The 288,358-nt window shown below is 45.6% G+C and overlaps 2 protein-coding genes and 1 long non-coding RNA gene across 8 annotated transcripts; 1 reads left to right on the top strand and 2 right to left on the bottom strand.

The window, feature by feature from the left end:
• Positions 1-109,003: 109,003 nt before the first annotated feature.
• Positions 109,004-216,169, top strand: HRH2 (histamine receptor H2). 4 transcript variants are annotated; one of them, XR_013229154.1, is made up of 4 exons: positions 109,004-109,168; positions 146,108-148,307; positions 185,178-185,322; positions 204,792-204,923. XR_013229154.1 is itself a non-coding variant. In XM_077326375.1 (4 exons), the coding sequence occupies exons 3-4, from the start codon at positions 147,220-147,222 to the stop codon at positions 204,976-204,978; spliced, it is 1,275 nt and encodes a 424-aa protein (XP_077182490.1). In that variant the 5' UTR covers positions 109,004-109,168; positions 119,995-120,079; positions 146,108-147,219; the 3' UTR covers positions 204,979-207,288. The 4 variants fall into 4 exon arrangements, 3 of the variants coding, with proteins under 3 accessions (XP_077182490.1, XP_077182491.1, XP_077182489.1); XM_077326375.1 differs by lacking the exon at positions 185,178-185,322 and adding an exon at positions 119,995-120,079 and having other exon boundaries at positions 204,792-207,288; XM_077326376.1 differs by lacking the exons at positions 185,178-185,322; positions 204,792-204,923 and adding an exon at positions 216,005-216,169.
• LOC143833781 (uncharacterized) lies at positions 210,253-211,809 on the bottom strand. Its single transcript, XM_077330013.1, has 4 exons — positions 211,527-211,809; positions 211,310-211,387; positions 211,135-211,218; positions 210,253-211,047 (listed from the first exon to the last, which is right to left on the bottom strand). Exons 1-4 carry the CDS (start codon positions 211,807-211,809, stop codon positions 210,524-210,526), a joined length of 969 nt encoding a protein of 322 aa, XP_077186128.1. The 3' UTR covers positions 210,253-210,523.
• A 22,950-nt stretch (positions 216,170-239,119) lies between the features above and the next one.
• Positions 239,120-287,263, bottom strand: LOC143832244 (uncharacterized). 3 transcript variants are annotated; one of them, XR_013229157.1, is made up of 4 exons: positions 287,056-287,263; positions 281,044-281,261; positions 241,826-241,916; positions 239,120-239,353 (listed from the first exon to the last, which is right to left on the bottom strand). It is a non-coding gene; the product is annotated as an uncharacterized LOC143832244 (long non-coding RNA). The 3 variants fall into 3 exon arrangements; XR_013229156.1 differs by having other exon boundaries at positions 239,120-241,919; XR_013229155.1 differs by having other exon boundaries at positions 239,120-241,916.
• Between the last annotated feature and the right edge of the window lie 1,095 nt (positions 287,264-288,358).

Raw genomic sequence — 288,358 nt, 5'->3', positions numbered from 1 at the left:
AACCAGTTCCAGTTTGTTACATGGTGGAGCTATGGCATGCATTGACTTGCCAGAGAGTCAAGAACTATGGAACTCAGCAGGCCAGAGGAGGAAGCATGTGGATCAAAATTAGATCAAATACTGTACCCTCACTGCTGGTTTGTTCAATGATATGCCAAGGGCAAAATACCCAATGGGCAAGTCAGATAACTGATGGCTGGCAATCCAATTCCACTGAACAACTGAGTTTAGATGGTACCTTTTCCTTGAATCCCATAAGCTTAAATAACAGATGGATCTGAGAGCCAGAATGGTGTAGTGGTTAAGAGCAGCAGACTTTAATCTAGAAAAACAGGTTTGATTCCCTACTCCTCGTCTACATGCAGCCAGCTGGGTGACGTTAGGCTTCAAGCTGTTCTTGCAGAGCAGTTTTCTTAGAGCTCTGTCAGCTCCACCTACCTCACAGGGTGCCTGTTGTGGGGAGAGGAAGGGGAAGGTGTTTGTAAGTTGCTTTGGGACTCTTTCGGACAATGAGAAATAAAGTATAAAAAAACAGCTTTTTTTCTCTATTTTAAAAAATTTCATCACTATGAGGTTATGTCCATCACTAATAACCCCAAAAAGTAGTAGGGTACTGCTTGTTTTGGAATCAAATTAGTTAATTTGATTGGAGTCTACATATATGCTAGTGGACATAATAAATATCCTTAGGAATATGTACTGATCCCTCCATATCCATAGAAGGCAGATGATAAGTCACTCTGCAGCATGTCCCATTAATTTTCTACCCACAGCTTTCATAGCAAATGCATTCAGCATGCAAGACCAAAGAATATGTTGTGTTATCTGTCAGTACATGTAAGCTCGATGTGGTGCCAAGGAACTAAGGCAGCTTTTGACTGATTTATAAATGTTCTGTAGCAACATGGCTGATGGAAGAAGGATCAAGTGAATAAAGCAGTATGCTTCCATGCTGGGCATTGATTTGCTGAAGAATGTCATGCATCTTTTAATCTATGGCTGTTCTTCAAGCGATGCCAACAAAAATAAGACATCAGAGTTGTTCTCCCCCTTTTTTTTTTTCTATTGTGAAAGTCAGCTTCCTTAAAGTTCTGGAAAACAGAATTGAGAAAGATGAAAATCTCTGCCCCCCCCCCCCATCCTTCCAGCAAACATACGAGATCAAAAGAAATATGAGCATGCCTAGACATCAGAAGGTATAAGTTCCACATCCTCAAATTACACTCCCCAAAGTGTAACTGTGAAACATTTTAATCAGTGGAACTCATGTGTCTCCAAACCACGGGTGCTGGAGATGCTGTGCTTATAAGAGGCACTCTACAAAGAGAAACAAAGCTCTCAGATACAAACAAAAGTGCTCCATCAATCAAACTGACCTAAGAGCTTAGAGGCATTGAAATCATAATGTACTTTGTCTTTTTCTGTATTGAAAAGTTTGTAAGACTTCTCCAGGAAGGAACAGCCCTTCTAGTTTCACGAATTAAGCTCTGCCCTTCCTTTGTTCAGTCTTTAAAATTGCATTAGTTGATCGATGGATATTAGCTAGGGCAGCTAAGTGGAACTTCCATATTTCTTATATATATAATTTTTATTTTTCCAGAAAAGATAGAAATACAGTAGATACATATAATAAACATTAGTGAAGCAATTGTTTAGAATCTAAGCATATTAGAAGCCGCTCCTTTCCCTGTCTGATTTAACTTTTTAGATAGTTCAGATATGGACCCCATTGTTCTTGAAAGGCTTCTTCTGATTTTCCATTAACTATTAATGTCAATTTAGCCATCTTGGCAAGATCCGCCAATTTGCTCTACCAGTCTTCTATTGACGGTAGCTCATCCGTTTTCCATTTTCTAGCCAGCACTAATCTTGCCGCCGCCGCGTAGAAGAATAGACTTCTTGTGTGTGTTGGGAGGCACTGCGGTGGTAAACTTAGTAGCATATATTCAGGCTTCATAGGAAAATTCAACTCCCACATTTTCTGCATTATTGTATGAACCTTACCCCAGTACTTATACATTTTTTTCACATTTCCACCACATGTGATAGAAAGAACCTACTTTAAGGTTGGATACACACTTTTCTTGGATGCTTTAGGATGCTTTGGGCTGATCCTGCGTTGAGCAGGGGGTTGGACTAGATGGCCTGGATGGCCCCTTCCAACTCAATGATTCTATTCTATTCTATGATTCTATCTGCACATTTCCAACACTTATTATCACAACTTTTTGCAATTGCAGCAATCACTTTTAGTGTTACATACCACCTATAAAACATTGAAGCTTGTAGCCGGACGCGGATGTTGGATTTTCGTAGGGCAAACTTTAATAAACTCAGAGACATGATGAGTGTCATACCATGGACGAGAATGCTGGAAGGGAAGGGAGCATGTGAAGGGTGGGCGCTACTCAAACAAGAGCTATTGCATGCTCAACCAATGACTATCCCAGAAAGACGAAAACACTGCAGGAGCTCTAAGAAGCCTATTTGGATGAACAGAGAACTTCTAGAGGAACTAAGAAAGAAAAGGGAAATGTTCAGGAAATGGAGGGAAGGACAGAGCTCTAAAGAAGAGTACCTACAGGTTACTAGACACTGTAGATCAATCATCAGAAAGGCCAAAGCTGAGAGTGAGCTAAGATTGGCCAGGGAAGCCCATTGTAACAAGAAAAGATTTTTCAGTTCTGTGAGGAGCAAACATAAAGTAAAGGAGGCAATAGGCCCACTGTTGGATGCGGATGGACAAACTCTAACGGAAGATGCAGAGAAAGCAGAAAGGCTTAATGCCTATTTTACATCTGTTTTTTCCCACAGGTCAAAGTGTTTAGGCACATCTAGAGATGGCCGTAGCCAAAGGATAGTGTCTGGGTGGCAGGTTAACATGGATAGAGAGGTTGTCGAGAGGCATTTAGCTGCACTGGATGAGTTCAAATCCCCTGGTCCGGATGAAATGCACCCGAGAGTACTCCAAGAACTTTCCAGAGAACTTGCACAGCCCTTGTCCATCATCTTCGGAACCTCTTTAAGGACTGGAGATGTCCCGGAGGAATGGAAGAGAGCAAACGTTGTTCCAATCTTCAAAAAAGGGAGGAAGGATGACCCGGGAAACTACAGACCAGTGAGTCTGACCTCTGTTGTGGGAAAGATAATGGAGCAGATATTAAAGGGAGCGATCTGCAAACATCTGGAGGACAATATGGTGATCCAAGGAAGTCAGCATGGATTTGTCTCCAACAGGTCCTGTCAGACCAACCTAGTTTCCCTTTTTGACCAAGTAACAGGTTTGCTGGATCGGGGAAATTCAGTTGATGTCATTTACTTGGATTTTAGTAAAGCTTTTGACAAGGTTCCCCATGATGTTCTGATGGATAAGTTGAAGGACTGAAATCTGGATTTTCAGATAGTTAGGTGGATAGGGAATTGGTTAGAGAACCGCACTCAAAGAGTTGTTGTCAATGGTGTTTCATCAGACTGGAGAGAGGTGAGTAGCGGGGTACCTCAGGGCTCGGTGCTCGGCCCAGTACTTTTAAACATATTAATTAATGATCTAGATGAGGGGGTGGAGGGACTACTCATCAAGTTTGCAGATGACACCAAATTGGGAGGACTGGCAAATACTCCGGAAGATAGAGACAGAGCTCAACGAGATCTGAACACAATGGAAAAATGGGCAAATGAGAACAAGATGCAATTGAATAAAGATAAGTGTAAAGTTTTGCATCTGGGTCAGAAAAATTAAAAGCATGCCTACTGGATGGGGGATACGCTTCTAGGTAACACTGTGTATGAACGAGACCTTGGGGTACTTGTGGATTGTAAACTAAACATGAGTAGGCAGTATGATGCAGCGGTAAAGAAGGCAAATGCCATTTTGGGCTGTATCAACAGAGGCATCACATCAAAATCACAAGATGTCATAGTCCCATTGTATACAGCACTGGTCAGACCACACCTGGAGTGCTGTGTGCAGTTCTGGAGGCCTCACTTCAAGAAGGACGTAGATAAAATTGAAAGGGTACAGAGGAGAGCGATGAAGATGATCTGGGGCCAAGGGACCAAGCCCTATGAAGATAGGTTGAGGGACTTGGGAATGTTCAGCCTGGAGAAAAGGAGGTTGAGAGGGGACATGATACCCCTCTTTAAGTATTTGAAAGGTTGTCACATGGAGGAGGGCAGGATGCTGTTTCTGTTGGCTGCAGAGGAGAGGACACGCAGTAATGGGTTTAAACTTTAAGTACAACGATATAGGCTAGACATCAGGAAATTTTTTTTCACAGTCAGAGTAGTTCAGCAGTGGAATAGGCTGCCTAAGGAGGTGGTGAGCTCCCCCTCACTGGCAGTCTTCAAGCAAAGGTTGGATACACACTTTTCTTGGATGCTTTAGGATGCTTAGGGCTAATCCTGTGTTGAGCAGGGGGTTGGACTAGATGGCCTGTATGGCCCCTTCCAACTCTATGATTCTATGATTCTACGATGTTATACCAGTTTTCTCTAAGAATGTGACTGTTAGTAAGCTTTGGAATTCTAGTCCATATGTATTCCCATTGTTCTAAGGTCACTTGGGTCTCGACGTTTTGCATCCATTTGATCATGCATGGTTTTTATCTGATCCATTTCAATTTCATATTTCAATAAAAGTTTATATGTTAGTCCTTGTAAGTGTGGTGTTTTTTGGATTAATATTCAGATATTGGCGTCTCTACGTTGAATGGATGCTGGAATTCTGCTTTGAACCTAGATAGAAGTTGGTTATATTCTAGCCATTGGATTTCCATTCCTTCTTTCTCTAAAACTTGTCTTTCTTTGAACGTGCCGGATTTTGTTAAAAGTTCTTTGTATCGTAGACAAGTCAGTCTTTTTTGTTGTGCTTTGCTGAAATGAGCTTCAATTGGTGATTTTAATATAGATGGTGTTGGAGATAATCTGCTATCATACTTTGTCCAAATTTTTAACAGTCCGTCAATCCAAGAGTTCCCAGGTGTCTTTTGTTTTTGCATTCCTATCGGCCAAAGTCTTTCGTGGAAACTGTTGCCTAAGGCCTCTTTTAAAAATATCAGTTGTCTTAATTGTGGCTCTCGTATCCAATCCACCATGTACGTGAGTGCCGCTGCGTGATAGTACAGCTTTAGGTTCGGTACTCCTTGTCCTCCTCTCCTTTTTTCATCTTGTAGTGTTTTAAAGGCAATTCTTGGTCTTTTCCCGCTCCATATGAATTTGTTAATACCAGATTGCCATTTTTTCCACTACTCTTCCCATAATTTCTACTGGTAACATTTGGAATAAAAAGTTAATTTTTGGCAATATGCTCATCTTGACTGTTGCTATTCTAGCAGATCAAGATAATTTCATTCCATTCCATCTCTTGATATCTACTTGGATTCTACTCCAAAGTTTTTCATAATTACCAGTGAAAAGATTTCTGAAGTCTTTGTCTAGATAGATACCCAGGTATTTAACCCACTTGTGATTGACTTCACAACCGGTGTTTTCCTTGATGTTTTGCACCTCTGGATCTGTAACTCCTTGTAGGATAATTTTTGTCTTTGCTTTATTTATTTTGTATCCTGAGTAGATTCCAAAATTTCTCAGTAGATAATAGTGGAATTGACTTTGTTGGGTTTTCCAAGATACAAACTACATCGTCGGCATAGCATTTCAGTTTGAATTCTTCTCCTTCAATTCTTATTCCAGTGATTTCTTCCATGGCTCGGATCTTTGATGCCAGTATTTCTAGTACCAGGTTAAATAATAATGGAGATAATGGACAACCTTGCCTGGTACCTTTGTTCATATTGATTGATTGTTCTGTAAGCATTCAATTTACTAATATCCTTGCTTCCTGTTCTGAGTATATACATCTGATCAAATAAAAAAAATATCACCACAGTCTATCAGTTCAAGAATCTTAAATAAAAAGTCCCAACAAACATTGTTGAAAGCTTTTTCTGCATCTAAGAATATAAAGGCTGCTTTCAACTTTTTCTTCCGCGTGTAGTCTGCAACATTCAGGACAAACCTGAGGTTGTTCCTCATTAACCCTTTTGGCATAAAGCCTGTTTGGTCTTGATGTACTATGTCTCCTACACATCTTTTCAGTCTCTCCGCTAATATTTTCGCAAACATTTTATAATCCACATTTAGTAAAGATATTGGTCTATAAGAGTTAGGCGATGTTACGTCCCCTCCTTCTTTATGGATGAGCGTTATTGAAGCTTGTTGCCAAGATTTTGGAAGGGACTTTTCTGCATTGTGAGGCCCGTCAATGACCTCATTTAATAACTGAAGCAGATAGGGAGAGATTACATGTCCCATCTTCTTGTAATATATTGCGCTTAGCCCATCGGGCCCTGGGGCTTTTTGTACTTTTGTTGCAGGTATGGCGTTGTTTATTTCTTGCATAGTAATTCTTTGGTTTAAGATCTTTCTACGAGTGTCTGTAAATTTATTGATTGATATGTCTTTGCAAAACATCATGAAATCATTTTGATCTGATTCTTGATCTGATTCTGAAAAAATTTGGTGATGCATGTATGAATTTCTGCTTCTTTGATATAATTTACACCTTTGTGGTTTAGTTTATTAATATTACATTTTTGAAAAAAAATTCTTAGTTTGTGGGGCAGCCATTTTCTGGGTTTGTCTGCCCACTCAAAGTTTTTCTGCTTGAGGTAGTCTAGTTTCTTCCTACTTCAGTATTATCTCTCTGTATTCTCAATAGTTTAATTTAATTTAACAATGTCCTAGTTTGTAGTTTTTGATGCTGGCATTCCAATTGTTGTAACTTTTCCTTGATCTCAGCCAGTTCTTTTTCTTTTCTTTTCATTGTCTTTGTGTTTTGTTGCATAAGTATGCCCCTTGAGAAAGCTTTGCTCTCATCCCAGACTGTGGCCAGGGAGACATCTGGTATGGTATTTAGCTGAAAGAACTCTTGCAGATTGGACTCACAGGTTTGGTGTATCTTTGGGTCTTCAAGTAGATGATCATTCATCCTCCACCTTTTCAATCTGATTCTTCTTATAGATAGTTCAATTAGCAGTGGATTATGGTCTGCACACATATTTGGTAGTGTTTCAGAATTTATCAGTTTCGAGAGCACCTGCTTTGATGACCAGCATTGGTCTATTCTTGAATAAGCATTGCTCAGGTGTTCACAACGGTTTATCACCCCCAGACGGATGGTCTCATGGAGAGAATGAATCAGACACTCAAGAATAAGTTGCGAGCATTAGCATATGGAAGACCCACTATGTGGGATTTGTTTGTAGATCCCATTTTGTTTGCGTTGAGAGAGTCAAAACAAGCGTCGACAGGCTACTTCCCCTTTGAGTTGGCCAACAGCCTCGAGGGGTACGAGACAGTGGAGGAAAAGTGGGTACAGAATCAACCTAGGAGTAAGGCGAACCCACAGACATACGTGCAGGAGCTAAAAGAGCACCTATTGAGAGTAAGGGAGGAGGCCAAGAGGAACCTAATGGCCGCCCAACAGTATCAAAAGGAATATTATGACAGGCAAGCCAGGGAGAGGCGTTTTGCAGTAGGGGATTTGGTTTTGATACACCGTCGGGGATTAGGTACGGCAACGGGTGATCGATGGTGAGGACCTTATAGGATATCCAGGGTCTTGGGGCCGGTTACCTATGAAATAGCTTTGGGGCCAGGAAGAGGGCTGTCCCGTAGAATGCATGTCAATCATTTTAAAATGTGGCACACCAGGACACAGGAGGAGTGTGCTTTAGAAGTAAGTGAGGAGTTATTGCCGGATGGAAGTCCTCCTTGGAGGGATAGGGAAGAGGTGGCAGAGACCCCACCAGTAGATGCCTCTTTATCGGCAGCTCAGAAGGAAGAGGTGTTAGCTCTAGTGCAGCATTTTCCCAAACTGTTCGCAAAGAAACCGGGGAAAACATCATTATTAGAACATGCTATCAGGACAGAACCAGGGGAGGTGGTGTGAGTGCCCTGGAGGCCTATTCCTTTCAAGAAGTGGCCCACAGTTCAGAAAGAGGTGGAAGAAATGTTATCGCTTGGGGTGATAGAACCATCTAGTAGTGGGTGGAGGAGCCCTATTGTGCTAGTTCCTAAACCCGCTGGCTCGACTCGCTTCTGCGTGGACTTCCGGGCGGTCAATTTAAATGCGCAGCTTGATGCCTACCCCATGCCCCGAGCAGAGCACTTGGTAAATCAGCTGGGAGGGGCACGGATTATATCAGCACTAGACTTAACCAAAGGGTACTGGCAAGTACCTCTTCGCCGTGAAGATAGAGAAAAGACGGCTTTTGCCACCCCTAGGGGTCTATATCATTTCACTGTAATGCCATTCAGTTTACATGGAGTGACAGCCACTTTTCAGAGGTTGGTGGACGTGGCGCTACGAGAGTGTGCTGAGTTTGCTTTTGCATACATAGATGATATAATTATATGTAGTTCAGATTGGACGAACCATGTAAAACATTTAGAGGCAGTGTTTCAGGCATTGAGTCAAGCAGGGTTGGTAGTTAACCCAAAGAAGAGTAAGTTAGACAGCTCAAATATTTAGGTTTTATAGTAGGGAATGGACAGGTGGGGGGGGCAGAGGGGAGGGAGGGCAGGGGGGAGCAGGGGCCTTCCAGTCGTTGTTGATTGTGTCTGGTCTCAACCAAATGCCTGGCGGAAGAGCTCCTTTTTGCAGGCCCTGCGGAACTGTTTAAGCTCCGTCAGGGCCCTGATCTCGTCCGGGAGCTCGTTCCACCAGGTGGGGGCCACGACAGAAAATGCTCTGGCCCTGGTTGAGACCAGGTGGACTTCTTTAGGGCCAGGGATCCTTAACTGGCTGGTGGCAGTGGAGCACAGGGCTCTTTGGGGGGCATAGGCGGGGAGGCGATACCTCAGGTACACTGGGCCCTGACCGCATATGGCCTTGAAGGTAATTACCAGAACCTTTAGTCTGATCCGGAATTCAACTGGCAGCCATTGCAGCTGGTGGAGAACAGGCCGGATGTGAGACCTCCACGGTGTTGCTGTGAGGATCCTGGCCGCTGCATTTTGAACCAGCTGTAGTTTCTGGGTCAAGGCTAAGGGCAGGCCTGCGTAGAGCGAGTTACAAAAGTCCAGTCTAGAGGTGACCGTCACATGGATCACTGTGGCTACGTGTTCCGAGGCCAGGTAGGGTATCGTTAGGGTCATCGTTAGGGTAGTTTGGCTTGGCGGAGATGGTAGAATGCCAGCCGCGCTACCTTTGTGATCTGGGCTTCCATTGTGAGGGAAGCGTCCAGAATCACGCCTAGATTCCTGGCGGAGCAAGCCGTAGAGAGCTGTACACCATCCAGGGCAGGCAGACGCGCTTCCTTGCATGGGCCCTTCTTACCCAGCCACAGGACCTCCATCTTTGAAGGATTGAGCTTCAGGCGACTCTGCTTGAGCCATCTCGTCACTGATTCCAGGCAGCTGGCTAATGTTTCTGGGGGAGGGTCAGGGCGGCCATCCATCAGGAGGAAGAGCTGAGTGTCATCTGCATATTGATGGCAACCCAGCCCGAACTTCCGTACCAGTTGTGCGAGAGGGCGCATGAAGATGTTGAATAGGATAGGGGAGAGGACCGCTCCTTGTGGGACTTCACAAGTCAGTTGCCAGCGGTCTGATGTTTTTTCTCCTATTGCAACGTCTGACCACGATCCCAGAGGAAGGAGATCAGCCATTGAAGGGCTGTCCCTTGTATTCTGGCATCGATGAGGCGGCGAGCTAGAAGCTCATGATCGACTGTGTCGAACGCTGCTGAGAGGTCTAGTAATATCAGCAGTGCCGACCCGCCTCGATCCAACTGGCGACGGAGGTCATCCGTCAGGGCAACTAGCGCTGTCTCTACCCCATGGCCAGGCCGGAAACTTGACTGGGATGGGTCTAGGACCGAAGCTTCTTCCAGGTATTCCGTCAGTTGGTTAGCGACTGCCCTTTCTATCAACTTCCCCAGAAACGCTAAATGCGAGTCGGGTCTGTAGTTATTAGGCTCTCGCGGATCTAGAGATGTTTTTTTTCAGCAGTGGGCGTACCACAGCCTCTTTCAATCCCTCTGGGAATTCTCCCATTGTGTCTATGCCCCATTTTTCCAGTAGAGCCGCCCCATTAATGGATACCCTTGCCAAAACTCACCCTAATAAGGTGATTTGGACTACTGAACGAGAAAAGGCTTTCCGGGATTTATGTGTATGTTTATTTAAAGAACCAGTACTGCACAATCCAGACTTTCACAAACCTTTTGTGGTTCAAACGGACGCCTCTGGGTCTGGCTTAGGCACCGTATTAGCTCAAGAACAGAATGGAGTGGAGAAGCCTATCTGGTTCCTAAGCCGAAAACTCACGCCAGCGGAAGCCGGGTATTCTACCATTGAGAGAGAGGCTTTGGCGATATTTTTTGGGCCATTGGGTCTTTAAAGTTCTATTTGACAGATCATCCGTTCGTCCTGGTGGCAGACCATGAACCCCTAAAGTGGATGGATAACGTGAAAGACCATAATACGAGGGTCCTGAGGTGGTATTTGGCCCTATCCCCTTTTTCTTTTCAGGTTGTACACCGCCCAGGACGCTTGGGGGCAAATGCTGATTTTCTGTCTCGATTATTTGAAGAAACCCCGGGCACAAGAACGGACATAAGGGGGGAGGTATGTCCGGGCGAGAGTGTTGAGGTAGGGACCTGGGGAAGTCAAGGGGGAAATGGACCCGGTGAGAACCGCGAGACACAAGGGCCTGAAGGAGACGGCCGAGAATGACCCAGCACCCAAGCCGGCCAGACGGGACATTTGGGGTCTGAGCAAGTTGACAGGGGCTGTATGAATCCACTCGGACTTATGAGATGGAGAGAAGACTCTGTGAACACTTACCTGATATCAGCAAACCGAGAACACCCCTTCGTAGAGAATGCCCAGACAGCCCGTGAAAGGGGCGAGGAGAAAGGGAGTTGTCAAGCAAACCTCCCCATTCGCACGCCCCAAGGAAGGGCCCGTCCAAGAAGCCGCTGACGCTGGAACCTAGGGAGAAACACTTACCTGTGAGGAAACTTCTGGATGCCGGGGAGCGGAGGGAACGGAAGGGCGGGGTCGCGAGCGGAGTAATGTATGAGGGTGGGGTCCAAGGCGGGAGAATATAAGGTGGAGGGTGAGTTAAAATTTCCATGAAAATAAAATGTTCCTTATGTTCATTGTTGTCGCGTGTCTGTATCTTATTTTGAAGGGATGTTTAAACATTACCATAGCGATCAGAGAGCGTTAGGGCAGTGATTGAGAGTAGAGGAGTAAACTACCCCCCCCCACCGGGCCTCAGTAAAATTGTCAAGCGTTGAGTGGTCCCCGGTGATAAAAAGGTTGGGGACCACTGCTTTAGTGCATACCATGTGCTGAGCTGTAGTTCATGCTTCTCAAACTGGAACAATCTAGCATTGCACCATGACAATAAATGTTTTACTCCAGCCAAGCTAAATCTATGCAGACAAGAGGAGCATCTGGCAGAGGAGTAAAAATGCTTTCACAAACTTGTACTCCAGCATTAAGACCAATTGTACAATGCGGACATCTGGAACCAGCACGTTCTTGTAAATGGCAGATGTTTTGTAAATTGCTGGCAAGGGCCCATTGAGGCTGTTATGCTGATGGCTCATTACACAAATGCCTAATCTGAGAATGTGAAGAAGGGCAAGATATTGCTAGAAATAACATGTGGCCCCGCTAACCAATTCTTCCCCCACAATGATTCTAAGAAACATCTTATCATAGAATCATAGAGTTGGAAGGGGCCATACAGGCCATCTAGTCCAACCCCATGCTCAATGCAGGATCAGCCCAAAGCACCCTAAAGCATCCAAGAAAAGCGTGAATCCAACCTTTGCTTGAAGACTGCCAGTGAGGGGGAGTTCACCACCTCCGTAGGCAGCCTATTCCACTGCTGAAGTACTCTGTGAAATTTTTTTTCCTGATATCTAGCCTATATCTAGCCAGACACAGAGCTCAAACAACTGAGAGCACGTGGAGAGAGCTACTGGGGAGTGTTGCTGCTGACCAGGTGAGGCTATTGTACTGACTGGGTGAGGTGATTGCTGTCAGGATCAGTGCCTGCTCTCTGCCATTTTTCCCTACTAGACAAGGGGGCCTCCATCTTGCCCCCTTATTGCATTTTATGTTTCATCCTTGTAACCCATGTCTATTCACTGTTCCCATGGATTCATGCTTTGTAGTTGTTCGCTTTAAGTGTTTACTTTGATCTCTACCTGCTGGCTCTGCATATTGTCTCCCTTTTGAAAACATTGTAACAGGGCCCCTGCAAAAAGCTTTATCTGTCCGCTGGCGCCGGCTGGCTCAAGGATGCGCGAATTTTAACACTTCTGGCAGGAAGCCTGGGATGGCACCCGGGAGAGGGGGCACCCCTTCCCTGGGAACAAGTTTTGAGCGGGAGAATTGTATTGATAAGTGCTTGTAGTTCTGTTGTTTGGCAGATTTGACTTCACAATTTGTAGTGGCTAGAGCTTCCTTCATTAAAGCTTTCTTTTCATAGAAGTTTTGTGAGAGTTCTTTCAGCACTTGACAATTGCTGAGTGATTGCTGGGAGGATTAAAAAGGGCTGCTCCTCGCCAGAGGCGTGAGCCTTTGGCGCGAACTGAAGGGCGAGAGACAAAGGGCTCTTGGCCTGTGGTTCTTGGCCGAGTAATTAGAATCAGTATATTATATTTCCCTAGTACTTGCACTGCCTAGAACTTAAAATGGACCTCCAGGACACTCATCCCATCATCTGCAGTGAGTGTGACATGATTGCCTTCCTCCCAGAAGACAAGATGGACTACATCTGCCCCAAGTGTAAGCTGGTAAGACTTTTGGAGGAAAAGATTAGGGGATTAGAAGAAAGTATTATTACTCTGACCCAAAGTAAGAAAGGGGAGGAGTTCATAGACCACAGCCGTGCAACTCGGAATAAAGAGGATACAACCAGTCCTGAAGAGGATAAGGAGATTGACCTCATTACGGACCCTCTGCAGACAGTTAGGAAAAAGATTCAACAGGGTAGAGCAAGACAGTTCTCGGGGCCTTTGGAGCTCCAGAATAGATTTCAGGCCCTTGCAGAGGAGGTGCAAGGGTCAACAAGGGAAGAGGTCCCAAAACAAAGTCTAAGACAAAGTGAAAAGGCCATGGGAATAGAAAGAAATGCAGTTGAGAAGAAAAAAAAAAGGAGAGTACTGGTAATTGGAGACTCCCTGCTAAGAGGAATTGATGGCCATGTGGCTGGGCCCGAACCCCTAACCCGAGAGGTGTGTTGCTTGCCAGGGACGAAAATTAAAGACATTTCAGAACGGCTGCCCAAACTCCTCAAATCTACGGATCGCTACCCATTTGTGATGGTCCATGTGGGAATGAATGACACGTCCCTGAATACCATCGCTTCTATTAAAAAAGACTATCAAGATCTGGGGAGGAAGCTCAAGCAAATGGGTGCACAAGTGGTATTTTATTTATTTATTTATTTATTTACTTGTTTGTTTGTTTGTTTGTTGGTTTGTTTGTTTATTATATTTATATACCGCCCTCCCTGGGGACTCAGGGAGTATTCTCTTCAATCTTGCCTGTCAAGGGAAGAGGAATGCATCGGGAGAGGAAGATAATGGAGGTGAATCAGTGGCTGCGTAGTTGGTGCCAGCAGGAGAGATTTGGTTTCTGGGACCATGGGATAGGCTTTCTTGAGGAAGGCCTACTAGTACCTGATGGACTGCACTTATCGAAGCTGGGGAAGAATGTGTTTGGCAGGAATCTGGGGAGATTCATCAGGAGAGCTTTAAACTGAAGCCACAAGGGGAAGGAGATGATCAACATAGGGAGTGTAAGGAAGGAGAACAATCGGGGGCAGCCCAACCGGCAAGGCCTGCTCATAGGGAACCAAAAGTAAAAGGATTCAGATGTCTTTATACCAACGCCCGAAGCATGGGCAATAAGAAGGAAGAGCTGGAACTTCTCATGCTGATGGAAAGGTATGATCTAGTAGGCATCACAGAAACTTGGTGGAATGATTCTCATGACTGGAATGTAATAGTGGATGGATATGAAAAAAACAGAAAAAAACAGAACAGATTGAAGAGGTGGAGGAGTGGCACTGTATGTGAGGAAAGGGCTTACCTGTCAGGAAATTCTAGTGAAGGAGAGCATATCTACAGTGGAAAGCATCTGGGTGAAAATAAGCGAGGGGTAAACAAACAGTGTGGTGGTTGGTGTCTGCTACCGACTGCCTGACCAACGAGAGGATGTGGATGCTGCACTTAGTGAGCAGTTTGAGAAAATATCCAAGCGGCAGGACCTTGTCATCATGGGTGACTTCAATTTCCCAGATGTGTGCTGGGAAACAAACTCTGCGAAGCGTCCTCAGTCATGAAACTTTCTGACCTGCATGGCTGACAATTTCATTTATCAAATGGTAGATGAACCCACAAGAGGTTCATCCATACTGGACTTAATACTGACCAACAGGCAAGAGTTGGTGGATGAGGTGAAGGAGGTGGGGACCCTAGGGGGAAGTGACCATGTCCTCATAGAATTCCTTTTGAGATGGGGAGCCAAGGAAGTTTGTAGCCAGACGCGGATGTTGGATTTTCGTAGGGCAAACTTTAATAAACTCAGAGACATGATGAGTGTCATACCGTGGACAAGAATGCTGGAAGGGAAGGGAGCATGTGAAGGGTGGGCGCTACTCAAACAAGAGCTATTGCATGCTCAATACATGACTATCCCAGAAAGACGAAAACATTGCAGGAGCTCTAAGAAGCCTATTTGGATGAACAGAGAACCTCAAGAGGAACTAAGAAAGAAAAGGAAAATGTTCAGGAAATGGAGAGAAGGGCAGAGCTCTAAAGAAGAGTACCTACAGGTTACTAGGCACTGTAGATCAATCATCAGAAAGGCCAAAGCTGAGAGTGAGCTAAGATTGGCCAGGGAAGCCCATTGTAACAAGAAAAGATTTTTCAGTTCTGTGAGGAGCAAAAGTAAAGTAAAGGAGGCAATAGGCCCACTGTTGGGTGCGGATGGACAAACTCTAAGGGAAGATGCAGAGAAAGCAGAAAGGCTTAGTGCCTATTTTACATCTGTTTTTTCCCCACAGGTCAAAGAGTTTAGGCACATCTAAAGATGGCAGTAGCCAAAGGATAGTGTCTGGGTGGCAGGTTAACATGGATAGAGAGGTTGTCGAGAGGCATTTAGCTGCACTGGATGAGTTCAAATCCCCTGTGCTGGATGAAATGCACCCGAGAGAGCTCAAAGAACTTTCCAGAGAACTTGCACAGCCCTTGTCCATCGTCTTTGGGACCTCTTTAAGGACTGGAGATGTCCTGGAGGACAGGAAGAGAGCAAACGTTATTTTGATCTTCAAAAAAGGGAGGAAGGATGACCCGGGAAACTACAGACCAGTGAGTCTGACCTCTGTTGTGGGAAAGATAATGGAGCAGATATTAAAGGGAGCGATCTGCAAACATCTGCAGGACAATATGGTGGTCCAAGGAAGTCAGCATGGATTTGTCTCCAACAGGTCCTGTCAGACCAACCTGGTTTCCTTTTTTGACCAAGTAACAGGTTTGCTGGATCGTGGAAATTTGGTTGATATCATTTACTTGGATTTTAGTAAAGCTTTTGACAAGGTTCCCCATGATGTTCTGATGGATAAATTGAAGGACTGCAATCTGGATTTTCAGATAGTTAGGTAGATAGGGAATTGGTTAGATAACCGCACTCAAAGAGTTGTTGTCGATGGTGTTTCATCAGACTGGAGAGAGGTGAGTAGCGGGGTACCTCTGGGCTCGGTGCTCGGCCTGGTACTTTTTAACGTATTTATTAATGATCTAGATGAGGGGGTGGAGGGACTACTCATCAAGTTTGCAGATGACACCAAATTGTGAGGACTGGCAAATACTCCAGAAGATAGAGACAAAGTTTGACGAGATCTTAACACAATGGAAAAATGGGCAAATGTGAAAAAGATGCAATTTAATAAGGGTAAGTGTAAAGTCCCCCTTCAAGGATCGCTGCCTTGTTGTGGCAAGGGGGCTTGCGTAGTTCAGTGAAGCTATGAGCTATGCCGTGCAGGGCCTCCCAAGACGGACAGGTCATAGCTGAGAGCTCTGACAAAAGGTGATCCACTGGAGAAGGAAATGGCAAACCACTCCAGTATCTTTGCCATGAAAACTCTATGGACAGTTCCAATAGGCATAACGATATGACACTGGAAGATGAGCCCCTCAGGTCGGAAGGTGTCCAATATGCTACTGGGGATGAGCAGACGGCTAGTACGAGTAGCGCCAGAATGAATGAAGCGGCTGGGCCAAAGCCGAAAGGACGCTCAGTTGTGGAAGTAACTGGTGGCGAAAAGACAGTCCGATGCTGTAAAGATTTTTATTCCATAGGAACCTGGAACGTCAGATCCATGAATCAAGGCAAGCTGGACGTGGTTAAACAAGAAATGACAAGACTGAACATCGACATTTTAGGAATCAGTGAACTAAAATGGACAGGAATGGGTGAATTTAATTCAGATGACCATCAGGTATACTACTGTGGACAAGAATCTCGCAGAAGAAATGGAGTAGCCTTCATAATCAATAAGAGAGTAAGAAAAGCAGTCTTGGGATACAATCCCCAAAATGACAGAATGATCTCAGTTCGAATCCAAGGCAAACCATTCAACATCACAGTGATCCAGGTCTACGCCCAAACCACTGCTGCTGAAGAGGATGAAGTTGATCAGTTCTATGAAGCCCTACAACACCTTCTAGAAGCAACGCCCAAAAATGATGTGCTTATCATCATGGGGGATTGGAATGCTAAAGTAGGAAGCCAAAAGATAACCGGGATAACAGGCAAGTTTGGCCTTGGAGTACAAAATGAAGCAGGGCACAGGCTGGTAGAATTTTGTCAAGAGAATACAATGGTCATAGCAAACACTCTTTTCCAACAACCCAAGAGACGACTCTACACATGGACATCACCAGACGGTCAACACAGAAATCAGATTGACTATGTCCTCTGCAGCCAAAGATGGAAAAGTTCTATCCAGTCAATAAAAACAAGACCAGGAGCTGATTGTGGTTCAGATCATGAGCTTCTTGTTGCAAAATTTAGGCTTAAATTGAAGAAAGTAGGGAAAAGCACTAGGCCACTCAGGTATGAACTAAATCATATCCCCGACGAATACACAGTGGAGGTGACAAATAGATTTAAGGAATTAGATCTGATAGACAGAGTGCCTGAAGAACTATGGACGGAGGTTCGCAACATTGTACAAGAGGTAGCGACTAAAACCATCCCAAAGAAAAAGAAATGCAAGAAATCAAAATGGCTGTCTGAGGAAGCTTTACAAATAGCTAAGGAGAGAAGGGAAGTGAAAGGCAAGGGAGAAAGAGAAAGATACACCCAATTGAATGCAGAATTCCAGAGAAAAGCTAAAAGAGATAAGAATGCCTTCTTAAATGAACAGTGCAAACAAATAGAAGAAAACAATAGAATCGGGAGGACCAGAGATCTTTTCAAGAAAATTGGAGATATTAAGAGAACGTTTCATGCAAAGATGGGTATGATAAGGGACCAAAATGGTAGGGACCTCACAGAAGCAGAAGAGATTAAACAAAGGTGGCAAAATTATACAGAAGAACTATACAAGAGCGAGCTTAACATCCCTGATGACCACAATGGGGTAGTTACTGACCTGGAGCCAGACATCCTGGAATGTGAAGTCAAATGGGCCTTAGGAAGTCTGAGCAACAATAAAGCTAGTGGTGGTGACAGCATTCCAGTTGAACTATTCAAAATCTTGAAGGACGATGCAGTAAAAGTGCTACACTCAATATGCCAGCAAATTTGGAAATCTCAACAATGGCCACAGGATTGGAAAAGGTCAGTTTACATTCCAATCCCAAAGAAGGGCAATGCCAAAGAATGTTCAAAGTACCGCACCATTGCACTAATTTCTCATGCTAGCAAAGTTATGCTCAAAATCCTACAAGCTAGGCTCCAGCAATATGTGGACCGAGAACTTCCAGAAGTACAGGCAGGATTTTGAAGAGGCAGAGGAACTAGAGATCAAATTGCCAACATACGCTGGATCATGGAGAAAGCTAGGGAGTACCAGAAGAACGTCTACTTCTGCTTCATTGACTATGCTAAAGCCTTTGATTGTGTGGAGCACAACAAATTGTGGCAAGTTCTTAAAGAGATGGGAATACCAGAGCATCTTATTTGTCTCTTGAGAAATTTATATGCAGGTCAAGAAGCAACAGTGAGAACTGAACATGGAATCACTGACTGGTTCAAAATTGAGAAAGGAGTTCGGCAAGGCTGTATACTGTCGCCTTGCCTATTTAACTTGTATGCAGAGCACATCATGAGAAATGCAGGATTAGAGGAGTCACAAATTGGGATCAAGATTGCAGGGAGAAATATCAACAACCTCAGATATGCAGATGATACCACTCTAATGGCAGAAAGTGAAGAGGAACTAAAGAGCCTGTTGATGCGGGTGAAGGAGGAGAGTGCAAAAGTTGGCTTAAAAGTCAACATCAAGAAAACAAAGATCATGGCATCCGGCCCTCTCAATTCCTGGCAAATAGAAGGGGAAGAAATGGAGATAGTGACAGATTTTATTTTCCTGGGCTCCAAGATCACTGCAGATGGGGACTGCAGCAAATAAATTAAAAGACGCTTGTTCCTGTGGAGGCAAATCTAGACAGCATCCTGAAAAGCAGAGACATCTGCCAACAAAAGTGCGTCTAGTCAAGGCTATGGTCTTTCCAGTTGCAATGTATGGCTGTGAAAGTTGGACCATAAGGAAGGCCGAGCGTCAAAGAATTGAGGCTTTTGAACTCTGGTGCTGGAGAAGACTCTTGCGAGTCCCTTGGACTGCAAGGCGAACAAACCCGTCAGTCCTAGAGGAGATCAGCCCTGACTGCTCTTTAGAAGGACAGATCCTGAAGATGAAACTCAAATATTTTGGCCACCTCATGAGAAGGAAGGACTCCCTGGAGAAGAGCCTAATGCTGGGAGCGATCGATGGCAAAAGAAGAAGGGGACGACAGAGAATGAGGTGGATGGATGGAGTCACTGAAGCAGTAGGTGCAAACTTAAATGGACTCCGGGGAATGGTAGAGGACAGGAAGGCCTGGAGGATCATTGTCCATGGGGTTGCGATGGGTCGGACACGACTTCGCACTTAACAACAACAACAAAGTGTAAAGTTCTGCATCTGGGTCAGAAAAATGAAAAGCATGCCTACTGGAAGGGGGATACGCTTCTAGGAAACACTGTGTGTGAATGAGACCTTGGGCTACTTGTGGATTGTAAACTAAACATGAGCAGGCAGTGTGATGCAGCGGTAAAAAAGGCAAATGCCATTTTGGGCTGTATCAACAGAGGCATCACATCAAAATCACAAGATGTCATAGTCCCATTGTATACTGCACTGGTCAGACCACACCTGGAGTACTGTGTGCAGTTCTGGAGGCCTCTTCAAGAAGAACGTAGATAAAATTGAAAGGGTATAGAGGAGAGTGATGAAGATGATCTGGGGCCAAGAGACCAAGCCCTATGAAGATAGGTTGAGGGACGTGGGAATGTTCAGCCTGGAGAAAAGGAGGTTGAGAGGGGACATGATAGCCCTCTTTAAGTATTTGAAAGGTTGTCACTTGGAGGAGGGCAGGATGCTGTTTCCATCTGCTGCAGAGGAAAGGACACGCAGTAATGGGTTTAAAGTACAACGATATAGGCTAGATATCAGGAAAAAAAAATTCACAGTCAGAGTAGTTCAGCAGTGGAATAGGCTGCCTATGGAGGTGGTGAGTGCCCCCTCACTGGCAGTCTTCAAGCAAAGGTTGGATATACACTTTTCTTGGATGCTTTAGGATGCTTTGGACTGATGCTGCGTGGAGCAGGGGGTTGGACTAGATGGCCTGTATGGCCCCTTCCAACTGCCTATGATTCTATGATTCTATGAACTAAAATGGAAAGGAATGGGTGAATTTAATTCAGATGACCATCAGGTATACTTACTGTTGGCAAGAATCTCTAAGAAGAAATGGAGTAGCCTTCATAATCAATAAAAGAGTGGGAAAAGCAGTATTGGGATACAGTCCCCAAAATGACAGAATGATCTCAGTTCGAATCCAAGGCAAACAATTCAACATCACAGTAATACAGGTCTGTGCCACAACCACTGCTGCTGAAGAGGATGAAGTTGACCAGTTCTATGAAGCCCTACAATACCTTCAAGAAGCAACGTCAAAAAATGAAGTGTTTATAACCAGGTGGGATTGGAATGCTAAGGTAGGAAGCTCTTTTCCAACAACCCAAGAGACGAATTTACACATGGACAACTCTAGACGGTCAACACAGAAATTAGATTGACTATGTGCCCTGCAGCAAAAGATGGAGAAGTTCTATACAGTCAGTAAAAATAAGACCAGGAGCTGATTGTAGTTCAGATCATCAGCTTCTTGTTGCAATATTTAGGCTCAAATTGAAGAAAGTATGGAAAAGCACTTGGCCACTCAGATATGAACTAAATCATATCCCTGATGAATATACAGTAGAGGTGACAAATAGATTTAAGGAATTAGATCTGATAGAGTGCTTGAAGAACTATGGAGGTTCGCAACATTGTACAAGAAGTAGCAATTAAAACCACCCCAAAGAAAAAGAAATGCAAGAAAGCAAAATTGCTTTCTGAGGAAACTTTACAAACCATCCCAAAGAAAAAGAAATGCAAGAAATCAAAATGGCTGTCTGAGGAAGCTTTACAAATAGCTGAGGAGAGAAGGGAAGTGAAAGGCAAGGGAGAAAGAGAAAGATACACCCAATTGAATTCAGAATTCCAGAGAAAAGCTAGAAGAAATAAGAATGCCTTCTTAAATGAACAGGGCAAACAAATAGAAGAAAACAATAGAATGAGGAGGACCAGAGATCTCTTCAAAAAAATTGGAGATATGAAGAGAACATTTCATTCAAAGAAACAGAAAATATTATAAAAAGGTGGCAAAATTATACAAAAGAACTATACAAGAGCAAGCTTAATATACCTGATAATCACGATGGGGTAGTCACTGAACTGGAGCCAGGCATCCTGGAATGTGAAGTGATAGTCTGAGCAACAATAAAGCTAGTGGTGGTGACAGCATTCCAGTTGAACTATTCAAAATCTTAAAAGATGATGCAGTAAAAGTGCTACACTCAATATGCCAGCAAATTTGGAAAACTCAACACTTGCCACAGAATTGGAAAAGGTCAGTTTATTTGTTTGTTTGTTATATTTATCTACTGCCCTCACCGGAGGCTCAGGGCGGTTTACACGGAACATAAGAACATAAGAATAGTACATGAAACATTCCAATCCCAAAGAAGGGCAATGCCAAAGAATGTGTCATGCCCCCACTGCCACGTCTCCCAAGAGCTGCCACAGCAAGCAGGGCCTGCAGCTGAACCAGCTCTGGCAGAAGAGAGAGGGGCCTCTGAATGTGCAGCAGGGGAAAGCAGCACAAGTCAGCCAAGCACTTCCCAAGAGGCATCTTTGGTGCAGCCGCAGATGCATTCCAGCCCTGGCAGCTTGCCTGAATGACACAGACGAAGCAGAAATGTGGTGTTTGCTGAACGCTGAAGGAGCCAGAGACTGCAGGCATGCTTTCAAAGTAGATGGGGCCCAGCTTGGATAGCTCCTGGGGAAGAGTTGTGAGTCCTCCCCCCAGGTGCAGCCAATTAGTTGAGCTGCTTTTAGGCGAGACAGCAGCAGCTCTTCGGCATCGGTGAAATCTATGCAGAAACCCTCCTGTCCGACATGGATTCCTTGGTCTGCGAACATCTCACTCCCATCAGCTTCCCTGACTCCTGGCAAATGGCTTTTGACTACACACCTGATAATTGGACTTGTTTTGTTGAATATATGATTATCTGGACTCTGACCTTGGCTTTCCGTCGACTACTCTTTGCCTCGCCCTTAACGCCGTTTGCTTTGATTCCTAATGACTTGGACTGGACTTTGACTTGCTCTGGTGTGGACTCCGGCTATGCTCTGCAGCCCAGGCACCTCCTGCCACTGGGTGTGGCTAGCTAGGGCAGCATAGAATATTCACACTACTGCATCATTGCACTCATTTCTCATGATAGTAAAGTTATGCTCAAAATCCTACAAGCTAGGTTCCAGCAATATGTGTACCAATTTCGAAGAGGCAGGATGTCGAAGAGGCCGAGGAACTAGAGATCAGATTGCCAACATACACTGGATCATGAAGAAAGCTAGGGAGTCCCAGAAAAAAAACATCTACTTCTGCTTCTGACTATGCTAAAGCCTTTATGTGGAGCACAATAAATTGTGGCAAGTTCTTAAAGAGATGGGAATACCAGAGTATCTTATCTGTCTCTTGAGAAACCCACAGGCAGGTCAAGAAGCAACAGTGAGAATCACTGATTGGAATCACTGATTGGTTCAAAATTGAGAAAGGAGTTTGGCAAAGCTGTATACTGCCACCTTGCCTACTTGTATGCGGAGCACATCATGAGAGTCGGCTTTAGACGAGTCACAAATTGGGATTTAGATTGCAGGGAGAAATATCAAAAACCTCAGATATGAAGATGATACCACTCTAATGGCAGAAAGCGAAGAGGACTAAAGAGCCTGTTGATGCGGGTGAAGGAGAATGCAAAAGTTGGCTTGAAACACAACATCAAGAAAACGAAGATCATGGCATCCGGCCCTCTCAATTCCTGGCAAATAGATGGGGAAGAAATGGAGATAGTGACAGATTTTATTTTCCTGGGCTCCAAGATCACTGCAGATGAGGATTGCTGCAAAGAAATTAAAAGACACTTGCTCCTGGAGAGGAAAGCTATGGTAAATCTAGACAGCATCCTAAAAAGCAGAGACATCATCCTGCCAACAAAAGTGCATCTAGTCAAGGCTATGGTCTTCCCAGTTTCAACATATGGCTGTGAAAGTTGGACCATAAGGAAGGCCGAGCATCAAAGAAATGAGGGTTTTGAACTCTAGTGCTGGAGAAGACTCTTGCGAGTCCCTTGGACTGCAAGGCGAACAAACTAGTCAGTCCTAGAGGAGATCAGCCCTGCCTGCTCCTTAGAAGGCCAGATCCTGAAGATGAGACTCAAATACTTTGGCCACCTCATGAGAAAGAAGGACTCCCTGGAGAAGAGCCTAATGCTGGGAGCGATCGAGGGCAAAAGAAGAAGGGGACGACAGAGAATGAGGTGGCTGGATGGAGTCACTGAAGCAGTCAGTGCAAGCTTAAATGGACTCCGAGGAATGGTAGAGGACAGGAAGGCCTGGAGAATCATTGTCCATGGGGTCGCGATGGGTCGGAGACGACTTCGCACCAAACAACAACAACACTTCTTCCCATTATTAATTGTTGGTTTTAGAACTGCCACTGGACTCATACTTAGCACTCCCGTTCTTGTTGGTACTCAAGTCCCATGGAGGGTGCTTTCAGTTAAACACTCAATGTTACCACCTAATTAAGACCATTTAAACCCGTACTAAACCCACACTAGAATGGTAGAGGACAGGAAGGCTTGGAGGATCATTGTCCATGAGGTCGCAATGGGTTGGACACGACTTCGCAATTAACAACAATGTTTTCTGTTAGAAAGCAATGAGAAACAATGGTGAGTGTGTGACTGGAGCATCTATCATATAATCATAGAATCAGAGTGGGAGCTCACCACCTCCTTAGGCAGCCTATTCCACTGCTGAACTACTCTGACTGTGAAAAATTTGTTCCTGATATCTAGACTATATCATTGTACTTGTAGTTTAAACCCAATAAGGCATGTCCTTTCCTCTGCAGCTAATGGGAACAACATCCTGCCCTCCTCCAAGTGACAACCTTTCAAATACTTAAAGAGGGCTACCATGTCCCCTCTCAACCTCCTTTTCTCTAGGATGAACATTCCCAAGTCCCTCAACCTATCTTCATGGGGCTTGGTCCCTTGGCCCCAGATCATCCTCGTCGCTCTTCTCTGTACCCTTTCAATTTTATCTACATCCTTCTTGAAATGAGGCCTCCAGAACTGCACACAGTACTCCAGGTGTGGTCTGACCAGTGCTGTATACAATGGGACTATGACATCTTGTGATTTTGATGCCCCTGTTGATACAGCCCAAAATGGCATTTCCCTTTTTTACCGCTGCATCACACTGCCTGCTCATGTTTAGTTTACAATCCACAAGTACCCCAAGGTCTCGTTCACATACAGTGTTACCTAGAAGCGTTTTCCCCATCCAGTAGGCATGCTTTTCATTTTTCTGACCCAGATGCAGAACTTTACACTTATCTTTATTAAATTGCATCTTGTTCTCATTTGCCCATTTTTCCATTGTGTTCAGATCTCGTTGAACTCTGTCTCTATCTTCCGGAGTATTTGCCAGTCCTCCCAATTTGGTGTCATCTGCAAACTTGATGAGTAGTCCCTCCACCCCCTCATCTAGATCATTAATAAATATGTTAAAAAGTACCAGACCGAGCACTGAGGCCTGAGGTACCCCGCTACTCACCTCTCTCCAGTCTGATGAAACACCATTGACCTTTTGAGTGCTGTTTTCTAACTAATTCCCTATGAACCTAACTATGTGAAAATCCAGATTGCCATCCTTCAATTTATCCATCAGAACATCATGGGGAACCTTATCAAGAGCTATACTAAAATCCAAGTAAACATCAACCGAATTTCCACAATCCAGCAAACCTGTTACTTGGTCAAAAAAGGAAACCAGGTTGGTCTGACAGGACCTGTTGAAGACACATCCATGCTGACTTCCCTGGATTACCAAATTGTCCTCCAGATGTTTGCAGAGCGCTCCCTTTAGTATCTGCTCCATTATCTTCCCCACAACAGAGGTCAGACTCACTGGTCTGTAGTTTCCCGGGTCATCCTTCCTCCCTTTTTTGAAGATCGGAATAACGTTTGCTCTCTTCCAGTCCTCCAGGACATCTCCAGTCCTTAAAGAGGTCCCGAAGATGATGGACAAGGGCTGTGCAAGTTTTCCGGAAAGTTCTTTGAGCACTCTTGGGTGCATTTCATCCAGCCCAGGGGATTTGAACTCATCCAGTGCAGCTAAATGCCTCTCGACAACCTCTCTGTCCATGTCAGCCTGCCACCCAGACACTATTCCTTGCCATCTCTGTTGTTGTTGTTATGTGCGAAGTCGTGTCCGACCAATCGCGACCCCATGGACAATGATCCTCCAGGCCTTCCTGTCCTCTACCATTCCCTGGAGTCCATTTAAGTTTGCACCTACTGCTTCAGTGACTCCATCCAGCCACCTCATTCTCTGTCGTCCCCTTCTTCTTTTGCCCTCGATCGCTCCCAGCATTAGGCTCTTCTCCAGGGAGTCCTTCCTTCTCATAAGGTGGCCAAAATATTTGAGTTTCATCTTCAGGATCTGGCCTTCTAAACAGCAGTCAGGGCTGATCTCCTCTAGGACTGACCGGTTTGTTCGCCTTGCAGTCCAAGGGACTCGCAAGAGTCTTCTCCAGCACCAGAGTTCAAAAGCCTCAATTCTTTGACGCTCGGCCTTCCTTATGGTCCAACTTTCGCAGCCATACATTGCAACTGGGAAGACCATAGCCTTGACTAAACGCACTTTTGTTGGCAGGGTGATGTCTCTGCTTTTTAGGATGCTGTCTAGATTTGCCATAGCTTTCCTCCCCAGGAGCAAGCGTCTTTTAATTTCTTTGCTGCAGTCCCCATCTGCAGTGATCTTGGAGCCCAGGAAAATAAAATCTGTCACTATCTCCATTTCTTCCCCTTCTATTTGCCAGGAATTGAGAGGGCCGGATGCCATGATCTTTGTTTTCTTGATGTTGAGTTTCAAGCCAACTTTTGCACTCTCCTCCTTCACCCGCATCAACAGGCTCTTTAGTTCCTCTTCACTTTCTGCCATTAGAGTGGTATCATCTGCATATCTGAGGTTGTTGATATTTCTCCCTGCAATCTTGATCCCAATTTGTGACTCCTCTAATCCCGCATTTCTCATGATGTGCTCTGTATACAAGTTAAATAGGCAAGGCGACAGTATACAGCCTTGCCGAACTCCTTTCTCAATTTTGAACCAGTCAGTGATTCCATGTTCAGTTCTCACTGTTGCTTCTTGACCTGCATATAAATTTCTCAAGAGACAAATAAGATGCTCTGGTATTCCCATCTCTTTAAGAACTTGCCACAATTTGTTGTGTTCCACACAATCAAAGGCTTTAGCATAGTCAATGAAGCAGAAGTAGACGTTCTTCTGGTACTCCCTAGCTTTCTCCATGATCCAGCGTATGTTGGCAATTTGATCTCTAGTTCCTCTGCCTCTTCGAAATCCTGCCTGTACTTCTGGAAGTTCTCGGTCCACATATTGCTGGAGCCTAGCTTGTAGGATTTTGAGCATAACTTTGCTAGCATGAGAAATTAGTGCAATGGTGCGGTAGTTTGAACATTCTTTGGCATTGCCCTTCTTTGGGATTGGAATGTAAACTGACCTTTTCCAATCCTGTGGCCATTGTTGAGTTTTCCAAATTTGCTGGCATATTGAGTGTAGCACTATTACTGCATCGTCCTTTAAGATTTTGAATAGTTCAACTGGAATGCTGTCACCACCACTAGCTTTATTGTTACTCAGACTTCCTAAGGCCCATTTGACTTCACATTCCAGGATGTCTGGCTCCAGGTCAGTAACTACCCCATTGTGGTCATCAGGGATGTTAAGCTCGCTCTTGTATAGTTCTTCTGTATAATTTTGCCACCTTTGTTTAATCTCTTCTGCTTCTGTGAGGTCCCTACCATTTTGGTCCCTTATCATACCCATCTTTGCATGAAACGTTCTCTTCATATCTCCAATTTTCTTGAAAAGATCTCTGGTCCTCCCGATTCTATTGTTTTCTTCTATTTGTTTGCACTGTTCATTTAAGAAGGCATTCTTATCTCTTCTAGCTTTTCTCTGGAATTCTGCATTCAGTTGGGTGTATCTTTCTCTTTCTCCCTTGCCTTTCACTTCCCTTCTCTCCTTAGCTATTTGTAAAGCTTCCTCAGACAGCCATTTTGATTTCTTGCATTTCTTTTTCTTTGGGATGGTTTTAGTTGCTACCTCTTGTACAATGTTGCAAACCTCCATCCATAGTTCTTCAGGCACTCTGTCTATCAGATCTAATTCCTTAAATCTATTTGTCACCTCCACTGTGTATTCGTCGGGGATATGATTTAGTTCATACCTGAGTGGCCTAGTGCTTTTCCCTACTTTCTTCAATTTAAGCCTAAATTTTGCAACAAGAAGCTCATGATCTGAACCACAATCAGCTCCTGGTCTTGTTTTTATTGACTGGATAGAACTTTTCCATCTTTGGCTGCAGAGCACATAGTCAATCTGATTTCTGTGTTGACCGTCTGGTGATGTCCATGTGTAGAGTCGTCTCTTGGGTTGCTGGAAAAGAGTGTTTGCTATGACCATTGTATTCTCTTGACAAAATTCTACCAGCCTGTGCCCTGCTTCATTTTGTACTCCAAGGCCAAACTTGCCTGTTATCCCGGTTATCTTTTGGCTTCCTACTTTAGCATTCCAATCCCCCATGATAATAAGCACATCATTTTTTGGCGTTGCTTCTAGAAGGTGTTGTAGGGCTTCATAGAACTGATCAACTTCATCCTCTTCAGCAGCAGTGGTTGGGGCGTAGACCTGGATCACTGTGATGTTGAATGGTTTGCCTTGGATTCGAACTGAGATCATTCTGTCATTTTGGGGATTGTATCCCAAGACTGCTTTTCCTACTCTCTTATTGATTATGAAGGCTACTCCATTTCTTCTGCGAGATTCTTGTCCACAGTAGTATACCTGATGGTCATCTGAATTAAATTCACCCATTCCTGTCCATTTTAGTTCACTGATTCCTAAAATGTCGATGTTCAGTCTTGTCATTTCTTGTTTAACCACGTCCAGCTTGCCTTGATTCATGGATCTGACGTTCCAGGTTCCTATGGAATAAAAATCTTTACAGCATCGGACTGTCTTTTCGCCACCAGTTACTTCCACAACTGAGCGTCCTTTCGGCTTTGGCCCAGCCGCTTCATTCATTCTGGCGCTACTCGTACTAGCCGTCTGCTCATCCCCAGTAGCATATTGGACACCTTCCGACCTGAGGGGCTCATCTTCCAGCGTCATATCGTTATGCCTATTGGAACTGTCCATAGAGTTTTCATGGCAAAGATACTGGAGTGGTTTGCCATTTCCTTCTCCAGTGGATCACCTTTTGTCAGAGCTCTCAGCTATGACCTGTCCGTCTTGGGTAGCCCTGCACGGCATAGCTCATAGCTTCACTGAACTACGCAAGCCCCCTTGCCACAACAAGGCAGCGATCCTTGAAGGGGCCATCTCTAGATGTGCCTAAACCCTTTGACCTGTGGGAAAAAACAGATGTAAAATAGAAGCTGAGCTTTTCTGCTTTTTCTGCATCCTCCATTAGTAACTCCCACTTTGCGGATACTCCCAATAGGACCCGGAGCTCTGCCTGTTTCGCAACAGCTTCTGCCGGGGAGTAAAGACCTACAAAGAATAATAATAAAACCCTGTTATATTCGAAGCAGCATGGAACAACATAGTGTTGAAAATAGTAACATGATACCAAATGTTTGATTTATCGTTAGATACCTGACCAACATTTTCTTTTAATTTGAAGTGGATTATAATTTGTGTAAATGTAGGAACAAAAGTCCTTTGTTGGTTGTCAGAGCCAAAAACTGGCCATAAGAAGACTTCTAAGAGGCAAAGAGACAATTACTCAAGATGTAAAGTAGGGTCATGAGTCAATTGGATTATTTAGCAAAAGAAGAAAATATATACTTACTACTCTTCAGCCTAAAAAGGTTTAAACAAGGGCTACCAAATAATACATCATGTCTCTCAAGTGCCAAGTATTCTAACTAAATTACACTGCTAAATAGTAAGAGACTAAAGCTTCACTCATGAAAATCCAAAAATTTAAAGGGGAATGGTACCTAAAAGACCTATTACTATTTAGGAGCCACAAATGTAGAAAATGCATATAGGTCATGATGTCCAACAGGTGTAGATTATGAGGGCCCTAAACAAATGCTGTTCCTTAGAAGGCCAGATCCTGAAGATGAAACTCAAATACTTTGGCCACCTCATGAGAAGGAAGGACTCCCTGGAGAAGAGCCTAATGCTGGGAGCGACCGAGGGCAAAAGAAGAAGAAGAAGAAGAAGAAGAAGAAGAAGAAGAAGAAGAAGAGTTGGTTCTTATATGCTGCTTTTCCCTACCCGAAGGAGGCTCAAAGCGGCTTACAGTCCCCTTCCTTTTCCTCTCCCCACAACAGACACCCTGTGGGGTGGGTGAGGCTGAGAGAGCGCTGATATCACTGCCCGGTCAGAACAATTTTATCAGTGCCGTGGCGAGCCCAAGGTCACCCAGCTGGTTGCATGTGGGGGAGCGCAGAATCGAACCTGGCATGCCAGATTAGAAGTCCTCACTCCTAACCACTACACCAAACTGGCTCTCTGGGGACGACAGAGAATAAGGTGGCTGGATGGAGTCACTGAAGCAGTCGGTGCAAACTCAAATGGGGAATGGTAGAGGACAGGAAGGCCTGGAGGATCATTGTCCATGGGGTCGCGATGGGTCGGACATGACTTCGCACCTAACAACAACAACAAACAAATGCTCTCATTTTATTTGCGACATTGTGTCCACAGGGGACAAGAGTATCCAGAGAGTATATGTAATATGCTTCCTGTTTTTGTAAAAGTAGTTTAAAATTGGTATTCAGGTAAGGAAGTGATCTGAAATGTTTTAAAACTGAAATTTTTAAGTCAGACCACTGATAATTCATTTGGATACAAAGTAAAACCATTGGAGCGGATTCCACTTGTCTCAATAATCTGGACTTGTGTTCGAGAAAGCGAAGTTTTATATGTCGAGAACTGCCTCCCACATAGAACATTTGGCAAGGGCAAACTGCAAGATACAGGACCATGGCAGTATTACAGTTGGTAAAGAAGTTACTATGTAACGTGAAATTTTTATGTGGAACTGTGAAACTGGATCCTTCTAAGAAGGAATCACAGGCAGCACAATTACCCCAGGGGGTTAACTAGAAACTTGGTCTCGAGAAGAAAGATCTGAACGTATCAACAAGTTTCCCATATTTCTAGTACGCTTCCATGCAAATACAGCCAATGGGAACAACATCCTGCCCTCCTCCAAGTGACAACCTTTCAAAGACAGCACACCCTGGAATGTGGGAAATAATCCTTCCTTCCATTTCCTGAACATTTTCCTTTTCTTTCTTAGTTCCTCTTGAAGTTCTCTGTTCATCCAAATAGGCTTCTTAGAGCTCCTGCAGTGTTTTCGTCTTTCTGGGATAGTCATTGATTGAGCATGCAATAGCTCTTGTTTGAGTAGTATCCACCCTTCACATGCTCCCTTCCCTTCCAGCATTCTCGTCCATGGTATGATACTCATCATGTCTCTGAGTTTATTAAAGTTTGCCGTACGAAAATCCAATATCCGCGTCTGGCTACAAGCTTCCTTGGCTCCCCATCTCAAAAGGAATTCTATGAGGACATGGTCACTTCCCTTCCAGCATTCTCGTCCATGGTATGACACTCATGATGAGTGCCTGAAAACTACCAGGCACTCTCCCCCGGGCAATTTTTGGGGGACTGGGGTTAGTTTCCCCCCCTTCCCTTTTGCAGAGTTGGCTCGGCAGCAACCTCAGGGAGGCAGCGGCGCAAAGAAGGAGATAACAGCGGCCTAGCAAAAACGCCAATTACATCACCGACCTCGCGTCGGAGGCCACCCCAGCGTGAGTCAGCTGTGCTGGGGGAAGGGGACCTACGCGAGCTTTGGGGGGCGATTCGAGCTAGTACCAGACTGCAGTACAGGGTCCCAGGACGGTACGGGGCCCTGCAAAGGATCTTCTCTCCGTCTGTTGGGCTGCGCGCCCCTTTCCCTAAGCTTGGAGCCCCCATCCAGCTGCAGCGGGGAGAAGAGGAAAATCGGCGCTTGCTGGGAGAGGAGGGTAACACGACGAAAGAACTACTCGCGGCAGGTCTCTCTGGGCTCCGGCTTGGTTCCTGGCTGGTGCAGCGCAGAATGCGGCGGCGGCGGAGCATTTTGGAGTCTGGGGAGCCTGCTGTAAGAGTCGCGGGTCGTGCCTCAGTCCTTGGAACAGCGCGGGATCGGGAGGAGGCTCCCTGGCGGAGTTCGGCTTGCCCAGGGCCCTGCGCGGTCGTTAAGGAGATCCCTGACCGGTGGAAGTGCGACCTGGAGGGCGGGAAAGCCTTTGGTGCTTTCACTTTAAGAGCGAAACCTTAAGGGCTTTACGCACCGGGATCTTTGTAGCAAATTGGTCACTGAATGAAAAATCGCCATTTAAAATAGTGGAATTCGTCGTTATGCATACCTGCCTTTGTAGTGGAATCCAGTTGCGTTTTGTAGCGTTTCCCACAGGCTTCTGGTCTCGGCAGAAATGGCTAGAAAGGAAGCGCTATTGCCAAGCTCGTCCCGCCCCTGGCCATCAAGCAGCCAATGGGCAGCCGTTAGCATGCTCCCAAACAGCCCCTTTCCCTTTAAGAAAGTTTAAAAAAAAAAAAAAACAGACCCATTGCAACGAATCTGTGTAGATTCGTTGCAACGGAGAGACCCATCCAGCTGCCTAATGTGTTTGAGCTGTCGTTTGATCGTTTGATCGTTGCCACGCTTCCTCCGAGTGAAAAAAAAAATCCCCCCCCTCTCACGGGCCCGATTTTCGGCTGAATGAATGTGTAAAAATTAAAGGGAAAATACATCAGCAAACGGGCTTTTCTGTGGTTTGTGCTTAGTGACTAAAGGGGAGGGACTGAAGCCAGGGAAGCCTCTAAACAGAAAGAGTCTCGCTGGTGCGTTTATCCCCGCTCGCTCGGAGAAAAAAAAATGGCGATCGCTTCGCCGGAAGATCAGAGAAGAGAGCCAGGGGGAGGGACTTTGTAGAAACCGCAACAATGTTAACGCACAGGTCTTTTTCGCTAGTGTTGCAGATTGGTTGCAGGAGTGTATCGCTTTCCGGAGGGTGAATCCACTTTTGGGGATTTCCCTGAAAGCACTACAAGGAAGCGCTTTTTGCAGATTGGTTTCAGGTGTGTGGCAGATTGTCGACGACGTTGTGCAAAACAGCAAATCAGTAGCGTTTTCAATTGGCAACCATTGTGCTATTTTGAAGGCGTGCAAAAAGCCCCCAAGACTGGAGGAGAGGAGAATTTGGTCCCCAGACTGCCACCCAGAGGCAACCGGAATATCTCCCAGAGCTTGGTCTCTGGGTGTAGCTTTGCCCTTTCGGTTCCATCCCATAGCTCTGGCCAGAACATCATTTGGACCTGCTCCTTCTTATTGCTGTCAATACTGACTTACTGTGGATGGAAGGGTGATTTTTTGAGATCTTCACCAAGAGAGGCTTGAGATTAGGTTAGGTCAGTTAAATAGAGAGGATCGGCCAGAGGACAGAGAGAGCCCCTTAGATAGGTGGGATCTCGCCCTGTGATCGGACCCCTCCCGCTAGCTACTAGAATTGGTGGGTGGGGTGGGGGGGTTGGGTGGGTGATAGTGTAAGTGGGCTGGGCAGGCTAGGGTGGGATGTAGTTGCAGGGAGAAGGACCTAGCTTAGGTGCCCTCTCTTGGGGGGGTAGGTGGGAGGAATTATGGAGGGGGAGTTCTGGTCAGGGGGGGAGCATATAGAGGGGCTGGGATCCCGGCGATCACAGGCCAGGGGCGCTATGGCTGGGGGAGGAGGTTGTACAAGAGGAGGGTTGGGAGCACTGGTGTCCCGTATAGGGCCCGGCCGTGGAAACACGACCGGCGCTCTGGGTGTGCTCGATCCCCTTCTAACCTCCGTCCCATCCCCAGGGATGTGAGGGTGGAGGCTAAGGGGAAAGTGGGTCCGACATTGGTCTTGTGCAATGCAAGGTCGATCAAGAACAAGGCTGCGACTCTGCAACACTTCTTTGCGGAGTCAAAGGCTGACCTTGCGTGCATAACGGAGACCTGGCTGAGAGATGGAGAGGAGGTGGCCTTGAGAGAACTGGCCCCAACAGGATACTCTGTTCTTCACCAATCCCGGACCCACAAGAGAGGAGGGGGGGTGGCAATCTTGGTCCGGGAGGCTCTCTCCTACAGGGCTCTCCCGGGGCCGGAAATCGGTGGGGTTGAGTGTGTCGGTATTGAGTTGGGCTCGGTCGAGAGCTTGGCTATCTGGTTAGTATATCGTCCGCCCAATGCTCCGCCAGATGCCCTGCCCCGCCTGCTGGAGGCGGCGGCCGCCTGGGCTTTGCAGTTCCCCAGGCTTCTAATCCTGGGTGACTTCAACGTCCACGCGGACGCGCCCTCTTCAGGACTTGGCGGGGACCTGGTGTCATCCATGGCGACACTGGGGCTCTCGCAATTTGTGTTTGAGCCCACCCATTACGCCGGCCACACACTTGACTTGATTTTTGGCTCCGGGATAGAAATGGATCTGGATACAGCTTTGGCTGTGCCGTGGTCAGACCACTATGCCCTGCGGGCCCGGCTCGAGATGCCACCCCCTCCCTAGTTGGGCGGCGGGCGTATTTTTGCCCGCCCGCGGAGACTCATGGATCCGCTCGGTTTCCAGAATGCTCTGCGGGACCCGATGCCTCCTGGCGACTCACTTGCGGCCATGGTGGGGGACTGGCAGTCCCACCTGACGGCCGCCCTAGATGAGATAGCCCCTAAACGTCCTCTCTGCCCTCGACTCAAACGGGCCCCCTGGTACACGGGGGTGCTCCGGGAGAAGAAAAGGGAATTGAGACGACTGGAGCGAGTGTGGCGGAAGACTCATGACGAGGTACAAGAACATCTTATCGTACGCTTATGAGGGCGTATGAGATGGCGGTGAAAGTGGCTAAACGTGAGTTTTTTGCCACGGAAATCGCGTCCGCAAGCTCTCGCCCGGCCCAATGATTCAGGATAGTTAGATCACTTACCGCCCTTGAGGGGCGCCAAAACACTAGACAACTGGAAATCGGCTGCGAGGCATTTGCGAACTATTTTGCGGATAAAGTCTTGTCGCTCTGCCGCGACCTTCCCGCCACAATTAATACAGTGAATGAACTGGAGACCTGTTGACCGCCATTGGTAGTGAGGTTTGATGGCTTCAGGCGGCTCTCTTCTTCTGAAGTGGACAAGTTGCTAGGTTCGGTCAGGGCGACCACCTGCCCCCTCGTCCCCTGTCCTTCTTGGCTCCTCATGGGAGGTGGCCAGAAGATAGGAGGCCAGCTCAGAGACATCATCAACTCCTCCCTGAGTACGGGAGAGTTTCCTGAGCGGCTCAAGGAGGCGGTGGTCCGCCCTCTCCTGAAGAAACCATCGCTGGACCCGCTGGACCCTGCTAACTACCGCCCAGTGTCGCATTTAGTGTTCCTGGGCAAGGTGGTGGAGAGGGCGGCAGCGGACCAGCTCCTGGCATTCTTGGAGGAAACTTCAGCACTCGATCCATATCAGTCTGGCTTCCGCCCTGGCCACGGGGTGGAGACAGTTTTGGTCGCTCTGCTGGATGACCTCCGTCGCCAGCTGGATAGAGGCGGGTCAGCCGTGTTGGTCCTTCTAGACCTATCGGCGGCCTTTGACATCGTGGACCACGAACTGTTGGTCCATCGCCTGGCCGCTACGGGGATATGGGGCACAGCCTTGTGCTGGATACGCTCCTTCCTCCAGAACTGGTCCCAGAGGGTTGCTGTGGGGGAAGAGCTCTCGCGGAACTATAGACTCCCTTGCGGGGTCCCTCAGGGTGCGGTCCTCTCCCCCACATTGTTTAACATCTTTATGCGCCCTCTGGCCCAGCTGGTACGGAGCTTTGGGCTGGGTTGCCATCAGTACGCTGATAACACCCAGCTCTATCTCCTAATGGACGGTCACCCGAACTCCCCCCCGGAACCATTTGCCAGATATTTGGAAGGGGTGACCGAATGGTTCGAGCAGAGTCGCCTGAAACTCAACCCCTCCAAGACGGAGGTCCTGTGGCTGGGGGGAAGGGGGCGGGAACAGGTAATGCGTTTACCCACCCTAGCAGGGGTGCAACTTACCATCGTGCCCCAAGCTAGGAATTTGGGTGTGACCATTGATGCCTCCCTGACTATGGAGGCTCAGGTCAAAAGAGTAGCGGGCCAGGCATTTTTCTACCTTCGCCAGGCCCAGCTACTAGCGCCCTACCTGTCCCCTGACCACTTGGCCACAGTGATCCATGCGACAGTCACCTCCAGAATAGATTTCTGTAACTCGCTCTACGCAGGCCTACCCTTGTCCCTGATCCGGAAACTACAGCTGGTACAAAATGCAGCTGCCAGGGTCCTCACTGGAACATCCTGGAGGGCCCACATCCAGCCGGTGCTGAGGCAGCTGCATTGGCTGCCAATTCTTGCCCGGATCCGGTTCAAGGTTTTGGTTTTAACCTTCAAGGCCATACGCGGGTTGGGACCCACATACCTGAGGGACCGCCTACCGCTCTATGCCCCCCGCAGGGCCTTACGCTCTGCGGGTGAGAACCTGTTGGTCATCCCCGGCCCGAAGGAAGCGCGCCTAGCCTCGACCAGGGCCAGGGATTTTTCAGTCCTGGCCCCTACCTGGTGGAATGAGCTCCCGGGTGATCTGCGGGCCCTGCAGGATTTGTCAGCTTTCCGCAGGGCCTGTAAAACAGAACTCTTCCACCAGGTCTATGGTTGAGGCTGGGGTCAGCAAATCAGGGACATCGCTCCCCCCCTAGGAGTTGGAGTGTACGCTACTCCCCTATCCTTTCCTCTTCACCTCTTAATAATTGGGGGAGGGATGGGATTTTTAGCCGCCATGTTAGTAGACTGATATTTTAATGGGAATTTTAATGGGATTAGTTTTTGTGACCCGCCTCGAGCCTATCGGGAGAGGCGGGAAATAAATCATAGAATCATAGAATCATAGAGTTGGAAGGGGCCATACAGGCCATCTAGTCCTGTGTGCAGTTCTGGAGGCCTCACTTCAAGAAGGACGTAGATCAAATTGAAAGGATACAGAGGAGAGCGACGAAGATGATCTGGGGCCTAGGGACCAAGCTCTATGAAGATACGTTGAGGCATTTGGAAATGTTCAGCCTGGAGAAAAGGAGGTTGAGAGGGGACATAATAGCCCTCTTTAAGTATTTGATAGGTTGTCATTTGGAGGAGGGCAGGATGATGTTCCCATTGGCTGCAGAGGAAAGGACACACATTAATGGATTTAAACTACAAGTACAACGATATAGAATCATAGAATCATAGAATCATACAGTTGGAAGGGGCCATACAGGCCATCTAGTCCAACCCCCTGCTCAACGCAGGATTAGCCCTAAGCATCCTAAAGCATCCAAGAAAAGTGCGTATCCAACCTTTGCTTGAACACTGCCAGTGAGGGGGAGCTCACAACCTCCTTAGGCAGCTTATTCCACTGCTGAACTACTCTGACTGTGAAAATTGTTTTCCTGATATCTAGCCTATATCGTTGTACTTGAAGTTTAAACCCATTACTGCGTGTCCTCTCGTCTGCATACAACAGAAACAGCAAACTGCCCTCCTCCAAGTGACAACCTTTCAAATACTTAAAGAGGGCTATTATGTCCCCTCTCAACCTCCTTTTCTCCAGGCTGAACATTTCCAAATGCCTCAACATATCTTCATAGGGCTTGGTCCCTAGGCCCCAGATCATCTTCGTCGCTCTCCTCTGTATCCTTTCAATTTGATCTACGTCCTTCTTGAAGTGAGGCCTCCAGAACTGCACACAGTACTCCAGGTGTGGTCTGACCAGTGCCGTATACAATGGGACTATGACATCTTGTGATTTTGATGTGATGCCTCTGTTGATACAGCCCAAAATGGCATTTGCCTTTTTTACCGCTGCATCACACTGCCTGCTCATGTTTAGTTTACAATCCACAAGTAGCCCAAGGTCTCATTCACACACAGTGTTTCCTAGAAGCGTATCCCCCTTCCAGTAGGCATGCTTTTCATTTTTCTGACCCAGATGCAGAACTTTACACTTACCCTTATTAAATTGCATCTTTTTCACATTTGCCCATTTTTCCATTGTGTTAAGATCTCGTCAAACTTTGTCTCTATCTTCTGGAGTATTTGCCAGTCCTCACAATTTGGTGTCATCTGCAAACTTGATGAGTAGTCCCTCCACCCCCTCATCTAGATCATTAATAAATACGTTAAAAAGTACCAGGCCGAGCACCGAGCCCAGAGGTACCCCGCTACTCACCTCTCTCCAGTCTGATGAAACACCATCGACAACAACTCTTTGAGTGCGGTTCTCTAACCAATTCCCTATCCACCTAACTATCTGAAAATCCAGATTGCAGTCCTTCAACTTATCCATCATAACATCATGGGGAACGTTGCCAAAAGCTTTACTAAAATCCAAGTAAATGACATCAACCGAATTTCCCCGATCCATATAGTAATAATAATAATGATGATGATGATGATGATGATGATGATGATGATGATGATGATGTCTCTGAGTTTATTAAAGTTTGCCCTACGAAAATCCAACATCCGCGTCTGGCTACAAGCTTCCTTGGCACCCCATCTCAAAAGGAATTCTATGAGGACATGGTCACTTCCCCCTAGGGTCCCCACCTCCTTCACCTCATCCACCAATTCTTGCCTGTTGGTCAGTATTAAGTCCAGTATGGCTGAACCTCTCGTGGGTTCATCTACCATTTGATAAATGAAATTGTCAGCCAGGCAGGTCAGAAACTTGCATGACTGAGGACGCTTCGCAGAGTTTGTTTCCCAGCAGCCATCTGGGAAATTGAAGTCAGCCATGATGACAAGGTCCTGCCACTTGGATATTTTCTCAAGCTGTTCACGAAGTGCAGCATCCACATCCTCTCGTTGGTCAGGCGGTCGGTAGCAGACACCAACCACCACACTGTTTGTTTTCCCCTCGCTTATTTTCACCCAGATGCTTTCCACTGCAGATATGCTCTCCTTCACTAGAATTTCCTGACAGGTAAGCCCTTTCCTCACATACAGTGCCACTCCTCCGCCTCTTCGATCTATTCTGTTTTTTCTGAACAGTTCATATCCATCCACCATTACATTCCAGTCATGAGAATCATTCCACCAAGTTTCTGTGATGTCTACTAGATCATACCTTTCCATCAGCATGAGAAGTTCCAGCTCTTCCTTTTTATTGCCCATGCTTCGGGCGTTAGTATAAAGACATCTGAATCCTTTTACTTTTGGTTCCCTATGAGCTGGCCTTGCCGGTTGGGCTGCCTCCGATCGTTTTCCATCCATACACTCCCTATGTTGATCGTCTCCTTCCCCTTGTGGCTTTAGTTTAAAGCTCTCCTGATGAATCTCCCCAGGTTCCTGCCAAACACATTCTTCCCCAGTTTCGATAAGTGCAGTCCATCAGGTGCTAGTAGGCCTTCCTCAAGAAAGCCTATCCCATGGTCCCAGAAACCAAATCTCTCCTGCCGGCACCAACTACGCAGCCACTGATTCACCTCCATTATCTTCCTCTCCCGACGCATTCCTCTTCCCTTGACAGGCAAGATTGAAGAGAATACCACTTGTGCCCCCGTTTGCTTGAGCTTCCTCCCCAGATCTTGATAGTCTTTTTTAATAGGAGTGATGGTATTCAGGTATATTGAGCCATCCAGAGCAGCATTTCAGCTACAAAACCCGAAATGACAAGACCAACAGAGTTATAATTTCTGCTGTGTTACATTACAAAATCTAGACAGCATCCTAAAAAGCAGAGACATCATCCTGCCAACAAAAGTGCATCTAGTCAAGGCTATGGTCTTCCCAGTTTCAACATATGGCTGTGAAAGTTGGACCATAAGGAAGGCTGAGTGTCAAAGAATTAAGGCTTTTAAACTCTGGTGCTGAAGAAGACTCTTGTGAGTCCCTTGGACTGCAAGGCGAACAAACCAGTCAGTCCTAGAGGAGATCAGCCCTGACTGCTCTTTAGAAGGCCAGATCCTGAAGATGAAACTCAAATACTTTGGCCACCTCATGAGAAGGAAGGACTCCCTGGAGAAGAGCCTAATGCTGGGAGCGAGTGAAAGCAAAGGAAGAAGGGGACGACAGAGAATGAGGTGGCTGGATGGAGTAACTGAAGCAGTCGGTGAGAGCTTAAATGGAAAGGTAGAAGGAATGGTAGAGGACAGGAAGGCCTGGAGAATCATTGTCCATGGGGTTGTACATGAGTTCGCACCTAACAACAAATAACAACATTACAAAATAGTTGGTTTCTTAATGCCACTTTGATGTCCTGCCCAAAGGAGCCACTATTACCCCTGTTCCGACTAACTTACAGGTATCCATGTCAATATTTCTGCAAACAGGAGAAACAGCGGCTTACTGGCTCTGCTTTGGATTTAGCCCAAATCAGGTCTCTGTGCATATAATTGTTAGAGAACAAAACCTATGGGAGCATCCATTCACAGAACTCTTACTGACCTTGAATATTCTGATACGAATGGCCTTACTATGGTCAACTGATTGGTGCTCTCAGTTGCAGAACAGTGCACAGTCTGGGGTAATTCTGGATACTGTTGGCAGAGTTTAAATATGCGAAGAGAGGTAGAACTCAAAGCTGGTTAAAATAATAAAATAACTTTATTTAGAGGAGAAAAAACTTTTTATAGGAAGAGAGCCTCCCCCGCATGCGCACACACACTCGTTGGCAGAAGACGCTTCCCCATTAGGTGGTGGCTCAGGTGGTTTGGTTTCATGGGGAAGCATCTTCTACTGGTGAATGTGTGTGTAGGGAAGGAGGCATGTAGGGGAGGAGGCAGCAGCTTGGGTGGCACCATCCCCCTTCAGAATTGCTTGGGGAGTAAGAAGGCAGGAGTCTAGGTATGTAAAAAAATCCCCAAACTGATATTGACATGCATAACTCCCTGCATGTGGAAACTTGGTAAGCTAATTCTCTTGCATGTAGCCACAGAGAGGTTTTTTTGCCATTTTCTGAGTGGCACGGGGGCAGATTAGCGGGGGGGGGGGAGAAGAGCAGAAGGGATGGAGGTGTGACACAAGAGGAGAGAGGGAAGGAGGCACTTGAGCAGTGAGACAGCAGAAATGGAGGAGAGGTGAGGGCAGGGGTAGGACAAAGCTGCCCAAACTATAGCGCGTTTCCCCCTCCAATATGGTCTTTTAGCTGATTGCTCACTGGTGGCTTGCGCCCCTTCACTAAGAACTGTTGATTCAACAGTTGTATGCTTCAGCATTTATCTTGTAGGATCTTTATAGTGTGGTTTTATTTTTTTATAGTTATATAAGCCACCCTATGAGTTTCTTTTTCTAAATCTCAGAGCACAGGTGATTTCAAATAAATAAGTAATTTCCCATTGTTGTGCAAATGCCTTGATTTTGCTTGGCCTGCTTATGGAACACAAATGATTCATGAAATTCCTTATGGAGAGCAAATCATTCCAGCTTCTCTTTTTCCATGGTTATCACAAGACTACCCTGATCAAGTTAAGCAGCCTCTGCTGCAGAAACTTGGTAGTTGCTTGTTCCTGCTGGAAGAGGTATTGAGTTTTGCTTTTCGTAGTGAGACTATCTTTGTGTTCATGATAAAATATAATTTGTTTTTGGCCACTGTTGGGAAGGCAAAGGGACTTCGACTTGTTATGTCTTTAATGAAGTTCTGTTCAACATCAGCTCCATGCACAATGATGCGAGTGAGGGTAAACATGACCGTCATAGGACGTCTGGTCACAAAAAAGACTGCAACCGTACTGAACAAGTGTCTTGCTTCTCCAGCTTGGACATGCATGTTACATCATTAAGTATTAGCAGCAAGAAAAGAAACCAGGCCATAGAAAATCAAACATATTGTTCTGAGTGATGGACGCCTATCCTCACACACCATTGATTGGGAAGTAATCTTGTGAGGGAAATAGTGCTCAATGTGGAAAAAGCATAAAACAGAGGAGATGGGAATGGTGTCCTAGGATCACTGGTGGGGCAGTCCACAAACACCTAGTTCCTTAAATGTAACAATGTCTTCTGGGCCAGATGAATTGCATCCAAGAGTACTAAAAGGACTTATATATGTAATCTCTGAACCTCTGTCAATTATTTTTGACACTTCTTGGATAACAGGTGAGGTGCCAGATGATTGGAGGCAGGCAGATGTTGTCCCCATTTTCAAGAAAGGGAAAAAAGAGGATCCGGGTAACTAACGACCTATATTTCTAGTACGCTTCCATGAAAATACAGGGGGGACAGCACACCCTGGAATGTGGGAAATAAGTGGCCAATATTTCAAAATTATAGTCCTGATCTTACTACTACAAGGAGAAAAATCAAAAGAACATACCAGTATCTTAGTAGGAAATTTCAACTTTGGTATAAAGAGATCATCCCTGTTTTTATCATTGGCCCTTTGAAATGCCCATTGAATAATTCTATGAGGATAACCCCTTGCTCTGAATCTGTTATAAAACAATTGAGAATTGGTCTTGTATTCACCCGGGTGTATCTTCTTGTGGCTGAGGAACTGACTGTAAGGTAGGTTTTTCTTGATATGGAATGGGTGGTGAGAATTATAATGAAGAAAGGTGTTACAATCATTAGCTGTCTTATAAAGGGAGCATATGATGCTGCCAGTAAGGACTGCAATCTGGATTTTCAGATAGGTGGATAGGGAATTGGTTAGAGAACCGCACTCAAAGAGTTGTTGTCAATGGTGTTTCATCAGACTGGAGAGAGGTGACTAGCGGGGTACCTCAGGGCTCGGTGCTCGGCCCGGTACTTTTTAACATATTTATTAATGATCTAGATGAGGGGGTGGAGGGACTACTCATCAAGTTTGCAGATGACACCAAATTAGGAGGACTGGCAAATACTCCGGAAGATAGAGACAGAGTTCAACGAGATCTGAACACAATGGAAAAATGGGCAAATGAGAACAAGATGCAATTTAATAAAGATAAGTGTAAAGTTCTGCATCTGGGTCAGAAAAATGAAAAGCATGCCTACTGGATGGGGGATACGCTTCTAGGTAGCACTGTGTGTGAACGAGACCTTGGGGTACTTGTGGATTGTAAACTAAACATGAGCAGGCAGTGTGATGCAGTGGTAAAAAAGGCAAATGCCATTTTGGGCTGTATCAACAAAGGCATCACATCAAAATCACAAGATGTCATAGTCCCATTGTATACGGCACTGGTCAGACCACACCTGGAGTACTGTGTGCAGTTCTGGAGGCCTCACTTCAAGAAGGACGTAGATAAAATTGAAAGGGTACAGAGGAGAGCGACGAAGATGATCTGGGGCCAAGGGACCAAGCCCTATGAAGATAGGTTGAGGGACTTGGGAATGTTCAGCCTGGAGAAAAGGAGGTTGAGAGGGGACATAATAGCCCTCTTTAAGTATTTGAAAGGTTGTCACTTGGAGGAGGGCAGGATGCTGTTTCTGCTGGCTGCAGAGGAGAGGACACGCAGTAATGGGTTTAAACTTCAAGTACAACGATATAGACTAGATATCAGGAAAAAGTTTTTCACAGTCAGAGTAGTTCAGCAGTGGAATAGGCTGCCTAAGGAGGTGGTGAGCGCCCCCTCACTGGAAGTCTTCAAGCAAAGGTTGGATACACACTTTTCTTGGATGCTTTAGGATGCTTTGGGCTAATCCTGCGTTGAGCAGGGGGTTGGACTAGATGGCCTGTATGGCCCCTTCCAACTCTATGATTCTATGATTCTATGATTCTATGATTCTATGAAATAACTTCTGTTGTGGCCAGATTTGCTTGGAGAGCAATCAAAACAAGGAAGAGCTGGTTGGATTCAGAGCAACTTAGGTAGAGATAGTCTCAATTGCTTGAGATCATGCTTGTGAGTTTTAAAACCAGAATGATTCTTATAGCTGGAATGTTTTTATCTTTTTTTATAATATTTAAGTTATCAATGATTCTTTTATCTTGTTAATGCCAGATGTTTTTATGTACCTTGTAATTTGACTACTGGTCTAGTACCGTAATAATAAAGACTTGACTTGTATAAAAGATGGAATTTTATAAATTTCAGGCTGTAAAAAAGAGTCAAGGTACTGAGCTAATGGTTCCAGAACTGAACCTATACCTGAGACTATAGAATGAGCAGAAAGAGGAGACACAGATTTATGGATTTTGGGCAACCATTCCCCATAGAGGTCAATTGGGAATCATGTTAAAACCAAAAAATATAACTCTCCATTATATCCAATGGAGCGGATTGGGCTACCCTCTTTGGGAGCCCCTAGGATTTGGACCCCTTGGTCCAATCTTCTTGAAACTTGCAGGAGAGTCAGGGAAGACCCTCCCTGAGCTCCCCTTGAAGTTTCAGTGGTGCAATGTTCACCCCTCCCCCCCATCTCCCGGGAAAGGCAGGAAAAAAACAGAAGCAGCCAGAAGGCTACAGCAGCCACGAGGCTGCTAACGGCTTGGCAATTTGGCCAAATCAATTAGATTCAGCTGTGATTCAGCCGAATCTCTTTGATTCAGCCATTTTAAAAGTAGTAACAATCCGATTCGGACCGTTTTTGATTCAGAAACAGCCAAACCAGCTCCGATTCGGCCATTTCTGAATCCCACTGCACATCCCTAGTTGCTACCGCTTGTACAATGTTGCAAACCACCGTCCATAGTTCTTCAGGCACTCTGTCTATCAGAACTAAATCCTTAAATCTATTTGTCACCTCTACTGTATAGTTGTTAGGGATATGATTTAGTTCATACCTGAGTGGCCTAGTGCTTTTCCATACTTTCTTCAATTTGAGCCTCAATTTTGCAACAAGAAGCTGTTGAACCACAATCAGCTCCTGGTCTTGTTTTTACTGACTGTATAGAACTTCTCCATCTTTGGCTGCAGAGCACATAGTCAATCTGATTTCGGTGTTGACTGTTTGGTGTTGTCCATGTTTTGAGTCGTTTCATGGGTTGTTGGAAAAGAGTGTTTACTATGACCATTGTATTCTCTTGACAAAATTCTACCAGCCTGTGCCCTGCTTCATTTTGTACTTCAAGCCCAAACTTGCCTGTTATCCCGGTAATCATTTGGCTTCCTATTTTAGCGTTCCCATCCCCCATGATGATAAGCAAATCATTTTTTGCCATTGCTTCTAGAAGGTGTTGTAGGGCTTCATTGAACTGGTCAACTTCATCCTCTTCAGCAGCAGTGGTTAGGGCATAGACCTGTATTACTGTGATGTTCAACGGTTTGCCTTGGATTAGACCTGAGATGATTCTGTCATTTTAGGGATTGTATCCCAATACTGCTTTTCCTAGTCTTTTATTGATTATGATGAAGGCTACTCCATTTCTTCTGAGAGATTCTTGCCCACAGTAGTATACCTGATGGTCATCTGAATTAAATTCACCCATTCCTGTCCATTTGAGTTCACTGATTCCTAAAATGTCGATGTTCAGTCTTGTCATCTCTTGTTTGACCACATCCAGCTTGCCTTGATTCATGGATCTGACATTCCAGATTCCTATGGAATAAAAGTCTTTACAGCATTGGACTGTCTTTTTACCTCCAGTTCCATCCACAACTGAGCTTCCTTTTGGCTTTAGCCCAGTCGCTTCATTCATTTTGGTGCTACTTGTAGTAGCCATAAGCTCATCCCCAGTAGCATATTGGACACCTTCTGACCTGAAGGGCTCATCTTCTGGTGTCATATCGTTTTGCCTTTTGGAACTGTCCATAGAGTTTTCATGGCAAAGATACTGCCAATTCCTTCTCCAGTGGATCACCTTTTGTCAGAGCTCTCAGCTATGACCTGTCCATCTTGGGTGGCCCTGCACGGTGTAGCTCATAGCTTCACTGAGCTATGCAAGCCCCTTAACCATGACAAGGCAGAGATCCTTGAAGGGGGTGTATAAAAGTAACACAGTAAATAAATGATGAGGCCAGGCATGGCAGTGCTAAAGTATATTAAAATATTTTACTAGGACTATCAGGGTAGAGGAACTGGGGTACAAAACAAGAAGATGCATTTCCTATAGCTCATTGAGGAGCCACCAATCCCTTCACAGCAGTTGTTTTAGGGACTCAAACTTCCTCCCCCCCCCCCCAGTTCCAAAATTAATTATAAAAAAGAACACTTCCACATTGTGACGGGGAAATGCTACAACAGTAAAACTTTGTTTTAAACTTGTACTTCTGCATTGCTTTGGGATCATACCACAACAATAAAACATTTATTTTAATCCCTTTTGGGGATTTTATGTATAATGGTCTGTGTATAATGTATAATTAGGGTAGATTTGTGATAGGCTGGCCATGGTAACTGGACCTCAATGATTGTGTGTTAATGATAAAAATATAAAACAAAGAGCATGGACACCAAGCTATTAGGGAGAGGGCTGCTGCATCACATGCTCCTCCTTCCCCCATTCATACCCCACCACCATAAAACAAAAACAGGAATGTGTTTAACTGCCCAATCCCAATATTACCATGGACACTGAAGATAACCTTTTTTTTGAAGTGAGGACACTTTGCTTTGCAGCCCCATATCTATGCAGACCGTGCCATTAAAAAAAATTAGGTTAGTAAATGGAGAGGGTAGAGGCTGAACTGCTTAACTCCTATTTCACCTGGGTCTTCTCTTGTGAGGGAAATAGTGCTCAGTGTGGCAAAAACGTAACACAACACGGGGGACGGGAATGGTAGCCTAGGATCACTGTTGGAACAGTTCATAAACACCTAGTTTCTTTAAATGAAACAAAGTCTTCTGGGCCAGATGAACTGCATCCAAGGGTACTAAAAGAACTTGCACATGTCATCTCTGAACCTCTGTCCATTATTTTTGACAATTCTTGGAGAACCGGTGGGGTGCCAAATGATTGGAGGTGGGCAAATGTTGTCCCCATCTTCAAGAAAGGGAAAAAAGAAGATCCGGGTAATTATCGACCCGTCAGCTTGACATCTGTAGCTGGCAAAATTTTGGAACAAATAATCTAACACTCGGACCTTGAACAGCTGGAATTGAGAGCTGTGATTTCTAAAACTCAGCATGGGTTTCGCAAGAACAAGTCATGTCAGACCAAACTTACCTCTTTTTTCAAGGAAGTGACTATCTTGCTGGATCAGGGGAATGCCGTGGACATAGTTTATCTGGATTTCAGTAACGATGTTGATAAGGTTCCATATGATAATCTTTTTCACATGATATTATTTTCACAAGTTGTAAAATGCGCTATGGATCCTAATTCTGTCATGTGGATCTATAACTGGTTGACAAATCATGCCCAGAGGGTACTTGTTAATCATCCATCTTATTGGAAAAGAGTGACAAATGGAGTACCCCAAGGATCTGTCCTGGGGCCTGTGTTGTTCAACATATTTATAAATGATTTGGATGAGGGATTAGAGGGGATACTTATTAAATTTGCAGATTATACTAAACTGGGAGGGGTAGCAAACACAACTGAAAACAGCAACAGAATACAGGATGATCTTGATCGGCTCAAGAAGTGGGCTAAACTGAATAAAATAAAGTTCAATAGGGACAAATGTAAAGTTCTGCATTTAGGTAGGAAAAACCGAATACACCAATATAAGATGGGGGAGACTTTTGTTGGCAGTAGCATGTGCAAAAAGGATCTAGGAGTCTTAGTAGACTATACACTGAACACGAATCAGCAGTGTGACTCAGTGGCAAAAAAGGCAAATGGGATTTTGGGCTATATCAAACTGAGTATCGTGTCCAGATCACGGGAGGTGATGATTCCATTTTACTCTGCTCTGGTTCGGCCTCACTTGGAGTACTGTGTTCAGTTTTGTGCACCCCAATTGAAGAGGGATGTTGACAAACTAGAACATGTCCAGTAAAGGTAAAGGTAAAGGTATCCCCTGTGCAAGCACTGAGTCATGTCTGACCCTTGGGGTGACGCCCTCCAGCGTTTTCATGGCAGACTCAATACGGGGTGGTTTGCCAGTGCCTTCCCGAGTCATTACCGTTTACCCCCCAGCAAGCTGGGTACTCATTTTACCGACCTCGGAAGGATGGAAGGCTGAGTCAACCTTGAGCCGGCTGCTGGGATCGAACTCCCAGCCTCATGGGCAGAGCTTCAGATGGCTGCCTTACCACTCTGCGCCACAAGAGGCTCTTACATGTCCAGTAGAGGGCAACAAAGATGGTAAGAGGTTTGGAGACCAAGACATATGAAGAAAGATTGGGGGAACTTTTTCTGTTTAGCCTAGAGAGGAGATGACTGATAGGGGATCTGATAACCATCTTCAAGTATTTAAAAGGGTGCCATATAGAGGAGGGAGCAGAATTGTTCTCTCTTGCCCCAGAAGGACAGACCAGAACGAATGGGATGAAATTAATTCAAAATAAATTCCATCTAAACATCCGGAAGAAGTTCCTGACAGTTACAGCGGTTTCTCAGTGTAACAGGCTTCCTCGGGAGGTGGTGGGCTCTCCATGTTTGGAATTTTTTAAACAGAGGCTAGATAGCCATCTGACGGAGAACTGATTCTGTGAAGGCAAAGGGGTGGCAGGTTACAGTAGATAAGCGATTGGGATGTGAATGTCCTGCATAGTGCAGGGGGTTGGACTAGATGACCCATGAAGTTCCTTCTATTATTCTATGTTTCTATGATTCTAGGGCAGGTGTAAGGGCAGGCAAAAAGCTACCAAGACTGTCACAGGTAGTCTCAGTAGCATTACCCTGATTTGTAGTGCGACAAGAAGAGGGAAATCAGGATTTTTCAATTTCCCTCATCGTGGAGCAAACTGGATGAAAACTCGCACCACCCAATTTAGAGCTCTGGACTGCTGCCAATGTCATGTGGAAGCAGCACTGAAACCTGTGAACAATGAGAGGCTGCCAAGGGGCAAGTTCCTTGTGCAGAATTGGTCTAGATGTTACATTGTAAGAGTCTAACATGGATCTGCCCACAGCAGTTTAGAAACAAAGGGAGGAAGGAGAATTACCTTCTCTTCCAGGTACAGTTACTTACATGAGACAAAACATGCAATCAATGGAGAAACAACATTTTACATACCTGTAAAAAAAATCACATCACCTATTCCACTAGCAATACCAAATGTTAGCAAACAGTTAACCCTTTCCTGACAGTCAATGGCTCTCTCTTGTTTTGACAAATTCTAACAGCAACAATGTCTCATGGCAGAGCAAAGAGTTCCTAAAACCCAGGGTTGTGCTGCTGGCTGCAAGATGAAAAGTCAAAGTCATCAGAAATTGGAAAGTGTGTTTTTTTTTTTAAGCAGAGAGTTCTGAGAAGCATGACAACATGTTGAGATTATTAATTGGTTGAACATGCCCAAGTTTGCGACACATATAAGATAAACAGCTTAAAAAGTGACAGCAAGCAGAAGCCTGCATTCAGAAGCTCAGAATAAATACCTCACCAATTCAGTCCAGGTGGGGTACATCAGTAAATTCCAGACAGCAGCTATGTGATCCTTTACTAATCACCAGAGTGTCTTTACAGAGTATTCTCAATGGATTCAACTTCTTTGGTGTGCTTCAAAGCATCTGATAGCCAGTGCCTCACACTGGGCCCGTGAATGCTAAAACGCATTCTCTCAGCCTGCCAAGCCATGTTTATACTTTCAATGTAAAGCCTTACTTCAAGGTTGAATTTGCACCCCCATGGCTAGCTGGAAGTTTTGGAACTACTGTGTTGGCAAGTTCAGAGTATTCTAGACTACCCAATAAAGAAACACGTGCATTTAGGTTTTTTTCCCGCACTGTTAAGTATGGCAGGACCCTTGCCTCTCAGACTGGCATACTGTCTTCCACAACCAATGGCACCCCTCAATAGTCTAGGTAGGCAGCCAAGGTAGGTCAGACACCATTTTAAGAGCTTGCTCTCAGCCACAGGTTCCGAACAGCAGCCTCTGCCTGACACATATATTGCTCTCCTCCTTCTCCCCCATCCCATTGTATTGCTGATTCAGTGGCTAAAGTCTGTCTGATCAGGGGCTCCTAGGCAAACCTCTTTGTCTTACAAACATGACTCATGCTTGGCCCCTCTGCCACAGGAAATCTCTTCCCCAAATTCAGCAGCTAGACCCATTGAGACATGATAGCTCCCTTTTCATAGACCCATTAACTCCTTTGTCTAAGCCTATCAACACCCATCTCTGGCCCTTGCCAGGGCATTGCCCAACATCCTGCTCCATGGAAAATACCATCATGCACTCACCTGGGTTATATAACATAGCCCCCTCCCAAAAGACTTATATAAACAATGGCTTCACAAAGCCCACTTGTGCTTTCCGATTCAGGATCCATGGGGAACTCCCTTCATGTTGCAGGTCTCTGCTTCTCTACTCATCAAGACTGGTAATTATACTGCAACCTCTTTTCCCACTATATTTTTTTCCTATTCGACTGCTTGCTAATGTGCTAGATATAGTTTGCCTATTTTATTATTTTCCTTTCAATATAGATTGTTATTATTTTTATTATACCTGCTTATTGTTTATTGTTATTATACCTGTTGTCTGCCTTGCGTTCTTAAGGGTATAATCACCTTGTAAACTTTGGCAAATGATCTATTTTCCTACATTATTACCTCTCACTAAGCTCATTCCCCATTGCTGAATATACACAGGTCACAGGACACATGTGTAAGTGTGTTTCTGGTAACAGCACAAACCATTATGAGTCATTTGTGCACATACCTTTCCTTGTCACCATCAGTCTAAGGGGAGACATGATAGAGGTTATAAAATACATGGAGTGGAGAAAGTTGATAAAGCGTACTTTTTCTCCTTCTCCCAAAACTGTAGAACTTGAGGACGTCCAATGCAGTTGATGTGTATTAGATCCAGGACAAAGGAAATACTTCTTTACACAGAGGCCGATTCCGCATGACAGTAGCTGCTCCTGTCTGCTGCCAGTACATTGCAGTGGAGTAGCATATTCCACCACTTTCTGTGTCCCCATGGGGGACACATTTCAGCAATGGACATGGTGGAAAGATTCTTCTATGTGTGTGTGTGTGGGGGGGGTTCATTTTGCAGGAAGGTGGGATTACATGAGAACGCAATCTCACCTTCCAGAAAAAAAAACAGAAAAATGCCCCAATCAGCCCCAATGGCACTGCAAATCACAGCTGAATGGGCAGTTCTGGGCCTCTTCAGGCTACCATACCACACAGGCCTGCCACTAAAGAAGCCCCATTGGCCCCCGGGATGGCTAAGGGACATGGAAAATATCTGAGTCAATGCACCTTAAAGTGCATGAGACCCAGGAGAGGCCTACCCCAGCAATGGCATCATATTAGCCCTGCTTCCATATGACTGTGCTACCGGCCTTTTCCATCCATGCAGAATCAGCCAGAGAGTGATAAAAATATGGATTTCACTGCTAGTGATGGCCACATGAATAAACAGCTTTAAAATAGGATTAGATACATTCATGGAAGATAGGCCTGTCTGTGGCTAGCCATGGTGACTGAGGGGAACTTCCACATGCAGTCACTGAACCTCTAAATCCCAGTGCTAGGAGGCAACATCAGAGGAATGTCTTAGCCTCTATGCCCTGTTGTTGGCTGTCTAAAAGAACTGGTTAGCTGCTGTGAGAGACAAGTCCAGTGGTCTGATCCAGCAGAGCTCATGTTCTTATGCTGGATAATTGTGTTTTAAATGAGGAAAAGGAATTCAAAGTGCTGTAAAGACATGGGTGACTATTAACGTGCAGAAGAAGAGGCTGTTCACATTTATCAAATTCAATCTGATCTTCAAATTTCTTTATTGATTCTAAACCTGATTCTAGACTGACCCAGTGGTTCCCTGTGTGGGAGATAAGGTTAATTGTTAATTATTACCACTATTGTAATATTGTAGAGTTTTAGAGGTAATTTATGGGGAGATTGTTTTATACTATTGATATTTTATACTATTGATACTGCGAGCCAGTTTGCTGAGAGCAATGGTCATACAAATCCAATAAGAAATAAATAAATAAAATTATATATGGAAACAACAATATCTGAGCAACAATAAAGCTAGTGGAGGTGACAGCATTCCAGTTGAATTATTCAAAATCTTAAAAGACAATGCAGTAAAAGTAAAAACCAGTTATTGATCCACCTGACAGAATTAGGATCCATACCGCATTTTACCAACTTGTCAATTCTTTTTCTTCATATGCGAGATCTTGTTGATAAGATGAATAATTCACATGACAGCCCACACTGCTAACTGCTGAAATATTACCAGGTCACATACCTGCTGTGATCCCTATGTGTACTATTTCCTCTTAATTATTTCAATTAAAACCTTAATCAATGATTTCCCCCCTTCCCCTGTCAAGTTACATGGGCCTAATTGGACCTAGTAATATGGCCCATAAACTCACTCACCCCACTGATTGCCCTTCACAGCAAAGGCATAAAAACACTGTGACTAATGATGCCTCCAGCGTGATGTTTACTCTTATGGTAATTAGCTCCCAGCTATCGCACCCCTCAGAGAGGTTATTACAACAGAAAAACACCCTTCTGTTTAAGTCACTACCAAGAGAAGTACAAAATAAGCCTGACATTTTCTATCCATCATCTGCAAGAGTCTTCCACATGGCCATAGTCTGTGCTTTTGCTCACTCCTATGGCAGCATATGGAACGATCATGGCCAAAGTCAAGTCAGATTTTATTGCATGTAGCCATAGGCCATTACAATACAAAAGGAAAATATAAAAGGGTTTAAAACATTTCAAATCAGTAATAAAAAGCAAATAAGAGAATGTACAATCTCAGACAACTATCACTTAACATCATAAAAACATTTCCACACTATATATGTCCACCTATCCTATAGCTTCTCTAGGTACTTGCTCTCTGCAGCACCACTCTGGCCCTTATTTTCTTTGCTGCAAGGGCAAATAATGACATTTTGTTAGAAACAAATGAATTAGTATCTGCTAACGAAAACACAAGTTTTTCCTGATTGGATTTATCATTTAGCCCATCTAGTAGGCCAGCAAGAAATTTGGCTGGAGGATCTGTATACAATGGGCAAGTGAGAATGTAATGTGGGAGATCCTCCAGAACTAAAGCTCCACAAATACAGAAGCATTGATCTTTTGGTGTTTTATGGTATCACCCACTCAGTACAGCTGTTGGCAGGACCAGGGTTTTCAGGACCAGGGTTTTGTAGTCCGCCTAGAAAGATCCAAGATGGATAAATTTGGCAAAGGGGCATCAGTTTATATTCCTTGGTCCTTGGATGCCAGCATCTGCACGGTGCGTTGGATGGGCAAGTTTTTGAAAGTTCGCCCACATGGGCTTGCCATGCAACAATATCTTTGTTTATTCACAAAGACGGCACGTGTTTTTCCCGTTTTCAGTTTTTGGCAATATTATGTTTAAAGAAAATGGGATTGGCCCCTGAGCGTTACGTTACGCATTCTTTTAGAACTGGGGAAGCTACTCAAGCTTTTCAAGAAGGAGCTTCTGAGGGGAGGATAAAATGGCTGGGGAGGTGGAAGTCTACCGCCTATAAGTTTTACATTTGTCCAGATACTGTTGATTAATTCTTAGCTTATTCTAGGACCGAGCCCCATGTTATGGACGGTGTTCGTTATGGGGCATAGTACTGTGCACAGGGCGAGCCACGGCCTTCAACCACCTCTAATCCTGCTGCTCTACTCAGGCCACATCCTGAGAGAGCCCTGACAGAGCTGCTCTGGGAGAACAGCCCTGGCAGCACCAAAAAGACAAATCGGCATGCGCATGACAACAAACTCCTCCTGGGCACCCTCTGCGAAATGCTCAGTTACTTCTTGAGGCTCACGTTGGGACTGGGAAAAGTTTTCCAAATGGGTGGCATGACTGAGGGGCCCAGATTTGATCTCTGGCCCTCTGGTGATTGCAGAATTTCTGTGTGTGGGGTGGGGGGGCAATTTAGATTGGCCAGGGCACTGGTCCTGTCTGAATGTTTACCTTGGGCGAGCGTTTTTCATCCCCGCCACCCAGAACAGACTCAGAGAGGATGCAGTCACAGCAATTCTGTGCTCACCTCAGTCCTCCTCCAAGAATAGTTCTGGATGGGCAAGAGCCGGCAAGTTGACCTTGAGGAAGACCAATTGCTGGACTCTTTCGGGTGCCAGGCAGGAGCGATACTCGCAGACGGTGCTGCTAGCATGAGAAAATGCCCGCTCGCTCTGGACGCTCGTTGGCGGGCACGAAAGGTAGACACGGGCCAGGCGGGAGAGGGCCGGCCAGACCGCCTCCATCCTGGCCCAGTATCTCAAGGGACAGGCGTTCTCGGACTCCTGGGGCTCACTGAGTTAAGCCCTCACCATCCCAGATGCACTGTCCTCCCTCGAGCACCCGCTGCCCTCAGGGGAAGGAGTGGGCTGGAGGAACCCCAGCAAGAAGTTGCCCTGCTCATCCTTCTCGCTGGGGTGGCCCGCAGTGGCTGATGTGCCAGCAGAGGCTGGGGGGGAAGGAGCAGCGGACGTGCTGGCTCCTTCCTCCCCTGCCTGGCCTGACACCTCAGCCTCCTTGGACTTCCACCAGGCAAGCCTCTGAATGAGCAGCTCACGCCATTCAGGAAGGCTCCTCTCCACTATGCTGCCCTTGATGTGCGGCATAGCCTGTATGTCACTGACTTACAGTGGTGCTCAAAGCGGCTCTTGAGCCCTCTCAGAAGCCTCCTTGCAAGCGCAGGCACGGGTGGAACAATGTCTGCATATCCTCAAGCCAGGTCCAGGAAGGGGGTCAGTACCACACAGGCACGACGAGACCCAAACTCGACGTGTCAGATGTGAGCATCTCCGTAAAAGTCTTGAAGTGCCCAAGAACTTCAACGGTCTGAGAAATGGTCTCCCACTCTTGGTGGGTGAGCCACTCCCCAGGCATAAACATCCACATCTCCTGGACAAGGGCGTCTAAGGCTCTCATCTGCTCCACCATGGCACGGGTAGACTTCCAGCGCATGCTGACGTCTCTGATAAGGCAGTGATGCGGCATCAGGACCTGCTTTCTCTCCAGCCTCGAGACGTTGCACGAGCTGTGAGATAAATGCACCACAATCTTCTGGCACTTCTCGATGAGATGCCGGAAGTCAATGGCTTCGGCGGAAGAACCACAGAATCATAGAATCATAGAATCATAGAGTTGGAAGGGGCCATACAGGCCATCTAGTCCAACCCCCTGTTCAATGCAGGATCAGCCCTAAGCATCCTAAAGCATCCAAAAAAAGTGTGTATCCAACCTTTGCTTTAAGACTGCCAGTGAGGGGGAGCTCACCAACTCCTTAGGCAGCCTATTCCACTGCTGAACTACTCTGACTGTGAAAATTCTTTTCCTGTTATCTAGATGAAGAAGAAGAAGAAGAGTTGGTTCTTATATGCCGCTTTTCCCTACCCAAAGGGGGCTCAAAGCGGCTTACAGTCGCCTTCCCATTCCTCTCCCCACAACAGACACCCTGTGGGGTGTGTGAGGCTGAGAGAGCCCTGATATCACTGCCTGGTCAGAACAGTTTTATCAGTGCCGTGGCAAGCCCAAGGTCACCCAGCTGGTTGTATGTGGGGGAGCGCAGAATCGAACCTGGCATGCCAGATGAGAATTCCACACTCCTAACCACTACACCAAACTGGCTCTCATTGTGTTCTAGACTATATCGTTGTACTTGTAGTTTAAACCCATTACTGCGTGTCCTTTCCTCTGCAGCCAATGGGAACAGCATCCTGCCCTCCTCCAAGTGACAACCTTTCAAATACTTAAAGAGGGCTATCATGTCCCCTCTCAACTTCCTTTTCTCCAGGCTGAACATTCCCAAGTCCTTAAACCTATCTTCATAGGGCTTGGTCCCTTGGCCCCAGATCATCCTCGTCGCTCTCCTCTGTACCCTTTAAATTTTGTCTAAGTCCTTCTTGAAGTGAGGCCTCCAGAACTGCACAAAGTACACCAGGTGTGGTCTGACCAGTGCCGTATACAATGAGACTATGACATCTTGTGATTTTGATGTGATGCCCCTGTTGATACAGCCCAAAATGGCATTTGCCTTTTTTACCGTTGCATCATAATGCCTGCTCATGTTTAGCTTACAATCCAAAAGTACCCCAAGGTCTCCTTCACACACAGTGTTAGAATCGGGCGGGTGGACGACACGCACCCAACAACAGTTTTCTTTAAGGCTAGGAACACCGAGGCAAGGTTTTCTTAGGCTTAGACGGGCGGGTGGACGACACGCACCCAACAACAGTTTTCTTTAAGGCTAGGAACACTGAGGCAAGGTTTTCTTAGGCTTAGACAGGCGGGTGGACGACACGCACCCAACAACTAGGGATTATCCAAGCGTAAGAAGGCGTTAGGCAGTTCCTCTTAGCCGTAGGTCAGTCTTAGAAAAATCCCCCTACCGCTACTTTTCATGCAAGCAGAGTCGCTCTCTGTAGCACCAAATTGCCCTGCGGCCACAGGAGTTGGAGTTTCGAGTGTCGGGAGTGGCACGAGAACTCAAGCGGGCTTTGCGAAGCTCAGATGATCCAGGTTTTGGTAATTTTCCCCGTGTTTAAGAAAGCCAGGGTGATCCTAACCGAATAAATTAGCCGGTACCCTCAGGTTTTCTTGGTAGTTTTGTCCCTGAATCGAGAGAGCCCCGGCCATCTTAACACCGCCCGTGGCGCCACGGGCGCCACGGACTAAATAAAGCTCTAAGACGTTCTGAGGCGGGATGTGTCCGGGATGAGGAAGGGTCCAGATTGGACCCTTCCTCTGCACAGACAATCGGAGGGACCAATCGGCAGGCGCAAAGCACCTCCGACGCGTTCCTAGCACCTCCGACGCGTCAGGCTGCCCGATCGCCTTCCCCGGGGCCTGGTGAGGTTTTCCTCAGATCGGAGGGGGGAGGAGGAAAAAAGCTCCCCAAGCACCGCGGATCGCCTTCCCCGGAGCTTGGGGAGCTTTTTCCGAGAGGGGGGGAGGACAAAATCTCCCCAAGCACCGGGGAAGGCGATCCGCGGCTCGCAGAGCCGCGGATCGCCTTCCCCGGTGCTTGGGGAGCTTTTTCCGAGGGGGGGGAGGAAAAAAGCTCCCCAAGCACCGGGGAAGGCGATCCGCGGCTCGCAGAGCCGAGGATCGCCTTCCCTGGTGCTTGGGGAGCTTTTTTCCTCTCGGAAAATGACCCCCCTCTCGGAAAATGACCCAAATTTCTTCTTTCCCTTTTCCAGGAGCACCTTCAGCCTCCCCCTTTTCTTGCTTCCTCCTCTCCATCCACTAATCTACCTATATCTGCTTCCCCCAATTTTCAGTTTTCCTTTCCCCAATGGATCCTTGCCTTTCTTCTACCCAGATAACTTTCTCTATTCTCTCCCCTTCAGTTCTATCTCCTCTTTTCATGGTTCCTTCCCTGTAATATTTTTTAATTTTTTAATCCCATTGCCACCACCTTTGACTGAAGATAATCAAAGCATAGAAGCCTCTATAATATTGCTTCTGTAATATGCCTCTTAAGCAATCTATCAAAATTACCATTGATAGCTCTCAGCATAGTATTGTGAAATTTTGGTAGGAATTTATTTCTTGATCCACATTCTGGAGCCATTGTTCTGAATAAGATATATTAATAAGTTTTTTGAAAAATTAATAGCTGTTCTGAAGATATTTGAAATTAGGAATACCATGTATTATGGCTAGAGCAAAGTACTTTGCCATGGGAAGCAATTTCACAGCTATGTTCCTGTGGCAAGTGTAAAACGCCCCTTACAACTAGCCCTTTTTATTTTTTTTCCTTTGCATCTCTGCTATCTGGCATGGGCATGACCATTTTATTAGCATTATACTTTCTATTCCTTTAATCTGTCATCAGCCCAGCTATTCAGATAAGCACTTACAGGGAGCTGTTCTGAAAGGTATTTGCATGACAAAGGAAGAAAATAGAGAAAACAGAAACATTTTAAACTGGTCTGAGAACTTTAAATTTGATTTGGTTCAGATTAGCTATATGGAATTCAAATAGATTTGTTCAGTGGAAAATTCAGGGAAGGTGGTTTTGTTTCGTTTGTTGCTGCCAGAGGTTGCTGGGAAGTGCTGACAGACAAAAGTCTAAAAATCTGCAGTATTTTCACAGTATATGCAGCAGCACAAACTGGAACAAAAAAAATGCCTGCAGTTTGAATAGCCCGAGCAAGACCTTCTGCAGGTACCACCCTACAAACAAATAAAAAATCTGCACCAGTTGCCAGGAATTTGGGAGTGACCTTTGATGCCTCTCTTTCTATGGAGGCCCAGGTCACTAAAGTTGCCTGAACGGCATTTTCCCATCTTCGCCAAGCTAGGAAATGCCCTACCTGTCCTCAGACAACTTGGCCACAGTGATCCATGCAACGGTCACTTCCAGACTAGACTACTGTAACTTGCTCTATGCAGGCCTGCCCTGGTCCTTGACCCAGAAGTTGCAGCTGGTACAAAATGTGGCTGCTAGGGTCCTCACTGGTACATCATGGAGGGCCCATATTCAGCCAGTGCTTCGACATCTGTACTGATTACCAGTCTGTTTCCGGATCAAGTTCAAGGTTTTAGTCTTGACCTTTAAGGCCAGACGCAGTCTGGGTCCTCTTTACCTGTGGGACCAACTGATTGCTTATGCCCCCCGCAGGGCTCATCGCTCTGTGGATATGAACTTACTGGTAGTCCAGGGCTCTCGGGATGCTCGCCTGGCCTCAACCAGGGCAAGGGCCTTTTCGGTCCTGCCTGCAACCTGGTGGAATGAGCTCCCGGAAGAGCTAAGGGCCCTGCGCGGCTGCCGGGGGCTCCCTGCCCGGCGGCTTGATGCGAAGCGCCTCTCGCCGCATCAAGCCGCAGCACAAGGGAGCCCCCAGCATCGGACTACACGCCGCCTCCATCAAGAAAATGGCCGCCAGCCAGAAGATGCCGCAAGGGAGCCCGCCCGCTCACTGGTAAGCCACCTTTTACTCTGCCCCAGCCTGCTAGCGCCCATTGTATTTCGGATACAATGGGCTTTTTTACTAGTCTCGGTATAAAATAAGAAAATTAGCCAAACCCTGTAAGGACCTGCCTTGACGGGAGCCCTTCCCCTTTTTCCCGTTGCCGCTTTGAAGGATATAGAAGCCGCAAGAAAATCCCCAAGTGATTTCTTCCCTAAAAACACCCTCCGGTTTTCGGTGGTTTTCCCGAGGATCAAGTGCGCTCCGGCAACCTTGATTGGAAAAATCAGCCATCTGCTTGGGTTTTGGTAGTTTTTGCCCTGAACTGAGAAGAGCCCTGGCCATTCTCAACCAAAAACAAACTAGCCACACCCGTAAGAGGTTAAACTCCACGGGATCCTTTTCCCTCTCTCCCCTGCTGTTTAAGAGACGAGCAGCAGCTGCCCCTATACTCATCTCCTCTGAGCTTGCTTGTCCAGCGACAAGAAGTCAGAAAACCACGCCCCGCCCCCTTTAAGGTCTTGGAAATTGATAGAGTAGAATGGCGTCCAGATTGAATCTGACTGGCCTGATTGCCTGTAAGGAACTGGCAGACAGACTGACACTCTGGGTGACCAAGAAGGGCGGCCGGAACCCCTGGCGCCCGGGAGCTTTCAAAAGCTCCAACCCCCTGGAAACCCTTACCGAGGCTTTCCAAGAATGGTGTAACACCAGGAAGCTCGGGGGTGGCAGTAAGGACACTTATGCCACTTGGGGTATGTTTGTTGCCTTTCAGGACAGTGTAGCCCAGATTGCTGAGCTGCGACATGCCCTAGAGGAGAAGGATGCCCTAGTGAAGGAGCAGGTAGCTCAGCTGACTGACCATCTCAAACAACGGGAGGCCCAGTTAGCTGATCTCCTGGAACAGCGTGAGGCTCATATCATCCACCTCTCTGATGAGATGGAGGACATGAGAACTGAGCGCTTGAGTGCACGGGTGGAGAAGGCTCATCAGCTTCAGACCATCCAGGAATTAGAAGGTCAGCTCCAGGCCACAAAGCAAAGAGCTGAGGTAGCAGAGGCTCGCATTCTTGAGCTAGAAGCAGAGCTAGTTAAGATCAAGGGAGCTGCACAGTTCCTAGTGGAGAACAATGTGGCCAAGCATGCTCAAGTAAGCCATGAGGCATGCCATAGAAAAATGCAGCAACTTGAAAAGCAGTTAGAGCTCCAAAGGGCTCTAGTTGCCACAATTCATACAGAGACTCTTCCCCTTCTACCTTCTGAGCCTCTGCCAGAAGAAATAACCTCCAAAATGTTCATAGAACCCCAAGGGGAAAATTCAGCTCCCTTCCACCCTGTTCTAGTTACAACCCCTGCAGATAGAACTGAGAGGCAGGAAATCCAGAAACAGCTCCCCATTGCAGGCCAGCTTAGAGAATCAGGTACTCTTGAATTTCCCACTAACCAGGACTCCAAAAATTTAAACATTCAGGCAAACAATGGTCTCCACTCTCAGTACAGGATCAAGAGGGAGAACCGCTTTAATCAGAAACACCCCAATTCTAATAGGAATAGAGACAATCGCTCCCTGCAGCCACCTAATGGCTGGAGCAAACAAAAGCCAGGAGAAAGGAGTAAGCCACAAAATGGTTTCCCTTCAAATAATTTCCCCCAAATACTCTCAAACCTAAATACTTCCAGACTAGAAATTCTGCCCATCAGCAGCACAATAAAAGAATCAGTAACAGGACTTTTCTATGGCAGGAACTTAGAAATACTGGAGCAGACATGTCCCGGTATCATGACCAACCCACATCTGTACTCATGTGTGGTTTTGTAAAGGCCATTAGAGAGAAAAGGAACAGAGACAGATGTGAGCTACACAAAACTAGCCCCATAGAAATTTCTTCAGAACCCTCTAAGTACTGTCAGAAGGAAATAGAGAAATTTAAAACTCTTACCCAGAAACAAGATTTGGAAATTAAGGATCTTGATAAGAAAAACAAAGAATTCCAGGGTGAACTTTTAAATGTAAAAACCCATTTGCAAAATGTCCTGGATTTCCAAAGCCACACAGATAATACATTGAAAAGAAAATACAGTAGACCCAGTAACCCAGCTTCACCTCTTGTCTTTAAAGAAGAGGAAATATTCTCAGTTCCCCCATCACAGAGTCAGGAAGTAAATCTTGCCTCTGAACCTGCACAGAGTTCCAAAATCCAAGTTGACAACAACTGTTTTAACAGGGAAGAATTTGTTGCAAGGACAACAGTCTTTTTCAATTTTCTCTTAGCTTCCCTCCTCCCATTTAATGTTGCAAGCAAAGTTCACAGATTTCCAATTCAATGATATAATCAGCTTAATTTCTCAACTTCCAAAAATAGTTCCAGGGCCTCTGAACTGATTTACACATGAAAAAATAATTGTTCAACATGTGTGCTTCCATTTTTACTTTTAAACTTTCAAAATTTAAATTTGGCTGCAATTGGGAGAGCCTCCACTGATAGTTGCAGTCTGAAACAGCCACAATTTTGGAATCTTAAAACAGACTCTCTTTGTCTAACTGCCTTCCTAGTCACTCAGGCCCATGATTCATGCCTTGCTCTCCCCCATCCAGGCAACTAATCCACATAACAAAGGAACTTTAACAGTACTGAAAGTATTCTTTCTTACCAAATCAGGAAGGGAAGAAGTTTTGTTTCTTTAAAGACTGACTCCTATCTCAGACAGAATCTAAGGGGGAAGAGTACAGTAAAATAGTTCTGTTCTAAGATATGTTTTGTTTTAGTTTTTATTTTAAGACAATTTTGGCCGCTTTTAGTATTTGAAATATTTTCTCTTTGAGAAAAGGCATTCCCTCCATAGCTTTTCCTTCCCTCTGACATTTTACTTCCTATTTTAAATTTTAATTGGCAGTTAACACTTTTTTCCCTTTTTTCATAAGAAAAATGTTTTTGCAATTTTGTTTTTGTTTTGAATATGTTGAAACAGCTTCATACAGACCTTTCATTTGGGTACTCAGATTTCCATTCAGCCTGATTTCTTTGAAAAGGCACTCTGTGCATGTACAGAAGAATAGTTTTTCCTCCTTAAGAACACAATTCTTTTGACACACTATTGTGTAGTGGGACTCTACACAATTTGCTAATCTATTCTACACAATTTGTTTTATTCATTTTTACAAATTGTTTTATTCATTTTTATAAGAAAACCTTTGCTTCTAGATTTGTGCTTATGTACACTAACTTTCTAGATGTTTATTTCCAAATTCTTTTAATGTAAATCCACAATATTTTGAAAAATCCTTTTGCCATGTTTTGAGTAGTAGAATCATAGAATCATAGAGTTGGAAGGGGCCATACAGGCCATCTAGTCCAACCCCCTGCTCAACGCAGGATTAGCCCTAAGCATCCTAAAGCATCCAAGAAAAGTGTGTATCCAACCTTTGCTTGAAGACTGCCAGTGAGGGGGAGCTCACCACCTCCTTAGGCAGCCTATTCCACTGCTGAACTACTCTGACTGTGAAAAAAAATTTCGTGATGTCTAGCCTATATCGTTGTACTTGAAGTTTAAACCCATTGCTGCGTGTCCTCTCCTCTGCAGCCAACTGAAACAGCATCCTGCCCTCCTCCAAGTGACCACCTTTCAAATACTTAAAGAGGGGTATCATGACCCCTCTCAACCTCCTTTTCTCCAGGCTGAACATTCCCAAGTCCTTCAACCTATCTTCATAGGGCTTGGTCCCTTGGCCCCAGATCATCCTCGTCGCTCTCCTCTGTACCCTTTCAATTTTATCTACGTCCTTCTTGAAGTGAGGCCTCCAGAACTGCACACAGTACTCCAAGTGTGGTCTGACCAGTGCCGTATACAATGGGACTATGACATCTTGTGATTTTGATGTGATGCCTCTGTTGACACAGGCCAAAATGGCATTTGCCTTTTTTACCACTGCATCACACTGCCTGCTCATGTTTAGTTTACAATCCACAAGTACCCCAAGGTCTCGTTCACACACAGTGTTACCTAGAAGCTTTTCCCCCATCCAGTAGGCATGCTTTTCATTTTTCTGACCCAGATGCAGAACTTTACACTTATCTTTATTAAATTGCATCTTGTTCTCATTTGCCCATTTTTCCATTGTGTTCAGATCTCGTTGAACTCTGTCTCTATCTTCCGGAGTATTTGCCAGTCCTCCCAATTTGGTGTCATCTGCAAACTTGATGAGTAGTCCCTCCACCCCCTCATCTAGATCATTAATAAATATGTTAAAAAGTACCAGGCCAAGCACCGAGCCCAGAGGTACCCCGCTACTCACCTCTCTCCAGTCTGATGAAACACCATTGACAACAACTCTTTGAGTGCGGTTCTCTAACCAATTCCCTATCCACCTGACTATCTGAAAATTCAGATTGCAGTCCTTCAATTTATCCATCAGAACATCATGGGGAACCTTGTCAAAAGCTTTATATCATTCAAGACAATAATAGAATATATCCTTATAATAGATTATACTCTCATATGTATCAACAACTACTTTGCTAAGAAAGATGGTAATAACTACTAGATCAGGATTAATATGCGATGGGAATTGAATATGTATGTCAATATGTATGCTAAAAGAGGATGACAAACCATACTTCATAGGCATTAACAAGACGGCAGTAGTAACTCTTGGGTCAGGGCCAATTTATGAAGGAGACTGACCTAATATCATTTAAGATAATAACAGAATGTATTCTTATAACAGATCATACTCTCATATGTATTAACAATCACTTGGCTAAGAAAAATGGTAAAAATTTCTAGATTAGGAATAATATGTGATGGGAACTGAATATGTATGTTAAAAGAGATGGCAAACCATATCAGCTGGTCGCTTTTTCTTCTCAATTTCTCTGTAAATGCTTTATATAATAATAAATAATAAAATTATATTTTAAAAAAAGAACATCATGGGGAACCTTGTCAAAAGCTTTACTAAAATCCAAGTAAATGATATCAACCGAATTTCCCCGATCCAGCAAACCTGTTACTTGGTCAAAAAAGAAAACCAGGTTGGTCTGGCAGGACCTGTTGGAGACAAATCCATGCTGACTTCCTTGGATCACCAAATTGTCCTCCAGATGTTTGCAAATCGCTCCCTTTAATATCTGCTCCATTATCTTCCCCACAACAGAGGTCAGACTCACTGGTCTGTAGTTTCCCGGGTCATCCTTCCTCCCTTTGTTGAAGATCGGAATAACATTTGCTCTCTTCTAGTCCTCCGGGACATCTCCAGTCCTTAAAGACGTTCCGAAGATGATGGACAAGGGCTGTGCAACTTCTCTGGAAAGTTCTTTGAGTACTCTCGGGTGCATTTCATCCAACCCAGAGGATTTGAACTCATCCAGTGCAGCTAAATGCCTCTCGACAACCTCTCTATCCACGTTAACCTGCCACCCAGACACTGTCCTTTGGCTTAATATAAATGTTCCTACTCAAAGGCTTCACATTAAGGACTGTTATCAGCCGACCTTAATGCCAACAGGTAGATCCTACTGTCGTGCTAAGTGGACTCCCCAACTAAATCAATCAACAACTGACTTACTGGACACAGATCGTCTACAATGCCTTCGAACTACTCTAATAACAGCTAAAACTCCAGCTGCTTTCCTGGAAAATTATAGTGCTCTTACCCAAGAAATCTACCAGCATTTATCCTACAAAGACAGTATATTTGTAAGACAGAAGCATTATTATTCGAGATCATGGTTTGATAAGGACTGTGTCACTGCTAAGAAAGCTCTTGTTTCTACTTACCAGGCATTCATATCTAATACTACTTCAACAACTGCAATGGATCTTCTCCATCAAAAAAGACTGTATAAGCAATTGTTAGCTTATAAGAAAAAGGAAGCCATGAAAAATAACTGGTCACGTCTTATTCAAGCTGTTAAATCCAAAGATTCAGCCTCATTTTGGCGTTTGACATCATGCTCCCAAAGAAAGGGATCATCTATAATGGAGTGTCACATGGGAGACTCATTTTCAGGAACTCTATATGGATTCTCCAGGTGATAGAGGATGCCCTAATCAATCTATAGAAAATCTACCAGTATGGGCACCAGTGACTGAGGCAGAGATAAAGAGCCTAATAGCACAGCTAAGATCAGGGAAAGCTCCAGGGGAAGACCTAATTCCTGCAGAGGCTATAAAAAACAACCTGGACTTTTGGGTTCCTATTTTGGCCTCGCTTTTTACTTGCATTGATACCTACGGACTTATTCCTAAAGACTGGGGACTTTCAATTATTGTCCCAATATATAAAAAAGGGAAGAAAAATGATCCTGCAAATTACAGACCCATTAGCCTTCTCAATATTATCAGCAAATTATATGCAAGACATCTGCAATCCAAACTTCGAGACTGGCTAGAACAGGAAAACATCCTTGCAGAGGAGCAAGCGGGTTTCAGAGAGGGCAGATCTACTATCGACCAATGCCTGGTATTGCACCATCTTATCGAAAAACATCTCTCCTGCAATATTTCTCCCCTTTATGCTGCTTTTATAGACTTTAAAGCTGCTTTTGACTCCATCTCACGAACCAAACTTTGGGGGAAAATGGAGAACTCCTCACTTGATCGCCGTCTCCTTTACTTAATACGCACACTGCATAAGGAAACCTCCCTTAAAGTACGATGCAACCCTGAAGGTCATCTCTCCAGAGATATTAAAACCCAAAAAGGTGTTAAACAAGGATGCATCTTGGCCCCACTTCTTTTTAACTTCTATATTAATGATATGGTGAGCCACCTCTGTAACATTAATTTCCACCCCCCAGAAATTGCTGGAAGACATCTTTCAACCCTGCTCTATGCAGACGATGCAGTAATTTTATCCCAAACAGCTGTTGGACTCAAAAGAGCCCTGAAAGCCTTAATATTATACTGTAAAATGGACCATTTAGAACTAAATTACCAGAAAACCAAAATTATGTCATTTGCAAAAAAAACCTAAGAGACATTCCTGGATCATTGATGGGCACAGAATTGAACAGGTCTGTCATTTAAAATACTTAGGGGTGGTCTTTCAGACCTCTGGTAGCTGGAAAGCCCATGGGGACTATGTGGCCAACAACGCACAGAAAAGTGCTTCCCTGGCCAATCTTAGCTCACTCTCAGCTTTGGACTTTCTGATGATTGTTCTACAGTGCCTAGTAACCTGTAGCTACTCTTCTTTAGAGCTCTGTCCTTCCCTCCATTTCCTGAACATTTTCCTTTTCTTTCTTAGTTCCTCTTGAAGTTCTCTGTTCATCCAAATAGGCTTCTTAGAGCTCCTGCAGTGTTTTCGTCTTTCTGGGATAGTCATTGATTGAGCATGCAATAGCTCCTGTTTGAGTAGCGCCCACCCTTCACATGCTCCCTTCCCTTCCAGCATTCTCGTCCATGGTATGACACTCATCATGTCTCTGAGTTTATTAAAGTTTGCCCTACGAAAATCCAACATCCGCGTCTGGCTACAAGCTTCCTTGGCTCCCCATCTCAAAAGGAATTCTATGAGGACATGGTCACTTCCCCCTAGGGTCCCCACCTCCTTCACCTCATCCACCAACTCTTGCCTGTTGGTCAGTATTAAGTCCAGTATGGCTGAACCTCTTGTGGGTTCATCTACCATTTGATAAATGAAATTGTCAGCCAGGCAGGTCAGAAAGTTGCATGACTGAGGACGCTTTGCAGAGTTTGTTTCCCAGCACACATCTTGGAAATTGAAGTCACCCATGATGACAAGGTCCTGCCGCTTGGATATTTTCTCAAGCTGCTCACAAAGTGCAGCATCCACATCCTCTCGTTGGTCAGGCGGTCGGTAGCAGACACCAACCACCACACTGTTTGTTTTCCCCTCACTTATTTTCTCCCAGATGCTTTCCACTGTAGATATGCTCTCCTTCACTAGAATTTCCTGACAGGTAAGCCCTTTCCTCACATACAGTGCCACTCCTCCACCTCTTCGATCTATTCTGTTTTTTCTGAACAGTTCATATCCATCCACCATTACACTGTTACCTAGAAGCGTATCCCCCCGTCCAGCAGGCATGCTTTTCATTTTTCTGACCCAGATGCAGAACTTTACACTTACCCTTATTAAATTGCATCTTATTTGCCCATTTTTCCATTGTTTTCAGATCTCGTCAAACTTTGTCTTTATCTTCTGGAGTATTTGCCAGTCCTCCCAATCTGGTATCATCTGCAAACTTGATGAGTCGTCTGTAGAATCATAGAATCATAGAGTTGGAAGGGGCTATATAGGCCATCTAGTCCAACCCCCTGTTCAACGCAGGATCAGCCCAAATCATCGTAAAGCATGTCTAGAAACCCAATTGCTTTCTCCTGTTTTGAACACATTTTGAACAGATCAATATTTGAGTAGTTAAAAAACTCATTATGATCCAATTATTTCATCTAGCTGCTTTCCTTAATCCCTTTGCTGTTTTTAATCATCTTCTAACCTATGATCTAGTGGGCAATAACAAGCTCCCGGTATTAAGCTGCCTTTTGGGCCCACTGTTTTCACCCATAGTGTTTCTGTAAGTGAATCTGTTTCTCTTAGCCTCTTCAATTTCTCTGGAGTTACATAGAGCCAACCACAAAATATTGCATTGAAGCTATATCTCCCACAGCAGCCATGTTGTCATTGCGCCCACCATTCTGTGTCAGAATTCCAAAGGCACCCACAGGCTGAAAAAGGCCAGGGACCCTGTTTTCAGTTACCTGTTTTATTAAGAAATCTTCAGGTTCATTAGTATCTGTTTCTGGAACACTGAGTGAAATTTGGCTAGCACATTCCAATTAGCAAATATTAAAAGAAATTTAGAAAAAATACACCTATTATATTTCTTCCTGAGCAAAGTGGTTTTCTAATTGCTAAAATTATGCTGCCACATTTGTACAATTTTCATAGATCTTTGTGCTCTTATTTCTAGGAGCAAATCATAGTTTGCACTGACAAATATCACTTGTGTAATTAAGAATTCCTATTACAATTGGGAAAGGCTTCCCCCAGGCATGTCCCTCCCTCACATTTCATGCACATGTCTTTCATACGTGGCTGCTCTTTATGGGCACTTTATGAATTCCCCAGATGATTATGAGCATTTTGCCAATATGATACTACAAATACTTCTATGACAATATATTGGAAGAGCAACCACTGATGAAGATAAAGCAGAAAGCGGGTTACTTAACCTAGGATCCCATTTTGGTTGACGCTTTATATTTGACCATTTAGACTTTATGTTATAACCTTTTCACTTATAAACATAGAGAAGACTACTGCATTATTGTGCCTCGTGATTTCCTTTTTTCTTCTGACTTCCTTGGATCACCAAATTGTCAGTTTGCAGTCCACATAGCAGTCCTTCAATTTATCCATCATAAAATAATCCATGCTGACTTCTGTGGATCACCAAATTGTCCTCCAGATGTTTGCAGATCGCTCCCTTTAATATCTGCTCCATTATCTTACCTACAACAGAGGTTAGACTCACTGGTCTGTAGTTTTCTGGGTCACCCTTCCTCCCTTTTTTGAAGGTTGGAATAATGTTTGCTCTCTTCCAGTCCTCCAGGACATCTCCAGTCCTTAAAGAGGTCCCGAAGATGATGGACAAGGGTTCAAATCAAATCAAATCAAATTTATTTGATACAGCACTGTGGCCAGATAAAACAGATAGCGAGAAAAAACATTTAACAGTAAAAATTGCAAAATCAGGGAGCCAGTACAAAATTTAAAATATATAAAATTGTATAATTGATGTGTACATTATTTAAAAAATGCATAGTAAAATACCTCTAAAACAGGGGTTCTGCAAGTTCTCCGGAAAGTTCTTTGAGCACTCTCGGGTGCATTTCATCTGGCCCAGGGGATTCGAACTCATTCAGTGCAGCTAAATGCCTCTCGACAACCTCTCTGACCATGTCAACCTGCCAGCCAGACACTATCCCTTGGCTACTGCCATCTCTAGATGTGCCTAAACCCTTTCACCTGTGGGAAAAAACAGATGTAAAATAGATGCTGAGCCTTTCTGCTTTCTTTGCATTCTCCGTTAGAGTTTGTCCATCTGCACCGAACAGTGGGCCTATTGCCTTTATTTTACGTTTGCTCCTCACATAACTGAAAAATCTTTTCTTGTTACAGTGGGCTTCCCTGGCCAATCTTAGTTCACTCTCAGCTTTGGCCTTTCTGATGATTGATCTACAGTGCCTAGTAACCTGTAGGTACTCTTCTTTAGAGCTCTGTCCTTCCCTCCATTTCCTGAACATTTCCCTTTTCTTTCTTAGTTCCTCTTGAAGTTCTCTGTTCATCCAAATAGGCTTCTTAGAGCTCCTGCAGTGTTTTCGTCTTTCTGGGATAGTCATTGATTGAGCATGCAATAGCTCTTGTTTGAGTAGCGTTCACCCTTCACATGCTCCCTTCCCTTCCAGCATTCTCGTCCATGGTATGACACTCATCATGTCTCTGAGTTTATTAAAGTTTGCCCTACGAAAATCCAACATCCGCGTCTGGCTACAATCTTCCTTGGCTCCCCATTCCAAAAGGAATTTTATGAGGACATGGTCACTTCCCCCTAGGGTCCCCACCTCCTTCACCTCATCCACCAACTCTTGCCTGTTGGTCAGTATTAAGTCCAGTATGGCTGAACCTCTTGTGGGTTCATCTACCATTTAATAAATGAAATTGTCAGCCAGGCAGGTCAGAAAGTTGCATGACTGAGGAAGCTTCGCAGAGTTTGTTTCCCAACACACATCTGGGAAATTGAAGTCACCCATGATGATAAGGTCCTTCCGCTTGGATATTTTCTCAAGCTGCTCACAAAGTGCAGCATCCACATCCCCTCGTTGGTCAGGCGGTCGGTAGCAGACACCAACTACCACACTGTTTGTTTTCCCCTCGCTTATTTTCTCCCAGATGCTTTCCACTGTAGATATGCTCTCCTTCACTAGAATTTCCTGACAGGTAAGCCCTTTCCTCACATACAGTGCCACTCCTCCGCCTCTTTGATCTATTCTGTTTTTTCTGAACAGTTCATATCCATCCACTATTACATTCCAGTAATGAGAATCATTCCACCAAGTTTCTGTGATGCCTACTAGATCATACCTTTCCATCAGCATGATAAGTTCCAGCTCTTCCTTCTTATTGCCCATGCTGCGGGCGTTAGTATAAAGGCATCTGAATCCTTTTACTTTTGGTTCCCTATGAGCTGGCCTTCCTGGTTGGGCTGCCCCTGATCGGTTTCCTTCCTTACACTCCCTATGTTGAACATCTCCTTCCCCTTGTGGCTTCAGTTTAAAGCTCTCCTGATGAATCTCCCCAGATTCCTGCCAAACACATTCTTCCCCAAGTTCGATAAGTGCAGTCCATCAGGTGCTAGTAGGCCTTTCTCAAGAAAGCCTGTCCCATGGTCCCAGAAACCAAATCTCTCCTGCCAGCACCAACTACGCAGCCACTGATTCACCTCCATTATCTTCTCTCCCGACACATTCCTCTTCCCTTGACAGGCAAGATTGAAGAGAATACCACTTGTGCCCCCATTTGCTTGAGCTTCCTCCCTAGATCTTGATAGTTTGTTTTAACAGGAGCGATGGTATTCACGGACATATCATTCATACCCACATGGACCATCACAAATGCGTAGCGATCTGTAGATATGAGGAGTTTGGGCAGGCATTCTGAAATGTCTTTAATTTTCGTCCCTGGCAAGCAACACATCTCTCGGGTTAGGGGGTCGGGCCCAGCCACATGGCAATCCATTCCTCTTAGCAGGGAGTCTCGAATTACCAGTACTCTTTTTTTTGTCCCTTCTACCACCGGTGTCCCCACCACCCTCCTGCCCTGGAATTAACGAGAAAAAAAAATCCACAAAATAGCCCTTCAGGGCCCGTTCACGTATTTTGGTCTTCAAATTGATACCCAGAGGAGCATCAGCTACCTTATACTTGACAGGAGGGGCCCTATCTTTTTCAGGGATACCCGCATCATCCAACAACCTCTTAGTGTTAGAACTGTGGGAATCCATCCGTTTGGTGATCCCTGGAACAAATGCAGCTTCCACCCCGTGCCAGCCCTCCCGCCTGACATCCGTCCACTCATCCCAAGAGGAGGACTTACCTGACGAAGGGCTGCTCCTAACAGACCACCTGCATTTTGACCACTCGATTTTGAATGCCATTTTTGCCGACGTCCTGATCTCAAGCCTCCCTGTGAGGAATCTTCTGACACGATACTCTTGTCATCACTCGAGTTCCCTGGAGGACTTCCCCTGCCATTGGACCTCCCTGTTAAATGGGTAGTGGCCATGTGCTCGATGGCTCGAGCATAACCCCTCCAATAATTGCTATCAGTTTTGTCAGCCACACCTCTGCTTCTAGAAGTGCAGCCCCTGTCACCCGAGGAAGCGGAGTTACCCTGACTGGATGCGTCCTCTCTACCCAATCCTGTTGTAGATGAGGCACTAGAAACTGAAGTCTCAGCCCTTTTCTCGCTTCTGCGCCGTGCAGCTGGTGGAAAGTTGCGCCCGGCCCACTCCCTTTTTTCTGCATCCTGCCCCTGCCTAAGACCAAATGTGAACTGTCATGGGACGAAACTTGGCTAAGATGACTCCCCATGAGGCCCTGAAACCGCAGCATTTGTCCCCTTCTTCCTGGCCCCGGACTTTCCCTGGGCTTGGCTGTAGAGAAAGGTTTGGGGGTTTCCTGGCCTGAGGGCCTGCTTGCTGGAGTTCCAGCCGCCTCCCGCTCACGGCTCGCCAACCCGTGGCCTCTACTCCCCTGCTTTCACCTAGCAACGGAGACAGATCGGGGTGCTGAGCCTGTGCTTACAGCACGCGATCAGCTGGCCCCACCCCAACCTGACCTAGTAGTGGGCAAGGCCGAAGCCCAGGCTGCCTGGGCCTTTTTGGTGCTGTCGCGCCTCCGCATTGGGCCTTGCACAGGATTAGCAGGCTCCTGTCCCTCATCCTGTTCTTGGAGCCGCCTGCTGACCCTCCTGCCAGGGCTCTTTGCTCCAGATCGCTTCCCGCTGGGCATGCCAAGTGGCAAAAAATTCCCTGATCTTCCTTTTCTTCTTTTTCTTTTTCTTTTCTTTCTTTCCCCCTTCACGCCTGCCTTGATCCCTCAACGCGCCACACACCCTCTGAACGAGGGCGCAGGAAAGGGTAATAAGCCCTTTACGAGGCACAGGCTACCTGTAGGGAGACTAACTGCAAGCTGTCTCCAGATCCGTGCAGTCTTTTCGCTCGTCACTTCTCCCCAGGCAGCGTCGACGAACCATCCGCTTGCCCTGCGCTGCCCATGTAAAGGCGGGAAGAAGTCAGTCAGCGTCCTAAAAGGACGCCCTTAGCCCCACCTCCCACCACACACATGCTGCCGAAAACAGCACGAGACCAAGCAGACGCAGCTTGGCCACCGGAGTCGATGCTCCTCTCTCCGCCCTCCCCCCACCAAAAGGCAACACAGGTAAGTGTGCGGCGCCCATTGTGCTGTTTATGCCCAATGTCTTGTTTTTAACAGCTTTTAAATATTTTATGCTGTTTTAATCATAGGCCATCTTGAGCAGAACTCTGAAGAGGTAGCACAGAAATAGCCTAAACGAGTAAATGAATAAAGCTTTAATCAATTTAATCAGTAGACTGATCAACCAAAGCTTTCCAGCCCCTGAGGTTTCAGTAATATGCAGCCAGTTTAATTTATATTGAGTCAGCAGCAAATAATTAAATGGCTAAACATATTTTGATCTTTTGACATTCCTTTTAATTAAGTAGACTTGAATGAAATTTTTATTTAAGAGTACAATCCTTTCCTTAAGTTTTATCATCAAGGTGAGGAATGAATCAGAAGAAAATCCTTTACAGTGCTGAAAATCAAAGTTAATGGGGGAGGGGTTACAGGGATAATGTTACAACTGAATTTATGGTGTAACTTTAAGTGGAGAAGGCTAAGATTAGTATGCACACTATTGTGTTTGTGGTTCTGCCAACGGCTTAGCTTGCAGTACATGGCAGGATGGAAGCAGCCAATGTAATTGACCAAGCGTGGCTAGATCCCAACTGCAGGATCCAGTCAGTTTAAACTGAAACTGACCAATAATTCACATTGGCAGGAAGATCCATTGGTGTTGTTCAGGGGTCTTAGTTCAGTACTTCTTGCACTATGCTGGAGTCTTAATAAAGAGCTCAAATCACACTCAGTCTTTGTGTCCATCTCTGGACTTACAGATATAACACACTCATTCATAGCACATAGGCTTTTAGAAAAAATAACAATAATTGCAATACATGAGAAAAGGAACAACACTCAGTACTTTAGAAAAATGTAAATATTGAATACGCATTGTTTAAAGTATTGAATTACAATAGCCACAGATTCACTGCATATTTGAGTAGGCACCTAATTAAGGGTAGTAGCTCAGATTTTTAGTGTAGCCAAGATATATTTGGCAACTGCCTGAGAATTGTGTTTCCATTTCTAGACAGAAGGTTAAGTAAGTGATAATACCTTAAACATCTGAGAAAAAGTAAAAGAAGGGAGTTATCATAGAAGTTCTTAAACTGCCACAGAATTTGCATGTGAAGAAACAGTGTGTAAGAGTTTGTGGCACCCCCAGACCAAAGGAACAAATCCTTTTACTGCAGGCATTTTAGAAAATCTTCCAAAAAACTCAGCAATAGGTAATGCATTGGTATAGGACAGGGAGACAAGACAATGATAATAGGAAACCATATGCAACTGCAGTTTCTTGTTTCCATCAAATATTCTTGAAGACGTAAAATCCTGGTACAATGGAGAGCAAATTCATTTGGCATCTCATAGAGGATGACTCCAGTCTAATCGTTCAAGCCATTTTTAATCATACTACAAGCTGTATCAAAGCTTAACAGACAAGCCAGAGAGGGAAAACCCTAGTCCCATTATTTTATAATCCAGAAATTGGCACCATGGATTTACAGAGGAATCAGAACCTGGCCAAAGCAAAAGGCGGGGAAAGGATTAAGAAAAGTGTAAAAGTAGCCTAAACTTTGGGGCAGCAAATGAAGCAAAGTTGTCAGACTGTTTCATTACAGTTTTAAGGTGCAGAACTATTGAAGCTACACATCTAGGACCGTTTATGCGCTGGGAACTTCACTGCCCCACCCCCCTGTCAAGAGCACAGATCGGGGGCGGATGAGGTGCACCAGGTCAAATGCTCCCCCATGTGGGTGCAGGAAGAGGTGGGACAACCTGCCATGACTAAAACTCCAGTCTGCAGCCTGGCATGAAACCTCCAGTGCGTAAACGGTCTAAGAGTGCCAAACAATGGAAGAATGAAAGAGGATATGTTGGCCACCACTGATAAAGAAGAATCTTTGGATAGCTGCCATTTTGGTATTTGTACTTGCTAAGATTCAACAGGATTGGGAAGTCCATGAGAAACAGGAATCAAATAATAAACCTAAGTAATTAATAAATCTGTTCAAAGCAATATTTATTTAAGGGCCAAGTAACTAACATTGTCAGACCAATACTTTGGTAATTCAGCTGTCCAGTGCTGAGAGGGAAAGTAAAACAGAATCATCAGCGTAGAGAAGAATAGGGACTGGATGACCTGCTAATACATGAGCATATCTGCAGTAATTTTCTCAGAAGGTCATATAAGTGGAGATTTCAAAGTTGCAGAGCTATCACACAAACGCATGGTAACTGCAACTGGATTGGTAAAATAACCCTGGTGGTTATATTGTCCCCTCAACTCAAAAGGTCCATTAAGATGTTGAATTAAGTTTAATTAAGGTGATATTGAAGTGGCCGGCAATTTCCCCCAAAGTCATCTGCAGGAGATTGAATGAAATGTTGCCTGCAGACTGATAAATGTAAAAGAGAATTCTCCCTTGCTTTAAGAAGTGTATTTTACTAACAGATGGTGCAAGACATGGGCATGGTGCAAGGCTGAATATTCCATTTCTAAAGCTGATCTTTTTGGAAACCTAAACAGAAGAGTCAGTAGAAACACTTTGCACTATAAGGCTATTTTACCAGTCTCCTTTCTTATTAATATATATGTTTGAATTTGAATGTTTGTATTTTTTTTTAATGTAGCTACAGGCTCTCAGCACAGAACTAAAAACAAGCACCTATATGTGTTATTTTTTCATAGTTTGAAACTTGATATGTTGTACCAATTTCAGTTACATGAATCATGAAACCCTATGATCTTTTCCAAGAAAGTTAACAGGTTAGCATCAGTGCTAGGTATAGTACTCAGAAGCAGCCGTTTCCCATCTCTGTTGTCTGTTGTATACTGTACATTACCTTTGCCTTTCCATTCTGTTTATCCTCACCAATTGCAGTTGAATTGACAATGCTGAGCTTATTTGGCAACACTTATTTGCCGTGTCAGTTTCCAAAGGTCATAAAAAATTGGCTTTACTTGAGCAATTTGGTCCCAGCCCAAGATGCGAGTTCTAAAGCCAGCCCTGTCTGGCTTTCCATCCTTTGGCTCAGTGGCATGTCAAGGCCCTGGCACCCGTGGAGAACAATGGCAGGTGTCTACTGTATGACACTTGGCAGGGGTTAAATGCACCTCTATAAAGAAGCTGATGGTGATGATTAGTCAAGGGGCAGGCAGAAGAAAAACAAAAGACTTACAAAGGAGAGCAGTGCGCTTTTGAAACAGAAAGTTTTATAATTTATAACATTAGAAAAAAAAACATTCCCTAAAATGAGCAGTATAATATTATCCAGTATTTATTATGCTGTGGTCCAGCCAAGAGAGAGTCTGGCTGCCATTTCCCATGGGGACTAGTTGAAAGGTTTCCTATTCTAACTACTGTGCAACTATTTCCTTGCATGCATTATGCTTCTTTCCCCCATAAACTTCATTTGCTATTGTAGGATTTGGTGACATTATGGGAGATTATAACAAGAAAGGAACACATTATTGCAGTGGTTTGGCTTGCAATTTTTAAAATATCACACAGAGAGATTTGTGAAGCAAACAGAAATAAAGTCATTTCAAGAAAATATAAGGATGGATCCCAATGATATTATGCAATAACATAAGGCAGCTGTCCCCAACCCCCAGTCCGGAGACTGGTACCGGTCCGTAGATCAGTCGGTACCGGGCCACAGCTCCTCCTCATCCTCCTTCTCGGCTACTGCCTCGGGGGCTGCCCTGCCACTCTGCCGCTGGCTCACCTTTGGTGCTCTCTTGCGGCTGCCATAGCTGGGGCTCCCCCTCTGTGTGGCACTACACAGCAGCTGCTGGCAGCGCCCCCCAGCGGGCGGCGGGAAGTCAGGGGCACTGGCGGGAAAGCAAGCGGACCAAGGGCTCAGGCGGCGATGTCTCTCGGCAAAAGACTACCCCCTCCGGGCCTCAGTAAAATTGTCAAGCGTTAACCACTCCCCAGTAATAAAAAGGTTGGGGACCACTGACATAGGGCACATCTACTTTTGGAATAGAACTTCAGCCCTCCCCCTCATATGGCAGCCCACTGATCTCCCCAAAATTATGTTCCTGGGGGAAAGAAGGTCTTCAGGAATGAAGAAGAAGAAGAGTTGGTTCTTATATGCCGCTTTTCCCTACCTGAAGGAGGCTCAAAGCGGCTTACAGTCGCCTTCCCATTCCTCTCCCCACAACAGACACCCTGTGAGGTGGGTGAGGCTGAGAGAGCGCTGATATCACTGCTTGGTCAGAACAGTTTTATCAGTGCCGTGGCGAGCCCAAGGTCATCCAGCTGGTTGCATGTGGGGGAGCGCAGAATCGAACCTGGCATGCCAGATTAGAAGTCCGCACTCCTAACCACTACACCAAACTGGCAAGACAAAAGTAGAGGGAATTGTCAGAAACCACCCCGTCCCTTTTTATTAGTGGAAGAAGAAGAAATGTTTTTTAATCCGGTTTTTTACTACCTGAAGTAGAGTCAAGGCGGTTTACTATCACCCACCTTTCCTCTCCCCACAACAGTCACCTGGTGCTATAAGTGGAGCTGAAAGAGCTTTGAGAGAACTGTGTCTGGCCCAGGGTCACCTAGCTGGTTGCATATGGAGGAGTGGGGAATCAAACCCAGCTCTCTAGATTAGAAGCCACTACTATTAACCACTGCACCAAGCTGGAAGTCATTCAAGCCATAATTCTAATTTCTGTAGTAAGTGAGAAAGATCAAGAATGGAGAAATGTCAGGCATTTGGTGAGGGTTTAAGAGAAAGACAATGCAGTAGCAAGCAAAACAAGTAGTCCCAGAAGTAACAAATGGTTTGTGCAGCCTTCAAATGGACAGACGTATCAACATGATTTGCCAGTTGGGTTTAATGAAAGAAATCCTGTCAGTAATGACTAGGAAATGAAACTCAATGTGACATTTGCCAGCAGATTTCCCACATTTATTTTTGTAGTGTATTCACTAGAGGATTGTTTTTGGATCAACTGCTTGATGTAGGAATGCCTCCTGCTCCCTCTCAGCCCCACAACCTTCTTCTTCTTTTTTTTTATAAGATTTTTATTTTTGTTTTCCAAGATTAAAGATAATGAAATACAGGCAATCTACATTGTTAATACAGAAAAAGAAAGGTTATGCTCTTCATTTGATACATTTAGTCCCCTGTTTCAATCTCCTTTTGTAATATTTAAAGATAATACAATGCAAATAATCTACATTATTGATACAGAAAGAAAAAGATTATGCTCTTCGTTTGATACACTTGATACCCCGTTTCAATCCCCTTTTAACTTATTTTCTTAGGTAAATCAGATAAGGGCCCCATTGTTCTTGAAAAGCCTCTTCTCTTCATTTAAGATTATAAGACTCCACATGGCTACAATATTATGGACTTTTACCCAAAGCTTATAAACTTTTTCACGTTTCCACCACATTTAAAAAGAGAAGTCTACTTTGTTACCATCGTTTCAACATTTGTTTGCATAGTTTTTAACAATTTTAACAATCATAAACAATTTATACTTAACATGGTCTTAGAGCCATCCTCATTTCCACTAGGGAAAATAAAAAATAAAAAATAAAAACCTACTTAGTTGTATGGAAAAAGAAAAATATATATATATATAGGTTGTTAAAGTTGTAAGCTATATAAGTGTACATTATTAATACAAAAAATGATAAAATTACATTTACACCTCCTCAGTTAGGTGACTCCTATTAGTTATGCTTTAAGTTTAAGCTGATAGTCACTACAGAGATATCTTAATTCAAATTCAGCTTGCCTATATGGCTACGAAAAAAAGCAGAAGGAGGAAGAGAATTTCAACCATTGTGTTTCATTTCCGTTCCCCAAGCTTCTTAAGGGGGTCTCATATCGAGGCCTGCCGCATCCTGTTGTTCCCGCTGACCCATGTTCTGTCCAGTTGGCCTTTGGCTTAGAGAGTGCAGTTGTAGTCTTTCCCTCGGAGTATACATCGGTGAGTCTTGAAACAGTTGTACCTCCTGGGCTCCAATATCAGTACAGTTTTTTTCCCAAGAAACTCCTTTCAATCGATTACTTTCACAGCAGATCCATGTATCTTTTGATTGGTTCTTGTATACTGTTGCTTTGGAGTGGCTGTACGTCTTCTTAGGTAGGGAGTCCTTATCTAGGCTGCAAAGCTCCGACATCCCCTTTTCCATCTCCATAGTTTCAAATTTCTCTTCTGCTGGTAATTTCCCCCCTTGTTTAGAGCTATCATCAGCCACTGTTATTGATTCATCATTCCTGTTAGAGACTTCTTCCTTGCCGCCCTTGAACTCCTTGAGCATATCTTTAAGCAAGCCATCTGTATATGCTTTCAAATCTTGGGTCTGCTTCTCCAATAAATAAGCAAATTTCTTTAGCATGTACATGTTGTAGGCAATTTTGCGAATAACCAGTAGGGGTCCTACGGAGTCCTAACAAAGAGCAACAGTCTGTTTTGATATTAAAGCAGTGTCTCGTACTGGAACAGAATTCTCACGAGATCTTCTCACCCACGGCTCTTATCTCCGAAAACCAAAACAAATGCCGTTAGAGCTATTACTAATTAGTTTGAGTTATTTTAAGTCCTTCTTCTACTTAGAAAAGAAAATTGGCCTGCCTCATATCGAGATAGCTTCAAGCAGAGCCAGAGACAGGGGGAAAGAAGAAACGGGAAAGTACTTGCGTCTTTATGCGTTGATTGATGTCTTAGCAAATGTCCTCCCCTCCGTTCACAGTTGCAATAAATCGTAGTAGAGGATCAAAGTAGATTCGCTTATCTTCCTGTCACTCTAGCTTGCTTAAATTAAAGAAAGCAGCTTTCCACGCCGAGAGTTTGTTCCAGAGGAGAAGGTGCCGGGGGAAACCCCACTCACTGTTTATAGGCTCGATCTGATGTCTACCAGATGTTTTCACTCCGAAGTTGTGATGAATCGAAAGTCTTGCAGGGAAGTATCCAATTAGCTTTGAGATAAGAGTTTTGTAGATTGCAGAGTTGAAAGAAGAGAAAAAGATTTTAAAATGGCGGATGGCACTTACACACTGAGCACACTGAGCTTACGTTCCAGTGGGATATTAATTTCCCTGCGGAACAGAGAGGCCCCAGAGATTCACAAGGAATTCCTGAGAAGATTGTGGGTGGGTTAGCGTACCCAAAACCCGATTCTGTCAATCACGGCAGCGATTGACCCTCAGTGGAACAGGAGCTCGAAGTATTCGAGCTATCCAAGTGCCATATCTCCACCCCCTCCAGCCCCACAACCTTCTTAAGGGGAATTATTTATTTATTTATTTGTTTGTTTGTTTATTTATTTGTTTATTTATTTGTTTGTTTGTTTATTTATTTATATACCGCCCTCCCCGGGGGCTCAGGGCGGTTTACATAAGAACAACAACAGTACATAAAATAATCTATAAACATGCGAATAACTTTACAATAATAACCGTATAACAATGTAACAATATAACTAATATAGGCAGTACAACAATGCAACAATACAAACAGGTCCAGAGCATGTTGGTGGACTTCTGAGGGGGGGAAGCAGGGGGAGCAGGGGCCTTTCAGTTGCTGTTGATTGTGTCTGGTCTCAACAAAATGCCTGGCGGAAGAGCTCCTTTTTGCAGGCCCTGCGGAACTGTTTAAGCTCCGTCAGGGCCCTAATCTCCTCCGGGAGCTCATTCCACCAGGTGGGGGGCACAACAGAGAATTAGAACTCCTTCTGCCTCAGCAGCACTTAACGTGAGATGTCAACAGCTGACAGTGGCCTCAAGGAGCATTAACAGAACCTGATGACTAATTCCTACTCAAGTCTCTGCAACCGAGACACTCAGTCTCCAAAACGTCATGATGTGGCTCAAGAAAAAAAATGTTAACACCAAGTTTACTTAATAAAGAACGAAAACTTGACCAATTGGCCGAGATCATTTGTTTATCTAGCTTGTTCCAAAGCATATCATAAGAAAAATGAGAACAACTTCCAAAGTATGAGGAAGGAACCTAGAGAAGTTTGTGAAAAAGTTGTCCAGTTAATCCTGTCATAGCAATGGTTCAATATTTGGGACCGAGAAGTCAACATGTTTTCCAGGCACCTGTTATTGCCTTCCCAGCGAACCTCCATGACATTAAGAAGTGTGTAATCTTACAAATAATTTCTCCATTTTCTAAGGCCCTTCACCATTCTATTCCTCCTCTTAATTTTGCCTTTGCTAAAAAAGATCAACCCTTGCCTAAAATGTCCAAACTTGCTCCAAAAATACTAGCATTTGACATACCTAATGAAATTGACAGGCAGTAGGTACAGGACAGACAAAAGAAACTCTAACCACATCCTTATCGATGGTTCCTCTATATATTTGTGAAATGCCCCTGTGGAAGGAGCATGTCCAGGGTGTTTGCACATGAATATGGGTCAATCAGGGTGCAGCCAGATTGGGATGGCCCCCACATTTGCCCCCCTCACCAGCAGCTTCCCTCACGGGGTGACTATAATGAGGAGAGGAAGGGAAAGTGATTTAAAACTGCTTAGAAACACTTGGCAAGCTGAGTGACTGTAGTCCATTCCCAGGGGCTTTCCGTACCGGGATCTTTGTAGCAAATTGGTTGCTGAATGAAAAATCGCCATTTAAAATAGTGGAATTCGTCGTTATGCATACCTGCCTTTGTAGTGGAATCCAGTTGCGTTTTGTAGCGTTTCCCACAGGCTTCCGGTCTCGGCAAAAATCACTAGAAAGGAAGCGCTCTTGCCAAGCTCGTCCCGCCCCTGGCCGTCAAGCAGCCAATGGGCAGCCGTTAGCATGCTCCCAAACAGCCCCTTTCCCTTTAAGAAAGTTAAAAAAAAAAACACACACCCATTGCAACGAATCTGTGTTGATTCGTTGCAACGGAGAGACCCATCCAGCTGCCCAGTATGTTTGAGCTGTCGTTTGATCGTTGCCACGCTCCCTCCGAGTGGAAAAAAAAATCCCCCCCCTCTCACGGGCCCGATTTTCGTGTAAAAAATAAAGGGAAAATACATCAGCAAACGGGCTTCTCTGTTGTTTGTGTCCAAAGTGTTGTTTGTGCTTAGTGACTCTGGGGAGGGACTGAAGCCGGGGAAGCCTCTAAACAGAAAGAGGCTCGCTGGTGCGTTTATCCCCGCTCGCTCGGAGAAAAAAAAAATGGCGATCGCTTTGCCGGAAGATCAGAGGAGAGAGCCAGGGGGAGGGACTTTGTAGAAACCGCAACAATGTTAACGCACAGGTCTTTTTCGCTAGTGTTGCAGATTGGTTGCAGGAGTGTATCGCTTTCCGGAGGGTGAATCCACTTTTGGGGATTTCCCTGAAAGCGCTACAAGGAAGCGCTTTTTGCGGATCGGTTTCAGGTGTGTGGCAGATTGTCAACGACGTTGTGCATAACGGCAAATCAATAGCGTTTTCAATTGGCAACCATTGTGCGATTTTGAAGGCGTGCAAAAAGCCCCCCAGTTTCTCAGCGCTTTCAGCCCCACTTTGTTCGCAGGGTGTCTGTTATGGGGAGAGGAAGGGAAGGTGATTTTAAACTGCTTAGGGACACCTGAGGCCTGCTGGGTGGCCCATTCCCAGTTCTCTCAGAGCTCTCAGACCCACTTCCCTCACAGAGTGTTATGCGGAGAGAAAGGGAAAGCGATTTTAAACTGCTGAGACACCTGAGGCCCTCTGGGTGTCTGTGGGCCATTCCCAGTTTTCTCAGAGCTCACATCTCCACTTCCCTCACAGGTTGACTATTATGGGGAGAGGAAGGGAAGGTGATTTTTAACTGCTTAGAGACACCTGAGCCCTGCTGGGTGATTGTGGACCATTCTCAGTGCTGTCAGAACTCTCAGCCCCACTTCCCTCACAGGGTACCTTTTATGAGTAGAGAAGAGAAGATTTTAAACTGCTTAGAGACACCTGAACCCTGCTGGGCAACTGAGGACCATTCCCAGTTCTCTCAGAGTTCAGAGCCCCACTTCGTTCACAGGGTGACCGTTATGGGGAGAGGAAAGGAAGGTGATTTTTAACTGCTTAGAGAGACACCTGAGGCCTGCTGGGTGACTGTGGACCATTCCCAGTTCTCTCAGAGCTCTCAGCCCCACTTTGCTTGCAGGGTGCTGCTAAGGGAAGAGGAAAAGAACATGATTTTAAACTGCTAAGAGACACCTGAGGCCTGCTGGGAGGAAGAGGAAGAGTTGGTTCTTATATTTTGCTTTTCTCTACCCATAGGAGGCACAAAACAGCTTATAGTTGCCTTCCCTTTCCTCTCCCCACAACAGACTCCTTATGAGGTGGGTGAGGCTGAGAGAGCCCTGATATCACTGCTCAGTCTGAACAGTTTTATCAGCAAGCCCAAAGTAGTATGATAGACGTACCTTTCCTCATCAAATTTTGACAGGTCCCGGAAATGCCTGTGTGCAGCTGTTTGTGTAGATAACAATTGCCTTACTGTAGCCTACGTGTTTGTCCAGCAAGTGTGTATGATGCGATGGGGAGCTGAGTAGTATTTTTTATTGTGAAAAGGATATCAGTAGATTCATGGGGGAAAAAAGTATATAGGGATTTCTGAATGCCCCCTCTTAAAACTGATCAATTAAAAACATACAAAAAAAACAGTGGAGGGAGTCTCCCATCAGAATCACTTAGGTCAGCAGATTGTCCATGGTTGGCACTTAAGCAATGGCTGTATTTTTTATCCTTGTTAATTTCAAAGTATCATAGCCGGAGTGCTGATAGCCCTATAGTCAGCGATGTAAGAGCCTCTGAGATGCTTGATTTTATTTTTGGAGGGTCCGAATCGATGGGATGACCCTCTGTTCTCCCCCCTTCCTGCTTCAAACAGAGGCTGTCTGGAATCCTTTTGCACAGCTCCCAGCCTGGCCGTCAGTTAACATCCACCCACCCAACACATATTAAAATGATGTATAGAGACCACACTGTGTGGATGAATTTTTTATGGTTGTATGCTGTGCTAGATACAGGATATTTTAAAATAATTTTTTAAAATTATTATTCACCCACTTTGAATCTCTCTCCCCCCTAGTTTTATGTCAATGGTATCATTATTACCAGCATGTAAAAAAGCACCTACTCTACACTCAGCATCCAACCATGGCTTGATTAAAATAACAAAATGAATTAATTCTGGATCTTTGATGCTAAAAACCATCCCTGCAGAGTGGCCTGTTGTACAGATTTACACATAAGGAGTACTCTGGGACTCCAAAAAGGTTCTCTGTCTGGCTGGAAGAAGTCTCAGAGAGTGTGGAGGGGATGGTAGGTTTTTTTTGGGGGGGGGGGCTCAGATGAGTGCATGTAAAAAAGCACCTCTGCATTTCTTCCCTCTACATTCAGTATCCAACCATGGCTTGCTTAAAATAACAAAATGAATTAATTTTGGATCTTTGATGCTAAAAGCCAGCCCTGCAGACCGGCCTGTTGTACAGATTTACACATAGGGAGTGTTCTGGGGCTCCAAAGGGTTCTCTGTGTGGCTGGAAGAAGTCTCAGAGAGTGTGCCAGGGGTGCTAGGAGAGGTTTTGGAGCTCCAGGAGTGCGCATGCTACCAACATTTAAACATGCCAATGAGCGTGGGGGCTCTGGCTAGGGACTGCCTTTCAAAAGGGAGAAAGGGTGAGGCATCCTGCTGCAGGACCCTCTGCCCCATGGAAACCACACCAGCATATCTACTGTAGAGTCAGGATGAATATATATTTCAGTTCAAACACATAGCTCTCAGCCTGTATGATCTGGCTTTCTAAGGAACTGCTCTGCCAGTTTGCCTACTGAATAGCTCATGTATGTCAGAAAGGAAAAGACTGGTTAGGCTCCCCCCCCCCCCCGAAACAGCAGGGAGTGTGATTGTGGTTTGGCTGTCCAGCGAGTGTGTTTCGGGGTGATTAATAGATGGGTGGGGTACGAGTAATGGTCTTTTTCTTCTGTTATGGACTCTTAAAACTGATCAACATGAAGTTTTTATTCTTGTTAATTTCAAAGTAGCAGGCCTTTGCCCCCTGATACACAGAGCCTGAAAGCAGCTAGCTGTAGACAGTCAACGATGTGAGAGTATCCGAATTGACTGATTTTTGGAGAGTGGGTGCCCAAGGAGATTCACAATATAAAGAAAATACATAAAATATATCACATAAAATACATACAGAAGCAAATTTTAAAACCACAATGTAGGACTACTTTAATCCGATGCAATCCTAAGTAAAGCTGACAGCTGCTTAGTAAGGACCGAAAGCGGGAGGTTCGGGTGTACAACCCAGAGGAGATTATTCCACAAGTATGGGCCTGCTGCTGAAAAGGCCCTTTTTTCATGCAACCACCAAATGACCTTCTTTGGTTTCTGGGACAGGCAGGCAGGTCTCTCCCAGTGATCTTAATTCCAGGATTGAGATTTTCTATGCACTGGTATTTTTGTGTACAAGGAAGCCTTCAGTTGTCTGAGCTCTCACTTGCAATCTGCCATGGTAAGCCACATGGAAGATCACCATCTCACTGAGAATTAGATCTACATTCTAGGGAAGATCTTGTGATCGGAATGCCAACTCAATCATTTGGGATCTCAAAAGCAGCTAAAGGAGATCTGATGTGGACTGGAGCCGTGGAAATGAAGAAAGGGGAAGCGATTAATTTTTGTCCCAAAGTTGTTTCACCAGCCAAAAAATGCCCTTCCCCAAGCCTGTGTAGGGGGAAAAGATGGGCATAATACAAATGCCTGCCTTTTTTCTATACCAGGACTTAATGGACCTAGGGAAGGGAGGAAAATTTCCAATGGGGTAAATAACAGAAGGAGAAAGTTCCTCATTCCCACAACATTCAGCCTCCTTTCGCCAAATTGCCCAATTCTTTTCGGGCCCCTAAATGTACGCCAGCGGGTGCAACTTTCCTCTTGGAGGATCACCGCCCCATAACTACATCAGAGGAGTCTACTTGAACCGTGAAGGGCTTACGGGGGTCTGCATGGACCAGCACCGGCTCTGTGGTAAACAGGGCTTTTAGGCGTTCAAATGCAGCCTGGCATTGGGGGGACCTCACCAGAGGTGCACTGGGTCGGGATGCCAGTCAGTTAGTAGTGCTGACTGAGTGAGGTGATTGCTGGGTGATTGCTGGAAGGATTAAAAAGGGCTGCTCCTCGCCAGAGACAGAGCTCAGACAACTGAGAGCACGTGGAGAGAGCTACTGGGGAGAGTTGCTGCTGACCAGGTGAGGCTATTGTGCTGCCTGGGCGAGGTGATTGCTGGGTAATTGTTGGGAGGCTTAAAAAGGGCTGCTCCTCGCCAGAGGCACGAGCCGAAGGGCGAGAGACAAAGGGCTCTTGGCCTGTGGCTCTTAGCCTGGGGTTCTTGGCTGAGCAATTAGAATCAGTAGATTATATTTCCCTAGTACTTGCACTGCCTAGAAATTACAATGGACCTCCAGGACACTTATCCCATCATCTGCAGTGAGTGTGACATGATTGCCTTCCTCCCAGAAGACAAGACGGACTACATCTGCCCCAAGGGTAAGCTGGTAAGTCTTTTGGAGGAAAGGATTAGGGGATTAGAAGACAGCATTATTACTCTGACCCAAAGTAAGAAAGGGGAGGAGTTCATAGACCAGAGCTGTGCAATTCGGAATAAAGAGAATACCACCAGTCCTGAAGAGGATAAGGAGATTGACCTCACTATGGAGCCTCTGCAGACAGTTCAGAAAAAGACTCAACGGTGTAGAGTGAGACAGTTCTCGGGGCCTTTGGAGCTCCAGAATAGATTTCAGACCCTTGCAGAGGAGGTGCAAAGGTTAACGAGGGAAGAGGTCCCAAAACAAAGTCTAAGACAAAGGGAAGAGGCCACTGGGATAGAAGGAAATAGAGTTGCGAAGAAAAAAAAAGGAGCGTACTGGTAATTGGAGAATCCCTGCTAAGAGGAATGGATTACCATGTGGCTGGGCCCGACTCCCTAACCCAAGAGGTGTGTTGCTTGCCAGGGGCGAAAATTAAAGACGTTTCAGAACGGCTGCCCAAATTCCTCAAATCTACGGATCGCTACCCATTTGTGATGGTCCATGAGGGAACGAATGACATGTCCCTGAATACCATCGCTCCTATTGAAAAAGACTATCACGATCTGGGGAGGAAGCTCAAGCAAGTGGTATTCTCTTCAATCTTGCCTGTCAAGGGAAGAGGAATGCGTCGGGAGAGGAAGATAATGGAGGTGAATCAGTGGCTGCGTAGTTGATGCCGGCAGGAGAGATTTGGTTTCTGGGACCATGGGATAGGCTTTCTTGAGGAAGGACTACTAGCACCTGGTGGACTGCACTTATCGAAGCTGGGGAAGAATGTGTTTGGCAGGAACCTGGGGAGATTCATCAGGAGAGCTTTAAAATGAAGCCACTAGGGGAAGGAGACGATCAACATAGGGAGTGTAAGGAAGGTGAACCATCGGGGGCAGCCCAACCGGCAAGGCCAGCTCATAGGGAACCAAAAGTAAAAGGATTCAGATGTCTTTATACTAATGCCCGAAGCATGGGCAATAAGAAGGAAGAGCTGAAACTTCTCATGCTGATGGAATGGTATGATCTAGTAGGCATCACAGAAACTTGTTGGAATGATTCTCATGACTGGAATGTAATGGTGGATGGATATGAACTGTTCAGAAAAAACAGAATAGATCGAAGAGGTGGAGGAGTGGGACTGTATGTGTGGAAAGGGCTTACCTATCAGGAAATTCTAGTGAAGGAGAGCATATCTGCAGTGGAAAGCATCTGGGTGAAAATAAGCGAGGGGAAAACAAACAGTGTGGTTGTTGGTGTCTGCTACAGACCGCCTGACCAACGAGAGGATGTGGATGCTGCACTTTGTTAGCAGCTTGAGAAAATATCCAAGCATCAGGACCTTGTCATCATGGGTGACTTCAATTTCCCAGATGTGTGCTGGGAAACAAACTCTGTGATGCGTCTTCAGTCATGCAAGTTTCTGACCTGCCTGGCTGACAATTTCATTTATCAAATGGTAGATGAACCCACAAGAGGTTCAGCCGTACTGGACTTCATACTGACCAACAAGCAAGAGTTGGTGGATGAAGTGAAGGAGGTTGGGACCCTAGGGGGAAGTGACCATGTCCTCATAGAATTCTTTTTGAGAAGGGGAGTCAAGGAAGCTTGTAGCCAGACATGGATGTTGGATTTTCGTAGGGCAAACTTTAATAAACTCAGAGATATGACCAGTGTCATACCATGGACGAGAATGCTGGAAGGGAAGGGAGCATGTGAAGGGTGGGCGCTACTCAAACAAGAGCTATTGCATGCTCAATCCATGACTATCCCAGAAAGATGAATACACTGCAGGAGCTCTAAGAAGCCTATTTGGATGAACAGAGAACTTCAAGAGGAACCAAGAAAGAAAAGGAAAATGTTCAGGAAATGGAGAGAAGGACAGAGCTCTAAAGAAGAGTAGCTACAGGTTACTAGGCACTGTAGAACAATCATCAGAAAGTCCAAAGCTGAGAGTGAGCTAAGATTGGCCAGGGAAGCCCATTGTAACAAGAAAAGATTTTTCAGTTATGTGAGGAGCAAACATAAAGTAAAGGAGGCAATAGGTCCACTGTTGGGTGCGGATGGACAAACTCTAACGGAAGATGCAGAGAAAGCAGAAAGTCCCTATTTTACATCTGTTTTTTCCCACAGGTCAAAGTGGTTAGGCACATCTAGAGATGGCTGTAGCCAAAGGATAATGTCTGGGTGGCAGGTTAACATGGATAGAGAGGTTGTCGAGAGGCATTTAGCTGCACTGGATGAGTTCAAATCCCCTGGTCCGGATGAAATGCACCCGAGAATACTCAAAGAACTTTCCAGAGAACTTGCATAGCCCTTGTCCATCATCTTCGGAACCTCTTTAAGGACTGGAGATGTCCCAGAGGACTGGAAGAGAGCAAACGTTATTCTGATCTTCAAAAAAGGGAGGAAGGATGACCCGAGAAACTACAGACCAGTGAGTCTGACCTCTGTTGTTGGGAAGACCATGGATCAGATATTAAAGGGAGCAATCTGCAAACATCTGGAGGATAATATGGTAATCCAAGGATGTCAGCATGGATTTGTCTCCAACAAGTCCTGCCAGACTAACCTGGTTTCCTTTTTTGACCAAGTGACAGGTTTGCTGGATCAGGGAAATTCGGTTTATGTCATTTACTTGGATTTTAGTAAAGCTTTTGACAAGGTTCCCCATGATGTTCTGATGGATAAGTTGAAGGACTGCAATCTGGATTTTCAGATAGTTAAGTGGATAGGGAATTGGTTAGAGAACCGCACTCAAAGAATTGTTGTCAATGGTGTTTCATCAGACTGGAGAGAGGTGAGTAGCGGGTTACCTTTGGGCTCGGTGCTCAGCCCGGTACTTTTTAACATATTTATTAATCATCTACATGAGGGGGTGGAGGGACTACTCATCAAGTTTGCAGATGACACCAAATTGGGAGGACTGGGAAATACTCCGGAAGATAAAGAGTTCAACGAGATCTGAACACAATGGAAAAATGGGCAAATGATAACAAGATGCAAAGGCACTGGCAAACCACCCCGTATTGAGTCTGCCATGAAAACGCTGGAGGGCGTCACCCCAAGGGTCAGACATGACTCGGTGCTTGCACAGGGGATACCTTTTAAAGTTCTGCATCTGGGTCAGAAAAATGAAAAGCATGGATGGGGGATACGTTTCTAGGTAACACTGTGTGTGAACGAGACCTTGGGGTACTTGTGGATTGTAAGTTAAACATGAGCAGGCAGTGTGATGCAGCGGTAAAAAAGGCCAATGCCATTTTGGGCTGTATCACCATGGGCATCACATCAAAATCACAAGATGTCATAGTCCCATTGTATATGGCACTGGCAGCGCCCTGTTCAGACCACACCTGGAGTACTGTGTGCAGTTCTGGAGGCCTCACTTTAAGAAGGACATAGATAAAATTGAAAGGGTACAAAGGAGAGTGACGAAGATGATCTGGGGCCAAAGGACCAAGCCCTATGAAGATAGGTTGAGGGACTTGGGAATGTTCAACCTGGAGAAAAGGAGGTTGAGAGGGGACATGATAGCCCTCTTTAAGTATTTGAAAGGTTGTCACTTGGAGGAGGGCAGGATGCTGTTTCTGTTGACTGCAGAGGAGAGGACATGCAGTAATGGGTTTAAACTTCAAGTACAACTATATAGGCTAAATATCAAGAAAATTTTTTTCAGAGTTAGAGTAGTTCAGCAGTAGAATAGGCTGCCTAAGGAGGTGGTGAGCTCCCCCTCACTGGCAGTCTTCAAGCAAAGGTTGGATACATACTTTTCTTGGATGCTTTAGGATGCTTAGGGCTAATCCTGCGTTGAGCAGGATCCTGCCCTCCTCCAAGTGACAAGGAGGCTAGAGACTCTCTATTGGGTGCGGATGGACAAACTCTAACGGAAGATGCAGAGAAAGCAGAAAGGCTTAGTGCCTATTTTAGGGGCCTTGAACTAGATAGCCCGTATGACCCCTTCCATCTCTATGATTCTATGATCCCCCCCCTTTGGTTTTTAATAAGTCCATCAGTGGAACGACTACCTTAGCGAAATTGGGGATGAAAGAACGGTAAAAGTTGGCAAATCCCAGGAAACTCTGTAACTGCTTCCCAAGCGAATAAGTCCTAGACCTTCCCAGGGTTCATTTTAATCCCTTCACAGGAGATGCGGAAGCTGAGAAACTCCACCACCTCCCGGTGGAATTCGCACTTAGAAAGTTGCGCACTTAGAAAGTTTTGGGTAAAGGTGGTATGCCTGTAAACGGCGCAAAACTTCGTGCACCAAAGACACGTGTTCAGCAGGGTCTTCTGAATACAGCAAAATATCATTTAAAAAAGACAACCAGGGCCCCCTTGTACAGTAGGTCATGCATGACTTTAATTACATTCATGAACATGCCCGGAGTGCCGGCAAGGCCGAAAAGTATGACGGTGTACTCAAATTGTCCCAGGGGGGTATTAAAGGCAGTCAAATAATCATGTCCTTTTTTAATCCTTACTCTGTAGTAAGCCTCTCGTAAATCCAGTTTAGTAAAAATGTGCGCATTCCCAAGATTCCCCAACGGGTCTTTGATTAAGGGCAGAGGGTAGTGCGTTGCATGTGGACACAGCATTCAATCCTCTGTAATCCGTACAAAGATGTAGGGACCCATCTTTCTTTTTGACAAATAAGACTGGGGCTGCCATGGGCGAGGTAGCAGGGCAGATGAACCCGCGGGCCAGGTTCTTGTGAAGGGATGCCCGTAGTTCCTACATTTTTCTAGGACTCATGGAATAAAGTTTGGCTTTCGGGAGGGGCTCCCCTGGCTTCCATTCAATGGCACAATCATTCTTTCGGTGGGGGGGGGGGGCAACTGGTCACACTCCGTCTCTGCAAACACATCTTGCAAGTCCCAATATTCTCTAGGCAATCCCTCTGGCCCCGCCTTTGCCACCGCTGCCGTCTCGGAAACGGAGCACCTCAGGGCTCTCCGGGGCTTCGTGCGGTGATGCTTCACGCATTCCGGTTCTAAGAACTGGACCGTTCCTTTGCTCCAATTCAATGTGGGGTCATGTTTGCACAACCAGTCTGACCCCAGGACACATGGGAATGCTGAACTGGGTGCCACCACGGGCTGAATTTTTTCCCAATGTTCTGCCACATCCATTTCCAATGGGAGCATCTTGCTCAACGCTCCCCCCCGGGGCACACTTTCCATCCATCTGAGTGAAGCGGAGGGGTTTGGCCAACGGCACCTGGCCCACTCCTAACGATTTTGCCGGGGGGGGGGGTTATTCAAAATCTTGGTGCACCCAGAGTCCACAATGCTCTGGACCCCCACCTGCTTCCCCATTTTTGGCACAGTCAAATTTACTGGAAGGAATTCTAAAGGGGGAGCACTCACTGAACGTTTGCCCCTGCCCGGGACCTCCTGGCGGGGCTTCTCCACAGCAGGTCGTCCTCATTTCCCGACGGCTCACCCGAAGTAGCCTCCTCCTCCGTGCTTCTGCCGCTGACGGCTTCCAGTTGAGGCAAACCCCTCAGCGGGGCAAGTAAGGAGCGAACGATTTTCTTGGCTGGAGCTTTTCGCTTTGGTGCTCCTTCCGCTGAGTTGGCTGTGGCAGTCACTGCCTTGCTGGACGGTTTGTCCCCATAGGCGGGCGGCTGCTTCTTGGAAGGGCACTGAGCAAAGAAGTGGCCCTGTCCACCGCACCCCAGGCAAAACCCCTTTTCCCTGCGCCGATTGCGTTTGGCCGCATCCACTTTTGGGGCTTTTGGGGTCGAAGCCTTCTTTGGGGTAGACATCTTCGGTAGAACTTTGAGTTTTTTGCCACCCAGCTCGGCTGCCACACGCAGATGCCTCTCCACCTCCCCAGCCAGGCAGGCCCAACTCATCACCGTTTCTGGGTCATCCAGGTGAAGGCATTTTTGTGCCAGGTCTTTATGCAGCCCTTCTCTGTAGGCGTGGACGTCCTGGGGCTCACCCAGCGGTGCACCGCTGTAGCCAGCTTCCGGAATTCTCTGGTGTACTGGCTCACCGACATGGTACCTTGTTTAATCCGCCGTTTCCACCTCGAACGGATCTTCGAACTGCTCCCTCATGCAGTGCATGAAGCGGTCGTAGTTGCCCACCTCCGCAGGTGCGTACCGGTACAGGTCCACGAACCATTTGGCAGCTTTGCCGTCTATACAATCGCCAACGAAGCGGATGCACTCGGCGGCATCCTGGAACATGAAACCCACCTCCATCATGTAGGCTTGGAGGTGGACCAGGAATCCAGGAAACGCCTCGGGATCCCCCGTGAATCGGGTCTTGAACCGGTACAGGCGGTGGATTTCTGCCCCTCGGAGTTGCGGTGGCAGTTGAGGCCGGGTGGCGGGATGGGCGGGCCAACCTCCTGCTGCTTCCCCACCGATTAGCGCCAGCGGGAACGGGGCCGCACGTCTCCTCGGTTCTCCCGGCCTGGCTCCATCTCCTTGAGGCTGCGGTAGTTGGGGCTCTCGGGGTCAAGCTCCTTCTCCCTGGGGCGGAGGCTGGGGCTCCCGGCAATCCCCTTCATCTCCCCGTGGTGGCAGTGGGCGTGGCTCGGGGGGTCTCGTTCCAGCTCTCCGCGGACACGGCTCCCGGGGTGGCAGTTCCTTAGGACGTCCAGTTCCCCTCGCCACCTCCACTTCCCAGGGGCCAGCCGGGAGGGTGATTGCTGTCCCCTCCTCGGGAATGGCCGTTGGCTGGGACTCTTCTCCCAGCTTGCCTGCCACCGATGTGAGCCAGTCTCCCACTTGGCCCACTCGATCGTGGAGATCCAGCACCTCCATCACGGTAGTGGCTTCTTGGTTGGGTGCCCCTCTTGGGAAGGCTGAGCTCCACTCGATCTGCACAGTGGGGTCATCGAAACGGGACCTTCGTCGCTGCTCGGTGACATGCCGCTCCAGAAAAAAACTGGGGTGCTGGGCTGAAGCCTTCGAGTGCCTGCGCCATTTCAGACTGGACCAGCGTCCGGGCTCGCGCCCCCATGGGCATGAGCATCAGGCCTCCCCTGTTCAAGGAGTCTCCTAGATTGAGCGGCTCGATCAGCTCGGTCTCCCCGTCTGGGGCACCGGCCGTCTTGTCCCCCTCGTCCGGGACTTCGCCAAGAAAGGTGCCGCCTCCGAACATAGCCATTATTTCAGAGGATAGGTGGTGAGTCTTGACTTACTGTCAAGAGCAGATAGAACTCACAAACAAACTTCTATAGAAAGAAAGCTTTAATTGGAAGTAGATCTGAACACTTTAACATTCGAAGTCAAGACTGTTGGATATCAGAAGAGCAAGCAGTTATCAATACAATTCTCTCGCCGAAACCCAAGCGTTCCCAAGGGGAGGGAGTCACCTTCTCACCCAGGTGCCATCCCAGGCTTCCTGCCAAGGTGCCAAAGTTAGCACGGCCTTGGTCAGGCCGGCGCCCCAGGCTAGCAGATAAGATGTTTACAGGAACACAGGCAACAATGTATCACAGCAGGGAGACTATGCAGTGTGAAAATGAAGAGATCAAAAGGAGGGGGAATCAAAGGAAAACTATAGACATAAGCATTCTAGTTACATGGGAAAGTTAGTAAGGACAAAATACACCAAGATGGAGTCTCTTAGGTTCACTGAACTCAAACATGGCAGAGAGCAGGGACTGATCCTGACATTATCCTGTCTACAAATAGGTCATAAGGAGAGATTGGATTCTGTGAGACATACATTGTAACCTCCTATGTGGAGTCTTTTTCAAAGGAGAGAACTCTTGGGGTGGGGGAGGGGTGGGCAGAACGTGAGAAGAACTTTCTCTGGAGAGGCAAGGGTGGTGAGGGCAGGAACTTTAGACAGGCATGTTTTTGCTACAATGTTTGGAAATAATTCTTTCTGGCATCACCTGCACGCTTGTCCACCTATTAGTTGCTCCAGGATTTCAGACATTTAAAAAAAGGCATTCCTGTTCCCAGGAGAGGGGGATGTGAGGGGAATGAGGGCGGGACGAGGCAGGCGCCTTTCAGTGTTCGAGTCTCCACAACTTCCATGTACTGGTTGTCTGCTGGCTGCTAGTGCTACATAGGTTGGTGAATCCCCTTTTTGGGATTCACCAACTACCAATTTAAAGTGGATGATATAGCCAGCCATTTACTGCCAAGATGCTGCATGTTTGCTACTCATATGGAGGGGCTGGAATATAGCGACAATGAAAGGTAAGTATTTCAGTATTTTTAAAGGTAAATTCCCCAACTTGTCACTGATGTGCATCTAGCCAGCAGAGAAAAGAAACACCAAAAAAGATCAGATCACCAGGAAACTGAGAACAAAGCAACTGCACTGGAAACCACTTCACTGGCAGCAACAGTGCCAATATCTAACTATCATGGATGCTTACCATGCTAGTTATACTCCAAATTTATGTATTAATGGAAGCAGGCAGCACAGGTGAAGGTAGGCCTACCAGGTTGCCAGCTCCAACTTTCTCCTGGTCTTGCAATATGAGAAAATGAAGGGGAATGATGTAGATGCAGTAGTGACCCTTCTAGTTGTCCTATTTGCAACTCCTGGAGAAATTCCTAGAGTGTTGCATGATGCTCCCTCCCCCCCCCACAAAAAAAAAAAAAGCTCCCAGGATTTCCTGGTACCACTCATTGGATGAGACGAGGCACATCACATCAGGTGTTTCACCCAAGTGTTTCACATGATTGGCTTCTTGTCAGTCTCCTCCCAAATCTAAACTGCTTTTTCTTCACACCCAAACAGGTGTCCACTGCGTACTGTCAGCTGCTGAGAAGGAAGTACATTGTCAAGGCACTGATGGTGCTTGGAAAGGGCAATTCCCTAACAATTATGTACTACTGAGTGGATATGTACCTTAATTATGATTACCAGATTGTCCCACTTTTGGAGGGACACCTGGGGATACCTGGCAAATTTTACTTATTTTGAAATTTAAAAATATATATTACAATATTATTTTTGCGTTCTATGCATTCTATGAAACTTTTTGTTGCTTCATACAGACCAAATTTTTAATCAAGAGCCCCCCCCCCCCCACTGTCAATGGTGTCCTGCATTATCAATGTTAAAATCTGGTCACCTTAACCATAATTAAGGATCTTTTCCCCCCTAGACTTTGGCTGCCTTCCACCCCACAAAGCAGGTTTCTTTAGCCCTCACCACAAGATTCATTCACAGTAACAGGCTTCCTAACACATGTCATGTTTTCCTTAGATGAATACTTAAATTGTAGAGAAGTTGTTTCTTCCTACTAAATCCCCTTATACCTTCTCAACATCAGCCTCTTGCAGTAAGTTCTTGCTTGTAGAAGAGGAGCATGTTTCTTTGAGGTTTGTTTGTTTTTTTGTTTTGTGGCAGGGGATTACATACATAAAGAGACAAGACAAATGCAAAAGTTTTACAATAAAAAGTCAATCGAGTGAAGTAAATGGCGTTTTAATGACTGCATGTGTAAATTGACCAGGTAGTATAGCGATGAGATGCTTCATTTATTATAAATAAATAAGAGAGGACTTTTTTGAATTTGTCTCCAGATACAAATATATCTCCTGAAAGCCAGTCACATTACATTGCTGCAAATATTTATAAATGTGCCTTCAGACCCATTAAATACTGTTGCATTCAGTGGGACCTACTTTACAGTAATATATAGATACTAGTTTCAAAGCCCATTTGTAAAAATGGGCCTTGAAAGGGGAGAAGGGGCAAGGGGAAGGGAGAGAGGAGTCCCCCCGCCCGCGGCAGCTTACCTGACGGTCCGGGCGGGTCCGCAGCTGGCAGAGGCCTTCTGGGGTGGCAGGGGCAGGCTCTTCTCTTCTGGCGGGGCTCCCTGGGCGGTAGACGTTGCCGCAGCCTTCTGGCGGGGAGCGCGGCTGCCGGGGGCTCCCTGCCCGGCGGCCTGATGCGGCGAGTGGCGCTTCACGCCCAACTATGCCTAAACCAGAAACAGATGGAAGGGCCAGAAAGGAGAGGGGAGCGTCCCCTAGGGAGAGGGTAGGGTCCCCTAGGATTACAGCTCCAGACTAAAGAGATCAGTTCCCCTAGAGAAAAATGGATGCTTTGAAGGGAGAATGCCAGTCTCCAGGTGGGATCTGGGGATCCCCAAGAATTACAGTATGCGTCCTTGCCTCAGTATCCTCCTGGTTGTTCTAGGGCAAGGGCGGCCAAACTGTGGCTCGCCAGGTGTCCTGAAGGCATAGCTGGCTTTGAAGGGAGAACTCTCAGGTACTGTAATTAGTACCACTCAGGTACTGTAATCTCCAGGTGGGACCTGGGGATCCCCTAGAATTACAGTTCCAGACTATAAAGAGATCAGTTCCCCTAGAGAAGATGGATGCTTTGAAGGGAGAATGCCAGTCTCCAGGTGGGATCTGGGGATCCCCAAGAATTACAGTATGCGTCCTTGTCTCAATATCCTCCTGGTTGTTCTAGGGCAAGGGCGGCCAAACTGTGGCTCTCCAGGTGTCCTGAAGGCATAGCTGGTTTTTGACCACATTGTTGTATGTTGTTTGTGGCTGTTTTGGGGGGTCCAGATGAATGAGTGCAAGGCTTCACTTGTTGCAGTTTATCAACTGCAGATGTCAATTTTCCAATTTCAGAAGTAAGGGTTTTGAGATGCGTTCTAATATCATTCATACTTCTAAAGATATAATCAACAGTCTTTGCAATCAGTTCAGTTGGGTTGTAATCCACAGGTGATGAGGGCTCCCCAGTATTAGACATTGTTTGGGGGAGTTGTTCCCTTGTAAGTCTTACTTCAGGTTCGGTGCCAATGTCAGTTGTAGCTTCACAAACAGCCAACTTATCAGACATAGTTAATTCATCCTCTGTGGACTCCTCCTGTTCATAGCACTGACCTTCGAGCGAGGAAAAGCGGTTGGCCATTCTAATTGAAAACACCTGTGTTTGTTGCTTATTAGTGTTGGTTGAAGTGAAGAAGTCTCCTATTCTTGTCTGTTTACTCTTGTGTAGGGAGTTAGTGTTTTCCTCTTCATCTTGATACCTTGGGCATTTACCGGGGGCCACAGTTGATTAAGGAGTGAGCGTTCTCTTGCACAGGTTGAGATTTTAGTCATGAAAAACCATGCGTGCTCCCCACAGAGTTAATTGAGTCACAGTTTCAGAAATAAATAAAAGCAGGAGGACGCTATCAGTCAATAGAATAAAATATATTTTAAGACAAAGAGCCCTTTAGACTTATCGGTGTCGAGGTAACTAGAAGAAGCTTCACTGAGCGGTAGCAGCAGCTTTGTTGGCCCAATCAACAGGTAGAGTAAAAAGAAGTATTTTGTATTTTGTAAAGTAATGCTCAGTTGTTCTTGGCAAACAGTCAACTCAGCTCAACTTGAGGTCGTTTTGCTTGGCAGCTATTGCGTTTTTATCTTTTATCTTAGTAGGCTTTATCATTACCAGGAGTAAAACTGTCCTCCTCGTTGTGAGGCAAATGAGCTAGTCTCATAAGAGCATTTAAAACATACAGTCGTACTACGAACTCTGGAGCTTGAAATTCGCTAAGTTATTACAGAAGCAGCAGATAATAATGTAGAAAGAGTAAAACTTGCGGAGCAGCAATCAGCGCATCCTTTCCCTCGGCGACCAGAACCGCACTTCTTAGTTTACATGAACCACACTGAACTAGTCCTCTCCAGATGTCAGTGGACTACAATTCCCATCAGCTCCTGCCAGCAGTTAAGGAACGGTGGCCTCTAAACTCTCTCAGCCCCACCTCCCTCACAGGGTGTCTGTTATGGGGAGAGTAAGTCCTTCCCCCCTCTCCATTCCCCCCCCAGAAACCAATCCAACTCCCACTTGCATCCCCCACATACCTTCCCCAACCAAGCTCACCTGCAACATGGTCAGTCCCCGGATTCCTTTCTCCGACAAAATGCTGCCATGGCCTCTAAGATGGGCACCTTGGCAGCCGTATGCTGCCCTGCCCTGCTGCCCCCCTCTCTGCAAAATCCCTCTCCCCTATCCTCTGCCACCCAGCCCCCTCAAAGCCAGCAACCATTCCCATCCAACATTCCCTACTACACTTTCTTCACATCCATGTTACCCCTACCACAGTTCCATTTGCCACCACATCCCCACAAGCCCACCCCCACAAAACACCCTTCATCCCATTGCTTTTTCATGCAGGGCAACCCTCCCCTTCCTCTTCCCACCAGCAAGGTGGGAAGCATCCATTGTATTCCAGGATACAATGGGCTTTACCCCTGGTAGATACATAAGCACAAAAGGATCTGCCCAGTGTAGATCTATCATCTTATAATAGTGACATTCTAGTTAAATTTTTGCTAAGGGATAAAGACCCACTCATTTCCAACATGGTAGCAAAATTCCTTTACATCTCTACAAGAATTAGTTCGGAAAGAATGTCTGAACAATAGTAATGGGTAATGGCCATATTATCACTTGGGTTAACAGACTGCTCTAGAAGATGTATTGATTCCCTATCCCTGCAGTTAACTCCTTTGAGGTTTCTCCCCCCTTCTTCTTTACATATTATAACCCTTCCCCCCTGCCAACAATAACATATTGTTTCCATTAATACATTGTTTTAACATTGTTTTATTATCTTAATATTTTTATGTAGCAATACTTTTGTATTTTTTTTACTACACATATAGTTTAACTTTTATAATGGATTGCAGTCTCTATTGATGAATTATTTATATGGGTCAATCGACCGAATAAACATAGAATCATAGAATCATAGAGTTGGAAGGGGCCATACAGGCCATCTATTCCAACCTCCTGCTCAACGTAGGATCAGCCCTAAGCATCCTAAAGCATCCAAGAAAAGTGTGTATCCAACCTTTGCTTGAAGACTGCCAGTGAGGGGGAGCTCACCACCTCCTTAGGCAGCCTATTCCACTGTTGAACTACTCTGACTGTGAAAAACATACTACTACTAATTGGCTGCTCGTTTGATTGGCCAGGGGTGGGACAAAGCTTGGCAATTATCGCTTCCTGGATAGCGATTTTTGCCGAGACCGGAAACCTGTGGGAAACGATAGAAACACAACTGGATTCCACTACAAAGGCAGGCATGCATAACGACGAATTCCACTATTTAAAATGGCATTTTTTCGTTCCAAAACCAATTTGCAACATTGATCTTGGTGCGGAATGGGCCCAGATCTTCCTCACCATCCTGGCCTCAACCAAAGAACTGGTAGAAGAGCTCCATTTTGCAGGCCCTGCGGAACAAGCTCCTGCAGGGCCCCCAGCTCTACCAGGAGCTCATTCCACCAGGTAGAGGCCAGGACCAAAAAGGCCCTGGCCCTGGTCGGGACCTGGAATGCTTCTCTGGGGTCAGGAATGACCAACAAGTTGGTACTCTGCAGGGGGCATATGGTGACAGATGGTCCTTCAGGTATGTGGGTCCCAGGCCGCAAAGGGCCTTAAAGATTGAAACCAAAACCTTGAACTGGGCAGCAAATGGCCACTGTCAAAGGCAGACAAAACTCACAACTTCAATAGAATGAAAGCTTTAATTGGAAGTAGATCTGAGCACTTAAACATCTGAAGTCAAGACTGTTCGATATCGGAGAAGCAAGCAGTTATCAATACCTGCTGGAAGCAGCAGATTTCCCACATTAGCTCCCATTGCCTGCCACCACTCCCATACCCAGTGGGTGAAAAAAAAAATAAAAACTTCTGTCTGTACAGTAGCATTCTGTCAGTCCCAGAGGAAACCAAGAAGAGATGTCATTCACTCTTGAAATCACCAGAAACTCTATGATAATTCCTAGAGCACAGTAACATCAGTTCTGGTTTTCCCTCAGAAGTGACATAGTGCCATTGAGCCAACAGTGCCTCCCCATGTCCCACCTCCCCCAAATTCCACCAGCTACCAACTGCTGCCTGCCACTGGAAACTCTGTGTTCCTAGCTGTACTACAGTGGTTAAACAAAAATAGAGTCCAATAGCAGCTTATAGACCAATAAAGATTTATTAAAGGAATAAGCTTTCGGGTGCATGCACTCTTCCTCAGACTAAATGAACAACCATCTTAACAGTGGAGATAGAAGGCAAAAGCAAATTGTAGCAAATAAGTAAACTGTGTCATAATATCCAAATTAAGCCATATGATAATTCTTTGTTAAAACAGCTAATCAGTCCTTTTGAGTTCAGTTGTAGTTCACAAAAACATCCTTATCCATTGTTGTTCCTCTATATATTTATGAAACAGCCTAGGGGGTGGGACATGTCCGGCTGTCCAAGTTAGAATAGGGCCAATCAGGGTGCAGCCAGCTTTGCCCTGATTGGCTCTGCCCCTGCAGCTCCTGGACTCTAGCCTCTTTGCTCTCAGATGCCTCAGTGCCTGGAGCCAGCAGCAGGTTAGGGGAGAGGGCCCTGGGCAAAGGGTCTTGGTGGCGGGCTTGCTAACGAGGGCCTCCTGGCCTGCTAGGCTGGACCTGCTGACGAGGGCCTCCTGGCCTGCCGACTGCCTGCTAAGGAGCTCTGTCCCGGCCCTGCTAACGAGCTTACCAGCCCCTGCCTGCCCCACTTAATCTGGCTGCTAGTTGCAGCCCAAAGCCACCTTCAACTGCCTGGCCCGGGGCCAGGGAAGGGGGCCCTTTCAAGGCCCGTTCTTAGGAACGGGTTTGAAGCTAGTTGGAGAAATAAAACTGTCCACATTAGTAATTAATGGCAGACACTTTTCAAGTTGTAAAAAGAAATAATTAAAAGAGACTAGTTGCTGTAGTATTTCCCTACAGGTTTTTTTCAGTCTTGTGGTTTTTGATGTCATTGTGTCTATTAATTCTTTGGTGGAGGGTTTGACATGTTTGCCCTATGTAGAGAACAGGGTAACACTTCAACCTTCCAGGATATTCAATAAGGAACCTCAAAGTAGCTATTTTATTGCAAAGGAACTTCAGGAACAGACTAGAAAGGGAGATTGAAGAAATGCAAGTTATTACAACACTCAAAACAATGGAATACTCTGGACTTAACAAAGGCATAGGGTTTTTTTTATCTCACTATGCATGCTAACCTCATTTAACTCTTATATCCACATTCCTTACAATCCTCTCTTCTTTTTAATTTATTTTATTTGGGACAATGTGACTTTAATGTGATGTTAGTAATATGTAATTTAATTTTGAATTTAATTCTCTAGTCTCAGGACAAGATACTTGCAAGCACAGCTTGTCACTTGCAGGGATGCTTCCACACTTGAGTAGAGATGGATGGGGTCAGCAACTAGTCTCTTTTAATTACAGTATTTGCTGGCGTATAAGACTACTTTTTCCTCCTGAAAATCATGCCTCCAAGTGGGGGGGTCGTCCTATACGCCGGGTGCACTTCAGTTGGGATAGACATAGCTGCCCATAGTGGCCCATAGTACTGTAATGTAATGTAACAAACTCTATATTTTGAGTGGAAATGTTGGGGGTCGTCTTATACGCCCAGTCGTCTTATACACCGGCAAATACGGTATTTCTTTTCCCAATTGGGAAAATGTCTGCCATTAATTACTAACGTCGGCAGTTTTATTTCTCCAGTGTTTTTGTGAACTACAACTGAACTCAAGGGGACTGATTAGCTGTTTTAGCAAAGAATTATCATATGGCTTAATTTGGATATTATGACACAGTTTACTTATTTGCCTCAATTTGCTTTTGCCTTATCTCCACAGTTATGATTTTTCATTTAGTCTGAGTAAGAGTGCATGAACTCAAAAGCTCACGCCTTGAATAAATCTTTGTTGGTCTTAAAGGTGCTATTGGACTCTAAGGTGCTATTGGACTTTTTTGTGCTACGTCAGACCAACATGGCTACCCACTTGCATCTACAGTGGTTAAACATGCCCTGACCTGGGTGGCCCAGGCTAGTCCGATCCTTTCAGATCTCAGAAGCTAAGCAGGGTTCTCCCTGGAAATCCAGGGCTGTTACATGGAGACAGGCAACAGCGAAATCTTTTCAGATCTCAGAAGCTAAGCAGGGTTCTCCCCGGAAATCCAGGGCTGTTACATGGAGACAGGCAACAGCAAACCTTGAAAATCCTCCAGCGTCACCAAATGTTATCTGCAAATTCACGGAACTTTCCACCAGCAGATTTCGATTTGGGAGACCCAGGTTCATAGCCTAACAGCCATGAAGCAAACTGGGCCCATTTATTCAGGGGAAAACAAACAGTGTGGTGGTTGGTGTCTGCTACCGACCGCCTGACCAACGAGAGGATGTGGATGCTGCACTTTGTGAGCAGCTTGAGAAAATATCCAAGTGGCAGGACCTTGTCATCATGGGTGATTTCAATTTCCCAGATGTGTGCTGGGAAACAAACTCTGTGATGCGTCTTCAGTCATGCAAGTTTCTGACCTGCCTGGCTGACAATTTTATTTATCAAATGGTAGATGAACCCACAAGAGGTTCATCCATACTGGACTTAATACTGACCAACAGGCAAGAGTTGGTGGATGAGGTGAAGGAGGTGGGGACCCCAGGGGGGAGTGACCATGTCCTCATAGAATTCCTTTTGAGATGGGGAGCCAAGGAAGCTTGTAGCCAGACGCGGATGTTGGATTTTCGTAGGGCAAACTTTAATAAACTCAGAGACATGATGAGTGTCATACCATGGACAAGAATGCTGGAAGGGAAGGGAGCATGTGAAAGGTGGGTGCTACTCAAACAAGAGCTATTGCATGCTCAATCAATGACTATCCCAGAAAGACGAAAACACAGCAGGAGCTCTAAGAAGCCTATTTGGATGAACAGAGAACTTCAAGAGGAACTAAGAAAGAAAAGGAAAATGTTCAGGAAATGGAGGGAAGGACAGAGCTCTAAAGAAGAGTACCTACAGGTTACTAGGCACTGTAGATCAATCATCAGAAAGGCCAAAGCTGAGAGTGAGCTAAGATTAGATGGCCTGTATGGCCCCTTCCAACTCTATAATTCTATGATTCTATGATTCTCTCAGTTTACCATTCCTCATCAGATTACTGTAAGAGCAAAATTAAGGACCTGCCTTGAGTTCCTTGAGGAACAGAAGGATAACAATGCTGCAGAAAATATTCTCAAACACCACCAAACGAGCAGCTGATGTGCTAGCTTGCTGCATAAAAAATAAATAGGAATCCTGTGGCAGTTTAAGGACTATAAAGTTTTTAAAATGTTAATATACTGTATTCCCATTGTCAGATCTATGTGGGCTCTATTTCAAAAAAGCTCATGCTAGAATATAAATTTGTTAATCTCTGTATTTCTATAACATGGATGGCCCAGGCTAGCCCAGTCTCATCAGATCTCAGAGGTTGGAACATCAGCCCTGGTTAGCACTTGCACAACAACAATACACAACAATACACAATACCTTTATTGGCATAAAGCTGATTAGCAAAATGAACAGAGATAGTCAGGACACATCAAGCAGTTCAAGTTTAAAAACTGAAGATAAAAATTCAGCTGTAATAAAGGTGACATTGGCATCCTTATCGCTCAACAAAAATTGGCAGATCAGGTCTTTTGAATGATTTCTCCATTTGAGTATAAGAGGTATAACATGCCTTTGCTGGACTATAAACGAGGGACAATCCAGTAAGATATGTTGCATGGTGTCAGGAGTGTTTAATTCACAGGGACATAGTCTATTTTCGAAAGGAATCTTGGCAAATCTCCCTTGTAATACTTTGGATGGAAAGGCGTTGAGCCATGCAAGCAAAAATGCTCTGCGATAAAGGGGATTTGCCAAGTTATAGAAATAAGCCGGCATTATCCCATGCTTCACTTGGAGACCAACAGCACGGGAAGAGCAAATTGCTGCGACAGTAGGGTGGACTTTTTGGAATTCCTGATCGAGGAGCCTTTGTTTAATTTGGCGCATAATGGAAGATTCATTCAGAGATAAGATGTAATTGTAGTCAATGTCAATTTGTTGGACTGTAATCAGGATGGTAGAGAAGCATTTAAATTTAAAAGAGTCAATAAATAGGCCAGTAGACTATCTGATCGAGCCCTAAAATGCAGTTTTAGCCAATATGAAGGTAGAAATCCAGGCCTCGAAACTAAGGCCAATTTCAAGACATAAGGAGGAGTAAGGGACACAATTTGGAGTTCCCAAAATCTGCCAGAAAAAGGCAGACTGTAACCTTTCCAAGTTTTTGTTAAAAGCTGAAATCCACAGAGGGATGCCGTATAAAATTTGGGGAAGAATTTTTGAGTCAAACACACAACAGGCAGCTGGGACAAACTGATTACCTTTGAGGAAGAAAAAACGGTTTAGATGGGTAGCAGAACATTTAGCCTAGAAAATAATCCTATCTCTATGTTTGATCCAGTGCAAATTATGTTGGAAGGTGATTCCTAAGGCCCATTCCGCGCAAGGATCAATGTGGCAGATTGCTTACAGAAAGAAATAATGGAATTTAAAATAGTGGAATTCGGTGTAACGCATACCTGTCTTTGTAGTGGAATCAGGTAACATTTCAATCGTTTCCCACAGGTTTCCGGTCTCGCCAAAAATCACTAGAAAGGAAGCAATTTTTTCCGTGCTTTGTCCCGCCCCTGGCCGTCAATCAAACGAGCAGCCAATGGCCGGTTGTTACCATGCTCCGGAAAAGCCCCTTTCCCTTTAAGAACAGGTTTTTTAAAAAAGAAAAACACCCGTTGCAACGAATATGCCTTGATTCCTTGATTCCTTGCTTCCTCCTAAGGTAGAGACCCATCTAGCTGGCAGCTGGCATGTGAGCTGCCGTTTATCTGGATTTATTCTTTCCCCAGACCTATCTACCTAGTTTTACCTCTTTGTTTGCATAGCCCTTTCTTGGAATCGGAAGGATCAATGGAAACTGTTCTTTATGCATACAAGATTATAAGAATACATAATTTAAAAGGCACATCTTGCTACAATAGAATCAAACCACCTGTACAGCTTCCAGAAAAGAGTAAGTCAATAAAGATGCTGACCAGGAGTGAGTACCTTAACCTTTACAGGACCAAATATACTGACCAGTTGTAATATGCACATCCAATGGTGTTTGCTGACTGCAAACACCATTGCCATAGGTAGGAAGTTTGTTTGTTTGTTTGTTTGTTTTGAGGGTGGGACTTGGGGAATTAATTAGGGGAATCTGGCTGGGACATTAATTTTTAAGGATAAATTAAAGAAGAAGAAGAAGCACCGTTGCAAGCCCAAAGTAGTATGATAGACGTACCTTTCCTCATCAAATAGGGCTGATGTTTCCCAGAGAAGAACTGCATGAAAGGAGCAGGTTTTCTCAATCCTTTCCTTCCCATGCCCCCCCCCCCTGCCGAAAAGGGTAGCCTAAGCCACTTTTACTCATACTGGTAAAAACCTTTCCCCCCTCTGGGATGAAGGCTTTTTAGCAGGAGAGTGGCAGGTGAGGCACAAGTTAAAGTGCCTCACCTGCCACTCTCTACACATTTCTCCTCCCTTCAAAAAAGCTGCTCCAAAAGCCAGAATTAGAAAGGGACAGTCTTCTAAATTGATTGTGGAAGATATTAAATCCGCGGGTTCAGTACAACACACCCAGCTCCAACAACCAACAACTCTACTGGAACCAGAAATACTGAACTGGGAACTGGGAACCTATATACGCATTCATGATTTCTGCCAAGACACATGACTGGCCATTAACGGAAGCCCATGATTGTACCTTGTCTGTTCACTGATTGGCTGCGCACTGAGAATCCCTGTACACGGGTTTAGGATTTCAGTCTCTGTTCCCAAGCTTTAAATGCTGTTAACGCCCGTGCCTTTAAATGTCCACAGACACAACAGAGGAACCTATAATATGTAGTCGGAGCTTGATTTAGAGAGTTCAGTGTTAGCAGAGTAAGTAAGTTATAGATATTCACACACTGTATTTTAGGATTAGGAGAAAAGGATTTACTTACGGAATCACCATACTTGACAGTGCAGAGGAGAGACAGAGCTATCCTGTCTACATAGCTGGCTAGCAGAGAGGGGAGTGAGAGAGTGAGTGAGAAGCTTCCAAGAAGAAGCAGGAAATTGCCCCTAAGAGTAGCAACCTAAAGACAGACAAGAAGTAACACTTAACAGGAGAGAAAGGTCCTGACCTCACTGACCTATCTAACAGTCTCCTTGCTGCCCCCTTCAGGCTCTTCTTCTCTTCTTAACTTTGTACACCAGACATTGCCTATTCCAATATTCAGTGATGTCAAAGGGAGAAATTTAAGAGTTTTCCAGTCCTCAAAATTAAAACACGGCCGCAAGTTACCTGGCAGCCGGCATTGAAGTAGCGGTGGGCGGGTGAAAGAAGAAGGCGTACCGCACGGAGCATCGGGAGGAAGAGGCAAGGCGTGTGTGCCCTGCAGACAGGAGAGGCCAGAACTGGCCTCTTCTCCCACAGCAGCCAAGTGGAGAGCTTCCCTCCCACCCACCCTGTGATTATGGTTATCTTATGGGTTGTGTGCTGGTGTTAATTGATGGGTTGTTCAATGGATGTTCTGCTGGTTTGCAATTCCTTTGTCACAACTGCAGGGGGGGCAAGGGGAAAGAGCCTAAAATGGGGGAGGAAATTGGAGGGGGGAGTTAAAATACTCTCCAGGTAAGCTGCCTTTATTGGAAAGGCTTAGTTGAGAAGACCCCAGGATCACATCAGTAGAGCAGATTAAAGGGGATGGGCAGAAGGAGGTTTTCGCCTCTGGAAGCATTCACTGATTCTCTCTGCTGGGGGAAGACCCTCCCTGAGCTCCCCTGCAAGTTTCAAGAAGATTGCACCAAGGGGTCCCACCCTAGGAGCTCCCAAAGAGGCTGACACCATTCCCCATAGACTTTAAAGGTGGGAAAAAATAATTTCAGCAGGAAATTAACCAGGAAATTGGCAATTAACCTGCTGAAATTAATTTGTTCCCACCTTTAAAGTCTATGGGGTATGGTGTCAGCCTCTTTGGGAGCCATCCCCTTGGTCCAATCTTCTTGAAACGTGCAGTGGAGCTCAGGGAGGGTCTTGCCTGAGCTCCCCAAAAAGTTTCAGGGGTGCAACTTACACCCCTCCACCCCGGCAGCCATTTTAGGTGCCGAAAAAAAAAGCCAGCCAGGACGCTGCAGCAGCCACGAGGCTGCAAACAGCTGGCTAATCAATCCAAATTGAATCGATTCTGAATCAATTTGGCCGAATCTCATGCATAAAGATGGAGGACGGTCTGTTTCGGACCGTTTTAGGCTCGGAAATGCCTGAAACGGCTCCGATACGGCCGTTTGGGCGTTTCCGAGCCGAATATGCACATGCTTAGGACCAATAGGCCAAATTGGAATAGGCAATGTCTGGTGTACAAAGTTAAGAAGAGAAGAAGAGCCTGAAGGGGGCAGCAAGGAGACTGTTAGATAGGTCAGTGAGGTCAGGACCTTTCTCTCCTGTTAAGTGTTACTTCTTGTCTGTCTTTAGGTTGCTACTCTTAGGGGCAATTTCCTGCTTCTTCTTGGAAGCTTCTCACTCACTCTCTCACTCCCCTCTCTGCTAGCCAGCTATGTAGACAGGATAGCTCTGTCTCTCCTCTGCACTGTCAAGTATGGTGATTCCAAGCCATTCCTCAGTGGGTTCCCCCCCCCCTCTGATATTATCTTCAAAATTGTCAGCTAGGCATTTTCAAACAGTATAAAGTTGCTCTACAAGTCTGAATAGAAATACTATCTAGTATACTTCGTCCATAGGCTCTTAGAAAGTATTGGGGATATGGAGAAATGTCAGTCAGATCACTGAAGAGTCTCAGTCATATGGTTTCTGTGGCCATTGTAAAGCTGTTAATGCTTCCTTCTGACTGCTTCCTGCCCTAAAAGATAAAACTCCACTGGGATCTTTCTCAGTAAAAATTGATTGATCAAAAATGGGATTTGAGACCTACAGTCATCAAGCTACAACCTAAAGAGTATTGGTTTCCCAAAGAGTTCCTCTGCAGCATAAAAGAGTGAGAGTCCGGTAGTACCTTATAGACTAACAACATTTGTGGCCCTAACAAAATTTATGGCAAGGAATGAGCTTTCCTGAAAGCCCAAATTTTCTTAGTTTTTAAGGTGCTACTGGACTCTTGCCCTTGTCTGCTGCTGTAGACAGACTACCATGGATATATGGATCTAGTTCTATTGCAGTAATCTTTTCCTGCCCCCATATCTTTCTTGGTCTCTTTGGCTGCCCTCTCTCCTGGCATATGCAGGGCAAGATAAAAATCCAGCTTGTTCCAGTAGGTGATGAAGGTCACTTTCCAAGAGAGGCTTTTAAAAGCTTCTCTTCCACCCTACTTGGCTGCTTTGGAAGCAGCATGTGAACTCTGGGTTCTGATCTGGTCACCCTACCTAGGCTCATTTATAGCATGAGTTATTCATCAGGGAACTAATGGGGGAAATAAAGCTTCTTTGCCCTGTGATATCCCTCTCAGGGAATCTGTAATTGTCCAAAAGAAGATATCATTGAATGAAGTTCAATAGGGACAAATGTAAAGTTCTGCATTTAGGTAGGAAAAACCAAATACACCAATATAAGATGGGGGAGACTTGTCTTGGCAGTAGCATGTGCGAAAAGGATCTAGTAGTAGACCATACATTGAACATGAGTCAGCAGTGTGACACAGTGGCTAAAAAGGCAAATGGGATTTGGGGCTGTATCAAATGGAGTAGTGTGTCCAGATCACGGAAGGTGATGGTACTGCTTTACTATGCTCAGTTATGGGCACCCCAATTGAAGAGGGATGTTGACAAACTGGAACGTGTTCAGAGGAGGGCAACAAAGATGGTGAGGGTTTTGGAGACTAAGACATATGAAGAAAGGTTGGGGGAGCTTGGTCTGTTTAGCCTAGAGAGGAGACGACTGAGAAGGGATCTGATAACCATCTTCAAGTATTTAAAAGGGTGCCATATGGAGGATGGAGCAGAATTGTTCTCTCTTGCCCCAGAGGGACAGACCAGAACGAATGGGATGAAATTAATTCAAAAGAAATTCCATCTAAACATCTGGAAGAAGTTCCTGACAGTTAGAGCGGTTTCTCAGTGGAACAGGCTTCCTCGGGAGGTGGTGGGAAATTGTTGGAAATTGTTAAACAGAGGCTGGATAGCCATCTGACGGAGATGCTAATTCTGTGAAGGCAAAGGGGTGGCAGGTACAGTAGATGAGCAATTGGGGTGTGAGTGTCCTCCATAGTGCAGGGGGTTGGACTAGATGACCCCTGTGGTTCCTTCCAAATCTATTATTCTATGATTCTACGATTCTATCATTGCTAATTGGCTAGTGTTATATCTCACTTTCTTACACTCTGGAGACTTCTCCCACAACAGTCTTCAGACTTAAAAATAAACAAACATTAAACAACACAAGACAGGATGTTGCCCACCAGCTGGAAACCATCTTCCTGGAAATCCAAAATCACAATAAACATTTTACATGTGCATACACAGAGATGATTTCACCAATGGCTGGTAAATGACTCCTTTTCTAGGAATGATTGTCCCTCTACTGAATGTAGACTGAGGATTTATTTATGACCAACAGCTACCAGAAAATTTATGTTCCCTTTCTATTGTGATGCTTGGCTCATTTCTTTGAAGCATCCTGAAATATTGGAACCTTAGGCAGACTATGTGGTGGAGTGGTTAGAAGGCTGAGCCACCCACATTCCTGAATCTTCCTGGGTGACATTAGGCTGAAAAGGGGTGACTGACCTAGACTACCTCACAGGCTTGTTGAAAAGGAGACATGAGGAGAGAAACATGTGTGCTGCCCTGAAGTCTTTGGAAGAAAGCTGGCACAAGCAACAGATGGATGGACAGGTGTGGGGGGGGGCAGGGGACCGGGGGGCGGGGGGGCTAAATAGACCCTGTTTTCTATTATAGTCCTGCTCAGTGTTTGTGGCATGTTGTGTTATCATTTGTGCATAACTTGATAAGTGTTTGCCCTTCTACTGAACAGTGGATCAAACTGGGTTCCTTCCTTTTTGTACTTTGTCAGCTGCAAAGGACACTGTGTCACCGGTACTATTAGAATGGCATTAGGTATGCTTAGCTGCTTACGTACAGGGGACATGGCACACTTTATTGATTTTAAAACATGTTGGGTGTTAATGCAGCCCTTTAGGATTCTAATCTTCCCGTTGCTTTCCTGACTCACATTACAATCAGGCAACATGCTGGCTGTTTGGATACAAGTGGGGAAGTGGGAGGGGAGGATGGAAAGAGAAAGGGAGGGAGCTACTACTCACAGGAACAGCCCGGAGAATTTCCTTCCGTTTCCTTAGAAATCTAATTGCAAGCAGAAGGAGAGACAAAACTTAGAAGGAAGCACAACAAAAAAGAGATTTTCCTGCGTGTGACTGCCACTTGGTCCTTCACTACTCCCTCAGGTAATGCTTCTTTATTCTTTTTGTGGCTGATTAATGCCTCTTTATTTAAATGGGAAAGGCAAAGGTTTGGGAATCATTCCCTTGGCTTCCTGTACGTGGCCCATCACCATGTTGTCAGTGTGCTAGAGATGTTTGTATTCTTTTAACGGCAGGTTCTTTTAACAGTTAACAAGAGATTGTCAGAAAGTAGCTCACCTCTTCTAGTTTGGATACTGCTGGCAAACAATGTACCTGGAGTACAAATTTACTGGGGGGGGCTGTTTTGTTCTGCAGTTAAGGTGCACAATTGGAAAGGAGACTCCTAGACCTGCCATATCATTTGAATTGTTAATATCATCAGCATATATTTTTCTGTAAACCACTGGCTCTTATACAGCTGGTGTTGTGCTGAGAAACACTGATTCACTAACATTACTAAGAAAAAATTGATGCCACACTCTTGTAGATAATCTCCCAGATTACTGTCAAAGTGCACTGGGAACTATAAGATCTTGCAGGACTTCCCAGGCAACTTTCAACATGCATGAAATCGTGGAATTTTCAGGAAATTTACTTTAATCTGAGCAAGGTCGTGTGATGCTGACATTGGAAGCAGCAGAGATTTCAGATAAAGTTCTGTTTGAATCTTCCGAGTGGGATTAGCAATAAGCATTGGTAGAGACCTGGCAGTTAGGATTGGGGGACTGGGATTAGATAGAACCAAGTTCAAATAGCACTCAGATCAGGAGTGAACTAGGGTGACCATGTGCCTGTCACTCTTTGTCCACCTAGCCTTTTCATAAGGTTATTGGGAAATCAAATGGAGGAGCGGAGAACCACCCTGCCCTGAGCTCTTTGCAGGAAGGGTGGGTTAAAATTGCAATAGGTAGGAAAGCATTTCAAAAACTAGAGAAACCGGCAGTTCTAGGTACGACTAGATATAAATATGAAACCACTGAGAAAGAACATTGGGTAGTAATCTATCATGGCACATGGAAGAAACATATAGACACTTTTTTTTTGTAATCATGAGGTCTAAAGCATTTTTATCACTTAGTATTTTACATTTTAATGGGGACTGAAAATTATGAGTTTTGCAACTTCCAATGAAAGAAGGGATAGCTTTGAAAAATGAACATGTTTTTGAAGATATTTGAGAAGTATGTTATGGTGTTTTGAACCTTTCAAAATCTTAATATTCCAGAATCTTTTGATTAAGGAACATTTTACCTCATGATAGATACTGAAGCATTCTCCTCTTAGAGCACTATCCTAAATTTGTTTATTCAGAAGTAATTCCCTTTAGGTTCAGTGGAGCTCATTCCTTGATAAGTACTTTTCAAATTGCACACTTAGAACTGTTGCCCTATTTTCTTTGAACTTACTGATTTTCTAGTGTTTCTATAGTGGGATGCCACAAAGACTACTTAAATAAAGCCACTGCCATTCTTGCTACACAGGTGAGAATTGTAGCAATCTAGTGAAACATTAATATCATTTTCTTATGACTTGCCATCATTTCTATTACCCTGTTGCTTTATGCAGAGTTTCTCAACACAGCAAGAAGCTGCTGAGATGAAAGCTATTTCTACAGGGCATGTGAGGTTGTAAGAAAAGCAAATATATTGCGATAGGTATCATGGTCTGAGTATTAAAGAGGCAAGGTGGGAAGCAGTGTTATCGAAAGAACAGAGGCACTAGTATTTCAACTCAGAATGCTGCTGGAAGCAAGAGTAGTAGCTAGGCAAATATCATGTAGGATAGAGAGGGCAAAACCCTTCTGAAACTTTGTTACAGCAACCATGAGTGGGTAAGTTGAGCACCAGATGCTGATGAAGCATCACCATGTACTAAATGGTAGCAATGATACAGAGCACTACACACACACTCACCAGTGTAATGCCTGACTCCACAAACCCATGTTCTTTGAGGGATGAGGCCGTTAAAAGTTTAGTTTATACATGGAAAGACATATGTGAAACTGGCTCTAATGCTGTCTCAATGGCATGGATGTTTATCAAGGTTTAAGAATCTAGATATCCACAGCAGCACAACTATTGGCGTTTTGAGGCACCAATGAAGACAGAAGAAGTCTGGAGTGGTGACAGTGAGTTCTCTCTTGCCAATACTGGGGCCCATTCCGCACAAGGACCAATGTTGCCAATTGGTTCTTGAAAGCGGAAACACTATTTTTAATAGTGCAATCGCGACGTTACGCATACCTGCCTTTGTAGTGGAATCAAGTAGCGTTTCCGGTCTCGCAAAAATTGCTATCCAGGAAGCGATTTTTTCTGTGCTTTGTCCCGCCCCTAGCCGTCAATCAAAAGAACAGCCAATGGGCAGCTGTTATCATGCTCCCGAAAAGCACCTTTCCCTTTAAGAACAGGTTTTTTTTAAAAAAAGAAAAACACACGTTGCAACGAATATGCCTTGATTCCTCCTAACGTAGAGACCCATCTAGCTGGCGTGTAAACTGGTGAGTCATCATTGCCATGCTCCCCCGAGTGAAAAAAAAATCCCCCCCGTGCACGGGCGTGATTTTCGGCCAAAAATAAAGGGAACTTGCAGACGGGGCTGTGCTGTGCTTGGTGACTTAGGGGAGCTTTAAAGCATTTCTGTGGAGGGACTGTAGCTGGAGAAGCCTCTCTGGGTGAATGAAGGCTTGCTGGTTCGTTGCTTTCTGCTCGTTCTGAGAAAAAAAATGGCGATCGCTTCGCTGGAAGTTCAGAGGAGAGAGCCAGGGGGAGGGACTTGGCTGGGACCGCAACAATGGGAACGCACAGGTCTTTTTTGCTACTGTGGCAGATTGTTATCAAGAGTGTAGCGCTTTTCGGAGGGTGAATCCACTTTTCTGGATTTCCCTTTAAGCGCTACAACGAATCGCTTTTTGCGGGAGGAGTGTGGCATATTGTGTGCGACATCATGCGTAACTGCAAATTAGTAGCTTTTACAATTTGCAAGCCTTTTGAACATTGAAGTCGTGCAGAATGGACCTGGGATTGTACTTTGACTTGTACTTTGACTGAAAGATCAGATATCCCCTGATCTTGCTTACTACTATGTCAAAGGGACAGCAATAGGCGGTTGAGCTATGCCCTTAGCCATTCAAATGTTAGTGAGTTGCATAGATCCTATCTTCAGTCCTAAATTATTCTGCTGTGATTACAAGAAGCCTTGAAAGGTGCCTGTCCATTTCTGATAAATGTGCTCCTAGGTTTGATTCCAGCCCAGCTGATGGGTACTGCGGAATCCTGATTTTCCTTAGAAAATCACAAAGATATGAGGGCCATTCCGCACTCGTCCAAAATAGCACAATGGTTACAAATTGAAATCGCTACTGTTTTGCTATTATACACAACATTGTTGACAATCTGCAACACTCCTGAAACCAATCCGCAAAAAGCGCTTCGTTGTAGCGCTTCCAGGGAAATCCCAAAAAAGTGGATTCACCCTCCAGAAAGCGCTACACTCTTGCAACCAATCTGCAACACTAGCAGGAAAGTTCTGTGCATTACCATTGTTGCAGTTTCTGCAAAGTCCCTCCCCCTAGCTCTCTCCTCTGATCTTCCGGCGAAGCGATCGCCATTTTTTTTTCTCCGAGCGAGCAGTGATCAATGCACCAGTGAGCCTTCATTTACCCGGCGAGGCTTCCCTGGCTGCAGAGCTGTTTTAAGTCACCAAGCACGAAACAACACACAGCCTCGTTTGCTGGTTTATTTTCCCTATATTTTCCACTGTATTTTCGGCCGAAAATTGCACCCGTGCCGGGGGGGGGGTTATTATTTTTTTCACTCGGGGGGAGCGTGGCAACAATGAAATGGAAGCTCAAAAACCACCTCCTAGCTAGATGGGTCTCTCCGTTGCAACGAATCAACGCAGATTCGTTGCAACGTGGTTTTTTTTAACTTCCTTAAAGGGAAAGGGGCTTTTGGGGATCATGATAACGGCCACCAATTGGCTGCTTGACGGCCAGGGGCGGGACGAGCTCGGCAATATTGCTTCCTGGCTAGCGATTTTTGCTGAGACCGGAAACCTGTGGGAAATGATAGAAACGCAACTGGATTCCACTACAAAGCCAGGTATGCATAACGACAAATTCCACAATTTAAAATGCCGTTTTTTCATCCCGCAACCAATTTGCCACATAGATCCTAGTGCGGAATGGCCCTGAGTGTCCATTGGTGCTTCTAAATTGTTTAATCACTGTCACACTGATGATAACACCACAGTGCCAATGCAAGACTTATAGCACCAAACTCACACCTCAGTCACTTGGAAGAAGGAACAGGCTGTTATTCTCTAGTGAGCAAAGCTAGACACAAAGCACTTATTCTTGATCAAGGTGTTACCTCGACTTCTTTTGTTATTTGGTCAAAGAAAGAAACTTCATTTCCCCCCTGAAGAACACATGGCTAGAATTAAAGTTGTGTCAATTCAACAAGCATGTAGCAATTTACCAGTTCAGTGGTAAAGACTCATAATACATGGATGCAAGGATCATGGGATTCTCTGCATCACTATCAGAGTCCTGGGCCTCTTCTGCATGATGGATAAGCTGATGAAAACTCACTAAATACCTAGCTGTTTTTCTAATCTCTGCACGGCAGAGTGACTTTACTCCACAAAACTGATTTTGCTCTGTATGGTCAACCGTGTCTTTTTTGCTTACTGCGTCTTTTAAGCTCTGTTTCTGAAAGAGGGTAAACACCAATTTTTCCGGTGTCACAGTGCTGGAAACGCTCCTTTTGTAATGCAGAGATGTCAGCATGTTTTTGCTCTCCTCCCCTTTTCTGCTCACATTCCTTCGTCTACCAATGGGAGCTCTGCCTTTGTCAGCGATCACATGAACATGCCATTTGCCCTGGCAATCGAGCCGTATGTAAATTAGTAGGAATTACCCTGTGGTATTTATGGCAGTGCAGAAATTAGTAGAAATTACCCTGTGGTATTTATGACTACAAAGCTATACCTCTGATCAGTGACCATGGGGGGGGGGGCATAAGCCCCCAAAACACAATTTCAAAGAGGGAGGCAATCTGGAATTAAGACAAGGCATAGAGCACAGCCACAATTTTAAAAGATGGGGGGAGGCACTGGGCACAGCTGCAGAGCAGACAAACTCATAATTTCAAGGGACAAAACCTGCTCCCTCCCTTGTCCTGGGTCAAGAATGCCCACTGAAAACTATGGGAAACACAGTGGATCTGCAACAGTATTCAGCATCTCTCTTTGTCCTAGGAAGGTGGGGTGGGAGGCGGATTTGTTCTTGGTTTGCTGTATCCCTCCCACTTTGGCACTTAGGTGCCCTCAAATTTCCTGAGACCTCCTGCCTGCTGGGAGGGGATGTTTGTGCTTTCACTGATCTAGAAAGGTGGCTTACTCATGAGGTGACTGTATCTTGAATGACAAGAATGCCCATTGGAAACCATGGGAGATGCTGGAAGACCCGTTGGAAAGAAAGGGCAGCAAGAATGCCAAGTGACTTGCATGGGCTCCATTGGAATGTTTTATAGTAAGAAAACAGTTGCAAAGAATGCAAGGAATGGATTATCCATTACACTCAGATAAACTACTCTGGGCAGGGTACAGAGTGGAATTTCAGCCACTGGGAGAACCACGGGATGGTCACCAGGGGTGAAGGAGGGGTGGGAGCCGAAGATGGCAACATTGGGGGATGCACTAAAACGAAGGAGAAACCATGGAGATGCTGGAAGACCCATTGGGAGGGGCTAGGCAGATACAATGACTGCTTGGGATGTTGTATTCAAATATTTCATGCAGAATGTAGAACCACAAACACTTAAAAATGGTGTAAATTTAATGGTGTAAATTTAAAACGTTGCAATTCAAAATGTTGCAATTTAAACAGTTTTTATTGGGGAATGCAGAATATGCCCTGGCCAGTCCCAAGAAGATTTATTCCTGGGATAGATCCTGGACAGTTGGATAGCCATTTGGGTTGGGAGGCTACATAAGGGAGGAAGAAGGGGATGAAATTGCCCTATCTTCTCTGCTCCTTCATTAGAGCAGCACGGATAGAAACACTAACAGCCCCATAAATACCCAAACAATATACAAGATGTCCAGATGCAGTGGAAACTACAAACACTGCCCTCACACACTATCCACCACAGGTGCAAAAAGGGGTTGTTGACCATTAACCCCCCAAAAGAGCAAATATATTGCGATAGGTATCATGGCCTTTGCTTGAAGACTGCCAGTAAGGGGGAGCTCACCACCTCCTTAGGCAGCCTATTCCACTGCTGAACTACTCTGACTGTGAAATTTTTTTTCCTCATATCTAGCCTATATCGTTGTACTTGTAGTTTAAACCCATTACTGTGTGTCCTTTCCTCTGCAGCCAATGGGAACAGCATCCTGCCCTCCTCCAAATGACAACCTTTCAAATACTTAAAGAGGGCTATAATAGAAATTTCATCTAAACGTCCAGAAGAAGTTCCTGACAGAGCGGTTTCTCAGTGGAACAGGCTTCCTCAGGAGGTGGTGGATTCTCCATCTTTGGAAATTTTTAAACAGAATCTGTATAGCCATCTGAGGAAGAGGCTGATTCTGTGAAAGCAAAGGGGTGGCAGGTTACAGTAGATGAGCGATTGGGATGTGAGTGTCCTGCATAGTGCAAGGGGTTGGACTAGATGACCCATAGGTCCCTTCCAACTCTAGGATTCTATGATTTTATGATTCCAGCTGACTGGAGTGACTGGCAAGCTTAATCTTGTATCATTACATCCCACACTTCTCTACATTTGCCAGATCACCCTTCTCTAATTTGTCTCATATGTACAAATGTGAGAAAGGTATTTTGAAATCTGCAATAGAGGAGACAATAACTAAATTATGATTGGGGAACCTGCAATCTTTTAGGTTGAGAGAAAGTTCCCAGTTTCTGGAACTGCTTGAGTGAGTCATCTGTTCCTTTATGACATTAGCAAATGTCACTCTGGTTCTGATCCCTCATCTTAAAGTTTGTTGAATACCTAGCAACCCACACCATCTTAGTATGTGTGTGTGGTGGGGGGAGAAATCATTGCCAAGGACAGGAAGGAAAAGTTCAGACTGGTGCTTGTTCATTCTCTCAGCTGCACCCCACTTTAATTGTCATATTTCTGTATTCATTGGTCTCATTTGAATTTTTTTAATTGTACGAATTTAATGTGGAAAGTGTGGATTTCCAGATGTGAGGAAGGTGATCTTCCTCATTGACAACATAGACATAACAACTGGGCATAAAGATAAGGACATCATTATTTAACTAGTACAATATATAGGCAAGGAATAATGTAAGATACTTAGGCTTTGGATGTACTTCAGATGCTGAAGAGTAATAAACGTTCAGTTATTCAGTGTGTGAACTGGAGGAAGTCTAACATGCTTGCACTTTTAAAAAAAGAAAAATTCTGTTTCCTGTGAAAAAGATAGCAATCTATACAATTTTATATATTTTAAATTTTGTACTGGCTCCCTGATTTTGCAATCTTTTACTGTGAAATGTTTTTTCTCGTTATCTGTTTTATCTGGCCACAGTGCTGTATCAAATAAATTTGATCTGTACACATTTTGATAGCAATCAGTGATTGTAATGACGTTACGCGTCAAAGCTTTCTACTGCACTTGATTTTCTACACAGCTATAGTGATTTTGCACATCAATCTCTTTTTAAAACATAATGTTTAAAAAAATAAAATAGCCATGATTGGAATTTTGTTCCGCTCCTCAGTACAGAAGGAGGTAGAAAGGGAAAATCATGCTCTGTTTAAGCATGTGCCTTCATGTTTTAATTCTGCCCTCCTGTCAATAATCCTTTAAAAACATTAACAGAGGCTCACAGAGGCTTAGGACAGGATTAGTGGCTGCTGAATTTTTGCTGATTTTTGCAAATAAGAATGGGAACTGGGTGCCGATGTCAGTAAGAAAGAATAGAATCTGCTTAGACCAGGCATGTGTGAGCACCATGACGTCTGGAGTGGGGAGGGGAGAAAACTACTGACTTGGACCCACTGCGCAGTGTGGAAATTATGCTCAGGGGAAGAATAAGGAAGTACATGAATACCAGGGGGCTTTCCGCACAAGGACCAATGTTGCCAAATGTTTTCAGAATGCAGAAACGCTATATTAAATAGTGGAATTTCGTCATTCCACATACCTTTAAATTTAGTGGAATACAGAAGTCCCAGTAGCGTTGTATTCATTCCCCACAGGTTTCCGATCTCCCTGGAATCGCAACAAAGGAAGCGAGATTTTTCTATGCTTATTCCCTCCCCTGGGCATTAATCAAATGGAACAGCCAAAGGGCTGTTGTGTTCATGCTCCTGAAAAGCCCTTTTCCCTTTAAGAACGTTTTTTTAAAAACGCAAACACACCCGTTGCAACGAATATGTGTTCAATCATTGCTTCAGATAGACCTTTTTTGCTGGCATATATGAGCTGGCACTTAATCGTTTACACGCTCAAGTAACCCCCCCCCCCTCCCCATGGGTGTGATTTGTGCCCGAAATTATGGGCAGTGTCGAACAGGGGGCTGTATTGTGCATGAGAACTTTAAAGACACTTGAAGTAGGGAGCTTTGTTTTACTGTGTTAATCACTTCTATGGAGGGACTTTAACCGGAGAAGCCTCGCTGGTTCGTTGATTTCACCGGTCTAAGGGGGAAAAAATGGTGTTCGCTTCTCCGGAGGTTTGGGGCTGAGAGCGGGGGAGGGACATTCTTTCTACCGCTGCATTAAGAATGCACATGTCTTTCGCTGATGTGTTGCAGCGTGTGCTCAGAAGTGTAGCAATTTCTTCAGGGGGAATCCACTTTTCCCAATTTTCCGAAAAGCGCTACAACGAAGCAATTTTTGCGGGAGTGTTGCAGGAGTGTTGCAGATTGTGTGCGACGTCATGCGGAATGTTGAATTAGTTGCGTTTACCAAAGATAAGACTTCTGCTACATTTAAGTCGTGCGGAATGGCCCCAGGTGTTTAAAGTGCCATAGTCATAGAACAATTGAGGGAAAAGAATTACTTTTTTAAAAGCCCAAATGGCCTACCCTTGCAAAAATGAAAGCCATTGAAATGTCACTCTCCTGATCCAGCTGTTTATGTTTTTCATCCAATCAGCAGAGGTAGCATCTGAGGTCTAGCTGGTAAAAAGAGGGATGCAGAAAGCAGCCTCCTGACTCCGAAGCCCTCAGCCAAGATTTGTGTAAGCGGTTTGTGGCTACTCAGTGGAGGAGAAAGGCTGTCTATGGATATCCTTCAACTGTCCCTATAGGGATAATATTTACTCCGTAGTTCTTACCTCCTCCTATTTTGCCTTTTATGGGGATGTCCCCCAGAAAATGTTCTATCATAGAATCATAGAGTTGGAAGGGGTCATACAGGCCATCTAGTCCAACCCCCTGCTCAACGCACAATCCGCCCAAAGCATCCTAAAGCATCCAAGAAAAGTGTGTATCCGACCTTTGCTTGAAGACTGCCAGTGAGGGGGAGCTCACCACCTCCTTAGGTAGCCTATTCCACTGCTGAACTACTCTGACTGTGAAATTTTCCCCCCTGATATCTAGGCTATATCGTTGTACTTGTAGTTTAAACCCATTACTGCGTGTCCTCTCCTCTGCAGCCAATGGGAACAGCATCCTGCCCTCCTCCTAATGACAACCTTTCAAATAAAGAGGGCTATCATGTTCCCTCTCAACCTCCTTTTCTCCAGGTTGAACATTCCCAAGTCCCTCAACCTATCTTCATAGGGCTTGGTCCCTTGGCCCCAGATCATCCTCGTCTGTACTCTGTACTATTTCAATTTTATCTATGTCCTTCTTGAAGTGAGGCCTCCAGAACTGCACACAGTACTCCACACAGGTGTGGTCTGACCAGTGCCATATACATTGGGACTATGACATTTTGCTGTAGGACATCTTCCGATACTGAGAACAAACTGATTTCACTTCTGGGTTTTACTTGGAAATGATGTCATGCTATCAGCCCTACAACTGTGTTTCTTTTTCAACAGTTTTCCCCAACCTCCACTCCGAGCAGAGGCAGAAAATGGGGGCTGGGGAGCAAGGAATCCCATGTCCCTACAGGGATAGGGCAACTCTAATCACATCTGTTTAATAGGGCTTCAGATATGGAGAGGCTCCAAAAGGCTTGTGCCTAATGAACAGCCTAGTCCTCCCATAGCATCAAATCAGCCATGGAAAGCTGCTCTGATGTACCCAAGCAGGGGAATCCTGGGAGGGGGAAATAGCCCTGGAAATGGCCCTTGCTAACCCTGCACCAGTTCTGCCCTCCAAAAGGCAGGTGGGAGAAGATGCAAAGTCATGACACCACCGAAACCCATGACAAGGAAGCCTGGAAAGAATGGGAAAGAGCAGATGCTATGGGCTGTAACTGTTCCTGGCCCTCAACTGTTCATCTCCACCACCTTATATGCAAGAGATACAAATAGGGCTGCCAGCCTTCAAATGTCTAGCACTTCCTGCCATTTTTCATGCCTGCTTGAAATGGTGGAAGAGGGGAACGTGCTATACACGCTCCTCTATTCCCCCTGTCAATAAAGACAGGCAGCCAATTACCTTTCTCCCTCCTTTAAAGGGACTGTGAGCTAATTTCTTTTTTTTAATTAATTCATTGTTTAAACGCACATTCATCTATTCATAGATGCATAGGGCTCCTTTTATTGCAAGGCTCTTGTAATCCAGAGCCTTGAAGGTTCAAAAAAAAATGTGTGTGGGGGGGGAAGAGGCATGCTTTGTGGGCAAACTGGTGGGGAAAAGTTTATTTTGTGCTCTGCCTGGATTGTGTGTCTATTCGTTGCTCCAGGCAGATTTTGTTTTTGTTTTTTAAAAGAAAATCCTGTTCCAGATGAAGAGAGATGGAGGCGAGCTCGAGGACAGGCACTGGAGCTGGAAATCTCACTACTTTAGGCACTTTGGTAAAGCATGTGTCTTGTGCAAGTGTCTTGCTGGCTGCTCTCATCATGCTAGCACTACATGGCAGGGGGGATCCAGTTTTTTGGATTCCCCTGCTAGCCCTTTAAAATGGAGGATGTAGCTGCTGGTTTATAGATGTAATGCTGGATGTTTACGACATCGTGCAAAACGCCAAAAATATGGTGTTTGCAAACAGTAAGCCTCTCACTTTTTAAATTGGGTGTTGAATGGCTCTCAGAATTACCCTGATCTCCAGATTACAGGCATCATATATTACACTGCACCCTGCACACAAGTCCAGTCAGGTCCCCTCCAGAGTAGTGCCCTGAGGCCTTGGACCTAGGCATGCCAACTTCTCTGTAAAGTAGCCGGTGGCCTAACTATATATATAAAAATTGGTTGATAAGAGTATAAGGAATCAACCACTGAAGAAAAATTGTGAAAACAGAGTATATCTAGAAACCATTTTGGTTGGTCCTTAAAAAATTATTGATATATAAAATTTATTGTACCAGTTGCCTTGGAAAGGTTCTGTGTTTCTCTGTTTATGTTTTGAACCTTTCTTCCTTTCTCGCATTGTTATTTATTAAGCAGCCTGGTGCTTTACTTTCTCTGCATGTTCTCAGGCTCTGCCAACAGAGAGAAAAAGGGGAAGCATAAAATGCAGGGGAGCCTGGTTGTTGAACAGAGAGTCCAGAAAGGCCAAGTCTTCTGTTCTGCTTTTTCTCTTCCACATTAGCTTAAATGGAACTTGCAAGAGCCGTTATGTCACATTAGCCATGAAAGGCATTAAAATGTTTTGCTTGAGCTCTGCCAACATCAGCTGGATCCAAGTCAAGCACTTGCAGCCATGTGGGGGTTTGGAGTGGATACCAAGCAACACCTAGTTGTCCCCAGGTCTTACAGTTCTTCTCCAGGTGACAGAGATCAGAAATGGCTGCTTTGAAGAATAGATTCCATAGCATTATACTCCCTTGAAGTCCCTCCCTACCCCAAATCCTCTCCACTCCCATCTCCACCCCTAAGGTCTCCAGGTATTTCCCAACCCAGAGCTGGCAACCTCATCCAGCTACCTCCAGTGTACACCCATTAAGGAATCAGTGTGACAGCATGATACCTGGCATCAGCTCAGATAGTTCATACACTAGAAGGTGTTACCCAAATTGCGTGAACACGTGTCCTAAACCACGTATCTTTGAGCGTGTGGGGAAGATTAGCCCAAGTGCAGCGAGAGGGGGGTAACTTAGCGTTTATGGATCAAAATGCCTATATATACCAGGGTTGATTACACCCGTAGGAACTCAAGGCAAACACAGATGTAAATGGTAAAATAGTAATATAAGCTTTAATGAAAGGAAAATAACAAAAAGACACACAAATAGCTAACACACCTACAAGCAGTCATATAGAGAAGGGGGAGGAAGAGTAGAAGGCTTGATAGTTACCTGTCCGAGGAGTGGTGGGTCAGAGGAAGAAGCACGAACCAGCGTGGGAGGTCCCGGGTTGGAAGACACTCAGAGTGTCTGTGTGAAGCCACAGTTTTTATAGGATTTTGGGAAGGGGGCTACGTGACAAGGCTCAGGTTAGCATGTGCTGGAAGTTTCCAGGGTCCCCGGAGATTAGGACAATACCTGGCCAAGTGGGGGTGATGGCCGTAAATGGATTTGGATAAAGGTATTAATGGCTCTGAGGAAGAGAGCCATCAGGTCTAGCTGGCAACATGTCGGGAGGAGATTTCCCCTGGCAGAGGGGCCAAGTGTGAAAAATGTTGCAAGACAAAGGATTTTCCTAGGAGCCCTTAGGCAAACAGGAGGAAGCCAGTCCACTCAGAAATACAATGGGGGGGGGGATGAGTCCAGAGGCACCTCTGGGCCAGGCAAAGGCTGTCATTCCAAACCTAAGGCAGAGAGCAAGATTTCTAAGATGGAGTCTGGCCTGGCTTGGCTGACCCTAGCAGTGTCATGGCTTTAGCTTAAGCCTAGACTATTGTGGGGTGTCATTGGTTATAGAAGACAGTGTGTCAGGAATCAGGCTGAGCCTAGCCAGTGGAGTCCCAAGTGAAAGCACATCCGAAATCCAACAGCCGGTTGCAAATTTCCAAGAAGAGCTTTATTAGGCAAAGTCCACAGAACGCTAAAGCAGGCCAAGATCTTCCTAAGCAAAGATCTTGATAATAACAAAGTACAGGGGGAACAGGTGGGGTAGTTATAGGGCTCACCAGATAGGGGAGGGGGACTCAGAAGGTTTCGGCGGGAGAGTGAAGAGAGGTGACAAAAGAGAGCCTGTTCCCAGGCTGCCAGATGGCCAGGAGCCTTATCGGGAGGTTGGCACATTGTTGAGACTTTCAGCTGTCTCCGCAAGGACACTTACAGTAAGATTGATACATTTGGTGGAGCTCCTCACCCGCTGGGAAAGGAAGGGAGTGAAGTTCTCAGAAGACAGTTTTATTGCTTTATGGCCTTGGCCAGAACCGGCCGGGGAAGACATAGAAGTGTGAGAATATGCAGGGTCGGGATAGATCAAGATGGCATGAATTAGGGGATTCATGACACAGTGTGCCTGTCAGTGAGGCAGGGGGCCCTGCCACACCTTAACAATCCCCCCCTCTGGAGCGAATTTTATTTCCATTTATTCGCTCCAGACCAATGTATAATGTGTTAGTGGCAGCAAAGATTGAAATTCAGACTAGAAATTGAGAGAGAAAAGTGGGGCCATCTTCTGCCACTACAAAAACTACAAAAACCTAAGCCAAATTAAAAACAAAACACATTTAGGAGGGGTTTAGGTGACTTAAGGAAAGCTGTGAAGTTGCTGTTCCTTTTTACCACAACCACTCAAAACTAAATGTAACATACATGAACTATGAACTAGCTTAGCGTGAGGTCTCCACCATATGAATAAAGCAATGAACCAATGCAAACTAATACGTTGAGCGAGGCAATCTAGCAAACAACAGACAAAAAGCAAATGCAGTGAAAACCAAATTCTATGCAGGCAGGAAACTGTGGGCAATACCTGAGCAATATTTTAGAATGCGAGCACTAGGGAATCCTAAAAATGCTGGCAATGAATATCAAGCAATTACTATGAAGCAGGCAGAAAGTGGTAGAAACTAAAAAGTTAGACAATGAACTAAGCAATGGCTTCTAATAAGCAATGCAATAAGAACAAGATAAAGCTAAGCAATTTAGCCAAACTTATATACATAAGCTAGCAAACTATTTAAAACTGATACAGGTACAATGCAATAAACAGTGAGTTGAAATACGGGGCACAATACAATTTGGAATACAGACAATACAGTTTGAAAAACTTCCTCCCCCCCTTGTCCCATTGGTAAAGGTGGGAGTGAAGCTGGAGATTCGTATAGTTGAACGTGAGGATTGATGAAGATGAGCAACTGGTTCAGGAGATGAAGATGTTGATATATATGTGCATATATATATAAGAGCCTCTTGTGGCGCAGAGTGGTAAGGCAGCCGTCTGAAAGCTTTGCCCATAAGGCTGGGAGTTCAATCCCAGCAGCCGGCTCAAGGTTGACTCAGCCTTCCATCCTTCCAAGGTCGGTAAAATGAGTACCCAGCTTGCTGGGGGGTAAACGGTCATGACTGGGGAAGGCACTGGCAAACCACCCCGTATTGAGTCTGCCATGAAAACGCTAGAGGGCGTCACCCCAAGGGTCAGACATGACTCAGTGCTTGCACAGGGGATACCTTTACCTTTTTATATATATAAGACATTGCTGGGTGATGTTTGCAAACACGTAGAATGGTGAAGGAGGTTCCTCCATGGGGGTAAAAAAAAAAGTGGTTGTGGAAACAAGCCAATAGCTGGAGATGTGTTCAGCATACCAGTTGATCTTTCTTCCCCCCCCCCCCCCCTTGTGACTGAAATGGCAGGGGAAGAGGCAGTGAAGGCACTAATCCAGGGTGTTAGAGCGTACGCAGGGTCAGAGGTAGCATACAGAAGAAGCAGCAGGCCGGCTGGGCAGTGAGGCTTCATAGAGCAGGAGCTGGGGTAAACAGCAAGCACCAGAAGTTCACCAGCAGGTGGGCTGGGGCAGAAAGTACAGCCAAGCAGGTCACAGGACACATCCATAGCAAATGCAGACAGAGGATTGCTGTCATCTTTGACCAGGTCAGGTCTGGAGGTTGGCGAGCAGGAACAGCATGCAGGCAGGATCATCAGGAATTGGTTGCGTGATGCACAAGCCTGGAGCCTCCTCAGGGCAGACTTGGCAGACGTGGGTTGCAATAATATTTGAGCGGCCCAGAGCAACAGCACAGTGGAGCTGAAGAGTTCAAGGGGGAGACACCCAACTGAGAGAGAAGGATGAAGCTAGAGAAAAGTTTAATGGAGAAGTGTGTGCAGCTGCAAAGAGTGAGGCTACAAAGTCTGTTGAGGCTGGGCTCAAGTAGGCACCCACCCTGATGGATATACAGATTAGGGGAAATACTCAAAAATTTAGAGCTTTGAAGACAATGAACTCAAAATGAAAGATTGGAGCAGAGGGGTGCCCCCATAAGTGACTGTCAAAAAGATCTACTGTGGTGGGTGCCCACCATGACCTTACAGAGACTGAAAATAGAATTTAAGAGGAGCTAGATGCCATCTCCAGGGAGGGAGATGGAGATTAGAGTGCAGTCATAAGACAAGGGAAGGAGGTTGCCAAACTCCTGGTGAGTTTGGGAATCTGAGAGAAAATTAATAGATTACTATGGGTGATTGAAGCAAGATGCTTTGTAGAAATACACAAGAGGAGAGAAAGTCTTGTAAATCCTGTAAAAACAAGACAGTTATTGGAGGCTAGATCTACTGGATATGTGATGCCTGCTGCACGGTTGTGTAAAAGGAGGCACTCAGAAAAAGAATCAAAAAGCTAAAATTAAAGGTTCCTGCAAACATGTAGCACATGGTCTGTGAATGAATAGATTAGCAGCTCAAATACAAATGTATATACGAGGGGAAAAAGAAGAATTGCTAGGTAGAATCTGGTCAGTTGCTTTCCAGTTAATAAGCACAAAAAGAAATAGAAGCTCTGATATGCAATAGGTTAAAAGCATAAGCAGAAAACATACTACAGATTTTTCTCTATAAGGAACATAAGATAAATCAAAACACAAAAAGAAAGCTTCAAAAACAAAACTTGGATTGTGATCTATAAAGATCTTGTAATAAAGAGCACAAGAGAGGACTCCTAATTAAAAGAGGATTCTCTTGTGCACTCTGCAGTGTGATGCAGCGGTAAAAAAGGCAAATGCCATTTTGGGCTGTATCAACAGAGGCATCACATCAAAATCACAAGATGTCATAGTCCCATTGTATACATAGCATACATATTTAGCATACATATTGACATACATATTCAATTCCCATCGCATATTAATCCTGATCTAGTAGTTATTACCATCTTTCTTAGCAAAGTAGTTGTTGATACATATGAGAGAATAATCTATTATAAGGATATATTCTATTATTGTCTTGAATGATATAAAGTTTTTGACAAGGTTACCCATGATGTTCTGATGGATAAATTGAAGCACTGCAATCTGAATTTTCAGATAGTCAGGTGGATAGGGAATTGGTTAGAGAACCGCACTCAAAGAGTTGTTGTCAATGGTGTTTCATCAGACTGGAGAGAGCTGAGTACCTTGGTACCTCAGGGCTCGGTGCTCGGCCCGGTACTTTTTAACATATTTATTAATGATCTAGATAAGGGGGTGGAGGGACTACTCATCAAGTTTGCAGATGACACCAAATTGGGAGGACTGGCAAATACTCCGGAAGATAGAGACAGAGTTCAACGAGATCTGAACACAATGGAAAAATGGGCAAATGAGAACAAGATGCAATTTAATAAAGATAAGTGTAAAGTTCTGCATCTGGGTCAGAAAAATGAAAAGCATGCCTACTGGATGGGGGAAAAGCTTCTAGGTAACACTGTGTGTGAACGAGACCTTGGGGTACTTGTGGATTGTAAACTAAACATGAGCAGGCAGTGTGATGCAGTGGTAAAAAAGGCAAATGCCATTTTGGCCTGTGTCAACAGAGGCATCACATCAAAATCACAAGATGTCATAGTCCCATTGTATACGGCACTGGTCAGACCACACTTGGAGTACTGTGTGCAGTTCTGGAGGCCTCACTTCAAGAAGGACGTAGATAAAATTGAAAGGGTACAGAGGAGAGCGACGAGGATGATCTGGGGCCAAGGGACCAAGCCCTATGAAGATAGGTTGAGGGACTTGGGAATGTTCAGCCTGGAGAAAAGGAGGTTGAGAGGGGACATGATACCCCTCTTTAAGTATTTGAAAGGTGGTCACTTGGAGGAGGGCAGGATGCTGTTCCCATTGGCTGCAGAGGAAAGGATACGCAGTAATGGGTTTAAACTAGGATTCACAGTCAGAGTAGTTCAGCAGTGGAATAGGCTGCCTAAGGAGGTGGTGAGCTCCCCCTCACTGGCAGTCTTCAAGCAAAGGTTGGATACACACTTTTCTTGGATGCTTTAGGATGCTTAGGGCTAATCCTGCGTTGAGCAGGGGGTTGGACTAGATGGCCTGTATGGCCCCTTCCAACTCTATGATTCTATGATTCTATGACTCAAAACATGGCAAAAGAATTTTTCAAAATATTGTGGATTTACATTAAAAGAATTTGGAAATAAACATCTAGAAAGTTAGAGTACATAAGCACAAATCTAGAAGCAAAGGTTTTCTTATAAAAATGAATAAAACAACTTGTAAAAATGAATAAAACAAATTGTGTAGAATAGATTAGCAAATTGTGTAGAGTCCCACTACACAATAGTGTGTCAAAAGAATTGTGTTCTTAAGGAGGAAAAACTATTCTTCTGTACATGCACAGAGTGCCTTTTTAAAGAAATCAGGCTGAATGGAAATCTGAGTACCCAAATGAAAGGTCTGTATGAAGCTGTTTCAACATATTCAAAACAAAAACAAAATTGCAAAAACATTTTTCTTATGAAAAAAGGGAAAAAGTGTTAACTGCCAATTAAAATTTAAAATGGGAAGTAAAATGTCAGAGGGAAGGAAAAGCTATGGAGGGAATGCCTTTTCTCAAAGAGAAAATATTTCAAATACTAAAAGCGGCCAAAATTGTCTTAAAATAAAAACTAAAACAAAACATATCTTAGAACAGAACTATTTTACTGTACTCTTCCCCCTTAGATTCTGTCTGAGATAGGAGTCAGTCTTTAAAGAAACAAAACTTCTTCCCTTCCTGATTTGGTAAGAAAGAATACTTTCAGTACTGTTAAAATTCCTTTGTTATGTGGATTAGTTGCCTGGATGGGGGAGAGCAAGGCATGAATCATGGGCCTGAGTGACTAGGAAGGCAGTTAGACAAAGAGAGTCTGTTTTAAGATTCCAAAATTGTGGCTGTTTCAGACTGCAACTATCAGTGGAGGCTCTCCCAATTGCAGCCAAATTTAAATTTTGAAAGTTTAAAAGTAAAAATGGAAGCACACATGTTGAACAATTATTTTTTCATGTGTAAATCAGTTCAGAGGCCCTGGAACTATTTTTGGAAGTTGAGAAATTAAGCTGATTATATCATTGAATTGGAAATCTGTGAACTTTGCTTGCAACATTAAATGGGAGGAGGGAAGCTAAGAGAAAATTGAAAAGAATGTTGTCCTTGCAACAAATTCTTCCCTGTTAAAACAGTTGTTGTTAACTTGGATTTTGGAACTCTGTGCAGGTTCAGAGGCAAGATTTACTTCCTGACTCTGTGATGGGGGAACTGAGAATATTTCCTCTTCTTTAAAGACAAGAGGTGAAGCTGGGTTACTGGGTCTACTGTATTTTCTTTTCAATGTATTATCTGTGTGGCTTTGGAAATCCAGGACATTTTGCAAATGGGTTTTTACATTTAAAAGTTCACCCTGGAATTCTTTGTTTTTCTTATCAAGATCCTTAATTTCCAAATCTTGTTTCTGGGTAAGAGTTTTAAATTTCTCTATTTCCTTCTGACAGTACTTAGAGGGTTCTGAAGAAATTTCTATGGGGCTAGTTTTGTGTAGCTCACATCTGTCTCTGTTCCTTTTCTCTCTAATGGCCTTTACAAAACCACACATGAGTACAGATGTGGGTTGGTCATGATACCGGGACATGTCTGCTCCAGTATTTCTAAGTTCCTGCCATAGAAAAGTCCTGTTACTGATTCTTTTATTGTGCTGCTGATGGGCAGAATTTCTAGTCTGGAAGTATTTAGGTTTGAGAGTATTTGGGGGAAATTATTTGAAGGGAAACCATTTTGTGGCTTACTCCTTTCTCCTGGCTTTTGTTTGCTCCAGCCATTAGGTGGCTGCAGGGAGCGATTGTCTCTATTCCTATTAGAATTGGGGTGTTTCTGATTAAAGCGGTTCTCCCTCTTGATCCTGTACTGAGAGTGGAGACCATTGTTTGCCTGAATGTTTAAATTTTTGGAGTCCTGGTTAGTGGGAAATTCAAGAGTACCTGATTCTCTAAGCTGGCCTGCAATGGGGAGCTGTTTCTGGATTTCCTGCCTCTCAGTTCTATCTGCAGGGGTTGTAACTAGAACAGGGTGGAAGGGAGCTGAATTTTCCCCTTGGGGTTCTATGAACATTTTGGAGGTTATTTCTTCTGGCAGAGGCTCAGAAGGTAGAAGGGGAAGAGTCTCTGTATGAATTGTGGCAACTAGAGCCCTTTGGAGCTCTAACTGCTTTTCAAGTTGCTGCATTTTTCTATGGCATGCCTCATGGCTTACTTGAGCATGCTTGGCCACATTGTTCTCCACTAGGAACTGTGCAGCTCCCTTGATCTTAACTAGCTCTGCTTCTAGCTCGAGAATGCGAGCCTCTGCTACCTCAGCTCTTTGCTTTGTGGCCTGGAGCTGACCTTCTAATTCCTGGATGGTCTGAAGCTGATGAGCCTTCTCCACCCGTGCACTCAAGCGCTCAGTTCTCATGTCCTCCATCTCGTCGGAGAGGTGGATGATATGAGCCTCACGCTGTTCCAGGAGATCAGCTAACTCGGCCTCCCGTTGTATGAGACGGTCAGTCAGCTGAGCTACCTGCTCCTTCACTAGGGCATCCTTCTCCTCTAGGGCATGTCGCAGCTCAGCAATCTGGGCTACACTGTCCTGAAAGGCAACAAACATAACCCAAGTGGCATAAAAGTCCTTACTGCCACCCCCGAGCTTCCTGGTGTTACACCATTCTTGGAAAGCCTCGGTAAGGGTTTCCAGGGGGTTGGAGCTTTTGAAAGCTCCTGGGCGCCAGGGGTTCCGGCCGCCCTTCTTGGTCACCCAGAGTGTCAGTCTGTCTGCCAGTTCCTTACAGGCAATCAGGCCAGTCAGATTCAATCTGGACGCCATTCTACTCTATCAATTTCCAAGACCTTAAAGGGGGCGGGGCGTGGTTTTCTGACTTCTTGTCGCTGGACAAGCAAGCTCAGAGGAGATGAGTATAGGGGCAGCTGCTGCTCGTCTCTTAAACAGCAGGGGAGAGAGGGAAAAGGATCCCGTGGAGTTTAACCTCTTACGGGTGTGGCTAGTTTGTTTTTGGTTGAGAATGGCCAGGGCTCTTCTCAGTTCAGGGCAAAAACTACCAAAACCCAAGCAGATGGCTGATTTTTCCAATCAAGGTTGCCGGAGCGCACTTGATCCTCGGGAAAACCACCGAAAACTGGAGGGTGTTTTTAGGGAAGAAATCACTCTGGGATTTTCTTGTGGCTTCTATATCCTTCAAAGCGGCAATGGGAAAAGGGGGAAGGGCTCCCGTCAAGGCAGGTCCTTACAGGGTTTGGCTAATTTTCTTATTTTATACCGAGATGGCCGGGGCTCTCTTGATTCAGGGACAAAACTACCAAGAAAACCTGAGGGTACCGGGTAATTTATTCGGTTAGGATCGCCCTGGCTTTCTTAAACACGGGGAAAATTACCAAAACCTGGATCATCTGAGCTTCGCAAAGCCCGCTTGAGTTCTCGTGCCACTCCCGACACTCGAAACTCCAACTCCTGTGGCCGCAGGGCAATTTGGTGCTACAGAGAGCGACTCTGCTTGCATGAAAAGTAGCGGTAGGGGGATTTTTCTAGGACTGACCTATGGCTAAGAGGAACTGCCTAACGCCTTCTTACGCTTGGATAATCCCTAGTTGTTGGGTGCATGTTGTCCACCCTTCCGTCTAAGCCTCAGAAAACCTTGCTTCGGTGTTCCTAGCCTTAAAGGAAACTAATCTCCAGCAGGAGCAAAACAATAGCAAAAGGGTAGAAAGGAGAGAAAGGCCAACCGTTTTAGAAAGCACACTTCCAAGAGCACATTCACACACTTATGCCAAGAGTTCAAATGGGCTTTTCCCCTTACGTCCGGGTTACTGGAGAGTGCCATGCGTCCACTTTACTCCCGAGTAAGCCTGGGGCAATTGACTGCATTCTCCACCATAATCTGTTACCCAAATTGCGTGAACACGTGTCCTAAACCACGTATCTTTGAGCTTGTGGGGAAGATTAGCCCAAATGCTGCGAGAGGGGGGTAACTTAGCGTTTATGGATCAAAATGCCTATATATACCAGGGTTGATTACACCCGTAGGAACTCAAGGCAAAAACAGATGTAAATGGTAAAATAGTAATATAAGCTTTGATAGTTACCTGTCCGAGGAGTGGTGGGTCAGAGGAAGAAGTACGAACCAGCATGGGAGGTCCCGGGTTGGAAGACACTCAGAGTGTCTGTGTGAAGCCACAGTTTTTATAGGATTTTGGGAAGGGGGCTATGTGACAAGGCTCAGGTAAGCATGTGCTGGAGGTTTCCAGGGTCCCCGGAGATTAGGACAATACCTGGTCAAGTGGGGGTTATGGCTGTAAATGGATTTGGATAAAGGTATTAATGGCTCTGAGGAAGAGAGCCATCAGGTCTAGCTGGCAACATGTCGGGAGGAGATTTCCCCTGGCAGAGGGGCCAAGTGTGAAAAATGTTGCAAGACAAAGGATTTTCCGAGGAGCCCTTAGGCAAACAGGAGGAAGCCAGTCCACTTGCTTAGAAATACAATGGGGGGGGGGGTGAGCTGATGCAAGCTTGAGTCCAGAGGCACCTCTGGGCCAGGCAAAGGCTGTCATTCCAAACCTAAGGCAGAGAGCAAGATTTCTAAGATGGGGTCTGGCCTGGCTTGGCTGACCCTAGCAGTGCCATGGCTTTAGCTTAAGCCTAGACTATTGTGGGGTGCCATTGGTTATAGAAGACAGTGTGCCTGTCAGTGAGGCAGCCCTGCCACACCTTAACAATGGATAGTTACTTTTCTCTGTTTGCTGGATACTGTATTCGGTCTCTCTGCAGGATCCCATAGTAGTAAATGTGAAGTAAGTGTGCAAGTTTCCTTTTTTTCAGAGTTAAGAATGAAATCTTACAATGGCCAGCCTTCAAATGGTTGTATTTATAATGAAATGCTTATAACGAAAACATTCACTATTTCATTTGATTAATGGAGTAGCAGGAGAGGAAAAGCTATCATCTCCTGGTTCAAAAAGGTGAATGCCATTTTGGGCTGAATCAACAGGGGCATCACATCAAAATCACAAGATGTCATAGTCCCATTGTATATGGCACTGGTCAGACCACACCTGGAGTACTGTGTGCAGGCACCTGGAGTACTATGTTCAGCCTGGAGAAAAGGAGGTTGAGAGGGGACATGATAGCCCTCTTTAAGTATTTGAAAGGTTGTCATTTGGAGGAGGGCAGGGTGCTGTTCCCATTGGCTGCAGAGGAAAGGACACGCAGTAATGGGTTTAAACAACAAGTATAACGATATAGGCTAGATATCAGGGGGAAAAATTTCACAGTCAGAGTAGTTCAGCAGTGGAATAGGCTACCTAAGGAGGTGGTGAGCTCCCCCTCACTGGCAGTCTTCAAGCAAAGGTTGGATACACACTTTTCTTGGATACTTTAGGATGCTTTGGGCTGATTGTGCGTTGAGCAGGGGGTTGGACTAGATGGCCTGTATGACCCCTTCCAACTCTATGATTCTAGGATAGAACGTTTTCTGGGGGAAAGGCCCTTCCCACATCCCCATAAAAGGCAAAATAGGAGGAGGTAAGAACTACGGAGTAAATATTATCCCTACAGGGACAGTTGAAAGATATCCATAGACAGCCTTTCTCCTCCACTGAGTAGCCACAAACCGCTTACACAAATCTAGGCTGAGGGCTTCGGAGTCAGGTATCTGCTTTCTGCATCCCTCTTTTTACCAGCTAGACCTCAAATGCTACCTCCGCTGATTGGATGAAAAACATAAACAGCTGGATCAGGAGAGTGACATTTCAATGGCTTTCATTTTTGCAAGGGTAGGCCATTTGGGCTTTTAAAAAAGTAATTCCCTTCCCTCAATTGTTCTATGACTATGGCACTTTAAACACCTGGGGCCATTCCGCACGACTTAAATGTAGCAGAAGTCTTACCTTTGGTAAACGCAACTAATTCAACATTCCGCATGACATCGCACACAATCTGCAACACTCCTGCAACACTCCCGCAAAAATTGCTTCGTTGTAGCGCTTTTCGAGAAATTGGGAAAAGTGGATTCCCCCTGAAGAAATCGCTACACTTCTGAGCACACGCTGCAACACATCAGTGAAAGACATGTGCATTCTTAAGGCAGCGGTAGAAAGAATGTCCCTCCCCCGTTCTCAGCCCCAAACCTCCGGAGAAGCGATCACCATTTTTCCCCCTTAGAACGGCGAAAGCAACGAACCAGCGAGGCTTCTCCAGTTAAAGTCCCTCCATAGAAGTGATTAACACAGTAAAACAAAGCTCCCTACTTCAAGTGTCTTTAAAGTTCTCATGCACAATACAGCCCCCTGTTCGACACTGCCCATAATTTCGGGCACAAATCACACCCATGGGAAGGGGGGGGGGGTGACTTGAGCGTGTAAACGATTAAGTGCCAGCTCATATATGCCAGCAAAAAAGGTCTATCTGAAGCAATGATTGAACACATATTCGTTGCAACGGGTGTGATTGCGTTTTTAAAAAACCGTTCTTAAAGGGAAAAGGGCTTTTCAGGAGCATGAACACAACAGCCCATTGGCTGTTCCATTTGATTAATGCCCAGGGGAGGGAATAAGCATAGAAAAATCTCGCTTCCTTTGTTGCGATTCCAGGGAGACCGGAAACCTGTGGGGAATGAATACAACGCTACTGGGACTTCTGTATTCCACTAAATTTAAAGGTATGTGGAATGACGAAATTCCACTATTTAATATAGCGTTTCTGCATTCTGAAAACATTTGGCAACATTGGTCCTTGTGCGGAAAGCCCCCTGGTATTCATGTACTTCCTTATTCTTCCCCTGAGCATAATTTCCACACTGCGCAGTGGGTCCAAGTCAGTAGTTTTCTCCCCTCCCCACTCCAGACGTCATGGTGCTCACACATGCCTGGTCTAAGCAGATTCTATTCTTTCTTACTGACATCGGCACCCAGTTCCCATTCTTATTTGCAAAAATCAGCAAAAATTCAGCAGCCACTAATCCTGTCCTAAGCCTCTGTGAGCCTCTGTTAATGTTTTTAAAGGATTATTGACAGGAGGGCAGAATTAAAACATGAAGGCACATGCTTAAACAGAGCATGATTTTCCCTTTCTACCTCCTTCTGTACTGAGGAGCGGAACAAAATTCCAATCATGGCTATTTTATTTTTTTAAACATTATGTTTTAAAAAGAGATTGATGTGCAAAATCACTATAGCTGTGTAGAAAATCAAGTGCAGTAGAAAGCTTTGACGCGTAACGTCATTACAATCACTGATTGCTATCAAAATGTGTACAGATCAAATTTATTTGATACAGCACTGTGGCCAGATAAAACAGATAACGAGAAAAAACATTTCACAGTAAAAGATTGCAAAATCAGGGAGCCAGTACAAAATTTAAAATATATAAAATTGTATAGATTGCTATCTTTTTCACAGGAAACAGAATTTTTCTTTTTTTAAAAGTGCAAGCATGTTAGACTTCCTCCAGTTCACACACTGAATAACTGAACGTTTATTACTCTTCAGCATCTGAAGTACATCCAAAGCCTAAGTATCTTACATTATTCCTTGCCTATATATTGTACTAGTTAAATAATGATGTCCTTATCTTTATGCCCAGTTGTTATGTCTATGTTGTCAATGAGGAAGATCACCTTCCTCACATCTGGAAATCCACACTTTCCACATTAAATTCGTACAATTAAAAAAATTCAAATGAGACCAATGAATACAGAAATATGACAATTAAAGTGGGGTGCAGCTGAGAGAATGAACAAGCACCAGTCTGAACTTTTCCTTCCTGTCCTTGGCAATGATTTCTCCCCCCTCCACACACACATACTAAGATGGTGTGGGTTGCTAGGTATTCAACAAACTTTAAGATGAGGGATCAGAACCAGAGTGACATTTGCTAATGTCATAAAGGAACAGATGACTCACTCAAGCAGTTCCAGAAACTGGGAACTTTCTCTCAACCTAAAAGATTGCAGGTTCCCCAATCATAATTTAGTTATTGTCTCCTCTATTGCAGATTTCAAAATACCTTTCTCACATTTGTACATATGAGACAAATTAGAGAAGGGTGATCTGGCAAATGTAGAGAAGTGTGGGATGTAATGATACAAGATTAAGCTTGCCAGTCACTCCAGTCAGCTGGAATCATAAAATCATAGAATCCTAGAGTTGGAAGGGACCTATGGGTCATCTAGTCCAACCCCTGCACTATGCAGGACACTCACATCCCAATCGCTCATCTACTGTAACCTGCCACCCCTTTGCTTTCACAGAATCAGCCTCTTCCTCAGATGGCTATACAGATTCTGTTTAAAAATTTCCAAAGATGGAGAATCCACCACCTCCTGAGGAAGCCTGTTCCACTGAGAAACCGCTCTGTCAGGAACTTCTTCCGGACGTTTAGATGAAATTTCTATGATAGCCCTCTTTAAGTATTTGAAAGGTTGTCATTTGGAGGAGGGCAGGATGCTGTTCCCATTGGCTGCAGAGGAAAGGACACACAGTAATGGGTTTAAACTACAAGTACAATGATATAGGCTAGATATCAGGAAAAAAAATTTCACAGTCAGAGTAGTTCAGCAGTGGAATAGGCTGCCTAAGGAGGTGGTGAGCTCCCCCTCACTGGCAGTCTTCAAGCAAAGGTTGGATGCACACTTTTCTTGGATGCTTTAGGATTGGCCTGATCCTGTGTTGAGCAGGGGGTTGGACTAGATGGCCTGTATGGCCCCTTCCAACTCTATAATTCTACAAAGCGCCGCTGCCGGGGCCTACCTGCCGCCGCCCCCGTCTCAGAAGAAGAGAGCCGACGCGAGATGGAGCCGCCGCTCCATGGAGCCTCTGCGAGCCGCGGATCGCCTTCCCTGGGGCCTGGGGAGCTTTTTTCCGGATCGGGGGGGGAAGGAAAAAAGCTCCCCAGGCCCCGGGGAAGGTGATCCGCGGCTCTGGGGGCTCTGTGGAGCGGCGGCTCCGTCTCGCGTCGGCTCTCTTCTTCTGAGGCGGCGGCGGCAGGTAGGCCTCGGTAGCGGCGCGTCGCGCAACGGCCAGGGGCTCCGTGGGGCGTCGGCTCTCTTCTTCTCTGACGGCGGCGGCAGGTAGGCCCCGGCAGCGGCGCTTCGCGCGACTGCCAGGGGCTCCGTGGGGCGGCGGCTCTGTTTCGCGTCGGCTCTCTTCTTCTTCGAGGGCGGCGGCAGCAGGTAGGCCTTGGCAGCAGCGCAAAGGAGCAACTGCGAGCCGCACTGCGCGCGGCTCGCAGTTGCGCGGGGCTGGGAATCGGAGGGACCAATCGGCAGGCGCTTTGCGCCTGCCAGTCGGTCCCTCCGATTGTCTGTCCGGAGGAAGGGTCCAATCCAGACACTTCCTCATCCCGGACACAACCCGCCTCAGAACGCCTTACAGCTTTATTTAGTCCGTGGCGCCCGTGGCGCCACGGGCGGTGTTAAGATTAGAAAATCAGAAGAAACAATACACTGAGAATCATTTTGAGTAATGGAGTCCCATCTTTAACTGCCAGTTATCTTTTGACATGCTCCATATGCAAAGGCACAACAAAATTATCAACCTGCCTGAAAATGCCTTAAGTTTTCCATCTGTCGTACTAAATAAAAGGGAGATGAGACAAGCTCTAGCTGATATATTTATTTATTTATTTATTTATTTAGATTTATATACCGCCCTCCCCGAAGGCTCAGGGCGGTTTACATTAAAACTAATCAACGATACATGAAACAGTCTTTGTTAAAACATACAGTAAATAATAACAGTGGTTGTAACCATATAACAGAATAATGTAACAGTATAACAGTATAATAAAATAATATAACGATGGAACGGTGCAATACCACAACAGGTCCAGAGCGCTCTGGTGGAGTTCTGGGAGGAAGGGGGGAGATGGGGGGAGGGGGGGAGCGGGGGCCCTTCATTCGCTGTTGGTTGTGCCTGGTCTCAACCAAATGCCTGGCGGAGGAGCTCCTTTTTGCAGGCCCTGCGGAACTGTTTAAGCTCCGTCAGGGCCCTGATCTCCTCCGGGAGCTCGTTCCACCAGGTGGGGGCCAGTACAGAGAATGCTCTGGCCCTGGTCGAGACCAGGCGGACTTCTTTAGGGCCAGGGACTATTAGCCGGTTGGTGGCGGTGGAGCGCAGAGCTCTTTTAGGGGCATAGGCAGGGAGGCGGTCCCTCAGGTACACTGGGCCCTGACCGTGAATGGCCTTGAAGGTAATTACCAGAACCTTTAGTCTGATCCAGAATTCAACTGGCAACCACTGCAGTTGGTGGAGAATGGGCCGGATGTGGGACCTCCACGGTGTTGCTGTGAGGATCCTGGCCGCGAGCATCTGAATAGCATATATACTACAGTGTCTAGCTCTCCCAAATTACAAAGGCAAATTCTTTTGGCTCTAGGAATTTTCTTATATTGTCTCTCTAAAATAATCTGACCAATTATCTTGCTGAACATGTAAAATCATCTCACCGAACATGTCACCAATGTAACTGCCCTTCTATGATTTTTTATTTCCAAGGAATAATGGTATTCAACCAGAGCCTTTATATATCTTGAATTTGAAGATGCTAAATACTCTGTAGAGTGCAAAAGATCCATCTCTCTGTCTATCAGCCTTTCTCAACTTTTTTAACATTGAGAAACTACTGAAACATTCTTCAAGCATCAAGATACCCCAGAAGTGGTGTGATCATGCAGAATATGCTTGGGAAGCCTAGGTGTGTACATGTCCTACCTTAGGGCTCCTCCCCTCCCCACCCTTCCAGGCCCAACAATGACCATATGGGTTATATCATCTGATAAATGTTTCATGAATTTTTAAAAATATATTAAAAATGCATTAATGCCCACTCATTTCGGAAACCCTTCCAGGGCTGTGAGGAAACCCCAGGCTTTCACAAAATCCTGGTTGAGAAAGCCTGCTCTATATTCTTAATCCTTTGTTTAATAGCTAATTTTGTTTTGTCTTCTCTCATCCCAAGTAGTATCAAAAGAGAAAAGCTCAGGCTTTCTATTCTCTTTAAAGTGACTCCGCGCATGACTCCGCGCATGCCTGGTTCATTTTTGGGCTGTGGCGGCAGCCACACAGGGCGCGCTGCCTAGCGGCGGCGCAGCTTAGACGGGAGGAAAAGGGCAGCGACGCAGAGGACCGGTGGAAAGTGAAAGTCGGCGAGCTGGGATCGACCAGGAAAACGGGGGCTCGGCGTGGGGGTGGGAAGAGCGGGGACGGGGGCTGGGCAAGAGGCGGCAGGTGGGTGGCGGGGCATCATGGCGGGGCGGAAAGGAGTCTAGGAAGGGTGGGGGGGTTAGCGGGCAGTTGGCGGCGGACGGGTGCATGAGTCTGTGTGCGAGGTGGTATTTTAAGTGTGGGAAGTGGCGGTGGGGCAGGAAGGGGTCTGGGGAGGGTGGGGGGTTAGGGGGCAGTGGGCGGATGCATGAGTGTGTATGTGTGGGAAGCAGCGGCGGGGCGGAAAGGGGTCTGGGCATGGAGGGGGGGTATTTGGCATGGGCCGGGTGTGTGGTGTTGTGGGGGGGCGGGAAAGGAGCAGGAACTCCGCGTCTTAAACGCGGAGCCCCTGCTCCTTTCCCTAGGGCGATGGGAAGGCAGGAGGACTCACCATGGCAGAAGGCTGTGTGTCCTTCTGAGCAGCGAGTCCCCTTGTGCGCGTGTCTGGGCCAAGCGGCCAATAGGGAGGCGTGCTTCACGCGCCTCTCCAGTGGCCACTTGGCCCTTGAGTGGCACTTGGAGCAACAGGAGCTTCGTGGTTCCTGATTTGCCCCTCAGAGTTCTTATTACGGACAGAGCCCACCCTAACTCCTCCCCAATAGACCTTAGAGCTTTATTTTATCCGCTCCGCAGGAGTGGTTAAAGATGATGAAGAGAGGGCTGAACTACTTAACTCCCATTTCTCCTCAGTCTTCTCTTGTGAGGGAAATAGTGATCAATGTGGAAAAAACGTAACACAACACGGGGGACGGGAATGAAGGCCTAGGATCACTGTTGGAGCAGTGCAGAAACACATCGTTTCTTTAAATGAAACAAAGTGTTCTGGGCCAGATGAACTTCATCCAAGGGTACTAAAAGAACTTACAGATGTCATCTCTGACCCTCTGTCCATTATTTTTGACACTTCTTGGAGAACAGGTGAGGTGCCAGATGTATGGAGGCAGGCAAATGTTGTCCCCATCTTCAAGAAAGGGAAAAAGGAGGATCCGGGTAATTATCGACCCGTCAGCTTGATATCTGTAGCTGGCAAAATTTTGGAACAAATAATCAAGCACTCAGTCCTTGAGCAGCTGGAACAGAGAGCTGTGATTTCTAAGACTCAGCACGGGTTTCGCAACAACAAGTCATGTCAGACCAACCTTATCTCTTTTTTCGAGAAAGTGACTACCTTCTCTCAGACTGTCTGGCTACAGTGATGTATGCAACTTCTATATCAGATTTATGTAACTCACTCTACAGGAGCCTACCCTTGTCTTTGACCAGGAAATTACAGCTGGTACAAAATGCAGCTGCTAGGGTCCTCACTGGTTCATCATGTCAGACCAACCTTATCTCTTTTTTCGAGAAAGTGACTACCTTGCTGGATCAGGCGAATGCCGTGGACATAGTTTATCTGGATTTCAATAAATCTTTTGATAAGGTTCCACATGATATTCTTGTTGACGTTGGTAAAATGCCATATGGATCCCAATTCTGTCAGGTGGATCAATAACTGGTTGACAAATCGTACCCAGAGGGTACTTGTTAATGGTTCAGCATCTTCTTTGAAAAGGGTGACAAGTGGAGCACCCCAAGGATCTGTCCTGGGGCCTGTGTTGTTCAACATATTTATAAATGATTTGGATGAGGCATTAGAGGGGATACTTATTAAATGTGCAGATGATACTAAACTGGGAGGGGTAGCAAACACAACTGAAGACAGCAACAGAATACAGGATGATCTTGATAGACTCAAGAAGTGGCCTAAACTGAATAAAATGAAGATCAATAGGGACAACTGTAAAGTTCTGCATTTAGGTAGGAAAAACCAAATACACCAATATAAGATGGGGGAGACTTGCCTTGGCAGTAGCATGTATGAAAAGGATCTAGGAGTCTTAGTAGACCATACATTGAACATGAGTCAGCAGTGTGACTCAGTGGCTCAAAAGGCAAATGGAATTTTGGGCTATATCAAACTGAGTAGCGTGTCCAGATCATGGGAGGTGATGGTACCGCTTTACTCTGCTCTGGTTCGACCTCACGTGGAGTATTGTGTTCAGTTTTGGGCACCCCGGTTGAAGAGGGATGTTGACAAACTGGAACGTGTCTAGAGGAGGGCAACAAAGATGGTGAGGGGGGGGGGGTTGGAGACCAAGACATATGAAGAAAGGTTGGGGGGAGCTTGGTCTGTTTAGCCTGGAGAGGACATGACTGAGCGGGGATCTGATAACCATATGGAGGATGGAGCAGAATTGTTTTCTCTTGCCCCAGTGGGACGGACCAGAACGAATGGGATGAAATTAATTCAAAAGAAATTCCATCTAAACATCCGGAAGAAGTTCCTCACAGTTAGAGCGATTTCTCAGTGGAACAGGCTTCCTTGGGTGGTGGTGGGTTCTCCATCTTTGGACCTTTTTCAACAGAGGCTAGATAGCCATTTGACGGAGAGGCTGATTCTGTGAAGGCAAAGGGGTGGCAGGTTACAGTAGATGAGCAATTGATATGTGAGTGTCCTGCATAGTGCAGGGGGTTGGACTAGATGACCCATGATTCCTTCCAACTCCATTATTCTATTACTCTATGATTCTATGATTACTGAAAATGTTAGGGGAAAGTCTTTTCTGCTTCTACCTCTCCTTACAATAAAATCATTTCATCAGTGGAAACTTGTCAAAACATGGTGCTTGGCCAGCTACAGTGTTGCAATGATTTCCTCTACAGAGTATTTATGAAGCGATCCCTTGCCTATTTGTAAACTGAGATAAGACATTTTGGAATGGTATTTATATAGTGTGCATGTTTCAGTGCCTAAATATGATTTTGATACCTTTTAGAAGAAACATAGGCTTCTTCTTGGCTTTTGGAGGTAATGCTTACAAGTCACACAGGTCTCTGGCTCTCTCATGTTAATAATGTTACAAGGGTCAAGCTACAGTAAATAAAATTTTTGTATCAAGAGAAATGTTTCATATATGATGTACACAGTAAAAAAAATAATGGTCTGATTTGTTGTTGTTGTTAGGTGTGATGTCGTGTCCGACCCATCGCAATCCCATGGACAATGATCCTCCAGGCCTTCCTGTCCTCTACCATTCCACGGAGTTCATTTAAGCTTGCACCTACTGTTTCAGTGACTCCATCCAGCCACCTCATTCTCTTTTCCCCTCGATCACTCCTAGCATTAGGCTCTTCTCCAGGGAGTCCTTCCTTCTCATGAGGTGGCTAAAATATTTGAGTTTCATCTTCAGGATCTGGCCTTCTAAGGAGCAGTCAGGGCTGATCTCCTCTAGGACTGACCGTTTTGATCCCCTTGCAGTCCAAGGGAGTTGCAGGAGTCTTCTCCAGCACCAGAGTTCAAAAGCCTCAATTCTTTGACGCTCGGCCTTCCTTATGGTTCAACTTTCGCAGCCATACATTGCAACTGGGAATACCATAGCCTTGACTAAACGCACTTTTGTTGGCAGGGTGATGTCTCTGCTTTTTATGATGCTGTCTAGATTTGCCATAACCTTCCTACCCAGGATCAAGCGTCTTTTAATTTCTTTGCTGCAGTCCCCATCTGCAGTGATCTTGGATCCCAGGAAAATAAAATCTGTCTCCATTTCTTCCCCATCTGTTTGCCAGGAATTGAGAGGGCAGGATGCCATGATCTTCGTTTTCTTGATGTTGAATTTCAAGCCAACTTTTGCACTCTCCTCCTTCACCCGCATCAACAGGCTCTTTAGTTCCTCTTCACTTTCTGCCATTAGAGTGGTATCATCTGCATATCTGAGGTTGTTGATGTTTCTCCCTGCAATCTTGATCCCTTGTGACTCCTCTAATCCCGCCTTTCTCATGATGTGCTCCGCATACAAGTTAAATAGGCAAGGCGACAGTATACAACCTTGCCGAACTCCTTTCTCAATTTTGAACCAATCAGTGATTCCATGTTAAGTTCTCACTGTTGCTTCTTGACCTGCATATAAGTTTCTCAAGAGACAAATAAGATGCTCTGGTATTCCCATCTCTTTAAGAACTTGCCACAATTTGTTGTGCTCCACACAATCAAAGGCTTTAGCATAGTCAATGAAGCAGTAGACGTTCTTCTGGAACTCCCTAGCTTTCTCCATGATCCAGCGTATGTTGGCCTCTAGTTCCTCTGCCTCTTCGAAATCCTGCCTGTACTTCTGGAAGTTCTCGGTCCACATATTGCTGGAGCCTAACTTGTAAAATTTTGAGCATAACTTTGCTAGCATGAGAAATGAGTGCAATGGTGCGGTAGTTTGAACATTCTTTGGCATTGTCCTTCTTTGGGATTGGAATGTAAACTGACCTTTTCCAATCCTGTGGCCATTGTTGAGTTTTCCAAATTTGCTGCCATATTGAGTGTAGCACTTTTACTGCATCATCTTTTAAGGTTTTGAATAGTTCAACTGGAATGCTGTCACCACCACTAGCTTTATTGTTGCTCAGACTTCCTAAGGTCCATTTGACTTCACATTCCAGGATGTCTGTCTCCAGGTCAATGACCACCCCATCGTGGTTATTAGAAATGTTAAACTCACTGTTCTATAGTTCTTCTGTATAATTTTGCTACCTTTTTAAATCTCTTATGCTTCTGTTAGGTCCCTACCATTTTGGTCCTTTAACATACCCATCTTTGCATGAAACGTTCTCTTCATATCTCCAATTTTCTTGAAAAGATCTCTGGTCCTCCCCATTCTATTGTTTTCTTCTATTTGTTTGCACTGTTCATTTAAGAAGGCATTCTTATCTCTTCTAGCTTTTCTCTGGAATTCTGCATTCAATTGGGTGTATCTTTCTCTTTCTCCCTTGCCTTTCACTTCCCTTCTCTCCTCAACTATTTGTAAAGCTTCTTCAAACAGCCATTTTGATTTCTTGCATTTCTTTTTCTTTGGGATGGTTTTAGTTGCTACCTCTTGTACAATGTTGTGAACCTCCATCCATAGTTCTTCAGGCACTCTGTCTATCAAATCTAATTCCTTAAATCTATTTGTCACCTCTACTGTATATTCGTCGGGGATATGATTTAGTTCATACCTGAGTGGCCTAGTGCTTTTCCCTACTTTCTTCAATTTAAGCCTATATTTTGCAACAAGAAGCTGATGATCTGAACCACAATCTGCTGCTGGTCTTGTTTTTACTGACTGTATAGAACTTCTCCATCTTTGGCTGCAGAGCACATAGTCCATCTGATTTATGTGTTGACCATCTGGTGATGTCCATGTGTAGAGTCGTCTCTTGGGTTGTTGGAAAAGAGTGTTTGCTATGACCATTGTATTCTCTTAAGGGTCTGATTAACAGGCTACAATAAGAGTCCACAGGATTTTATTTGTGCAGGGAGTGCCATCTTGGTGTAGTTGTTAAGAGTGACAGTCTCTAATCTGGAGAAACAGATTGGACTCCCCACTCCTTCACATGCAGACAGCTGGGTGAACTTGGACTAGTCACAGTTCTGTTACAGAACAGAAAAGTTATTTCAGAACTCTTTCAACCCCACCTATCTCACAGAGTATTTGTTGTTGGAGGGAGGAAGAGAAGTTAATCGTTAGCTGCTTTGAGATTCCTTTGGGTAGTGAAAAGTGGGGTATAAAAACCAGCTCTTCATCTTGACTGATGACATACACATCTGGAAACATCCTTTAGTCAGCCATCTGCAGAGAGTTGCGAAGAAGAAATATATATGGCTTGGTTGTGTCTAACCCCCAGCTAGAGCAGTATTTTAAGTGATAAGGGGCTTTTCTGTGGCCTCCATCAGCCAACTGTTCGGCAGAAGGAGAATGTTCCCCGCCCTCAAAAGGAATGCCTGCACCCATGCCCTCAGACTTCCCTGGACAGCCTTGGAGCAATAAGGGCTGGCACAGCCTGTCCAAGCCTCTGTTCTTATCCCCCTTGGCAGCCCTATTGACCTCCTCTCCCTGCGGTGGTCAGGAGCAGACTGACAGTGATGTCTCCAGATTGCCCTGGGTGGGCGGGCTCTGTCAGAAGTTTGGCCCAATGATTGGGCCAAAGTCCTGAGTGGGTGTGACCTGGCTGAGGAAGGGCCCAATCGGGATGCGCTTTGCACGTCCCAATTGGGCCCTGCCTCTCACAGGCCATGCCCAGTCTCCACCCACTTAGCCCTTAGCATTTTATTAATAACAGCCCCTGCTGTTATATATGTGAGAATAGTGCTCTTCTCATGAGAGTAGAAATCTCTTTACACAATTTCACTAAACCTTAAAACAATTCTGTAAGATGCGAAGGGAATTCTAGCCTATATCTGAAGTTTTAATAAATACATTATGAGAACTCCCAGTTTTTGTGATATGTCCAGTAACACCAAAATATAAGAAAAACACATATATAGGAGACTCAAACCATTTGTGTATTACTGGTACTATTGAAAATGTTGAACTATTAAAAATGTTTGTTGTATTCTGGTTTAGTTTCATTAATACTTTTTACTTTGCATCTGACACTAACTTCAAAAAGTAGTTTGGTAATCTGTTCAGATATTTTGACATATTTAGAAGCATTTTATGCAGAATACTATCAAGCACGTTTGCTTGTGATATAGTTATAAAATGACATTTCAGAAACTTTGGAAAATGTATTATTATTCTAAACTAGCTTCAAAGCCCGTTCCTAAGAATGGGCCTTGAAAGGGTCCCCTCCCCTGGCCCCTGGCCAGGCAGCTTAAGGTGGCTTTGGGTCATAGCTCGCAGCCAGATCAAGTGGGGCGGGTGGGTGCTGGCCAGCTCATTATCAGGGCCGGGACAGAGCTCCTTAGCAGTCAGCTAGTCAGCTCCTTAGCAGTCCTTAATGAGCAGTAGGCCGGGAGGTCAAGAGGCCCTCGTTAAGAGGCCCTCCACCATGGTCCTTTGCCCAGGGCCTCTCCCCTTTCCTGCTGCTGGCTCCAGGCACTGAGGTGTCTGAGAGCAAAGAGGCTAGAGTCCAGGGACGGAGGGTGGGAGCTGCAGGGGCAGGGCCAATCAGGGCAAAGCTGGCTGTACCCTGATTGGCTCTATTCCAACTTGGACACCCAGACATGTCCCACCCCCTAGGCTGTTTCATAAATATATAGAGGAACAACAATGGATAAGGATTATGCATTTTTATACGTCATTATTCTGTTTTGGCAGAAAGTTTCCTCTTAGCTACCGTGGTGTAGTGGTCAAGAGTGGTGAGTTTGAGTTCCCCACTGCTGGGTGACACTGGGCCAATCTCATTTCTCTCACAGCATTCAGCCCCACCCATCTCCCAACGTGTCTGTTGTGGGGAGATGAAGGGAAGGCAGCTGTAGGGCACTTAAATACTTAAAAACCAATTCTGCTTAGTTAGTGGAGAAAGGAAAAAATGTTAATTGTGCCTAAACCCATATCAGCCCAGCCACAACCCACCAATCATGGTACAATGTGACAAGCAGTTGCAAACAGTCAATCAGATCCATGCTAATGTGGCCTTACTTCCCCCATATATTTACCTGTTTATATAAAAGCTTGAGGTGGAAACTGGGCAGCCCTAACACTGTCCAGCTGCCCCAATGTCTCCTGTTGCACTGAGCAGCATATTTTAGGGGACCAAGGGCAGGAGTTCTTCTGCTATAGCAGATGGCCTGGAACCCCTATTTTAGACCATATGGGTCTCACAACCATATAACTCCCCTGGGGTCTGAAAGGAATATTTGGGGAACAGAACTCAGGAAAAGCCAAGATTCTAGTATCCACAGATTCTAGGGTCCAACTCAAATCCTCTTTCATTGTCTATTATTATTTTGCCTTAGTGATCAAGTATAAGGTTGAGAATGATGCCTCTGTGTCCTAGAACAATTTTTTGTCCCTATGTATATATATTTTAGCCTTGCCCCCTGTTCCTGTCATATCCATTTCAGAGATTACCCAAATAATATGATTGACACTAACACCTGGAACTGCATGAGTGATGTGAAAGCATTGGTGCAAAAGAAGCTGCCATGTGGTTTTTTCTCACTAAGACTGTTTATGCACTGGAAATTTCATGCCGAGCTGCAGGATGGAGTTTTAGTCGTGGCAGGTTGCCTCACCTCTTCCTGGACCCACACGGGGGACCATTTGGCTTGGTGCACTTCATCCCCCCCTGATTTGTGCTCCTGCATGGGAGCTGGGGCAGGAAGTTCCCAGTGCATAAACGGTCTTAAGAGAGGCCCCCACAAAGTTTCTGATTGTTACAACAGCTATTTCCCCATGTCTATAACAGGTTTTAGAGCAACATTTAAAAAGTCACACATATGTCTAGTTGGAGAAGTCCTGAACTGTGTAATCTGATTCTAATTATTCTTTCCAGATATTCTTCCTCTTCCTCAACTATTTTGAACTATCTTCAGAGCAGAGACCATGCCTAAAAATGAAGATATAGTTGAGACTTTTTGTACTGTTTTCTGGTCTGTTTCCACATCATATGACAACATGCAATGATTTCTCTGAAAGGAGGGGGAAAGAGAGTGAAAGAAAGACGGAAGCTGATACTAAAGAGACTTGCCACAATATAAGAAGAACCCTGCTGAATCAGACCAAGGTTCCCTCTAGTTCCACCTGTGACCAGCCAAATTCTTCTTGGGAGATTAAATTTCAACATGAACATATTTTGCTCTATTGTGTGTCCAACCAACTGTTAGGAGATATATGATCACAAAAAAACATTGGATTCACTTAGATGTCATTACTAACTGCTAATGAAAAACTTACCCATCAGAACAGTGTGATTTAGGATCTAGGATCAGGTTTGAATCTTGACTTTGCCATGGAAAATTGCTAGGTGACCTTGACCAGTCACATGAACATGTGAACACCTGAGGCTGCCTTATACTTACTGAGACCATTGGTCATTCATGTCAGTGTCATCTATTCTGACTGGCTTCAGCTCCCCATCATCTCAGACTGAAGTCTTTCATATCACCTACTTCTGATATTCTTTAAAAAAGAGAGAGAGAGATGCCTAGGATTGAAACTGGGACCTCCTGCATGCCAAGCAGATATTCTGCAGCTTCTCCAGACACATATTTTCAGCATAGGGTTCTGTGAGTATAAAATGTAGGAGAGGATAATGATGAAAGCTGCTTCAGGTCCCCATTGCGGAGACATAAGTGTTCTGTACAAGCTATACATCTGAGGATTTCTCTTGAAGTGAATTGATGATATTTGGGGTGGGGAAACCTTTTAGTAGCTTGATATGCAGAGAATTTGTTCTTAGCATCTTTTCCGAGAAAACATGCCTTTATGATATGGCTATGTGACTATGATGCAAGGAACTGATAGTGACTGCTGATAGAAAAGATCTGTACAAGTGCTTCATAAAACCAAACATCAACATCTTTCTCTGAGTACCTGAAGGACAGCTGATATACACGCCTGGGTCTGTTGCTTCTCTGTCTCTCTCTACTACACACACTTCATACCATGGATTTTTCACAGAACCACAAAAATGTTGCTGAGCTTGGTGACCTCTCGAGTAAAGTGTTGACTGGAATTGTTCTTGCAATCATCATTATAGTGACTGTCTGTGGAAATGTAGTTGTGTGCCTGGCTGTTGGATTCAACCGGCGGCTCCGCACCCTGACTAACTGTTTCATTGTATCTTTGGCTGTCACGGACCTGATGCTGGGCCTGCTGGTGCAGCCCTTTGCAGCCATGTATGAAGTCTCCAATCATACATGGTACTTATCGCACACCTTTTGCGATATCTACAATAGTCTAGATGTCATGCTGTGCACAGCCTCCATCCTCAACCTCTTCATGATCAGTCTCGATCGCTACTATGCTGTCACAGCACCACTCCGCTACACCACTTTGGTCACTCCTCGACGTGTGGCCATGATCATGACCATTATCTGGGTGGTATCAATCATGGTCTCATTTTTGCCCATCCATTTGGGCTGGAACACTAATGGTACAACAGACCATAACCCTCAAAAGTGCAGTCTTGGGGTCAATCCTATTTATGGACTAGTGGATGCCTTGCTTACATTCTACATCCCTTTGATTATCATGTGCACTACATACTATCAGCTATTCAAAATAGCCAGGGAGCAAGCAAAGAGGATCAACAATGTCCCCGGTAACAAGAAGGTCAGCCATGTGTTGCCAACTGTGAATGAGCACAAAGCCACTCTTACTCTTGCAATTGTGATGGGGGCCTTCATTATTTGCTGGTTTCCTTATTTCACTGTGTTCATATATCGAGGCATCCAAGGGGACAATGCAGTGAGAGCAGACTTGCTGTCTATTGTCACGTGGCTTGGGTATGCCAACTCAGCTTTAAACCCTATCTTATATGGCACTCTGAACAGAGACTTCCGAACTGCTTATCAGCAATTGCTCAGGTGTCAGAGGATTGGGCCAGAGGCAAGAAAGCCTCCCCAGATACCCAGACACCATATGAGGGACCAGGCCCATGAAGAGGCACTGAGTAAGCAAGAAGATATACCTCTACAGTTGCATGTGAGAAATGGCAAGGAGAACCCTCTCACTCAAGATAGCTTGGAGAGGTAAGATCTCTGTCTGATGTTGCTTTTTCTGGTATAAATGAATAGTTGGGAAACAGGTTGTTCAAGCACTGTTTAGGTTCAGAATGAATTGATATCAGCATCCACTAGCACAGTGTTTCCCAGTCTATGGGCTGGGACCCAAGAGTGGGTTGCACACCGATAGGGTTGCTAGCTCTGGGCTGGGAAATACCTGAAGATTTGGGGAGTGGACCGCAGCATGCGGGCAGAGTGCATGTGGATCAGAGAAAACAACAAAGAAAGACACATTAACAAACGTGGAACTATTTAACTATAGGAACTATTTAATAAATAACTTAATACTGCATACTTAGAGGTAAAGATAAGGTTCCTATTCTAGTCTAAATAGCTGGATGGAGAGAGATGCTTGAGGCATCTCCCTTCCATCATGTTGCAGGCTTGAGAAAGGGGGAGGAGACTGGAGAAACAGGAAATTACCCTCTAGGAACAGGCCAGTGAGATCAAAGGGGAGCGGTCAGTGTCCCTGTCTATCTCACTAACTCTATGGTAAAGAGAGTTCCTGTTTACAGCCTCACAAGTCAGGAGACATGGCACAGAGAGCTGTTTTCCAACACAGCCATTTTCTCCAGGGGACATGATCTCTTTAGATCTCTATAATTCCACGGCATCCCCGGGTTCCACCTGAAGGTTGGCATCCTTTGACAGGTTACCTTCCCTAATGGCTGCTCCTGCTTTTTGCCATCTTCCCTTTCTTTCCTCCTTACCAACTTCTTACATCATCATCATCATCATCATCATCATCATCATCATTATTATTATTATATTTATATCCCGCCTCCCTCCGAAGGCTCGAAGCGGCTTACATAAAAACCCCTCCCCTAAAATCCATAACAATAACATAAAATTACAGTAAATAACGACCAATTAATCAACAATAACAACAATAACAACAATAACAATAGATGGCAATACTAATCATCGAGTCTCTACCGCCTCAGCTACAGGGAGCTGCCAAATTTCATGAGGGGGGGGCCTGATCCTCCTCACCACCCGGCCTCACCATAGGCCTGGCAGAAGAGCTCCATTTTGCAGGCCCTGCGGAATGCTGGTAATTCCCGCAGGGCCCTCATTCTCATCTCCCCCTCCCTCTTTCAGACAATAATGAGGAGGGAAAAGTCACCTGGCAGCTCAAAACTTCAGAGTAGTTGCTGAAAGAAGGAGAGGGTTACAAATTAGGTGGAAGCTGTTCAGCATACCATTGAAAAATCAAAGAAGGATAGAAAGATAAAAAGAGGCATGTGCATGCATGGTCTCTGGCTTGGTGTCAGTCCTTCAGCAGCCCAATGTCTTGCCCAGACCCCCTTGTGTCACTGCCCCCTAACCTGCTGTCAGCTTGAACCCTATGGGTTCTCAGAGCATGTGTATGCAAATAAATAAAGTCGTATAAATAAATACATGTGTATGGTTTATTAGAAGAAATTTTGAAATATCAATTTTTCATTGTATATTACAGCATAATCTTCTAAAATGAAGCAACTCAAAAATAAAAACAGCTAGCTCATCTGATTATATGTTTGGTGTAGTGGCTAGGAGTGCGGACTTCTAATCTGGTATGCCAGTTTCGATTCTGCGCTCCCCCACATGCAACCAGGTGGGTGACCTTGGGCTCTCCATAGCACTGATAAAGCTGTTCTGACCGAGCAGTGATATCAGTGCTCTCTCAGCCTCACCCCCCTCACAGGGGTGGGGAGAGGAATGGGAAGGCGACTGTAAGCCGCTTTGAGCCTCCTTCGGGTAGGGAAAAGCGGCATATAAGAACCAACTCTTCTTCTTCTTCTTCTCACTAACTAACAATTTAAAGGTTCCATTAGGCGGCACGGTCTTACAGTCTTGCAAATGCAGGTGTCAGTCCAATCGCAATTCATATGATACTGATAGCAATTCATAGGTATAGGTCGTCAGTCTCTCCAAAAGCTTTACTGGTCTCTCATCTCCTAATTCTTAGGCCAGTTATAGCTTTGAGCCTACTGGAGTCAAGCAATGGCAATGAACACATCCCAGTCAGAACCCTCTGTAAAATTACCTCATTGCTCTAATTCTCCCCCTCCCATTCTGTGGCTCTTTGCTTTTCACATAGAGTCAATGATTATCCCATATCTTGTTTAGGCCTTGAAGATGGTAAGAGATCTGTGGCCTGCTAGGCCCAACTAGGAACACCTGCAAGTTGGAATCAGTCAGACATAGTGCATACTAAGGGCCATTCCGCGCATCATAAAAAATAGTGTTATGCCAGCGCCATGGCGTAACGCTATAAAAAAATCACGCCTCCAGCCATTTTGCAACTCCTTGGTTTCTCACTTCCCTCTGCTGCCTTCTCATGCTTCTAATCACTCCGCAAGGCTGCTGGAAATGGAGGAGGAGAAGAACACGCTACACACACAACTCTCCTCCACCCGTCAATCAAGACAGGCAGCCAATCACCTTTTGCATGGCTGAAAGTGCCTGCGATGCAAAGGCTTTTTAAAAAGTAAAACTTCTCCATTGTTGTACCTATGCATCTTATCATAGATACATAGTGCTTATTTTACAGCAACCCCCTTTGGATTTGATACTTGAAGCTTTAATAAAGTAATTTTGTTCCTGGATTGGGGGGGGGGGGTTAGAGAGGCATACTTTGTGTATTAACTGGTTGGGAATTTTTTTTTCCTGTCTGGACGATTTAATGCCTATTAGTTGCTCCAGGCAGTTTGCTTTACAAAAAGAAAGCCCTGTCCCTGGAAGAAGAGGGAGGGAGGCAGGTGCGAGGGCAGGCACTGGAGGCAGAGATAGCACTACTTCAGGTCCACACATTTACTTCACGTGTGTCTTGTTGGTTGCTCTTCTTTGCTTGTCCTATATATTTTGGGGAATCCACTTTATGCGATTCCCCAAGAGGCACTTTAAAATGGACGTTGCTTGAGATTTGCTGCTGAGACACTGGATGTTGACGATGTCATGCAAAACTTCAAAAATCTAGTGGCAGCGAGAGGTAAGCATTTCATGATACTTTCCAGGTGTGGAATGGTTCTAACTCTTGGGAAGAGGGAACAAAGTTGCTTTGCTTGACATCTGCTGTGGGAGATGTGCTCCTCAGCCTAGCACCCCTCCCCAATGCAGCTTTTCAAATTCTGGCTCTGGCCCAAGTGGCATAGAAAGATGAGATGAACTCCCACTTATTTTGTGTTCATAATGGGGGAAGCTGCATGCCTTGTGCAATGTTTGCTGGTTTCCCAAAAATTCTTGTTGGTGCAGCGAGTGCCTCCCCATTGGCCACTTGGCCCCCGAGTGGCACTCGGAGGGGCCAATCAGGAGCGGCTTCGCGGCTCCTGATTGGCCCCTCTGAGTTTTTATCCCCGGACAGGCCCCACCCTTTCACCGCCAATACAGCCCTTACTGGTTTATTTTATCCGCTCCGCAGGAGCGATTAAAGATGGATGGAATGGAACAAGTTGACAAAGATAAATTTTTCTCCCTCTCCCGAAATACTAGAACTAAGGGGCTTCCAATGAAGCTGATGGGCAATAGGTTTAGGATGGACAAAGGAAATACTACTTTATATAAGGTAAAGGTATCCCCTGTGCAAGCACCGAGTCATGTCTGACCCTTGGGGTGACGCCCTCTAGCGTTTTCATGGCAGACTCAATGCGGGGTGGTTTGCCAGTGCCTTCCCCAGTCATTACCGTTTACCCCCCAGCAAGCTGGGTACTCATTTTACCGACCTCGGAAGGATGGAAGGCTGAGTCAACCTTGAGCCGGCTGCTGGGATTGAACTCCCAACCTCATGGGCAAAGCTTTCAGGCGGCTGCCTTACCACTCTGCGCCACAAGAGGCTCTCTTTATATAGCAAGTGATAAAATGTGAAATTTGCTGCCAGAGGATGCAGTCGGCATCACAGGAATAAGCAGCTTTAAAGGGGGACTAAATAGATTCATGGAGGGTTAGTCTATCAATGGCTACTAGCCATGATGATGGAGGGGAACTTCCGCATACAGAGGTACAAATCCAGGAAGCAGCATCAGGGGAAGGCCTCAACCTCTATGCTCTGTTGTTGGCCCTCTGGGTCTGACAGGATGCTGGACAAGAAGGACTATTCTAGCAGGGCTCTTCTTTTTTTGTTACATTCTTAAACTGTCCATTAGCCTGTTTGCACACATTACTCCTTCCCATCACGATTTTCTTGGGCCAGTTTCAGATGCTGTGACTTCAGAAAGTACACGTAGAAATTGTCCTAAGTTAGATCTTTGATTCTTCAAATTATGTAATTAAGCCATCTTGCAAAATAAAAAGTACAATGAAGCTGTTGGGGCTGACAGCTTGAGGTTGAGAAATACCTGGAGATTTTGGAGGTGGAACCGGGGGAGGGCACAGTTTGGTAAGGGGAGGGACTTCATTAAATCATAATGGCATATAGTCCCCCTCCCAAAGTGTCTGCAGATGAACTGATCTCTGTCACCTGGAAATCAGTTGTAATCTCTAGCCACCACCTGGAGACCTGCAAACGTAGTACACTGTCTCAGCTTAACTATATTTTAAATGAGAATTTACATTCCATCTGATAGCAATTTATTTTGATCATTTTTCGAAACAATGCAAAACATTCAGTCCTCTGATTTTTCCCCCTATGAAAAAGCTAAGGACGTGGAGGAATGGAAATCAAGTCAACCTATCACCTGGGAAGGTGCCACTTCTTCCTTCCTCCCTTCCTTCCTCCCTCCCTCCCTCCCTCCCTCCCTCCCCCCCAGCCAGCTGGCTTGTGATGGTTAATAGCAGATCCAAAATACAGAGTTAAAATTAACCAAAACATATATTAAAAATAATATAAGGATCTCTCACCCCTGCCCACCTAATCCGCCCAGCTGCCAATGCCTGATAAAAGAGGATGCTACCCAGATGAGGATTTTGTGGAACTTTGGAAGAGGGGCTCAAGATGTCCCCTCAGCCTGGTCTCAACCAAAAGCCTGGCAGAAGAGGCCCTGCAGAAAAGTGTTATGTCTGCGGACATTTGGCCACTGATGCAAATGAGGGCTTCTGCCAGCCAAGGAACTAACCAGTCAAAGGAACCTGATTGCTCTGCTTAGAGCCAATCGAATTGCTCTGCTTAGGGCCAATCGGATTGCTCTGCTAGGACCAATCGGATTGCTCTGCTGAGAGCCTATCAGAGGCAGCAGCTGGCTGCCTGAAAGGTATAAAAGTGCACGGGTTTGCCTGTTTTTCCCTGTTAAGTAGTTGTAGTCTGTTGTTGGAGTTGCTAATAAAAAGAACTGGTCTGAAGACAGAGTCTGTGATCACTGAACCTGCAGACATAATACTGGTGATGAAGGTCGGATCACTGTCCTAGGCAGCCTGCCCTGGGAAGCAATGGTCCAGCCGAAGCCACCGGTGGACCTACCCCAGCTGCGCCCGGTGCCTGCTGACAAGGGACCAGCCAGTTGAGAGCAGTTCCAGCTCTTGCCTCTCAACAAGGGAAAACCTTGCAGTGCCTCGGTCAGGACCGCTGGAGCAACTCTGCTGAGTGCCACCCAGAAAGATGGGGCACAGCTCGCTGAATCAGTTGGCTTGGACGCTACCCCAGAAAGACTGGCTCCAGCCATTTCTATGCTTGCCATGGTGCCTTAAGCCACAAAGGCCACTGATTGGTCATGGCATCGACACCAATAACCAGTCAACCACAAGCACACCATGGCCACTGTGCCGAAATTTGAGCCCATCTTAGAGGATGATGCCAAGGACTGGGAGTCCTATGTTGCCAGATTAGAGTGCTTCTTCGAAGCCAGCAACATCATTGATCCTGCAAAGGAGCACAGCACACTCCTCAGAATATGTGGAAAGGCAACATTTGCCCTCGCCCAGGACCTGCTTGTTCCAGTCAAACCCGGAGAGGCCCTATACGAGACGATTGCCTTCTGCTGCCAAAGCCAGCTCGAGGGAGAATCTGTGACCGAGTTCATAGCAGCACTACGATTGGATGCTCAACACTGTGCATCTGAGAACATCGAGCAGATGCTGATAGATCGTCTTCTGTGTGGCCTGCGAGATGAGCAAACTCAAAAGCGCCTGTTCTCACAGCGGGACTTGACATTTCAGAAAGCCTTCAATGTGGCACTTGTAATCGAGGCGGCCGCAGCCAGCACCAAGGCTGTTTGCCAGGCTTGCATATCTGCCAGAGAACAGTCCCAGTCCATGCCACTGACGCCAACAGTGCAGCCAGCACATCCAAAAAGGGGATTGAAAAGGTTCAGCCCTCCTCGTTCGAGAGACGCGGGGACCGGAAACAACAGACAGCTGTGGTGGCCTGCACCCGACAAAAATGTGCCATTTCCGAGACGTGGCCACATCACTAGGGCCTGCTGGTCAACCCAGCGCTTTTGGAACACCCAAGAGAGGACGGGTTCCAGGGCCGCCAAGAACAAAACAAAAGAAAACATCTAACCAAACCATGTTTCAATGCAACGACTGGCGTCTCGGCTGAAACTTAGATTTGAATGCTATTTACCAAGAATAGCAACCCATTACAATCCAGTAAACTGACAGTACGCAACAGAACATCCATGTGACAGTCAAAATAGAAGGAGCTCCCTGTAGTATGGAACTGGACTCTGTAGTATGGAACTGGACTTCCTTCACAATCATTTTGGAGGAGACCCTCAATACGCTCCATCTCTGGCGAGTTCCGCACCTGCGACCCCCCAGACTGCGATTGACTGACTTCCAGGGGAACCGCTTCTCTGTGATTGGCATCAGCACCTTCCAGGGGAGAGGAATGGGAAGGTGACTGTAAGCCACTTTGAGCCTCTTTCGGGTAGGGAAAAGCAGCATATAAGAACCAACTCTTCTTCTTCTTCTTCTCCTTCTTCAGGTGCAACGTGAGTCCATCACTAACGATTTACGGCTGGTCAACGTCGAGGACCACCGCACCAGCCTGCTGGGTCTTGAGTGGTTCGCTCTGCTTGGCATCATCATCTCTGGCATCCATCACCTACAGCTACACCACTTGAGGCTGTCTACGCGGAGTTCGGGGCCGCATTCGATGGAACACTTGGCTGCTACATGGGCTGGCCGATCCCCTTGGATAAGGTCCCAGGAGTCAAGCTGAGTGCTCAAAGAACTTTCCAGAGAACTTGCACAGCCCATCATCTTTGGAACCTCTTTCAGGACTGGAGTTATCCCGGAGGACTGGAAGAGAGCAAACGTTATTCCGATCTTCAAAAAAGGGAGGAAGGATGACCCGGGAAACTACAGACCAGTGAGTCTGACTTCTGTTGTGGGGAAGATAATGGAGCAGATATTAAAGGGAGCGATCTGCAAACATCTGGAGGACAATTTGGTGTTCCAGGGAAGTCAGCATGGATTTGCCTCCAACAGATCCTGTCAGACCAACCTGGTTTCCTTTTTTGACCAAGTGACAGGTTTGCTGGATCGTGGAAATTCGGTTGATATCTTGGATATCAACTTGGATTTTAGTAGTTTTTGATAAGGTTCCCCATGATGTTCTGATGGATAAATTGAAGGACTGCAATCTGGATTTTCAGATAGTTAGGTGGATAGGAAATTGATTAGAGAACCGCACTCAAAGAGTTGTTGTCAATGGTGTTTCATCAGACTGGAGAGAGGAAAAGACACGCAGTAATGGGTTTAAACTACAAGTACAACGAAATAGGCTAGATATCAGGAAAAAAATTTCACAGTCAGAGTAGTTCAGCAGTGGAATAGACTGCCTAAGGAGGTGGTGAACTCCCCCTCACTGGCAGTCTTCAAGCAAAGGCTGGATACACACTTTTAATGGATGCTTTAGGATGGTTAGGGCTGATCCTGCGTTGAGCAGGGGGTTGGACTAGATGGCCTGTATGGCCCCTTCCAACTCTATGATTCTATGATTCTAATTTTCTGACCTGCCTGGCTGACAATTTCATTTATCAAATGGTAGATGAACCCACAAGAGTTTCAGCCAAACTGCACTTAATACTGACCAACAGGCAAGAGTTGGTGGACGAGGTGAAGGAGGTAGGGACCCTAGGGGGAAGTGACCATGTCCTCATCAAATTCTTTTTGAGATGGGGAGGCAAGGAAGCTTGTAGCCAGACGCAGATGTTGTATTTTCGTAGGGCAAACTTTAATAAACCCAGAGACATGATGAGTGTCATACCATGGACGAGAATGCTGGAAGGGAAGGGAGCATGTGAAGGGTGGGCGTTACTCAAACAAGAGCTATTGCATGCTCAATCAATGACTATCCCAGAAAGACGAAAACACTGCAGGAGCTCTAAGAAGCCTATTTGGATGAACAGAGAACTTCAAGAGGAACTAAGAAAGAAAAGGGAGATGTTCAGGAAATGGAGGGAAGGACAGAGCTCTAAAGAACAGTAGCTACAGGTTACTAGGCACTGTAGATCAATCATCAGAAAGGCCAAAGCTGAGACTGAGCTGAGATTGGCCAGGGAAGCCTATTGTAACAAGAAACGATTTTTCAGTTATGTGAGGAGCAAACATAAAGTAAAGGAGGCAATAGGCCCACTGTTGGGTGCGGATGGACAAACTCTAACGGAAGATGCAGAGAAAGCAGAAAGGCTTAGTGCCTATTTTACATCTGTTTTTTCCCCACAGGTCAAAGGGTTTAGGCACATCTAGAGATGGCAGTAGCCAAAGGATAGTGTCTGGGTGGCAGGTTGACATGGACAGAGAGGAAGGGAGGAAGGATCACCCGGGAAACTATAGACCAGTGAGTCTGACCTCTGCTGTGGGTAAGATAATGGAGCAGATATTAAAGGGAGCGATCTGCAAACATCTGAAGGACAATTTGGTGATCCAAGGAAGTCAGCATGGATTTCTCTCCAACAGTTAGGTAGATAGGGAATTGGTTAGAGCAGGGGTCCCCAACCCCCGGTCTGCGGCCCGCTACCGGGCCGCCAAGGCCATTATACCAGGCCGGCAGTAGCCGCGCGTGCCTCCCCCCCTGCAGCGAGAGGGGGGGAAAGAGGCTGGCACGGCAGCAGGCGCGGCATCCGGCACGGCAGCAGGCGCGGCAGCAGGCGCGGCAGCCGGCGCGGCAGCTACGCAAACGCGCACGAGCGGAATTGCCGCACATGCGCGTTTGTGCCCCCTGGTGGCCAAAATACGCATGTGCGGCAACTCTGCGTATACGTGTTAGCGCCACCTGGTGGCCAAGACGCGCATGCGCAGCAATTGGGCATACGTGTTTATGAGCAACTGCGGCAGCCGGGCCGCTGGCTCTCCCCCACCCCTGGAGGCGGTCCCTGACCAGAAGAAGGTTGGGGACAGCTAGGTTAGAGAACCCTTCCAACTCTATGATTCTATTATTCCGTGATTCTACTAACAGCGTATCGAGTACCCTTTGCTCTCAAGCTACGCATAGATGAGGAATTGGACCATCTAATTAGCCAAGGTGTCCTGGAACCAGTGCCGCAAGCCAAATGGAAAATCCCTATCATGACACTATTGAAGGCTGACATGAGCATTTGCATTTGCACAGATTACAAATGCATTTGCAGAGATTACAAATCAACAAGGCCCTACAACAACATGCGTACCCGGTTCCTGTAATCAGCCACCTGCTGGCATCACTCACAGGAGGCAAGGTCTTCGCAAAGCTTGACCTTGCCAGGCATACTAACAACTTCCAGTCAGCGAGACTTCCGCAGACATACAAACTATTGTGATGCATCGGGGCGCATACTAGAATAATAGAATCATAGAATCACAGAGTTGGAAGGGGCCATACAGGCCATCTAGTCCAACCCCCTGCTCAACGCAGAATCAGACCACACAAGTAACCCAAGGTCTCGTTCACACACAATGTAACCTAGAAGCGTATCCCCCATCCAGTAGGCATGCTTTTCATTTTTCTGACCCAGATGCAGAACTTTACACTTATCTTTATTAAATTGCATCATGTTCTCATTTGCCCATTTTTCCATTGTGTTCAGATCTCGTTGAACACTGTCTCTATCTTCCGGAGTATTTGCCAGTCCTCCCAATTTGGTGTTATCTGCAAACTTGATGAGTAGTCCTTCCACCCCCTCATCTAGATCATTAATAAATACGTTAAAAGTTACCGGACCGAGCCCTGAGCCCTGAGGTACCCCGCTACTCACCTCTCTCCAGTCTGATGAAACACCATTGACGACAACTCTTTGAGTGCGGTTCTCTAACCAATGCCCTATGCACCTGACTATCTGAAAATCCATATTGCAGTCCTTCAACTTAGCCATCAGAACATCATGGGGAACATTGTCAAAAGCTTTACTAAAATCCGAGAGAAACGACTGAAGATGGCGCCGTACTAGCCGGGCTTGTGCCGGGCTCTTAAGCCATGCTGAGGGTCAGGAGCAAATGCACCTGGCAGACCTGAGCAGATACACAAATCTTGTTCGCCGGTCGCCCCAGGAAGAGGGAACGGCATCCTGAGGGTCCTATAGATCCGTGGAGACTGAGTTCTCCGGATCGCCGCGGCATGTGCTCAAGGTCATGATGGCGCCCTTGTCGTAAATAACTTTCTAAGCCTGAAACGACCAGCTAACTCTATATTCTTCCCAGATCATCTTTTACCAGACTGACAGGAGCCGGAGTCTGCATCAGTAAAGACTGTGAGTTTTCTGGTTTTTCCTTTTTTCCCCCACAAGCTCTTCCCCCCCTCCTCAACCGATTTACAAGTGAATCCTTTCATTGAGTGGGAGGCACCCAGCTAATTACACTCATTAATGAAACAAAGAGAGAGCTTAAAGAAAAGATTTGTTGGAGAGAGTTCAGTGGGGGACGCTGACTTGATACGGAGATCGACAAACTGATAATTTTGGATCGCTCGAGCTCCCGCGAGACCTCACGAGACTTTCTGTTTATAATCTGTGACTGCCTAGAACTATGGAAAAATTAACTAAGGCACAGCTTTTCCATTTGTTATGCGAAGGGAACTCAAAGATACTGAAAGCAGTCAACAAGGTGGAAAAGGAAATCCAAAAGACTAAGAAAGAGCTTTTAGACAGAACCGACGGTTTGAAAAAAACAGCTGATGAAAACACAACTCAGCCAACAATACATCAAACGAGAATTCAATGTCTGGAAGTTAATCAACAGGAGGGGGAGAGAGCTAGCGACGTAAAAATCAAAAGCACCTTGGAAGAACTTGGGAAAACAGATTTAAGGAAGGAAAGCACCGAAAACCTGGAAGTCTATTTAGAGCAGGAAGTGATTTGGATCAACAAAATAAACAGAGTCTATTCAAAGGCGACAGCACGCAGGAAGCTATCAGGAGATATTTCTGTGCGACCAGAGGAAGAGATCCGGATTGACAAAGTATACAGAGCCTACTTAAAGGTGACTGCAAGCAAGAATCAAGCAAGAGACTTCTTCGGCCCTGATAGAAAGGCAACCAGAAATACTCTATGTAGGACTCATCAGGCGGCATTATGGAAAAGAACACAATTTCATTTTCTGCGACCACCTGAAGGATGTGATGAACAGTGGAGCATTCTCCTGGTTTCCTGTGGGAAAGACAGCAGCAGTAACTTTTAGGTCAGGGCCAATATATGAAGGGAACTGACTTTATATTACCTTGGACAGTAATAGAGTATATTCTTATAATAGATTATGCTCTCATATGTATCAATAATTACTCTGCTAAGAAAGATGGTAAAAACTTCTAGATTAGGATTAATATGTGATGGGAACTGAATATCTATGTTAAAAGAAGATGGCAAACCATATCAGCTGGTCACTTTTTCTCTTTTACTTTTCTGTAAATGCTTTATATAATAATAAATATTAAAATTATATATATATAAAAGAATCACACAGTATTCCAGGAAGAAAAAAAAGCTTTACTAAAATCCAAGTAAATGACATCAACCGAATTTCCACGATCCAGCAAACCTGTTACTTGATCAAAAAAGGAAACCAGGTTGGTCTGGCAAGGCCTGTTGGAGACAAATCCATGCTGACTTCCTTGGATCACCAAATTGTCCTCCAGATGTTTGCAGATTGCTTCCTTTAATATCTGCTCCATTATCTTCCCCACAACTTGCATGACTGAGGATTCTTTACAGAGTTTGTTTCCCAGCACACATCTGGGAAATTGAAGTCACCCATGATGACAAGGTCCTGGCACTTGGATATTTTGTCAAGCTGCTCACAAAGTGCAAAATGCACATCCCCTCGTTGGTTAGGTAGTCGGTAGCAGACATCAACCACTGCACTGTTTGTCTTCCCCTCACTTATTTTTACCCAGATGCTTTCCACTGTAGATATACTCTCCTTCAGTAGAATTTCCTGACAGGTAAGCCCTTTCCTCACATACAGTGCCACTCCTCCAACTCTTCGATCTATTCTGTTTTTTCTGAACAGTTCATATCCATCCACTATTACATTCCAGTCATGAGAATCATTCCACCAAGTTTCTGTGATGCCCACTAGATCATACCTTTTCATCAGCATGAGAGAAGTTCCAGCTCTTCCTTCTTATTGCCCATGCTTCGGCGTTAGTATAAAGGCATCTGAATCTTTTTACTTTTGGTTCCCTATGAGCTGGCCTTCCTGGTTGGGCTGCCCCCAATCGGTCTCCTTCCTTACACTCCCTATGTTGAACGTCTCCTTCCCCTTGTGGCTTCAGTTTAAAGCTCTCCTGATGAATCTCCCCAGGTTCCTGCCAAACACATTCTTCCCCAACTTCGATAAGTACAGTCCATCAGGTGCTAGTAGGCCTTCCTCAAGAAAGCCTATCCCATGGTCCCAGAAACCAAATCTCTCCTGCCGGCACCAACTACCCAGCCACTAATTCACCTCCATTATCTTCCTCTCCCGGCGCATTCCTCTTCCCTTGACAGGCAAGATTGAAGAGAATACCACTTGTGCCCCCATTTGTTTGAGCTTCCTCCCTAGATCTTGATAGTCTGTTTTAATAGGACCGATGGTATTCACGGACATGTCATTCGTACCCACATGGACCATCACAAATGGGTAGCGATCCGTAGATTTGAGGAGTTTGGGCAGCCGTTCTGAAATGTCTTTAATTTTTGCCCCTGGCAAGCAACACAGCTCTCGGGTTAGGGGGTCGGGCTCAGCCACATGGCGATCCATTCCTCTTAGCAGGGAGTCTCTAATTACGAGTACTCTCCTTTTTCTTTTTTTCTCAAAACCATTTCCTTGTATCCCCATGGCCTCTTCACTTTGTCTTAGACTTTGTTTTGGAACATCTTCCTTTGTTGACACTTGCATCTCCTCTGCAAGGGCCTGAAAACTATTTTGGAGCTCCAAAGGTCCCGAGAACCATCTCACTCTTCGCCTTTGAGTCTTTTTCCTAACTGTCTGCAGAGGTTCCGTAATGAGGTCAATCCCCTTATCCTCTTCAAGACTGGTTGCATCCTCTTTATTCCAAATTGCACAGCTCCGGTCTATGAACTCCTCCCCTTTCTTAATTTGGATCAGGGTAATAATCCTCTCTTCTAAGCCCCTAATCCTTTTCTCCAAAAGTCTTACCAGCTTACACTTGGGGCAGATGTAGTCCATCTTGTCTTCAGGGAGGAAGGCAATCATGTCACACTCACTGCAGATGATGGGATGGGTGTCCTGGAGGTCCATTGTAACTTCTAGGCAGTGCAACTACTAGGGAAATATAATCTACTGTTTCTAATTGATAGGCAAAGAACCACAGGCTAAGAGCCTCAGGCCAAGAGCCCTTTGTCTCTCGCCCTTCGGCTCGCGCCAAAGGCTCGCTTCTCTGGCAAGAAGCAGCCCTTTTTAATCCTCCCAGCAATCACCCATGACAATAGCCTCACCTGGTCAGCAGCAGCAGCAGCAGCAGCAGCACTCCCAGCAGCTTTCTCCATGTGCTCTCAGTTGTCTGAGCTCAAGTGGCATTCTGGGTCAAGTGGTTACAATTCATAGTCAGCACAGCCCCCGACATGTTCCAAAACTTGATGGAGCACCTCTTGCCAGGGCTGCCCAGGTTGATTCCATAATTTGATGACATGCTGATCTGCGGGTCGTCAGAAGAAGAGCTAGCTTCCCGGCTCCGGTCTGTCCTGTCCAAGTTCCATGGTGCAGGTCTCCCAATAAAGAAAGAGAAATGTCAACTCGGTGTTCCAGCAGTTGAATAACTGGGGTTCTTTGTGAATGCGTCAGGTATCTACCCCACACCATCCAAGGTCCAGGCAATCAAGCAAGCTCCCGCACCTTGTTCACGGACTGAGCTACAGTCTTTCCTCAGCCTCCTGAACTTCTGTCATGCATTCCTGCCGAACAAGGCATCTGTGGCAGAACCACTGCACCATTTGCTGGACAAAAGCAAGCTGTGGCCCTTGACCAGGCAACACCAAGCTGCGTTTGAATCTGTCAAACTCCTGCTATCATCAGATAGCATCTTGGTGCACTACTTGGAGGCCCTGCCATTGACCTTGGCATGCGTGCCTCATCCTATGGCATCAGAGCCATCCCAAGTCATTGGTACCTTGTCGGCCGGGAAGCACCCATCGCCTTCTATTCTCACACATTATCGGCTCCTGAGCACAATTATGCACAGATTGACAAAGAGGCCCTGGCCATCGTGGCCGGGGTTAAAAAGTTCCATGATTTTTTGTTTGGCAGGCCGTTCATTGTCTTTACGGACCATACGCTGCTACTAGGGCTCTTCACCCCAGACAAGCAGATGCCTCAAATCCTGTTGCCTAGGATGCTGAGGTGGTCTATCTTCTTGAATGGATATCAGTTGCAGCACCATCCAGGCATGTCCATGGGTCGTGCGGATGACCTCAGTTGGCTGCCACTCCCAGGGATTGACGCTGACCCCTCACCTGCGCATTGCATCCTGCTGCTGGAGGAACTACCAGATCCTCCCCTTCATGCCTCTGACATCGCTGCCACATCTGTCCAAGATTATCAGCTGTGTCTTAAACTGGATGTGGAGGGGGTGCCCGAAGGACATGCCTTTGGTTGTTTTTGACCCATTCAGCACAAGGCAGCACAAACTGTCTGCCCACAAGTGCTGCCTACTATAGGGGAATCACATAGTGGTGCCCCCTAATCTGCAATCTTAGGTGTTGGCAGCTTTGCATTTCAGTCACCCCAGAATTGTCAACATGAAGGCTCTGGCATGCAGCTATGTGTGGTGGCCAGGCATCGACACGGACATAGAGAACTAGGTCAAGTGCTGTGGCACATGCCAGGAAAATTGCCCAGAGATGCCGCAGGCTCCAATACAGGCATTGGAGTCAACACGGGTTCACCTGGATTTTGCCAGCCCTTTCCAGGGTCAATCATTCCTGTTAGTCACAACTAACAACAATGCATTCCTTGCCGTGGTGAGGGGGCGAGCTAGCCTATTGCAGAGGCACGACGATGCCCCTGCAATAGGCTAGCTCGCCCCCTTGTCATGGCAAGGAATGCGTTGTCGTTCCTGTTAGTCACGGACTCATATTCAAAGTGGCTTGAAGTGGCTCCCGCATCCTCGATGCAAGACTGTCATCAACGTCCTGAGGTCACTTTTTGCAACACATGGACTGCCATTCACACTGGTATCAGACAATGGGGCACAGTTTGTCTCTGAGGAATTCTGTGCCTTCACCACAAGGCTGCTGATCTGGCACATTACTTCCACCCCATTCCATCTGTCCATCAAAGGACAGGCTGAACGGATGATGCCATCGACCAAAGATGCATTCAAAAGGATAGTGCATAGAAGCTGGCATCAGAGACTAGCAGAGTGGCAGTTCCACCAGCACAGCACCCCATCGTCAGCTACCGGCTGAAACCTAACTGAACTCTTAATGGGATGTCACCTTGACTGTTTGAACCTGTACCTCAGTACGAACCAGCCTCCCGGGTGAAATGTCCATCAGACCCCATGCTCCTTTGCACGTGGAGCCGAAGTCTACATTTGCAACTATGCGGGGGGTCCCCACTGGATTCTGGCTACGATTCTATGGAAAACCGGACCGGTGTCATATGAAGTATAGACCGAGGGTGGAAACCTGCTACGTGGTTACATCAACCAGCTGTGCGACCACCTGCCTGCCCTCAACACAGCCACACATCAACTTACCAATGCACCGGCCGAGCCTGATGACAGCAAGCCAGATGGCAGCCCCATGGGGAACAACCTAGAACCAGCACCAGAGGTGCAGACATCCCAGGAGATGCCAGAGACATTGGCCATGCCACCTCCAACATCACCACAAGAAGTGATGGATCCAATGCCTCCCCCAGCCGCTCGTGAACTGGCGCTCCACGAGGCAACGTACTGCACCCAAATACCTGGGGGACTTTGTCTGTAACCTGGTGGGTGCCTATCTTAGGGGGAAGGGGTGATGTCTGTGGGCATTTGGACACTGATGCAAATGAGGGCTTCTGCCAGCCAAGAAACTAACTAATCAAAGGAACCTGATCACTCTGCTTAGAGCCTATCGGATTGCTCTGCTTAGGGTCAATCAGACTGCTCTGTTCAGGGCCAATTGGATTGCTCCACTAGGATCAATCGGATTGCTCTGCTTAGAGCCAATCAGAGGCAGCAGCTGGCTGCCTGAAAGGTATAAAAGTGCATGTTTGCCTATTTTCCCCTGTTCAGTAGTTGTACTCTGTTGCTGGAATTGCTAAATAAAAAGAGCTGTTCTGAAGACTTCGAGTCTGTGATCACTGAGCCTGCAGATTTAATAAAAAGCATTAACTCTAGCATGGCCCATACCTCTTCTGGGAGCTCATTCCACCAGTCAAGGACCAGGGCTAAAAAGGCCCTGGCCCTGTTTGAGGCCAGGAGAACCTCACAAAGATTTTTTGTTGAAAATCCTTGTCATTTTCACTTCCATAATGATGCAGATACGTGCTGGAATGAATATAGAATTTATTCATAGTAGCTCTTGATGAAGGTGGTCTTATGAGAAGACCACAAGGTACTGTGTCTTCTATGGTTAAATGACCATTCTGAGATAAGCAAGAACTGATTGACACCAGTTCAGAACCTGAGGAATCAGGTAAGCAGATGCGAGAAGAAGCTGGTGAAAGTTTCAGTTGAAGATTACACCCCTGTCTTGCAGTGGCTGCACTCTTTAAAAATAGAAAGCCTTAGGAAAGATGGCTGAGGGAGGAGAGGAATGTGGTATATTATATTACTTCTCATAGGCAGACAGACAGACCTTTTTTATGATCATAGGTCAGCATAGCTTCTCACAGGTAATTCTACCTCCTTCCATGCTTTAATCTGATCCCAGAACTAGTTTGATAAGCAGTGCAAAACTTTCCAGCCTAGCAGATAGCACATATTTTTGCTTCCATAGCTCCAGGAAATGCAAACATGATTCTTTGACGTTATCATAGTCGACGCTAGTATTAAGTAGTGAAGCAAAAGGATTTTTCAGCTGTGTTGGTACAGTCTTGTTTGGGAGGCACAGCGAGGATTGGTTCTGCCTCATCCATGTGCTGCATTAAAAGTGCTAAAGGCACAGATCTGTGGCATCAGTATATCTACTTGTCATTATAGCCCAATCTGTGGTTGCTTAAATCCAGAGACTGGAGCTGTGAACATACATGACAGCTCTTTCTACAAATCTGGGGGGGGGATCCCCATACTTGAAGAAGAATCTGAAATATTAAAATTAAAAAATACATTGAAGAGTTTAAAACCCTCCAAAATGAACTTGGGCCAGTCATACATAAGTCTTAACTTAAGCTACCTCATAGAGTCGGTGTGAGGATCCTATGGAGGAGAGGAGGAGGACGTAAGCTGTTTTTGGACATCCTCATGAAGAAAGGCAGGTGTAACCAAATGGTCAGCCCCATGGACCCTGAGCAGCAGTGGAGTGCTCCTGGCTGAACAGCCCATGGCTGGCTAGAAGGGCAGAGGGACCTCATGGAGAGATATAGGATTGAGGGCTGAGGCCCCAAAGGACCCCACATGAGGCAGAATACTTACCTGGATGGAAGGCATGACAGATAAAGGAATCCAGCAGGGAGCACCACAAAGAAAAACAAGCAGAGGGCAGGAAAATCCTGCACACCAGCCAAGGAGGAACCTGCACATGGTTGATCAACCAGAGACCTGTAGTAAATAAATAATAAATGTAGCTGAAGATGGGTAGGCAAATAACTGTGGGTGGGTTGGTGTGTGAGTAGGAGAAAAGAAAGAAAGGAAGGTGAGGATGTGGGAGCTGCCAGAAAAAGAAAAAGAGGAAAGAGTATGAGACAGAGAATATGAGATGCCCTCTACAACTCCTTGCAGTTTGCCCACTTTATAACTGGGCCCAACCCAGTCCATTGTCTTGGCCCATACAGAGTTTTCCAAGACAGAGGCTGCCCAGGAGAGGGAAGGAGGGAAAGCTGACAGTGGGGCTGTTGGGCGGGGAAGAGAGAAGGAAGAAGGAGATGGGGAGAAGCCTTGGGGGCATTCAGGAAAGGGAAAATAGCAGGGATACAGAGGAATACAAGATTCCTGACTACAAGTTGATGAGCATACCTCTTTTGTAAATACTTATTTGAAACAGCCAAAGTTTTCAAGTTTTGCTTTTTAATCTGAAGGATTATTTGGATTTTATAAATGACTAGAAATATAGCCCGCTGCATGAGGGATACAGCGGGCGCTAGCAACTGACCGTTTGGCGTGTCCCGCGGCGACAGCTCTTAGCGGCAGCTCCCTGTCGCGTGGGCTCTCAGCGGCAGTGGCAGGGAGGCCCTGGGAGCGGCGCTCCGCGCGACTGCCAAGGGCTCCGTGTGGCGGCGACTCCGTCTTGCGTCGGGTCTGTGCAGGGGCGGCCGCGGCAGCGGCAGGGAGGCCCCGGCAGGCACGCTTCGCCATCTGGGCTCCGCCTCCCCTGTCTCGGCAGCCCCGGCCACTCCCCACTGGCGGGCTCCTAGCTCCGCCTCGCCGGCTGGCTGACTCGGCTAGTTCCTGACTGTCGCCGCTGCTCTTGCCGCATGCTGTTTTGTGCTGTTGCCAGAGGAGCTAGAAGATGGTGGAGCCGGGGCCGGACTGCAGGGTGCTTCTGGATGAAGAGCTCTCCTCCTTCATCTTCAACTATCTCACCGACAGTCAGGAACGGCTTTCCGGGGGCAGTGAAAACCCAAGCCTCGGCGGGGCGCAGCTGGCACGTCCGGTTCTGGCGCGCTAAGCAGTCGTCGGGACTCCGTCGCAAGGTGGCAGTGATGGCGCTGAGACCCCGGGGCGCCACTAACATACAGAGTGACACAAAAGCTTCACGCGACTGCCGGGGGCTCCCTGGGGCGGCTTCACGCCTCTCGCCGCGTCAAGCCGCCGGGCAGGGAGCCCCCGGCAGCCGCGCTTTCTTCTGGGTTTGGGTGAGCTTGAGGTGGGAGTTTATGGGGGCAAGGTACATCTGGAAAGTAGTTGAGAAACAATAGCTTCACATTTTGATATCATTTGTTTAATAAAATTTTATAGCAATACTATTTGACTTACCCTCAGATACCTACTAATTTCTTTAGAACAAATTATCTTTCTCCCTTGGGATCCAGGAGGACGTCTCGTTGGGTGTTTTCCCACCACTTTAACAGGGAGGCAGGACTTAAATTTCACTTCCTGTCCTGTGCCTTGGAAGACACCCAGCTTCTTCCTGCCTCTCAGGGAGTGACAGGGCTGACAAACCTCTCCATTTAAATTTAAGTATTTTTCCTTTTTTGATAGCTGGTTACTGGTTAGTCAGGTTTTATAGTGTACTGTTTAAAAAAAACTGTTTGTTCTAACTGTTGATTTCCCCTCATAGATCGTTGTTATTGCCCTCATAGTTGTTCCCCTCATAGTTAGAAGTTATAGTTATTGTTCTGGGAGTTAAAATTGTTAATGTTGTTCTTGTTCTTTGTTGTTTGCCTTCTTTTGCGCCATTCTGTTTTCATCCGTATCGGCGGCAATGGCGTCGCGCAAGGCGCAATCAGAGAGTTTTTCCTCTGATGACAACCCTCCAGCCCTTTTTGTTCCCGATGTGACTGCAGGCGCGACCAACAGCGGTCCGTTTCGGGCTGTCGATGTCGCAGGGGCTGCGAGTAGCAATGAGCGCAGGGACGCGCTACCCGCTAAAAAGCCACGTGGCGCTGCCAAGGCTTCTTCTTCTACGAGGAAGGAGGCACCTTTGGAAAAGGCAGCTGGCAGCCATATTGATGATCGCATGTCTGTTGCGGTGCGCCAGATAAGTGCTGATGCAGTCCCAGGGTGTAGTTCCCAGGAGGGGATTGGGACTGGCAATACTTCTTCTTTGCCCCCAGAATTTTTTAGCTTGCTCAAAGCAGCCATGAGGGAAGAAATTGAACATTATCATAAAGAAAGCACAATAGAAAATTACAGGGATCAATCTGATTCCAGAGGGCAAACGGATGAGGCTCCTTCTTGGCCCACAAAGACGGCACGAAAAAGGCCCAGACTCAGTTCAGACAGGTCTCACTCCTCCGATGAGGATGACTTAGAGTCCCTTACATCTAAAGATGATATTGCCTTTTTGACTGATGAGGAGAGGTAGAACCTATAAATGTTTCAGGTCAGTCTGAATGTTTCTTTAAAGGGGAGGATTTGCATTTCAAGTTAAACAAGGACTTAGGGGCTCTAGCCCTAAATGAGTCTGTTCCAGAGGAGGACCAATCTGATGTTAAGCAGAGACCAAAGGGTCCCAGAGAAAAAGGGGAATATTTCCCAAAGCTTGGCCCAAATCAGGAAATTTTTCCCATGCCAGAAATTTTTGAAACCAAAATCAGGGCAGAGTGGAAGAGACCATTAGTGAACAAACAAATTCCTTCTTTTATTAAAAAACTTTATTCATTACCTTTTTATGGGGAGTCTCTCCTGCAGGTTCCTTTGATTGATGCGCCTGTCGCAGCTCTACAGTCTGGCTGTTTGGTATCGGAGGATGGCGAAGGTTTTCTCCGTGATGCCATGGATAAAAAGGCTGAGACGGCACTCTGTTGCAGTCATGAGACAGTGCCTATGGTCATCAAGGCTTCCTCTGCCACCTCTATTATTAGTAGGGCTGGCATAGCTTGGTGTAGGAAGTTGTTAGAGTTGGCCCCTGAACAGGATAAGAGGGTGGTTGAAGGTGTCACTCATGTTTTGAAAGCATTTTCTTTTTCGGGTGATGCTACCTTAGATTCGCTTGTGTTCGCAGCCAGGGCCTTAGCGCCTAATGCCGTTGTCCGCCGGCTCCTCTGGCTTAAAGCGTGGCCGGCGGATTATCAATCCAAGGTGATTGTTACTGCTTATCCTTTTGTAGGTGATAGGTTGTTCGGGGATCATCTGGAGAATATTTTAGTTGAAACTAGGGATAAGAGAAAGGCTATGCCAAGACAGGTAAGAAGGGAAGGATCTTCCTTTAGGTCCAAACACACACTACCTAGATTCAAATCCAATTTTAAAAGTGGATAATGGTACAATCAGAGTAATTTTTACATCTCAGGGCGCAGAGGAGGCAGACATGGTCGCTACCCAAACAAAACTGATAGGTCTGACAGGGACTCCAAATCTCCCAATGCATGACGCCACAATCATTCCGGTGGGGGGAAGGCTCCAGCAGTTTGTGCAAAATTAGAATCTCCCCCACATAGATGCCTGGGCAAAAGACACTGTCTGAGAAGGTTACAAATTGGAGTTCAAAAAAGAACCTCCAAATTGTTTTATTTCTCCCCCCAAGTTAAAAGATCCAGTAGAAAGATTGAGAACTCAGGCAGCCTTAGATCATTTGTTGGCCATACAGGCCATAGAGCCGGTTCCCTTACAAGACCAAGGCAAGAGAATTTATTCCATCTTTTTCACCGTCCCAAAGCACAATGGGGATTGGAGAGCTATACTAGATTTAAAATTTTTAAACCGTTATCTTCTCCTTCGTCATTTCAGAATGGAGACATTAAAGTCAATAGCGGAGGCCCTTCAACCAGGAGATTATTTAACTTTCCTGAATCTGCAGGAGGCTTACCTCCACATTCCCATTTCCCCCCCTCACAGAAGCTTCCTTCATTTTTGTGTTCAGGGGGTTCATTTCCAATACAGGTTCATCAACATAGCTCCGCCAAAATTGGGTCAGCTTATGTCTAACGCAGCCATCAGTAGGACACTTAAGGCTTGTATTATTGAGGCTTATAAGGCTCAAGGGGTTCCTAATCCTCCTGGCATTACTGCACATTCTATTAGGAGTTCAGCCACAAACGCAGCTTTTGCTAAGAGAGTCTCTGGAGCTACATGGACTAATATATCTACCTTTGTGAGGCATTACAAATTGTCCACACTGAGTTCCAATGAGACTGCCTTTGGGCACAGTGTGCTACAGCACGTGGTTCAGTATACTTAGATGCTCCCACCCTGTGTGGTTTTTAGGGACAGCTCTTTCATGTCCCACCGAGACGTCCTCCTGGATCTCAAGGGAGAATGACCATTGGTTAACTTACTGTGAGATGGTCCTTCTCCTTGAGGCCAGGAGGACTGAGACTGCCTTTGGGCACAGTGTGCTACAGCACGTGGTTCAGTATACTTAGATGCTCCCACCCTGTGTGGTTTTTAGGGACAGCTCTTTCATGTCCCACCGAGACGTCCTCCTGGATCTCAAGGGAGAATGACCATTGGTTAACTTACTGTGAGATGGTCCTTCTCCTTGAGGCCAGGAGGACGTCTCGTCCCACCTCGAGCATCTTGAACCACGTTTCTCGATATGCTTGACAGGTTTTGTCTGTATTAATATAATTACCTTTCAATTGGATTATCGGAGAGGTACAATAGTCAGTATTTTTTAGTTTATCACTCTGTTTATCACTCTGTTGTTTTTTGCATTATTGTTGTATTTTTTAGAGTTTAAGAGGCTTGTTATCAGACTGAAGCAGGGTGTCTTCCAAGGCGCAGGACAGGTAGTGAAAGTGGCAGGAAAATACCCACCGAGACGTCCTCCTGGCCTCAAGGAGAAGGACTGGGCCACAAGCTAATCAGCCACTTCGGCGGCCGATTTGCTCATGGCCTGGTGAGCTTCTCGCTGCTGGGGGGGCGGGAAGAGGGAACTGCAGCCCGGCACCAAGGCCTTCACGGCCCGGCGCCAGGCCGCAGCCCGCGGGTTGGGGACCACTGGTCTAAGATGTCAGTATGAGGGGCTACTATCAGGAGACGGTGTGCACCTCACAAGGGACGGAAAAAGTATTTTTGGGAGAATACTTGCAAACCTGGTGAAGAGGGCTTTAAACTAGATCCAAAGGGGGGAGCAAGATGTAAATTCCAAACTTGGTGTGATGGTAAGAACTCAAGATGACAAGAGTGCAAATCTACAGGGGGTGGCACATAAGCAGGGAACTACTAACTTGTAAGGAAGTTCAAAAACCAAAACCATGGGGCACACAAAGAATGGATTACAATGTCCCTACACTAATGCACAGAGTATGGGAAACAAGCAGGAGGAACTAATAGTCCTAATAGAGGAAGGGGGCTATGAGCTAATAGGAATCACAGAAACTTGTTGGGATAATATTCACATCTGGATTACTAGAATCAAGGGGTGTAATCTATTCAAAAGAGCCTCTTGTGGTGCAGAGTGGTAAGCGGCAAAAATGCTGTCTGAAGCTGTCTGCCCAAGACGTTGGGAGTTCAATCCCAGCAGCCGACTCAAGGTTGACTCATCCATTCTTCCAAAGCTGGTAAAATGAGTACCCAGCTTGCTGTGGGGTAAACAGTAATGACTGGGGAAGGCACTGGCAAAACACCCCGTATTGAGTCTGCTATGAAAACGCTAGAGGGTGTCACCCCAAGGGTCAGACATGACTCGGTGTTTGCCAGTCAGAGGACTTGAACGAGATACTGCTAGACCAAATTACAAAATTGAGAAGGAAAGATGGAAAGACCCTAAGGAAACCAAGGTGGCTAAGGAAACCAAGGCAGCCCGGTCCTTCTCCTTGAGGCCAGGAGGACGTCTCGGTGGGTATTTTCCTGCCACTTTAACAGGGAGGCAGAACCTAAATTTCACTTCCTGTCCTGCGCCTTCACTTCCTGTCCTGCGCCTGCTTCAGCCTGATAAACAGCTGTCAAATGATTTGAAGAATAAAAAAGAGTAAATTGAATAAAAAGAATAAAAAAGAGTAAATGGAAGGAAGGCCTGATTACCAAGGATGAGTATAAACAAATAACCAATAATTGTAGGGACATGATTAGAAAAGCTAAAGCTAAATATGAGCTTAGGCTAGCAAGAAGTGCTAAACATAACAATAAAGAGGATTCGGGTAACTATCAACCTGTCAGCTTGACATCTTTAGCTGGCAAAATTTTGGAGCAAATCATCAAACAGTCAGTCCTTGAGCAGCTGGAACACTGAGCTGTGATTTCAAAGACTCAACATGAGTTTCTCAAGAAAAAATCATGTCAGACCAACAATATATCTTTTTTCGAGAAAGTGACTACTTTGCTGGATCAGGGGAATAGTTTATCTAGATTTCAGTAAGCTGTTGATAAAGTTCCACATTAAATTCTTGTTGAATACATTATTGGTAAAATGCTTTATTGATCTTTATTCTGTCAGATGGATCGATAACTGGTTAACAGATCGTGACCAAAGGATACTTGTTAATGGTTCAGCATCCTGGGGCCTGTGTTGTTCAACATCTTTATAAATGATTTGGATGAGGGTTTAGAGGGTATACTTATTAAATTTGCAGGCAATACTAAATAAGGAGGGGTAGCAAACACAACCGAAGACACAATCAGAATACAGGATTATCTGAATAGGCTCGAGAAGTGGGCTAAACTGAATAAAATTAAGTTCAATAGGGACAAATGTAAAGTTCTGCATTTAGGTAGGAAAAACCAAAAACACCAATATAGGACGGGGGAGAAATGTCTTGGCAGTAGCAAGTGTAAAAAGATCATAGAATCATAGAATCATAGAGTTGGAAGGGGCCATACAGGCCATCTAGTCCAACCCCCTGCTCAACGCAGGATCAGCCCTAAGCATCCTAAAGCATCCAAGAAAAGTGTGTATCCAACCTTTGCTTGAAGACTGCCAGTGAGGGGGAGTTCACCACCTCCTTAGGCTGCTGAACTACTCTGACTGTGAAAAATTTTTTCCTGATATCTAGCCTATATCGTTGTACTTGTAGTTTAAACCCATTACTGCGTGTCCTCTCCTCTGGAGACAACAGAAACAGCATCCTGCCCTCCTCCAAATGACAACCTTTCAAATACTTAAAGAGGGTTATCATGTCCCTCTCAACCTCCTTTTCTCCAGGCTGAACATTCCCAAGTCCCTCAACCTATCTTTACAGGGCTTGGTCCCTTGGCCCCAGATCATCTTTGTTGCTCTCCTCTGTACCCTTTCAGTTTTATCTACGTCCTTCTTGAAGTGAGGCCTCCAGAACTGCACACAGTACTCCAAGTGTGGTCTGACCAGTGCCGTATACAATGGGACTATGACATCTTGTGATTTTGATTTGATGCCCCTGTTGATACAGCCCAAAATGGCATTTGCCTTTTTTACTGCTGCATCACACTGCCTGCTCATGTTTAGTTTACAATCTACAAGTACCCCAAGGTCTCATTCACACACAGTGTTACCTAGAAGCATATCCCCCATCCAGTACACATGCTTTTCAGTTTTCTGACCCAGATGCAGAACTTTAAACTTATCTTTATAAAATTGCATTTTGTTTTCATTTGCCCATTTTTTCCATTGTGTTCAGATCTCGTTGAACTCTGTCTCTATCTTCCAGAGTATTTGCCAGTCCTCCCAATTTGGTGTCATCTGCAAACTTGATGAGTAGTCCCTCCACCCCCTCATCTAGATCATTAATAAATATGTTAAAAAGTACCAGGCCGAGCACCGAGCCCTGAGGTACCCCGCTACTCACCTCTCTCCATTCTGATGAAATACCATTGACAACAACTCTTTGAGTGCGGTTCTCTAACCAATTACCTATCCACCTAACTATCTGAAAATCCATATTGCAGTCCTTCAACTTATCCATCAGAACATCATGGGGAACCTTCTCAAAAGCTTTACTAAAATCCAAGTAAACGACATCAACCAAATTTCCACGATCCAGCAAACCTGTTACTTGGTCAAAAAGGGAAACCAGGTTGGTCTGGCAGGACCTGTTGGAGACAAATCCATGCTGACTTCCTTGGATCACCAAATTGTCCTCCAGATGTTTGCAGATTGCTCCCCTTAATAACTGCTAAATTATCTTCCCCATAACAGAGGTCAGACTCATTGGTCTGTAGTCATCCTTCCTCCGTTTTTTGAAGATTGGAATAACATTTGCTCTCTTCCAGTCCTCCGGGACATCTCCAGTCCTTAAAGAGGTCCTGAAGATGATGGACAAGGGTTCTGCAAGTTCTCCGGAAAGTTCTTTGAGCAATCTCGGGTGCATTTCATCCGGCCCAGGGGATTTGAACTCATCCAGTGCAGCTAAATGCCTCTCGACACCCTCTCTATCCATGTCAACCAGCCACCCAGACACTATCCTTTGGCTACTGCCATCTCTAGATGTGTCTAAACCATTTGACCCGTGGGGGAAAAACAGATGTAAAATAGGCACTAAGCCTTTCTGCTTTCTCTCCATCTTCCGTTAGAGTTTGTCCATCCGCACCCAACAGTGGGCCTATTGCCTCCTTTACTTTATGTTTGCTCCTCACATAACTGAAAAATCTTTTCTTGTTACAATGGGCTTCCCTGGCCAATCTTAGCTCACTCTCAGCTTTGGCCTTTTTGATTATTGATCTACAGTGCCTAGTAACCTGTAGGTACTCTTCTTTAGAGCTCTGTCCTTCCCTCCATTTCCTGAACATTTCCCTTTTCTTTCTTAGTTCCTCTTGAAATTCTCTGTTCATCCAAATAGGCTTCTTAGAACTCCTGCAGTGTTTTCGTCTTTCTGGGATAGCCATTGATTGAGCATGCAATAGCTTTTGTTTGAGTAGCGCCCACCCTTCACATGTTCCCTTCCCATCCAGCATTCTCGGCCATGGTATGACACGCTTCATGTCTCTGAGTTAATTAAAGTTTGCCCTACAAAAATCCAACATCCGCGTCTGGCTACAAGCTTCCTTGGCTCCCCATCTCAAAAGGAATTCTATGAGGACATGGTCACTTCCCCCTAGGGTCCCCACCTCCTTCACCTCAAAAGAGACCATCCACAGGCTGAATTAGCCCTTATTGGAGATTTCAATGCTAGACTAGGAACCAAGCACCTAACAAATTCAAATTCAATAGGAATCAATAATAGATTTCTTTATCATGGAATAGACCCAAAATCCAACAGGGCGAGCACAAATTTTATCAAATTATGCTCTGATATGAATTTAAAAATTCTAAATGGCTCAAAAAATTCCCAAACTCAAATGAGTATACTCATCTTTCGACTAGAGGTAACAGCGTCATCGATTTCGTTTGTGTCTCCTGGTCCCTTATTAGTCGGATCAGCAACTTTGTAGTTGGCAGTCGAACAGAAAGTGACCACATGCCTCTAATTCTCTCAGTTAAGATAGACTTGATAGACTCCTATCAAAAGGTAGACTCTGTAACTCTACACTATCCCCTGAATTTTAGGAAATTAACTTGGGCTCCAATCTTGATCTCTCAGATTGAGCAAGTGATAAATTCCCCCCAAATGCAAGATTTGAGACATAAGCTCCTTATAGCAGACTCCATTAACTCTATTTTGCAACTCTATGTCAGTTATTGGGCTTTTTTATCACCTATCAAAACCTCCCAATAAGAATATCCCAATCCCTACTTGGTTTGATAAAGAATGCTTATTGGAAAAGAAACTATTAAGGCACTATTGCAGGCTATTCAATAAATCAAGATCTCTTGATAACCAATCCCACTATCTCAGAGCTAAAGCTGAGTAACAGTCTCTTGTTGCTAAAAAAAAATCCGAGTTCCACAACAGAAACTGGGAATCATTAAACAAAGCACTAAATTCATCTGATAACCGGATATTCTGGAGAACTGTGACCAATGCCTTAACAAACAAGTCAAATAAAACTGTATGTCCTATTCCAGCTTCCAAATGGGTGGACCATTTTTCCACATTGTTCACATTACCGTCTTCACTAGACCCTCAACTGTCCATTGGACAATCCTCTTCCTTTTCCTGTTGGCCAAACGTTGAACCTGCTGAGATTTCTGAACTGATAAAATCTCTAAAACCTCATAAGTCACCCGGTCCAGATGGGATCCCTCCAGACTTGATTATTCATTATGCTGACTGGTGGGCTGTGCCTCTAGCACATCTGTTTACAAAAATCAACCAAACAGGACAAATCCCAGATTCATGGCTAAATTCCATCATAACCCCAATATATAAAAAAGGAAAAATTGACCTTCCGAGTAACTACCGACCCATCAGTCTATTGTCAGCCATAGGTAAGCTCTTTGCAAAATATCTGGCCACTAAACTTATAAACTGGACATCCAACAATTACATCATAGGGCCAGAGCAAATAGGGTTTAGGAAGGGATACACTACCTTAGATCATTGTACTGTTTTAGCTTTTTAAAGTCAAAAATACACCAAACCTAAGAGGGGCAAATTATTTGTTGCCTTTATTGATTTAAAAGCACCCTTTGACTCAGTTTCCAGAGAGAAACTCTGGATAAAATTAAACAATCTAGACATAGACCAGCGTCTACTCTTTCTATTAAAACCGCTCCATCATAACAACCACTGCCAAGTCAAATAGTCTGCTGAGGGAAATTTAACACCAAAAATTCAAATAAACATAGGAGTAAAACAAGGTTGCATCCTTGCCCCTCAGTTATTTAACCTTTTCTTAAGTGACTTACCCCTCTATTTTAACAAAGTTAATGGCCATCCCCCAATTCTTGGCAAAAGACCCACTCCACTTCTTCTATATGCAGATGACACAGTTATCTTATCTAGAACTCGAGTTGGCCTAATACGCTATCTCCGTTCATTCGGAGATTACTGTAGTGACAATCAACTAAAAATAAACCTTAAAAAAACTAAGATCATGGTATTTGCAAAGACCCGATATAGGTTTCCCTGGATAATAAATGGTAAACATATAGAACAGGTCAATCACTACAAGTATTTAGACATAAACTTTACTTATAATAACAGTTGGGCCAACCATAGAGAAAAAACAATCAAATCTGCAAAAGGCCAGTTGTCCCTTTTAACCAAGTTTTATCATCAAAAAGGCAACAAAAACCTTCAAGCAGCCATTAAAATCTACAATGCCAAAATAATTCCTCAGATACTCTATGGAATACCAATATGGATGGATGCATTTAATAATAAATTAGAGAACATCCAATCTTTCTTTTTCAGAAATCTGCTAGGAGTCCCAAACTGTGTGGCCAATCATACACTTGTAGCAGAACTTGGCCAACAGAGTCTAGAAGCCCGGGCTTGGTCTCAGTCCTTTAAATACTGGTTAAAAAATCATTTCCATGCTCAAACGGGTAGTTTGTTAATTAACCTTTTGAGTGACCCTTATTCTTTCAGCTGGCTGGGCAAAATGTCAAAAAAACTTCAAATTATGGGTCTGGACATCTCATCCCTTAGCATGCAAGATGAAAGGACGATACTAAAGTTAATATCACAGAGACTAGAAGATCAGGATACACAGATTCTGGGCTCCTCTAACAACAGTGTATGTTCTCCCCACTTCTGGGATATTCCGTTATCTTACAAATCCATGTCCATGTATCTCCAAATTTTGGAGACACACCAGTTAAGAAGAGCATTTCTAGTAGCTCACTTAAACATCTTTCCTTCAAATGTCACCCGAGGTAGATTTTTGAAGATCCCTCCTCAGGAGAGATACTGTTTACATGGATGTAGTGTCCCTGACACATTGCACCATATACTTCTGGTGTGTCCTAAGTTTGAAGTATTTAGTCGCCCGTTAGCTAATCATCTGAAGAAATTGAAATTCAGCTGTGTTAATGAGAAACACTGTATTAAAATGATATTAAATGTGAGGGACAGAGCAACTATTATAAAAGTAGCAACATTTTTACTGGCAATTTTAAATGAAAATCTTTTACGATAGATTTTACATGTGAAACTGTTTGAAAATTTCATTTTATGCTTTGCAATTTTATGCCAATAAAGGTATTCTGATTCTGATTCACCTCGTCCACCAACTCTTGCCTGTTGGTCAGTATTAAGTGCAGTTTGGCTGAACCTCTTGTGGATTCATCTATCATTTGATATATGAAATTGTCAGCCAGGCAGGTCAGAAAGGTCAGAAAATTACATTACTGTGTCAGCCAGGCTGGTCAGAAAGTTGCATGACTGATCTAGGAGTTTTAGTAAGACCACACATTGAATATGAGTCAAGTGTGACTCAGTGGCTAAAAAGGCGAATGGAATTTTGGGCTGTATCAAACGGAGTATCGTGTCCAGATCACGGGAGGTGATGGTAACGCTTTACTCTGCTCTGGTTCGGCCTCACTTGAACTGTGTTCAGTTTTGGGCACCCCAGTTGAAGAGGGATGTAGACAAAGTGGAATGTGTCCAGAGGAGGGCAAGAAAGATGGTGAGGGGTTTGGAGACCAAGACATATGAAGAAAGGTTGGGGGAGCTTGGTCTGTTTAGCCTGGAGAGAAGATGACTAAGAGGGGATTTGATAACCATCTTCTAGTATTTAAAAGGCTGCCATATAGAGGATGGAGCAGTGTTTCATCCAATGGGATGAAATTAATTCAAAAGAAATTCCGTCTCAACATTTGGAAGAAGTTCCTGACAGTTAGAGAAGTTACTCAGTGGAACAGGCTTCCTCCGGAGGTGGTGAGTTCTACATCTTTGGACCTTTTTAAACAGAGGCTGGATAGCCATCTGACAGAGAGGCTGATTCTGTGAATGCTTAAGGGGGTGGCAGGTTACAGTGGATGAGCGATGGGGTTGTGGGTGTCCTGCATGGTGCTGGGGGTTGGACTAAATGATCTGGGAGGTCCCTTCGAACTCTATTATTCCATGACAGATAAGATACTCTGGTATTCCCATCTCTTTAAGAACTTGCCACAATTTGTTGTGCTCCACACAATCAAAGGCTTTAGATTTTGAATAGTTCAACTGGAATGCTGTCACCTCCACCAGCTTTATTGTTGCTCAATCTATTTGCCAGGAATTGAGAGGGCCGGATGCCATGATCTTCATTTTCTTGATGTTGAATTTCAAGCCAACTTTTGTGCTCTCCTCCTTCACCCACATCAAGAGGCTATTTATTTCCCCCTCACTTTCTGCCATTAGAGTGGTATCATCTGAGGATATTTCTCTCTGCAATCTTAATCCCAATTTGTGACTCATCTAACCCCACCTTTCTCATGATATGCTCTGCATACAAGTTAAATAGGCAAGGTGATAGTATACAGCCTTGCTGAACTACTTTCACAATTTTGAACCAATCAGTGATTCCATTCTCACTGTTGCTTCTTGAGCTGCATATAGATTTCTCAAGAGATAGATAAGATGTTCCGGTATTCCCATCTCTTTAAGAACTTGCCACGATTTGTTGTGCTCAACACAATCAAAGGCTTTAGCATAATTAATGAAGCAGAAATTTTTCTGGAACTCCCTAGCTTTCTGAACGATCCAGCATCTGTTGGCAATTTGTTCTCTAGTTCCTCTGCCTCTTTGAAATCCTGCCTGTACTTCTACAAGTTCATGGTCCACATATTGCTGAAGGCTAGTTTGTTTGTTTGTTTGTTTGTTTGTTTGTTTGTTTATTCATTCATTCATTCATTCATTCATTCATTTATTTATTTATTTATTTATTATATTTCTATGCTGCCCTCCCCGGAGGCTCAGGGCGGTTTACATTAAACATATAAACAATACATGGAATAGTTTGTAGGATTTTGAGCATAACTTTGCTAGCATGAGAAATTAGTGCAATGGTGTGGTAGTTTGAACGTTCTTTACATTGCCCTTCTTCAGGATTAGAATGTAAATTGCCCTTTTTCAATCCTGTGGCCACTGTTGAGTTTTCCATATTTGCTGGCATATCAAGTGTAGCACTTTTACTGCATCGTCTTTTAAGATTTTGAATAGTTCAACTGAATTGCTGTCACCTCCACTAGCTTTATTGTTGCTCAGAGGTCCTAAGGCCCATTGGACTTCACATTCCAGGATGTCTGGCTCCAGGTCAGTGACTACCCCATCATGGTTATCTGGGATGTTAAGCTCACTCTTGTATAGTTCTTCTGTATAATATTGCCAGTTTTTAAAAGTCTCTTCTGCTTCTGTTAGGTCCCTACCATTTTGGTGCTTTATCATTTATTTATAATTGGATTTATATACCGCCGTTCGCCAAAGGGTCTCACGGCGGGTCACAATAAAATATAAAATCAAAGTAAAATCACATAAAATCCCATAAATACCCCATTATTACAATAAAAAGATGGCATTCTATTCTATAACTTTCCCCACTTTCCCCGCTTGTTCAGAGAGAGGTTGGACGTTAATTCTGTAAGAGAGAGAGGAGAGAAAGACTGGCCAATGGATTAGGGATCTTGGATTGAACCCGGGCTCTGCCCTGGCCTCAACCATATGCCTGGTGGAAGAGCTCTGTCTTACAGGCCCTGCGGAAAGGTGGTAGTTCTGACAGGGCCCTTAGCTCCTCCGGGAGCTCATTTCACCAGGTTGGGGCCAGCACCGAAAAGGCCCTGGCCCTAGTCGAGGCCAGGCGAACATCCTGGGGGCCCGGGACAGTCAGTAGATTCATACCCGCAGAGCGGAGATCCCTGCAGGGGGATGAGCAACCAAACGGTCCTGCAGGTAAGTAGGACCCAAGCCACATATGGCCTTAAAGGTTAATACCAACACCTTAAACTTGACCCGGAAACAGACTGGTAACCAATGAAGATGACGGAGTACCGGCTGGATATGGGCCCTGGATATGTCCTAGTGAGGACCCTAGCTACTGCATTTTGTACCAGCTGTAACTTCCGGATCAGAGTCAAGGGTAGGCTTGCATAGAGCGAGTTACAGTAGTCTAGTCTGGAAGTGACCATTGCATGGTTCACAGTGGCTAGGTGTTCCGAGGACAGGTAGGGCGCTAGTAGCCGGGCCTGGCGAAGATGAAAAAAAGCCATCTGGGCTACTTTCGTGACATGAACCTCCATAGACAGGGAGGCATCAAAAGTCACTTCCAAGTTCCTGACCACTGGTGTAGATGGTATTTGTACACCATTTAGACTTGGGAGATGCGCTTCCTGATCCTGCCCTCTTCTGCCCCGCCACAGGACCTCTGTTTTGGAGGGGGTTGGGTTTCAGGCGACTCTGCCTGAGCCATCCAGCCACTGCTTCCAAACACCTGGGAAATGTATATGGGGGGGGGGGGGAGTCCGGCCATCCGTCCATTAGGAGATAGAGCTGGGTGTCATCCGCATATTGGTGGCACCCTAGCCCATAACCCCGAACCAACTGGGCCAGAGGGTGCATCATATCCATCTATGCATGAAATGTTCTCTTCATATCTCCAATTTTCTTGAAGAGATCTCTGGTCCTCCCTATTCTATTATTTTTTTCTATTTGTTTGCACTGTTTATTTAAGAAGGCATTCTTATCTCTTCTAGCTATTCTCTGGAATTCCGCATTCAATTGGGTGTATCTTTCTCTTCCTCCCTTGCCTTTCACTTCCCTTCTCTCCTCAGCTATTTGTAAAGCGTCCTCAGACATCCATTTTGCTTTCTTGCATTTCTTTTTCTTTGGGATGGTTTCAGTTACTACCTCTTGTACAATGTTGTGAACCTCTGTCCATAGTTCTTCAGGCACTCTGTCTATCAAATCTAATTCCTTAAATGTATTTGTCACCTCTACTGTATATTCATCAGGGATATGATTTAGTTCATACCTGAGTGGCCTAGTGCTTTTCCCTACTTTCTTCAATTTGAGCCTAAATTTTTCAACAAGAAGCTGATGATCTGAACCACAATCAGCTCCTGGTCTTGTTTTTACTGACTGTATAGAACTTCTCCATCTTCGGCTGCAGAGCACATAGTCCATCTGATTTCTGTGTTGATCGTCTGTTGTTCATGTGTAGAGTCATCTCTTGGGTTGTTGGAAAAGAGTGTTTGCTATGACCATTGTATTCTCTTGACAAAATTCTACCAGCCTGTGCCCTGCTTCATTTTGTACTCCAAGGCCAAACTTGCCTGTTATCCCGGTTATCTTTTCGCTTCTTACTTTAGCATTCCAATCCCTCATGATGGTAAGCAAATCATTTTTTGGCATTGCTTCTAGAAGGTGTTGTAGGGCTTCATGGAACTGGTCAACTTCATCCTCTTCAGCAGCAGTGGTTGGGGCATAGACCTGTATTACTGTGATGTTCAATGGTTTGCCTTGGATTTGAACTGAGATCATTGTGTCATTTTGGGGATTGTATCCAAATACTGCTTTTCTTACTCTTTTATTGATTATGAAGGCTACTCTATTTCTTCTGAGAGATTCTTGCCCACAGGGTGTCTGTTGTGGGGAGAGGAAAGGGAAGGCGACTGTAAGCCGCTTTGAGCCTCCTTCGGGTAGGGAAAAGCGGCATATAAGAACCAACTCTTCTTCTTCTTCTTCATCTCTTGTTTGACCATGTCCAGCTTGCCTTGGTCCTTGGATCTGACGTTCCGGGTTCCTATGGAATAAAACTCTTTACAGCATCGGACTGTCTTTTCACCACCAGTTCCTTCCACAACTGAGCGTCCTTTCGGCTTTGGCCCAGTCGCTTCATTCATTCTGGAGCTACTCATACTAGTCGTCTGCTCATCCCCAGTAGCATATTGGACACCTTCCAATCTGAGGGGCTCATCTTCCAGCATCATATCGTTTTGCCTTTTTGTAGTGTCCGTAGAGTTTTCATAGCAAAGATACTGGAGTGGTTGGCCATTTCCTTCTTCAGTGGATCTTCAGCTCTCTGTTATGACCTGTCCGTCTTGGTTGGCCCTGCATGGCATAGCTCATAGCTTCACTGAGGTACGTAAGCCCCTTCGCCATGACAAAGTATCAATCCTTGAAGGGGGGAAAGACCTTAGTAGGGGATAATGCCATGTAGTCCACTTTTCAAAATAGCAGTTTTCTCCAGGAGAATAAATGTTTTAAACAAATAAACAATAAATAAATTTTATATAGTCTAGAGATCAGTCATAATTTCAGGAGATATACAGTCTCTCTCCCACCCCTGCTACAGCCCCAGCTGCAGAGGCAGCAGCTTCAGTAAGCGTTGCCACTGTTACAGCCCTGTCTCAGCAGCTGCACGTCCTCCATGGACAGGTGTCAGTTCACATGTGCAGAGCTTCCACGTACAAAAATAGCCAGACTGTGATCCCAGGTTTTAGCCCCAAATGATCAGGAGATGAGTACACAAGTTGTTATATGAGCAGCAGTCCTTTTTGTTTTACTACAGGAAACTGGTTGAAGGAAATGCTTTTTAGTCCTACCACAATACAATGAGTGAGTAATTCTCATCACTGAAAGCTCACTAAGGCTCCAGGGCAGAGTCTGCACTTACTTTTTTTATTCCATTGTCAATCCTGTTGAATTCAGATCGCTTTGAACTCGAGTCTTCCTCTTCCCCCCCCCCCATTGAAACAGGAAAGTCTTCTGCATGTGGTTAGGGAGGCTCAGAAGAGGGGGGGGGCAAATGGAGACTCTTTGTTTTCTTGAAGGGGGGGGAGAGGATCCAAGAAGTCAGAGGAGGGAGGAAAAAAATCTTTTCTTTTCTTGAGGCGGGGGGATGAAGAAGGCACACAAAAAAATCCAAGGCCAACAAAAGTTGAGAGAACTTAGGGCCTTCTCCTTTAAGGCAGGCTTGTCACATGACCACCTGTAGCCAATCACGGGTCCTCTACCACGGAGGAGAGCCCAGATTCAAAACAATGCGATTTTCTGAATATATTCAGGATTAAAAGCACTCTGAGATATCGCACAATAAAGGTAGGGTGACTCTGGATCAATCCTTCTTGCTGCAGAAGGAAAATTAAAATTGCCCCAAATTCAAACAGAAATCGCATTCTGTGTAGAGGGCAGGGACTGAATCGATCTGGGGTTGGAATAAAAGCTCCGTGTAGTTTACACCCAGGGCTCACATGAATACTCCACAATCAGATTCCAAGGAAATACAAGTGAGGAGGTTGCAATCAGACATGTATTTCCTCTTTTTCAGATATTACTTGTACTATCAAGCCACAAACAATGGCCAAAACCACTCCCCTTTCAGTGATTACTTTCAGATCAACTTGATCCTGTCTGGGATGTCAATCCATTTTTATTGGTATTGTCTTTTACTGTATACATCCTCCTATCATTTTGGACCACACTTGAGACAGCAGCCAAACAGTTTGTTAATACCGGGTCTGCTATTTAATTCCATTGTGTGTGTGTGTGTGTGTGGGGGGGGGTGTTTATAGTCGAGTATGGACAGGTAGGAACAGAAACCATGGCGGCTACCTGTCTGTACTTTGCACCCCACAACCACTCTTCTTCCAATTTAGTAACCTCAGTGGGAGAAACAGTAGTTTCTAGGTGAAACATACGTATCTTATGCTGCATTTTCTGTTCCCCTATCCACTTTACAGAGACAGAGCAGGACACAAATGAGGTCTGCCACGATAACATACAGTTTTTCCTGGGGGTGATCAACAGCTTGTTGCTATGGACTGCCAGATGTGAGGAGACAAATACTAATTTTCTCTGCACAAGTAACTATATTGCCTGTTGCAAATGAATCCATTTCATGCTGTAGTTCTGGTTTTCCTGGCATGTTCATCTCAAATTCAGAACTGGCGGGATATAAACCAGAGCTCAAGGAACAAAGCTTGTCATTGTGTTCCAGAGGTCCAGAAGAATAATAGCCAAAAGCATCTATATCCTAAACACTTTGTCATCTTTTGTCACTGACAGATCTCTCTCTCTTTCTTTCCCTCCCTTTAACCCTTTCAGCACTGAGATCTTCCCCTAAACTGCAGGCAGGCCAGGCTGTCTACAGTGGTGACATGATTCTGACTGTCCTCTTCCAAAATCCACTGCACATAGAAGGACACAGTTAGATTTTCTGTGGGGAAAGATGAAAGGCAGGGCCATTTGGGTGAGTACCTGGGATGCCTTACCTAGAAAGAGTTAAAATGTTTTGTGTAGACAAACTGAATTTTTTCTCTTCTGTGGCTAATAGAAATTCCTGGAGTAGAATACACTGTGTATTCTCTGATACTATTATAGTAGCTGTTTGATACCACCATCCCAAGAAGAATTACATGCTGGACTTCTGCATGGCACATCAAGCCTCAATAACCACTCACTACCCCCCCCCAAAAAAAAAAGGGATAGAAAAACAGGTATGAGACCAAATTTGAGGAACATCACAGAAAAGGGAATAAAAATAGAGCTATAGTCAAACTGAAAATCTGTCTGTCAAATAGTTATTAAATCATGTCTGCTCATTTTGGACTCCTTTATAGTTCTTTCCCCCAAAAGCAGTTGGGGATATCTCCTCCTTCCCCCATGTTCCCCTCCTTCCCTCCATGTTCTTGTGACACAGGACAATGACCAATTCCCATAGAGAGCCAGTTTGGTGCAGTGGTTAGGAGTGCGGACTTCTAATCTGGCATGCCAGGTTCGATTCTGCACTCCCCCACATGCAGCCAGCTGGGTGACCTTGGGCTCGCCACAGCACTGATAAAACTGTTCTGACCGAGCAGTGATATCAGGGCTCTCTCAGCCTCACCCACCCCACAGGGTGTCTGTTGTGGGGAGAGCAATGGGAAGGCAACTGTAAGCCGCTTTGAGCCTCCTTCGGGTAGAGAAAAGCGGCATATAAGAACTAACTCTTCTTCTTCTTCTCCAAAGCATCCAGCATTAGACAAAGGGAAAATGATTCATTGAAAGAGTGGGCTCGGAAACTGGAAGTAATCCAAAATAGAGAGAAAGCACTAGTCCCACCTGCCAGAGCTTTCCAACAAGTGCCCCCTGTGACTGTCCCTACATTCGGAATATATTAGCACGTATGGTACAGTATTGGATGCACAAGGGGACAACTTAGAAAAAAGACTGAGAAATTTGGTGGCAGACCAATGTTGGCTTTTCCGGATCTGTTTATGAGAAGATGGCAATTTCATAACTTCTGCCCCCTATATGGGTTCATATCTACACATTCATGCCACAAGAAGCAACAGGCCCACCAGTACTGGGATGGGCTGGGAAGCTAGATGAAGCCTGTTAAATGCTCAAATTGGCCTTGCAGCCAGTTTTCACATTCCCTCTTCTGTATTTGAACAACTGAGTGAGGTGTAGGGATCATAGGTCTTGTTTTCAAGGAGGATTTTTATCACCTTGCGACTGACAGCCCTGCCCTTTCAGTTTTACACACTTCCTCTTTGTAGGGTCACTGTTATGGTCTTCCATCTGAAAAGGGAAACACAGAAAGACTGTCAGGGCACTCCTAAGCAGAGCCATTGAAGTCAATGGGCTTACGAAGTGTGTGACTCTACTTAAGATTGCACTAGATGCCAATCAAGCCTTGGGAAAATATATATTGGTTCCTTTCATTAAGCTTACAATGAAGAAACCTCGCTGTGAAATGCCAGCCAAGCAGTTATTTTCTATTGACTGTCCTTGCCTGCATTCCTATTTTTCTTTATTTGCCAACTCCTGTGGGTGTTGTTTGGCTGTTTTACAGCCATCCCAGAGGTGGTGGTAGATTTCAGCAGCTGCCTTTTCAAAATATCCTGTCATTTATCACACATCTGTGTAAGCCCCTTTCAAAAGTCCAGTAAGGCAAATGGCTTCCATTTTTAGCAATGACTCCTGGTACAGTCAGAATGGCATTATTCTTTGCCCTCCCGGATGTTTATAATCCATAATAGTGGGAGAAAGTGAGTCATAAGAAGCCAGTCAGAATTTCAGGCTTTAATGGAGTTCTTATTTACTTTGGGCACGGCTTAGCAAGGTAAGGTCGGACTCACCTCTGCATACCGGCCCACGACCCTCTCCCGCTGATAACAGACTTTTTCTCTTTTACCACTGCTTTACTGATTGTGCCACAGAGAAAACAATGGAGGTCACCTGGCTGCCAAGAGCCAGATACAATTGTTGTGCTGGCTCCATATTGTGCAGTCATAACCTTGCCCAAGATCATATGCGCAAGGTGTTTCAGTACATGTGGGGGATGAAGACTCAGCTTTTGATGGATTCACTCCTCAGCACCACTTAAGCCTGCAGCGGAAGCCACAATCAAGCCACCTCTTCAGGCTTACAATGAGGTTTCGCACTGTAGGTGTCACTTGGACCCCGGGTATTCATGTGACAGCCGGTGACCTTTAAATGCATTCGTCAGGATGGCAATAGCATTTGATAGATGCTTTCTGAATAAGGATGAAGGCCAGGCATGGCCAAAGGAAGAAAGCAAAGAGCCTCCCTGCACTGCAGAGCTACTTAATGAGTATGTCTGGGAGTGGGCTGTGGACCCCTTCATCCCCGTAGCAGACTCTGATCTGAGTCCAAGACCATTAACCCAAGTAGCTAATTTTCCTTATTAGCAAAATCACCAGATAACAAGAGTTCAGCTCACATCTAGCTCAAAATTGTCTTCATTTCAAGGTTTTTTTTGCCCTGAGAAGGGAACCCATTGACACACTCTGATCTCCATTACTGTATCTGTCCCCTTGGAATAGAACAGGTGAATTTAATGGTACAAGATCAATATAACCTCATCAGCAGACAGCCAGCTTGGTGCAGTGGTTAAGAGTGGCTACCTTGAATCTGGAGAGTCAGGTTCGATACCCTGCTCCCACCCATGAAGCCCTGCTGAGTGACCTGAGGCCAGTCACAGTTCTCTCTCAGCCCCACCTATCTCACAGGGTGTTGGCAATTGTAAGCCACTTTGAGATTGCATCGGGTGGCTAAAAATGGTGTGCTAAAACCAGCTCTTCCTCTTCTTAATAAAAACCTGGTCTTCTTAATAAATATACTGCCCTGATCCAGCTCAGGAGAGTGGTAGAGAAATCCTATAAATATATGGCTTCGACATGAACATTTTGTTAATATCATAGCCAGGACGTATTTATGTGACAAAACCATCAACAAGAACCAAGGTGTGTGTGCCCATTGCAATTTGTGGGGATCACAGCAGCTATGTATGCAGTCTCAGTGTAAAGATGTTGCTTTATTCAGATGGTATCTTCACCTTCTGCAGTCTCAGTAGCATCATCATATCCTCCTGAGGTAGAGGACTCTACCTTGATCTAGTTTCAAGCGGATATGTTATCTGTTACAAACCTCATAGATAAATTGTTCTGGCTAAAATTCTACGTGCTTTACTTGTACAGTTTCTCATGTATTTGTAATGGAAGCCGCTACAATTGATCCTCTCTAAAGAGCAGCCCTTAGGCTGTGATCAAGCTAAGAGCCATGTTCCTGTAAAGAGGACCAAGGGTATGGCTGGAAGGTTACATGCAGCATTGCTGAAGCAAAGCGGCTTGGAAATCTTGGCCCACTCCATACATGATGGATAATGCACTTCCAATGTGCTTTTGCACTTGGATTTTCCTGTGCGGAACAGGAAAAACTACTTCTAAAGTGCATTGAAAGTGCATTATCCAATATGTGTGGAACGGGTCCTGCATGGAAATCTTACACTAGACATTCTTAGAAGACATGCACACTCACATGTTTGAGCACCTAGTGGTTCTTCTCACATCCTAGGCCCCATAAGAGGTGAATGGTGGAATATAAATGTAATGGTCCCTGGCCCTAAAGAAGTCCGCCTGGTCAACATTCTAGTTTTTGATTTGTTTATTTTAAAGCCTGCAACTTGCCCAAACTTCTCAATTTGTTCCATCAATGGTAAAATTTTCTCAGTGGGGTTTTCTAGAAAGAAGACTAGGTCATCGGCAAATCCATGAAGTTTATAAGAATGTTTTCTTATTGTAGGGCCTTTTATTCTATCATCTAACCTAATAGCTTCACATAAGGTTTCCAAAACTAAAATAAACAATAGTGGAGACAGCGGACACCCTTTCTTAATTTGACATTTTTTGGTGTATTCATTATTGATTTGTAATCTTCCCCATTGCTCTGAATATATGGCCTCTATACTTGGAATAAAATTTCCTCCTAAATCTCTCTTGTGCAATATTTTTTTCATAATCCACAAGAGGGCAGCCGGAGCAGTCATGAAATCAGACTGCTCCCGCGACTAAACAGGCCCAGCCCAAGAATAACCACCAAAAAGCAACCACATTTATCAAAATAATAATTAATTAATTAATTAAAAGAATCCCACCACTCAGCCATTGAAACCTCAAAGGAACGAAACTGAAACTTCAAAGGAACGCAACGAGACCTCAAAACCTCCACAAACAGAAGCCGAAAACAAGCAAGAACAACAAAAAGACAAAAAAGACGGACACGGTAAGCAATTCAACTAGAAATTAACCAGAACAAAAATGGAGTGAGGCGACAGCGGCTTTTGAGCTCGGCCGGGGGAGCGCGGAGCTCACGGAGGCGACTGGAAGGAGCCGACCATATAGGGCAGCCTGTCAACATCAAAGAAAGGGAGGCTGCCCGCTGCAAGAGACCCTCCGCGGGCCTACGGGCGATTAGGGATTCTAAACGGGAATAACATCCCTATTACGTGGGAGAGGGAGAAGGACACAAACGGACACTGCTTGCACCAGAAGGGGGAAGGTATACCAAACAAATGACTACAAATTGAGCAGGAATAATTGAGCGGGAAGAAAATTAAGTGGGAAGGGAGAGGATCTCAAACGGAGAGAACCCCACCCCAAGAAGGGGGAAGGGACGTCAAACAAACTGTCAGAAATTGAGCAGGAACAAATAGGGCGGGAAGATAATCAAGCGGGGAAAAAATCTGTAAACAGAAAACGGAGGGGGGAAGGGAGGGGAGAGAAGAGAGAGAGAGCGGGGAAAAAAGACACCAGCCAAACTACCAGCAACTGCGAAAAGAATCAGGCGGGAACATTGTGATGTGCACAGAAAAGAGAGGAGGGGGAAAAGAAGGAAAAAAGGGGGAGGGGAGGGGAAAGAAGGGGAAAAGGAGGGAAGAGGGGAAAGAAGGACTAAAAAGAGGGGAGGGGGGAAGGAAGGAGAAAACGAGGAGAGAGGGGGGGAAAGAAAGAGAAAACAGGGGGGAGAGGGGAAAGAATGAAAAAAAGAGGGAAGAGAGAGACAGGAGAGAAATAAAGAAGAGGGAGAACGAAGGAATAACATTCCAAAAAAAAAAAAAAAGGGAGGGAATCAAAAAGGGAGACAAAGATAACCCAATTCTTTCACCAACTACCAACCCACACCTAATTGACTCCAAATTAAATTAACATCTCCACCCATCTACCCAACCAAACCAAACTAAATCAACATCCCCATCCAACCACTCAGCCAAAACAATAAATTGCCACCAACAGATCTACCCCAAACCAATACAATTAATTAAACCTGATTGATTTCATACTAAATTAACACCTTGCACATCCACCCACCATATACAATTAACTACCATCAATTAATCTATACCAACCCAACACAATTAAATACCATCAACTGACCTACCGAAACCCACCCAAAACAATAAATTCTACCAAATAATAAAAAACTAACCTCCACCCCAAACAATCTAAACTCTACCCCAACCCACCCAAAACAATTAACCCTACCAACTAAACAATTAAATTCCACAAATCAAGTTACTCGAACCCAGCCTGAAGTAATTAATCCAACCAACCTAGCAACTTACCCTCTACTTACCAAACAACCCTAACTGCCAACTGATCACCACCCAATTCATAACCTCCAGTCACAATACAACATGAAATAACGCACAGGCCACTCATACACCACACACTCCTGGACTGGGCAACCCTGTGGTGCCACAACAGGTGATCGGAACTACCCCTCCAGACACCCACAATGATACACACCCTACACCGAACACATAACTACACACAAATGGAACTGGGAAGCCCTGAGAGGCTGTAAAAGCAATCAGGGCCAACCTCCCACAAATACACAAACTCACACACACAAGGACAGAACCGGGGTTCAACAACAACCCTAGCTAAACCATAGAACTAAGAATTGAACCAACAGTGTCCATAGAGCTCGTAATGCCCAATAAGACTGAGGAAGAAGAAAAAGCAGGGGCCTTGATAGGGTCAAGGATCCCAATAATAAGGGGCAAAGGCAGGGACAGCGGATGGCAGAGATACATCAAACCAAGGGGGCTGAAAACCAACCATACTCGAGCCCCCTCCAGACTCCGCCCCATCCCTCACGACACTACGGTGGAGGCAAAGGTAAACAACCCGCCTATGACACTGGTGCTGTGCAACGCCAGGTCAATGAACAACAAAACCTCTATGCTGCAAAACTACTTTGCAGAACAAAGAGCAGACCTGGCGTGCGTGACAGAAACCTGGACCAGGGAGGGCGAAACAGTTGCCCTCAAAGACCTAACCCCTGCTGGGTTCTCTGTCCTCCACCAGTCCCGGACAGCGGGGCGGGGAGGAGGAGTGGCAATCCTAACCCGAGAGGCTTTCTCCTTCAGGGCCCTTCCTGCGCCGTCAATACCAGCCATTGAATGTGTTGGCCTCGGATGGGGGTCAACCGAGAGCGTGGCCATCTGGCTAGTGTACCGCGCGCCCAATGCTCTGCCAGATGCCCTGCCTACCCTGCTAGAGGCGGTGGCGGCCTGGACGCTACAGTTCTCCAGTCTACTAGTCCTGGGGGACTTTAACGTCCATGCTGAGCTACTGTCCTCTAGAATTGGACAGGACCTAGTATCAACCATGGCAACACTAGGGCTCTCGCAATTTGTTGTTGGCCCCACCCATCAAGCATCATGGATCTTATTTTCGGCATAGGTCTGGATGTGGATCTGGTCACAACAACAGCCATGCCATGGTCAGACCACTATGCTCTAAAGGCTCGGCTAAGGCTCCCACCACCTCCTCAATTGAGCGCCGAGCAAATTTCAGCTCGCCCGCGGAGACTTATGGTTTCAATTAAATTCCTGAATGCTCTGCGGGAACCAATGCCTCCCGGCACTTCTCTCAATGGCCTGGTCAGTGACTGGCATAATAGACTGCTGACTGCCATTGATGAGATAGCTCCCCGACGCCCTCTCCGGCCCAGTCTCAAGCGGGCCCCCTGGTACACCGAGGAGCTTTGCAACAAGAAACGGGAACTGAGACAGCTAGAGCGAGTTTGGAGGAAGACTCGTGACGAAGCCTCGAGAACATCTTATAGAATGCAGATGAACGCCTATGAGATGGCGGTGAAGTCAGTAAAACACAATTTTTACTCGGCTACCATCGCATCTCCAGACTCACGTCCAGCTCAATTGTTTAAGGTAGTTCGATCCCTCACTGCCCTGATTGAAGGGCAACAAAACAGTAGCCAGTTGGACACCAGCTTTGAGGCATTTCCAAGTCATTTTGCAGACAAAATTTCGACACTCCGCCATGACCTCCCTCCAACCTTAGATACAAAAAGTGAACTAGAGGCCCTTTGGCCCTCTTTGGCGAAAACTATGAGTAACTTCAGATGACTCACACTGACCGAAGTGGACAGGATACTAGCAACAACAAGGCCAACCACATGCCCACTAGACCCTTGCCCATCCTGGCTCTTAAAAACAGCTGGCATAAGGATAAAGGGCCCCCTCCGGGAGATAATCAACCTATCTCTCACAACAGGAGAATTCCCGGAGGGTTTGAAAGAGGCTGTGGCATGTCCACTGTTGAAAAAAACATCTCTAAATCCACAAGAGCCTAACAACTACAGGCCCGTCTCGCACTTAGCGTTTCTGGGCAAGATGATAGAAAGGGCAGTCGCAAACCAACTGACGGAATACCTGGAAGAAGCTTCGATCCTAGACCCATCCCAGTCAGGTTTCCGGCCTGGCCATGGGGTAGAGACAGTGCTAGTCGCCCTGATGGACGACCTCCGTCACCAGTTGGACCGAGGCGGGTCGGCACTGCTGATATTATTAGACCTCTCAGCTGCGTTCGACACAGTCGATCATGAGCTTCTAGTTCGCCGCCTCATCGATGCTGGAATACAAGGGACAGCCCTTCAATGGCTGATCTCCTTCCTCCAGGATCGTGGACAGAGGGTTGCAATAGGAGAGAATTATAGAATCATAGAATCATAGAATCATAGAGTTGGAAGGGGCCATACAGGCCATCTAGTCCAACCCCCTGCTCAACGCAGGATCAGCCCTAAGCATCCTAAAGAAAACATCAGACCGCTGGCAACTTACTTGTAGAGTCCCACAAGGAGCGGTCCTATCCTATTCAACATCTTCATGAGCCCTCTCGCACAACTGGTATGGAAGTTTGGGCTGGGTTGCCATCAATATGCAGATGACACCCAGCTCTTCCTCCTGATGGATGGCCGCCCTGACTCTCCCCCAGAAGCATTAGCCAGCTGCCTGGAAGCAGTGACGAGATAGCTCAAGCAGAGTCGTCTGAAGCTTAATCCTTCAAAGACGGAGGTCCTGTGGCTGGGTAGGAAGGGCCCATGCGAGGAAGCACGTCTGCCTACCGTGGATGGCGTGCAGCTCTCTACGGCTCACTCCGCCAGGAACCTAGGCGTGATTCTGGACACTTCCCTCACAATGGAAGCCCAGATCACAAAGGCAGTGCGGCTGGCATTCTACCATCTCCGCCAAGCCAAACTACTAGCATCCTACCTGGCCCTGGAACACCTAGCCACAGTGATCCATGCGACGGTCATCTCTAGACTGGACTTTTGTAACTCGCCTTACGCAGGCCTGCCCTTAACCCTGACCTGGAAACTACAGCTGGTTCAAAATGCAGCAGCCAGGATCCTCACAGCAACACTGTGGACGTCTCATATCCGGCCTATTCTCCACCAGCTGCAATGGTTACCAGTTGAATTCCAGATCAGACTAAAGATTCTGGTAATTACCTTCAAGGCCATAGGCGGTCAGGGCCCAGTGTACCTGAGGGATCGCCTCCCCACCTATGCCCCCAAAAGAGCTCTGCGCTCTACCGCCACCAACCAGCTAAGGATCCCTGGCCCTAAAGAAGTCCGTCTGGTCTCGACCAGGGCCAGAGCATTCTCTGTTCTGGCCCCTACCTGGTGTAATGAGCTCCCAGAGGAGATCAGGGCCCTGACGGAGCTTAAACAGTTCCGCAGGGCCTGCAAAAAGGAGCTCTTCCACCAGGCGTTCGGCTGAGACCAGACATAATCAACAGCGACCAAAGGGCCCCTGCTCCAACCCCGCCCCCCCTCAGAATTCCATCAATAAGCCCTGGACCTGTTTGTACTGCTATATTGTTATACTGTTATATTGTGCTGTTGTACTGTTATCTGGTTACAATTATTAATTATTAGTATAAGGTTATTACATGTTTTTATAGACTGTTTTATGTATTGTTCCTTGTTATGATGTAAACCGCCCTGAGCCTCCAGGGAGGGTGGTATATAAGTATGATAAATAAATAAATAAACAAACAAACAAACATCCAGGAAATATTATCAAATGCCTTCTCAGCGTCAGCAAATATTATTGCTGCTTCTTTGTCTGGGTTTTTATCATAATATTCTAAGATGTCTAACTCATATCTAGTATGGCAAAAGGATATTCAAGATTTTATTTGGAAATGGGAAAAAAACAGGATTAGATTTAAACTATTAACAGATGATAAAGTTAGAGGTAGTTGTTCCCTTCCAAATCTTCAACTTTACCATGAAGCAGCGTCATTGACATGGATAAAGGAATGGTATCTTCTGAAAGATACTAGATTGTTGTAACTAGAAGGTTTTAATAAACGTTTTAGTTGGTACCAATATATCTGGTACCAATATATCTGGTATGATAAAGATGTTATACATAAAGAGTTTAAGGACCGTTGTATAAGAAGAAACTTAATAATAGTCTGGAAGAGATATAAAAACAGGATAGAACCTTATACCCCATTATGGCTCTCTCCGGAAGAAATGTCAAGACTTTGGGGATTAAAGGAAACCCCAAATTTGGCATACCTATAGGGAATTGATTTATATTGATGTAAAAAAACTGAAATCAAGAGAAGACCTTTCAGATCATAGGATAGATTGGTTTTTATATTATCAAATGGCAGAATTGTTTAAAATACATAAAGAAAATACAAAAATCGAGATTTCAGCAAGAAATATTAGAAATATTAGAACAGGATGGTAAAGAAATTTCAAAAATCTACAAGCAGCTGTTAGAATGCAATATTGAAGACGAAAAAGTCAAAGAAGTAATGATTTCTTGGGCTAGGGATTTTGGCAACACGGTGAGTTTGGACACTTGGGAAAGGTTATGGATGTTTGATATGCGATTCACCCCTTGTTACTCTATTATAGAGAATATTTATAAAATGATTTACCATTGACTTCTTACTCCAGTTAAGTTAGCTAAATGGAATAAAAAAATAGGCGACAAATGATGGAAATGTAAACAGGAGAGGAGTGACTTTTTTCACATGTGGTGGGAATGTAAGAAAGCAAGACAGTATTGGGAGAATATACTTGAGGAATTAAAAAAATGTTAAAATTTAATTTTGAAAAAAACCCAGAGTTATTTCTATTGAACTTTTTGGAGGGCAGGGTCCACAAAGATCATGGCGTTTTATTTATGTATGCTACTTCTGCAGCCAGAATTGTTTTTGCTTCTAAATGGAAGAGCCCTGATATTCCCTCAACTGAAGAGTGGTTAAGAAAACTGGCGGACTATGCTGAAGTTGCCAAATTGTCTGCCATCTACAAAGATCCCGATCTTGGAAAATATGCAACGCAATGGACATTGTTTTGGAATTATATGAAAAAAACTATCCAGACTTTGCGAAGATTTGTAAAATTTAACATAGCAACAGCAGGTTCTAAGCATAGTTATGTCACAGATTTAGGTTTACTATTTCATTTGTTAGGACTAGGAGAGAAGTCTTGAATGTATATTTGTATTTATTTTGTGATTGAATATTAGATTGATGAATTTATGGATTCGTGATGGGTATGGATATTTTGTTTGATATCACAATAAAATATTTGAATTGGGGGGGGGGGAGAAGTCCGCCTGGCCTCAACCAGGGCCAGAGGATTCTCTGTTCTGGCCCCCACCTGGTGGAATGAGCTCCTAGAGGAGATCAGGGCTCTGAGGGAGCTAAAACAGTTCCGCAAGGCCTGCAAAAAGGAGCTCTTCTGCCAGGCATTTGGTTGAGACCAGGCATAACCAACAGCGACCAAAGGGCCCTTGCTCCCCCCCTCCCAGAACGCCACCAGAGCGCTCTGGACCTGTTGCACCATTACACTGTTGCATTGTTGTACTATTATGCGGATGGAAGAGGAATGCGTCGGGAGAGGAAGATAATGGAGGTGAATCACTGGCTGCGTAGTTGGTGCCGGCAGGAGAGATTTGGTTTCTGGGACCATGGGATAGGCTTTCTTGAGGAAGGCCTACTAGCACCTGATGGACTGCACTTATCGAAACTGGGGAAGAATGTGTTTGGCAGGAACCTGGGGAGATTCATCAGGAGAGCTTTAAACTAAAGCCACTAGGGGAAGGAGACGATCAACATACGGAGTGTATGGAAGGAAAACTATCGGAGGCAGCCCAACCGGCAAGGCCAGCTCATAGGGAACCAAAAGTAAAAGGATTCAGATGTCTTTATACTAACGCCCGAAGCATGGGCAATAAAAAGGAAGAGCTGGAACTTCTCATGCTGATGGAAAGGTATGATCTAGTAGGCATCACAGAAACTTGGTGGAATGATTCTCATGACTGGAATGTAATGGTGGATGGATATGAACTGTTCAGAAAAAACAGAATAGATCGAAGAGGTGGAGGAGTGGCACTGTATGTGAAGAAAGGGCTTACCTGTCAGGAAATTCTAGTGAAGGAGAGCATATCTACAGTGGAAAGCATCTGGGTGAAAATAAGCAAGGGGAAAACAAACAGTGTGGTGGTTGGTGTCTGCTACCGACCGCCTGACCAACGAGAGGATGTGGATGCTGCACTTTGTGAGCAGCTTGAGAAAATATCCAAACGGCAGGACCTTGTCATCATGGGTGACTTCAATTTCCCAGATGTGTGCTGGGAAACAAACTCTGCGAAGCGTCCTCAGTCATGCAAGTTTCTGACCTGCCTGGCTGACAATTTCATTTATCAAATGGTAGATGAACCCACAAGAGGTTCAGCCATACTGGACTTAATACTGACCAACAGGCAAGAGTTGGTGGATGAGGTGAAGGAGGTGGGGACCCTAGGGGGAAGTGACCATGTCCTCATAGAATTCCTTTTGAGATGGGGAGCCAAGGAAGCTTGTAGCCAGACGCGGATGTTGGATTTTCGTAGGGCAAACTTTAATAAACTCAGAGACATGATGAGTGTCATACCATGGACGAGAATGCTGGAAGGGAAGGGAGCATGTGAAGGGTGGGCGCTACTCAAACAAGAGCTATTGCATGCTCAATCAATGACTATTCCAGAAATACGAAAACACTGCAGGAGCTCTAAGAAGCCTATTTGGATGAACAGAGAACTTCAAGAGGAACTAAGAAAGAAAAGGAAAATGTTCAGGAAATGGAGGGAAGGACAGAGCTCTAAAGAAGAGTACCTACAGGTTACTAGGCACTGTAGATCAATTATCAGAAAGGCCAAATCTGAGAGTGAGCTAAGATTGGCCAGGGAAGCCCACTGTAACAAGAAAAGATTTTTCAGTTACGTGAGGAGCAAACGTAAAGTAAAGGAGGCAATAGGCCCGCTGTTGGGTGCGGATGGACAAACTCTAACGAAAGATGCAGAGAAAGCAGAAAGGCTTAGTGCCTATTTTACATCTGTTTTTTCCCACAGGTCAAAGTGTTTAGGCACATCTAGAGATGGCTGTAGCCAAAGGATAGTGTCTGGGTGGCAGGTTAACATGGATAGAGAGGTTGTCGAGAGGCATTTAGCTGCACTGGATGAGTTCAAATCCCCTGGTCCAGATGAAATGCACCCGAGAGTACTCAAAGAACTTTCCAGAGAACTTGCACAGCCCTTGTCCATCATCTTCGGAACCTCTTTAAGGACTGGAGATGTCCCGGAGGACTGGAAAAGAGCAAACGTTATTCCGATCTTCAAAAAAGGGAGGAAGGATGACCCGGGAAACTACAGACCAGTGAGTCTGACCTCCGTTGTGGGGAAGATAATGGAACAGATATTAAAGGGAGTGATCTGCAAACATCTGGTGGATAATTTGGTGATCCAAGGAAGTCAGCATGGATTTGTCTCCAACAGGTCCTGCCAGACCAACCTAGTTTCCTTTTTTGACCAAGTAACAGGTTTGCTGGATCGAGGAAATTCGGTTGATGTCATTTACTTGGATTTTAGTAAAGCTTTTGACAAGGTTCCCCATGATGTTCTGATGGATAAGTTGAAGGACTGCAATCTGGATTTTCAGATAGTTAGGTGGATAGGGAATTGGTTAGAGAACCGCACTCAAAGAGTTGTTGTCAATGGTGTTTCATCAGACTGGAGAGAGGTGAGTAGCGGGGTACCTCAGGGCTCGGTGCTCGGCCCGGTACTTTTTAACATATTTATTAATGATCTAGATGAGGGGGTGGAGGGACTACTCATCAAGTTTGCAGATGACACCAAATTGGGAGGACTGGCAAATACTCCGGAAGATAGAGACAGAGTTCAACGAGATCTGAACACAATGGAAAAATGGGCAAATGAGAACAAGATGCAATTTAATAAAGATAAGTGTAAAGTTCTGCATCTGGGTCAGAAAAATGAAAAGCATGCCTACTGGATGGGGGATACGCTTCTAGGTAGCACTGTGTGTGAACGAGACCTTGGGGTACTTGTGGATTGTAAACTAAACATGAGCAGGCAGTGTGATGCAGCGGTAAAAAAGGCAAATGCCATTTTGGGTTGTATCAACAGAGGCATCACATCAAAATCACAAGATGTCATAGTCCCATTGTATACGGCACTGGTCAGACCACACCTGGAGTACTGTGTGCAGTTCTGGAGGCCTCACTTCAAGAAGGACATCGATAAAATTGAAAGGGTACAGAGGAGAGCGACGAAGATGATCTGGGGCCAAGGGACCAAGCCCTATGAAGATAGGTTGAGGGACTTGGGAATGTTCAGCCTGGAGAAAAGGAGGTTGAGAGGGGACATGATAGCCCTCTTTAAGTATTTGAAAGGTTGTCACTTGGAGGAGGGCAGGATGCTGTTTCTGCTGGCTGCAGAGGAAAGGACACGCAGTAATGGGTTTAAACTTCAAGTACAACGATATAGGCTAGATATCAGGAAAAAGTTTTTCACAGTCAGAGTAGTTCAGCAGTGGAATAGGCTGCCTAAGGAGGTGGTGAGCGCCCCCTCACTGGAAGTCTTCAAGCAAAGGTTGGATGCACACTTTTCTGGGATGCTTTAGGATGCTTAGGGCTAATCCTGCGTTGAGCAGGGGGTTGGACTGGATGGCCTGTATGGCCCCTTCCAACTCTATGATTCTATGATTCTATGATTATATCATATTGTTATACTGTTACAACCACTGTTATTAATATTATTGTATGGTTATTAATGTAAATTGTTTCATGTATGGTTCATAAGTTCTATGTAAACCGCCCTGAACTTCTGGGGAGGGCGATATATAAATACATACATATATACATACATACATACATACATACATACATACATACATACATACATACATACATAATATTAAAGAACTATGGGGCATCTTTCAGTATCCTAGGTATCTTTTAGGGAGCCCAAACAAAAGTGGAAATCAGTGTTGACAGTCTTTCAGGATATTAGTCAAATGAAAGTATATGCCTTTTGTAGTTGCTCTTGTTCACTCCACCTGTTGATGTTCCAGCCTCCTTAAAGGTCGCAGTCCAAATCATGATCTTGTGGGGGGCGGGGGGAGAAGAAATTCAAATTTGTCAGCAGAAGGCTGTTTTCTGTTTTTGAGAGAGAGAATCTTACAAGGCTCAAAATTTCATCTTTTTCAATGAAAGGGAGCTCCACAGAGAGTCAGCTGAGTCCAATATTAAATAATTCAGAAATGAGGTATATTGTTTTTCCCTTCACTTTCTCCCACTGACAATGCTTGGTAAACTTACTAGTCTGTAACTGCTAGATCAGGGAATTTTCTCAAGTGCTCGGTCATACAGTGTAGGTCTACATTGATCCATATTCACTCTGGACAGTCTTTGAACACACACACATACGTAGACCAGGCTTGTGCACCTACTGTTTTCTCTCCCATCCTATTCTTTGGTTGTAAACAGGGAGCAGTTCATTTGGGGACCTGCTTGGATATCCCCATCTGTTCATTGACCTCCATCTTTTTTCTTTAGCTTGAACTGGAAAAAAATAAATGCAAGAAAGCAAAATGGATGTCTGAGGACGCTTTACAAATAGCTGAGAAGAGAAGGGAAAGGCAAGGGAGAAAGAGAAAGATACACCCAACAAGGCATAATTCCAGAGAATAGCTAGAAGAGATAAGAATGCCTTCTTAAATGATCAGTGCAAACAAATAGAAGAAAACAATAGAATAGAGAGGACCAGAGATCTCTTTAAAAAATTGGAGATACGAAGAGAACATTTCATGCAAAGATGGATATAATAAAGGACCAAAATTGTAGGGACCTCACAGAAGCAGAAGAGATTAAAAGGTGGCAAAATTATACAGAAGAACTATACAAGAGCGAGCTTAACATCCCTGATAACCAAGAGGGGGTGGTCATTTTGTATCTCCTTACCTGTATTGTTCTTTATGCCAATAAAGGCTTTTGTATCTCTCTTGTATCTCTTCACTAGAATTTCCTGACAGGTAAGCCCTTTCCTCACATACAGTTCCACTCCTCCACGTCTTCGATCTATTCTGTTTTTTCTGAACAGTTCATATCCATCCACCATTACATTCCAGTCATGAGAATCATTCCACCAAGTTTCTGTGATGCCTACTAGATCATACCTTTCCATCAGCATGAGAAGTTCCAGCTCTTCCTTCTTATTGCCCATGCTTCGGGCATTAGTATAAAGACATCTGAATCCTTTTACTTTTGGTTCCCTATGAGCTGGCCTTGCCGGTTGGGCTGCCCCCGATCGTTCTCCTTCCATACACTCCCTATGTTGATCGTCTCCTTCCCCTTGTGGCTTTAAAGCTCTCCTGATGAATCTCCCCAGGTTCCTGCCAAACACATTCTTCCCCAGCTTCGAAAAGTGCAGTCCATCAGGTGCTAGTAGGCCTTCCTCAAGATAGCCTCTCCTGATGAATCTCCCCAGGTTCCTGCCAAACACATTCTTCCCCAGTTTCGATAAGTGCAGTCCATCAGGTGCTAGTAGGACGTCCTCAAGAAAGCTTATCCCATGGTCCCAGAAACCAAAACTCTCCTGCTGACACCAACTACGCAGCCAGTGATTCACCTCCATTATCTTCCTCTCTCGACGCATTCCTCTTCCCTTGACAGGCAAGATTGAAGAGAATACCACTTGTGCCCCCATTTGCTTGAGCTTCCTCCCCAGATCTTGATAGTCTTTTTTAATAGAAGCGATGGTATTCAGGGACATGTCATTTGTTCCCACATAGACCATCACAAAAGAGCCTCTTGTGGCGCAGAGTGGTAAGGCAGCCGTCTGAAAGCTTTGCCCATAAGGCTGGGAGTTCAATCCCAGCAGCCGGCTCAAGGTTGACTCAGCCTTCCATCCTTCCGAGGTCGGTAAAATGAGTACCCAGCTTGCTGGGGGGTAAACGGTCATGACTGGGGAAGGCACTGGCAAACCACCCAGTATTGAGTCTGCCATGAAAACGCTAGAGGGCGTCACCCCAAGGGTCAGACATGACTTGGTGCTTGCACAGGGGATACCTTTACCTTTACCTTTTAGACCATCACAAATGGGTTGTGATCCGTAGATTTGAGGAGTTTGGGCAGCCGTACTGAAACATCTTTAATTTTCGCCCCTGGCAAGCAACACACCTCTCGGGTCAGGGGGTTGGGCCCAGCCACACGGCGATCCATTCCTCTTAGCAGGGAATCTCCAATTACCAGCACTCTCCCCTTTCCTTTCTTCTCAACTCCATTTCCCTCTGTCCCCGTGGCCTCCTCCTTTTGTCCCAGACCTTGTTCTAAGACCTCCTCCCCTGCCGACCCCCGCACCTCCTCTGCAAGGGCCCAAAATCCACTCTGGAGCTCCAAAGGCCCCGAGAACCGTCTCACTCCTCGCCGTTGAGTCTCTTTCCGAACTGTCTGCAGAGGCTCCCTAGTGTGGTCAATCTCCTTATCCTCTTCAGGACTGGCTGTATTCTCTTTATTCCGAGTTGTAGGGCTCTGGTCTATGAAGTCCTCCCCTTTCTTACTTTGGGTCAGAGTAATAATTCTGCAGTGTGATGCAGCGGTAAAAAAGGCAAATGCCATTTTGGGCTGTATCAACCGGGGCATCAAATCAAAATCACAAGATGTCATAGTCCCATTGTATATGGCACTGGTCAGACCACACCTGGAGTACTGTGTGCAGTTCTGGAGACCTCACTTCAAGAAGGACGTAGATAAAATTGAAAGGGTACAGAGGAGAGCGACGAAGATGATCTGGGGCCAAGGGACCAAGCCCTATGAAGATGGGTTGAGGGAATTGGGAATGTTCAGCCTGGAGAAAAGGAGGTTGAGAGGGGACATGATAGCCCTCTTTAAGTATTTGAAAGGCTGTCACTTGGAGGAGGGCAGGATGCTGTTTCTGTTGGCTCCAGAGGAGAGGACACGCAGTAATGGGTTTAAACTACAAGTACAACGATATAGGCTAGATATCAGGAAAAGAATTTTCATAGTCAGAGTAGTTCAGCAGTGGAATAGGCTGCCTAAGGAGGTGGTGAACTCCCCCTCACTGGCAGTCTTCAAGCAAAGGCTGAATACACACTTTTCTTGGATGCTTTAGGATGGTTAGGGCTGATCCTGCATTGAGCAGGGGGTTGGACTAGATGGCCTGTATGGCCCCTTCCAACTCTATGATTCTATGATTCTATGTTGTTAATATTGTATGATTATTAGTGCAGATTGTTTCATGTATGGTTCATAAGTTCAATGTAAACCACCCTGAGCCTCCAGGGAGGGCGGCATATAAATATAATAAACAAACAAACAAAGGTGAGCCGGCAGCAGAATGGCAGGGTAGCCCCCAAGGCATCAGCCAGGGAGGAGAACAAGGAGGAACCCCCGCCCGGTACCAACTGATCCACGGATTGGTACCAGCCCTCGGACCGGTGATTGAGGACCACTGGTCTATATGACTGGATTTGGCTATCATATACTGTGATTGGAGTATATGATAGCCAAATCCAGTCATATAGACCAATAATTGCCCACTCTACTGGGAGACTGTAGCCAGCATTCAAATCTGGGATGTTTGGTTGAGCTTATCATATTCCACTAAGCTAACACGAGACATTGAACAGGATCATTATTGAGTTATATGGCTTGGATCCTGAGATAAGGCATAGGGTGAAGAGAAAAGAGAGAGAATGCCCCTGAAAAACCTCAAAGGCCTCACTCTGAGTCTCACTGTGCCCTAATAGGCCTGAGTTCTAGTCCTACTTTCATTTTCTATTCAAAGTTATTACAATTGGTGTGCATTCAACAGGTGTATGTAATATGATACAACTCACTTCCAGCTTATGGTGACCATATGAATTAATGACCTTTGAAAGGTTCTATCATTTAGAAGAAAAGTTGATTTTTATACCCTGCTTTTCACTACCCGAAGGAGTCTCAAAGTTGCTTACAATCACCTTCCCTTCCTCTTCCCACAACAGAAACCCTGTGAGGTAGGTAAGGTGGAGAGAACTCTGACAGAACTGCTCTTTGAGAAGAGCTCTAACAGGACTGTGAGTAGCCCAAGGTCACCCAGCTGGCTTCATGTGGAAGAGTTGGGAATCAAACCTAGCTCTCCATATTGGAAGCTGCAGCTCTTAACCACTGCACAAGCTGCCTTGCTTGGGTCTTGTAAATGGAATTCCATGACTTCTTTTATCGAGTCAATACAACAGGTAGGTTTTGCCAATAGGGAAACCACATTCACATTTCCTAGGCATGGTAGAGCTGCAACTCATACCCTCTGTTTCCCATGTATTGAACTTTCCCACTGATCTGCTGGCCAATGCTGTTTCCTATGAGCTTGCTGCTATGGTGTGCATTTTTCCTTGCCCATGTGGTTTCCTTCCTTTGTCCTTTCAAAACACTTTTTCCCCCTTTTGCTGAGTAACATTCAGCAACATTTATGGACTCCAGACCTTCAATGGAGGCCCTGTGACTTGTGGGTTCTGGAATGTTCTAACTGAAGTGGTAGTCCTTCCTTCCCCTTCCCTGCCACCAGCAAATGATATTATTCACAGGTTGTGCTACACCACTAGGGAGTTCAAGTCCTTGCTTAAAGGGAGCCCTGCAACTTAGAGTTGCAAAACAGATTCTACACAAGGGGTCACTGGGAAATCTTGGAAGAGAATATTAAAACTATTTTGTGATGCTAAACCTGACTGGTAAGCGTTTGTGTTCAATCTCCAGGAATTCCAATGCACCATATGATACAGCCTCCTCCGCTATCCTGTCCTCTTGTCGAAGTCTGTGGTTGTCTAAGTTCCTTCCTGAGAGGTCTGTGTGGTTCCCAGTGTTTGACGGACCAGCAACAAATTCCCAAATGACAAGACAGTCTTCTTCACCCCACACCATTATCTACTGGATCTTTTCCTGAGTCAGGACCTGTTTGCTTATAGAGCCAGTTGTGGAGTATGATCACTCAATATGTCTCAAAGGCAGTTGGGTAATTGTTGCATTTGGCTCACCCATTCTGTTCGCTCACAGTCATGTACTAAGAAGCTTTTATACAAGGACTTGGGTTTTGCTATAGCATCCTTGACTGTGATATGTAATGTGTGTCTGTATGCGCACAAGCATGAACATGGAGATTAGTGTCTTTGTTTAATATGTCGGTGTGTATGCAACGCAACCATGAGACAAAGCTTGGTCTGCTTTCTTGTCAATTGCTCAAGAGTCCCCCTGCTCCAGATGCAACTATGTAAAAGGCGTGGGGGCTTCTCTGGGATATCTGAGAACACCCTGCCTTCTTTAAAAGAACTCTGATGGTCTTCAGTCTTCAGTCTCCCACCTGATGCAATTTCAGTGCCTCTCCTGGTACTGGTGTTGTTTTCCTTAGAATAATGTATTTCATTGTTCCTGAGTACTCACCCACTCACTTCCTTCACTTTGCCTTAATGTGCAGTCATTAGAGAGGATGATAACACCTCATTTGTCATACACAAATGACAAAGCTGAAAGATACCAAAATGGCAGAGACAAAAAACAGACCTAGGTAGACTATGATAGCCCAATCTCATCAGATCTCAGAAGCTAAGCAGGGTCAGCCCTGGCTGGTATTTGGATTGGAAATCACCAGGGATTACCAGGGTTGCTAAACGGAGGCAAGCCACAGCAAACCACTTCTGAATGTCTCTTGCCTCGAAAACCCTTTGGGGTTGCCAGAAGTCAGTTGCAACTTGATGGCAAGCAATAACAAAAATGGAGGGATTGCTCATTTTTCCTGGTTATAACCATGACCATGTTGTATCTGCTCTCTTCTGCTCTATTAGAGGACAAGCCAGTCATCTCCATAATACAGTATTCAATCATATATTTCATTTTAATAGATTGGGGTTTTCCAAACTTCTGATAAAGTGTATTTAGCAACAACAGAACATTTTGAATATTTAATATAGTTTTGGTTCAAAGCTTAAATAATGTTTGGATTTTAATTAGCAAAATATTGGTCTTTAGCATAGTTCAGTTCAAAAACATCATTGGGAAAAATCATAGAGCTTTTGTGGAGAGGGAAAAAGTTAAGCCTCACTGTCCTGTTTTGTAGTTCTATGGTTATTTGACTTACGGTTTACAGTTACATTATAGACTTCAGCTGTGTTTGCATTTGAAATTCTTGTGTCTTTGTTGTTGTTTTTGTAGAATTACAAAAAAGAAATTGATGTCCAAATATGCTATTTTCAAAGTTTCATGCACATACACTAAATTTTTCAGTGGTGCTGTTTAACAAGCATTGGAGACCAGACAATTTGAGAGAGTGAATGTTAAAAAAATGCAAGATTCATGGCTTACATTTCCAAAGCATTACACACACATTAAACAATATATATTCTTAACATGTGCAGAATGTATTGTTTCCCACTGACAAACTAAATAAAACCTCCATGCTTCTCTGAATATGGTAGAAAGGCCCCAAGACTCTGCTTGATTTTTGCATATCTGTAAGAAATTGGTCCAACTTCAATATACTTACACCATGGTAGCAGGAAGCAGATCAGGAACACTGCATGTGTTAATGTGGACTGTGTTCAATGGTTTGGATTAATGTGGAAAGGTTGAGGAATAGATTCTACCCTGCCATGACTGTATATCTTGATTCTACATGCATTTTGTGTGCAAATAGAGTTGGTCAGTCAGCTCACTAAGAGATATGAAAACTTGCAAGAGTCATGTACCAAAAATCTGGCCAAGTTTGAACTCTGCTACGATTGAGTTTCCAATTTTAGTGTTTATGGCTAATAGCCATTGATACTGGTTCAAATGCAGTGATTCCACTCTTGGACCGTTTACACACTGGGAACTTCACTACCCCAGCTCCTGTGCAGGAGCACAGATCAGGGGCAGATGAGGTACACCAGGCCAAATGCTCCCCCATGTGAGTGCAGGAAGAGGTGGGGCAACCTGCCATGACTAAAACTCCAGCCTCCAGCACGGCATGAAACCTCCAGTGTATAAACGATGTTTCTCTCCAAGTTTTTTCCAAACTAGCCATGTGGGAAGGTGACAATTTGGGCTAAAAGATCCTTTAGTGGGCATTTAGCTTAAATACAATTGAGCACTAGGATAGTGAAAAACAAATGTTTTATTTTTGGAGTACCGCATGTAAATTACTGCTGTCTCATTGTCTTGTGCTATTTTCTTACCCTTTTATCTGTACTTTTAATAGTTAATAAAGTTACTTGCCAGTTTAGTATCTGGCTTCTGTTTATCTTTCCTTTCCTGGGTGACTTAGAGCTTCAGAATGACCTTTTTATCCCAGAACCCAAATTCTGTCATGCAATGTGAACCAATTTGGCAGGCACCAGGATGGGGGAGATCACATTGCCCACATTCTTTTCTCTTTTTTTGGGGGGGGGCACCTACACTCCTAAGCAAAACACTGCCATCTGGTTCTTAAAACTAGAATTGTTTATGTAGTTAATCCTGTCCTGCTGAGGACTTTTCAGCATGGTTTCCATGGGAAGTAGAAAGTTATGTTTTGTAAACAAAGTAGCATTATTTGAGAATGACAGTTATGGACAAAAGGTGTAAAATAGACAGCTGGCTTAACAAATTCACTCATTAAGAGTATGAAATGAAAGGAGATTATGGAAAACGATGGAGAAATGTGTTTAAAAGATGACTGGTTCAAAGAAAAGGAGCTTGGGGGAATTTGGACTGAAGAAGCAATAAACAAACAGAAGAGTAACATTTTTCCCTGCATGCAAATTCACCTCCCCATGTCACCACTTTTCTTCCTTTTGAAAACAAGAGCATTTTTGCCACCCCAAAGAGAAAGAATAAATGCTTTCCTTCTTGAAAATCTTCAGCAAAGATACAGCATAAAGAGCATACAAGTAGCAAAACAGTGCCACCTGCCAGCCAAGTGCATTTTTATTCAAATTCAGGCATAATCCACAGGAGACTTGTCTCCTTATAGAATTGTCAGCAAAATATACTCCACCAAAAACATAACTTGTTACAGAAAGAACGGATTCTCTTGTGTCAATTTCTGGGATTTATTGTACTGATTGAACAAACTTCTTGGCCCTTAGCCTGTCCTTTCCAATTGGTATGAGCTCAAGTTTTACCAAGATTTGCCCCAGCATATGTTCAGTATGAAAAAGAATGCAAGGATCTTTTCATTAGCCACCCATTTAAATATCAGAATTGCTGTTTTGTCCATCCCTGCCAGGACCAGGTGATGTATGTAGATCTCATATTATCCTCGCCTTCCACAACACACAGCAAGGAATCATATACCAGAGTTACATACAGAAAAACTGACTTATTTTCAAATTAACATGGAACAATTTTGAGCCCTGATCTATAAGGAAGGTAGTTCACTGACTTCAGAACTTAAGCAGGGATGGTCTTAGACATGGAGCAACCAGTGCCCAACCAACTACCCCCACAGAGGGGGAAATTAAAGGCTTGGGGTGGACTGGCAGGGAGAAAGGAAGAGGCTGCAGTAATTCTGGGACCTTATTCTGGGCATCTGCTTAGAACCCCAGAACTACAAAGAGCAGCCTTGAATTTAAGAATGTGAAATGGGTATGTAAATCTCACAACTAGTAGCAATCAGACATAAACGGCCTAAGCAAAGTTAATACAGTGCTATATGAATTTAGCTATGCAAGAGGGGGGTAATCTAGCAAGGACCTTTTGCCAGTGTTTATGAGGTGATTGCACCATTCTAGATATCCAAGACAGACAACAAAATACATTAAAAATAATTTAGTTTTATTAAAGACAAATAATAGACTATATAGGTAAAGGTAAAGGTATCCCCTGTGCAAGCACCGAGTCATGTCTGACCCTTGGGGTGACGCCCTCTAGCGTTTTCATGGCAGACTCAATACGGGGTGGTTTGCCAGTGCCTTCCCCAGTCATGACCGTTTACCCCCCAGCAAGCTGGGTACTCATTTTACTGACCTCGGAAGGATGGAAGGCTGAGTCAACCTTGAGCCGGCTGCTGGGATTGAACTCCCAACCTCATGGGCAGACAGCTTCAGGCAGCATATCGCTGCCTTACCACTCTGCGCCACAAGAGGCTCATAATAGACTATATGCAATGACACTAATACACCATGCAGAGAGAAATAAAGAAGGAGTATATCTGTATATCTTCCATGTCTACCGACATTGAGGGTCCCGCCGTGGCCTGGCAAGATTTTAAATGTTGGGGGCCGGTCACGAACAATGCTCCTGATTGGATGATGTGTAACGGTCTGTAAAGATCCCGCCTTAGCTAGCCAAGTTTGAGGAGAGTGGAGGATGGCCGCTAAGACCTACAGTGTGTGACATTTTAATTTCACTCTGTCACGAACAATGGTGATCGATGGAGAGTTGAGCGTGTGTGTGTGTTTTTGTGTGTGTGTGGGGGGGGAACACCCGGTAGATTCACAGAGAAACTGCACTGCAAAAAGGCTCATGCTTAAGTTGCGGGAGGTACTTTTTAGAGGTGGCCTCAGAATTTCTTGCCGTAAACATGGGGCACGAGAGGTGGGGGGGCTGCTTCTGCTTGTCGCCTTGGCATCCCGACATCCAGGCTGATCACGGCAATCTGGGGCACGGTTGGTCTGATGGACAAGCACTAATGATGACACCCGTTCAGCTCTCTTGGCCATTGCGTGGTGGAGGGAGCATATTTTCATACGAAGGAGAGAAGCAAGGCCAGCGTCGCCAGCAAAATGCTAGGCATCAGGGTGGGCGATGCGGTATTTTAAAGTAACATCAGCCCGGACTACTGCCAACGACTCCCTTCGAAAATATCTGCTGCTTCTTGGGGTGGGGGTGGGGGTTCCAGCATACTCTGATCAAAGGGAAAGCTGGGAGCGGGTTCGCATTCCTGAATTGAACCCTCGCTCTGGGTTTGGGACATCGGAGGCATGCCTGGGATCGCCGCAGGTTTTTGGTGGGGTGTTTCCTCCAGTAGGGGACAGATTTTTTTTTTTGTGCGGGGTCTTGACCCTGGAGAGCATATCCCACTCCAGGGACCTAGGTGTTGACGAGCACCATCCCCAGCCACTTGACTCCTCACCAAAGCCAGTCAACTCTTGCTCGCTTGTGAGAGCTGATGTCAGTACCCTGTTTATCATTCACGCTTTAAAATCACAAACTGCAGAACACGGTTCACCCAACAATAATAAAAGATGTTTTCAAGCATCACCAGTTAGCAAATTTCCACTGTTTACAGTGTAGACCTTATTTTTTAATCAAATTCCTCGTTAAACATTATTCAAAGTATTATGAACATACAGGTATCATACACACACCGCCTCGCCTGCCATCAACTCTGTAGTAAACATAATTGGTAATGCAAGCCGACAAACAACATTAACTAGAACAAACATGCTAAAATGGTCTGAGGCGAGTAACATATGAAAGGACAAGGCAAGACAATGGTCAGCAATCAAAAATCTTTTTCCTTTTTGCATTTCTTCTCACACGAGCCATGCCTCCAACACCCAGTGATCTTCCCTGAGCACTGGAGGTGGAAAGAGGAGGGGTGGGAAATTCCCGGGGGGAGGGAGAAGGGCTTGCACAGTCCCGAGAAGGAGAAGGGGATTCAAGTTCATGTTCTGAAGAAACAGACATGCAGTTGTCGCTTGATTCCTGGTGGTAGAAACAGTCATGGTTTGTGTCCGCTCGTCAGCCATGCCTCGCAGCACCTCCACCGCCGCGAACATGGCCCTGCTACATTCTGACATGGCCGCAGCAATAGACTCCCTGTTCCTCTGTGTCTCCGACAGCCATCCACGATAATGCCTCTCCTCAGCATGCATCATCTCGTCATGCCTCTGTCTTGCTGCCTCCACCTCACGTTTGCATACCCGCATCATTGCCCTCCCAACGTCGGTTATGGCCGCTACACGCCTTTTCCTACGCCTTGCAATCTCCAAACGTTCGGCCGGTGTTCTCTTACTCGAGGGGTCCATCTCGGTCAGATGGAGTGGGTGATTGAGGGCTTGCAGAGGAAAAAAATGAAATCATTTAGCGCATTTCAAAGTTGTGAGACAAAGACACTTATTGAGGAGCAGACAATCAGTGATACCTGTGGAATCCTGCCGAGGCTGCCTCGTCTCCTGAGCATCCCGACTGTTGGGGCACACATTTTCATTATCATTCAACTCCAGCTCTATTTGGGGTAAAGATTTGGAAAATACATTCGTCAGTGAAGCCGCACAACCCACCCACCCCCGCTCCCACCCCCTAACGCGAACCAGAACCTGTTTCTGGTATTGTCGTTATCTGCGTTTGATCAAAGTCCTGTGATCCATCATTGAAGGATCCCTGTGTCTCACCGCCTGCATAATATTGGAAAGGAGAGAATATCATTAGGAAAGGTGTAACAGTGAATTGCCCAACCCCATTTCAAGCATCTCCTACCGTTGTACTCTGGAGAGGACAAACCAATGTCAGAAGGTCTCAGGGTTCGATACTCACTACGTGGAGGTTCATCCTGCGTGTCCCTCACCAGCACTGGAAGTCTGAGCCTCTCAAGCTCCTCGTCAGTGCAGAAGCGCAAATCTAGGCTCCGTGAAAGGTTACTTGGCTGGATACTGGGATCGCCCGCGAATATACGCTCAAGCTCGGAATAGTAGGCACATTCCTTGCGGGAATTCCCAGAGCGCCGATTGTGTTCTTGCACCCTCTTGAACTCCTGCCTCAAAGTCTTAGATTTCATCCGGCACTCAACCGCGGTCCGTGAGTGTCCACTTCTCACCATTTCCGCCGCGATATTCTCAAAAACATCAATGTTGCAATGGGAAGCCCCCAGAGCCTCCTGCACTTTCTGTTCCCCCCATATTGAGATCAGATCACGTGTCTCCCTATCTCTCCAAGAGATTCCTCGACCCCCACTACAACTCTTGGATGTAGAACTCTGTGCCAGGGAAGACATTGTTTCCCACAGTGGTCTACTTGACCCTTCAGCTCTAAAAGTTGTAGAAGAAATGTGCACCCGGACGTTCGGAGGTAGCCTTTTTATAGAATCATAGAATCATAGAGTTGGAAGGGGCCATACAGGGCATCTAGTCCAACCCCCTGCTCAACGCAGGACTAGCCCTAAGCATCCTAAAGCATCCAAGAAAAGTGTGTATCCAACCTTTGCTTGAAGACTGCCAGTGAGGGGGAGCTCACCACCTCCGGTACTATTGTCTCCTCCCACTAACAAGCATTGATCTTGATGGGTGGCTCCCAGTTAGGGGGGCGTGAGCAAGGCTAAGGTGACCACCTTTGATGAAACAAAGGATAGCATGGGCTACCGTCTTGTTCACTAAACGCAGAAAACAAGTCATATTGTCGCAAACCGAGTAACTTGGGTTTGCTAATTCCTTAGGGGGGGAGGGGTGGCAACGGGACGCCTCTGGAACACCCGGGTGAACCACCCTGTATTGATTCTGCCACTAGAACGAAAGACGGCATCACCCGATGGGTCAGACAAGAGACAGTGCTTGCACGGTGTGTACTGTCACCGTTACCTGTCTATTCCTGTTAGTGCTTGATACATGATATGTCTATCGACATAACTGCTGCACGTGATCATTCAATTGACAGAAATAACCGTTGGCACTCCCAAGAGTAATTCACAAGCGGGCCGGTTGAGACAACACTCTTGATGTGTGCACGTGCATAGACTGTGTATTTTGTTGCCGTATAAACCACCCACCCCCAAGCAAAACGCAGAAACACCCCGTCAACACAGTGCCCCCACATGCAAAATGAACAGTGCTCTTTTCCTTCTCCATATGTAACGCAGTGGGCTACTAAGTCCTTTCCAAAGAGACACGCCATGAGGTTGGTGAGGTACAGATTGGCAAGGTTCTCGTGTTTGCTCACAGGTTTATCAGTGACGTGTGTAATCCTTGGTCATCAAGATGGTCGTGTGTTTAGGACTGTTGAACAAAGTCCTGGAAACACTACGTCCATGAGTTCCTTAATGAGGTTTATACAAGTGTGTGCCAACGTAGCGCAATGGAAAATACCTTCAATCTAAAAAACTAACAACCTCCTCTTATTTCTCTTTAAGAGCATTCACCCTACACCCGTCGCATCTTCGCATGATTACTATTAACGACAGTATATCGTATAAAGGACATTGATTACTATTAACGACAGCAACCACTCCGTGTTCCAGTAACAGACAGAAAACGTTGTAGAATGTATTTCTGTACTACAGAGACTTTTCAAACGTTCTCCTGACAATTGTTTTATAACTACGCAGAAACAAAAGCAGAATCATCTCTGTCTCATGTTCCTCTGGACAGACTGGAGTGAGATAGTTTCCCCCCCCCCCATGTGAACTCCTATTCATTGGTAGCGTATAATTCAGAAATCCCTGAAGGAATTGCGAGAAATAGAAGAGGAATCTCGAAGAAAACAAATGTAGAAGGTATTGGAGAATGACCAGCAATGAGAGAATTGGCCATTCCTGCAGTAAGTGGCAGGACCCTTTTTGCCATATATCAAATTATTACGTGTGAGTTGTATGACGAATACTTTACAGACTTTAACTCGCCACTTCTGGCGTTACTTGCCGTTCCCTAATAGCAGTTCCATTGTGTTGCTGGTTATTGACAGAAACTCGCATACCACTTAACATTGTAGTGGCCAATGTTGATCTATTGCAATGTCCAATTTGGCTAGGAAGAAAGCGCCAGTAGCATCATCATTTCCTATGTACCGCTCCCATTGCCTGTTGTACCTTTCATCCCTTTTTTTGGGCAGACTTTTGTTACAGAACTGAAGTGCGTTTTGTTTCGTGTCAGAAATGCCATCGATGGTTTGGATAGCCCTGAACTGTCTTGCAAACCGTTGAAACCAAGTGTTGACTGCCACACTGTTTTTTTTTTTTAACAAAGGGCACTTTTTTTAAAAAAAAGGGGGGACACTGTTTTTTTCTACAAAGCGCAGTTCGCCTCCTCTCGTTCCTCCATATTCGACGGATCCAGCCCTGCTTGTGGGGACAAGGGGTTGTTAGTGTAAAACAATAGTCCAGCCATTATTGCGGTGCTTAAAGTCGTGATTGTGGTTGGAGGTGACGGCCTGATATGCAGAGGCGAGCTAGGCACTTACATTCAAAGCTCGCTTATTAAAAAAGGACTGCCTTCGGGTGTGGTCCTCAAGGGCAGCGTAGAGCAAGACATTGCCCCTCCTCTGTGAATGCACGTAAATGGCATGGTCATTCTTTTCAAAGTAAAGTGCTCGGTTGCACAACAGTGGTCGCCGTATGACTTGCTGTCAGCGACGAGGGCGCCACCGTGAAAGCGATACTCTGTATTTGTCTTCCTCCGTTGGGTTCCCAGGGAAGCAGTCTGCATCCCACAGTACTTAAAATATTTAGGCAATGTTAGACATTTTCCTTTAGTTTTTTTTTTGGTGCTGAAGCAGGCACGGCAGCATGGTTCAGTATTCTCAGGTCCGGAGAGATAACAGCTGACATGGCTATGCGTTCTCGTCGGAGCAGAAGACGGCTGCGAGTGCTACTGAAAAGAAATGGATGCCCGCTAAGACCCTCACTATCACCAAATGATGGGTTTTGGGAAGAATTCTGCAAAAGCAAAAACGATGATGAATGCTGGAGAAGGCACTTCAGACTCACAGAATCTGCATTCTTAGAATGAAAAGAGTTTCTCTTGCCCCACCTAACGCTAGTCAAAATGGATCACGGCAAACGGGTGGCAGTGTCCTTATTCTACCTTGCTAAATTGATCTCTTTGAGCGAGATCACATCACTGTTTTTGGAGCACCGGGAGATGCTGCCTTTCCTCGGCACATGCACTGCATGCCTGTCAACCACGTCTTTACAGTAATGGAGGGCGCATCTTGATTAACCCCCCTATCCTCGTATCTTCCCCCACCATTTTCCACTCGCCCCTGTCATGTATTTACAGATCCAGATGTCTGGTCTTCCCTTCCCCCATAAGCATCCAACGTTAGAATCCTTTTTTTCCAGTTTATGAATACGAAGAAAAAGAGGAACAGTTGATTCTTGTCTTCCGTGTTTCCCTACCCTTAGGCGGCTCAAAGCGGCTTGCAGTCGCCTTCCCATTCCTCTCCCCACAACAGACACCCTGTGTGTTGGGTGTATCTAAGAGAGCCCTGATAAAATGGACAGGACCATTTTATCAGTACCATGGCTAGATTATCACATGTGGTATGCCGCATAATCGAACGACAGATTAGAAGTCCTAACTGCAAACCACTACACACAACTGGCTCCCTTCTGCTCTCACAAATGTTAGTATTTTTCTATTGAGTTTTTTTTTCCCTAAAGAAAATGAAGCAGATCTTGCAGACTGCCAAGAGGAAGTGCCTTGTCCTGCTGGCTGGGCAACATGCATTTGGGGCGGTCCCTGACCCCATAATGAGGCCGCTGGGTAAGCGTGGCAGGAAGAGGCGGGGAAGGGACCCATCTGACCACTTGCCACAATGCCGAGGACACATAGGGAGCGTCGGGAGGGACGGCGGTGGCAGATTAGTGCTGTCGAGATTTTTTTGCAGTACTGCCTGGCTAAGGGGTACTCCAGGAGGCTCATGACCTCCGATCTGAGGAACTGTTGGGACATTTTCAGGGATGTCTCGGCACACCTGCAGGGTGAGGGGTATTCCAGAACGCCCGTCCAGTGCAGGGTGAAGTTCGACCATCTGCGGACGGGATACCTTAAGTCCCTACGTGCCGTGGCCACCAGCTCTCCAGGGGATCCACCAGCCCACGCAGAAATAATGGACCTTATGTGGGTCGATGCTGGGCCCCAACATGGGTCCTGCAAAGAGGAGAAGGTGTGTTTGGCGCTGACGGCCACCATGAGGGTCACGTGTCTGTGCTATGGCAGTATAGACATGTTGGGCTGCCATGGGCCTGTCGGCTACCCTGCTCCATGCATAGTCATTAAGAAATGCCTGTTGTGCCTTCCTTGCAGGGGATGACCATACAGACCAGCAGGAACAGTCCACCTGAGGAGACCAAGTTGGAAATCTGCTTATGGAATTTGGGGGTGGGGGTGGGGAATGTTGTGTGTGTCTCCAAGTTACTGTTTCCCCAAGGTTTATTTCCCCCATTCTGCTGTGATGTTTCTGGTATTGTCAAGTAAAAATTAAGCATTTTATTGAGCCTTTTGCGTCCTGTGTCTTCTTGGTGGTGCGGGTGGTCCGTTGTGGGGGGGGGAGGCGGTGGGCCATGCCCTGCCCCTTGTCACTGTGCTCCTTTCCAACACCCACGTTCAGCACTGGGCTCCCTTCTGACTAGGGTTCCTTTGGTCTGTCTGCCGTCCCCTCGGTTACCCCTCCACTCTGGTACTGTCCCCTCGGCTGGTGCAGCTACCACTGTTGCACGGACCCACTTCAATCCCCATTTAAATGGAGCAAAACACGCAGAAGGCGGGAGAATTGTGCCATGAGTTAAATCTGGATGGGATGGCCAAAACATTATTCAAAATAAACTTGAAGGCGAGCAGTCAGCAGATCACTTAGAACTGAAGAGTGCATCAGATGGCAGACAAGTCCGCTGTTCTTTGCAACATTGAAGGCAAGACTCAGTCTTGCTATGTGCACTGGAAAGCATGGACGGGAGAGGGGTTCGAACCAGCATCCATCTGTTTAGGTGAAATGGCTTGTTGAGCACTCTACTCAGTGAGCCACCACAGGCTGACAGTTGCTGGCTGCATGCCTCATCCTCCTATAGCGGACTGAAAACGGCAGTACTTTGGAAGATGGGTAACGGTGAATGCTTCACCGTTGAAAGATGTGGTTTGGAGGGAAAGTGCAATCTTCTGCCGCAGCAAAGAAATTAATAAATTTGCTGCAAGTTACACAGACGGAAAGTTAAAAAGGAGAGAAGGCAATGACGGGAGAGGGGTTCGAACCGGCATCCATCTGTTGAGGTGAAAGTGCTTGTTGAGCACTCTACTCGGTGAGCCACCGCAGGCTGACAGCTACTGGGTCCATGATTCATCATCCTATAGAGTCATGTTACCGGCAGAGTTTTTTTTTTTTAAGGGGGAATAATTGTTTCATGGGTAAATACACTGTTCAGCTCTGTTTTGAGAGCTTAGATTGTTTGAGACAGCACAGAAATGGAAAAGTGTACAAAAACGGTAATAAAAAAAACATATCCAGGCGCACTCTGGTGGGAAGTAGAGCACATAGCAGGGCAGTACATTGCGTGAAACAAAAGAAATCTTGGGCTCCACCTTGTGGTTGTTGAGACTTCTCACAATCTCTAGTCTCACGAAATATCACGAGAGCAAACATGGTGACACGTCAGAACGTCAGGAATTGATTTAAACTAACGCGTTGCAGATGACGCAAGTATGTTAAAGCTGTTTCGTTTCGGAAATAATGTTTGTTGCAGTTCACTCATAATGCCCGAGCCCGAATCGGGCGGAGATCGGCAAGAATAAAAGCGGGAAAATCAAGAGATGCAGAATAGGCCATGGAGTTCCCCTAGGTAGGGCTGGAATTTGCCTCAAGTTGTTGTAGTAGTCTTTGCATTCCAATTTTTCTGAGGGAAATTAGGGCCGTGTCATCCGCATAAAGTAAAATAGATATTCTTTTGACCTCCTGGTGTAGGAGAAACAAATTGAGGCCAGAGAGTCTTTCTACAATGTTGTTTATGTATAAATTCAACAACAGGGGAGCTAATACACATCCCTGCTTGACGCCCGTGCATGTTGAGATTTTGTTGGTTAGGGAGCCAGAAATTTCCACTCTAATTTGAGCATAAGTGTCAAAGTGCAACTCCCGCAGCAGAAATATCAATGTTCATGTTTGCTAATTTTTTCTATAAGCGCTGTCTATTTATAGAAACAAATTAGGAATAAAGCCCATTGTACAGAAAATACAATGGGTGCTAGCAGGGCTTGTGTGGGTGCCGGCAGGGCTCTGAAGAAGAGGGCATGTAGGCTGGCGGCGCGGCCCCCCCCCGAGTAGGCAGAAAGGGAGAGGGGTGGGAGATGTGCGGCAGGAAGCATGGCAGGGATCCCGGGGGGCAAAGCGAGGAAGAGGCAAGGGGAGCGCGAGCCAGGGGAGCTTACTTGTTGCGCGGCTCGGCGGCGGTGACGTGGCAGAGTGGGCGGCGGCTTGTCTTTGGGCCTGTGTCGTGGGTGGCCATTTTGGAGGGCGGGCCGGGCCTGCACCGGCTGCGCAGAGGCCTCGTCGTTGTCGGCGGGGATCTCGGAGGGGTGGCGGCATCTCCGGAGCGTCGTCCTGGTGCCCGCGGCAAGTCTGCAGGGTGTGGGCGGATTCAGGGCCGTCGGTGGGGAAGGGCAGTTGCTGGGCTGAGGGGAAGCTATTTTCCCCTCGCCCAGGGAAGTGGGGCGAGCCTCCTCCCTGGCGGCCATCCAGGCAGCGCCGCGGGCGGTTTAAAGATGCTGCGGCCAAATCAACAAATGTAACGTACAACACTTTCTTTGGGCCATTTATCCCTGAATAGACCAATTGCTGAAGTATCTGACATTGGTCAATAATGCTAAGGCCCTTTCTGAATCCAGCTTGATGTGGTACAAAATAAGATTTTCATCTACCCATTCCTTCAGCTTAATCAGTAAGTACTTGCTGTACAGTTTTGCTGCTATGTTCAACAGACTAATAGGCCTGTAGTTATTTGGAGCTGATTTGTCCCCTTTTTTGTAATAAGGCACGACAATGCTAAGTTTCCATTCAGGGGGGATTTGGCCTGTGTTGTTAATTTGTGAGAAGGTTTTTGCTAGTATAGGAAAGGCTTTATAAAGATCTGCAGGGATCAGATCTTCCCCTGGGGACTTACCAGATGTCAATGAGGAGATCAGGCCTTTGATTTCAGCCTCTGAAACTGTGGGCCAAACTGGATGATCTGTTAGATCATAAGAGATATGTTATAAATGTGACATGGCTGTTGGGGGTGAGACCAAAGGGGCTCCAAAGACCCTAAAATGCAAGGCCATAAAATGCGAAGCCCAATCTTTAGCTGGTATTTGAGCCTCCAGTTGATGGGACCAGGTGTTTAAATTATTTGAGACTAGTACCCAGAAGTGTGAGTCATTTTTCTCAGAAACCGCCTGATCTAATTCTTTCCATAAGGATTTGGCATGTTCAAGCTTTTTTTGTTTAATGAATTATTTGTATTATGATCTTAAATACAAAAGTTGGGGCATCTAGAAACTCGTTAGTATTACTTCTTGCTTTTCTCATTGTGTGTGTTATATATTTTTTAGAATTTTACACTCTTGGTCAAACCAACCATTAAATTAATATGGTGAAGGTTTGATTGGTCTGTTATTAACAAGAAACAGTTTTAGGAGAGTAGTAATAGCTTCCCAGATTTGGATAGCATCAATATCTGAAGGATAGCATGCCTCAAAGATTCCGTTTCTGGGTTTGCAAAAAACTGGGAGAATTTGGATTGAAGCTGGTCGGACCGTTTGAGTCTCCTAGAACGCGGTAAAGTAACACCTGCTAGTTCAGAAACTGGTTTCGTAACTGCCAGTAGTTTTAAGTGTTAGTCTCAGTGGACAGTGGTCACTTAACAAGCTATCAACAACCTCAAACTTGGCTAAGTTAAGTAAATCAAATGAGATTGTGATGTAATCAATCGTGCTAGCTCAATAAGTTGATCGTTAAGTATAAGCACCTCCTGATATATCCAAGCTGGTACCATGCAAAATGTATAGATTGGCCGAAGAGAGCAATTTTAGAAGTTTGAGGTCAAATTTGTTGACAATCCTGTCCTCTGAAGAACGATCCAAGAGATAGGCATGGGTGGCTATTTGAGTATTCTTATTACCTCCTACATCAACTGCCCCAGAGCCTATTCTTGCATTGAAATCACTACCCATTGTAATATAAGAATTTGGATAGTGAAGGAGCAAGGATTCTATGGTATCAGCCAGGGAGTACCAGAGGTTGTCTCCTTGGCTCTTACTACTATTAGGTGGAACTGGAAGCTCTGTGGCTGCTGAGGGGGTTAGTGTTTGATGGCTTTAAGCGGCGACAAGTTACTAGGATCAGTGAGGGCTACCATGTGCACCTTGGATCCCTGTCCGTCCTGGTTGCTTAAACAGGGCGACCAACAGATAGGAGGCCCCTTGAGGAAGATTATCCACCTCTCTTTGACATCTGGAGAGTTCCCTGACGGGCTTAAGGAAGCCATGGTTCGCCCTCTGCTGAAAAAACCATCACTGGATGGGCGGGACCCCACCAGCTACCGCTCTGTCTCGCAACTTGCGTCTCTAGGGAAGGTAGTAGAGCGGGCAGACCAGCTCCTAATTTTCTTGGAGGAAATTTCGGCCTTCAACCCATACCAGTCTGGTTTCCGTCCTGGCCATGGAGTGGAGACTGAGCTGGTTGCTCTGACGGATGATATCCGACGCCAGCTGGATTGAGGCGGGTCCGCCATTCTTGTGTCATTAGATCTGTTGGCCGCATCTGATGTGGTCAACCACGAGCTATTGATTCACCGCCTCGTCGGGACTGGAATTAGGGGGACTGTGCTGTCTCCTTCCTCCAGAACCGGACACAGAGGGTGGCAGTGGGGGATGAACTATTGGATCCCTGTGAGCTCCCTTGTGGTACGCTCCCCCACGTTGTTCAACATCTACATACACCCTCTGCCCCAGCTGATTCGGGGTTATGGGCTAGGGTGCCACCAATATGCAGATGACACCAGGCTCTATCTCCTAATGGGCGGCCAGTCGGACTCCCCCCAGATACATTCACCAGTTGTTTGGAAGCAGTGGCTGGATGGCTCGGGCAGAGTCGCCAGAAACTCAGCCCCTCCAAGACAGAGGTCCTGTGGCTAGGAAGAAGGGGACAGGATCATGAAGCGCATTTCCCATGCCTGAATTGTGTACAATTAACATCTACAGCAGTGGTCAGAAACTTGGGAGTGACTTTTGATGCCTCCCTGTCTATGGAGGCTCAGACGGCTTTTTTTCATCTTTGCCAGGCACGGCTACGAGCGCCCTATATGTCCTTGGAACACCTAGCTACTGTGATCCATGCAATGGTCACTTCCAGACTAGACTACTGTAACTCGCCTACTCTTGACTCATAGAATCATAGAATCATAGAGTTGGAAGGGGCCATACAGGCCATCTAGTCCAACCCCCTGCTCAACGCAGGATTAGCCCTAAGCATCCTAAAGCATCCAAGAAAAGTGTGTATCCAACCTTTGCTTGAAGACTTCCAGTGAGGGGGAGCTCACCACCTCCTTAGGCAGCCTATTCCACTGCTGAACTACTCTGACTGTGAAAAACTTTTTCCTGATATCTAGCCTATATCGTTGTACTTGAAGTTTAAACCCATTACTGCGTGTCCTCTCCTCTGCAGCCAGCAGAAACAGCATCCTGCCCTCCTCCAAGTGACAACCTTTCAAATACTTAAAGAGGGCTATCATGTCCCCTCTCAACCTCCTTTTCTCCAGGCTGAACATTCCCAAGTCCCTCAACCTATCTTCATAGGGCTTGGTCCCTTGGCCCCAGATCATCTTCGTCGCTCTCCTCTGTACCCTTTCAATTTTATCTATGTCCTTCTTGAAGTGAGGCCTCCAGAACTGCACACAGTACTCCAGGTGTGGTCTGACCAGTGCCGTATACAATGGGACTATGACATCTTGTGATTTTGATGTGATGCCCCTGTTGATACAGCCCAAAATGGCATTTGCCATTTTTACCGCTGCATCATACTGCTTGCTCATGTTTAGTTTACAGTCCACAAGTACCCCAAGGTCTCGTTCACACACAGTGCTACCTAGAAGCGTATCCCCCATCCAGTAGGCATGCTTTTCATTTTTCTGACCCAGATGCAGAACTTTACATTTATCTTTATTAAATTGCATCTTGTTCTCATTTGCCCATTTTTCCATTGTGTTCAGATCTCGTTGAACTCTGTCTCTATCTTCCGGAGTATTTGCCAGTCCTCCCAATTTGGTGTCATCTGCAAACTTGATGAGTAGTCCCTCCACCCCCTCATCTAGATCATTAATAAATATGTTAAAAAGTACCAGGCCAAGCACCAAGCCCTGAGGTACCCCGCTACTCACCTCTCTCCAGTCTGATGAAACACCATTGACAACAACTCTTTGAGTGCGGTTCTCTAACCAATTCCCTATTCCAGATTGCAGTCCTTCAACATATCCATCAGAACATCATGGGGAACCTTGTCAAAAGCTTTACTAAAATCCAAGTAAATGACATCAACCCGATCCAGCAAACCTGTTACTTGGTCAAAAAAGGAAACTAGGTTGGTCTGGCAGGACCTGTTGGAGACAAATCCATGCTGACTTCCTTGGATCACCAAATTGTCCTCCAGATGTTTGCAGATCGCTCCCTTTAATATCTGCTCCATTATCTTCCCCACAACAGGGGTCAGACTCACTGGTCTGTAGTTTCCTGGGTCATCCTTCCTCCCTTTTTTGAAGATCGGAATAACGTTTGCTCTTTTCCAGTCCTCCGGGACATCTCCAGTCCTTAAAGAGGTTCCGAAGATGATGGACAAGGGCTGTGCAAGTTCTCTGGAAAGTTCTTTGAGTACTCTCGGGTGCATTTCATCCAGACCAGGGGATTTGAACTCATCCAGTGCAGCTAAATGCCTCTTGACAACCTCTCTATCCATGTTAACCTGCCACCCAGATACTATCCTTTGGCTACGGCCATCTCTAGATGTGCCTAAACACTTTGACCTGCGGGAAAAAACAGATGTAAAATAGGCATTAAGCCTTTCTGCTTTCTCTGCATCTTTCGTTAGAGTTTGTCCATCCACACCCAACAGTGGGCCTATTGCCTCCTTTACTTTACGTTTGCTCCTCACATAACTGAAAAATCTTTTCTTGTTACAATGGGCTTCCCTGGCCAATCTTAGCTCACTCTGAGCTTTGGCCTTCCTGATGATTGATCTACAGTGCCTAGTAACCTGTAGGTACTCTTCTTTAGAGCTCTGTCCTTCCCTCCATTTCCTGAATATTTTCCTTTTCTTTCTTAGTTCCTCTTGAAGTTCTCTGTTCATCCAAATAGGCTTCTTAGAGCTCCTGCAGTGTTTTCGTCTTTCTGGGAAAGTCATTGATTGAGCATGCAATAGCTCCTGTTTGAGTAGCGCCCACCCTTCACATGCTCCCTTCCCTTCCAGCATTCTCGTCCATGGTATGACACTCATCATGTCTCTGAGTTTATTAAAGTTGTAAAATGTTTTCTATTTTGGGGAGACTCCAGATAGGAGATTATGGAACATTGTGGAAATACCTCTTGAGACTATACCATTTATAACTTTCATATGGGAACTCTTTCTAGCATCTCAAAGAGATCTTGTCCTTGTTTTCAGGTGAGTATATAGCTTCTTCTGTGCTTTTTGTTTCGCTGAGATCGGATTTCTGTGTGATAGAAAGCCTCATCTTTGACCGCTCCTGTGGAGCGGGAGAAATAAAAGAGTAAGGGCAATGTGGGAGGAGATAGGGCGGGCTCTGTCTGGGATAAAAACTCAGGGGGCCCAATCAGGAGTCCATCCAAGGCCAAGCGGCCAATGGGGAACCGCACAAAGTGCGGCTCCCCATTGGCCGCTTGCCCAAGCCTCGCTTGGCCTGGCTGGGGAGTCGCCGCACAGGCAGAGGACGCTGCCTGCCCGGTGAGTCCTCCAGCCGCCCTCCTCCCACTACGGAAAGGAGCAGGGACAAAGACGCGGCGTCCCTGCTCCTTTCCCGCCCCGGGTCCCTTCCTCACGAGCCTTCTGCCGGGCCCAGCTGCTCCCTCGCTGCCGCGAAGGAGCGCCTGGTCCCGGCAGAAGCCTCCCCCGCCCTCCGCCAGCGTTTCCTGGCTTCTGCTGGGCCCAGGCGCTCCCTTGCGGCTGCGAGGGTGCGCCTAGCCCCAGAACAAGCCTCTGCCGCCCGCCGCCATCCTTCTTAGGCTTCTGCCAGGGCCCGGATTCCCCTGGGCCCGGCAGAAGTCCACCCAACACACACACACTGCTCTTCCCCCTGCCCATCCTACCTTGCCTCTCCCTTAACCCTCCCCTCCGGACCCACACAAACGCACGCACACACACACACACATTTTACCCACACAAACGCGCGCACACACACACACACACTGCCATCTCCCTCCCACTTCCCCCCGCCAACCCGCTCCTTCACATATGCCCCTCTCTCATCCCATTCTATCTAACTCCCTGCCTGCCTTCTTCCCTTCTTCCCTTCCTTCTTTCCTTCCTCCCTTTCTCCATCTCCTTCTTCTCTCTCTGTTTCTCCCTCTCACTTACTTCCTCTCTTACTTCCTCGATCCCTTCCTGTTCCTCTCCCTTCTATCCATCCCTGCAAAATCCTCTTCCCCTCCTTTCTCCCTCCCACTCCTGCTCCCCTCTTCTACCTTCCTTCGCGACATTCTTCCTCCCCACGCACTAGTGCCCGCTTTATTTCTAGTTATGTACAATAATCATTAAGTTGCTCTACAGGTAAGGCTGAACATGATATAATAAGACATGAAGTATGGGAAATAGATACAGGATGGCAAAAGAAACCAAACAATGGCCCCAGTAAACTGGTCCCATATCCATCCTACTCCACTCCCTCCATCACCCCAGCATCAACATACCTGAAGGCATTTGTAGGCTAAGGACATGAAGCTGCAGTCAGACCACTGCTCTATCAATGTCAGGACTGTCTACTCTGACTGGCTGCAGGCCTCTAGTGTCTCAGGCAGCTTTTTCATAACACTTATTTCCTGAAATGGAGATGCCAGGGTCTGATCCTGGGACCTTTTGCACTGAGTCATACATATATGGATATAGCCATATATAGCGGATATAATAAAGCAATTGCTATGGCAAAGGAGGTGTGAGAACATAATAAGGAGCCATTTCCCTATTGCCTTTTCCTCTCTAGAAGTACCATTTTTACATACCTGACTAAAGTGATGATCTGATGCACATTTATATGGGAGTAAGCCCCCATGAAACCAGTAAGTCTTACAGAGAATTTATAGGCACACAGGTTCTATTTGCATGGCATACTGCATGGGCCTGAATTAGCTGCTGTAGCTAACGGAACCTTCTATGTTCAAAGGTGATGCTGAGATCTATGGAATCATGTCCCCACTGAATTCCATCCTCTCCAGAAATTTTGCCCCCTCCAGGGTTCACTTTAAAATTTCCAGGGATTTCCCAAGCTGGATGTGGCAATCCTAGTAGAATGCTGGACTAGATCTTTGATTTTCTAATGTTTTACATTCATTTTGCTTCTTCAACTAGGGCATATTATTCACAGATATTTTCCCTCGGTTTCACCATACATGTCCATTGGGGGTTTTTTGTCATTCTTCATTGGATTTATTTATTTATTTACGGTCATTTAAGACCAACATTTTAGAAGCACTACTATAGAATAGCAGTTTGTAAAAGGGAGGGTAATACATTAAAAGGTTAAAAATGCATCAACAATAAAACTTAAAACTTCTACACCATAAAAGCCAACATTTAGAAGCATTAACTGCCGTTGACTATTTTCCACGGATAAAATGAGCCTTAAAAGCAATAAAACTAATAAAGCTGTTAAAATTTAAAACAAAGGACAAGATTAAGAGGTATCTACTAACCAAAAAACATAAGAAGTTCTGTGGACCTATTATGGCTATACATGAGTGACCCATTCTTTCCTAATTCTTAAAGCTAGCCATGCAAATTTTGCTACTTTCCTAGTTAACAAATTATCTGTATCTGATAGCAATATTGGCAGGTGATGCTTTCTCGGGTCGTGAGGGCATTCTATAAGCATTGATACTAATGCACCTGTGCAAATATGATTATACAGCTTGCACTCAAATAAGATGTGTTCTGTGTTCTCTACTTGACCCTCACTGCAGATACAGAGTCGATCCTTGAGAGGGAGTCCATCAAATTTCCCACTCAAGTAAGCAGAGGGCAGGGCATTGTGACGAAGGAGGGTAAAGGATCTCCTGTGCTCAGGATTTACCACTTTTCTTAGATATTGCATCTGGGTGTTCCTGTTTAGGAGATTTCCTAAAAAGTGGGTCCTGAATATTGTTGAGATCATGTTGCCTCTCTACGTCTATCACTCTTGCCTTAACAAGATCTATAGCCTTGTCATAACCCATAGACCAAAACAATTGATATGAGAGACCATAGTAGCACAACTTTTTAGTGAGTGCAATTTGCCAAGGTGCGACGAATGTGTCGATCACTATTAGACTTGCAAGACCTTGATGTTGGAAAAGTAGTTTTAGCCAGAATGTAAAGGTAGCTATCCAAAGCCTGGACTGAACGTTGACCATATCTGTCGTGCCTCTGCAATAGGCTAGCTAGCCCCCTCGTCACGGCAAGGAATTCGTTGTTGTTGTTGTTGTCATTCTGCATTGATTTTCTTCCCTTCAGTGCTCAGTTTGCTTTCTGGTCACTGCTTTCTGAGAGTGCTTCCAAGCCAAAGGTAATTCAAAAGCATACAGCTTCTGACTTCCCCACTGCTCTTTTGTAACCCCTTGCAAGTCACTCTCCCATCCACACTGAGGTTGTTCCACCCACTCTGCACCTTCTGTCATCCTCCCCACTTCATCAGTGTACAAGCTCCATTTTCCCCCTTGTTTTTAAATTCAGTTTTTTTACAAGCAGCATGAGTCTATCAATATAAGCCTATCACAAGTCTTGGATCACTAAATTAAAAAAATAAAATGGGGAGAGTTTTAAAAGAGCTGCACAGGGTTTAGCTCCCTGTCATTATTGAGTTGACAGGAAGATCAGGGAGAAGGTAAATGGCACCCCTCTGGCAGGGATCATCAGTCCAGAATGAAATAGAGAGAGAGAGAGAGAGAGAGAGAGAGAGAGACTGGGATGGGAAGCCTAACGCTTTGAAAACATTTCTCTTTTAATGCTTTATTTTTATTTTATTTATTTATTATTTTATTTATACCCCATCCCTCCTGATGCAGTTGACCTCAGGCAGTTTACAACAGGATAAAAGAATAAAAAACAACAATTTCCATTAAAACCCATTCAACTAATTCCCAATAAAATACAATAATACAATCTAAAACTCCAACAGTTGGTGGAACAACATTCCTCCAGTATTCCAGTCAGAAGATCACCCACCCCAACTGCATCCATACTCAGGAACAACCAGGTAGATCTAACACAGTGCCTTCCACTAGGCAGGACCTCCAGTTCATAAATCCCAGACAAAGTTGGGGGGACAATTTGGCAGTCTATGAAGCATAACATGAAAAATGGCAGCTGAGCCACATGGACTTTCTGCAAAACTTAAGAATCACTTGGGATAGATCAATTTGATGGACAGAGTCCAATCCACACAGGATAAGCTCTAAAAAAATGCCAAAATTACAATCTGTATGCAGAATCAAATTAGAAAATCACAAAAAGAAAACCATGCAAATTTGCCAGGAAGGGCAGGAAATTAGGGTTACTATGCAGCATTATTATTAGGACATCGGCAAAAATACCCCCCCCCCCCATTTAGTGGCACAAGACTAAATTAGTGGCACAAGACTAAAAAAGCTCCCTAGAGCTTCTGCCAGAGGATTCCTCACCCACGTAAATTGCAACCCAGAGCAAAGCATAGTGGAGTTGCAGCCAACTTTGCACAGATATGCATGCACTCACAGGTTGCCAACAATGACAGCTTACAGCGTCAATGGGTTAGAATCATAGAATCATAGAATCATGGAGTTGGAAGGGGCCATACAGGCCATCTAGTCCAACCCCATGCTCAACGCAGGATCAGCCCTAAGCATCCTAAAGCATCCAAGAAAAGTGTGTATCCAACCTTTGCTTGAACCTTTATTTATTCATCACATTTAAATTCTGCCTCCCCAGGAGCTCAGGGTGGTTCCTCTGTGGTTCTACTATATTTTTTGTATTCTCAACATATTCCCCTGTATTATGAGATCATGTGACTGTTTCCCATTTTTTACAGTGGCTGATAACACACCAGAGAATCCAATAGTGCTCCACAATTTGTAATTGCTTGTCAGTTTCAACATTAGGTTTTCCCCCTTTGCCTGCATTCCTTTCTGTTCCCTTTCAATCAAAAAACTAAGGCAAAAATGCACGTGCAAAACCTGAACCACGAGGATTTAAATCGAAGGTGCTTGCAGCATGCTACTGTGCAGCTGCAATAAGACAACTGCATTTTAAAAGCAACAACTTTGGATGCCACCCCATACTAGTGACATTCCACCAAGTTCCTGCTCCTGGATCTTAGTTGGCCTTTGTAGCGTTGGAAGGTCCACCTGATCCCAGCCCTCTCCTTCTGAGAGGAGTACCAGGTCCCTTGAAAGGGCTGCACTTGTCCCCCTGCCCTTGCACACTTTTGGCTTGCATGGCTGCTCCCATAGACCAATGGTCCCCAACCTCCGGTCCGGGGACCGGTAGCGGTCCGTGGAGCAGTCAGTACCGGGCCGCAGCTCCTCCTCGTCCTCCTCCCCAGCTGATGCCTCGGGGGCTGCCCTCCACTTTGCTGCCGGCTCACCTTTGGTGCTCACCAGCGGCCACCATGGCTGGGGCTCCCTCTCAGCATGGCACTGCGCAGCTGCTGCTGGCAGCGCCCCCCAGTGGGCGGCGGGAAGTCAGGGATGCCGGTGGGAAAGCAAGTGGAGCAGGGGCTCAGGCAGCGGTGGTGATGTCCCTCAGCAAAAGACTACCCCCCCGGGCCTCAGTAAAATTGTCAAGCGTTGACCGGTCCCCGGTGATAAAAAGGTTGGGGACCACTGCCATAGACTTCACACATGTGGCTGTACCGGCATTGCAGGCACTTGCAGGCTGCTCTATTGAAGTCCCAGCATGGAAGGCCTGGTGAAGGTCCCCCTGTGCTCTTTGTCCCTTGTCTGACGCACATTGGGACCTACCTTAACTAACCAATCATCGTGGTTCCTTAAATCCCACTGGGCCAATGGATTATATGCCGCCCGTTCCCTGACATCTTGATCACAATCTAAAGCTGCATCCTCCCCGCCTGCTCCCTAGCCTCCAGCACATGGGCCAGGAGTTTTGCCAAGTGCCACCCCCTGCCCGGGTATGCCGCAGCTATTAAGGCCAAGTATTCCGCATAAGCTCGCAGCCAGTTAGAAAAATTACGCTCACATGTCGGCTTCTCCTTCTTGGCCTTTTCCGCCCATTTGCCTGTGTCTCCCCCTTTGTGACCTAAGCGCAGGAAGGCAAATATGTCCACATAATATCCTTCCAGGGCCCTTTCTCTAAGCCGCTTGGCCAGGTGAATGCCAGGAGGCGTCTCACCATTGGCATAATGGTCTGGCGGTTCCCTGATGGACCCTGTCATGCTGCCTGCCTCCACCAAACGCTTGGCCTCCACCTGGCGCCTGTGAAGCCAAGTCGGCAAACCCAGGACAAAGACCCCTTCCAGCCAGAAGCGGCTGTCTGTGTGTGCCCTTGTGCCCTCCTCACTTGAGGAGGACTCGCCAGAAACATGGGAGCAGTGGGTTGAGCGCCACCTCCCACACCTCCACCTTCGCTTCCAGCGCTTCTCCCTCAGCTGGGACCCCGGCCGAGGGGACTCCTCCAGGCCTGAGCTCTCTTCCTGTGATGACTCCGAGGATGTCTCCGAGCTGCTGGCCTGGCATCTTGCCACCCCTGACTTTGCTAGGCATGTCATGTCATGGGCATACCCTTTCCAATATGCCCTGGCATCGCCTGTCTGGGTGGAAGTCCCTGCCACCGGGCTGCTATCCCTGTCACTTGATTCAGGGGAGTGCCTGGCAGCCTGCCCCCTGTGGCCCTTGGGCCCTGTCGCACTCTCCCCTTCTGCTGCCCTGGGCCCCGCTCCTTCAGGGGATGACCATGGTCCAGGGCTCTCTAAGGAAACCCCTGGCCTGTGGAGGTATCTTTCCCTGCCCCTTGGTTGTGGAGGGCAATGGACCGTTGCTGCTGCACCTTGTTCCCTCCTGCGTGCTGGCCGCCTGGAAGGGGCCCAGTTGGCCTACTCGATGTGGTTGGGCTTGGCTGGGTTTCCCCCACCCCTGTGGCCTCCGTGGTCCCCCCTTTTTTCTTCCCCCCTTGGCCGGCTGTCCCCCGCTGCATGTGACCTGGGGGCCGAAGGCTGGACTGCAGCCCATGTGGCTCTAGCCCACACGGCTCTAGCCCGAGCGGCACTGGCCCGCTGGCTGCCGTGCCTGGCGCCAGATTCTCCTGCCTCCATGTGTCCCATGATGAGTCCATGGGTCTCTGCTGGGTGAGTCCATGGGTCCCTCCCCCATGGGTCCATGGGTCCCTCCCCCCTGCTTCACAGGACCCATCCTGTTGCCCCCACAGCAGAGCTCTCCCTCTTCCCTTCTTCTCGAGCCGTTCCTTCCCAGCGCCTCTTCTCTTCTCTTCTCTTCTCTTCTCTTCTCTTCTCTTCTCTTCTCTTCTCTTCTCTTCTCTTCTCTTCTCTTCTCTTCTCTTCTCTTCTCTTCTCTTCTCTTCTCTTCTCTTCTCTTCTCCTCTCCTCTCCTCTCCTCTCCTCTCCTCTCCTCTCCTCTCCTCTCCTCTCCTCTCCTCTCCTCTCCTCTCCTCTCCTCTCCTCTCCTCTCCTCTCCTCTCCTCTCCTCTCCTCTCTTCTCTTCTCTCTCTCTTTCTTTCTTTCTTTCAACTGTCACCGGCGCTTCTCATCTGCCACGGCTGGAGCTCTCACAGAGTGGCCACAGAACAAGCACTTGCTCAGCTGCTGAGGAGGAAGAGAGCGGGCGGCGCACACACGGCCCCTTAAGAACCGCCCCCTCCTTTGACGCAGCGTGTGCATCGCACACCAGTGTCCCTTTTCCCGCGCCTCCTTCTCGCCCAGCCTCACCGCCGCATCAACAGTGGCCCTGGTAAATCCCGGCCGTGTTTTAATGTTTATTCATTCTTTGGATGACTTCCACTTTGTTGTATCTTCCCTTAAACTGATCCGATGTCTTTCAGCTCATCCTAGAGCATGACTGAAAGTTGGACCCTTGTAGTGGAGCATTTTGCCTGAACACATATGGACGGCCTCTCTATTCCTTGTATTTTTGGAGAGTAGGTAAAAGTATTTTGTTGCAGAAAGCCTTTTGTGAAGGGTAATGAAGTTGGTGGAAAGTTACAATTGAGAGTTTTTGCTGTGGTTTAGTTGATTTTACAATTATGTAAAATCTGACCAAGACCTTGAAGAGATGATATCAGTCACAATAGACAAGGTATCACGGCTTCCACCAACATTTCTAAAACCAAGTGCTTTTAGAAAGTTTGCAGTTAGGTAGGGCTTTTCCTGGCAAAGCCTCTGATTGGCCACTGGGAGATTTGATTGGCTTTGACTGGCTTTGAAGATATTTAAATTTTTGCTTTGGCAGCAGCTGCCACCATAGCAGCTTCTTCACTGTGCAGCTGATGGTAGCAGCCATTTTTTGACTGGCTCCACCTCCTAAGACAGCCAGTGTGCGCCAACCATTTTGTGGATGTGCCCACCATATAATTTCAAGGTTGCCCACAAACCCAAAATGTTAGGGAGGGACCCCTGCAGTAGACAATCCCAACCCTGACAGACCAGTGTTCTGGTTCAGTATAAGGCAGCTTCATATGTTCAGGGCTTTCCTTTGGTGCAGAAAAATAGATTTAAACACACTTGTATTCTAACCCTGTGATTCAACAGCTTCTTGTCATTCAGCAAAATTGCCACTAAACTACAATAAGTCTGACTCACATCACATTTGAAGGTTTCCTTATTGTGGAACTGCAGCAAAAAGAGAAAAATAGCAATTCTATGTGGTGTGTCAGTTCTATAGAAAGCCATGGAAGCCCTGAACTAATAGTGTACTGTCTCAAAAGGGCAAACCATCCATAGCAAAATGGAATGCAACTCCTTGACCAGTAAACACGGCAGGATGCAAAGGTTGCAACTCTTGCCAGTAATTCTGAACTTAATAAGAAAGAGGAAAAGAACAGGGTGGAGTGGAACACCTCCAGAATAGATTACTGTAACTCGCTCTATGCGGGCCTACCCTTGTCCTTGGTCAGGAAACTTCAGCTAGTGAAAAATGCAGCTGCTAGGGTCCTCACTGGTACACCTTGGTGGGCCCACATCCTGCCTGTGCTGAGGCAGCTGCACTGGTTGCCAATTGCTGCCCGGATCCGGGTCAAGGTTTTGGTTTTAACCTTCAAGGCTTTACGCAGGTTGGGACCCACATACCAGCGAGACCGCCTATCGCCCTATGTCCCCCGCAGAACATTACACTCTGCAGGGGAAAACCTATTGGGCATTCCCGGCCCCAGGGAAGCGCTCCTAGAATCAACCAGGGCCAGGGTTTTCTCTGTCCTGGCCCCTACCTGGTAGAATGAGCTCCCGGGTGAGTTGTGGGCCCTGTGGGATTTGGTAACGTTCCGCAGGGCCTGTGTAAAACGGAGCTCTTCCACCGGGTCTATAGTTGAGGCTTGGGTTGGTAGAGTAGATCTATTTTCCCCCTGGGGCTTAAAGTGGACATCTTTCTTGCTCCGTTTTTTTGTCACCTCGGTTGTAGGTGTGGGAGTGGGTTGGGTTTTGCGTCTGCCATGTTGTGAAATTTTAGAGTCTTTAATGGGGAGTTTTAATTTTTTTTTAAGACTGTTGTTACCCACCATGAGCCTCAGGGGAGTGGTGGGATATTAATTAATTAATTTTAATTAATTAAAATGGCACAGCCTGCAGACCATGGCACATCTGCAAGGTTTATCCCACAATTCTGGGACCTGATTGCGTGCCCTTTTGCAATAAAAAGATATGGGAACTTTTTCGCCCCATGGCCGTAAAATATGAAGGACTTTGCAGAGCCGGCAAAGTTTTGAGCAATTGCATACCACTTGCTGATGCTTTAAGATCCTGATGTATAGGGATCTGAGAGAAAAGCAGAACATGGCAAAGTCTGCTGGAAACTAATTGTATTTTGTCAAGGTCTATCTGTGCAACTGGCAACTATCTGCTCAGGGAGATTTAGTTGAAAGTTGCTTCATATTTGCCAAGAAGGCTGTTTTTCTCCCCTCCCAGAATATGGCTCAGAAAAAGCATGTTATGTATCCAAGATGAAATTCAAATCCTTTCCCTGCCTCGCTTGGAACCAATTTAAGAGCCTTAAGGTATTATTTATCACATCCTGCTTTGTATGGAAAACCTTGGCTTCCCCATGCTTTCTTTCCAGTGTTGTTTTATGAAAGTTCTTAATTCAAAGCACAAGGGTGTTAGTCCTATTTGACTCGGTACTCTACACCAGTGATAGCTCATACTTGCAGCTGTATTTTACATCGATGGTATAGACTTGCAGCCGCATTGTACTTTTGGGGTATAGATAACCTTCACGGCAGGCCAAAATTCACATCACACTCCTGCACAATACGCCAATGATGAATGTAATATATTGTAGGGGGCGCTGGTCGCTTTAAGAACGTAGAGCAGTTAAATTGTTGCCTGAGTGAGAGTGGCAGTTGGTTATTGCCAGTTGTTGGCTAAATTAGTTAATAAAGACAAGTTAAACTCAAGTGGCTCCAGTCTGGATATTTAACACTGGTAACGAGGTGGAGGGCTTGCACATTTTACTCACCTGTGTCCTGGTACTGCTGCCATGGCGACACAGGGCCATATTGAGGAGTTTCATATACCTGACCGTGGAAGGTGAGAGAGCTACATGGAGCATTTTGAGTTTATGCTGTGAGTTTAACAGGCAAGAGTTGGTGGATGAGGTGAAGGAGGTGGGGACCCTAGGGGGATGTGACCATGTCCTCATAGAATTCCTTTTGAGATGGGGAGCCAAGGAAGCTTGTAGCCAGAGGCGGATGTTGGATTTTCGTAGGGCAAACTTTAATAAACTCAGAGACATGATGAGTGTCATACCATGGACGAGAATGCTGGAAGGGAAGGGAGCATGTGAAGGGTAGGTGCTACTCAAACAAGAGCTATTGCATGCTCAATCAATGACTATCCCAGAAAGACGAAAACACTGCAGGAGCTCAAAGAAGCCTATTTGGATGAACAGAGAACTTCAAGAGGAACTAAGAAATAAAAGGAAAATGATCAGGAAATGGAAGGAAGGACAGAGCTCTAAAGAAGAATACCTACAGGTTACTAGGCACTGTAGATCAATCATCAGAAAGGCCAAAGCTGAGACTGAGCTAAGATTGGCCAGGGAAGCCCATTGTAACAAGAAAAGATTTTTCAGTTATGTGAGGAGCAAACATAAAGTAAAGGAGGCAAGAGGCCCACTGTTGGGTGCGGATGGACAAACTCTAACGGAAGATTTAGAGAAAGCAGAAAGGCTTAATGCCTATTTTACATCTGTTTTTTCCCACAGGTCAAAGGGGTTAGGCACATCTAGAGATGGCCGTGGCCAAAGGATAGTGTCTGGGTGGCAGGTTAACATGGACAGAGAGGATTTCGAGAGGCATTTAGCTGCACTGGATGAGTTCAAATCCCCTGGACAGGATGAAATACACCCGAGAGTGCTCAAAGAACTTTCCAGAGAACTTGCACAGCCCTTGTCCATCATCTTCGGGACCTCTTGAAGGACTGGAGTTGTCCCGGAGGACTGGAAGAGAGCAAACGTTATTCCAATCTTCCAAAAAGGGAGGAAGAATGACCCGGGAAACTACAGACCAGTGAGTCTGACCTCTGTTGTGGGGAAGATAATGGAGCAGATATTAAAGGGAGTGATCTGCAAACATCTGGAGGACAATTTGGTGATCCAAGGAAGTCAGCATGGATTTGTCTCCAACAGGTCCTGCCAGACCAACCTGGTTTCCTTTTTTGACCAAGTAACAGGTTTGCTGGATCGTGGAAATTTGGTTGATGTCGTTTACTTGGATTTTAGTAAAGCTTTTGACAAGGTTCCCCATGATGTTCTGATGAAGGACTGCAATCTGGATTTTGAGATAGTTCAGTAGATAGGGAATTGGTTAGAGAACCGCACTCAAAGAGTTGTTGTCAATGGTGTTTCATCAGACTGAAGAGAGGTGAGTAGCGGGGTACCTCAGGGCTCGATGCTCGGTCCAGTACTTGCAGCGGTAAAAAAGGCGAAAGCCATTTTGTGCTGTATCAACAGGGGTATCACATCAAAATCACAAGATGTCATAGTTCCATTGTATACGGTAGCGATCCCCAACCTGTGGGCCTTGGACCACATGTGGTCCTTCGACTAATTGGAGGTGGGCCCCAAGGACGCCTTCCCCCCCCCCAGCCCTTTACAACACACTTAATTGTTGTGGCATGTCTGTATCTTATTTTGAAGGGATGTATAAACATTACCATAGCAATCAGAGAGCATTAGGGCAGTGGTTGAGAATAGAGGAGTAAACTACCCCCCCCCCACTGGGCCTCAGTAAAAGGCGTTGAGTGGTCCCCGTTGAGTGGTCCCCAGTGATAAAAAGGTTGGGGACCACTGGTATACGGCACTGGTCAGACCACACCTGGAGTACTGTGTGCAGTTCTGGAGGCCTCACTTCAAGAAGGACGTAGATAAAATTGAAAGGGTACAGAGGAGAGCGACGAAGATGATCTGAGGCCAAGGGACCAAGCCCTATGAAGATAGGTTGAGGGACTTGGGAATGTTCAGCCTGGAGAAAAGGAGGTTGAGAGGGGACATGATAGCCCTCTTTAAGTATTTGAAAGGTTGTCACTTGGAGGAGGGCAGGATGCTGTTTCCGTTGGCTGCAGAGGAGAGGACACGCAGTAATGGGTTTAAACTACAAGTACAACGATATAGGCTAAATATCAGGAAAAAATTTTTCACAGTCAGAGTAGTTCAGCAGTGGAATAGGCTGCCTAAGGAGGCCTGTATGGCCCCTTCCATGATTCTATGTGAACGAGATTGTTGATGACAATAGGAAGTGAGCTGTCTTCCTCAGCATCTGTGACCCGGCCATGGATGAGCTGGCCAAGGCTCTTGTGTCACCAGCATTGTTGGTGGCAATGCCAATCGTGGACATTTTGGCAGCACTGACTACCCACTTTGCCCCCCGGCCATCAGAGATCATAAGGCAGCACACGTTCTTCCTGCGGAGCTAGAAGGTCAGCAAAAGCATTGCAGTGTATGTGGCTAAACTACGGTGGCTGGCACATCACTGTAATTTCCGGGATTTGGAGGAGACTCTGCGGGACCAGTTGGTCTGCGGCCTCAAAGACAAGGCTACACAGCAGAAGCTTTTTGTGCGCCAGGCCTTGATGTTCATGGAAGCAGTGGATATGATGTTGGAGTCTGTGGCCGCTGAGGCCAGCACACACGCAGTTTGGTTGGCCAGGGGTCTAGATGATTTCCCAGGAAGGAAGTCCACCGTGTATGGCTGGTGCAGCAGTGGAGCAGCGGTGCAGCAGTGGAGGGGGAGCCTCGCTGGGCTGGATATGGCTCGCTATGTTGTGCCAGCTGTGGGGGCCTGCACTCCTGAAACACATGCAAGTTTAAAGAAGTACAGTGTCATGCTTGCTGGAAATGGGGCCACATCGAGAGTGTTTGTGATGTGAAGAAGGCGTCCTATGTTTCCCCAGGGAGGGCCAAGCCAAGGTGGAACACCAGCATCGGGGCCTGCAAGGTATCATTGGACGACAGCCCCAAGGGGCCCGGAAGGGAGCCCAAATACACCCATGGAACCAAGCCTCCATTTCTGCATCGAGCTTGGGACACCACACATAGCTTCAGGTGAGCGCCTTCATCTGGACTATTCCTGGATGACCCTTTTGTAAGGCCAGTAACACCCTTTCACTTAGAGTACAGGGAATCACCACCCTGCCCCCCCCCCCACAGGAATGTTAATGGTCCAAGACTAAATCTGCCTGTCAGCAATAGGAATGTGGCTGAAATTAATACAAAACCGACAAGGTATCGTTTCCTTAACCCCGAATGACAACTTCCAGTCATAGAATCATAGAATCATAGAATAATAGAGTTAGAAGGGACCTCATGGGTCATCCAGTTTAATCCCCTGCTCTATCCAGGACACTCACATCCCTATCACTCATCTACTGTAACCTGCCACCCTTTTGCCTTCACAGAATCAGCCTCTCCATCACATGCCTATCTAGCCTCTATTTAAAAATTTCCGAAGATGGAGAACGCACCACCTCCTGAAGAAGCCTGTTCCACTGAGAAACCGCTCTGTCAGGAACTTCTTCCGGATGTTTAGATGGAATTTCTTTTCAAGTAATTTCATCCCATTCGTTCTGGTCTGTCCCTCTGGGGCAAGAGAGAACAATTCTACTCCATCCTCCATCTAGCACCCTTTTAAATGAAGATGGTTTGTTAGATCCCCTCTCAGTCATCTCCTCTCGAGACTAAACAGACCAAGCTCCCCTAACCGTTCTTCATATGTCTTGGTCTCCAAACTCCTCACCATCTTTGTTGCCCTCCTCTGGACATGTTCCAGTTTGTCAACATCCCTCTTCAACTGGGGTGCCCAAAACTGAACACAGTACTCCAAGTGACTCCGAACCAGAGCAGAATACAGTGGTAGCATCACCTCCCATGATCTGGACACAATACTCCGTTTGATACAGCCGAAAATCCCATTTGCCTTTTGAGCCACTGAGTCACACTGTTGAGTCATGTTCAATATAAGATCTACTAAGACTCCTAGATCCTTTTCGCACTTGCTACTGCCAAGATATGTCTCCCCCATCTTATATTGGTGTATTTGGTTTCTCCTACCTAAATGTAGAACTTTAGATTTATCCCAATTGAAATTCATTTTATTCAGTTTAGCCCACTTCTCGAGCCTATCAAGATCTGTTGCTGTCTTCAGTTGTATTCTGTTTCTGTCTTCAGTTGTGTTTGCTACCCTTCCCAGTTTAGTATCATCTGCAAATTTAATGTATACCCTCTAATCCCTCATCCAAATCATTTATAAATAGGTTGAAAAACACAGGCCCCAGGACAGATCCTTGGGGTACTCCACTTGTCACTCTTTTCCAAGAAGATGCTGAGTACAATTATATGAGCATATGCTGGTTACGATTTGTCAACCAGTTATTGATCCACCTGAAAGAATTAGGATCCATACTGCTTGTTCAACTTCTGAACAAGAATATCATGTGGAACCTTAGCAAAAGCTTTGCTGAAATCCAGATAAACTATGTTCACAGCATTCCCCTGATTCAGCAAGATAGTCACTTTCTCAAAAAAAAAAAAAAGAGATAAGGTTGGTCTGACATGACTTGCTCTTGCGAAACCCGTGCTGAGTCTTAGAAATGACAGCTCTGAGAGTCGACTGAAGATGGCGCCGTAAAAGCTGGACTTCTGTTCAGCTCTTAAGCCATGCCGAGGGTCAGGAGCATCTGCACCTGGCTGACCTGAGCAGATACGCAAATCTGCTCGCCGGTCGCCCCAGGAACCAGGAACGGCACCCTGAGGGTCCTACAGATCCGTGGGGAGGTAGGGATACCAACCTCCCCAGATCAACAGCGGCGTGTGCTCAAGGTCACGATGGTGTCCTTGTCGCAAACAACTTTCTAAGCTTGAAACGACCAGCTGACTCTACATTCTTCCCAGACCATCTTTTACCAGACTGACAGGAGTGCTGACAGAAGCTGAAGTTTACAACAGTAAGGATTGAAAGCTTTCTGGCTTCTCCCTTTCTTTTCCCACAAGCTCTCCCCCCCCCTCAACCAATTTACAAGTGAATTCCCTCTTTCGTCGAGTGAGAGACTCCCACTAACCAAACAAAGAGACAGCTTTGAAGTGTTGTCGGTGAAAGTTCAGTGGGGGATGTTGACTTGATACGGAGATCGACAAACTGATAATTTGGGATCGCTCGTGCTCCCGCGAGACCTCACGAGACTTTCTGTTTATAATTTGTGACTGCCTAGAACTATGGAGGAATTAACTAAGGCACAGCCTTTCCATTTGTTATGCGAAGGAAACTCAAAGATACTGAAAGCAGTCAATAAGCTGGAAAAGGAAATCCGTGGGATTAAGGGGGAGCTTTTGGACGGAGCCGACGGTCTGGAGAGAGCGGAGGGGGAGAGAGCGAAGGATGTAAAAACCCAAAGTACCTTTGAAGAACCTGGGAAAACAGATTCAAGGAAGGAAAGCACCGAAAACCTGGAAATCTATTCAGAGCAGGAAGTGATTTGGATCAGCAAAATAAAAAGAGTCAGCACCCAGGAAGCTATCAGGAGATATTCCTGTGCGACCAGAGGAAGAGATCCAGACTGATAAACTATACAGAGCCTACTCAAAGGCGACTGCAAGCAAGAATCAAGTAAGAGACTTCTTTGGCACTGACAGAAGGACAACCAGAAACATTCTACTATGGAAAAAAACACAATTTCATTTTCTGCGACCACCTGAAGGATGAGTTGAACAATGGAGTATTCTCCTGGTTTCCTGTGGGAAAGACAACAGCAGTAACTTTTAGGACAGGACCAATATATGAACAGGACCAATTATATCATCTAAGACAATAATAGAATATATCCTTTTAATAGATTATACTCTCATATGTATTAACAACTACTCTGCTAAGAAAGATGGTAATAATTCCTAGATCAGGATTAATATGTGATGGGAATTGAATATGTATGTTAATATGTATGCTAAAAGAGGATGACAAACTATACTTCATAGGTATTAACAAGACGGCAGCAGTAACTCCTAGGTCAGGGCCAATTTATGAAGGGGACTGACCTTATATCATTTAAGATAATAACAGAATATATTCTTATAACAGATCATACTCTCATATGTATTAACAATCACTTTGCTAAGAAAAATGGTAAAAACTTCTAGATTAGGAATAATATGTGATGGGAACTGAATAAGTATGTTAAAAGAGATGGCAAACCACATCAGCTGGTCGTCTTTTTCTTAATTTTTCTGTAAATGCTTTATATAATAATAAATAATAAAACTTAAAAAAAAAGAACGAAATGATAGCTCTCAGTTCCAGCTGCTCAAAGTCTGTTTGATTATTTGTTCCAAAATTTGGCCAGCTACAGATGTCAACCTGACGGGTCTATAATTACCCAGATCTTCCTTTTTCCCTTTCTTGAAGATGGGGACAACATTTGTCCACCTCCAATCATCTGGCACCTTACCTGTTCTCCAAGAAGTGTCAAAAATAATAAACAGAGGTTCAGGGATGACATCTGCAAGTTCTTTTAGTACCCTTGGATGCAGTTCATCTGGCCCAGAAGACTTTGTTTCATTTAAAGAAACTAGATGTTTGTGGACTGTTCCAACAGTGATCCTAGGCCGCCATTCCCATCCCCGGTGTTGTGTTACATTTTTGCCACATTGATCACTATTTCCCTCACAAGAGAAGACTGAGGAGAAATAGGAGTTAAGCAGTTCAGCCCTCTCTTCATCATCTGTTATAATTTCACTTTCTTGTCCTCGCAGTGGTCCTATGGTGTTCCTATTCTTTTTCTTGCTTGAAATATAACTAAAGAAGCCTTTTTTGTTATATTTAACATTTCTTGCTAGCCTAAGCTAATACTGAGCTTTAGCTTTCCTAACACTCCCCCTACAATTATTGGTTATTTGTTTATACTCATTCTTGGTAATAAGGCTTTCGTTCCATAATGCCTCTTTTTTATTCCTCAAATCTTTTGATAACTGCTTATGGAGCCAACGTGGCTTCTTTAGACTCCTTCCATCTTTTCTTCTCAAGGGAATTTTTTGTGAGTATTTCACTTTTAAGAAACTCCCAGCCCTCTTCGACTCCCATCTCTTTAAGTCTTTCTGACCACGGGACTGTAAGCAACATACCTTTAAGTCTGTGAAAATCGGTTTTCCTGAAGTCCAGTCTATACGTACGACTACGTAAAGGTTTTCTCTTTTCCACAATTGAAAATTTAAAAAGCACATGGTCACTACTACCAAGTGTGCCTACTACTTCCACCTCATCTACCAGTCCTTCCCTATCGATGAGAATCAAGTCTAAAATAGCAGAGGCCCTGTTTCCCCTCTCTACTTTTTGGGAAATGAAGCTGTCAGCAAAACAAGTTAAGAATTTACTGGAGTTTGCATTTTTAGCAGAGTTGGTCCTCCAACAGATATCTGGGTAATTTAAGTCACCCATGACCACTGTTTCCCCTTTTTTAAAAATTGTGTAATTTGGTCTACCAGTATCTCATTCAAGTCCTCTGACTGGTTTTGTGGTCTATAGCAGACACCCACAATAATACCACTCTCATTTCCTAATCCTTTTATATTTACCCAAATACACTCAACTGAATTTTCATGCTCAGGTACCTGTATTTCTTCCCAAATATAAAGATTCTTTATTGCTATACCTCCCCCTTCTTTTCTTTCTGTCCCTTCTGAATAGATTGTACCCCTCAATTTTAGTATTCCAATTGTGAGTATTATCCCGCCAAGTTTCTGTGATTCCTGTTAGGTCATAGCGCCCTTCCTCTATTACAACTACTAGTTCCTCCTGCTTGTTTCCCATACTCTGTGCATTAGTGTAGAGACATCGCAATCCATCCTTTGTTTGCCTCATGGTTTTGTTTTTTGAACTTCCTTGTAAGCTAATAGTTCCCTGCTTATGTTACATTCCCTGTAGATTTGAGATCTTCTCATGTTCAGATCTTGCCATCACACCAAGCTCTGAATTTACGTCTTGCTCTCCCTTTGTGTCTAGTTTAAAGCCCTCTTCACCAGGTGTGCAAAGGTTCTCCCAAAAATACTTTTTCCATCCCTTGTGAGGTGCACTCCATCTCCTGATAATAGCCCCTCATATTGACATCGTTGACAATGATCCAGAAATCCAAATTGTTCCTGCCGACACCATTGACGTAGCCAGTCTTTTACTTGCATAATTTTTATCTCTCTTCCTATGCCTCAGCCACTTACAGGAAGGAGTGATGAAAACACAACTTGAGCTCCCAAGGTTCTTTACATTTTTCTCCAGATCCAGAAAGTCTTTTTTAATATGCTCCATGTTCTGCTGGGCAGGATTAGAGAGATACAAAAAGCCTTTATTGGCATAAAGAACAATACAGGTATGGAAATACAAAATAGTACAATTATAAGAATCAGAGTTACTCAATTTTGTTAAAAACAAGGAATTAATTCTAAAAACCTTTGCTAAAAATTTTGCAATGCGGGTGATCTGTTCAGGATCCTTGCTATCAAGTAATTTATTGATCGCGGCCGTTTCGTTACTATGGAATTGAAAGGAAGATAGAATGTCGGATACCCCCTGGCGGTATAGAGAAAATTTAGGGCAGAACATAATAATATGCGGAAGGAGATCGGGGACCATAAAGCTGTGAAAACATAGTCTCTTCGCTAAATGAATGCGGTTAAACCTTCCTAAAAGAACATTGGAGGGGAAAGAGTTCAGCCGAGCAAATAAGAGTGCTTTCCTGTCAGAGAAAGCTTCAATGATAGTCAGGTAGGGGGGGATAACTTTATATAGCGGGACAATATTCCATACACAGGGAGAGCAAGATGGAGAAGTAAATGACAGTAAGGATTGATATTCAATGTCCTCTAGTCTCCTTACTATACACTTATAAATACTTTTCTCCTCGTGGTCCATCAAAGAATGTATGTCTAAGCCCAATGAGAGGAGTTTGTTAGAGAGTCTATGAGACCAATTGGAGTTATGGGGATCGTTTAGCAGGGCAGCTAAAAGATTATTTGAATGAGCTCTAACATGAAAACTGATCCAGTATCTAAAGGTAAGGGACCAGGCTCTGGTTTCAAGTCTCTGTTGGCCCAGTTCAGCAATTAAGATGTCATTAGCCACATTTCTAGGGACTTGGAATAATGACCTGAGGAAGGAGGCATGAAGTGTTTCTAGATCGTGATTAAATGCTTCGATCCAGATTGGTATCCCATAAAGCAGCTGTGGAACCATTTTGGCCTTATATATTTTCAGCGCTGCATAGAGGTCATGATTGCCCTTTTGAGAATAAAATTTTGTTAATAGAGCCAACGGGCCTTTCATGGAACTCCTAACTTTCCTCTTGTGCGTGAGCCATTTGTTGTTGAAATTTAACGTGATCCCAAGGTATTTAAACTGATAGACCTGTTCGATGTTATTTCCGCCAATTATCCATGAATATTTATAGTGCCTTTTTGAAAAAACCATTATTTTGGTCTTTTCAAAGTTAATTTTTAATTTGTTTTCCCGACAGTACTCAGTAAATTTGTTAAGATAACGCTTAAGACCAATTCTTGTTCTGGATAATAACACTGTGTCATCAGCATACAATAGTAGGGGGGTAGGTCTTGACCCTAACATAGGCGGATGACCATTCACCTCCTCCAGCTACACAGGGAGGTCATATAGGAATAGATTAAATAACTGAGGTGCCAAAATACAGCCCTGCTTGACACCCATTCTTACAGGTATTTTATTTGTTAGATTCCCCTGTTGGGAAAATTTTATTTGACAAAAGTTATTAGAGTGCAAACTCTTTAGCAGAAATAAGAGGCGAGGGTCAGTATTGAGACTGGCAAGTTTGCTCCACAGAGACGATCTAAGGATAGAGTCAAATGCCATCTTCAAATCTATGAATGCTACAAATAGTTTGCCTCTTGGGGGCTTTATATACTTGTCACATAAAAAGGATAGAACAGCGCAATGGTCTAATGTTGAACAGCCTTTTTTAAAGCCAATTTGCTCAGGCCCTATATTGTTCTTGCTGAGTACCCAGTTAGATAGTTTCAAGGACAGGTGCGTACTGTAGAGTTTACCAATTATAGAGAGTAAACTAATAGGGCGGTAATTCATAGGCCGGGTAACTTCTCCATTTTTGTAAAACGGCAAAATGATGGAGTTTAACCATGATTCGGGAATTTGACCAGTAGAGTCAGTTGCAGAAAATACCTTTGCCAGGATAGGGGCCCACCAGTGAGCATTATCAGTAATGAGCTCTGGCGGGATGCCATCAGGCCTGGGTGATTTATGGGGCTTTAGAGATCTTATCAACTCATAGGTCTCTTCCACTTCAACCGGTGCCCAGTGAGGTAGAGAAGAAAAATCAATACAAGAGGACTGGTTATCAGGTTGGAGGGGAGGAGAAAATACATTTAGAAAATGCTCTTCCCAGATATGGGGTGAAATCGGCGGGGCTGTGGGGGACCAGGCTGGAGATATTGAAGTCAGTATTTAACTGGGATTTCAATACAGAGGCCTGTACAATAAATTAGAGGACAGGAACACATGCAAGCCCAGCCACAAGTGGGTTTCATGCCTTTTCAGATCATTACCCCTTCCTTCTCATCCATGTAGGAACAAATAATACTGCCCAGAAATCCAATTGGAATTAAATTCCCCTCCACAAAGGAGGATTACAAACTAGGGGGGGGGGAGCCTCCAAGTGGAATCCATGGATCCCCTAAAATTACAGCTCAACTCCAGACTACAGAGAAAATGGATACTTTGGAGGGTGGACTCTGTGGCACTTTCTTCCTGACTCTCCGGGCTCCTTTCTCTGAATCTCCAGGACTTTTGCAACCTGGATCTGACAACTCTACCCCTACATCCCCTGGTGGTAGCTAGAGGGAACCCATTCTAGACACAAGGTTTAACGTAGGCTTAGAATGTTGGCTTGTGTACAGGTGCTAATTTTGATTTAGCTGTGTGCCTGCATTCATAGGACATGGTCAACTGAAGTTTTGCTGTTTTTTTTAAAGTAGGATTCCTTCATTTCATGCTGTGCAAAACTAAAGAGGGGAGAAGGGGGAGGGCTGAAGGGATGTTTAAACATTACCATAGCGACCAGAGTCAGAGAGCGTTAGGGCAGTGGTTGAGAGTAGAGAACTACCCCCCCCCAGTGGGCCTCAGTAAAATTGTCAAGCGTTGAGTGGTCCCTGGTGATAAAAAGGTTGGGGACCACTGCACTAGGGGATCTCAAAGTAGCTAATTTATTGCAAAGGAACTTCAAGAACAGACTAGAAAGGGAGATTGCAGAAATGCAAGTTATTACAACACTCAAAACAAATGCATACTTGTCAGGATGACAGACTTGAAATAACCACTTCTCTTAAAATAAGAAAGTTGGTTTATTCAAAGCAGCTCTTTCAGGACTTACAAAGCCGAATCTTGCACCCAGGGTTCTTAACCTTCCACTTTCCCGCCAAAGCAAGTTCACATCCCCCTTAGACACAACACACCCCCATTCCAGGTGCCCATCTGGGAAAATGTCCAACTTTAGAGAGGAGCCGCAGCTCCAACCTTGTAGAGCACAGCAACAGTTGCACAGTGATAACATAAAGAGCACAAAGACAGTGGAAAGTTTCAGGGTTACAAAGGAGTTTAGACAAGCACAAAAAATGGCTACACTTCAGTTAAGCAGACACATACGTCATGGCAGAAACCTTGGGGTTCTGACAATACCCTGGACTCAACAAGGACATAGGTTTTTTTTATCTCACTCTGCATGCTAACCTTGTTCAACTCACATATCTACATTCCTCACAATCTTCTCTTCTTTTTAATTCATTTTATTTGGGGCAATGTGACTGTAATGTGATGTCAGGAAAATATAATGTAATTCTGAATTTAACTCTCTGGTCTCAGCACAAGATAGTTACCAGCACAACTTTTCCCTTGCAGTAATGTTTTCACACTTGGGTGGAAACAGAGGGGGGCCAGAAACAAATGGTAAAGTGACAGCCATTAATCACTAACATACACCGATTTATTTCTCCTATGTTTTTGTGAACTACAACTGAATTCAAGGGGACTGATTGGCTGTTTTAGCAAAGATTTATCATATGGGCTGCTCCTTGCCAGAGGCAGAGCTCAGACAACTGAGAGCACGTGGAGAAAGCTGCTGGGGAGTGCTGCTGCTGCTGCTGCTGACCAGGTGAGGCTATTGTCATGCTGAGTGAGGTAATTGCTGGGTGATTACTGGGAGGAGACCAAGGGCTCTTGGCCTGTGGCTCTTAGATTGAGGTTCTTGGCCTAGCAATTAGACTAAGTAGATTATATTTCCCTAGTAGTTTCAATGGGCCTCCAGGACACCCATCCCATCATCTGCAGTGAGTGTGACATGATTGCTTTCCTCCCAGAAGACAAGATGGACTACATCTGCCACAACTGTAAGCTGGAAAGACTTTTGGAGGAAAGGATTAGGGTCTTAGAAGAGAGGATTATTACCCTGACCCAAATTAAGAAAAGGGAGGAGTTCATAGACCGGAGCTGTGCAACTCGGAATAAAGACGACCCCCCAAGATTTCCACTCCAAATATAGAGTTTGTTACATTACATTACAGTACTATGGGCCACTATGGGCAGCTATGTCTATCCCAATTGAAGTGCACCTGGCATATAGGACGACTCCCCCACTTGGAGACATGTTTTTCAGGGGGGAAAAGTAGTCTTATATGCCAGCAAATACTGTATTAATGATCTAGATGAGGGGGTGGAGGGCCTACTCATCAAGTTTGCAGATGATACCAAATTGGGAGGACTGGAAAATATTCCAGAAGATAGAGACAGAGTTCAACAAGATCTGAATACAATGGAAAAATGGGCAAATGAGATCAAGATACAATTTAATAAAGATAAGTGTAAAGTTCTGCATTGGGGTCAGAAAAATGAAAAGCATGCCTACTGCACCTACGCTTCTAGGTAACACTGTGTGTGAACGAGACCTTGGGGTACTTGTGGATTGTAAACTAAACATGAGCAGGCAGTGTGATGCAGCGGTAAAAAAGGCAAATGCCATTTTGGGCTGTATCAACAGGGGCATCACATCAAAATCACAAGATGTCATAGTCCCATTGTATACGGCACTGGTCAGACCACACCTGGAGGACTGTGTGCAGTTCTGGAGGCCTCACTTCAAGAAGGACATAGATAAAATTGAAAAGGTACAGAGGAGAGCGGCGAGGATGATCTGGGGCCAAGGGACCAAGCCCTATGAAGATAGGTTGAGGGACTTGGGAATGTTCAGCCTGGAGAAAAGGAGGTTGAGAGGGGACATGATAGCCCTCTTTAAGTATTTGAAAGGTTGTCATTTGGAGAAGGGCAGGATGCTGTTCCCATTGGCTGTAGAGGAAAGGACACGCAGTAATGGGTTTAAACTACAAGTACAATGATATAGGCTAGATATCAGGGAAAAAAATTTCACAGTCAGAGTAGTTCAGCAGTTGAATAGGCTGCCTAAGGAGGTGGTGAGCTCCCCCTCACTGGCAGTCTTCAAGCAAAGGTTGGATACACACTTTTCTTGGATGTTTTAGGATGCTCTGGGCTGATCATGCATTGAGCAGCGGGTTGGACTAGATGGGATGTATGTCCCTTCCAACTCTATGATTCTATTATTCTATGGCATCATATGGCTGAATTTGTATGTTGTGACACTGTTTACTAATTTAATAGGATTAACTTTTGTTTTATATTTCCACTGTTATGATGGTAGTTCATTAGTCTAAGGAAGAGTTCATGCACTCGAAAGCTCACTCCTTGAATAAATCTTTGTTGGTCTTAAAGGTGCTATTGGACTCTGTTTTTGTTGTGCTACTTCAGACCAACACGGCTACCCACTTGAATCTATCATTATGAGAGAGAATATACTGACTCAGCCCAATTGTGCAATATATAATCAAGAAAAATATAAAGGAGATGATGTTCTGTCCTACGTCTGATCCACATACAGGTTTACAACCTGATGATTTGCTGATGACCATCACATTCTAGTTTTCATAGATCACCAGTGCAAATGACACAGTATGCAGATAATCCAGATAACTGGAAATTATATGATCCTAACAACTTCTCCCCATTAATTTATATGGCCAATTCATTGCCCATATCAAAATCAGAACAGCTCAAAAGGCTTTCTTTCATCAACATTTCCTATTGTTTCTTCTAACTATAGTCCACAGATTTTTTTCTATGTGCATTGTTACTTATTGTTCCTATGTACCATGGATTTAGTAGTCTTACAACTACATAATTACTTAAGCTTTTTGTAATGCATACTAGGCATGATAGCAATGGTAATAATTAAGGTGAATAATAAGCCAAGTGAATAAAACCAGTTTTTTAAACCTTTTAACTTTTTTACCTTTTAAAATAGGTCCTGATGGAAAAGATGTATTAGAGAATTAGAGCTCAATAGAGGAGCTGCTTTGGCATAAAGATGTTAATATTCATTCGGGAAGAACACATAACTGTGAGAACAAATAACTGCTTACTGACACAATACCAAAATCAGAGTCCAGTAGCACCTTTAAGACCAACAAAGATTTATTCAAGGCATGAGCTTTTGAGTGCAAACACTCTTCGTCAGACTAAGAACTCCCTACATGACAGTGGGAATATATAGCAAAAATTAATTCTGTTAAATTAGTAAACTGTGTCACACATCCAGTTACAGCTATATGATAATGCTTTGCCAAAATAGCCCATCAATCCCCTGGAATTCAGTTGTAGTTCACAAAAACATAGGCGAAATAAAACTCCGTCAGTGATCAAAGACTCCCACCTCACCATTTGCTGTTTGCCCCATCTGTCACCATACAAGTGTGAAACATTCCTGTAAGGGAATTGCTGGCAATTATCTCATCCCAAGAACAGGGGGTTAAACGTAAAATTCCATTCCATTACCATTACCTTACAGTCACATTATCCCAATTAAAATAAATTGTGAGGAATATGGATACAAGAGTTGAACAAGGTTAGCATGCATAGTGAGATTAAAAAAATGTCCTTGTTGAGTCATAGTGGGTGAGGAGTTGTTTGAGATTGAGGGGGGGTGTCTCTGTGAAAGAAAAGATTTACCCCCCCCCAGTGCTTGGGAAAGAGAACTTTCACTATCCAGTAGGGGTTGTAAGTCACTGATGATGCATTGTACTGTCTTGAGCTGAGAGCTATATGTAACCGCTAGTGGTGTTCTGTTGTTTTCTCTTTTGGGTTTATATTCTAACACAGTGGTCCCCAACCCCCGGTCCGGGGACCGGTCCGGGTCCGTAGACCAGTCGGTACAGGGCCGCGGCTCCTCTTCGTCCTCCTCCCCAGCTGCTGCCTCGGGGGCTGCCCTGCCACTCTGCCACTGGCTCATCTTTGGTGCTCTCCAGTGGCTGCCATGGCTGGGGCTCCCCCTCGGTGTGACACTGGACAGCTGCTGCTGGCAGCACCCCCCAGCAGGCGGTGGGAAGTCAGGGGCACTAAGTGGGAAAGCAAGCAGAGCAGGGGCTCAGGCAGCGGTGACGTCCCTCAGCATAAGACTACCCCCCCCCCGGGCCTCAGTAAAATTGTCAAGCTTTGACCGGTCCCCGGAGATAAAAAGGTTGGGGACCACTGTTCTAACAGGTTTTCTCTTGGTATCCTTCTGGCTTTGTTAATCTGTTCCTTGACCTCACTGGCTGGATACTTTAGTTTCAAAAAGGTTTATTGTAGATCATTTAGGGGGGAATACCTATCCGTGGGATTGGAGTAGATGCGGTTGTAATGTAGGGCTTGGCTGTATACAATGGTTTGTTTGTAATGTTTAGGATGGCAACTAGAGGCATGCAAGTATGTTTGTCGATCAGTAGGCTTTCAGTATAAGGTGGTCTCCAGGCATCCATTGTTTATTTTTATAGTAGTGTCCAGAAAATGTATTTCTTGTGTAGATTGGTTCATTGTCAGGTTGATAATTGAGGAAGCTAACAAAGGAGGAGCTGTTGTCATCATGAATAGATCAGACTACATCCAGGCGGCTCAATGACAGCTCTCAAATACCACCTTTTACAAATAACTGGGTGCAGACCCCACACAGGAATACAAAAAAGAAGTACACAAGATTATCAAGGAATTACCCCCATGCATTCAGGAAGAAATTCTTTCAGACACACCAAAGGAACCAGGTACCTTTTACCTTCTACCCAAAATACACAAACCTGGCAACCTAAGATGCACAATTGTCTCAGGCATAAATACTATCACCACAGGGGTATTTGGCTATATGGACTCTGTTCTAAGTGTTACCAGGGTAAATAAGTCATAGATAGGCACACACTGTATTTTAGGATAAAGGAGATGAAAGGATTTATTTAATTAACAACATACTGTGATAGTGCAGAGGAGAGATAGAGATAGCGTCTGTCTACATGGCTGGCTAGGAGAGAGAGAGAGAAGCTTCCGAGAAGAAGCAGGATATTGCCCCTAAGAGTAGCAATCTAGAGACAGACAAGAAGCAACACGTAACAGGAGAGAAAGGTCCTGAACTCACTGACCTATCTAACGGTCTTCTTGCTGCCTCCTTCAGGGTCTTCTTCTCTTCTTCTCTTTGTACACCAGACATTGCCTATTCCAACACCCGTTCCCAAGGTCTAGTGTACAAAGTCCACAAGGTTCGTCTTCTTATGTAGGCTTTGAAACTTCTCCCTGGCAGATGACACCAAATTGGGAGGACTGGCAAATACTCCAGAAGATAGAGACAGAGTTCAACGAGATCTGAACACAGTCTTCAAACAAAGGTTGGATACACACTTTTCTTGGATGCTTTAGGATACTTAGGGCTGATCCTGCGTGGAGCAGGGGGTTGGACTAGATGGCCTGTTTGGCTCCTTCCAACTCTATGATTCTATGATTCTATGGCTCAACATCAAGAAAACAAAGATCATGGCATCCGGCCCTCTCAATTCCTGGCAAATAGATGGGGAAGAAATGGAGATAGTGACAGATTTTATTTTCCTGGGCTCCAAGATCACTGCAGATGGGGACTGCAGCAAAGAAATTAAAAGACGCTTGCTCCTGGGGAGGAAAGCTATGGCAAATCTAGACAGCATCCTAAAAAGCAGAGACATCACCCTGCCAACAAAGCTGCGTTTAGTCAAAGCTATGGTCTTTTGAGTTGCAATGTATGGCTGCGAAAGTTGGACCATAAGGAAGGCCGAGCATCAAAGAATTGAGGCTTTTGAACTCTGGTGCTGGAGAAGACTCTTGTGAGTCCCTTGGACTGCAAGGCGAACAAACCGGTCAGTCCTAGAGGGGATCCGCCCGGACTGCTCCTTCGAAGGCCAGATCCTGAAGATGAAACTTAAGTACTTTGGCCACCTCATGAGAAGGAGCACCTAACAACAACAAAGTCCAGCTCAATAACCCATCTTCCTTCATGTTTCTCACAAGGCGATGCTTCACATCAATGTGCTTAGTTCTGGAGTTGATTTTCTCCATTAGTGCAAGCTTTATGCTTGTTTGTCTTTATAAAGTTGCACTGGCTTGGGTTCTTCTATCCCAAAGTCTTGCATCAGTTTCAGTATCCATTTCAGTTGTCTGTATGTTTCCGCTGCAGATACATATTCAGCTTCAGTTGTGGAAACAGATACACTTTCTTGCTTCAGACATTGAACTATTTCCTCACAGTCCTTCTTGGCATCACAACATAACAAGAGATCATCCTCACCAATCAGAATATAAGTCCTTTCTCTAATGTCCTTTCCAGAGCTTTGTAACTGCTTTCATCAAGATGAGATCTTAAATTGCCACCCTCATGCCTATGAATGGTGTAAGGCCTCTTCAACAAATACAATTGGCTCTTTAATGAGGCGCTAACATAAAGCTTCTCCAGTTCCTTCCACATTGCTTTCACTGTCAGCAAATCTAACGCAATCTACAAATTTCTGCCCATAATGCATTTAATTACCAGTGCACATGCCTTGATATTGTCAAGAGTAGACAAAACTCACAAACAAGCTTCTATAGAAGGAAAGCTTTAATTGGAAGTAGATCTGACCACTTTAACATTCGAAGGCAAGACTGTTCAATATCAGGGATGCAAGCAGTTATCAATACAGTTCTCCCACCGAAACCTGAACCGTTCCCAAGGGGAGGGGGGTCACTCTCTCACCCAGGTGCCATCCCAGGCTTCCTGCCAAGGTGCCAGAGTTAGCACAGCCTTGGTTAGGCCGGCGCCTCTGGCTAGCAGATAATATGTTTACAGGAACATGGAAAACAATGTATCACAGCAGGGAGACTATGCAGTGTGAAAGCGATGGGATCAAAGGAGGGGAGAATCAAAGGGACACTACAGAGTCATAAGCATTTTGGTTACATGGGAAAGTATAGCAAAGACAAAGCAGACCAATATGGAGTCTCTTAGGTTCACTGAAACTAAACATGGCAGAGAGCAGGAGCTGATCCTGACAAATATCGTGTTCCGGGCTCCAGCGTCTGTTTCTGGTGCGCGATCTTTTTCAATTGCACCGTAGACTCTGGCTTCAAGCATCCCGACCTTCAACAGGAGATAGTTGTTCTCTATAAGCTTCTTGATTGAGTTCCCGTGCTGTGCTCCACAGGTGGTGGCCATGTTAGGCCTGTTCTGCCTAACCAAGCCCCAGGAGATATCCTAATTAATGTTATGCCCTGGGCCCATAACCCTTTTGTTAGCCAGGTAAATGTCATAGATATGCACATACTGTATTTTAGGATAAAGGAGATGAAAGGATTTATTTAAAAGAATAGAGTTGGAAGGGGCCACACAGGCCATCTGTGCCTATGCTGTCGCCTCTTCGAGAACAACCCGAGACCAGCACACGACCCCGCCGCGCGGCTGGAGAGCCTAGAAAGGAAGGACTGACCAGGCTGGGGGGGGGGGAATTAGCCCGGACCTGGAACTGACAGTTGGGGGGTGGGTGACGCAGAGAGGGGAAATTAGCAATTAATTTATTGCAGAGGATCAGACCAAAATTGCTTGCAGGGGGGAGGGGGTGGATCGGGGGAAGATCAAACTAAAGCTAAAGCTGATTGTTGACCCAGAAGGACAGGAGGGAAACAACGGGGGGGGGGAGCGATGGAGAGAGGAGAGAATTACCAATCAATTTATTGGAGAGGAGAATCACACTGAAATTACTTGCAGGAGAGGGGGGATCAGGGAGGGGGAGTATCAAACTAAAACTGATTGTCAATTCAAAAGGGGGGACGGGAAGAGGAAATTACTAAATAGAGCGTAGCATACGGGGAGAAAGAGGGAGAGGAAGAGATCAAGGAACAAGGGGGGAAGAAAAACAAACAAACAACTATGGGTGGGATAATTGCGCAGGGAAACTGTACCAAGAGAAGGGAGGAGGAGGGAAAAAAGGGAAAAGGAGAAGGAGGGATAGGCGGGCAAATTGTGCGGGGATAGCTGGGCGGGAAAATCTTAGTGGGAAATATTGCACGCACTGGAGAATGAGGGAAGGGAGGGGGGAGGGGGAGAGGGATAGGGATAAACATGAAACCAGGCAGAAAACAGTAACAGGGAGAAAAAAGTAAGGGATGAAACTTGGGGGGAAGGGAAGGGAAGGGAAGGGAAATTAGGCATTATCATCCCATAGATATCACTCATATTAATACAAACGAAATTGATCATTCAAATCATGGCCCTCTAATCACCACAAATCATGCCCCTAACACTACCAACCATACCCCAATTAATAACTAAAATAACCTGAAATGAAATTCAACCTTAAAAAGTGCCCCTTCCCCCTTCCATCCCACCTGAATGAGACCCAATAGAATGTACACAACACCCTTGTAACAAATTAACTCCAGATTGGGTAGCCCTGAGGTGTCATAACAGACGATCGGGGTCATCCCTCTGGAATCCAATTGAAACAACCAAAACCAATCAACCACCTGAAACAGAAAAAGCTAAAGCATCCAAGCCAAAGCAACCAAAAAAGAAACAAGAACCAGGGCACAACCCTAGAAGTTAAGCAGTTGACAACCCAAGGAGGAACACAACATCAGACATGAACACCTCTCAATCATCGAGCCCAAATAAGAGCACAGTAAAAAAAAAAAAGGGGGGGATTCCAATAATAAGGGGAAGAGGCAGGGACAGCGGTGGGAGGAGGCTGGACAATAGAAGGGGTTTGAGAAATGACCATGCTCGAAATCCTTCTAACCTCCGCCCCATCTCTCGGGCCACTAGGGTGGAGGCAAAGGTGAACAACCCACCTCCGACACTGATGCTGTGCAATGCCAGGTCCATCAACAACAAAGCTTCCACTCTGCAAGCGTATTTCACAGAGCAGGGGGTAGACCTGGCGTGCCTGACGGAAACCTGGACCAGGGACGGCAAAACAGTTGCCCTTAAAGAGCTAACCCCGGCTGGGTTCTCCGTCCACCATCAGTCACGGACTGTGGGGTGGGGAGGGGGTGTGGCAATCCTGATCCGTGACAACATCTCCTTCAGGGCTCTCTCTGCACCGAAAATTCCAGGAATTGAATGTGTTGGCCTAGGGTGGGGTACAACCTAGAGCGTGGCCATCTGGCTGGTGTATCGCGTGCCCAATACACCTCCAGATGTCCTGCCAGCCCTGCTAGAGGCGGCAGCCGCCTGGACATTACAGTCTCCTAGACTATTAATCCTGGGCGACTTTAATGTCCATGCGGAATTGCCACCCTCTGGCAATGGGCTGGACCTGGTGTCGGCTATGGCGACACTAGGGCTCTCGCAATTTGTTGTTGGCCCTATCCACCAGGCAGGTCACACCCTGGATCTGATTTTTGGTGCAGGGCTGAGCGTGGATCCGGTTACAATTACTGCCGTGCCATGGTCGGACCACTATACCCTGAAGACCCGGCTTAGGCTGCCACCTCCCCCTCACTTGGGCGCCGAGCACTCACGCCCATCACAACTATTTAGGGTAGTCCGATCTCTCACCGCCCTTGATGAAGGGTGCCAAAACAATAGCCAATTGGACATTAGCTGGGAGGCATTTGCGAGTCACTTCGCAGACAAAATCTCGATTCTCCGCCATGACCTCCCTCCAACTTTGGACACAGAAAGTGAACTGGAGGCTCCTTGGCCGTCTTTGGAGAGAACAATGAGTTACTTCAGAAGACTCTCATTAGATGAAGTGGACAGGATGCTAGCAACAACGAGGCTAACCACTTGCCCTCTAGACCCATGTCCATCGTGGCTCCTAAAAACAACAGATCTAAGAATAGGAGCTCCCCTCTGGGAAATAACCAACCTCTTTCTTTCAGAGGGAGAATTCCCAGAGGGATTAAAAGAGGCAGTGGTATGCCCATTGCTCAAAAACCATCCTTGGCTCCGCAGGAGCCTGACAATTACCACCCCGTCTTGCGTCTGGCGTTTCTGGGGAAGTTGGTTGAAAGGGCTGCTGCGAGCCAAATATCAGCATTCCTGGAAGAAACTTCAGCCCTTGATCCATTTCAGTTGGGCTTCTGGCCTGGCCATGGGGTGGAGACAGCGCTAGCCAACCTGATGGATGACCTTCGCCGCCAACTGGACCAAGGCACTGCTGATACTATTAGACCTGTCGGCAGTGTTTGACACAGTCGATCATGAGCTCCTAGCTCACTGCCTTGCTGACGCTGGGATACGGGGGACAGCCCTCAAATGGCTGATCTCCTTCCTCCAGGGTCACGGACAGAAGGCAGCAATAGGAGAGAGAGTATCTAGCTGTCACCAGCTCACATGTGGAGTCCCACAAGGAGCAGTCCTCTCTCCTATCCTATTTAATATCTTCATGCACCCTCTTGCTCAGCTGGTGCGGAGTACTGGGCTGGGTTGCCACCAATACGCAGATGACACCCAGCTCTTCCTCTTGATGGGTGACTGCCCTGACTCCCCCCCAGAATCTTTAGCCAGATGCCTGGAAGCAGTGACAAAATGGATCAAGCAGAGTCGTCTGAAGCTCAATCCTGCAAAGACGAAGGTCCTGTGTTTGGGTAGGGACCATGGGAGGAAGCGCGCCTGCCCACTCTGGACGGTATGCAGCTCCTAGTGACTTACTCTGCCAGGAAACTGGGTGTGATCCTGGGTGCTTCCCTTACAATGGAAACTCAGGTCACGAAGGTAGCACTGCTGGCATTTTCCCACCTCTGCCAAGCCAAACTACTAGCGCCCTACCTGGAACCAGAGCACCTAGCCACAGTGATCCATGCGATGGTCACCTCCAGACTGGACTTCTGCAACTCGCTCTACGCAGGCCTACCCTTATCCTTGATCTGGAAACTACAACTGGTGCATAATGCCATGGCCAGGATTCTCACTAAGACATCATGGATAGGGAATTGGTTAGAGAACCGCACTCAAAGAGTTGTTGTCAATGGTGTTTCATCAGACTGGAGAGAGGTGAGTAGCGGGGTACCTCAGGGTTCGGTGCTCGGCCCGGTACTTTTTAACATATTTATTAATGATCTAGATGAGGGGGTGGAGGGACTACTCATCAAGTTTGCAGATGACACCAAATTGGGAGGACTGGCAAATACTCCGGAAGATAGAGACAGAGTTCAACGAGATCTGAACATAATGGAAAAATGGGCAAATGAGAACAAGATGCAATTTAATAAAGATAAGTGTAAAGTTCTGCATCTGGGTCAGAAAAATGAAAAGCATGCCTACTGGATGGGGGATACGCTTCTAGGTAGCACTGTGTGTGAACGAGACCTTGGGGTACTTGTGGATTGTAAACTAAACATGAGCAGGCAGTGTGATGCAGCGGTAAAAAAGGCAAATGCCATTTTGGGCTGTATCAACAGAGGCATCACATCAAAATCACAAGATGTCATAGTCCCATTGTATACGGCACTGGTCAGACCACACCTGGAGTACTGTGTGCAGTTCTGGAGGCCTCACTTCAAGAAGGACATCGATAAAATTGAAAGGGTACAGAGGAGAGCGACAAAGATGATCTGGGGCCAAGGGACCAAGCCCTATGAAGATAGGTTGAGGGACTTGGGAATGTTCAGCCTGGAGAAAAGGAGGTTTAGAGGGGACATGATAGCCCTCTTTAAGTATTTGAAAGGTTGTCACTTGGAGGAGGGCAGGATGCTGTTTCTGCTGGCTGCAGAGGAGAGGACACGCAGTAATGGGTTTAAACTTCAAGTACAACGATATAGGCTAGATATCAGGAAAAAGTTTTTCTCAGTCAGAGTCGTTCAGCAGTGGAATAGGCTGCCTAAGGAGGTGGTGAGTGCCCCCTCACTGGAAGTCTTCAAGCAAAGGTTGGATACACACTTTTCTTGGATGCTTTAGGATGCTTTGGGCTGATCCTGCGTTGAGCAGGGGGTTGGACTAGATGGCCTGTATGGCCCCTTCCAACTCTATGATTCTATGATTCTATGATTCTATGATCATGGAGATCTCATATCCGGCCGATACTTCAAGAACTTGGTTGGCTCCCAGTTGAATTCCGGATTAAGCGTAAGGTTTTGGTAATCACCTTTAAGGCCATACGCGGTCTGGGCCCACTGTATCTGAGAGACCGCTTCCCTGCCTATACCCCCAGAAGAGCTATACGCTCCGCCACCTCCAACGGGCTACGGATCCCTGGCCCTAAAGAGGCATGTTGGGCCTCAACAAGGGACAGAGCCTTCTCGGTCCTGGCCTCCACCTGGTGGAATGAGCTCCCCGAAGAGATCAGGGCCCTGCCGGAACTTCCACAATTCTGCAGGGCCTGCAAAAAGGAGCTCTTCCACCAGGCATTTGGTGGGGCTGACTGAGCCATAACACCTACAGGTGCCCCCTAGACTGAGGGACAGAACCTACTGAAGGATTATCAAGTTATTACTGAAGTGCCATTCTAATTGTTCCAGTTGATATGTTGTTGTTATTGTTATACTGTTATATTGATTTTGATATTGATTTTGATAGTGTTCTATGTGAATGTTCAAAAATACTTTATGTATACCGCCCAGAGCCGTGGGGAAGGCTGGTATAAAAATATAAACAAACAAACAAATAAATCTAGTCCAACCCACTGCTCAACGCAGGATCAGCCCAAAGCTTCCTAAAGCATCCAAGAAAAGTGTGTATCCAACCTTTGCTTGAAGACTGCCAGTGAGGGGGAGCTCACCACCTCCTTAGGCAGCCTATTCCACAGCTGAACTACTCTGACTGTGAAAATTTTTTCCCTGATTTCTAGCCTATATCGTTGTACTTGTAGTTTAAACCCATTACGGCACGTCCTCTCCTCTGCAGACAACAGAAACAGCATCCTGCCGTCCTCTAAATGACAACCTTTCAAATACTTAAAGAGGGCTATCATGTCCCCTCTCAACCTCCTTTTCTCCAGGCTGAACATTCCCAAGTCCCTCAACCTATCTTTATAGGGCTTGGTCCCTTGGCCCCAGATCATCCTCGCCGCTCTCCTCTGTACCCTTTCAATTTTATCCACGTTCTACTTGAAGTGAGGCCTCCAGAACTGCACACAGTTCTCCAGGTGTGGTCTGACCAGTGCCGTATACAATGAGACTATGACATGTTGTGATTTTGATGTGATGCCCTTATTGATACAGCCCAAAATGGCATTTGCCTTTTTTACCACTGCATCACACTGCCTGCTCATGTTTAGCTTACAATCCACAAGTACCCCAAGGTCTCGTTCACACACAGTGTTACCTAGAAACGTATCCCCCATCCAGTAGGCATGCTTTTCATTTTTCTGACTCAGATGCAGAACTTTTCATTTATCTTTTTTAAATTGCATCTTGTTCTCATTTGCCCATTATTCCATTGTGTTCAGATCTCATTGAACTCTGTCTCCGTCTGCTAGAGTATTTCCCAGTCCTCCCAATTTGATGTCATCTGCAAACTTAATGAGTATGCCCTCCACCCCCTCATCTAGATCATTAATAAATATGTTAAAAAGTACCGGACCGAGCCCCGAGCCCTGAGGTACCCCCCTACTCACCTCCCTCCAGTCTGATGAAACACCATCGACAACAACTCTTTGAGTGCGGTTCTCTAACCAATGCCCTATCCACCTGACTATCTGAAAATACGGATTGCAGTCCTTCAACTTATCCATCAGAACATCATGGGGAACCGTGTCAAAAGCGTTACTAAAATCCAAGTAAATGACATCAACTGAATTTCCAAGATCCAGCAAACCTGTTACTTGGTCAAAGAAGGAAACCAGGTTGGTCTGACAGGACCTGTTGGAGACAAATCCATGCTGGCTTCCCTAGATTACCAAATTATCCTCCAGATGTTTGCAGATCACTCCCTTTAATATCTGCCCCATTATCTTCCCTACAACAAAGGTCAGACTCACTGGTCTGTAGTTGCCCGGTTCATCTTTCCGACCTTTTTGTAAGATCGGAATAACGTTTGCTCTCTTCAGTCCTTAAAGAGGTCCCAAAGATGATAGACAAAGGTTGTGCAAGTTCCCTGGAAAGTTCTTTAAGCACTCTCGGGTGCATTTCATCCGGACCAGGGGATTTGAACTCATCCAGTGCAGCTAAATGCCTCTCAACAACCTCTCTGTCCGTGTCAACTTGTCACCCAGACGCTATCCCTTGGCTACTGCCAACTCTAGATGTGCCTAAACCCCTTGACCAGTGGGGAAAAACACATGTAAAATAGGCGCTGAGCCTTTCTACTTTCTCTGCATCCTCCGTTAGAGTTTGTTCTTCCGCACCCAACAGTGGGCCTATTACCTCCGTTACTTTACGTTTGCTCCTCACATAACTGAAAAATCTTTTCTTGTTACATTGGGCTTCCATGGCCAATCTTAGCTCACTCTCAGCTTTGGCCTTTCAGATGATTGATAAACAGTGCCTAGTAACCTGCAGGTACTCTTCTTTAGAGCTCTGTCCTTCCCTCCATTTCCTGAACATTTCCCTTTTCTTTCTTAGTTCCTCTTGAAGTTCTCTGTTCATCCAAATGGGCTTCTTAGAGCAGATTTCACCCAGATGCTTTCCACTGGAGATATATACTCCTTCACTAGAATTTCCTTACAGGTAAGCCCTTTCCTCACATAGTGCCACTCCTCCACCTCTTCGATCTATTCTGTTTTTTCTGAACAATTCATACCCATCCACTATTACATTCCAGTCATGAGAATCATTCTACCAAGTTTCTGTCATCCCTACTAGATCATACCCTTCCATCAGCATGGGAAGTTCCAGTTCTTCCTTCTTATTGCTCATGCTTTGGGAGTTAGTATAAAGGCATTTGAATCCTTTTACTTTTGGTTCCCTATGAGCTGGCTTTCCTGGTTGGGCTGCCCCCGATCGGTCTCCTCCCTTACACTCCCTATGCTGAACGTCTCCTTCTCCTTGGGGGTTCAGTTTAAAGCTCTCCTGATTAATCTTCCCAAGTTCCTGCCAAACACATTCTTCCCCAACTTGGACAAGTACAGTCCATCATGTGCTAGTAGGCGTTCAAGAAAGCCTATCTTAAAGAGGTTAGAATCATAGAATCATAGAATCATAGAGTTGGAAGGGGCCATAAAGGCCATCTAGTTCCAAACCCTTCTCTACGCAGGATCAGCCCTAAGGATCCTAAAGCATCCAAGAAAAGTGGGCATCCAACCTTTGCTTAAAGACTGCCAGTGAGGGGGAGCTCACCACCTCCTTAGGCAGCCTATTTCACTGCTGAACTACTTGATCATACCTTTCCATCAGCATGAGAAGTTCCAGCTCTTCCTTCTTATTGCCCATGCTTCAGGTGTTAGTATAAAGACATGTGGGAAAGAATGACATGTCCATGAATACCATCGCTCCTATTGAAACTGACTATCATGATCAAGGGAGGAAGCTCAAGCAACAAGGGGCACAAGTGGTAATCTCTTCAATCTTGCCTGTCAAGGGAAGAGGAATGCGTCGGGAGAGGAAGATAATGGAGATGAATCAGTGGCTGCGTAGTTGGTGCCTGCAGGAGGGATTTGGTTTCTGGGATCATGGGATAGAATCATAGAATCATAGAGTTGGAAGGGGGCATACAGGCCATCTAGTCCAACCCCCTGCTCAACACAGGATCAGCCCAAAGCATCATAAAGCATCCAAGAAAAGTGTGTATCCAACCTTTGCTTGAAGACTGCCAGTGAGGGAGAGCTCACCACCTCCTTAAGCAGCCTATTACACTGCTGAACTACTCTGTGAAAAAAATTCTCCTGATATCTATCCTACATCATTGTACTTGTAGTTTAAACCCATTACTGCGTGTCCTTTCCTCTGCAGCCAATGGGAACAGCATCCTGCCTCCTCCAAATGACAACCTTTCAAATACTTAAAGAGGGCTATCATGTCCCCTCTCAACTTCCTTTTCTCCAGGCTGAACATTCCCAAGTCCCTTAACCTATCTTCATAGGGCTTGGTCCCTTGGCCCCAGATCATCCTCGTCGCTCTCCTCTGTACCCTTTCAATTTTATCTACGTCCTTCTTGAAGTGAGGCCTCCAGAACTGCACACAGTACTCCAAGTGTGGTCGGACCAGTGCCGTATACAATGGGACTATGACATCTTGTGATTTTGATGTGATGCCCCTGTTGATACAGCCCAAAATGGCATTCACCTTTTTTACCGCTACATCACACTGCCTGCTCATGTTTAGTTTACAATTCACAAGTACCCCACAGTGTTACCTAGAACCTACAATTCACAAGTACACACACAGTGTTACCTAGAAGCGTATCCTCATCCAGTAGGCATGCTTTTCATTTTTCTGACCCAGATGCAAAACTTTACATTAATCTTTATTAAACTGCATCTTGTTCTCATTTGCCCATTTTTCCATTGTGTTCAGATCTCGTTGAACTCTGTCTCTATCTTCTGGAGTATTTGCCAGTCCTCCCAATTTGGTGTCATCTGCAAACTTGATGAGTCCCTCCACCCCCTCATCTAGATCATTAATAAATATGTTAAAATTATTGGACCGAGCACCGAGCCCTGAAGTACCCCGCTACTCACCTCCCTCCAGTCTGATGAAACACCTCTGAAAACAACTCTTTGAGTGCGGTTCTCTAACCAAATCCCTATCCACTTAACTGTCTGAAAATCCAGATTGCAGTCCTTCAATTAATCCATCAGAACATCATGGGGAACCTTATCAAAAGCTTTACTAAAATCCAAGTAAACGACATCAACCGAATTTCCACGATCCAGCAAACCTGTTATTTGGTCAAAAAAGGAAACCAGGTTGGTCTGATAGGACCTGTTGGAGTCAAATCCATGCTGACTTCCTTGGATCACCAAATTGTCCTCCAGATGTTTGCAGATCGCTCCCTTTAATATCTGCTCCATTATCTTCCCCACAACAGAGGTCAGACTCACTGGTCTGTAGTTTCCCCGGTCATCCTTCCTCCCTTTTTTGAAGATCGGAATAACGTTTGCTCTCTTCCAATCCATCGGGACGTCTCCAGTCCTTAAAGAGGTTCCGAAGATGATAGACAAGGGTTGTGCAAGTTCTCTGGAAAGTTCTTTGAGCACTCTCGGGTGTATTTCATCCAGCCCAGGGGATTTGAACTTATCCAGTGCAGCTAAATGCCTCTCGACTACCTCTCTATCCATGTCAACCTGCCACCCAGACACTATCTCTTGGCTACTGCTATCTCTAGATGTGCCTAAATCCTTTGACCTGTGGGAAAAAACAGTTGTAAAATAGGCGCTGAGGCTTTCTGCTTTCTCTGCATCCTCCGTTAGAGTTTGTCCATCCGCACCCAACAGTGGGCCTATTGCCTCCTTTACTTTACGTTTGCTGCTCACATAACTGAAAAATCTTTTCCTGTTACAGTGGGCATCCCTGGCCAATCTTAGCTCACTCTGAGCTTTGGCGTTTTGGATGATTGATCTACAGTGCCTAGTAACCTGTAGGTACTCTTCTTTAGAGCTCTGTTCTTCCCTCTATTTCCTGAACATTTTCCTTTTCTTTCTTAGTTCCTCTTGAAGTTCTCTGTTCATCCAAATAGGCTTCTTCGAGCTCCTGCAGTGTTTTCGTCTTTCTGGGATAGTCATTGATTGAGCATGCAATAGCTCTTGTTTGAGTAGCACCCACCCTTCACATGCTCCCTTCCCTTCCAGCATTCTCGTCCACGGTATGACACTCATCATGTCTCTGAGTTAATTAAAGTTGGCCCTATGAAAATCCAACATCCGCGTCTGGCTACAAGCTTCTTTGGCTCCCCATCTCAAAAGGAATTCTATGAGGACATGTTCACTTCCCCCTAGCGTCCCCACCTCCTTCACCTCATGCACCAACTATTGCCTGTTGGTCAGTATTAACTCCAGTATGGCTGACCTAAACGAGATCTGAATACAATGTAAAAATGGGAAAATGAGAACAAGATGCAATTTAGTAAAGATAAGTGTAAAATTCTGCAATTGGGTCAGAAAAATGAAAGCATGCCTACTGGATGGAGGATACGCTTCTAGGTAACACTGTGTGTGGGCTGTAACCTGTAGGTACTCTTCTTTAGAGCTCTGTCCTTCCCTCCATTTCCTGAACATTTTCCTTTTCTTTCTTAGTTCCTCTTGAAGTTCTCTGTTCATCCAAATAGGCTTCTTAGAGCTCCTGCAGTGTTTTCGTCTTTCTTGGATAGTCATTGATTGAGCATGCAATAGCTCTTGTTTGAGTAGCGTCCACCCTTCACATGCTCCCTTCCCTTCCAGCATTCTCGTCCATGGTAAGACACATGGTAAGTTTATTAAAGTTTGCCCTACAAAAATCTAACATCCGCGTCTGGCTACAAGCTTCCTTGGCTCCCCATCTCAAAAGGAATTCTATGAGGACATGGTCACTTCCCCCTAGGGTCCCCACCTCCTTCACCTCATCCACCAACTCTTGCCTGTTGGTCAGTATTAAGTCCAGTATGGCTGAACCTCTTGTGGGTTCATCTACCATTTGATAAATGAAATTGTCAGCCAGGCAGGTCAGAAAGTTGCATGACTGAGGACGCTTTGCAGAGTTTGTTTCCCAGCACACATCTGAGAAATTAAAGTCACCCTTGATGACAAGGTCCTGCCGCTTGGATATTTTCTCAAGCTGCTCACAAAGTGCAGCATCCACATCCTCTCGTTGGTCAGGCGGTCTGTAGCAGACACCAACCACCACACTGCTTGTTTTCCCCTTGCTTATTTTCACCCAGATGCTTTCCACTGTAGATATGATCTCCTTCACTAGAATTTCCTGACAGGTAAGCCCTTTCCTCACATACAGTGCCACTCCTCCACCTCTTCGATCTATTCTGTTTTTTCTGAACAGTTCATATCCATCCACCATTACATTCCAGTCATGAGAATGTAATGAAACTTCCACTAAGTTTCTGTGATGCCTACTAGATCATACCTTTCCATCAGCATGAGAAGTTCCAGCTCTTCCTTTTTATTGCCCATGCTTTGGGCGTTAGTATAAAGACATCTGAATCCTTTTACTTTTTGTTCCCTATGAGCTGGCCTTGCCGGTTGGGCTGCCTCCGATCGTTTTCCTTCCATACACTCCCTATGTTGATCGTCTCCTTCCCCTAGTGGCTTTAGTTTAAAGCTCTCCTGATGAATCTCCCCAGGTTCCTGCCAAACACATTCTTCCCCAGTTTCGATAAGTGCAGTCCATCAGGTGCTAGTAGGCCTTCCTCAAGAAAGCCTATCCCATGGTCCCAGAAACCAAATCTGCTGGCACCAACTACACAGCCAGTGATTCACCTCCATTATCTTCCTCTCCCGACGCATTCCTCTTCCCTTGACAGGAAAGATTGAAGAGAATACCACTTGTGCCCCCATTTGCTTGAGCTTCCTTCCCAGATCTTGATAGTCTTTTTTAATAGGAGCGATGGTATTCAGGGATATGTCATTCGTTCCCACATGGACCATCACAAATGGGTAGTGATCCATCGATTTGAGGAGTTTGGGCAGCCATTCTGAAACATCTTTAATTTTCGCCCCTGGCAAGCAACACACTTCTCGGGTTAAGGGGTCGGGCCCAGCCACATGGCAATCCATTCCTCTTAGCAGGGAGTCTCGAATTACCAGTACTCCCTTTTTTTTTTTCTTCTCAACTCCATTTCCTTCTGTTCCCGTGGCCTCCTCTGCAAGGGCCTGAAATCTATTCTGGAGCTCCAAAGGCCCCGAGAACTGTCTCGCTCTTCGCCGTTGTTTTTTCCGAACTGTCTGCAGAGGCTCCGTATTGTGGTCAATCTCCTTATCCTCTTCAGAACTGGTTGTATTCTCTTTATTCTGAGTTGCAGGGCTCTGGTCTATGAACTCCTCCCCTTTCTTACTTTGGGTCAGAGTAATAATGCTGTTTTCTAATCCCCTAATGTTTCCTCCAAAAGGCTTACCCGCTTACACTTGGGGCAGATGTAGTCCATCTTGTCTTCTGGGAGGAAGGCAATCATGTCACACTCACTGCAGATGATGGGATGAGTGTCCTGGAGGTCCATTGTAATGTCTAGGCAGTAGAAGTACTAGGGAAATATAATCTACTGATTCTAATTGCTCAGCCAAGAACCCCAGGATAAGAGCCACAGGCCAAGAGCCCTTTGTCTCTCGCCCTTTGTCTCTCGCCAAAGGTTCACGCCTCTGGTGAGGAGCAGCCCTTTTTAATCCTCCCAACAATTACCCAGCAATCACCTCACCCAGGCAGCACAATAGCCTCACCTGGTCAGCAGCAACTCTCCCCAGTAGCTCCCTCCACGTGCTCTCAGTTGTCTGAGCTCTCATTCTCCTGCCCACTCTCTTAAAGCTTCTTATATTAAATGTATACAGACACAATTAGCATAATTCATATTCCACATGCTCAAATCACTGGTTATGAATATTAAACTGTTTTTCAGCCCCAGGCATTTTTATATAACAGTATTGCATGGAAATGTGCTAGAAAGCAATTGTAAGGCTGCTGGATAATCTCTCTCCCCCTCCCCTTCCCCTTCAAGGGAGAGAGTTCTCCTCAGTGCACTGAGATTTCAAACATTTCCAGATTATTTGAGGGACCAGGGAAGTCCTTGTCCCCTGACCCACTTTTTCAGGGCAAACTTGCATCATTATCAATGGATGTGATTATAACGAAAAGTCTCCTCAAATTGTAAGGAAATCTTGTTTTCCCCATTATAAGTGACTAAAAACTAAGCCCACTGTGCTTTAAAGACAGTGGGCGCTAGGGGTCTGAAATAGTTGTGCGGGGTGGGTGCGTGACTTGGCGGCGGCGAGGCTAGACACCCGAGGGCAGGGATGGCACGGCCTGTGTGGCTGCGCCGGCATCTTCTGGGCCCTCCATGTGTGGACTGGGCGCGGCACGTACCGTAGGATGGGAGGCTGGAGATGGCGGGGAGCGTGTTCGGCGGCGTCTGACAGCAGAGGAGGTTGTCTCGCTGGGGCTGGGGCTGGCAGCACCGTTGCTGCCGCCACAGCATCTTCCGGGAGCCTTCGCTGCGGGGGCGGTTGGGCTGGGCGCGGCTTGAGGGGTTTTTGTCTCCGTTGCTGGGATGGGAGCATGCGGCCCCTGTTGGTCGGGGCTGTGGTGAGGTGTGGTCTCCGGAGGTAGGGAGGCCGGAGGTGTTGGCAGCGGTGTGGGGGCTGGCGGCGTGGCCAGAGGTGTGGGGAAAGGCAGCAGTGGCTGGGGCGGTGTTTGCGGCATGTCTGGAGGCTCAGCCGCGGCCGTGGGTTCTCTGTCGTGGTGGTGGGGAGGCGGCATGTGCGCGGCTGGGTCTGCCTCCGTGTCCTCGTCGTTGCGCGGGCAGTGGACAACCTTCTGTCCCCGGGGCTAGGCAGGTAATGGCGGGTGGCCGCATGCGGCCGATGTGGGGGGGCAGATTGGGAGGCGCTTCACGAGTCCGTTGGCAAGGGACCGGTGGCAAGGGACCAATCACGACCCGTGCTGCGTGCGGCTCGCAATTGGTCCCTTGGCGGCGGACTGACAATCGGAGGGCCCAATCGGCAGGTCCGGGGGAAGGGGCCTATCAGCACCCTTCGTCATCACGGACAGGGCCCGCCGCCAGGGCCCTTAAAGAATTATTTAATTTGCGGAGCGGTTAAAGATTTGCAATATACCACTGTCATAAAGCCACTGATAATTGCTAGCTACCATATGATAAACATGGTTGTATCTTCAGCTCTCAGTTACTGCATTCATATGACAGAAATAAAGTGAGAAATATACATGTGGAAGTCATCTACTAATGTTATTTCCACGAAAAAGATAGAGATAAAAACATTGTTTTCAGTCATGGTCCAAGGGTATAGATGTGTTCTGCACTTCCATATCACTGCCACTGAGAACTGACTTGCAGGGTTGTGCATTTATACCACACTGCAGCTACTGTTATAAATTCTAGCTCACCATTCTTTAAGTCAATATAAAGTGGACATTCTGCTGGAACATTCCTGAAAGGATCATTCCTGCTTTAGAAGAAAAAAAGTTGGTTCTTATATGCTGCTTTTCTCTACCAGAAGGAGTCTCAAAGCGGCTTACAATCACCTTCCCTTCCCTCTCCCCACAACAGACACCCTGAGGTAGCTGAGGCTGACAAAGCCCTCATATCAGCTTTATCAGTTCTGTGGTGAGCCCAAGCTGACCCATGTGGCCGCATGTGGGGGAGTGGGGAATCAAATCTGGTTTGCAAATTTAGAAACCACCAATTCTAACCACTACACCAAGCTGGCTCTCTATACAGTAATCATCAGGGGTCCAATTTAGATCTGGACTAGAGAAAGGGCACAATTTTGCCAAGTGACACTGCCATCTGCTGGCTACTTTAACCCTAGAATTGGGGGAGGGGGAGAAAAGCCATTTTAGAGCAATTTCCCAACTAGTTCCAGCAAAGTTCACACTTCTCTGATTATTTGCAGGTGTTAGTCACCTCTGCTGCCATTGCTACCACCACACACACACACACACACACACAGGCTCTTCCCTGGAGAGCCAGTTTGGTCTAGTGGTTAGGAATGCGGACTTCTAATCTGGCATGCTGGGTTCGATTCTGTGCTCCCCCACATGCAGCCAGCTGGGTGACCTTGGGCTCGCCAAGGCACTGATAAAACTGTTCTGGCCGGGCAGTGATATCAGGGCTCTCTCAGCCTCATCCACCCCACAGGGTGTCTGTTGTGGGGAGAGGAATGGGAAGGTGACTGTAAGCCGCTTGGAGCCTTCTTCGGGTAGGGAAAAGCGGCATATAAGAACCAACTCTTCTTCTTCTTCTTCTTCTTCTTCTTCTTCTTCTTCTTCTTCTTCTTCTTCTTCTTCTTCTTCTTCTTCTCAAGGCCATCTACCCAGGCCTGCTAATTAGCTCACACATTTTAGCTGTGAATCTTGTAGAGGGGAACTCCCTCACACAGAGAAGTTTCATAGATATTGCCCAGTGATTGGTTGAGGAGATGAGGTTGCAGATAACATTATTCTATGTGTAGTTAGAGAGAAGACTCCTGATCCCCCTTTCCCCTTTTCTCCCTACTTCTCCTTGCTACCCAGAAGATATTTGTATTATGCTCTGGAACTCTTTGTTTTGTAACTAAGATGTGTTAGGGCTCCGGTAAGACAGCTAGTCAGTTTTGCTATTTTTGTTCAGTTCTCTACCACTGATCTACATCCCTTGTTTTAGTTTCTTTGCTTGAATTTCATCAGTGAAGCCTTCTTTTGCAATGTGGTATGTATTGCTTGGGGAGTTAGTGAGAACACACCTAGATAAAGCTTGGTTATATTACTGCACCAAAACACGATCAGCCTTGAAGGGTGGGGATGGCTGACTTTTTGCGCCTCACTTTTTACAGAGTGGTTTTCTATGTACATAAGAGTGCTCAGTCCTGTGAGTCCCCGTCTATAATTTGAGCAGCTCACTTGTTGCTGTTCCTGTCTCCATTTTCTCCTCATATTGCTCTGCTTTGCCCAGTTTTGTTCCTTACACCTTGAACAACTCTTCTTGAGATCCAACTTGATATAGTGGTTAAGAGCAGTGGCCTCTAATCTGGAGAATTGAGTTTGATTCCTCACTCCTCCACATGCAGCCAGCTGGAGGACCTTGGATCAGTCACATTTCTTCTCTGAACTCCCTGACCCCCACCTATATCTGACTATTGTGGAGAGAGGAAGAGAATGCCATTGTAAGCCACTTTGAGATTCCTTCGGATAGCAAAAGTAAGTTACCAAACCCCCAGCTCTTCTCTTTTTTTTACATCAAGTTGCTTCTCTCTTTCTTTTTAAGCACCTTTATAAGACTCATTTTTAAAGAATTTCCCTAGACTGAGCCTCACAGGTTTTTTTTTCTTAGAATCATAGAATCACAGAATCATAGAGTTGGAAGGGGCCATACAGGCCATCTAGTCCATCCCCCTGCTCAACGCAGGATCAGCCCTAAGCATCCTAAAGCATCCAAGAAAAGTGTGTTTCCAACCTTTGCTTGAAGACTGCCAGTGAGGGGGAGCTCACCACCTCCTTAGGCAGCCTATTCCACTGCTGAACTACTCTGACTGTGAAAAATTTTGGTGTCATCTGCAAATTATACATTCTTATACTGGCACTTACCAGTACTAAGTAGCTGAACCTTGGGGAGGAGGGCTTTCCTGAGGGGGAATTAGTAGAAATTGGTGAAACCCTGTAGATATGTACAGGGATGAGAACTGGAATCATCATAATCTTCTACCACCAAACTCCTGGACATTTGGAAGTAGAGCCAGGGGAACATGGAGTTTGGATGGTAGATCTTCAGGGATGTGATGCCAAAGTCCACTCTCCAAATCTGCCATTTTTCTAGGGAAATTGTTATTTGAAAATTCTGGGAGAACTCCAGGCTCCACCTACAGGCTGACTCCCCTCACAAGTTAACCAACATGAACTTAATGCAGAGACAAAAGCAGACAAAACTGTACTATACCACAGTGTTCCCCAACCCACGGACCGTGGCCCAGTATCAGGCCACAGAGCCCTCGGTACCAGGCTGCGGCAGGGGGGGGGGAGGCGCTTGCTGCACCAGGAGCGATCGGCCACTTTGGCAGCTGAATATCTCAAGCTCAGGTGAGAGGGAGGCCCGGGGACCGGGGAGTGGGGACAGGGAGAACACTGCTCGCCGGCGGACACAAATGTGCAGGTGTGGTAGCTCCGTGACTGCGTGTTTGCGCACCCTGGCAAGCGCCGTGCAGCAAGTGCCGCTCTCACTCTTCCCCTCCCGGTCCTCGTGCCTCCCTCCCCAGTCCCCGGCCTGAAAAAGGTTGGGGACCACTGCATACCAGATATCTAGTAAAGCAGTTGTCTCTGGACAAGGATCATGTCACCTTTAAAGTTCTCTGCAGCACCTGGCACACATTTAGGGCTAGAAAACTGTTACATAATAATGACCAAGGTCATTTGGAATCAATAACATACATTTAGTTTTCCAATCATGGGCCTCTGGCCTACTGGTTGTTGTTAGGTGCGAAGTCGTGTCCGACCCATTGCGACCCCATAGACAATGATCCTCCAGGCCTTCCTGTCCTCCACCATTCCTCGAAGTCCATTTAAGTTTGCACCTACTGCTTCAGTGACTCCATCCAGCCACCTCATTCTCTGTCGTCCCCTTCTTCTTTTGCCCTCGATCGCTCCCAGCATTAGGCTCTTCTCCAGGGAGTCCTTCCTTCTCATGAGGTGGCCAAAGTATTTGAGTTTCATCTTCAGGATCTGGCCTTCTAAAGAGCAGTCAGGGCTGATCTCCTCTAGGACCGACCGGTTTGTTCGCCTTGCAATCCAAGGGACTCGCAAGAGTCTTCTCCAGCACCAGAGTTCAAAAGCCTCAATTCTTTGATGCTCAGCCTTCCTTATGGTCCACCTTTCACAGCCATACATTACAACTGGGAAGCCCATAGCCTTGACTACATGCACTTTTGTTGGCAGGGTGATGTCTCTGCTTTTTAGGAAGCTGTCTAGATTTGCCATAGCTTTCCTCCCCAGGAGCAAGCGTCTTTTAATTTCTTTGCTGCAGTCCCCATCTGCAGTGATCTTGGAGCCCAGGAACATAAAATCTGTCACTACCTCCATTTCTTCCCCATCTATTTGCCAGGAATTGAGAGGGCCGGATGCCATGATCTTTGTTTTCTTGATGTTGAGTTCCAAGCCAACTTTTGCAGTCTCCTCCTTCACCTGCATTAAAAGGCTCTTTAGTTCCTCTTCGCTTTCTGCCATTAGAGTGGTATCAGCTGCATATCTGAGGTTGTTGATATTTCTCCCTGCAATCTTAATACCAATTTCATAGAATCATAAAATAATAGAGTTGGAAGGGACCTCATGGGTCATCTAGTCCAATCACCTGCACTATGCAGGACACTCACATCCCAATCGCTCATCTACTGTAATCTACCACCCCTTTGCCTTCACAGAATCAGCCTCTCCGTCAGATGGCTATCTAGCCTCTAAAAATTTCCAAAGATGGAGAACCCACCACCTCCCGAGGAAGCCTGTTCCACTGAAAAACCACTCTAACTGTCAGGAACCTCTTCCAGATGTTTGGATGGAATTTGTGACTCACCGCCTTTCTCATGATGTGCTCCGCATACAAGTTAAATAGGCAAGGTGACAGTATACAGCTTTGCCGAACTCCTTTCTCAATTTTCAACCAATCAGTGATTGGTTCTGGCCTACACATTATTTTATTTCAAGATTATGCCCATTTTCAAATCTTAGGGCATTAAACATATGAACAGTGATCCCACACAATGAACTCATAGTGACCATCTGATAAACCTACTTACTGTGATTGCTGGCGAGGGCCCTACAAACTGTCCAGCACTTCTCTATATATGTTACATCCATGCCTTCCTAATGCTTTCAGGGTGCCAACATGGCAGCAATGGACTTGAAGCAAGTATCCACAGCATAACTGACAATTGCACCCCTCCCCAATTTAGTGGCATGAAGACTACAAAGTACTAAATGTTCACATCTCTAAGGAATGTGGTATTTTAAGATCCTTTTCATACAATCCTATTAAGTTAGAACAGAGTAAAAGCAGAAACAAAATTTAGCTCTCATTGGTATCTGGCCCAGGACAGATATCATCCCTGTTCTTACCACAGGGTTAAACATAAAAGGGGAGAAAATGTGAGGAAATTATTTTCCTTCCTTCCACAAAAATCTTGGATACCTGCCTGTTCCCTGGTAGACTGTTCCTTGTGACACTCCCACACACAGCACCGCCAAAGTATGCAAGAGGGCAGGATTGACTGAGGAGCACAGGGAGACCTGCCATATCCAAAGAGTGCCAAGACTACTAATGCAGCAATGACCTAGCCCAGCCTGTAATTAATATGTGACCTGCAGTGTCTAATTAAGTAGTTATTTTTTTCTGCTTTGATGCAATGGCAGCTGAAACGTGTATATTTTATTTCACTTGAGTTAGCAAGGGAACTTGCTTCCAGCTGATCTGCTCAAAAGGCAGTGTTCTCCCACCTTTGCTGGACTATGTGCTGATTTTAGATTCAAACTGCTTTTTTCAAGGTGGCATTTGATACAACCTCCTGTTTGCTCCCCCAGATACAAACACATTCTTCCCAATTCATAAAGTATGGGTCCAGATGTGACCAGCACATCCACATTTTGTGCTTCTAGTGTAACATCCAAAGAGAAAATTGAAATACATGACCCAGTGTTGAAATTACTAGGTGCCAGAAATAAGTATAGCCCACATATCTTATCACAGAAAGACAGCGGAAGCATGCCCTCCAGACACTGAAAATGTGAAAGCTGGGCACATAAGTCATTCCCACTCTGGATCATTAGGGTGGTCTGCTATATATCTGTTCCTAACTTCACCTCAATAACAACATAAATTAGATGAAGACCTCTCCCAGAAATAAGGTGAATTTAGGAAAGGTATATAGAAGGTCACATGTGCTCAGGATGTTTTACCATTGTGCCTTTTCTATAGTCATCCAACATAATCTGTCTTCGATAGCCCAGTGTCAACCTTAGCATGAAGCTCTGTCCTCATGTGAAACTGCAGAAGGCTTGGATCCAGCAGTGTTTCCATGGGTAAAAGGATTTCCACCAACAGACTGTGGCTTTCTTGCCTCCTCCCTCCAACTGTAGTTGCAAATGCCCTTCCTAGGACTGCTCATGGAGTCTCCCACTTCCCTGGGATCCGCATTACAGCCTACAAAAGGAGTGGGAAGTTAAGTCACTTTCAGTTGCCATGGTGTTTTCTTACCCAATAGTCCTGACTATTTTTCACCAAGCTAAAGTGCGATTGTCCAGGTGGGTCGGGTGTGGGGGGAGAAAAGGCCAGCGGAGGACAACCCCAGGAGGGAGACCGAACCATGGAGAATAGGGCTGTTGAGAAAGGGGAATCCAAGATGACAGGGGACAAATACGAGAGAGGCAGCCCGGTCAGCAACAGCGGCGAAGGAGACGACGGCCATAGCTTTAAGAGTCAAGGCAACTGGGAGGGTACGGGTGAGAGACAGTATGAAGAGAGGGACCCAAACCCGCCCGGACTGGGGAGAGAGGCAGGGGGGATAATTGTGCAGATGACGGCAGCAGAAAGTTGGGACAGAACAACTCAGGGAAAGGAGAAAAGTAAGAAAGAGAGCACTTACCTTAGAGAGTCAGTGGCAGGTGATTATTCTTAGTCCAGGGAAGGGGAGGTGATTTGGGGAAAAGTATAAGAAACACCGAGGCTCATGCAACCCAGGGAAGGGCCAGACCAAGGAGATGAAAGTACATGGAAGAGAGAAATTTACCTGCTGAGATCGTGGATGACGGAGAAGTCTAGAAATTGGAAGCGGAAACGAAGCGATCGGGGGACTGGAAGGGGGCGCGATTAGAAGGGAGGGGGAGAAGGAGGCAGGAGAAGGACAGTTAGTTCAGTTGAGAACAGAGGGGAAGGGTGAACGTTGGTGGAGGAGAGGAAGAGGAAAATAAAAAGACTCTGAACTTGAATGACGCCTGAGAGCTTTTTGTGAGAGGAAGAAAGGTCAGGAACTGTACATCATGGAGGAGAAGGGGGGAGTCCAGGGTGGGACACCAGAGCCCTTCACAGTGGTGGAGAATGCAGGCATTTGGCGGACCTCATTGTGACCACGCCCAGCGCTACCAAACCCAAAAGTCTTGGATGCCTTCAGTGAAATACGGGACCCAACCAGTTCAAGTCCCGGGGCTTCCCAGTAGTGGCTCAGAAGAAGGTAGTTCTGACATTTCATATACAGGATCTGTGACAGAGAGAATGGCAGATGAAAATCCCATGGACTTTGCCCAGTTTGGAAGATGGTTAGTGGAGCATCAGTCCTTGAGGACCGACGTGGGGGAGAGGGTACAGGTGCCAGCAGGCCAGCAGCTAATCCACTGGGGAGGGTCCCCTGGCCTTTGCTAGCTTGGACCTGAAGACGATGTGGAGGCATACCTAGATGCCTTCGAGCAAACAGCGGAAGCCGCTCAATGGCCACAAAGTCAGTGGTCCTATATCATTGGGCAGTACCTAACAGGGGAAGCTCAAGCCGCCCTTAAAGACCTAGCCAAAGAAGAGTCGGCAGAATATGACCATTTAAAGAAAGCCATCTTGGACAGGTTTGAGATATCCCTGGAGATGTACCGGCAGAAGTTCCATGCTGTGACCTTCACCCCAGAAACCTGACCTCGAGTTTTTGTTAACAAGTTGCGAGATGCTGCAAAAAGGTGGCTTGAACCTACAACAGAAGGTGAAAAGCACCTGATGGAAAAAGTCATCCTGGAACAGTTGTTTCAAATTTTGCCAAACCGTGCGTGTCATTGGATAGAGTGCCAGAAACCCTCATCTTTATCCCAGGAAGCCGAACTGCTGGAGACCTTTATGGTGGCCGACCATAGGGATGTGGGACAAGGGGAAAGGTGACAAATCCAGTATCATCTGGCTCCAATGCTATTCACCCCAAAAATGGTAGAGCTCGGACCTCACTATATCCATCCCTGAGACCTTTGTGGATGAATAAGGGAACAAGTGAGGCAAAGTCTAGACCAGGAACCCAGACTGGAACACTAGGAACAGGTAGACCAGATGTAAAATCACAGGAGGGGAGGGATAAGGGCCCATGTTTCACATGTGGACAGTGGGACCATTTTAAAAGAGTGTCCTCTCATGGACTGCGACGTGGGGTGGGATGTGTCTATGCATAGTGAGAGTTGGGCGCATCCTTGACAACCCCAGTTGTTGCCTGTCACCCTCGAGGGCCAAAAACGAGGTGCTTTGGTTGACAGTGGCAGTTCTATGTCTATGGCTCAGTCTAATCAATTACCCAGACTTAATCCTGTCATAAGATAGGTAGCAATAACTTGTTGTCATGGACAGTTTCCGGTCATATGAGTAAAAATGGAATACTATGCTACCCTAGCTGGCCACACCCGGTAGCAGCTGCCTCAGTGAGGCCTGGGTGGCCAGCCCAGAGATAAAGTTCAGTCCAAGTCACCGGGAGTTAATAAGGACAACGTAGGGCAAGGCAAAGAGTAGTCAAAACAGTCCAAAGGTCTGAGTCCAGAAAATCCGAGAGTCAACCAAGCCAAAGCACTTTACCAAAAGCCGTCGTTGGGTCCGAAGCCAGGGGGTCAAAGATTAAGCAGCAGGTCACGATAGCAGAGCCAGTCCAGGGGGTAGTCACATAAATTGGGAGGACTGGCAAATACTCTGGAAGATAGAGACAGAGTTCAATGAGATCTGAACACAATGGAAAACTGGGCAAATGAGAACAAGATGCAATTTAATAAAGATAAATGTAAAGTTCTGCATCTGGGTCAGAAAAATGAAAAGCATGCCTACTGGATGGGGGATACGCTTCTAGGTAGCACTGTGTGTGAACGAGACCTTGGGGTACTTGTGGATAGTAAACTAAACATGAGCAGGCAGTGTGATGCAGCGGTAAAAAAGGCAAATGCCATTTTGGGCTGTATCAACAGGGGCATCACATCAAAATCACAAGATGTCATAGTCCCATTGTATACGGCACTGGTCAGACCACACCTGGAGTACTGTGTGCAGTTCTGGAGGCCTCACTTCAAGAAGGACGTCGATAAAATTGAAAGGGTACAGAGGAGAGCGACGAAGATGATCTGGGGCCAAGGGACCAAGCCCTATGAAGATAGGTTGAGGGACTTGGGAATGTTCAGCCTGGAGAAAAGGAGGTTGAGAGGGGACATGATAGCCCTCTTTAAGTATTTGAAAGGTTGTCACTTGGAGGAGGGCAGGATGCTGTTTCTGCTGGCTGCAGAGGAGAGGACACGCTGTACAACGATATAGGCTAGATATCAGGAAAAAGTTTTTCACAGTCAGAGTAGTTCAGCAGTGGAATAGGCTGCCTAAGGAGGTGGTGAGCTCCCCCTCACTGGAAGTCTTCAAGCAAAGGTTGGATACACACTTTTCTTTGATGCTTTAGGATGCTTAGGGCTAATCCCGCGTTGAGCAGGGGGTTGGACTAGATGGCCTGTATGGCCCCTTCCAACTCTATGATTCTATGATTCTATGATTCTATGAAATTGCTTCCACACTGGCTAGCTGTTTCTGTCTCCCTAAATGCAGCCCATCTAATGAGCTGCGCCTGTAGGATGACTCAGCCCTCCTCTCCCGGCATGAGTCGGATGGTCTCACAGAGCGAATGAACCAGACGTTGAAAAACAAGCTGAGAGCCTTGGCCTATGGAAAGCCCAAAACATGGGACTTATATGTAGACCCTATTTTATTAGCATTAAGAGAGACCAAACAGTCTTCCACTGGATATTCGCCCTTTGAGTTGTTATACGAATGACAACCACGAGGGGTGTTGGATTTAATAGAAGAGAAATGGGTACAAGATCGTTGCCTGCCAGGGAAAGTGCCCGTAGCTTATGTGCAAGAGCTGCAGGAACAGTTGGCCACCATACAATCCAGGGCACAAGACAATTTAGCAGCCGCCCAGCAATATCAAATGTCTTATTATGATAAGGGAACATGGGAGAGACATTTTAAGGAAGGAGACTTAGTCTTGATCCATCACAGAGGGTTAGGAGTGTCCGGAGGAGATTGCTGGCGAGGGCCCTACAAAGTTTCAAGAGTCCTCGGTACAGTGAATTATGAGATAGTCCCTGTCCCTAGGGGGGGTTGACCCAGGAAAATTCATGTTAATCATTTGAAGCCATGATACATACGCCCTGAAAAAGAAGAATGTGCACTGGAATTAGGAGTGGAGCAATTACCAGATAGTAGTCCACCGTGGCAAGGTGAGACGATTCCAGCCCCCGAAACACCTCCCATGGATCCCATGGGATCCTTGAATGAAAATCAAAGACGAGAGATAGAGAAAATAGACCATCAGTTTTCGAGTCTGTTTTCCAAGCTTCCAGGTAAAACACACTTATTGGAACATGCTATACGGACAGAACCTGGTGAAACAGTAAGAGTACCATGGAGACCCATCCCTTTTAAGAAATGGCTGGTAGTCCAAAAGGAGGTAGAGGATATGTTGTCCTTGGGGGTCATAGAACCATCGAGGAGCGGGTGGAGAAGTCCAATAGTGATGGTACACAAGCCGGATGGTACTGTGAGGTTTTGTGTGGACTTTTGCGCAGTAAATCAGAAAGCCAAGTTTGATGCATACCCCATGCCTCGTGCTGAATACCTGGTGAACCGGTTAGGGAAAGCCGAAATTATCTCGGCCCTTGATTTAACTAACGGATATTGGCAGGTGCCTCTAAGAGCTGAGGAAAAAGAAAAGACCGCCTTTGCGATGCCAAAAGGATTGTATCAATTTACAGTGATGCCTTTTGGACTACAGGTAGTAGCTGTCACTTTTCAGTGGTTAGTAGACTTGGCCTTACGAGAGTGCGCAGCCTTTGCCTTTGCATATATTGATGATATAATCATTTGCAGCCTGAATTGGGAAACACATGTCGAACATCTAACTGCAGTGTTTAAATCTCTGAAAGAAGCAGACCTAACCGGGAACCCTAAAAAGAGTAAATTAGGGTTCAGGAATCTAAAATACCTAGGCTTTATAGTGGGGAATGGCCAGTTAAAACCGGTACCTGAGAAAGTGGTGAGATTAGAGAATTATGTGAAACTTAAGAAAAAATGGCAAATGAGGCAGTTCCTGGGATTTGTGGGATATTATCAACACTTTATACCTCATTTTGCAACTCGAGCAGCATCTCTGACGGATACTTTGGCTAAGAATCAACCTAATACCATACTAGACTAAAGAACGAGGTTAATCTTTCAAAGATTTGTGCGCTTGCCTATCATCTGTGACTGTTCTTCATAACCCTGGTTTTGACAAACCCTTCATCGTACATACTGATGCTTCAGAGTCAGGTTTGGGAGCTGTTTTGGCTCAGGAACATGAGGGAGAAGAGCGGCCCATTTGGTTCCTTAGTCGCAAGTTGACTCCATCTGAATCTCGATATTCTACCATAGAAAGGGAAGCCCTTGCAGTCTTTTGGGCCATATGATCTCTAACATTTTACCTAATGGACAATCCATTCATCATAGTAACAGATCATGAGTCACTGAAGTGGATAGACAAGGCCAAGGATCAAAATGCCTGTATCATGCGATGGTATATGTCCCTTTTCCTTTTTTCGTTTCAGGTTATCCATAGACTGGGAAGGTTGGGAGTCAACGCCAATTTCCTATCACGCCTATTTGAAGAGAATACCGGCACCAGGAACCTTCTAAGGGGGGAGCTGTGTCCGGGCAGGGCGGGTGTGGGGGGAGAAAAGGCCAGCGGAGGACAACCCCAGGAGGGAGACCGAACCATGAAGAATAAGGCTGTTGAGAAAGGAGAATTCGAGATGACAGGGGAGAAGTACGAGAGAGGCAGGCCGGCCGGCAACAGCAGTGAAGGAGACGACGGCCGTGGCTTTAAGAGTCAAGTCAGCTGGGAGCGTGTGGGTGAGAGACAGTACGAAGAGAGGGACCCGAACCTGCCCAGACTGGGGAGAGACAGGGGGGATAATTGTGCAGACGACGACAGCAGAAAGTTGGGACAGAACAACTCTGGGAAAGGAGAAAAGTAAGAAAGAGAGCACTCTCAGAGGGTCAGATGAGCTGGGAGAAAGTATAAGAAACACCCAGGCTCATCTTTAAACCGCCCGCGGCGCCGCGGGCACTACAGACTAAATAAAGCGCTAAGGCCTTGTGGGGAGGAGTTAGGGAGGGCTCTGTCCGGGATAAAAACTCGGAGCGAAGTGGCTCCTGATTCGCTCCTCCGAGCGTCAATCCTGGACCGAGGAGGCAATGGCCTAGACTGAGGAGGCCTCCTTGGCCGCCATTGCCTCCGCCACGCTGCGGGGAAAGGAGCCGGGCCGCTGTGGCGGCCCAGCTCCATTCCACCCACACAGCCGTCCAACTCTGCCTTCTCCCGGTTTCCAGAGCGGCCGCGCCGCATCACAGTTACGGCGTGGCCGCTCCGGCAGCCGGGAGAAGACTGCCGCTCACTCGCCCTGGACGCCGTCCCATGCCGCTTTCTCCTGCCGCCTGCTACCGCCTTACCGCCGCCGCTCCGGAGACCAACACAAGCCTTCGCACCACTTGCCATCACTGCCGCCGCCACCCACAGCCACACCCAACGAAATCTGCCTTCTGCTGCTACCATCGCCGCCGGCCCACGGCGCCCCGGCCCACTCGAAGGACTGCCCTTTCCACAAGAAGTCGACAGCCGGAGCCTGCGACCCCGCTGCTGATCCGCCAAGCGGCCATGGACCTCACCGCACCCACGGAGAAGCCACCGCCACCGCCCCCACGCCCAGCGTCCCACACAGCCTTCACTGGCCGCGCCGCACAAAATGGCCGCCCGATCCCCCTCCTCGCCTCCTCGCTGCTTTCTTCGTTGCTTTCTTAGCCCAGGTCAGTGCCACCCCAGCCCCACTGCGCCAACACCTCTGCCCATGCCCATCTTCACGCCCACACACAACTCTTCACGAGTCGCGGGGGAGGAAAGAGAGAGCCCTTCTAGCGCCCATTTTATTTATATATAAAATGGGCTTTGATTCTAGTAGAATAATAGAATCATAGAATCATAGAGTTGGAAGGGGCCATCTAGTCCAACCCCCTGCTCAACGCAGGATCAGCCCTAACCATCCTAAAGCATCCAAGAAAAGTGTGTATCCAACCTTTGAAGGTTGAAGACTGCCAGTGAGGGGGAGCTCACCACCTCCTTAGGCAGCCTATTCCACTGCTGAACTACTCTGACTGTGAAAATATTTTTCCTGATATCTAGCCTATATCGTTGTACTTGAAATTTAAACCCATTACTGCGTGTCCTCTCCTCTGCAGCCAACAGAAACAGCATCCTGCCCTCCTCCAAGTGACAACCTTTCAAATACTTAAAGAGGGCTATCATGTCCCTTCTCAACCTCCTTTTCTCCAGGCTGAACATTCCCAAGTCCCTCAACCTATCTTCATAGGGCTTGGTCCCTTGGCCCCAGATCATCTTCGTCGCTCTTTTTTTATTATTTATTTAGGGGAATGAGAAGGTGTAGTGGAGGAGGAGAGAGTGGTCAAAAGATGGAACCTCAGTCACCACATGCAAAGGCTGTACATGTTGAGTTGCCACTTGCTTGGGTATTTTAGTGGGGGCTGTTGTGTCCTTTGTTGGTTTCTCAAAAACACCTGGTTAGTCACTACAGAAAATGGAATGCTGAGCTGGATGGGTAGTTTGCCTAGGACAGCCAAAAACCTTGGGGGTCCTGAATGGGTCACCATTCATTCATTTATTTTTATTTATTAGTTAAACTTATAGTCCGCCTTCCTCCTTGGTGGGACTCAAGGTGGATTACATAAAAGCCCCGATTTTTAAAACCAAGCACTTCCAGATGGCAGAAAGAAAAGAGAAAAAGCCTTCTACCTCATCCCCAATGGATTCAACTGATGATATAGCAAAGCCTGCGCAGGACACAATACTCTTAAACAACCGGGGCTCAGCCAAAGACCTCATGCAACCCAGGGAAGGGCCAGACAAAAGTACATGGAAGAGAGAAATTTACCTGCTGAGATCTTGGATGACAGAGAAGCCTAGAAATTGGAAGTGGAAATGAAGCGATCGGGGGACTGGAAGGGGGCGCGATTAGAAGGGAGGGGGAGAAGGAGGCAGGATAAGGACAGTTAGTTCAGTTGAGAACAGAGGGGAAGGGTGAACGTTGGTGGAAGAGAGGAAGAGGAAGATAAAAAGACTCTGAACTTGAATGACACCTGAGAGCTTTTTGTAAGAGGAAGAAAGGTCAGGTACATCACAGCAGAGAAGGGGGGAGTCCAGGGTGGGACACCAGAGCCCTTCACAGCTATCTACAGAAATAAATGGTTAGATTAGATCCTCTGCGCTCCTTGGAGAAATAGTATGAAGCACAGTTCTTCCTAGACATGGCAGATTCAATTCAGGATAAGGCATGTGCTGCAGTAGTGTTTACATGGAAGAATGTTAAGAAGTAGAGTTTCTCTGACATGGTGTCGAAAATATCTTATAATACCACTACTAAATTTACATAATCAATATTCTCTACTCACTGTGACAATCCTAATGCTTCTTCCAGAGTCCAAAATGGCGAAGACTGGGCATTCATCACACTCATGATGTGTTATCCCTCTCTGGCTGCTTGTCTCCATTTCCGAGCTTACTCTTTTGCAGGTTAAGGTTTATGAAAAGACTTCTACCCACATAGCTGCTTTATGCAGGGATGGGTATGAAGTACATTTTTGCAGTTCACTTCAGTTCGTGGTTGAACCTTGAACAAAATCATGAACAGATACATATTGGGAAGTTGTTTCATTAACCAAACCAGTTGGTATCAGTTCATAATCTCTGCTTTCTGCTCATCATGTAAAACAACTGAACAACAAGGAGCAGAAAGCAGGGGTTTAAACGGATCTGAGCCATTTAAGCCCCTGCTTTCTGTTCTTCATAAACCACTATGAACTGCTTTAAAAATTGTGACATTTGTAGAAGCTCTTCAATTGGCAGACTTTTGTTCACAAACAAAAAAAAAATCATCATGAACTTCCATTCATGAACTGGTTCATGCCTAGGTTTAAGAGTGTATTTGCCATTTCAGACAAGCAATACTTTAGGCATAGTGAGGCACATTCCTTGCATGGTTTCCTCAACTTGCTATTAGAGGAACCACATGGGTGGAAGGCTCAGACTCCCAACTAGTATAACTGAAAGCAGACACTAACACAGGTATGTATATCTGTTACTGAGTCTTGTGCAATGGAATTCTGATGGGAGAGGAATGGTTGCCATTAAAATGAATAAGCCTGTTGCCATCTGGAAATGAAGAAGTGTTTGAACATCTAAGAACTTGCATGCCGACTATCTCAGTCCTCCTCCACATCGTCAGCTATTTTCATATCATGTCAGGCTACTTAGTATACAATTTGTTCCTAATGTGCATTTCAACAGCCAGATTTTGTTTTCAGGTGTGTAATCAATTTCTTAGCATGATTAGTCTCCTTGGAAACTGTGAGCAAACAATCCTGCAATTCAGGCTTGGAGGAAAATGCTATTGACACAGGCAAAATTGAGGCAATAAATGAATCCACAAATTGGGGGGGGGGGGCAAGAAGATGACCAAGCACAGGTCTGTCAGCACTCCTCCAAGTGATCAATTGTCTCAGCACCCTTTACTGAGATGCAAAAAGTCAAAAACAAATACATGATATGATAAAAGGATGCCAATAACTATGTTGTTGCAGAAGGACATTCACTGTTCCATACGAAACTGCAATTCATTGGGTATAACCAGGTACAATAGTACACTAGGGAACAATGGAACATCAATCTATGCCAGCGGTCCCAAATATGCCATCTATCGGTGTACATTGATGTGTTTCCTTGCACTTTGTTGCAGCCATGATTCCTGACCCTTTCCTTCCTTATCTTTTATGTTCCGCTTTGGCCCATTCATATTCCCTCCTTTATTGCCCCTTCTTTTATCCATTTTACTTGCCCTGCTTTCTCTCTCAAGTCTCCGTCCTTATTGCCATCCCCACAGCTAACGCTGAGGTGTGCTAGAGGTGACACTATTTGAAGACAGTTGAGTGGTGGTGATGGGATTGAGGTGTGGGTGGAATCCAAGATCCAAGTACCTCCCACAAAGCTACAGTTATGGGTAGATTAACTCACAACTTGACACTATTTGTCTTCATTGGAAGGAGGAAGGGGGGTGCCTGACAATACTTCACCACCACCATAATGCCACCAGCAGCAGATAAGAAACAAGAAAAGGGTCCTCCCCAAAAGAAATGAAAATAAATCCAAGAGATACCAGAAGCCGAAGCAGAGAAGAGGAATTAACATTCTCCCCCTCCCACCCCTTCAAGAATGCACTCTCATACTCACTAAATAAAAATCACCGAACACAGGCTTAGATAGATCCCAATACTGGTTTCAGCTGGATTCCCCTGTCAAAGCCCCTCATCCCACAAAGTCCTGTACATGGCCAATGAGGCACCCAATGTAATTGATTTTAACTGGATAAATTAATAGTCAGCTCAAGTGATTACTCTGTTATATGGAGCAGAGTTAGGGCTGCAAGCCTCTGTAGCAACCTGCTTTGGGGAAGTGACACTGCCCTTTCTGAGGATTCCAAAAGTATCCTCAGACTTCACAAAATTGAGGACCCCTATGTTTTACGAACCCCATAGTGACACAACATATATAGTTTGCAGTCCTGCCCAGTATTAAAAAAGCAGCTATGGAGATTAAATTTCAATTAATGCAATGCCCATATTTTGTGGCACTTTCAATGGAGAGTCAAAATACATGAAATAACGGTTTGTAGCAAGAGCAGTGTTTCAGATGGGCCAGAGTCATAGAATCATAGAGTTGGAAGGGGCCATACAGGCCATCTAGTCCAACCCCCTGCTCAACGCAGGATTAGCCCTAATCATCCTAAAGCATCCAAGAAAAGTGTGTATCCAACCTTTGTTTGAAGACTGCCAGTGAGGGGGAGCTCACCACCTCCTTAGGCAGCCTATTCCACTGCTGAACTACTCTGACTGTGAATTTTTTTTTCCTGATATCTAGCCTATATCGTTGTACTTGAAGTTTAAACCCATTACTGCGTGTCCTCTCCTCTGCAGCCAACAGAAACAGCATCCTGCCCTCCTCCAAGTGACAACCTTTCAAATACTTAAAGAGGGCTATCATGTCCCCTCTCAACCTCCTTTTCTTCAGGCTGAACATTCCCAAGTCTCTCAATCTATCTTCATAGGGCTTGGTCCCTTGGCCCCAGATCATCTTCGTCGCTCTCCTCTGTACCCTTTCCATTTTATCTACGTCCTTCTTGAAGTGAAGGTAGAAGGTAGAGTCCCAGGTAGAAGGAATGAAATCTTGGGATTGTAAAGGATACCCACATGTTGACTAGCATGAAAGAATCCAGGATTGCATATGCTTCATATTTGAATCAGATAAGTTGATGAGCAACCATGCATGTTATAATTGGGACGTTTGCCATACTTTAATGTCTTCTAGAGGTGAGGATTAAGGCAAAGATTGAACTGGCCAAACACAACATGCAATTGATCTTTATAGGCTGGGCAAATGTAGCACATTAAACCAGTGGACAAGTTTAAATAGATATTGTTGAGGAGTGCTATATAGAATCATAGAATCATAGAGTTGGAAGGGGCCATACAGGCCATCTAGTCCAACCCCTGCTCTACGTAGGATCGGCCCTAAGCATCCTAAAGTAGCGGTCCCCAACCTTTTTAAAGTTGAGGACCGCCTCCGAGGGTGGTGAAGAGCCAGCGGCCCGGGCGCCGTGCATGCATGTTAGCACCCCCTGGTGGTGAAAACGCGCATGCATGGCAGCTAAGCGCATGCGCGTTTTCACCACCAGGGAGCACTGATGCACATGCACAGGAGCTCCACGCATCTGCGTTTGTGCCCGCCGGCATGCAGGCGGCCGCGCCTTCATCTCCCCCCCCCAGCTTTCACAGCAGAAAACTAGCCGGGCTGCAAGTAAAGTGGCTGTTTTGGCGGCTGCTTCTCTCGCGGCCTGGTGAGCTTCTCTCTGTGTGTGGGGGGGAGAGGCAGGCGTGGTGGCCCATCACAACCACAGGTTGACTACCCCTGGCCTAAAGCATCCAAGAAAAGTGTGTATCCAACCTTTGCTTGAAGACTGCCAGTGAGGGGGAGATCACCACCTCCTTAGGCAGCCTATTCCACTGCTGAACTACTCTGACTGTGAAAAAAATTTTCCTCGTTCACACACAGTGTTACCTAGAAGCGTATCCCCCATCCAGTAGGCATGCTTTTCATTTTTCTGACCCAGATGCAGAAATTTACATTTATCTTTATTAAATTGCATCTTGTTCTCATTTGCCCAGTTTTCCATTGTGTTCAGATCTCATTGAACTCTATCTTCCGGAGTATTTGCCAGTCCTCCCAATTTAGTGTCATCTGCAAACTTTCCCTTTCTTGAAGATGGGGACAACAATTGCCCGCCTCCAATTGTCTGGCACCTCACCTGTTCTCCAAAAAGTGTCAAAAATAATGGACAGAGGTTCAGAGATGACATCTACAAGCTCTTTTTGTACCCTTGGATGCAGTTCATCTGGCCCAGAAGAATTTGTTTCATTTAAAGAAACTAGGTGTTTGTGGACTGCTCCAACAGTTATCCTAGGCCACCAATCCTGTCTCCCGTGTTGTGTTACATTTTTGCCACATTGATCATTATTTCCCTCACAAGAGAAGACTAAGAAGAAATAGGAGCTAAGCAGTTCAGCCCTCTCTTCATCATCTGTTATAATCTCACTTTCTTGTCCTCACAGTGGTCCTATGGTATCCCTATTGGGTTTTTTGCTTGAAATATAACTAAAGAAGCCTTTTTTGTTATGTTTAGCATTTCTTGCTAGCCTAAGCACATATTGAGCTTTAGCTTTTCTAACACTGCCCCTATAATTATTGGCTATTTGTTCATACTCATCCTTGGTAATGAGGCCTTCCTTCCATTTTCTAAATAACTCTTTTTTATTCCTGGCCGATCCCAGCTTGCCGACACAACACTCATTTTCCACCGGTCCTCCGCGTTACTGCCCCTTTCCTCCCGTCTAAGCTGTGCCACCGCCAGGCAGCGCACCCTGCGCGACCACCGCCACGGCCCAAAAATGAACCAGGCATGCGTGGAGTCATGCGCATGCCTGGTTGCAGAGGCCTACACACTGCTGCGGCCCTGGCCCCCCGCCCTCCAGCTGCAGCACGCATGCTCGGACTCCCGAGCATGCGTGCTTCCCATCCCTGTTGCCCGTGCCACCCCCCAGCCCAAGCTGCGCCGCTTCCCCGCCTTCCCCCAACAGCTGCCACCCACCGCTACCATGCCTCCCCCCCCACCTACACGCAGGGAGAGGACTTTGCCCTTTGCCCAACCTCTGCCCATTTTTATAAATGGGCTTCATTCCTAGTCTGTTATAATTTCACTTTCTTGTCCTCGCAGTGGTTCTGTGGTGTTTCTTGCTTGAAATATAACTAAAGAAGCCTTTTTTGTTATGTTTAGCATTTCTTGCTAGCCTAACCTTATATTGAGCTTTAGCTTTTCTAACAACCCCCTCCCCCCTACAATTATTGGTTATTTGTTTATACTCATCCTTGGTAATAAGGCCTTCCTTCCATTTCCTAAATGACACTTTTTTATTCCTCAAATCTTTTGACAACTGTTTATGGAGCCAACTTGGCTTCCTTAGGCTCCTTCCATCTTTCTTCTCCAGGGAATTGTTTGTGATTGAGCCTTCAGTATTTCACTTTTAAGGAACTCCCAGCCCTCTTGGACTCCCATCTTTTTAAGCCTTTCTGACCACGGGAGTCTATGCAACATACCTTTAAGTCTGTGAAAATCAGCTTTCCTGAAGTCCAGTCCATACATACGACTACTTAAAGGTTTTCTCTTTCTCACAATTGAAAACTCCAAAAGCACATGGTCACTGCTACCAAGTGTGCCCACTACTTCCGCCTCATCTACCAGTTCTTCCCTATTGATGAGAATCAAATCTAAAATAGCAGAGCCCCTGGTTCCCCTCTCTACTTTCTGGGAAATGAAGCTTTTGGCAAGACAAGTTAATAATTTTATGGAGTTTGCATTTTTAGCAGAGTTGGTCTTCCAACAGATATCTGGGTAATTTTAGTCACCCATGACCACTGTTTCCCCCTTTTTTGAAAATTGTGTAATTTGGTCTAGCAGTATCTCTGACTGGTCTGGTGGTCTATAGCAGACTCCCACAATAATACCTCCTGTTCCACTGAGAGGTCAATCGCAGCTGCGATTGACAGAATTGGGTTTTGGGTATGCTAACCCACCCACTATCTACCCAGGAATTTCTTGTGAATCTCTGGGGCCGCTCTGATCCGCAGGGAATTCAATATCCCATGGATCAAAAGCTCAGTGTGAACAGGGTCATGAAAGTGCCATCACCATCTTGAAGCTTTTCTCTTTTCTTTCAACTCTACATTTTAATCTACAAAGCTCTTTTTTTAATCTACAAAGTTAATTGGATATCCCCCTGCAAGACTCTTCGACTCACCATAACTCCGGAGTGAAAACAACTGGCAGATTTCCAATTGAGCCTACAAACAGTGAGTGGGGGTTTCCCCCGACACTTCTTCCCTTCGGAACAAACTCCTGGCATTGAAAACTGCTTTTTCCAATTTAAGCAAGCCAGAGTAACAGGAAGAAAAGGGTGAAGAGGCAGAAAAGGGATTAACATAATTAGAGCATCCCCTCGCCATTGTTTATAATCCGGAGATTGGAATGCAGATATAAGGGCCACGCGAGAGCTTCTTGCCAGAACGAGAGCCCGGCTTGGGAAAGCTTCAATACGTCATCAAAGTGACGGGCTGACATCTGGTGAAGAAAATAGTTTCAATTTCCCACTGACAGCTTCAGTGATCAGAGAAAGTGCCGTGAATGCGAAGATCCACTTACAAGCCTAAAACATGTCTATGTTTAAAAGAATGGCTCATCTAACAAACCCAAGATTTGAAAGCATTTACAGAAGGATTGCTTAAGAATATTTTCAAGGAGATCCAAGACGGCGAGGAAGAAGTTTTTAACAGGAATGATGGATCAATAACAGTGGTTGATGACAGCACTAAAACAAGGTAGGAAATCATCAGCAGAAGAGAAATCTGAAATTTTGGAGATGGAAAAGGGGATGTCGGAGCCTTGCAGCCTAGATAAGAACACCCTTCTTAAAAAGACATACAGCCATTTCAAAGCAACAGCACATAAGAATCAACCAAAAGATACATGGATCTCCTCTGTCACTACAATAATTTCCGAATGACCGGAGATAGCGTATAAGGCCAATTCGAGTTCTAGATAAGATAACTGTGTCATCTGGGTATAAAAGAAGTGGGTCTTTTGCCAAGAATGGGGGGATGACCATTAACTTTGTCAAGATAGAAGGGCAAGTCACTTAAGAAAAGGTTAAATAACTGAGGGGCAAGGATGCAACTTTGTTTCACTCCTATGTTCATTTGGATTTTTGATGTTAAATTTCCCTCAGCAGAATATTTGACTTGGCGGTGGTTGTTATGATGGAGCTGTTTTAATAGAAAGAGTAGACGCTGGTCTATGTCTAGCTTGTTTAATTTTATCCAGAGTTTCTCTCTGGAAACTGAGTCAAAGGCTGCTTTTAAATCAATAAAGGCAACAAATAATTTGCCCCTCTTAGGTTTGGTGTATTTCTGGCTTAAAAAAGCTAAAACAGTACAATGATCTAAGGTAGTGTATCCCTTCCTAAACCCTATTTGCTCTGGCCCTATGATGTAATTGTTGGATGTCCAGTTTATAAGTTTAGTGGCCAGATATTTTGCAAAGAGCTT

The sequence above is a fragment of the Paroedura picta genome, chromosome 3 (assembly GCF_049243985.1).
Source record: "Paroedura picta isolate Pp20150507F chromosome 3, Ppicta_v3.0, whole genome shotgun sequence".
NCBI lineage: Eukaryota > Metazoa > Chordata > Lepidosauria > Squamata > Gekkonidae > Paroedura > Paroedura picta.
The sequence above is the reverse complement of the archived record's forward strand: the minus strand, read 5'-3'. Positions and strand labels throughout refer to the sequence as shown.

Coding starts and splice junctions, on each gene's coding strand:
- LOC143833781 (XM_077330013.1), bottom strand. CDS start 211,809: ATGGTGAGAAGTGGACACTCACGGACCGCGGTTGAGTGCCGGATGAAA. Junction 211,219..211,309: donor AACGACAATACCAGAAACAG/GTTCTGGTTCGC, acceptor TACCCCAAATAG/AGCTGGAGTTGAATGATAAT. Junction 211,048..211,134: donor GCCTCGGCAGGATTCCACAG/GTATCACTGATT, acceptor TTCCTCTGCAAG/CCCTCAATCACCCACTCCAT.
- HRH2 (XM_077326374.1), top strand. CDS start 147,220: ATGGATTTTTCACAGAACCACAAAAATGTTGCTGAGCTTGGTGACCTC. Junction 148,308..204,791: donor ACTCAAGATAGCTTGGAGAG/GTAAGATCTCTG, acceptor TTCAATCTCCAG/GAATTCCAATGCACCATATG.